The sequence below is a fragment of the Zalophus californianus genome, chromosome 16 (assembly GCF_009762305.2).
Source record: "Zalophus californianus isolate mZalCal1 chromosome 16, mZalCal1.pri.v2, whole genome shotgun sequence".
Taxonomy (NCBI): domain Eukaryota; kingdom Metazoa; phylum Chordata; class Mammalia; order Carnivora; family Otariidae; genus Zalophus; species Zalophus californianus.
Window position 1 is genome coordinate 38,696,006 of NC_045610.1, and position 288,358 is coordinate 38,984,363.

General features: G+C 43.7%; 6 protein-coding genes, 1 long non-coding RNA gene and 1 other non-coding gene across 24 annotated transcripts; 3 read left to right on the top strand and 5 right to left on the bottom strand.

The window, feature by feature from the left end:
• The first annotated feature begins 2,076 nt into the window (after positions 1-2,076).
• RPL19 (ribosomal protein L19) lies at positions 2,077-7,036 on the top strand. Its single transcript, XM_027625706.2, has 6 exons — positions 2,077-2,177; positions 3,088-3,194; positions 4,908-5,030; positions 5,629-5,749; positions 6,377-6,487; positions 6,830-7,036. The coding sequence occupies exons 1-6, from the start codon at positions 2,173-2,175 to the stop codon at positions 6,951-6,953; spliced, it is 591 nt and encodes a 196-aa protein (XP_027481507.1). The 5' UTR covers positions 2,077-2,172; the 3' UTR covers positions 6,954-7,036.
• A 5,166-nt stretch (positions 7,037-12,202) lies between these two features.
• On the bottom strand, positions 12,203-24,608 carry STAC2 (SH3 and cysteine rich domain 2). Of its 12 annotated transcripts, none has more exons than XM_027624525.2 (12): positions 24,156-24,608; positions 17,632-17,938; positions 17,178-17,275; positions 16,901-16,988; positions 16,192-16,304; positions 16,032-16,104; positions 15,878-15,939; positions 15,786-15,800; positions 15,314-15,411; positions 14,878-14,929; positions 14,377-14,514; positions 12,203-13,780 (listed from the first exon to the last, which is right to left on the bottom strand). In XM_027624525.2, exons 1-12 carry the CDS (start codon positions 24,243-24,245, stop codon positions 13,676-13,678), a joined length of 1,239 nt encoding a protein of 412 aa, XP_027480326.2. In that variant the 5' UTR covers positions 24,246-24,608; the 3' UTR covers positions 12,203-13,675. The 12 variants fall into 12 exon arrangements, 9 of the variants coding, with proteins under 9 accessions (XP_027480326.2, XP_027480329.1, XP_027480328.2 ...); XM_027624528.1 differs by having other exon boundaries at positions 14,454-14,514; positions 15,724-15,800; XM_027624533.2 differs by having other exon boundaries at positions 13,602-13,780; positions 14,454-14,514.
• An 11,474-nt stretch (positions 24,609-36,082) lies between these two features.
• On the top strand, positions 36,083-44,726 carry LOC113939642 (transcription factor CP2-like protein 1). Its single transcript, XM_035724415.1, has 14 exons — positions 36,083-36,272; positions 36,385-36,458; positions 37,206-37,311; positions 37,424-37,530; positions 40,179-40,331; positions 40,526-40,636; positions 41,161-41,258; positions 41,495-41,685; positions 41,789-41,929; positions 42,307-42,397; positions 42,835-42,917; positions 43,426-43,571; positions 43,708-43,759; positions 44,329-44,726. The coding sequence occupies exons 1-14, from the start codon at positions 36,083-36,085 to the stop codon at positions 44,469-44,471; spliced, it is 1,686 nt and encodes a 561-aa protein (XP_035580308.1). The 3' UTR covers positions 44,472-44,726.
• A 1,753-nt stretch (positions 44,727-46,479) lies between these two features.
• Positions 46,480-152,398, bottom strand: FBXL20 (F-box and leucine rich repeat protein 20). 5 transcript variants are annotated; one of them, XR_003525286.2, is made up of 16 exons: positions 152,158-152,397; positions 96,710-96,771; positions 83,351-83,405; positions 80,738-80,812; positions 79,104-79,198; positions 78,354-78,422; positions 68,399-68,494; positions 66,177-66,303; positions 64,447-64,521; positions 62,303-62,433; positions 60,253-60,313; positions 58,817-58,861; positions 56,931-56,987; positions 55,381-55,593; positions 53,639-53,853; positions 47,533-49,430 (listed from the first exon to the last, which is right to left on the bottom strand). XR_003525286.2 is itself a non-coding variant. In XM_027625829.2 (15 exons), the coding sequence occupies exons 1-15, from the start codon at positions 151,362-151,364 to the stop codon at positions 47,463-47,465; spliced, it is 1,416 nt and encodes a 471-aa protein (XP_027481630.1). In that variant the 5' UTR covers positions 151,365-151,608; the 3' UTR covers positions 46,480-47,462. The 5 variants fall into 5 exon arrangements, 3 of the variants coding, with proteins under 3 accessions (XP_027481630.1, XP_027481632.1, XP_027481631.1); XR_003525287.2 differs by having other exon boundaries at positions 47,574-47,675; XM_027625829.2 differs by lacking the exons at positions 53,639-53,853; positions 152,158-152,397 and adding an exon at positions 151,323-151,608 and having other exon boundaries at positions 46,480-47,675.
• A 4,709-nt stretch (positions 152,399-157,107) lies between these two features.
• On the bottom strand, positions 157,108-182,223 carry MED1 (mediator complex subunit 1). Its single transcript, XM_035724578.1, is given in 22 exon segments — positions 157,108-157,608; positions 157,610-159,614; positions 159,617-160,617; positions 161,968-162,073; positions 162,186-162,281; positions 164,839-165,040; positions 166,034-166,152; positions 166,403-166,527; positions 167,812-167,922; positions 167,999-168,005; positions 169,012-169,101; positions 169,539-169,540; positions 170,075-170,146; positions 170,628-170,702; positions 171,120-171,133; positions 171,135-171,192; positions 173,524-173,550; positions 174,238-174,372; positions 174,476-174,530; positions 176,797-176,875; positions 179,820-179,926; positions 182,012-182,223. Coding segments are annotated over 22 exon segments (4,749 nt in total). The 5' UTR covers positions 182,037-182,223; the 3' UTR covers positions 157,108-157,370.
• A 6,923-nt stretch (positions 182,224-189,146) lies between these two features.
• Positions 189,147-237,513, top strand: CDK12 (cyclin dependent kinase 12). The gene is given in 15 exon segments (XM_027624612.2): positions 189,147-190,823; positions 195,172-195,455; positions 195,458-196,055; positions 204,336-204,512; positions 205,936-206,075; positions 206,639-206,809; positions 209,900-210,089; positions 217,461-217,517; positions 217,870-217,971; positions 224,808-224,885; positions 225,780-225,896; positions 226,636-226,767; positions 228,239-228,450; positions 229,345-229,797; positions 233,684-237,513. Coding segments are annotated over 15 exon segments (4,446 nt in total). The 5' UTR covers positions 189,147-189,774; the 3' UTR covers positions 234,370-237,513.
• Positions 199,031-199,137, bottom strand: LOC113908423. Its single transcript, XR_003515488.1, has one exon. It is a non-coding gene; the product is annotated as a U6 spliceosomal RNA (small nuclear RNA).
• Positions 237,514-255,217: 17,704 nt separating the features above from the next.
• On the bottom strand, positions 255,218-270,503 carry LOC113939026. 2 transcript variants are annotated; one of them, XR_003525103.1, is made up of 3 exons: positions 269,836-270,503; positions 266,818-267,069; positions 255,218-255,948 (listed from the first exon to the last, which is right to left on the bottom strand). It is a non-coding gene; the product is annotated as an uncharacterized LOC113939026 (long non-coding RNA). The 2 variants fall into 2 exon arrangements; XR_003525104.1 differs by lacking the exon at positions 255,218-255,948 and adding an exon at positions 266,257-266,317.
• Positions 270,504-288,358: the final 17,855 nt, after the last annotated feature.

Sequence of the window (288,358 nt, forward strand, 5' to 3'; positions counted from 1 at the left end):
CTCCCCGGTGTGGGCTCAGGCTGCCTTGAACCAAACAGAAAGGCCCCTCTCCCTGCAACAGGACGATGCTTTCCGGAGGTGGAGGCTGAGTCTGAGACCGAGGCTGGGGTGATGAGAATGTCCAAAGGGAGCCCCAACACAGCAACAAGAAATCCCGGGGACCCGAGTCCTTATGCCTTTGTCCTTCGTATCCCCCCAGGCCCTTCCAGAAGGCAAAGTCCCCGTTTCTCGGCAGAGAGAGGAAAGAGGAGGAAGAAATGTGGAGCTGAGAGTGGCTAAAATCAGATCTACTGCCTTTTGACCTTGAATTGCTCCCCCTTCAGCCTTGATTTGGGGACAAATACCCAAGGCCTGGATCCCACCCACCACAACCCATGGAGGGAAAAGGAATTAGGGAGTCTGGCAAAAACTCTGGTATTGGGCACCTGCCTGTCTCAGTCCTTAGAGCATGTGACTCTTGATCTCAGGGAGGTGAGTTTGAGCCCCACCTTGGACATAGAGATAAGTTAAAAACAACAACAATTCTGGTGTCAGTTTGGCTCAGGCTCTTTCGGCTCTGGACAAGTCACTACACTTGTGTAAAATGGGGTTGCCAGTACTGTAGTGTCTTTGTCACCTGGGATTATTAGGAGGATGAGGGAGAATGAAATCAAATGATGGACTGCTCAGTTGTTTGGAGATGCTATAAGGCGCTGAACAAAGATCTCTCATGGCAGGAGGAATTGTTACTTCTCTACCGCTTCCCCTGCTCCTCAAAGAGGGGAGATGAGAAGTAGAATGGACAAGATTTGCCCAGGTTCAGTTACCCTAACATAAAGCCCAGCCTGCTGTCTCCTGCTAGAGGAGAGACTGTGGAATACACTGACTCCTTCTCCTCACCCTGGGTTCTACAAGTGGATGGCCAGCCTCTGTTGTTTCTTTGATCACGTTACTTGGAGGGAGAGTAAGAATGAAGTACATCAGCACTGTGCTATGAACAGATCCAACCCTGAACAGGGTTTCAATCTGTCCCTTGGGCACAAGAGAGCCTGGTATGACAGAAAAGGCATGGATATTGAAGTCAGAAAGACCTGGATTTTCAATTTCTGCTACCTCACTCAGCTGTAAAATGAAGATGACACTATCCATGTTGTTGTGAAGAAGTGGCATGATTTTTGCTTTGCTTCCCCCTCCTCTCTTTCCTGAGCTCCATTTAGCAACCAGGAAAGTTCAGATGATAGAGATCGGTACTCAGCCGGAGCCAAGCAAGGAGATAGAGCCAGGACTCAGATCTAGATTTCTTGAACCCCAGAATATTCTCTTTGGGTTTTTGCATTGGGTGTTTCAGAGCAGGAGAAAAGAACTATGGATGAACCTGTCATTCCATTTTTTCCCCTAACTTTCACAACTATTCCTTCAGTCAGCCAATGCACTATTTCTCAAATGCTTACCATATGCAAAGCTCCATGCCTCCTGTGGTGCCTACAGCGAGAACCAAACAAGACTGGTTCCTGTCACCAAGGAGCTTGTCTTAATATCCTCCTTTGCAAATTAATTCATGTGGTTTTCACAACGGATGACAGGAATATTAGGATTAGGTACACTTTACAAAGGAGCAAACTGAAGCGCTACGAGATTAAGGACCACAGTGGCACAAAAACTGCTATGTTTGGTGGTCTCTCCTGTGCCGCAGGGGTTCCCAACGTACGGAGAGAGTGAATAAAAGGTTGCTCTTGACTGATATCTCCCCACGTTGTCTTCTCTCACTCCATTCACTAATATTTTTTCGCTAAGAAAACATCATCCACAGAACCCAGAACGCCTGCAAAAAGTAGGCCACTCTAGCAAAACTACGCGCCGCCTGCGCCGTCAGCCGTGACTTCCGGCTTCCACTACCCACGTGATCAGGTACCCTTGCTGCGCATGCCTAGTAGAAAGTCGGACTATACCACTTTGCCTCACTGAAAGGATCTATTTTTTTATGTTTTTAAGTTTAAAACCGATTCCCGAGATTAGGCCTCTATTCTCTAGGTCTTCACAGAGGGTAAGAGTAAGTTCAGTGTGGCAGAGGATGCAAGGACGGGCGGGGAATACGGGCGAAAGCGGAGCAGGGGATGGGCTCTCCCCTTCACAGATAATGGGAGGAGCCCGGCCGGGGGGGAGTTCTTTCCTTTCGGCGCTGCGGCCGCAGCCATGAGGTGAGGGCGTGCGGGCCTCTGATTTTGCTTGATTCGACGTGCCGGCGGGCGGCAGGGCTTGCTTCCGTGGCCCCGGGTGGGAGAGATGAGGTGGAGGCAGTCCTGAAGCAGCCGGTCCCGGAGCTTGGGGTGGGCCGGAGCGCACCAGGCCCCGGCCTCGCGGGGATGGGGGGTGGCGGCCCGAAAAGGCGAGGCCGCGGGAAGGGTGGGCCCGGCGCGCCATATGGGTCGCGAGCGACTCTTAACGCGGACAGTGGAAGGGCCGCGGCGGGGTCTAGGCTGTGGCCCCCTTACTCGCTGGGCACCCCGGATCGGAGCCGAGCTGTGCTTCCATGTGACGTAGGACAGGTCTCGCGTAGGCCTCGGGCCTCAGACTGCTTAGAGTGGGGCGATCACTAGCACTTTAACGCTTCCCGCCCCGTGGACGGTTCCTAAGAAAACTCTGAGGCTAGCGGAACGTGCAGTCTTATTACTGTGATTAAGACAAGGGAGGCGGGCCCAAGAAGCAAAGGACTAGACGAGCGAATCAGACCCTCTGGCCTCGGATTCTTAGACGGCTGTGTTTAGAGCTTGGTACCAGAAAGGACATAAGCCCCCTCTTCATACCAGTTTTATCCATTAACCTCGTTTTCCAGAGGAGAAAACTGAGGCAGAGAAGTTAAGGCATAGCTTGGACTTGGCTCTCATTCCAAGGTGGCCAGTTGCTCTTGCAGGAATGCACAGCACAAAAATCTTGCTAGAGAAATGATTCTTAATATGGGGGGTGAGGGGGCGGGATGTTGCCCTAAATACTGAGTGCTTACACACATCCAATTCCCGTGTTTTATGCTTCACAACATTAAAAGATTGGAAGGCAAGTCTTGCTGGGGAATGGCTTCCAGGGCTTGATAATGTTTTCTGTTTGTCACAGCATGCTCAGGCTTCAGAAGAGGCTTGCCTCCAGTGTCCTCCGCTGCGGCAAAAAGAAGGTCTGGTTGGACCCCAACGAGACCAATGAAATCGCCAATGCCAACTCCCGTGAGTTCTTGGGATCTTTTTCACCCTACCCCTTTCTCATCCTTCATGAGATGGAAGATGTCACGATTTTGACTCTCAACAAACCTAGGAAAGCTCATAGTCTGGGGTCTTCTAAAATGGAGGGTCCCAGAAATAATGGAGATACCAGAGGTTCTCTGTCATTTGCCAAAATGACAGAATGGGAGTTAATGGAACAACCCAGTGTTGTATTAATGATTATTGCTAATGCGGGTATTGTTTTATAACTATGTGAAGGATTTATGAGGACAGTACAGGGACTGGGAGTAGAGATGGCCAAGGAAATGATGAAGGATGGATTGGGAAGCCCTGGGACCTCAGGCTTTAGGAAAGGCCTCTTGGCATATAATTCAGGGCAGTTAAACAGTTGTCAGTCGTGCAGATAGCAACATATCCACATTACTTCCATGTGATATTGTTACAGAAAAAGGTGTTCAGTCATCCTCGTTAAAGATAGTAAGGTGGGCTTTATTCGGGACTATTGCTGCAAGTGTAGGGACAACTGCAGTGGGATTTTACAGTGGGGGGTGGGGATTGCACTCAAGTCTGAACGTAGCATGGGCAAGTAGGAATTTATGGCCAAGGTGGGTGGTATGAGGGTCAGTGGTTGGAAGATAGGAAACCCTAATGGTAAGGGGCTGTGGGCGGGGGGGGGGGGGGGGGGGGGGGGGGGGCGTGGATTCTGGCTAGACTGACCAAACAGGATTGTTGCTAAAGACAGGCCCGGGTGATCAGACATCACCTGGGGAATGTTGGGGGTTGGGGAACCTGATCTTATATCAAGGGTGGAGGCTTGTGCTTAAACTGACTTAAGCGGGGTTCTTAGACTAGAATTTACAAGGACGTGCACAGGTGGGCCTAGGAGGTGATTCAGGAGGCTGAGGAAAGTTTGGTCAAGCAAAGAATGTTGGTCAATATCAGGGAATTTCTTTCTTTTTTTTTTAAAAAGATTTTATTTATTCATTTGACAGAGCACAAGTAGGCAGAGCGACAGGCAGAGGAAGGAGGAGAAGCAGGCACCTCACTGAGCAGGGAGCCCAATGTGGGGCTCAATCCCAGGACCCCTGGGATCATGACCTGAGCCAAAGGCAGACGCTTAACTGACGGAGCCACCTAGGTGCCCTACTGTCAGGGAATTTCTTAACCAGTTTGAATTTGTGGCATTGTGATGTGTGCTGAGAATATCATAATCTTGTTTTAGACCAGTAGCTAATAGGTGAGGCAGGATCTGGAGGACTAGGCCATGTCTGTACACTCTTGATCTCACATCCTCAAATACATATAATTTGAGTGTGCTGTAGAACATTTAGAAAAATAGAAAGAAAGTTTTTTTTTTTTAAGATTTTATTTATTTATTTGACAGGGAGACAGCCAGAGGGAACACAAGCAGGGGGAGTGGGAGAGGGAGAAGCAGGCCTCCTGCGGAGCAGGGAGCCAGGTGCGGGGCTCGATCCCATCATAACCTGAGCCAAAGGCAGACGCCTAACCGTCTGAGCCACCCAGGCACCCCTTTTTGTTGTTGTTTTTTAACAAAAGAGAAATAAGCAGAAGTTCCAATATTTGTACCATTTTTGAGACCACTGGGCCAGGGATGTGAGCAATGTCTCTGGCCTGGCCTGTTTGGACTCTGGGTTATGACTGGTGTTTTCGGGGCTAGGCCCCACCTCACTGACTAGATGCATCATCTTTTCCCAGGTCAGCAGATCCGAAAACTGATCAAAGATGGGCTGATCATCCGGAAGCCTGTGACTGTCCATTCCCGGGCTCGGTGCCGTAAAAACACTTTGGCCCGCCGGAAGGGCAGACATATGGGCATTGGTAAGTGTGTTCTTCCCTTTTCTCTGAGACTTAAATTAGAGTTGCCTAAGTCTAGACTGGGATATATCCAGGATCTTTTTCTTTCCATTTTGTCTCCTTGTAAGCCCTTTTCTTACTCCATGATGTTAGATGTGTTTTCTCTGTGTGCAACTCAAAGCTGACGCTAGTGTTGGAGTTGAAGGTATTGGTAGAAAGAGGTCACATTTATTGAGCACCTACACTGAGCCAAGGATTCTACTGGGTACCTGAAAATATGGTCCAGTAAATCCTAAAACCACTTTCTAGGGTTAGGATGATTTAGGGAGATGAAGGTCATAGCTCCTTTAAAGCCCCTTCCAGCTTACCATACTGCCTTGGTGCACACCCTGTCCTCTACACATTCTGCAGAAAGTGGGGAATAATTGCCTTATTGGTGCTTCCTTAAAATGAATAAATGAAAGAAATGCTTAGGGTCATCATCATAAAATGAAAGCAATGCTATGAAAATGAGGTCAAGCCCTTGGCCCATGACTGAGTGAATTGTCAAGTGTTGAAGAAACTGGCAGCTGTCGCTGAGACCCAGAGGCACAACAGTGGGCTTGACCCCCCTTCCCTGCAGGTAAGAGAAAAGGTACTGCCAATGCTCGGATGCCTGAGAAGGTCACCTGGATGAGGAGGATGAGAATTCTGCGCCGGCTGCTCAGAAGATACCGTGAATCTAAGAAGATCGACCGCCACATGTAAGCACACCCTCTTCTTGTGGCCACTAAGACCCATTTGGTGCTTTGACAGCTTGTTCTCTGCACAGACTCACATTTGTCTCATTGGCCTTGGGGAGGGAGCCATGTGTCTTAGGCCTTTCTTTTTTTTTTTTTTTTTTTTTTTTAAGATTTTATTTATTTGAGAGAGAGAATGAGAGAGAGCACATCAGAGGGGATAGGGTCAGAGGGAGAAGCAGACTCCCCGCCGAGCAGGGAGCCCGATGCGGGACTCGATCCCGGGACTCCAGGATCATGACCTGAGCCGAAGGCAGTGGCCTAACCAACTGAGCCACCCAGGCGCCCTGTCTTAGGCCTTTCAAAGAAAGTTCTTCCATTGTCATCTGTCCCATGTCCCGTCCCCCCTCCCACCCCACCCCCACCCCCACCCCCGGCCATGTGCAACATTAGGATAGCCCAAGAATTGAACTTCACCTGCCAGGCAAGCTGTCCTGTCTGGAAATTGCACAAAAAGTCTTGGTTTGGGGGAAGCCGTCCCTGCAGAGGAGAGGAACCCTGCGCACTTAGGGACCTTACGTAGAGGGGCAGATGCCGGGCCAGCCTCTGCCCCCAGTACTGACCGAAGCCTCTGCGCCTTCTACCCTTCAGGTACCACAGCCTGTACCTGAAAGTGAAGGGGAACGTGTTCAAGAACAAGCGGATTCTCATGGAACACATCCACAAGCTGAAGGCTGACAAGGCTCGCAAGAAGCTTCTGGCGTAAGTTTTTTCAGGAATTGGCTTCTGTCACAGGGGGCAGGTTCTTTGATCTTTATCATAAGGGTTCTTCTGAGACCTTTAAAAATACGCTAATGCCTGATTTTGATTTGCACACAGTCTGTCCAGAAAACAGCTGTTGCATTAGAAATACATGCTCCCCTGTTCCGAGCACCACCTACCATCATTGCAGGGTGGGGACTGGGGCTTAGTTGAAGCAGAACTTGTAGTGGCCCTGGTGACTCATTTCCTAAGCTGACTAGGCTCAGAGGGAGAGGTCTGGGCACGTTCTGTCTCCCCAGCAGCTCATTTATTCTCAAACTGACCCATCTTTCCATCATCCAGTGACCAGGCTGAGGCCCGCAGATCTAAGACCAAGGAGGCTCGCAAGCGCCGTGAAGAGCGGCTCCAGGCCAAGAAGGAGGAAATCATCAAGACTCTGTCCAAGGAGGAAGAGACAAAGAAATAAAACTCCCTCTCTTTTGTCTGTACATAAAGGCCTCAGCAGGAACACAGATCAGTTACTCAATAAAGCCAACCTTCATCTGCTTCTCTCTGCTTCCGAAGTTTCTGGCTGCTTGGTGGGTCTTCACTATTGAGAGGATCAGAACTAAGTGCACACTGAGGATTGGGGTGCAGGCCCTTTGCAGGGTGCCTGTTCATTTCTTCCTTGGCTCCTGGCCTCTGGTTGTGCTGTGTCCATCCATGGGAGAGATGGGGTTTCTTACCTGGTTTTAGTTGGGTGTAGGGCCTGATCTGAAGGGAGGGAAAGAATGGCTTCTACTCAAGTCTCCAAGAGCCTGTGCTTCAAAACTGCCTTTCACGGGTGCCTGGATGGCTCATTCGGTTAAGGCAGTTGCCTTTGGCCCAGGTCATGATTCCAGGGCTCCCTGCTCAGTGGGGAGTCTGCTTCTCCCTCTGCCCCTTGCCCCTCTCGTGCACTCAACGTGTGCTCTCTCCTCTCCCAAAATCTTTAAAAAAATAACTGCCCTGGACGCCTGGGTGGCTCAGTGGGTTAAGTGTCTGCCTTCGCTCCGGTCATGATCCCGCATCAGGCTCCTTGCTCTGCGGGGAGCCTGCTTCTTTCTCCCTCTCCTCCCCACTTGTGGTCTCTCACTATCTCTGTCTCGCTCTCTCTCAAATCTAAAAAAAAATTTAAAAAACTGCCCTTCACAGAAGAAAGTGGAAAACAGGTCAAAAGTCCCAAATGTTGGCTGGGAAACAAGTTCGGTTGTCACATTGTTTTAAAAAGCATCAAGATACTAATGCATGTATTTCTCAGCTCTCCACTGGGGTCCGGGGTTGAAGTCTACTCCTAGAACTCAGGACTGGGGATTTCAACTACCACCAGCCCAGAAGCTATGCCACCTGGACTTAATAGCCAACCCTTCCTTAAGGTGCCCAAATGGCCTTGAGGTCTTTCGAGCATCCCAATTTCTAGACCTCTTTTCTTTCCTACCCAGAGAGATTTTTAGGAGTTCCTGGTTGCCTTAGAAGAACATGCACTCAGGGTGCCTGGGTGGCTCGGTTAAGCATCTGCCTTTGGCTCAGGTCATGATCCCAAGGGCCACCTCAGGCTCCCTGCTCAGTAGGGAGCCTGCTTCTCCCTCCTTGCTCCTCTCCCAGGCTTGTGTTCTCTCTCTCTTGCTTTGCACTCTCAAAAAAATCTTAAAAAAAAAACAAAAACAAGCACCCAGTCTTGGGGTTCTGAGTTTTAGCCCCAGGTTGGGTGTAGAGATTACTAAAAAACTTTTTAATGTTTTTTTGGTTTATATCCGTCACATAGGGCACAAATTGGAATAAACACTTGTCAAAGCCATTGTGAGTTGCTTACAAACAGGAGTAAGTTTTATTTTGCCACTTGGCCGGTAGAAGTGACGGCCAATACATGCCTCAGTGAGGGATCTGCTCTTCGAGCCCCGAGCCCCGTACTGTGAGGCACTTTACACTGACATCAGTTCTCTAATCCTCATTATAAAGTAGGGTTGTTCTCCATTTGGTAGATGCGGGAAGCAGTGAAATGAGCTGGGTTTGCACAGCACACATGCTGGGGACGGGAAAATGGATTCAAGATGTTTAGGAAGTAAAATAGGACTTGGTAGACATTGTGGGGGCTGAGGAAAAAGTGGCTTGTCCCCAGGCCCCAAGCTTTAGGGGGGACTGGGCGGGTGATGCCTTTGGTGATGAGGAAGCAACTGGGTTAGGGAGAGTGGCTGAAAGAGCTTTGGCTCTAGTGAGTGGGTGGCAGTTTGAAGGACAGATGCCCAGATGGGAGGTGTCAGTCAGCCAGTTAAATACAGCAGTGTCAGAGGTCTGGGTTGGGGAGAAAAGTGGCAGAGAAGGGGCCCCCTCCTTTAATCCTCCGCATAGCTAGGACGCATGCCTGCCCTGGTTTCCTCCCTGCCCTCCGCCCCTCTCCTGAGAAGCAATGTGAAGGCCAGTTGGGGCCTTCAGGGGATGTGCCGGGCAGATGTTCCCATGTGCACTTGGCATGGGAAAGACAGGACTGATGTGTTCTTGGGGACAGTGGTCCTCACTCCTACTCTGCCCTTAGTGTCCTCGTCCAGTCCAGACAGGGTGGGGCAGGTGGGTAGCCCAAGGCAGGGTAGCCCAGACTCAGAAATATCTAGAGGATCTTCACCACCGCCCATGTGCATCCGAACCTGATTTTTGGGTTCCCTGTGGCCACTGTAGCAGCGTGTGAACTTGATCCTTGAGCTCCTGCTGTAATCCTTCGTCCCACCCCGGGGGCGGGAGGCTGTGGCCTAGGAGAGGAAGGACCTTGGCCAAGCTTCCAGCTTGGATCATGGGACACCTCCTTCCCAAGCGTGGCTGGACCACAAGAGGAAGAGCACTGAAGGTCACCCCCCTTCCACTCCCCTCATGCCCCCCACCCCCCGGCCCGGGGCAGTGGAGGGATGACAGGAAGGAGAAAAAGTTAGCGTGGGAACGCTCGGCCCGGGCTTCCTGAGCTTGCAACTCGAAGCCGGTTGCCCTCTGGACCAGGAGATGGCGCTGTTCTCTTGCAGGTTGCTGCAGGGGTAGGACGCGGCCTCACTTTCAGGGTCGTTTTGGAAGGAGTTGGGGTGGGAAAGAAGGGTTCTGGGTTGTGGAAGCCTATCTCTTGGGTTTAGTCACTTCTTTCTGGAGCTCACCCCAAGCCTGGAGGTTACTTCTTTTTACCATGCGCTTCCAACGCCTTCCCAGGGCAGGGCCGGGAGCGCCCCCTTAGCAGGCAGATCCCCTAAAGTAACCGCTGGATCTCTTCTAGGTCCAGGAGCCTAGGGAAATTCCGATGGGAAGATAGATCCATCCTCTCAAGATCATACAACTGATCCCACCACATAGTTCTGCATATTGTTTAAAGGTGCTCGTGGCCCTCAGGTAAAGCCTCCCTGAGCAAGTCCCATTCCATTTCTGGGGGAGGAAACTGAGGCCTGGAGAAGCCAACGAATCCCCAGAATTTCAGCATGGCGTGAACACTAGCACCTACCTTTGACCCTCCCGACGGGGGAGGGTGTGATTTAGAGTAGACAGCCGCAGAGGTAGCACGCACAGCTGCTGTAGGGCCATGAGCAGGAGGGGGCCAGGGTCCTTGGTCCCCTTCCCAGGGCTCTCTCCGAGGCTCAGAGAGAGAGACGACCCCCCCCACCCCCCCCCACCCCCGGCTAGCTCCCTGCCAGCACAGGGAGGGCAGAGGTTGCCTCCCTTGCACTCCTCAGTAGAGGTCCCCACCCTGTCCCAAGCGTCGGGGTGGAGGGTGACAAGGGTGGGGGGTGAAGAAGGTTGACAAGGCCAAATGGAGTGGGACTAGCGAGATGGGTGAGGTTGCACAGAGGGGCTCACTCCGTCTGTGTCTCCCCCCCCAACCTCTGGTATCCATCTCTCCACTCTTTTAGGCCTCTTGTCTCTGGCTTCCAGACTCCCTCTTTTCACATCTCCCTGAAGTCTATCCACGGACAGACCATCTATGCCAGGTTAAGCTCAGGCTGAGGTGGAGGGAGGGAGGGAGGGAGGGCATGTGTGGGTCAGACAATAGAGCCAAATGGGGAGCTGGCACCGGCAGGTGCCTGGGCATCTTCTGCCCAAGGCCAGTGGTACTGCTGGCCCAGCCACCCCCAGAATGGGCCCAGAGGAGGGCAGAGGCTCTGGCGGGGGCACCAGCTGTTCTCAGCCCCCAGGCTGTGGGCGTGCTGTTAGTGGTTCTGCTGCCCTCAGCAGTGTGGCAAATGGGCCAGAGAGGAGGCGGGGGTCCAGGCCGGCTGCCGACTGGTGGCAGGCACAAGTGGAGTGTGCAGAAAGCTTGGCTGAAAGGCTCTCACTCTCTCCAGTGGGTGGGCTTGCGATCCCTGGAGCCCCTGCCCCAGCGTCTTGGGGTGTCTCTGTTTCCATCTTGTTGGTTTGAGGCACTGAGGGACCCAGGTCGGGAAAGAGCCAAATTGGGAGGCAAGAGAATGATTTCTGAAATTGTCTTGGTCACCAATTTGCTGGGTGACCTTGGACAAGTTACTGGTCCACTCTGGGCCTCAGTGTCCCTATGTATAAAAGAGGCAAGGTGGGGCTGGATAAGCTGTAATAACCTTGAGTATGCCACCTAATATCTCTGTGCCTCAGTTTCTTCATCTGTGAAAAGGGGAGAGCACCACTTTCCTCAGTGGGTCATCGAGGGGATTACATAAGTTCCTGGCCTGGCTCTCCAGGCACAGCTGGTGCCTACTCAAGTGAGTTCCCCTCTCTTGAAGCCACTGGACTGGGTTTGTGACCCCTTTTTTCATTCCCACCGTCAGGGGTCCTAGAAAGGAGAGGTCATCTTCCTCCTCCCGCTCACCCACCGAGCTCCAGGGCCTTCCCTGGGTGAGGGGGCGCAACAAAAGCTCAGCGTCTGGCCCTACCTGGCCGACCTTGCTTTGGGGGGTGGGGGGCTGCAAGGCAGGAGCGCTGGGTGCCGATCAGGAGGGGCAGCACCCCCCCCCATTCTGGCGGCACCGGCGTGGCCCTGGCACCCCCGCAGCCCGCCTCGCTCTCCCTCTGCGCTCCCCTCTTCCTATAAATAGCACAGGACGTGCCTGCCTCGGCGATGACGCGGCCAGGCGGGCGGAGGGGGAAAGAGGCGGCTCTGCGGCGGAGCAGGTGGGCGGCGGGCACTGATGCGGGAGGGGCGCCGCCGCCGGCCCCCTGCGTGCCAGGCTCTCCATGACGGGCGGCACTGAGTCATCGCCCCCAGTCATCTCGGGGGAGGGGGGCCCCTGTCGGCGACTGTCCGCGCCGCCTGCCTTCCTGCCTCGGGTCTTGGGGGCTGCGGGGGCGAGGCTGATCTCGGGTGTTTTCGGAGGCCACCGCCAGGTGCGCAGAGATGGTGCCGAGGCGCCAGCTGGGTGGCCGTCCCCCGCGGACGCACGTGTGCTTCGAGCCAGACCGCAGCCGCAACGCACCCTCTCCCCTTGCAACGTCCCTCAACATCCCACCCCACCCCTGCTCTGCTTTCCTCTCGAAATCCTCCCCAGATCCCCCATCTCAGGCTGCTGTGGGGGAAGGGAGCGGGGAGGCAGGGGGACCCCTGCAACGTCTGGGCCAAGCCCAGCGCCCCTCCTCTCAGAGATCCGCAAATTCTCCCACCTCCAGGCTTGTCTCCTTTTGGCACCTCCAGCCCCCGCCCCGCTCCTTGCACCTTTCCTTCCTCTCTCCCAAGCAGATACACAGAGCAGACAGATTGGGACAAGAAACATTTATTTAAGGGTCTGGGGGCTCAGCGATGCCCCAGCAGACCCGTCATGCAGCCTCATGTACAGTGGGCATTGGGCCCGCCCCTGGGATATCGCTGGGGGTGGGGGGGCCCGTGGCAGCAAACAGGGCAGTGTGGCTTGAGCCCCCCTCCGAGGGGGACAAGTGGAGCCGGGGCCAGTGGGTAGGAGGATGTGTCCCTCCCCCTGTACGGGAGGGTGTGACTGTGCCCAGGATGGGGGCTGGCATTGGCTGGCACGATCAAGGGCACGAGAGGAGGCTCTGAGCTTGGGGGGAGAGGGAGCTTGGCACCAGAGAAAAGCAACCTGCAACGGAGGGGTCCTCCTCGTATGTGCCCACCCCACCCCCAGGGTGCCTACCCCGTTCCTTTCCTGGTGGCCAAACAGAATGACGGGGCTGCCTTGAGCATCTCCCACTCCCTCAGACACAGCCAGAAGAGGGACCCCTGCACTGAAGGGGGGGTCCCCGTGTTTCCTGCAAGGCCTAGAGGAAGGGGGTGAGGAAGGGCCATACGGAGGGGGGCCCTGAGGGTGGGGCTCCCAGGGTGTGCCTCGTGAGACCTGGGCTCACGAGGTAAGCACAGCTCCCCGGGCTGGCCAGCCCTGCCACCAGGGACCTCGAGAGAGTCCTGACAGTGACATGGGGGTTCTGACCAAGCACGGGCTCCGTCAGGCTTCTGTGTGCAGGCCGCTCCGGGGTGTCCTTCTCCAGGGGACAAGGGCACGATGAGGCTGCTCTGTGGTGACTGTTCTTGAGGAGACAGTCTCTGATTTACCCACGCTTTCCCTAGAACACGGCCCTCCCCTCCTCTGTCTGCCTGGGTTTCAAGTAAGGGGAGAGATTCCCGCAGAACTTTCCTGAGAATTGATGGAGTGAGAGAGGTGGTGAAACCAGGAGGTGGACTCAGGATCCTCCTGCAGCCCTGAATCGCCTCCCAACCCCTGGCGGCAGGCGGCTGAGGGACTCGGGAAGGCACCTTCCCAAGGCCCCACTTCCTTCCAAAGGGGCAGCTGCAGGGTCACACACATAGACCCAGGCAGGGGCTCTGTGGGGAGAGGGGGATGGTGTCGGGCATGCAAAGGTGGTGTGGACATGGGAAGGCTCTCTGGACAAAGCAGCAGGAAAGTTCCCCGGGAACGCCCCCCTCCCCACTCAGCGTGGCAACTGGGGGTATCCGGGCATTGGCTGGACCTACCTGGAGCTTCCCCATTCCCTCCCACTTTCTCCTCCTTCCTCATGCCCAAGTCCCAGAGGAGCAACTCCCTCAGGGCACCTTGGGACCCAAGAAATAAAACCTTCCTCAGTGCAGAAGGCTCCCAAGGCCCGGGGAGTGGCCCCTAGGAGAGAGGCAGAGGGCAGAAGAGTGTGGGCAGATGCCTGTTCCCCTCCGGGGTCAGAAGCAAGGGCCAGGCATGGGCAGGGGTGGCATCTGGCTTCTCTTGGCTCCTCTCAGATCTCGGTCAGGGCGTCGGCTGGCACCAAGCCCCGCTTCTTGCCACTGCTGACGCGGATGAAGCCGTCAGCATCCTTGCTCCTGCCCGCGCCCACACAGATCTGAGTGGGAGAGACACGGAGCTGAGTCCTGGCTCTGCCTATAGCCGTGGCCCCGAGTCCTGCTGATGGCTCCCAGGGGGCCACCCCAGGGGATGATGGGCCCAGGATCAGATGTGGTTGGAGACCTCAGCTGGGGTGATGGGTGCAGGTCCCCTGAGGGTAACTGGGCTCGGCAGTGAGATCAGGACATCAGCAGACGCTGAGCAGCTCTCCGGGGCTGACCTGTGAGATCAGCCGGCCGAACGCCTCGACTGAACTCCCATTTCACAGAGGAAGTAAGGGGAGGAAAGGGGCTTGTGGGAGCTTACACAACAAGCCAGAGGCACAGCCAACATTCAAACCCAAGCCTCCAGATTCCTCATCCAGTGCTCTTCCCCTCCCCCAAGCTGTCTCTAACCAAATTCAGCCCCCTGCCTTTGTTGGCCACCAGCCCCAATTCCCAGCAGATGACAGGAGGGCCCTGCAGCCCCACCTTCGAACCCGCCTTCCCTCCCACTGCCAGGCTGCAAGTGTCCTCCTCCAGGGCATTCGCCGCTGCCCCTGCCGCCTTGCTCCCATGCCCACCTCTCCGGCTGCTGCAGGGTCCAGGCACTCACCTGGTTCTCCTTGAGGCTCATGTACCCCTGTTCCTTGTGCCCAGAGAAGGGTTGGCAGCAGCGCCAAACGTTCTCACCTGGCCTGACTCGCTGCACAAAATTGGCTGGGAAGAAGCCAACCCGGTCGCCAATCTTGCCCTGGGGATGAGGCTGGCAATGAGCACCGGTGCCACCCCCTCCCACATTGCTTCCTCTAGACTTGATGCCCGTTCAGAGCCAATGCCATCAAACTCCAGATCCTGGGCTTCCTGTATCCGAACCCCCAGTAGGGTGGCTTCTGCACTGGGAAGGGCGTGAAGTGAGCAGAGGGACAAGGCTGAGGCAGGGAGGGTCAAAGTGAGAGCAAGTCCCAAGTGTTGGTCCTAGGCTTGGCGAGGGCCAGTGGCTGGAGGAGTGGGGGAGGTCTTTGGGCCTGGAGAGAAGGTGGGGCAATGCCCACTGAAGGTGGGGAATGGTGAGGTGCCTACCAGGGTCCCTCTCCTCCCCACCCTGCCAAGTCACCTTCCACCAGTCCTCGTTAGAGTCATCCACCAGCATGATCCGGTCCCCAGGCCTGGGAGGGCAGAGCTGGGATCGCAAATGGGCAGGAGGGACCTGCCCTTTCCACATCTTAACCACCTGGGGCCCCCAGATCCCCAGCGCGCCCCGCCCCCCGCAGCTGGGGGAGGATTCTTGATGCCGTCAGAGGACACTGTGACCACAGGTACAGCAAACACTTTAGGGCAGAGCCCGGACCGAGGGCAGGAGACAGGACAGTAGCACCAGTCCCTTTTGGACTCTGGGCAGTCCAGCTCCTCTCCGGGCTTAGCTGTCTCATGCATGCAGGAGAAGGTTCCTGAAGGTCCCCCTCACACTCATGTTCCAAGGTCTGGGAGCAGGGCCCTGAGCTTGGAGCCCGGTGGCTGCCCAGTGGGGCTGGACCACAAAGACGACTTACTGCAGAGCCAGGTCATTGTTCTCTTGGGGCAGAAACTTGTAGAGCGCGACGTAGGAGTACATGGGCCCCACGTCCTTTCGCAGAGGGGGCTTGGGGGGCTGTGGAAGAGCTCTGGGTCAGTGATGAGAGGGGGACACTCTCCTCACTCCACCCACTGTTCACTGGCCCTGACCTGGCCTACCCTGGGGGAGCTAGGAGGTGGGACACAGTGCACCTGGGTCCGTGACAGGGAGAGGTCAGGTTCTCCTATCTTACCGTGTTCATCCTTGGGGATCTGGGCCAAGGTTGGAGAAAGAGAACTCTCCTCTGGTGGCTGCACCCCAGAACGGCCCACTCTTGGGGAGTGGGCACAGCAGACATTGGCTCAGTGGTGGGAGGGGTGGTACCCCCTGCCTTCCTTGTGTACTCACCCTGGCATTGCCCATCCCCGTAGACTGAGGATAAGTGACGGAGCAGTGATACTCCCACTCACCATGCTCTCACCCACCTATGGATCAATGACAGGAAGAAGTGACATCCCCTTCCCATCTGGCCTCCCAGGGCTCAGTGCCAGCATAACCTCACCTGCTGTCTGGGGCTCTTCTCCTCCGGTCCTGACCCTTCACTCTCGGCCGGGGCTGTGAATACTAGAGATGCCAGGGCAGGGCCGGGCCGTGAGGCAGCGGGGAATGGCCTGCCCTGTGCTCTGTTCCTGCCCCTGGTCCCCACCGCCACTCACCACTGTCTCCAGGGCCCTCCTCTGAGCTGCGGATGCTGCCTTCCCCATCCTCAGTCAGCTCATCCCGCTCACTCTGGGGACAAAGGGGGAGGGCTCAGCTCCTGGACCCTCATCCTCAGGGACCCCTGCCCCCCAGGCTCCCCTTTGGTGCCTGACATACCAGGCTCCGCGTGGGGGACTCAGAGGTACTGCTGAAGCTGGAGCGGTTCATCAGTGCCAAGGAGGTGCCATAGCGCAGGGTCTCGTAGACGGGGTCTACCTTCCCGCTGGCTCCTGCCAAGGAGCCACCCTCAAGGTCAGGCACCCAGCTGCCAACCTTGCTCTGCCCCGAAGCCCTGCATCACTTTCACTCCCTCGGCCCCAGCCAAGACGTCCTTTCTTTAACTCCCTGCCCCATCCCACCCCAGGCCCCTCTCTGCCCACACCAGCCTTCACCAGATCCTGCTGGAATTACTCCTCATCCTTCGTATCTCTGGACGGCTTCCCTCTCCCTGCGGAGGAGGACCGTGCCGACTTGACTCTCTAGTCCCTATCCTCCTCGGTTCAGGCATTCATGAGAATGGTGATTAACTGACGATTTGTGTGATTAGTTCTTTCACGTCTAACTCCCTTACTAGACCATGAACTTCACCTTCTTCAGTGCCGTGTCCTCATGTCGACAGCACAATGCCTGGCACTAGTAAGTGTTCCATAAGATGTCTGTTCCATAAGATATGAATGAATGCATGCCCCTACATTCAGGCCAAGGGCATTCAGAGCAGGGAAGTGCCAAGGACTGGTGGTGCCACATGACTCAGGTGCCTATCTGACGAATGTGTGGGTTTCTCATCACACCCCAGCAGGATCAGGGGCCATGGGGGGACACTCACCAGTGGGTGGGGACTCTCTGCTTGTGACACAGGCTGGGGGTGGCTCATGCACCAGGAGCGGGGAGCTGAAGTTGCGGCGGAAGGAGGACTATGGCGAGAGGGAGCAGAGAGAGAGAGAGGGCATGAGGGTGTCACAGCCCGCCAAGAGCTTGTCCTTCCCCAAGGCCCAGGACCACCCCACAGGAGGAACCAGCCTGGAGAGGGGCAGTCATCCCCCCCTCAGGCCAGTTGTGGGGGGGCACCCACAGCCAGCCAGCCCTGCATGGTCCCCACTCACCGCCTTGCCAGGGCACGGCTGGCGGGAGACCTCCTCAGAGCACCAGAGGTGGACACTCACTTTGCATGCCTTACACCGCAAACCCTGCTTGGAGTTTCCTGGGAAGGATTTGGGTTCAACAAGAAGGATTAGGCAAAAGAGGATACATCCAGGGGCAAGGAGCAAAGGGGGCAGGTTAGGGCATCGGTGGGAGAAAGGGGTTGGGCATCCTCACTTCGGCCTGGGGGCCTAGTGCCTCCCCCTCATACACTTGCCGTGTCAGCCGAAGCCTGAGCTGTTAGTAAATGCAGCGACACTGGGCACCCGCCCACCCCAAGGCTGCTCATTTGTCCACCCAGGGTGAGGGGCACAGTTAGGATGGAGGGCCCTGAATAGCAAGAGTCCAACATCGGGCATACTCCCCACCCCCACCCTGACCTCTCTCCTTGACACCCCCCCCCCCCCAGGCACCTACCCACGATGAGCTGGTGGCAGAGCTCACAGGGGCTGGCTCTCTTGAAGACATGTTCCTGGAAGCTGTGCAGTCTTACTGGTTTGAGTGATGCCAGGGGCCGTGGGATGGGGCAGGGGGAGGGGGCCGGGGTTGGGAGGCCCCCGTCTGTAGATGCCGGTGGTGGGGAGGGAGGGGGCAGCGGGGTTGGGGGGGTCAGCAGCACCTCAGTGGGGCACTTGAGCTCAGAGCCCGAGCGAAGGAAGAAGTTCTCCACACTCTTACTTCGGAGGATGGTCTTGAGGGAAAGCGAGCGCTTGAACCGCTGCAGCTGAGAGAGGAAGTGGGGCTGTAAGTGAAAGCCAGAGGGGACTGGCTCCGGGCCAGGATATCTCCTTGGTCAGCTGCAGCCTCGAAGTACTAAGACAGAAGCTGCCCTGTTCCAGAAGGCGGTCCCAATCCCAGATGCCGACAGGAGCCAGGTGGGTAACGTCCATGAGCAGAGGAGTTCTGGCTGGGCAGGCACAGTTGGGAGTGGTGAGCACTGTGACAGGCTGGATGGCCAGAAAGCAGCTGCTGGGGTCCCCTGGACAACCGGGGCTAGTCCACACGGCCAGCCCAGTGGCACCAGGCTTTCCAATTTTTTCCAAAAAAAAATCTAGACTTTTCTGTGAATTTGGATAGAAATAAATTCAAGAGGTTGTATTTCCTTTTTTTTTCCATTGCAGAAATGGTAGTGTACTATGTTTCCTACGCCTTGCTTTTTTCACTTAACAGTAAATCTTGGAAATCATTCCATACCAACACATAAAGAGTTTCATCATTCTTGTTTATGGCTACACAGGATTTCATCGTATGGGTGTACTATTTACTCGAGTTAAACAAAATAATACTTTGGGGGCCGAACAAACACATGAGGTTTTCCACCTGTGTTCTCAAACAGGCTGGGAGTGGGGGAGGGGTCATCCCGGACCCTCATCCTCAGGGCTGATTCTTCCTCCAAAATCGCTCTCCGGCCCATCCCCTATAATCACCTCATCACCTCCACAGCCCTGCCCCGGTTCAGGGCCACAACCCCTTGCCTCCACCCTGCCCATCTCCCCCTGCTTTCCCTACAGCTGCCAGGGAGGTGATCCCTGACCTGGCTAAATGCTTGGCTCCTCAGGACACAGCCAAGACCCTTGCCCCAGTCGTGAGACTCTGCAGCTTGGCCAAGGCTTCCCTTCCAATCCATGCCTTCCGCCTGCCGCCCAGACATAGGGATTCTCCAACTCGTCCATGTTTATTCCTCTGGGCTTTCCCCGCCCCCACCCTGGCCTTTTTTGTTGTGCTTCTCCTTTTCTCTGCCTTATCCAATGAATACCCCCTTTATCCTTCAGGGTTTCCAGTGACTGTTCCTCCTCCGGGAAGCGGGAAGCGGTCTCTTCTGCAGGAATTCCGTTTAGTATAACCACTCCCTCCTCTGGGCCCCACTGCACCCAGTACTGACTTCCATTATAGATCCAATCTGGTTTACGTTGTCATTTACTTCTTACTCCCCCAGGAGCCCGGAGCCCCTCGAGGGCAGGGACAGTTGAATCAAATCCCCACACAGAGCCCCAAGACATAGTAGGTGCTCAGTCAATATTTGTTGATTAAATGATGGGCAAGGGGCGCCTGGGTGGCTCAGTTGGTTAAGCAACTGCCTTTGGCTCAGGTCATGATCCTGGAGTCCCGGGATCGAGTCCCACATCGGGCTCCCTGCTCAGCGAGGAACCTGCTTCTCCCTCTGGCCCTCACCCCTCTCGTATACTCTCTCTCTCATTCTCGCTCTCTCAGTAAATCTTTAAAAAAAAAAAATGATGGGCAAGCGCCTGGAATCCGAAATGGAGCCCATGTTCTGGAATGCTGGGTCAGTTCTACACTGAGGCCAGAGTTCCTTCCATTGCTCACCCCAACACATCCTTCTCAGAGTCTGCCCAGAGTGACATCTGGAAACATCTCTACTCAGATCCTTGAATCTCTTCCCCGCTAGTGAGAGCCCCTTTACCCCCTGCCCACTCCTTCCCAGCAGTGATCGGTAAAGAGGGCCAGAGGCCTGGCTTCAGGCAGGGAGAAGTGGTCGGGGTTCCCAGCTGGCACATCAAGCAGCCTGCGTCACCGCAGGGAGGCCAGCAGGCAGCAAAATATGGGAAGAAGCGGAGAGGGAGAGGGAGACGTTTGGGCACGAGGCAGGCCCTGGTGTGCCGGCTGGGAGGCCAGAGCCTTGGGGTTTCTGGCACGCTGAGTTGCCCAGCTCCTTCCAAATTCAGCTTCCTGTGTGGCACTGTGGGCTTCTTTGTATGTGAGAAGCAGGGCCCCATGCCCCAGATCCCTGGGTGTTAGGGCAGAGGCGGAGGGCCACAGGGACAATTCATTAGAACACAAAGGCATTCTATGAGCCAGTGTGGCTCTGGGGGCTCTCACAGGCCCAGAGAGGCAGGGAGAATCCCCCCCCCACCACCATTCTGCCCAGGGGACAGAGCACAGAGCACAAGAGGGCTCCGGGAGGATGTGCTGGGGGTGGGTGTAAAACTACACCTGCTGCCTGAAGGCAAGTCACTTCACTTCCCGTCTCTGAGCCTCAGTTTCCCCAAATGCAAGAGGAAGGAGGCAGGACTAGATGCTCTCTAAGCAACGCAAGGCTCTGGGTCCAAAAAGTAAAAACCTAAAGCTATAATGAGGGGCGGTCATTGTCAGAATACGGGGATCGGGCTAGCGCTTCATCTGCTTCACCTCATTAATCCTGGCACTTCCCTCTGAGACAGTGATAATTATTGTCCCACTTTGCAGATGAACTCACAGGTGCCTAGGAGTTAAATCACCTACATGTGATGAGTCTTCAGCTGGTAAGTGGCAGAGCTAGAACTTGAACCAGCGGCTTTCGTTGTTGAGCCCAAATGACCCGAAGGGTCCCGCTGCTCTGGGCTCTGCCTTGGCCCTCACCCCTGCCCCTCGGCTATGCCATGGGCTTGTCCGCCAGGTCAATCGAAATTTAGGGTTGGAAGGAACCCGCAAGACTCGTCACCTAGAGTAGTCCCCAGCCCATGCTATCATCCCACAACACCTTGGCCACGTCACCTCCGAACAGTTGTCTGACTCTGTGGGTCACCTCCCGTGGCAGGAAGCACACCCTCTCCTGGGACAGTCATCCCATCTTTGGGCAGCTGCAATCGCTGCAAAATGCTTCCCTATATAGAGCGGAAACCTGCCTCCCTGAGATCTTGTTGCCTAGCGGCTCTGTTCTTCCCTTGGCTCCAGAAAGGGCTACTCCCTCTTAGATATCAGTCCTTCAAGTATCTGAAGACATCAGTCGTGTTCCCCTTCCCCTCCCAAGGCTGTTATTTCCATGGTAATCCCCACAGGATGAGATTTGAAACCTCCTTACTCTCCAGCCTCTGCCCTTTCCTGGTCTTCCCCTGGCCTCAGTGCCAAGAGCCACCTCTGTAGGGTACAGAGGTCTCTGGAACAGAATGTTCCCCAGCACTGAGGCAGCCCCACTTCTGCTCCTGACTCCCTGGCTCTGCTGTGGGCCCCAGATCCCAGGAGGGCAGAGGAGTGGGAAGGAATGGTTGGCCGATGTCAAGGGTTGTGGCTGGACAGCAGGATGGGGGCACCTCTGCCAAATGGCTTGATGCCTGTCCACTCAAGAGACATCTGGCTTGGTTACTAAAACCTCATTTTGGCTCAACCTGGCCAGGTAGTCCCACTCCTGGGACGCCTAGTTCCCAGAGAGGACTTTTCCCTGACTCCCATCAGCTATCTTTTTGGGGCCCCCGGGTCCCAGGACCTGTTCCCTGGCATGGGGAGAAGCTGCCATGTACCCTGGCAAGCTGACCCACCTGGATCCTATTCTCTCTGGGTGTTCCAGGAGCTTGTCTGGCTTGGAACCTGGACCACCAGGCCCCTTCTTCTAAATCCCCTCCCAGAGGCTGGGCCTGGCCTGCCTGCCTCCTCCTCACCTCCCCACATACTGGATGGTCCTTTCATTTCCTCAACTCCCCACAGCATCTCCTCACTTCCCTCCAGCTCCTGAAAGGGCACCAGGCAGCTGGCGGTGGGTGGTGGTGGTTGGGGCACAAGCTGACTCAGATGGCAGAGTTGGCATGGCAGGGTCTTCCCAAGGATGGCACCAAAGGGGGTGATGGTACCACCCCGTGGTAAGATGGCATGGGGACCCAGAGATGGCAATGATGGCACCAGGAGGGTCACTGAGGAGCTTGGGTACAGGGATATGATCCAACCTTAGCGTGGGCAGGAGGCTGGACTTAGGTTGGCAAGAAATGCCCAGGGGGCCCCCCGCACTGATGAATAAGCCTGGAATGTTGGCTTCACTGCCTAATGGACACCAGCCCCCTCTTTGGATCTGCCTCAAACTCTCCCTTCCCCCTTCCCCAAGCCCTAGAGTCTGGAGACCAAAGCTTCTTTGGGACAGGTTGAGGTGTGGGGAGCTAAAGGGGCTGGTAGGGCCCTGAATTCTCTCCCTGCCCACCTCTGCCTTCCTGAATACCTCCACCCAGACCCCCAGCCCAGCCTGTGTTGTGATCACAGTCCTTCACAAGGGTGAGATTTAGGGAAGGGGGGTAGAGGGGCAGGGCGAGGTATGTAATCCCCCTCCTCTCGCTCTTGGGATCTCTGTGGCTCAGAGGTGATAGCACTGGACGGTTCTTGTGCTGGGAGGAGGGAGGCAGAGACCGGCCAGGTCTTGACCTCCCCCTGCCCACACAGCTGAGCTTGCAGGCTGTGGGGTTGCTGAGGCAAGCACTGCTCCAGCTTTCGGAGAGCTCTTAAGAAGCGGGGCAGGCAGCCAGACCTCCTGTGGGAAGCAAGGAAGGGCCTTGGGAAGCAAGGGGAATGTATCTGTCTGTCATGGGTGACTACAAGGCACCTGGGAAGGCCAGGGATATTGGCACTCAGGATGGGGCTCAGCTCCTGGGACTCTCTGCTTTAACAAAAAGCTGTCACAAATATTCCAAGCAATATCCTCCCTTACTCCTTTCTTAGTAGAGACTTGGATCTCTGGGGGGGAGTTAACTCTGTGGTCTGAGAGACCAGAGTCTCGTTCTCAGAAGGGGGCAGAAGAAGGTCAAGTTCAGATCTGAAGACTGACATGGAGACCCAGTGGGTCTCACTGGTTTAGAGACGAGGAGCTCCTTGGGGTGTCTCAGCCAGGCCCTACCCTGCCCCTACTCATCTACTCCTGGTCACTCTCTAGATGACCTTGACCTTGAATTAACCTCATATCCTGAGGGGTGGACTGGACAGAATTAGGAGGAAGATGGGCATTGGAAAGAGCTATAGACGAGCTCTTGACACCTGGAAGGAGCCAAAGACCCCACCCATTTTTTTTGGTCTTCAGTGTCCCCTCCTCGACTGGATAAACAGGAGCAGTTGGGAACAGAACACCAGGTGCAAGGGAGAGGGAAGGAGGCCTTGGCCTGAAGTCTGGGGAGGAGGCAGAGAGCGCCCTTGACACAGCCTTCTTTTCTCTCCCCATCCCCAGCCGGCTCAGCTCATGTTGCTCCCCGCAGAACTTCTTGCGGGTCACTAGTGAGCACCTAGAACTTGGGGAAGAAGTGGACAGATTAGAGGTGGGGGGGCATTAAATGTAAGTGGTGGCCTCCACCAACCCCTATAGCGCCAGGAGTCTGGGCTCCGCCTGCCTTCACTGGGGAATAATTTATTCATTGTGACTCCCGCAGAAGTAACGATCATACATAATTAAGGTTAATTATGACATTCATTAATTATGATGACTTCTCTTTTTGCTTCCACCCACCCACCCTCCCCCGCCCCCTGTCCCGCTCCCGGGGTGGGGGGTGGGGCTGCCTGTCCTTCTGCTCTGGAGACGCGGCAACAGTCCCCCGGTCCCCTCCCGCGATGGCCAGAGCTGTCGCAGCCCCCAGCGCGCACTCGGGAGCTACGCACCCCCGGGCCGCGGCCTCACGTCCCCGAGCCTAACCTGGCTGGGAGGGGGGAATGCAGGACTGCGGCGGGTCCGAGAGCGACATCCAGAGAGCCCAGAGATAAACATATATAGACGCCGAAAGAAAGCGGGAGAGACACCAAGACAAACAGGTTGTAGAGACATTTTCGGAGAGACACAGGCAGAGAGGGACAGACCGAGCTACAGACAGAGACCTGGCAGACGCGGGAGGGGAGCGCCTCGCACGCACACACCGGCGCGTACACCGGCCCACACCCGCTACACACCGCTACACACTCCCTCCGCCTTCGCTGCGCCGATTCCCTCCAACAAAGCCGAGTTACAACCTCCCCGGAGGGTCGCGGCAGCGCGTCCGCTCATCACGCGCGCAAGGGCGTGTCGTGCCTGTGTGATGGGGGCTCCCTGTGGCCCCTCGTCGCGAACCCACTCGCCCCGGTCGCCGCGCAGAGCCTCCGGGATCACCCGGGTCCCGCTGCCGTGACCCCGCGGCACCCGAGCCCACAGTGGTGACCGCGTCGGGGAGAGGGCACCCGGGCTGGGGACGCACCGGGCAGGGGTCCAGGCCTCTCGCCTCCTGAGTTACCTTGGTTTCCTGGAGGGCAGAGACGGTCCCCGGGGGGGTGTGGGTGGCCGCGTCATCCGGTTCATTCTCCTTCTCGCTCATTTCGGTCATGGTTGGGGGAGAGCGGGAGGGTGCCAAGACCCGACGGCAGGCCCGCTGGGGGCAGGTTGCAGGTGGCAGACGTCTCTCTGGAACCCTGAGGCCCTTCTCCAGAGACTGCCCCCCAGTGAACCCCAGGAAAAATCCGCCCAGGCAAAGCGACCCCCCACGGCCGGGAGCGGGCGGAGAAAGTTCCCGGGTTGGCCAGTGAAGAGGGGTAATTACACGGAGCCGCGGGAGCCGGACGATCCCGGGAATGAGGACCGAGGGTCTGCAGAGGATGCTGCTCGGAGCGAGGGGAGGAGGGAAGTGGGGACGCGGGGATGAGCTGAGGGAGGGAGCGACGGAGCAGTCCGTGTCCGGCCGGCTCCGCCGTCCTCGGCGCCCGCCCCCCCATCCCTTTCCCCCTCCCCCCGCCGGCCCCAGCCCGGCACCCGGGTCCCCTCCGCCCAGTCCTCGCCTTCCAACTTTGATTTAGGAGGTCGCCTGGTCCCTCCCCCTTCCCTCCGCCGCTCCCCCGCGCCGCTATGCAAATCAGCTCCTCAGCTATTGGCTGCCGCGGTGGCCAGGAGCGTGAGCTGGGCGGAGCCTGGGGGGGGGCTCGATAAGATGGGGAGGAGCCTGAAGGGTAAAGATGTGGGTAGGGGGTAGTTTTACTCCTAAAGACCCGGAATGGGGGTCGTGACAAAGTCGTGGAAGACTTGGGAGACCATATTAGAGTCTGGATGGGCTTGAGGGGAACAGAAAAAGGTTGGATCTGCAGAAGGATAGCTGAGAGTGACATCAAAGTTAGGACTTTCTAATAGCGAAGTAGTGGAAGAATGTGGACCGTTCGGCACCATTAACCGGATGTCTCTGCCCTGGAGACTCCAAATATACACATCCCTGGACCATGAGAAGATGTCCTCATAGTGCTCAAGCAGAGGACTCTGCTCCTCAATCAGAGAAGGGACAACTTAACATCATGTGTCAAAGGCTAGGCCTGACAATCCCTCCTTTGTGGATGCAGAGCGGGATTCCTTCCCAGGCTTGGCCTTTGGAATTCAGCAGAGAAGGGGCCTCAGTCCCCACAGCTAAGGTCCCCAAACCTCTCCAAGACACGTTCCCCTCCTAGACATCCTACCACAAATGGAGTTAGATCAGGGGGTAGGGAGATGTAGGGGGAAGATGGTTCTTACTCTCCAAGTTGTCCTCTGTCCACTTGGCCTGAAGGTACTTCTTCATGCATGTTGCTTACCTGCCATTTCCCCAAGTCCTCCTCCCTCACCTCCAGCCCTCTCTCTTCCTGCTCCTTTTGGCCCTGACCAAAAGGTCTAGCTTTATCTCCTGGCCTGTCCAAAGAAAGGGAGGTAGGTTGGGGGTTGAAGGAATCCTTCCTTGGGTGTGGGTGGAGAAACTTCTGGATCAAAGTCTCCCTCCTCCAGGGGCTCCTCTGCTGTGGGTGATGAGATTGGGGGCGGGGAGGGTGTCACTGGGGGGGGGGAGGTGGCACTCAAGAGGGTTCTGCCTTTATGACAGCCCTGAGGAACAGAGGCCGAACCCTGTGTCCTCCCTCCTGCCCGCCCCTGCATATAGCCATACATGCAATCTCTGTCCTCCCAAGAGTGAGCCCACCATTGGAGCACTGCTCAGGTTACTATGTGCAGGAATAGAGATTTATTTGTCAGTGGCAGAAATAGGATGAGGGGAGAACTGAGGGTTTGTGGTTGTGGGGGCTTAGTCCCTTCCCCCTCCAGATCCACCCACATCAGCTGCAGACTGACTCCGAGTGCTCGCTTTCCTGAAAGGAGCTTCAAAGGATCCTGGCCTCAGCCCACAGACCAGTCTCCCCAAAGGCGCATTCATTAGCCAGCCTTCTGCCAATGCCCTCTGAGGTGAGGGCTGCAGTCTTCCCTCTGCCTCAGCCCAGATTAGCCCAACATCCCTCCCTGGGCGCTCAGACTTAGGAGTGCTTGAAGCACCCTGAGATAGGGTCATCAGGCCCTCCATCTAGCCTGGGCTGGAGCAAACAGGGGGCTTTTCTGTGTTGGAGACCTCCTGACAGGCGGTACCCCTGTTTCCCCCCAAAGAGCAGAGATTCTGAGTTTCTTAGACTCTAATACCTATATAGTCACGAATTAATTGTGTGGCCTTGGGTAGGTACCTAAACCTTTTAGAGCCTTGATTTCTTCATCAGCAACACAGAGGCAGTGCCTACCTCACTGTGAGGAGAATGGCTGAGGTAGCTCCCCTTAGCCCAGGGAAGCCTGCAGGGAAAGTTGTTTTCTTCTTTCCCTCCTTCTGAGAGACTGGTCCTTTCCCAGTGCTTTCGCTGGGGCAGAGAGAAGAAACAGCTTCCTCCTCTCACTTTCCTGTTAATTCATAAGGGAACCAGCTCCAAAGGAGATTCTAGGAGGGAAGAATTCCCCGGGGGAAGCAGTGCTCTGGGTGACCCAGGAAAGCCAGGGAAGTTGGTGGGCTCTCGGGCCCAACTGGTCTAGGCATCAGAAGCCCAAGATGGGGCCAATGCGGAGGAGGCAGGGGGCTGGATCCCATGACCTCTGGATGTCCTTTCTGGCCTGCAGCCTTCATGCTTCAGAGCAGTCTTTCATGAACTAAACCTGAGTCATTGCCTCCATGCTGACAACCCCCCCTGCAGTGACTGGGGACAGGGCAGGAGTAGCTAGCTCCTGAAGAAGGAACATTATGCCATCTCAGAGTCAGAGGGCAGATAGGAGGGGTGGGCTGAGCCAGGGGCCAAGTGCTATAGGAGGGTAAGTAGCAGTCACACCCAGAAGGGCTCCCTAGACCTCAAGTCATAACGGAACTACCCGGTGCCTCTTAATAGGACAGCCAAATGAGTGAAAGTGGGTGCTAGGCTCTTGGGGGCCTGGGGACAGAGGGATGGACCAGATGACTCCAAATCTGTGCACAGCACAATGTCCAGCACATGAAGAAAGACTGGTTCTCATCCCAGTCTGCCCTTTTCTTCCTTTTCTTGGGCAGAGACCTATCCATCTCTGGAGGGACTTTGGTTTCCTTCTTTTTAGACTGGCAGAATTGGAGTAGATTAGGTTGACATAGGGAGTCAGATTAGAATGGGGGCAATAATTGTATATCTCTTAGTGTTCTTTTGAGGATAAATGAGTTAACATATGTAAAGAGCTGGAAAGAGTAAGGGCACAATAAATAGTTTTTACCTATCTATCTACCTATTTATTTATTTAGGGATACTTAACTTTGAGCTTGCAGGCGAGCTTCAAGGAGTTCATGAATCCCTTGAAGCTGGTAGAAAATGTTGGAGGGTAAGCATTTTCTGGGGGCGAGTCTAGAGCTTTCACCTTCTCCTCAGAGAATCTAAGATCCCCAAAAGATTAAGAACTACTGGCCTGAATGATCCCCAGGACCCCTCTACTCTGAGCGGTTGATTCTCTGATGGGAGGGATTGCTTCTCCTTCCATAAGGACTGACCTCTTTTCTCCCTTGAACAACACCTTCAGCTCAAGCCCCTCCCTGCGGTGGCCTCTGAGCCCCTGAGTTGCCAAGGACAGCCCAAGATGAAAAAGTGAGTGGCTGGTTTTTTCTCCAGCTTTAGAATTGGTTCTCCTAGGGTGGGGAGTCTGTCATGGTTGAGGTCAAGTCTGGTTCTCATCTCCCAGCTGGGGAAAGGAAGAGGGCCCAGGCTCCGTGGGGCAGGGGACACAGGGAAGACAGTGAGAGGCCTGGCCTCCCCTCCCTCCCCCTGCCGGCCCACCAGGGCCCCAGAGGCAGATACCACTCTAATGAGCTAAGGCCCATGCAGGCAACGGTAATTATGATTTTATGAAAATATAGAAGGCTCTTACGCAAGTGCCTGGCTGTGGCATCTGGGACAGCCAGGTCCCCAGGGGCTGGAGGAGAGCCCTTCCACCACCCCTGCTGCCACCAACCCCTGGAGCTCAGGACACTGGCAGAGAGCCGCCCTCCCACTGCTTGTGGCACTGTCCCCAACACACTCTGGGTGAGCCATTCCCTCTCTCTGTGGCCCAGGCTCCCTGGAGGGGAACAACATGGGCTCCAGGATATGCAATCCCTCCTCCCCTCCGCAGCCAAGCTGAGGCTGTCCCGGAGACTTGTCCTCATGGGAGGGGGATGGTGGCCTTGGGATTACCTCCCTCTCCTCTATGAAGAAAACCTCTCCTTCCTGAAAGATGTCCCCTTCTATTCTGTTTCTTTTCTCCTGAGGGCTGGGGCCATAGGGCTGACAGCAGCCAGGGGGCCAGGAGTCACAGCCCCTGGCTGCACCCTCCCCAGGCCCTGTGCTGGTTTGCCGCCCACCACCTCCCAGGCCTCTGATGGTGTCCTCCCCACCCACAAAGCCTCTGTTACCAAGGTAACAGCAATGTCATCAGTTTGGGGTGAGCAAGGAGGTGGAGCCAGTGGACTGGTGGAGGGGGTGCTGTTAGGGGTTAGAATTTTGGAGAGATGAACATTGAAGGGCCCCCCAACTCTTAAGGAGGATCTTTTGCTGGAGAGCTGCCTGGGCACAGACTGGAGCAGAAGGTTGCCGAGAGCCCATGGGAAAGAGGGCGGATGAAGTCTGGAAGCAGCTGGATCCAGGTGTTAGAGGTGAGGGTGACCTGGCCTTACTATGCTGGAGGAGCGTCAGGGTGGCGATGCCAAGGAGAAGTTGAGGCAGGGACAATGGAGCCTGCCTTTAACTCCTCCCTCAGGGTCCAGCTTGTTAACTTGTCCTGGGGAGAGGCATTCAGGCTGGGAGAGTCTGGACCCAGCTGAGGCCGCATGGGGGGGGCCTCGGGCCAGCCTGGGCCCACACCGCCCCCTGCAGACTGCACAGAAATCTGCACTGGATGTCCTTCCCGGAGCTGCGTCTAGGTGGCGTCTTTGAAGGTCTACATTTGACACATCTAAACCATGAGGTCCTACTAAGTGCCTCGAGCGGCTCTGGGCACCAGGGGCGCCTGAGCCTTGCACTCAAGGCCTTCTTGTAAATCCTGACCCAGAGAGCACAATAATGCAAAGGGTTTTTCTGAGCCGACTTGGGGTACAGAGCAGGGGAGGCAGATGCTACAAGCTGGGTTGATAGAGGCCATCGAGTAGACCGGAAGGCAGAGGCCGGAGTATTCCAAGCAGAGGAAACAGCCTAGGCAAAGGCAGAGAGGTGAGGGACAGAACCGCGGGCTGTGGATGCTGCAGGTGAGCAAAGGGGAGGAGGAGTGGGGAGAAGGAAAGGCAGGTGGGGGCGGGGCTGGCTGGCTCAGTGGCTCAGTCGGTGGAGCGCGGGACTCTGGATCTCAGGGTCGTGAGTTCAAGCCCCATGTTGGGTGCAGAGATTACTTAAAAACAAAAATCTTAAAAATAAGTAGGCAAAGTGGACAGACGGCCCTGAGTGCTGAGCCTGGAAGTTGCGTTTTCCTGTGAAAAGTAGCTTCTCAAACGGGCTCCCTGGAGCCCAGTTGAGCAATCCAGCAGTGCCTTGGAGCCATGGGGGGTGGGGGGGAGGGGAGAGCAGACAAAGTGTTCAGTCAGAACTCGAAAGGAATTTAGACACATGGCTCTATATTAAATGTTCTGCAAGCCTTGCATTTGACTCCAAGAATATCCATGCTGGTTCTCCTGCCAGAAAAACGGATTTTAAGCACTAACCATCCTGTGCCAATGATGCCCTGGAAGATGGACCATGGTTACCCAGGGGTTTCCACAGCCCAGCCTGACAATGGCACTGAGAGCAACGGAGGCTGTGGGGGTTCTACCCCCGGGGAGCGGTGCCGTCATTCCTGTGTCTTAGGGAGATCGCCCTGGATCCCGATCCCAAAGGCAACAAAATGGAAACAGAGAGCCGGAGTAGTGAGCTTTTGGGGCCCTCTGGCCAATGGCCTCACTATGGGGATGGGCAGAAAGCAGTCCTGTGTCTTGGCCTGGGTGTAAGGCATGTGTGCAGGACAGTGAGGTGACTCAGGTTCCAGCCCATTCCTTACTAGCTCAGAAACTTCAGCAGCCTGCATCCCTCTGGTTTCCTAGTCCCTAAATGGGGATTGTCTTACCTCACGGGGAGGTTGTAGTGGGTAGCAGGACTGCCTTTCGCTCCCGGCTGCAGCCTCCACGGCTGCATCCCAAGGGAATTCCCAAGTCAGGCGGGACCCCTACAGAGCCACACCTGCTGAGACCACAAATCCTGCTTCCTGCCCCTCCCGCTGCATCATTAGCACAACCCTCCACCCCCCCGCCCCGCCCCCGTCTATTAAAACCACTGCAGCCCAGCTACTGTCATTCGTATTACTCATCCTCAGGGCTCACAGCCCAGGCGAGGAATGGAAAGTATCTTGTCCCCATTTTGCAGCTGGAGAGCCAGAGTTCGGAAAAGCCCCAGGTCACTGCCATCCCTGGAATCCAGGTTCCTGGGTGGGGTACTTCTTTGGGACTTATTGAATGAATGAATGAATTAATTAATGCATAAATGAGGGACACTTACCCCATCAGCTCTCTTTCTTTGGGGGACGGGGGGGGGCTTCATTCTCTAGCTCTCTGGGTTGGAATGTTGCCTGGAGATTAATTTTAAAATTCCATACATATTTATCACGCAGAGTGGAGCATAGTACAGTGATTGAAAGCAGGGACTGTGACCCAGAGGGCCTGGGTTCAAATCCTGGCTCTATCTCCTCTTAGATGTGTGACCTTGAGTTAGCTACTTCACCTCTCTGAGCCTCAGTAGCTCTGTATAATGAGGGGAAGGTGATAATAGAATAAAAGAAAAAAACCAGCATCTACCTTAGAAGGTAGATTGGTTGAAAAGCACTCTGTAGGGGCACCTGGGTGGCTCAGTCGTTAAGCGTCTGCCTTCGGCTCAGGTCATGATCCCAAGGTCTTGGGATCGAGCCCTGCGTCGGGCTTCCTGCTCAGCAGAAGCCTGCTTCTCCCTCTCCCACTCCCCCTGCTTCTCTTCCCCCTCTCGCTGTCTCTCTCTCTCTGTGTCAAATAAATAAATAAAATCTTTAAAATAAATAAACAAATAAACAGACCTTCTTCACTTATAAATTTTAAATAAATAAACCCATATGAGCACTAGGCACTGGGAATACGTACGTTTAGTAAGGGCTCAGTTATTACCTCAACCAGTTTTCCCTCTAGCCCTACGGGGTAGAGGCATTAATCAGCCCCTTTTTATATTGGCCACATGAAGCTCAGAAGGGTTGTTACTTGCCCAGAGCCACACAGCTGTGCTTGAACTCAGAGTCTATCTCAAGGCACATACTCTTAACCCCAAGGCTGGTGCGCCTCTCTTAGTCCCTACCCTCAAGGGGCTTCCATTCTGATGGAGAAACAGACATTGGATAAACTACACAAAGATAAACAGCACGTCAGCTGACTGCTGTGAAGGATTTGGTGAAGGGCAGAGACAGGACATGGAGAACATAAGCACCGGCTGGCTGGGCTGCACGAAAGCTAAGAAGCAGGCAGTACGTTCGAATTGCGAACAGAGCGGACTTTTTCCAAGGTGAGACTTTCTGGTGGTCGCAAAAGACTGGGGGCTTAGAGCCATGCCCGTGCGCTAACCCTAGGGGGCGCTGTTCGGCGCGGAGCTGGGCACCCAGACGTGGCCGAGACCTTGCTGGGAGGCGGGGCCGCCTCCTGGGGTGGGGCATGCGTGTACACAGGCACGCGGACCTCACAGGTTACGCCATGTTCCTGTTTAAAATCATTTTGCTGGCGGCTCAGGACCCAGAACGTTTGACCACCACTGTGGAGGCAGCAGTCGGTGCCTTAGCCCTGGATGGGGCCTTGCCGAGCGTCCCACACACTAGTGTGAGGGAGAGAGAGAGAGAGGCTCCAACCTTGTAGGCACTCCGGAACATTTTGGTGAATGACTGGATGGATGGATAAATGAGGAACACTTCTCCCAGCCCCTCTTTCTTCGAGGGAGGGGTAGACCTCACTCTCCAACTCTGCAGGTTGGAATGTTGCCTGGGGATAGAAAACAAAACAGAACAAAACATTTTGGTCAGAGGAGAAGGACGATGAATTGTTAATGCTCAGCCATTTTTACAGCTAAAAAGTTGCTTCCTCGCTTTAGGGAACCCAAAGGATATTATTAGGATTGGGTTGGGGCACCTGGGTGGCTCAGTCGTTAAGCTTCGGCCTTCGGCTCAGGTCATGATCCGGGAGTCTCGCGGATCGAGCCCCGCATCGGGCTCCTTGCTCAGCGGGGAGTCTGCTTCTCCCTCTCCCACTCCCCCTGCTTGTGTTCTCTCTCTCTGTCAAATAAATAAATAAAATCTTGGGGCGCCTGGGTGGCTCAGTCGTTAAGCGTCTGCCTTCAGCTCAGGTCATGATCCCAGGTTCCTGAGATCGAGCCCTGCGGGCTCCCTGCTCAGCAGAAGCCTGCTTCTCCCTCTCCCACTCCCCCTGCTTGTGTTCCTTCTCTCGCTGTGTCTCTGTCAAATAAAATCTTTAAAAATAAATAAATAAATAAATAAAATCTTTAAAAAAAAAAAGGATTGGGTTAGCCATGGCATAGAAAAGTCAGAGCGGGGCGCCTGGGTGGCTCGGTTGGTTGAGCGACTGCCTTCGGCTCAGGTCATGATCCTGGAGTCCCGGGATCGAGTCCCTCGTCGGGCTACCTGCTCAGCAGGGAGTCTGCCTTCTCCCTCTGACCCTCCCCCCTCTCATGTGCTCTCTCTCTCTCTCTCTCTCAAATAAATAAATAAAATCTAAGAAAAAAAAAAAGAAAGACAATGTCAGAGCGATTGGGGTGGGGGAAAAAAATCCATTAAAAAAAAAAAAAATCTCACCGGGGCGCCTGGGTGGCTCAGTCGTTAAGCGTCTGCCTTCGGCTCAGGTCATGATCTCAGGGTCCCGAGATCGAGCCCCGCGGGCTCCGTGCTCAGTGGACGCCTGCTTCTCCCTCTCCCACTCCCCCTGCTTGTGTTCCCTCTCTCGCTGTGTCTTTCTCTGTCAAATAAATAAAACCTTAAAAAAAAAAATCTCCCATGGGGCACTTGGGTGTCTCAGTTGGTTAAGTGTTTGCCTTCCGCTCAACTCATGATACCTGACTCCAGGGATCAAACCCACATCTGGGCTCCCTGCTCTGCGGGGAGCCTGCTTCTCCCTCTTCCTCTGCTCTTCCCCCCACAGCCAATCATGCTCTCTCTCTCTCTCTCTCTCAAATAAATCAAATCTTAAAAAAAAAATCTCCCTTCAAAAGTCTGAAATTACCTGTGTGGGGGGAAGTTTCTGGGATAGTCCCAACTGTACTTCCCAGAATGAGGCTCTGGTGGGGACACTGGGGTCCTTGGTGGTGTCCACCACCAACCCAATGGGGGCCTCTGAGGATCAAACCCTGGGATCAGATGAAACTGCGTAGAATTTCACTCCCACACTGAATAGGAGGGAGACCTTGTCCGATTTTACAGAGGAGGAAAGGGCGTTCAGGAAGGTAACGTGCCTAAAGTGCCCCTGCTTGGAGGGGCCTCACCCCTCACACCTCCCAAGGCCCGAGACTCCTCTGAGAGTGGGGGACCCGGATCAGAAGTTTCTTAGGGCCTCTCTGGCATTCAGACCCTGTGCTGTGCTGGCTCAGAGGGCACAGAGTGAGGTGGGGGCTGGGACTGGCCAGGATCTGTCTGCCTCAAACCCAGCTTTTTTTCCTTAGCGGGAGAGCCAAAGAAAACCAGGAACAGGCCCAACACCATCTGGATGGGGACAGAGCACAGAGACTCTGAGATGGGTGGAAAGAAGAAGTAGCTAAGAGAGCTGGGGAGAGGCAGCCTCAGGGGGGAAGAAGGGGGAGGATACAGAGGCCTTTGGAGGTAGAGGCCAAGTGGTGGGGGATTGGGTTCCGGAACTGGAGTCCCACCCACTCCCCTGACTGGCTCCTCACCGTGTCTTCCTGGAAGGAGGAAGGGGGCCCATACCAGCCTCTACCTTTTCTACCTCCACCCCTAAAACAAGCCTCCACTCAGCTGCTCATCTCCTCTGCCCCCCCCCACCACCCCTACCCCCTGCTCCCCTCAGGCCAGGGCCCAGCCCTGGTGGGTCCCCTCTGACTCCCCTTCCCCTGGCCTTCCTGCAATGCCGCTCTATCCAACCTTGGAGGGTTTTGTGGGGGCCTCTGGCCTTGAATCCAACTTTGGGCAATGGATGGGTTCTCAAAGTCTTAGGGAGCTCATCATGGGGATCCTGGGGACTCAGGCTTCTTTGGTCCTTACTGGCAGGCATGTTCCCATCCCCTTTTTCTCCCCCTTCCATTTCGTCTGGCTTCATGGGAGGGGAAAGCAAGGGCCAGGTGCCTGGAGATGGAGATGCCCTGCCTGGTGTCAGGGGGGGTACTCTTTGGTTTTCTCTCTCGCTCAGGTAGGCCCCCCAGAATCACAAACCCTGGGAAGCTGGGGTCACATGAGGCCAGGCCACATCTTTAAAAGCTGTTTCTGCTCTTTGCAAGGCCCTTGTCTGTTTATACCAAACACAGTAGTGGGGGGTGGGCATAACAACCCCCCCTCCCCGTCTGTGTACAATGACAACAGGGACTGAGTGTGGGGAAGAAGCCATCCCCCAGGCAGACCTTATTTGTCCATAAACACAGTGGGCCCATGCCCCCAGGCAGAGGAGGAGCAAAAACACCACTGGCCTGGGACTCCTCTCCTACTGCCCTGGGAGGAGGCACTCCCTGGCACACCCCCTCCTCCCCACGCTCAGGCTCTCCCTCCCAGCGCCAGCCAGAGTTGTTTCCACAGCAAGCTGGACTATGTTCTGTAAACTGCAGGCCCCTAGCCAGACAGTCCCTAGCAGAAGGACAGGTATCCTGCCATCACTGCACCTGGGGGTGGGGGTGGGGGAGAAATGGGAGGCCATTGGGAGTGAAGGCCCTTTGTAGGTCCATGCAATGCTGTGTGTCTCCTCGTCCTGTCCCCTGGGCAGTCAGGCCCCATTCCCAGGGTCATGTGAGGGGTCCAGGCCCATGAATCTCCAGGACTTTTCACGGCTTACGGATCTGGGGCCAATCTTGAAGCCTAAGGGTGCCCCTCATTGTTCCTGAGCCCCTTGGGAAATGGTGGGGAGTGGATGTCCACCCCTGACACTTTGTTTTGCAGCACCACCATCTCCCCTTTGAATTAATGATTGGTGGGGAGCCCTGGGTACACCATTTCTTGACACGCCCCCACCTTGGGGTGCCTGATAGGTCCCATGTTTTCTAGAGCCCTGGATGCGCAGCCAATAGAAGGTTCCTGGCCTTGCCCCACCCTTTTGTGGGTTTGCTTCTGTGTATAAAGGCTGGGGCCCCAGGTGGCCAGGTCAGTGGGGCCAGCCCAACCCAGTGCTGAGCTCTCCGTCAGACAGCTGGCCCTGTTCCCTTTCCAAGATGCTGTTTTGGCACAACCAGCCAGAGCACCTATGGCCCAGTCCCGGGGAACTGTACCCAGGGCCTTCAAGTGGCTCACTCAGGTAAGAGCCAGAACCCCTTCCCCTAGCCTCCAAGGATGGTCCTGGTCTGAGCTGCGGTGGACCGAAAGGGCCATCCGTTTCAAGTGGAAGGGGGTGGGCTTCCTGTGCTTGGATGCCTTTGCCGGTAGAGGAATGGTCGAACATTTAGTGGATCCTGGACCATCTCGAAACACCTTGACCACCCACCCTCTCAGGGCACTTTTGTTGGGCATTTACTCAGTATCAGATAAGCCCTGAGATGGCAAACAAGTAATTGATGACAGGTTTTTGGAGATGTTTGGCAGTATCTGGAATTTGCCCCTGAAGGGTGGTCTCCCAGAGGCCAGAGGTTGAATGGGGAACTCTCAGGCCCTGGTTGCTGCTGGAGTGCCTGCTACAGAAGGCTTTGGCTCCCTGAGGATCTGGCAGAGAGAGTCAAAGCCCTACAGGGGATGGGGTGGAAGCCACCAGTGTTTCCCTCCCCCAACAGGGAGTCCCTGCCCTTGCCCTACCTGAAGCAGGAAGAGCTACACAACATCCCCAGCTCGGAGCCTCCCTGCCCCGCATTCCAGTACGTTCTCTGTGCAGCTACCTCCCCGGCTGTGAAGCAGCAGGAAGACACCCTCACCTACCTGAACCAGGGTATGCTGCTGGGCCTGGGGAAGGAAAAGGCATATTGGGGCAGTGCGAGATGGGGGTCGCAGGCTCCATTTCGGCCCCAGTGGGGCTCACACATCCCCTTGACCTCTCCCAGGCCAGTCCTATGAGGTGCGGATGCTGTGCAACCCCAAGCTGAGCAATGCTACCCAGTGGGCCCAGCTGTTGAAGGTAGATACATCCCTTCCCGAACTGGGAAGGGCTGAGCATGACTGTCCCTCTGGGCAGGAAGCCAATGTCATCACTGTGATGTGACTGTTGAGTAGAACCCTCTCGAGCCCACCTTTTAACTTGACCTTCACAGCCACACAGTGGTAGGCAGCCGTTGTTGAGGAAAGAGGCACAGAGGTTAAATATTTTCTCAAGGACACAAAGTAGTGGATCTGGGATTTAGAAGTACATTTACATAGCATTATTCACATGCATGATTCCTTCTCTCCAAAAAATGATATATTTAGCTCCCATGCTTTGCCAGAAACTATTCTATGAGCTAGGGATTCAACAGTAGAGACAGATGTGGTTCCCTTCCTCAGGGAGCTTGCATTCTACTGAGACAAACATGTAATTAAACAAGTTATATGCAATAACGAATCGATTTACCAATTGCAAATTGAAAAGTGCTTCAAGAAAAGAAACAAGTAGAGTGGCTAAGAGTGGGAAAGGATTAACTCCCCCATTTCACAGATAAGGAAACTGAGGCTCAGGGTGTCTAGGTCACTTCCCCAGTTTCATAGCTAGTGAGTGGCAGGTGGGTGTCTGGACACAGACCTAGCGATCTAAGTGCTTATGACCCCTGAGGGTGGGAAGCAAGGTGGAGGCGAGGAGGGTGGCATGGTTCGCCTACCCCAGCGGTGGGAACTGGTTCCCAAATGCCCAGGCACCCTCTGACCTGTGAGCCGTGCCTTCCTGTGCCCCCAGAGTGTGGTGCGTGTGGTTTTCCACGACCGGCGCCTGCAGTACACAGAGCAAGAGCAGCTGGATGGGTGGAGATGGAGCCGGCCAGGGGACCGCATCCTGGACATCGGTGAATGGGGAGGGACCAGGGACTCTTCAGGGCTGCTTTCTGGCTTGGAAGGCCATGTGGATGGGGGGGGGGAGCTGAGGCTTGCTCCCTGCTTGCCACCCTGTGCCTGCAGATGTGCCACTGTCCGTGGGGGTGATAGAACCCCAGGTGCTGCCCTCACAACTCAACACAGTGGAGTTTCACTGGGACCCAACCAAGAAGACCTCTCTCTTCCTGCAGGTGAGTCTGAAGCTGGGACTGGGAGGAGGTTTGAGGTTAGATGGGAGTGGCAGGAGCCTAGGTGGGAAAGGAAGGTGAGTTTGGGTGGGGGTGAGGGAACAGTAAGAACAAACCGCTTCCAGAAAGCACCTTGAAGATAAAATATGGCTAAATATTTATTGAATTTCACCACAAGGAAGGACTTGTTAAACCTTAAAGCGTTGGAAGAAGCTAGAAAACTCAGGACAGAACTTAGCTTCCTAAAAAGTAATGGTCTGCAATACATAGGCAAATTAAAAGGAGACATCAAATGGGAAAAATAGTTGTCATATGACATAAAATGCTTTATATCCTCAATATATAAAAAGTTCTCATATATCAATAAGAAAAAGTAGATGAAACTCAGTAGAAAAATACGCAAAGGATATAAGCAGACAAGAAGGATACAAATTACCAATAAATGTAGACAGTTCAACCTCAACCTCAGAAAATGTTAATTAAATGCGCATATATATATATATGGCAAAGACTTAAAAAAAGACTTATTGGTGAAGAAGTAGTTTGGGGAGGCAGACGGCCTTTCCATTGTCTGCCTGCTGCCCCCTTGCGATGTATTCAATAAACTTCTAGCTCCCTAAAAAAAAAAATTAAAAGAAGAAATAGTTTGTGCATTCATTCTGTGGGTAGAATAGCACTTGGGCAAAATTCATTGAATTTTATGTTCCTAGCATTCTACCCTGTCGTTCCTTTTTTTTTTTTTTTAAGATTTATTTATTTATTTGGGGGGGCAGCAGAGGAAAAGAGAGTCCCAAGCAGGCTCCACGTCCAGCACAGAGCCCAAAGCAGGACTTGATCTCAAGACCCCAAGATCATGACCTGAGCTGAAACCAAGAGTCAGGCACCTAACTGACTGAGCCACCCAGGCGCCAGCCCCCCAGTGGTTCCATCTCAGACTTTATTTATTTGACAGAGAAAGAGAGAGCACAAGTAGACAGAGTGGCAGGCAGAGGGAGAGGGAGAAGCAGACTCCCCTCTGAGCAGGGAGTCCGATGTGGGACTCCATCCCAGGACCCTGGGATCATGACCTGAGGCCAAGGCAGATGCTTAACAACTGAGCCACCCAGGCGCTCCCTACGTGAAGATATAGTAACCAGCCCTTCATAGAAGCGCTCTTTCTCATACTCAAAGATTTTAAACATTCAAAATGTACGTTGGAAGACAATTGACTTTTACATAAGTTTGAGTGCAGACGTACACTAGAAATTATGTAGCCATTAAAGTGAGGTCTAGGGGCGCCTGGGTGGCTCAATCGGTTAAACATCTGCCTTCGGCTGGTCGTGATCTCAGGGTCCTGGGATTGAGCCCCACAATGGGCTCCTTGCTCAGCGGGGAGCCTGCTTCTCCCTCTCCCTCTGTCTCTCCTCCCCACTAGTGTTCTCGCTCGCTCTGGCTCTGCTCTCTTTCTCTCTCTCAAATACGTAAATAAATCTTCAAAGTGATGGCTAATGACAAGAGAAACTGCTCTCCTATAAGTAAAAAGAAAGCAGAAGACAAACTTGTATTTAAAGTTTGATTTCCATTTGATTTAAAAAAACAAAGGCAGATGCTTAACCAACTGAGCCACCCAGGCATCCCTAAATTTCTATTTTAGATAAAGAACTTGTTATTATAAGAATGTCCCATGGTGGGGCGCCTGGGTGACTCAGTTGGTTAAGCGACTGCCTTCAGCTCAGGTCATGATCCTGGAGTCCAGGGATCGAGTCCCGCATCAGGCTCCCTGCTCAGCGGGGGGTCTGCTTCTCCCTTTGACCCTCCCACCTCTCATGTACTCTCTCTCATTCTCTCTCTCTCAAATAAATAAATAAGTCTAAAAAAAAAAAAAGAATGTCCCATGGGGGGCACCTGGGTGGCTCAGTCGTTAAGCATCTGTCTTCAGCTCAGGTCATGATCCCAGGGTCCTGGGATCGAGCCCCGCATCGGGCTCCCTGCTCCGTGGGAGGCCTGCTTCCCCCTCTCCCACTCCCCCTGCTCGTGTTCCCTCTCTCGCTGTGTCTCTCTCTGTCAAATAAATAAATACAAATCTTTAAAAAATAATTTAAGAAAAGAATGTCCCATGGGGTGAGGGAAAGAATGTCCCATGAAATATTTGGGATATATTTATACTAAAAAATTATTTGTTGTTTACCTGAAATTCAAATTTAACAGGGCATGCCTGCATTTTAACTGGCAACTCTACCCTGGAATGGGGCATTTTGGCTTACTTAGATAGGAGCAGGCATTGCTTTCCAGGTAGAAGATTCTAGGGAGAACTATGCAAGTGTAGTGGGGGCCACGATTAGGCTGGCTCGGTGGGTCAGTGTGTTCTCTAATGGGGGAGAGAGAGCAGCCATGCAGAAGGGCTTGACGTGACTCTTCAAGGGGCTCGAACACGAGGGTCAGGAACTTTGCTTCTCATCCCATAACCATGGGGAGCTACTGAAGGATTTTGGACAAGGGAAAGAACCTAACAAAGGTACATATTAAGAAATAAACTCCAGTTGGGGATGGAAAGTTGCGGTGGTAAAAGACTGACAGGTGACAGGCAGGTAACAAGTTTGATGGTGGACTTTCTTGAATGTGGGTGGGACCTGGAGTCACCCAGCTTTCTCTTTGTTTCCTCTTCACCTCAGGTTCACTGCATCAGCACCGAGTTCACTCCTCGGAAGAAAGGTGGGGAGAAAGGTGTCCCCTTCCGCCTCCAGATTGACACTTTCAAGCCCAGCGACAAGGACCTTCCACCTGAGCACCTGCACTCAGCGGGGTGCCTCATCAAGGTGTTCAAGGTACAGGCAGGCCCCTCCTCCCCCTCAGGACTGTCACCCTGCTTGGCCGGCTGGGTGGGTTCCCTCGGCCTGCAGCCCCTTGTCTATGCACAGAGGGATGGGGCTTGATCTCTTGCTTGGAGCCCCTTCTGTAGTGAGAAGGGGGCAGGTAAGGGGACGGGGGGCTCTGAGCTGCCTTTGTCCCTCGCCTGTAGCCCAAAGGAGCTGACCGCAAGCTGAAAACAGACCGAGAGAAGCTGGAGAAACAGTCCCTGCGGGAGAGAGACCAGTACCAGGCTGCCTGTGAGAGCACGGTGTTCGCTGAGGTGTGTGGCGGGGCGCCGCGCGCCGCAGAGCGGGTTTGGAGGAAGGATCCTCATTGCGCGTGCGGGGAAACTGAGGCTTGAGGGCCGTGGCTGCTGCAGGACCATCACAATCCCCAGCGATTCCGCCTGTTCCCTGCAAGGACAGAGCTGCACCGTGTGTTCCAGGCTCAGGCGCGAACGCCTTCCAGCCTCCCGGGCTGCCTCTCCCGCACCCGCCTTCGCCCGCCTTGCCGCGGCGCCCTCTGCCTGGAGCGCTGCCCTTCCTGCGGCCGCTTCCGGCTAGCGGCTCCTGGAAGCCTCCCCAGCTCCCCCAGCCAGCCCGGCGGGCTGGTTTACTCTCTTCCTTTGAGTGGCGTTTGGTCGACTGGTCCGGGCCTCCCAGGGCGGGGGCCAAGGGTAGCCCCGGGCGCCGCCCCCCCCCCCGCCCCCGCCCGGGTCAGCTCCCGCCGGACAGAGGTGAGGGGAAGAGCCGCCCCTGGCCTCGGAACGTGTAGGCGGAACCTTGCGGCTTGTTTGCCCCACAGTGTTCGCCGTGGCCGGACCCCAGTGCAGGGCCCTCCTCGCCGCTCGGCCCTCTTGCTCTGACCTCTCCCCACTGCTGCAAGCCCCTGTCCCCGGAGAGGTGAGGCGCGGTGGGCCCCTCTCAGGCCTCCGGGCTGAGCGCGAAGAGAAGAGCCCCTCAGCCCAGGCATCCGGGGAGGGGCAGGGTCCAGGGTGCGGCTGAGGGCCAGAGGCTCAGTCAGCTCTGTGGCCTTTGGGTAATCCGTGGGGCGGGGGACCCCAGCAAGCTCTGCCTCCCAGGGAAGGGGGGGTGGCGCTGGAGGCTGGCTGCACTGCCGACTCTCTGCTCCCCCACAGGCTCTGCTCCTCCCCGCCGTTCGCCTTGGACACCTTGGGGGGCAGCCCCGCTGAGGTGCGTCTTCCCTTTCCAATGCCCCCCACCTGTGTCTCAAAGCCTCCTCGGGGCTTCGGCGGCCTCTCCGGAATGGGGTGGCGCTGCCCCCTGCTGGACAGAGCTTGTATGGCCGCAGATGGCCAAACTGTTTCCTGAGAGGACGCGGCGGGGGGCGGGGCGGGGCGGGGAGGAGCCTGCGGGCTCTCAGACGTGGGCCCGCCTAGGGCAGGGGGCTGTGTTTCTCCTCCTGTTTTCAGTCCGTGGGCCCATGGTGACAACCTGGACTGCCCTCTTCGTGCCTCAGGATCTGAACCCTGGAGCCTCCATCCTAGAGACGCAGCAGTGGTTGCATCGGCACCGGTTCTCCAGCTACTGCCGGGTGCTGGCCAACTTCACTGGTGAGGCTGGGGTCCGGCAGGGACCTTACCTGTAGGGGACTGAGGGCAGGACGCCTGCCTGTGGCCTGGCTGGCTGTGTGTTCTTCAGCTAACTTCTCTTTAGGACTGAGAGTTGCCAGGCACTACACCTGCTTGGCTCTCTTCTCCGGTATCACCCCATATAATTTATATACTACCCATGCAGATAGGGCCCAGAGAGGTTAAAATAACTTGCCCAAAGACACACAGCTAACAAGGGGCAGAACTGGGATTTGAATCCAAGTTTGATCCCCATGTCTGGACATACTAGGGCGATTTGTAGACTAAGGTTGGATTGGTCCCTTGCCACGCTTGATCCCAGGCCTCTTCCCCTAATCTGGCCCTGTCTGACTCTGCAGGCACTGATCTACTGAAGCTTACCCGCCAGGACCTTATCCAGATCTGCGGGGCTGCCGATGGGATCCGCCTTTTCAATGCTCTTAGAGCCAGGTGCTGGGCACTGCCAACCAGGATCCCTTTCCCTCTGTAGTGGCGTTTACCAACTCAGCTAATGGTTGTGTCTCATGGCATGTTCAAGCTGGAAAGTACCTTAAAGACCACTTAGTCCCACACCCTCTTTTTACAGAGGAAGAAACTGAGGCCCACAGTGACCTCCCTGAGGTCACAGAGCAAAGATGGCAGGGATGGGCTAGAAAGCGAGGCTCTTGTGATCTTTTTCTGTAGCCACCCCACCCGCATCACTCCATTTGAGGACAGAGATGGATTTTTCTCCTCTCTCCCCGCAGGGTCCAGCATTCATTAAATGTCTAAGACATGAGTGGTGACCGCCCTCCCTGGAGACCTGGGAGGAGGTGGGATCCCTCCCAGGGAGGGGGCTGTTAATTTAGATATGAAGTGTTGATAGGTAAACTGTTTTCCTGGCCCAGGCGCACTCGTCACCGGCTGACTTTGTATGTGGCTCAGGAGGCCTCTAGGCAAGAGAAGGAGGTTCCTAAGAACCCTGACTCAGGTGAGGTTCTGGCCTCTTTCTCCAGGCGAGATTCAGGTGTGGCTGTGCGAAACCTCTTCGGGCCTGGGGAGAGGGTGATCCTCCACCATTCCTGGGACCCAGGATGCCTTCCTTGGCATTCCCCTGTCTTCCATGACCAGATCAGGCCTCGCCTTCCAAGATGTCTCCTGGGCTTATTCCTCCATGTTCTACTCCCCAAACCCATCTGACTTTGTCATTGTTGATATGTGGGATTAGAACATTATAATCATTGTATTTGGGTTTCAGTCATTCATATGTAGGTGTCCCCCCTTTTTAAGTTGGGGGCTCCCCTCAGTCTGAGGCCTCCCCAAAGCTGGGGAATAGGTGAGGAGTAAGTGGATTTATAAACCTTTTTGCTTCTTTACTCCTTCCTGCCCCCACCCCTCAAGAGGTTGTCACCTTGCCCTCTCCTTCCCAGTCTCTGGGGCTTCCTCAGCTCCCCCGCACACATACGCTGATCCCTGCCCTGTGCTGCCCACACCCCCAGGCTTTTATCAAGAGATCTCTCTAGATGAACTCAGTGCTGTGGAGCTGATGGGGAAACTGGCTGAGCTCTTGGCCCTCCCAGCCAATCAGATCCACCAGCTCTTTCACCAAGGCCCCGGGGGCGTCCTCATTCTCCTCAGCGACCAGGTAAGTGAGCCCTGGCTCTTGCCAGGCCCCACAAGGGCCTTGATCACTCTCCCACCTCAGGCCCCTCTCCCTGCCCTGGCTTCTTCTGTTTGGCTCTAAGAACAGCACTGTCTCAGTGACCCCTTCTCCCCTGCAGGTGGTTCAGAATCTTAAGGATGAATCATACTTTGTGGCTGTGGTGAAAAAAGGTAGGGGTTTCAGAGGGGAGAGAAACGTATCTGACAGGCCCTAGAAAGGGCAAGATCGTGTTTATATTGTCTCCTAAAATGAGATTAAGAGGTTCCTTGAAGGTATGTGTTTGCTGGGGGTGGGGCGGGGCGAGTACTGCGTTCCAGTCAACTGGAAACATCTGAATGCCAGCTTTGTTGGTGTCAAAGGGACAGATTCACGTGGCTGCAAGGCAGCTATTTACCGCTCAGGAATAAAACGTCCCAGTTTCTGGGTCAGGGAATTTAATAGAGGGGAAGGTAAGGCCCGCCCCCCTTATGTCCCACTCCCACCACCCTACAATGCAGAAGATGCTTGCTGGACATCCCCTGGCACAGAGCACCTCTGGCCACTTGGCTTGTGGTGCTGGTTGTTCAGATGCGTGCCCTCTATCCCTCCTACAGGACAAAGGGAGGCTTCCTTGAGTTGGGGTAGGAGGAACACTGGGGGGTGGCAGACGCACTCCCAGCTGCTTGGTTTGGGAGCAGCACAGAAGTGGTGCTTGGCTTGTCTCATCTCAGTGGTGCCCTTTTCACTGCTTCCAGTGCAGAATCCAGATGGCTACTACCTGGTTCTCACCTAGGCCCAGGGACATCCCGCTGCAAGAGTAGGAGACCAGCCTGGTTCTCGGGGGCCCCACGTTCACCAGAAGCCTTGCTTAAATCCTCAGCTGCTTCATCCGGCTCCGGGTGAAGCGGGATGTCCTACGCCTAGAGGAGGGGAGCAGCCCCCGGGTTCCCATCTCTCTGCTCAGCACCAGTTGGTAGAACCTGGGCACAGTCTCCCAAGCTCAGTTCAGCTGGCCAAGCCTGTGAGGCATGGAATCTGCCAATATGGATAAGGCGCCTTTGCCCCAAGCAGTGCTGCCTGAACACTGGGTGCATTGATTCACATTTATTTAAAATTGTATTCACCCTTTCCTTTCCTTAATATTAAAAATTAATTCTAAAAGGCATATATATTTAATGTGTTGTTCAATGCTTGTTCAGTTTCCTTGGTGTTTTGGTCCTCTTGGGGAAATGTTCTCTCCTTACTTAAACTATAGACTAGGGCAAGGGATGGAGTCTGAGACAGAGGAATAAATAAATCTGGCTGGATTTTTTTCCCCCCCGTTTGGGCAAAAACTAATCACTAAAGCCTCTAAAAGACCATTCAACTATCAAATCACTGTGCATAAAACTTCTAGAGGGAGCCTGGGTGGCTCAGTTGGTTAAGCGACTGCCTTCGGCTCAGGTCATGATCCTGGAGTCCCGGGATCGAGTCCCACATCGGTCTCCCTGCTCAGCAGGGAGTCTGCTTCTCCCTCTGACCTTCCCCCCTCTCATGTGCTCTCTCTCTCTCATTCTCTCAAATAAATAAAATCTTTAAAAAAAAAAAGCAAACTTCTCTAGAGATATAGGGTACCTGGGTGGTTCAGTCAGTTAAGGGTATGCCTTCTGCTCGGGTCATGATCCTGGGGTCCCCAGATGGAGCCCATGCCGGGCTTCCTGCATAGCAGGCAGTCTGCTTCTTTTTCCCTCTGCTCCTCCCCCAGCTCTCTCTCTCTTACTAACTCTCTCAAATAAATAAATAAAATCTTTAAAAATCCTGGGGCATCTGGGTGGCTCAGTCGTTAAGCGTCTGCCTTCGGCTCAGATCATGATCCCAGGGTCCTGGGATCCAGCCCCACATTGGGCTCCCTGCTCTGCGGGGAGCCTGCTTCTCCCTCTCCCACTCCCCCTACTTGTGTTCCCTCTCTCGCTGTGTCTCTGTCAAATAAATAAAATCTTAAAAAAATCTTTTTTTTTAAAGGAATGAAAGGAATAGAAAACTCTTTAGGGTAGGGAATTTTATTTATGAGCAGGGAGTCTGACGTGGGGCTTGATCACAGGACCCTGGGACCATGACCTGAGCCAAAAGCAGACACTTAACTGACTGAGCCACCCAGGTGCCCCTAAAAAATAAAATGTTAACAAAAAAATAATGAGCTGTATCTTATTCTGCTCATTTTTAAAAAAAAAATTTGAGAGAGTGTGTGTGTGCACATGCGTGAGAGTGGGGGCAGGGGGCAGGGAGAGAGTCCTAAGCAGACTCCTCGCTGACCCCAGCTCAGGGCTGCATCTCATGTCCCTGAAATCACGACCTGAGCCGAAACCAAGAGTCTGATGCTCAAACAACGCTCAACTAACTGAATGAGCCTCCAACTCTTGATTTTGACTCGGGTCATGATTTCAGGATTGTGAGATTGAGCCCCATGTTGGTGCTCTGCACTCAGCGCTCAGTCAGGAGTCAGCTGGAGATTCTCTCTCCCTGCTCTCTCTAAAAAAAAAAAAAATAATAATAATAATAAAATAAATCTTCAGGAAATTTCAAACACTGAAAAGAGAAAACCCATATGCATGGAGTGGAAGACAGGCCAACGTGCCCTCTTAAAAATATCTGCTTAATTCCTTATTGATCAATTTACCTCAGTTACCACTGAGGGGGCCTAGAATTCCATAGGGCTCCCCAGGGGTGTTTCACAGCAGGGTAGATAACTAGAGATTGAAATTCAGCTTGCTGACTTGGCTCCACTGCTCATTTCCACCAAAAGGACAGGGACCCCATTGCATTAACCTTTATGTATCTCTCAACCTAGGAGCCTCTAGCACAGACTAGATCCTAAAATATTTGTTGACACGAAGGGAATGAAAGCAGGAAACAAGTATCTACCATGTGTCATTATCATCTTTTTAATCTTCACACTCTAAAGTAGGTACTGTTATCCCCGCTCTACCAATGAAGAACGGAGATGGAAGGTCAGCTGGCTGAGGTCATTCGGGTGGAAGTCAGGCATTCCAGCTTGGAGCTTGTTTTAACTATTATACTACTCCATCATCATTCCTTCCTAGTCAAGGTGAGGGCAATGCGCTGCACAGATAGGGGACTCAGGTTGAATTGCTGCTGTCAAATGAATTAAAACAAAGGTTTTTTAGAAACTCTGATTTATATTACGTCTTCTGTTTTTCTCAGAGACAGGTGGAGTTCAGGGTATTAAATAAAGGCTCTTAAAAAGGTATTAAGCCTATTAATAAATAAAGGGTATTAATAAAAGAATATTAAACAAATACAGGATGCCAAAAAGAAGGCCCTTCATTCAGCCTCGAGAGCCTTTGCACTTCTAGGGCTCAAGGAAGTTAAGAATCACAGCTCCGAGTCAGGCTATTTCCCCGGCAAAATGAGAAGTCTCCACAGCTTATTTCCTTTAATTACATCATAAAACAAAATTAGAACATACAGGAAACAGTAATAGTTACATAACAATTTACTTTATATATTTATATATAAAAAAATTTTTCTTTTAGTCCAAAGATTTTAAAGCAAAAGGAATCCTCTACTGCCACCTTGGATTTTATTTTAAATAACCCTCCCCCACCCCATCCTCAGGCGCCAAAGTATTGGGTGGAAGCAGTCACTTGGACAGCTAATGGAGCCTGGTGTGCAGTCCCCGAGTCGGGGACCATGTCAGCCCAGGGAACGGCTGAGCGCGGGGCGGGCCAGGCCTGGTGGAGAGACCGGCAAGCAGCAGCTCCCGCACGCTGAAGCACGCCGGGGCAGGCCGGACGGCTGCAGGAGGCTGGGGCCGCAGCAGGGTTTGGGATCAGACCCTGCCGGTCAGCCATTCTCTGCCTTCTGTCCCCTCGGGGGGAGAGGGGTCCGAGGGGGTTAGTGCAGGGATGGAACAGCCCGGTTTGAAGGTAAAAATTTCTCCCGCAGCACCATTCGCCCACCATCTCCATCCTCCGGCAGTCTGACAGGCAGGGGTGGTCCTCCCAGCGGAGCTCCACACAGATCTGTGCTCTCAGGGTCACGGGAAGGTGGGCAAGGCTGAGGAGAGCAGCCGGGAACCGCCTGCGGCAGGTTACCTGGAAGCAATTCCTGGTAGGAAAAAGGAGGCAGCCAGGGTGGGAGGCAGCTGAAGGCTGAGTCATTAAACAAGAATGGAGGAAGGCAAAATGCAGAAGAGGACTTCCTCCCCCGGACCGACCACCCAGCCGTAACCCTTCCAAGCCTTCGGACTGGGCAGTCACAGATCCTCAGGGGCCGGCTGCAGAGCCGCGGCAGGGGTTTTAGAAAAGGCCCCCCCCCCCCCCCCCCCCACGCAGCTCCTGTGGAGCCCCGCCCCATGGAGCTTGTGTGTGTTAGAGGTTAGCATGGAGTTTGGGGGTAGGGTGAGGAGGGGAGTAAGAGAAGAAATCTCAGGCTCACCTCCTTCCTGCACTTATTAGAAAGTAACAGTCATCAGAGAAGCACAGGTAAGATTCTTAAGGGCAGGAAAAAACATGTAAACCCAGAAAAGCAGCAGCAAAGGTTTCACTTTTTACAGGTCTATTATATAGCACTAGGAAAGAAAATCATTCAAGTCTTTGGGGGTGTGTGGGGGGGTAAAGTAATTAATCAAACCATGCCAGTTAGAGACTCCCTTTTCAAGTTAGGATTTTCTAAGACTTTCGGTTGTCGTTCACTAGTGCCATAAGAAAAAAAAAAGGAAGAAAGAAAGAAAGAAAAACAACACAGAAATAATGACTTCAGGGGCTGAGAAGGGTTAGGCTAAGGTAAGAAACACGTGTGTGAGCAGCAGTGAGACACAGATCTGAATTAGTGAAAATAAGCAGTAAGCAACGGTGACAAGCGGAACTTCGTGGGGCAAAGATTTCTTCTTCCACTTCAATAAATAAGACATCACTTCAAAGATTTCCCTGGGTTCTTGGGGTGTGGCCGAAGAGAAAAGGTATGTGTCTGGACACCTCTCTTCTCCCATCTCTTCTTGGGGTAGAGATTCTCATTCACTGCCTACCTGCTCCTGCCCTGGGTGGGGGGAGCCACACCCAGAAGCACTGGGCGTTCTTTGGGGGGTGCCAATCCCCATCTGGGCGACTGGTCGGGTGCGTGGCAGGCAGAAGCCCTCCGTGCCGGTGAGAAGGGCATGGGAGTTCACAGGATGCAGAGGAAAGCAAATCTACTCACATGCGTGAGGCAGGTGTTTCTACATATTCGGGACAGATGCTTGTACCTGAAGCAAAGTGCCCCAGTTCCAGAGCCGATTCTCTCCTTTACTTTCAATCTCATTACCATTTCCCCACCCCAATTCTTCAAAACAAGACACTGAAAAACACAGAAAATAAGAGTCCATTGACACAGTTCTGGTTGCTCTTTTTCCTAAAACGGCAGTGAGACACCTTGGCTGAAGAAGCACAGACACTCAACACCTGCGAACCAGACTCTACCGGGGGCTTACTCAAAAAACGCATGAGGCAGAGATGGAAGAAGCACATTATGGAATTTCTCTTAATATCCCACGTGAGCTTGCCCAAGACATTTTTTTTTTTTTTCCTGCTGAAAATTAAGTGTAATTCTGTTGGGCTCCAAAGATCCACTCAGACTCAGCTGAGAGGTTCTTATGGACTTTCCTAAGGGTCAAAGCCTTCAGAGATGCAGATTTGATGTTCCTAAGAATAAAAATGGACAAAGAGAGAGACTTGCCTTGTGAGGGGGAGTTGCAGAAGCCCTTCATGCAGAAAAAGCACTTGCCTCAAATGGTAGTTTCTGGCAAATAGAGTTTGTCTCAAGTGAGAGGGCAAGCTTAGAGCAGCATGTTCTTTGCTGGAGAACCAAGCTGTTCAGTTAGGGCACCTGGATATAGCAAATACAGCCAAATGTTATTCCCAAATTACCTGGGTTAATTATAGCCAACTGACATGGTCTTATATAGTTTTCTGTATCTTCCAATATTACAGTTAAAGTTTATGATAGAAATAAAGGTGACGGGAAGCTTAGACTCCATATTTCCCCTCACCCTCCTACTGCTTTAGGGTTCTTCGGTCCAAGATCATTGTAAAGGGGAGGGTTTGCTTCAAGACCTCCAACCAAACATCCTCCCCCTCATCTCAAACAAGTCTCAGCTCATTCACACTGCCTGGGTTTGAGGTGGTTAAAGATCCTAGAACTGGTGGACAATCTTAAAAAAAAAAAAAAGTTCCAGAAGCTCAAAGAATACCACTGAAAGAGTCCCTCAGCCAGGATGTACAATGGGGATGGAAACCTAATCTTAGACCATGCACACAAGGAGGGAAAGGCAGAATAGACCCATTTCCTTTAAGCCCCTCCTCTCACACTGGCAGCACCTGCCATAAGCAGCCTGTGACTTTCAGCACAATAAACATAAAACGGCCAAGGGTCAACCATGATCCACAAGTGTTCCTCTTCTTCAAACCCACAGTTCCCTAAAGATATGCTGCCCACACAGGCAGGCAGGCAGCCCCGTCTTCCTTCCGGTGCCACTCACACTTCCCTGCAACTTCAGACCAGGACAAGTTCCCGCATAACTTGTTTACCCCCCCCCCCCCCCCCCCCCCCCCCCGCCCCCGACGGCATGAGTGGGCCATCAAACCGGTAACAAAGCATTTTACAAGGCAATTTGGAGAAATAAAGAACCCGACTGCTGTAGCATTAGAGCTGTATTGAACAGTTCAAATGGTTTGGAAAGCCCAAAATAAAGCATCATAAAAATATTTGCCAGGTGTCCCTCTAAAATATGTGCTGTAAAAAAAATGTAAAATTTCTGACTTATAGGTCTGCTACATCAACTTAATGGATGTGGAAATTTACAAAAACCATTTAAGAAATATTCTTACATATCCAACAGCGTGATTTCAAATTTGGTAAGCAAACGTCCAAGACCACCCGGTGAAAAATGGCTTGAACCACACAACAGTTACTGTATTCAAGGCTGCCCAGAGATTTTGCTTAGATCAGGACAAGGACCCAAAGAGGAAGCTAGACTGGAGACATTGAGAATAAATCAGCAGCATCACTGGGAGTGAGATGGAGGCTTTAAATAGAACACAAGAATGAGTACAGGAAGAAAATGGGAGCAGTTCAAAAAAAAAAAAAAAAAAGCTGGGATCACCTTGATGGAGCCAGTATAGAGGCCAGAAAAGATACTGATGTAGCAAATGATGCTGGAAAATGTAGGGGTGCTGCTCGGAAAAGAGGTGATCTGGATGTTTAATAACGTTCTCCACAGACAAAGCAATAACCCCTCCTGGCTACCTGCAGATCTAGGCAATAGCTCTGAGGGTACCTTCTGACTTATCCCGAATCTCTCCATTCACTTTGTATTTCTTCATCATAGAAGGTGTAGAGGGCCGGGGCTCTGGAGTCAGACAAATGGGCCAAGAAGCCTTTCCTAAACTCTAAAGCCTTACTGAATTTTCAAAAGTATTCCTGATAATTAAGACAGGATGGCGGGGCCCTTTCCACCTGACTAAAACTTACCATGTTGTGGGTTCTTAAATTCCCGGTACATTTCATCAGCTGGCGTAGGTTGCAGATTGGCATAAAAAATCTATTTCCTTCTAAGCTTGATGGGCCTGAAGTTTTCTTGCGAAAGGAACAAGGCCTGACCACATACAAGCACAGTGCTCACACTCCTTTTTTCTCTCACTGGACTGTGCTCTTGGCCCAGACAGGTAGGGATCGCCTGAGCAAGTCCACAGGGACCTGCACGTGGGTCCACTCTTTGAGTTGAGAAACGGCATTTCCAAGATGTTCATGTCCTGGTGAATAAGGTCTTTTACATTTATGTACTTTTTAAGTAAAGAAGTACCTTAAGGGCCTCAATTGGTGGGCAATTTAAACCCATACTCACTAATCAATAACGGCTTTATGGTCAATTTGTTCAGGCAATACTAAAAAAACCTTAATGTGTTAGAGCAGATGGCCCCTAAATATTCTTTTTACTTTTGTTTGAATGAGTGACCTGGGGATCTGAATATTAACCACATCTGGAAGTGTGTGTGCAAGTGTGTATATTTGTATGTGTGGGGTATAACCAGGAGAGTGAGTCTCACTTTAAAAGGTATATCCTTATGCCAACTGTACTCAAATAAAAAAAATTTTTAAGTATATTCTTCATATGATAGTTTGAAAAGAGGATAAGGGGAAGGGGGAATGAAAAATAAAAGTAATTTGAGCGTTTAAAAGGGCATAATAAAAAAAGGATTTAAAATAAATTTAACATGCAAAATAATGGTGGACGGTACAGATTTCTAGCATCCTTTCATCGAATTGCTTGTGGAGAAATAAGTCATACTTTATTTTTACATACGCTGGCAGAGCTAGCACCTGCAGCATTACAAGCCTTTTAACAGCCTGGATCATGCAGAAGATGATCTAAGATCATGGCAGACTGCACAATAATGTCCTAAAAGACCAAAAGGAAAAAGAAGGTGTCCTATTAAAAACCACATAAGGTTTCTAACTTTGGGGTTTAGAAATCTACTTCTTATACTTTAGAAACTCATTTTAGTTCCCTCATCCTTTATGACTTTTGGGGGAAGGAAGGAAGCCTCTTCTTTGCCTCTGAGTCATGGGCACTGAATACGTGCCTTCAGTTCTGCTGACCATGCTGGGCAGAGACACTGAACCCCCTGCTTCCTCTCAAAGCCTTCACCTGGTTACCCCTGTATTTCATTCATGGGAAGTCCGGAGCACAAGAAAGATAGGGTTGACAGGTTTTGAAATGGTTCTGGTCCTTCAAGGTACCAACATTTGAGATACACCATCAACACTGACACAGTTGACCACCTGTTCTAGGGTCATTCTTGTATCCCTGATAGGCTGGAACGGGGCGGGGGACTTGCGGGGAGAAACTGACCAGCTAGACGGCACAGCAACTCTAGCAGCGCTCCTACTGAAACAAAACAACCTCACAGACACAAATCAGGGATGCTACTGCTCACACCTAGATTTCAGTGAACATCCGACATGTCTGGGCTTGGGTGTGGGGTGCTTTTGGGCTCAGTTTTGGGATTCGCCATTCCACTCTTTACTAATAATGCATTTTTCTCTCCTTATTAAGTTAGTGGAGTCTGATGGGAAGAAAAATGTGCAGGGAGAACATTGGGCATATCATGCGTATTATTATATATCACAAGGTATAACAGAAACCAAAAGGCAAAGTTTGTTTTCATCAAAATAGTTTTAACTCAATTTCTTCTCATACCATTTCTTGGTTTTGTGATAGTTTCCCTTCAGACTGGCAAAGATTCAGGCAGGGTCCCCTAATGGTAAAATTTAGAATTAAAAAAATATTTATTGATAATGTCTCTTTTAAAAATGTTTGGTAACCCCAACTAATCATCCAAAATGCACACTGTAAACACAACGGCAAAAGAATAACAACTGAGTGTGAGTAAGCAGACAATGAACAGGTGACAGACCGAGCAAGAGTGCAGGAGGGAGCAACAGAGAACGAAAGACAGGTGCACAAGTGTGCTAGAAAGAGTGACAATTTGAGTGAGTAAGTAATCATATTTGGACCGCAGCGATTTCAGTGCAACTATTTAGGAAACCTCTGGGCCAAATACTTAAAACACAGGAGGAGGAATGGATGAGCCTTCTTTGGGAGCATGCTCAGCATGTTGGCATGGGAACAAGGAAGCACAGAAGCGCTGTAGTCATCCCATGAGAGATGGCTACCATTTATAGGATGCAAAGAATTTTTCTTTCTGGTCCCTGGATACAACACATATTGTTTTTCTATGCTTTCCTTGACCCTGGAGGACTGCAGTTGCTGTTCCAAAATCACCAAAGAAACCCCTTCAAAAAATGAAGAAACTGCAAGCGCAGTAACACTGCGTTGGCTGGAATGCCCCCTTCCCTCCACCTTGCCTATGATTTTCTTCTTGGCATGTCCAACAGGAATGGTTAAGTTTTACCAATCCACTTGATAAAGCCAGCATGGGCTTCAGTCCCCTGGTCACAGAACTAGAGTGGGTGGGGGTGAGGGTGGGTTTGCATGTTATGTGTGGCTCTGGGGATCTGGACGCTGCCCTCACTTTGTAACCCTTGCCCAGAACACTGGGGTTGCTTCCATTGGAGACTCCATTGTAACTCTAGAAGTGTCATTAAATACTCAGTTCACCAAGGTTGACCACCTCCATTGTCATAGGATGATGCAGCATCTGCAGAATCGCTGTCTGCTGCCCCCTACTGATGGGGGTGGAGTGACAGGTGCGAAGTAGGCGTGGACTTTAATATTGGGCAAATGGGTCTGAAACAAGACAGAAACATTACTAAGAGAGAGGGCTAAAACAGAAAAAGCAACATTGCTTTTCAGAAAAAACACAGGGGCTGAGTGAACATGAAAGCAAGGCAGAGGCTGAGTACCGGTCAGGATGTTGAGAGACCTGGGTTCTGCTTTGTAGTATTCCAGATTATTCTAAATGACTAAATAGCTCACATAACTTTGGTATCTGCTTTTTAATAATAAAACTGGGGAAAAACGTCATACTAATCTCTTAACCTGTCCCAAAGGGATTGCTAGTTGGATTCCCAAAGTTGAAAGAAACTATACAAGCTTAAAATAATTTTTTCCAAGTCACTGTGGACAATGTTTCTTCTGATATTTTCTTAAAAACCTAATTATCCACTTTTAAAAACATACTGCTAATTTTTAGTACATAAATAGTTTCTGAATTCCTACCACACTCAAGGCACTGTGCTAGTTACATAGGGGGTACAAAGATGGTCAACACGGAAACCCTGCTCTTAGGGAATTTAACAGTCTAGACATAAATAGCTAAATTAAAACGAAAAAATGTTAAGTGATGATTTGAGAACAGAAAAAAGTCTTGAGGACTCAGAGATGGAAGACATTCTGGACAACCAAGGAGGTCTAGGACCCCTACTGCAAGGGGGCCACAGAAGAGGCTCTGGTTGGCCTGTAGCTCTCTTTTGGTGTAGAAGGAATATGGCTGCAAGGCTTCCCCACTGCAGTTATGCTCTCAGTCCTCTAGGTCAGAAGGGAGAGGAGGAACTAAGGCCAACTGGAACTCAAGATGAGGTTTGGTGCTCCTTTATGCACTCAGATGCCATATGGCCAACATGGATGTTTTTAGACACTGGTTGTAAGGGCCTAACTAAGCACAGTGCCTTTCCCACAGCAGGTGTGAAGCAGATGTTCCAATAAATGTCTGTTGAGCTGAATAACCTAACATACAGATTCATCCATCCTTTTATAACCCCCTTGCTGGCAACCTGTCTTCCAGTCATTTGACTACGCATGGGTCTCTTTAGTATGGAAGATGGGGCTAAAAGGTAAAAACAAAACAAAACAAAAAAACCCTACTTAATCCATTTGTTGTCTTAAAAAAGAACCCCAGCAAAAGGGTTTGATGTGAAAGGAAATACAAATTAAATTCTTAAATCCCATTTAACTAAGTATTTTATGTTCTTTCTTTCTTTCCTGAATCTGGCATGTGTTTTTGACTCTGGGCATGTTATTAAGCTCTGGACATTACAGGAGAGACTCTGCTGGGAGAAGACCTACTTTCTTCCCCTCAGTGGGTATTTTCCCACTAAATTTCCATCTGGAACAACAGGTAAAAACTACCCTTAGGTTTGCTCTCCATTTTTTTTCCTCTTTGCTGAATGTCCAAGTAAATATAAAAATCACAGGAATCTAAATCTAAAACAAAAACAAACACAAACAAACAAAAAGGAAATGGAGGAGGGAAAAAAAAGAAAGAAGGAAAGGTGCTAAGAGCACCAGAGCTGGAGAGTGTGCAGCCGTCTTTACCCTGAGTCTCTTGATCCCAGCTCGTGTGATCTGCTGGCAGTCATACAGTTCTATCCGCTCGAGGCTGTGACAACTCTTCAAGTGCTCCAGGGAAGCATCTGTGATTAATGGGCAGTTGTCCAGTTCAATCACCTCCAGCTGGTCATGGGCGCAGGCCCCATTCCCCAGGTGACGAATTCCATCGTCTGTGATCAGCTCACAGTGAGACAGACTCTGCAGCCAAGTAGAGCAAGGAGGACACTGAGACATCTCATGGCATTCTTCTAGCCCCTAGCCTGTGCACAGCCAGAAAGGACATCTTCTGGATTAGATTGTGATGTATATGGAGCCATCACCAGATCCACGTGGTGAAATGAAGAAGAGCAAACTAGAGTTGCTGGGGTTCTGCTTTTGACTATCAATGACTGACGTTTCTGTGTGTGATTCTTTTTTGGGGAGGGGAGGAGGGGCAGAGGGAGAGAGAGTATCTTAAGCAGGCTCCATGCCCAGCACGGGGCTCAATCTCACAACTCTGAGATCATGACCTGAGCCAAAATTAAGAGTTGGACGCTTAACCGACTGAGCCACCCAGGTGTCCTTCTGTGTGTGATTCTAAATACACCTTGTGAATTCATGCAATGACTTTTAGTTCATGAACAAAACATGATACCCACCCCCCATATAAATTAGCACTTTTCTACTGGGACAAGAGGGGCTCAAGTTTTTCTTGAACAAAACTTTCTGGAATTTGGACTAAATACTGAATACCTGGTACAGGAGAATATCCAAACAGTTAACTAACTGAAGATGATTCATACACTTGTCAGGTGTGGTCATCTTCACACAAATCCCTTTATCAATTTTCCATAAATCCCTGGTTCCTCCACGTGAAACTCAGAACCCCTTGTCCCAATTCTGGATAGTAACATACCACCAAATACACACAAAAAATGAGCCTGGACACAAAATAGTTAAGCAGAATGCTTTCCCACAATGTTACTGGAAATAGTACCAGACAACACCCCTAGTAAAGCCTTGATTAGTTCTATTTTACAGGATCATTTAGTCTCAAGGTGAAGCAAATTTTATTTTGGGCCATCTTGTCTCCTGGATCTCTGAAATGTAATTAATTAATTATTTTTAAAGATTTTATTTATTTATTTGAGAGAGAGAATGAGAGAGAAAGAGAGCATGAGAGGGGGGAGGGTCAGAGGGAGAAGCAGACTCCCCGCTGAGCAGGGAGCCCGATGTGGGACTCGATCCCGGGACTCCAGGATCATGACCTGAGCTGAAGGCAGTCGCTTAACCAACTGAGCCACCCAGGTGCCCTGGATCTCTGAAATTTAAACATCATTCAGGCCAAAGTGTAATTCATGTGGGAGGGAGAACTCATACTTTCCATGTCACTTTTCAACCTCCCAAGTATTGATACACAATCCCTTGGTCCTCTATAAATTGGCAATTTATAGAAATATGCTTTCCCCAAATGGTAGCCAGACACCAAGAAGAAAGTAAGAGCTGGGTTTTGATTAAATCCAATGAACACATAAAACTTAAAAAGTCAAACTTACCAACACTTGAAGTCGAGGACAGTGTATAGAAAGTTGGATTAACGTGCTATCTGTTATCTGAAAGAAACACGTGAATTTATTATGGGTATAATTCCAAAAAAGCTTCATGGCTGTACCTCATTCTTGAGTACACTTGTATTCTAAACTGATATCCTGATATTAATCATAAAATAACAGAATCTTAAGACTGAAATCCTATTGGCTACTTGAACCTGTTCTTTGAACAATCTAGTCATCTGTAGTCTTCATCTTTGAACAGGTCTGTTGAAAGTTCTCTTTTGTTTTTGAAATGAATGAAAATCTGTCCCTTTGTGACTTCTACCCACTGGACTTTAGCTCCTTAGAACCACCACAGAAAAGAATCAGAAGATGCTGCTCCATGTGAAAAACGCTGCTCAAATGTGAAAAAAAAATTAATGTGAAAATATCCTCAAATTTTAAGTATATTTGGCCTGTATTTTATAAGCCATGCCACAACTCTGATTTGATGACTTGGGTGTCAGGTATTTTCCCGAAGGTGGCAGAAAAGGGGCTGCTGGAATCTGGGTTAACTATGAACATTAAAGAAGAAGGAACTCTTGAAGGAAGAACAGTCTTTATAGTTATCTTAGGATGGAAAGTAAATCAGTGCTTCTTTTCAAATGTTCCTCCAACTCTGAAATGATGATGATGTCTATTAACATACATAGCTTCACAGGGGCTAAGAAATGGTGAGGGATGAAAGGTTGGGGAGGGAAGGTGTGTGCACATCACTGAGAGGGAGTAACATTGGAAAGGACACACAGGACACTCAGGCATATGCAAAAGGTAGATGGATGTGAACAGTTTTAGTTTATTATTATTTTTAAAGATTTTATCTATTTATTCATGAGAGAGAGAGAGAGAGAGAGAGGTGCAGAGGCAGAGGGAGAAGCAGGCTCCCCAAGGAGCAGGGAGCCCGATGCGGGACTTGATCCTAGGATCCCGGGATCAAGATCTGAGCCAAAGGCAGATGCTCAATCATCGGAACCAACCAGGTGTCCCAAGTTTTAGTTTAGTAAGAATAGTTGCTAAAGAGTGTCTGGATAACAAGTAATTTAGAAAAAATTCACCCCTATAGTTACTAGAAGTATCTTTATTTTTACCATTAAAACGATTTATTTATCTTCTTTTTACGAGTCCCCCTTCAAAATTTCTCTCTGATCAACTAGTAATCTTAAAGCTCTTATAACTGGTAATAAAAGAAATTGCTGTTAAGGCAGTATTTGGTCAGTCTGTCTGCCCAAAAGGCAGAGTTGGATCTCCACGGCTAATGATGTAAGGGGTCCATGGTCTCATTAAACTAAAAAAAAAAAAAAAAAAAAAAAAAAAGGGCAGTGCTATATTGTCCATGTGATGGGGCTTTAATTATTTACTAGTATTATAACCCTGTAGGTTTAAGAAAACATTTTAACATCTTTATGGCCTGAATGCTTGGGCCTTCTTTCTTTCCACTGGTAACCTTATTGATGGCATGTATTTTCCTAGTTCCTTAGCACGTACACCACGCACTTCTGCCTGGGATGCCTGGAGGACACCTCAATAAAGTAAGAATCAGCAGTGCCGCCAGGCACTACACGACATTAGAGTAGGGAACTGAATGTTTTGATATGCATGTATTATGTAAGTTTCTTTTTCTTTTTTGTAAGTTTCTATCATACTGTATTCCTTTTATTTTTTTTAAGATTTATTTATTTTAGGGGGAGGGGCAAAGGGGGGAGGGCAAAGGAGAGAATCTCAAGCAGACTCCCCGCTGAGCTTGATCCCACGACTCTGCAGCTGAAACCAAGAGTCAGATGCCCAACCAACTGAGCCACCCCAGGCACCCCTATGATACTGTATTTCTGTGTAAAAATCCACACTCTTACCTGAACACACTCTTCCAAGTCCATTTTTTCAAGCTCATGGCAATTCTACAGAATACAAAACCAAACATTATAACACGAACATTTAAAACATGGGAAAATTTAAAGCCAGAAAACTAAGAAGTAGTATTAAATACACTGACAAAATCTTTTGTCATTCTAATGTCACTTTCTGCCTTCATTAATCACACATTTTATTTTATTTTATTATTATTATTTTTAAAGATTTTATTTATTTGACACAGAGAGAGAGACAGTGAGAGAGGGAACACAAGCAGGGGGAGCAGCAGGCAGAGGGAGAGGGAGAGGGAGAAGCAGGCTCTCCGCTGAGCAGGGAGCCTGATGAGGGACTCGATCCCCAGGACCCTGGGATCATGACCTGAGCCGAAGGCAGCCACTTAACCGACTGAGCCACCCAGGAGCCCAATCACGCATTTTATTTTACTTTATTTTTTTTATTTTTATTTTTTTTTAAAGATTTTATTTATTTGAGAGAGAGAGAATGAGAGATAGACAGCACGAGAGGGAAGAGGGTCAGAGGGAGAAGCAGACTCCCCGCTGAGCAGGGAGCCCGATGCGGGACTCGATCCCGGGACTCCAGGATCATGACCTGAGCCGAAGGCAGTTGCTTAACCAACTGAGCCACCCAGGCGCCCCCAATCACGCATTTTGAAAGGCCTTGATCACAGTGGAAATTTCTCAATTATTCTACGTTTGAGGTATCTAACATCTTCTAAGTCCAAGGGAATAAATTTTCTGAACATTAATACCAAGATAATACAGATCGTTCCAACCATAAATAATTTAATGAAAATGATTTCTTTGGAAGAATGGAAGGTAAGCTTTGTGTCCTCACTGAGTTATGCCATGCACTGCCCCCCCCCACCCATTAGTCTTCCATCAATCTGCCTGAAAGCAAATGTTCCTCCCCATATTCCATTACATACTAGTTAAAGACAGTATAATTTTAAATACTACTATTATACAGTGATTTATAAACCATTCCAAGTATTTATTCTGGAGAACACAAAAAAATCTCTTAAACCGTCTCCATTTAAAATCAGGCCCATATGTTTCTTTCAATGTTACTCTCACCCACCAGTCACATACCGAACAACCAAGAAAGTTTTTTTCACGAAGCACTAGGAAGGCCCTCCCTAGTTTACCATCAGTGAAAACGTGGCAAATCAAGTCTAAAGAAGGAGCATCATATTTACTCCAATGCACATCTGTATTTCCAGAGCAGTCTGTGTTCTATGGGCCTACAGCTGCAGCACGAGAATGTTCAGGCCCACCAGCCACAGAGAAGTGCCCTCACACCCCACACCCTCCATTCTGCCGCCATTCTACTTTACCCTCAATGCTCACTCTTCTGAAATTAAAAAAGAAATAAAAAAAAATTCCAAACCAAACCTACAGAACCTGGAGAAAATACTTACCCTGGCCAGAGTGGTAAAGCCTACATCTGTTAATTGGGAACATCTTGCCACTTCTAATATTCTGTTCAAAAAAAAGCAAAGTGAAAGTCAAGCCCCTTATTCCCGGAAAACTGGGTTTATTAGAACAGCAAGAATTTAAGAAAACAACCTCCTATTCCCTAAGCACTGAATCATAGAGTGACATAAACAGCTAAGCAAGTCTGTATACAGATCTTGCCATTCATTTTCATGGAGTCATTATAAAGTGGTCCTGTAAATACCACCACATTTCAGGGTGATGCAATCAGAAAAATGTAATAGAAGCTTATAGTTAATGCGAAAATGCATGAAAAATGCATTTAAAAGCCTTCTTGATGGCATACTGCTTACCCCCAGAGGGCAGCCTGCTCCTAGAAAACAAAGGAAATGGAGCTAAATACTGTTTCAATTAATCTGTTGCTCAAGGAAATTATTCTCTTTCCCTATTTTACATGAAGGTTCACTCAGATTTAAATAGCTTTTAAAAATGCTATGAAGGGATTGGTTAATTACAGGCCTGTCCCAAGTATGAAATTCCATACTTATGAAAAAATGCCCTTAAGCTTCCTGCCTCCTCCCACAGGCTCCCAGGGAGGCCCAGTGCAGAGGGCTGAGCTGGCAGCCACTCTCCTACTCAGGAACTGCTAAACATCAACCGAAATACTAAACCACAGGACAGGGGAATCAAAAGTAGCTCTTTTCTGTGCAAAGTTTGGTGGCATCTGCACGACAGTACCAAATAACATCTTTATGTTTGCTTACAAATCACTTACTACATGAGTTGAAAGAAATAAAGGTACAGTAAAATAAATCATTATCAACTACCAATCAATTAGAAATGAATATCTAATGGAAAAGCATGATCTGACTAAAGCTAACTTTTGATTATCATATTTGAGAGCGTTTCTGTTCGAACAATAAAATAAACCATGAAGGAGTAAGGAGCTGAACACTCGCTTTAAAAGAGAAAAAGGTAACGTGTAATATTTTTAGGGAGGAGTCCGGCTACCTCCTTAGCCCCAGGCCTCTGATATTAATTTTGACGAAGTTTATAATCTATCAAGGAATTCTGATAATCCAGGCAACTTTTAATAACTATGGTTAGGCCCCTGCCCAGGTGATAACAAAAAGCTTTAATAAAGTCATATGGGTTCACAGTGATTATTATATGTGGTTTCCTGGGCTCTAGAGCCAGACTGCCTGAGTTTGAATCCTTGCTCCTGAACTCACTAGCTGTGAGACCTTGAACAGGTTACCTGACCTCTCTGTGCTTCAGTTTTCTCATCTGTAATATGGAGATAGTAACAGTGCTTATATGCTATTATGAGGACTGAATGAATTAATATTTGCAAATCACTTAAAACAATGGTTAACATATCTAACATGTAAGTACAATAAAAGCTCTATTTTAAAAACAAAAAAGGTATATGCAGATCATCCCTATTTATTACAAAATAGCACCGTTGTGTGCTTTTACAGAACCAACATGGGTTTGGAAAACATGTACCTGCTAACATGGCATTCTAAGTAAATATTCAGCCAATCCTATATTTAGGCAAAGAGGAGGAACCATAGAGAAATCAGGCTTGCTCTAAAAGACCACGAGCACAAAGGAGTTTTCCTGCAGGGCTGGTTTTTCTTTTTAAATACTTATTGCTAAGTACCTGGCATCCTTACTGCAAGGTAAATAACCACAGGGTAGGCCTTTAAAAACTTTCTTCAGAAAGGAATTACATGGAAGTATTAATAAGAGAAAATGCCTTTATTTCATTTCTCAAGTAATGAAATAAAATGTTTAAATTTTTTTTTTCTAGTATGGAGAGCAAGAAGTAGGAAATGGGGGCTATCGCCCCTTGGTTTAAACCAATTACATGTAATCAAATGAGGTACAAAGCAAATAGGTTAGCATCTAAAAGGGTAGTAGCCTTGTAGTGTCTCCCTTAAAAATCTCAAAGTTCCAAGGAATAAATTAGGGTGAAGAAGGCCTTTGTTCCTTTCCCCTGGTTTTTTGAGCTAAACAAGAAATGTTTACCTAAGCCGTGGGCAGTTCTGACCTAGAGCATTCAGGATGGCATCTGTGATGTTGGCGCAGCCGGAGGCACAGAGGGACTGTAACTTATGGCACCCTCTGCATATAGTAATGAGACCTTCATCTGTGATTTGCTAAAAAATAAGAGCAAAAACCCCCACAGATATTAGTAACGCAGCAGAAGAAAAAGAAGGAAAAAATGTTACCTGGGAAAATAAGCACCAAAAAGAAATAAAACCGATTTAATATCAATCAGGTAGCAGACCTAAAAGAAAATGAACACACTGTTTCTCCTTTTCAGTTCCTTTTGATTTACTTGTGAGAGAATCTGCGCTCATTTCTTTTCTTAAGTAGGCTCCACGCCCAACATGGGGCTTGAACTCACAACCCTGAGATCAGAGTCACATGACTGAGCCAGGCAAGCATCCCTGTGCTCATTTCTGGTGTAAAGGGAAGAAGCCATAATGGGATTCTTTTAACGTAATGGGGCAGATTCAATTAAATTGCTTTATCAGGCCAATGAGAATTTGTGTCACATATTAGGAAAGTATTGTAGAGCTGTGCCGCCTGTTCCTTCTTAGTGTTTTCAAGTCCGTAAGGGATCACGGAAGAAAGAGGATGGACTGAGAATGTACTTTGGTCACGTCAACAGTTTTGGGGCAGAAACGTGAAGTCTTAGGAATGAGAATCATTGCATCACATTCTACAGAAGGAATGCCTTATATCCTAAGATCTGGGTGAAGGGAAAGAGTAAAATAAATAGATGATAGAACTGGTTCTTTGTGCTTACCGACTGTGATTTCTGTCTGCTGGAAGAGTCAAGGAAATGAAACTAAAACAGCAAACGGTAGGTGCGGCATACATGTGTATGTAACATACATCCACACAAATACATAGAGAGTGTATCTGTGTGTCGATACATAGACGTAAGATCCAAACATCCCTGAGAACGGTTTTTTCCTATCACTGCAAGATGATGATTTCATGTTTATAGCAGTTGTATAAGCTCTTCCTGTCAGGCCAAATATTCCAAATATTTCGGTTTCATAAATGAAAGTAGGCAAATTCTGAGAGTTAGCAACTATGGTAATCAGAATTAAAAGAAAGCAGTGATCAGACTTAAAAGGAATGTCATTCCTTTAACTCAGTCTTCAGGAGCCTCCCAAGTAGATCATTATCAGCACCATCCCTTAAGGGCTGAAGGGGAGGTTGCTTCAATTGCACAAAATATGGCCCTTTATGTGTCACTCTTTTTTTAATGTTTCTTTTTTTTATTATGTTATGTTAATCACCATATATTACATCATTAGTTTTTGATGTAGTGTTCCATGATTCATTCATTGTTTGCGTAGAACACCCAGTGCTCCATTCAGTACGTGCCCTCTTTAATACCCATCACCAGGCCAACCCATCCCCCCACCCCCTATGTGTCACCTTTAAACAACCGCTATGGTCTCAAGTTTCAGGAGATCATACAAGAAAAGGAGGGGATAATGAGAAGTTTTAGCAAAAACAAGGCAAACCTTCAACTCTTTTTCACTGCCATGAGAGGCTCTCGCTGCAAGGCAACACATAATTGTAATTTTCAAGGCAAGAGAGAAAAGCTAAAAGTGTATTGTCAATGTTCTAGGACCCTGAATAGTTTCAGCAAATTCTCTGAGCAAAATGCAGGGGTTTGGGGATAGACACAAAAAAGCTGACAGTCTAAACAAGCCCAATGTGAACTACAACTACTACTTGGAAATAATTTAGAGAGTACATTTTGCTTGTCATCTGTTTAGATCAGTGGTTCCCAATAGTTATGACTCACTGATAGATCTTCACTGGCATGACTGCAATTAATTAATCAAAAATATTCTAAGTATTAAAGTCTGTGAATAATTCACTTCTAAAAAGCAGAAAAGAAAAGGGGTGGAGTTATAGCTTATTTGGAATTCTGCATGAGCTATCTTCTAGATGACTTATGTCAAAAACCTTGGGCGTGAGTATCGTTAAGCATGCAAACGATCATCTGTGTGTCCCCTGTGTCCCCTGTGTCACCCCACAGGGCTGAAGTGGAAAAAACCACCGGTCTTGATGACTGAAGCTTGTACAATATCACTGCACTGAATTACAAATACAAAAGAGTTGTGGGAAGGACTGCTTACTAAGCAAGTCTGCAAGTTCAAAGTCACCAGTTCAGGACAGTGTGCACCTATGTACTTGAGAGCTTCATCTTCTAGCTAGAAAAATTAAAAAGACAGAAAAAAATGATTACTAACATTGTTTCAAGGGATAAAGATTTAGGAGTATACACATTCATCAATATATTCTAAATATAGCCAACCAGGTTTCAAAGAAGAGTGTACCAGAAACAATGACCCTTGGTCACATAAAGGGGTAATTCATGTCATTAGTATGGTTATCAGTATTTTTCATCAGTTTCAACCACATCAAATTCACATGATCATCAAATCAAGGAAAAGATAAAATAAACACTGCCTAATGTTTATGGATGTTTCTTCTGATAAAAATTAAGTATGCCTCACAGCATTTTGCTCAGGGATTATGAAGCTAAAATAATTTTCACACTTCTATACTTCCTATATAAAAAGTTTTTTTAAAAACAAACTTTGGGAAGCAGAAGCTGAGAAAGGAATCCGGTTTATCTGCTGCTGGAAGATCAGTGCCATGCGTACAGTGCTGAGAACAGATGGCAAGTAATTGATTATAATGGTGCATTCCAATCAATATTTTTCAGGATTCCATAAATAACCAGAAGCTCAAGCTGTTGTTTTAAGGCAGTCTTACTTTCAAAGCTCTGTTTCAAACAATGGAACTCCTCCCATCATGGTGAAGGAATAAGGGCACTTTTTTTTTTAAACTTTATTTTAAAATTTTGGTTACAGTTTCATTTTTGTTTTCTTAACAAGTCTACTGTTTAATCTCTCGGGATTAAAAAAAAACAATTATTAAGACCCTAAAGAATTAAACAACAGAGGAATGTCAAGGGAAGGCACAACTGTCCCATTCTCTGGGGTATAAGAGTTATTCCAGTTTAACACCTAGCTTCAGAACAAAATGAATTTTTATATTTTCTAAATGAAATAATGTACAACCACCATCTTCTAACATTCAAAAACAAAGCTTCATCTTAAGTTTGGTTAAAAAAAAACTTTTTTTTAACAGGAATGATGGCCGACCTTAGTATGTAGCGTGTACCTTACAGGAATTTTTTTTTTTTAAACAATCATAACACAGTAATAATGGAATAAGGGCACTTTTAACAAATTCCAAGGCATGGTTCCAGTAACCATTAATAAAATAATGTCACAAGAGCTTAGCCCTACTTCGTCAGTCACTTCTAAACTCACTTTTATTTCCTTCGAGATGCTGCCATGTCAATTCCTTTTTTAAATAACAGTAAAATATGAAGATAGTAAAATCTTTAATGACAAAACGTGTTGGGATTTGTAATGTGACTGGCAGGAAGTAAACACCAACACTATAAAATGTACATTCTGTATACCTGGCACATTTAACCTGGTAGTTAAACAACTAGTGAAAATTGCTAAGAATGCTTTCCTTGTGTCTCCAGTTCAAGGTCTCAGGCAGTGACAACATGGCGAGTTTTCTTCTCAGATTAAATTGCATAAGATGCTTCCTGCCTATGGTGCATGTTCAGTGTGATTTTGTCTCCCCATCTTGCCTCCCCTCAAAAATTTTATCTTTGGTCAGATGTCATAATTTTTTTACTCTAAGGAAGACACTTTAATTTTTGGTAAGCATGTATCTTTGGTCATTAATATACAACTACATATTCCTCCAGCCAACATCTTTGGGCTCCCTTCAAAGTTCACAGTTCTTCTAAAATTCACAAGACTACATGGAGTATTACCTGTGTGCAGCCTTTTAAGAATAAGGCCTTGAGACCCCCACAGCCTCTCACTAGTGCTTGGATGCCATCCTTGGTTACTTGGTCACACCAGGAAATGTTTAATTGCTCCAACAGTGGACATCCCTCACTTAGGACAAAAGAAAATGAAACAAATATATGACTAAATCCATTTCTAAAGGCACCAAAGTCTCACTTTACTGGCTATTTATTCAGGGAATGGCTACAGCCCCATGCTTTCCCACAAGGATATGCTCATTTACTTAACACAGATTTAGAATACAGGCAATCTCACAACAACAAAGCATATTTATTAATGTTGGTTGACTTCAGGTGGGACTATATCACAGGAGGGCTATCTCAAATCCAGCTAAACTAACAAGCACAAAGCACAAAATTTTTTGTTATGTTAATCACCATACATCATTAGTTTTTGATGTAGTGTTCCATGATTCATTGTTCGTGCATAACACCCAGTGCTCCACGCAGAACGTGCCCTCTTTAATACCCATCACCAGGCCAACCCATCCCCCTCCCCCCTCCCCTCTAGAACCTCAGTTTGTTTCTCAGAGTCCATAGTCTCTCATGGTTCGACACAAAGCACAATATTGTTTTTCAGATATATTAGACTGCTATGGAGGTTTATCCTTTTCAAATATATTCTTTATGCACTTATCACATGTTTAAATGGTCTCGGGAAAGGAAATGGGAACTAAGTGACTGTTCAAGTTAACAGAGTAATTAGTGAAGAGTTTAGATTCAGATTCTTTATCAAGTAATTCTATTACTTATCAAAGTAATAATGAAGACGTTTAAATTCTTATTTAAAAAGTTACAAAGGATCTATAAATTTTCCTTATCTCTGAAGTCTCTAGAGTACGGTCTCCATAGGCTAAATTTAGGCTATACTGTGTTTGATCCCTGCCTTCTATCAAACATCAGTATCATCTTTGATTTCACATTTGAACTATGCAGGAATCCCAAGCTCTATGACATTCTTTGGAAAATACTGCTTTAATTGTTTTATAAAATGAAGGCAGGGGATCCTGGTTCAAGTCCATTCTTCAACATTAATAGTGTGACTTCAGACAAGTCACTTTAGGAAACCTGCCTGAACTTCTCTTAATCTAAGATCAGCCATAGCCTGTGTTCTCCCCAAATGGAAGCACTCACTTCTTATAACACTGTAGTATGACAACATGTTTATTATTATTTTTTTCTCCCATTACACTCTGAGCAGCTAAAGGGCAGCAACAATACCTTATTCAGTGAGGTTAAATCACAGTACCTGGCATTCAAAAATGTTTTAGATTTTCTTCTCTATAAGTGTCTGCCTATCTGCCTCACATGGTTTTCAAATAAATGAAATCATTTATGTGAAAATATTTTATAAACCATAAATGCTGTTGTATTATCCTATTTATTATCCCACATGGCAAATGGGCTTAGAAACATATGTACTCAGTATTCATAAGGAAGGACTAGAAGCCCTTTTTAGAATACTTATACTCAACTAAATCTATATTTCTTCTCTTAATAGCTTAATTTTTACTATTTACGAGCATAACCAATACATGGGACCATAATTACCTGTAAAAGACTGATAAAAAAGTGAAGCTACAAAGAGAATGGGCATTTCACCCTCCATTTAAGGTACACCTTCTGTAATGTACTTTAAAAAAAATACATTAATATTAAAACAAAACTTACTCTCCTAAGCACTTTATATATATTAGGTTGAACCACACGAAGCCAAAAGTTGTCAAATACTGGCAACTTTGTATGGTTTGGCCTAATATTATCAAACAATTATAATTCTGTTTAACCCCTAACAACAGGACTATGAGATGATAAGGAAAAGCTCACAGGGTTATATTTGTTCAAGGTACCTGGTTAATCACCTGATTCCAGAGTGCTGTTTTGATCACTAAGCTATAATGATATGTGGCATTCTGGGGGGTGGGGGCAAACAAGCCTTCATAGAAATCTAATCATTCGTGTATACGCTATACCAGTCTGCTCAGAAATCCTAGTTACCTCTAGTCATTTCATCTGAATGTGTTCTGTAATTTGGGCAAGTGATAAAACAAAAGATCTATTCTGAACTTTAGTACATATCCATAAAACACAGTTTCCTTCAATTCCAACTTTATTTCAGTCATTTGAAATAAAAAAAAATCAGTATTTGTTCTGATTATTGGATACTCTTGTTATAAGACATTTACCTCAGAGCTTTAAGAGACATGTTTGTTATTGATGTACAGGAAGCCAAGTCAAGGTGCCTGAGTTTGGAACAGAACTTGCTAAGGCTAGTACATGTACTGAAAAATGGAAAAAGGAGAAAATAATGAATAAACACACAGGAACACATCTTTAGTACGTCATACACAATTCTTATTAAACACGTGTATATACATAAGAACTGTAAAACTTCCATACTCCAAATAAAAGCAGTTATAAATCCTGGGACTTTTCACATTGAGGAAGAGGCAGGTGCCATTCACAAAGAAGAAAGGCTGTGCTGTGTATGAGAATTAGCATGAGGGGATGATGATGCTTCATTCTCATTTGGAAATAAGTTTAACAGCAAACTACCTATGTGCTCATAGGAGACCTATACGCTTTTTGCAAATACAGAAATACCAGAAAGCTAGCTTATTAGAACTTGCGAGCAAGTGATGAAACATGAAGACTGAAAGCTCTGTCTCTGTGCTTTCATTTATTGTTTTTTTTTTTAAAGATTTTATTTATTTATTTGACAGAGAAACAGCGAGAGTAGGAACACAAGCAGGGGGAGTGGGAGAGGGAGAAGTGGGCTTCCTGCTGAGCAGGGAGCCTGATGTGGGGCTCAATCCCAGGACACTGGGATCATGACCTGAACCAAAGGCAGACGCTTAACGACTGAGCCACCCAGGTGCCCCTCTGCTCTTTCATTTACTTTTATTTTTTATTTTTTAAAAGATTTTATTTATTTGAGACAGAGAGAATGAGAGAGAGAGAGAGAGAGAGAGCGAGCACATGAGAGGGGGGAGGGTCAGAGGGAGAAGCAGACTCTCTGCTGAGCAGGGAGCCCGAAGCAGGACTCGATCCAGGGACTCCAGGATCATGACCTGAGCCGAAGGCAGTCGCTTAACGAACTGAGCCACCCAGGCGCCCTCTGCTCTTTCATTTAAATCTCTGCTCAAGATAACCTTTTGCATGGCAGTAATGAAATGGTTGGATTTTTGCAAGGTGTACTGAGGACAGACCAGTATCGGGCTTGAACAAGCTAAGTTATGGATTACTACCTACTTGTCCTTATGACTTTTTTAAAAAAGATTTATTGGGGCACCTGGTGGCTCAGTCATTGGGCATCTGCCTTTGGCTCAGGTCACGGTCCCAGGGTCCTGGGATCGAGCCCCACATCGGGCTCCCTGCTCAGCGGGAAGCCTGCTTCTCCCTCTCCCACTCCCCCTGCTTGTGTTCCCTTCTCTCACTGTGTCTCTCTCTGTCAAATAAATAAACAAAATCTTAAAAATAAATATTTATTTAATTTCTGAGAGAGCGAGCGAGCAAGCATGTGTAGGGAAAGGGGCAGAAGGAGAGGGAGAGAGAGAATCCTCAAGCAGACTCCATTAAGTGTGAGCCCAACATGGGGCTCTATCCCAGGACCCTGAGATCATGACTTGAGCTGAAATCAAGAGTAGGCCACTTAACCAACTAAGCCTCTCATGAGCCCTTGTTTTCTTTCCTTTTTTAAAAAAGTAATCTCTACCCCCAACATGGGGTTTAAACTCATGATTCCCAGATCAAGAGTCGCATGCTCCACCAACTGACCAGCCAGGTACTCCTTTATGAATTTCTTAAAGGCTTTTTTTTTTTAAGATTTATTTCAGAGAGAGAGAGCACAAGTTGGGGGGACAGGCAGAGGAAGAGGGAGAAGCAGACTGTCTGCTGAGCAGGGAGCCCAATGAGGGGCTCAATCCCAGAACCCTGAGATCATGACCCGAGCCAAAGGCAGATGCTTAACCGACTGAGCCATCCAGGTGCCCCTAAAGGCTCTTTTTCCACCGTGATCATGTTCTTGGTTTAATTTTTTTAACTTATGATGGAAAATTTCAAATACATACGAGTGAATAATAGAGAATGCATATGTACCATCATTAAGCTCTGACATTTATTAATTTCTATTATTTCTATTTCATCTATTTCCCTCTGCTTTTTTGTTCCAGTATTTTAAAGCAAATCCCAGACATATTATTTCACCTATAAATATTTTAGGACATATTTCTAATAGATAAGGACTTTAATTCCTTAATATCTGATAACCCGTCTGTGTTCAAGTTTCCTCAATTGTCTTATAAATGCCTTTGTCAAGTTGATTTGTTCAAATAGGATCCAAATAGGAGCCATACATTCTATTTGGCTGATATGTGTCTTAGGTCTTTGTGTGGACCTATGTTTCCATTTCTTCTGGATAGATGCCTAGGGTTAGCATTGTTAGGTCCTACACTATGTTTATGTTTGACTTTTTAAGAAACTACCGAACTGCTTTCCAAAGTGGCTGTACTATTTTACATTCCCACCAGCAATGCATGAAGGTCTCAGTTTCTCTACATCCTTGCCAATACTTGGTGCTCTTTTTGATTATAGCCATGTTAGTGGGTATGGACTGTAATCCTACTGTGATTTTATTCTGCAGTTCTGTAATGAATACCCTTTCTTGTACTTATTAGCCATTCATCTCTTCCCTTGGTGAAATGTCTATCTAAGTGTTTGGCCCAATTTTTAATTGGACTGTCTTATTATTGATTCTAAGAGTTCTCTATATACTCTTAATACATGTCTTTAATTTCTTTCAGTAATGTTTTGTCATTTTCAGATACTTCTTTTAGAACTATGTCATCGGAGAATATAGACAGTTTTACTTCTTTCCTGTCGGTATGCAGTATGTCCCCCCTTTTCTTCTGCTTATTGAATTTGGCTAGAATCTCTAACAGAATGTTGATAGAAATGGTGACATTTAACATCCTCACCTTGCTCATCTCAGGGTAAAGGATTCAGCCTTTCATCAATAAGTATGAGGTTAGCAGTAGGTTTTTCATAGATGCTTTTGATCAGATTGCGAGAACTCTTTTCTATTTCTAGTTTGTTGAGAATTTCTTTTTATTATGAATGGGTGTTGGATTTTGTCATGTGTTTTTTCTGTATCGGATGATGTATTGATGATCTACTGTTACTTAACGAACTACTCCAAAACTAAGCAGCTTAAAACAACAAATATTTACTATCACACAGTTTTTGTGGGACAGCAATACAGGCCCAGGTGGCTTTAGCTGGGTGCCTCTGACTCAGTATCCGTCACAAGGCTGTAATCAAGGTATTGGTCACAGTTGCATTCACCTCAAAGGTTAACTGGGGGCAAATTCCCTTCCAAGCTTATTTAGGTGGCTGTTGGCAGACCTCAGAAGATCCAATTCCAAGCTCACTCATTTAGTTTTTGGTAGGTTTCAGGTCCTTGCGGGCTGTTGGCCAGACCTCAGTTCCTTGCGACATGGACCTCTCCACAGAGCTACTCACAATAGGACAGCTTGCTCCCCACAGAGCTGGAGCCCTGAGGGAAAGCAGAGAAAGACAGAATCACAGTCTTTTGGTAACCTAATCTCCAAAGTGACATCAAATCTCTTTTGCAGTATTCTATTGTTAGAAATGAGTCACTAGGTCCAGTCCACGTTCAAGGGAAAAGATTACATAAGGGTGTGAGTACTAGGAGGCAGGGGTTACTTGGGGGCCATTTTAGAGGCCACCAATCCCACTGAGATGATCATGTGGTTTTTGTCCTTTATTCCAGGAGGCAATAAATCTCACCAGCTGCCTATTTTTATATGGCTCACAAGTCAAGAATGGTTTTGATGTTTTTAAATGGTTGAAAAAAATTTTTTTAAAGATGTATCATGCAACATGTGAAAATCATATGAAATTCAAATCTCACTGCCCAGAAATAAAGTTTTATTGGAGCACAGTTATGCCTATTTGTTTATGTATAGGCTATGGCTGCCTTTGGAAAACACTGGCAGGGTTGAGGAGTTGACAGATAACTGTATGGCCAATGAAGTCCTAAAAATATTTAATCTGGCCCCATACAGAAAGTCTGCTGACTTCTACTTTATTCTACTAATTATTATGAGAGATAATTGATTTTCATATATTAAGCCATACTTGTATTTCTGGGATAAATCCCAGTTGGTTATGATCCCAAATCCTCTCATACATTGCTGGATTCAGTTTGCTGACACTTTGTCAAAGTATTTTTGTGGCTCTGTTTCTGAGGGATCACAATCAATAGATTACCTTTTATTGTGATGTCTCTGGTAGCAGAAAAACTGGCCTCATAGAATGAGTTATAACATACTACTACATTTTATGAATCAGTTTGAAGACTGGTATTATCTCTTTAAATATTTGATGGGATTCACCAGTGAACTCATCTGGGCCTGGAGTTTTCTTTACAGGATGCTTTTGAATTATTCACTGAACTTACTTGTTACAGATCTATTCAGATTTTTTTTTAAGTCTAATTTGGTAATATGAGCCTTCCCAGGAATTTGTCCATTTCATCTAGACTGTCTAATTTGTTGGCATAAAGTCATTTATGGGGGCACCTGGGTGGCTCGGTCAGTTAAGCATCTACCTTCGGCTCAGGTTATGATCCCAGGGTCCTGGGATTGAGCCCCACATCGGGCTCCCTGCTTGGTGGGAAGCCTGCTTCTCCCTCTCCCCCTGCTTGTGTTCTGTCTCTCACTATCTCTCTGTCAAATAAATAAAATCTTTAAATAAATAAAAATAAAATAAAGTCATTTATGATATTCCCTGATAATCCCTTTAATCTCTGTCTTTTGGGTATTTAGTCTTCTCCTTCATTCCTGCTTTTGATAATTTATGTCTTTTATTTTCTTAGTCTGGGCTTGTCTATTTTGATTTTTCCCCCAAAAAACCAGCTTTTGGTTTCACTACTGTTTTTCTCTTTCCTATTTTATTGATATTCAACCTAATCTTTTTTTCTTTTTTAAGTAAACTCCACGCCCAAAGTGGGACTCAAACTCACCACCAGGAGGTCAAGAGTCACATGCTCTACAGACGGAGCTAGTCAGGTGCCCCTAGATCCTTGATTTTAAACCTTTCTTTTCTAACGTAAGCATTTGAAACTACATTTTTCTCTCAAGTATTGCCTTTGGTACAGTCCACAAGTTTCAAATGTTGTGTTTTCATTATCACACAGCAAAACATATTTTTTAGTTTTCTTTGTAATCTATTCTTTCACCCATGTTATTCTGAAGGATGATATTAGGACAAGTTCATTGACAGTGCTGCTCAAGTCTTCTAGAGCTTTACCGGTGTTTGGTCTACTTGATTTATCTTTACTATTTATTATCTTCCACCTACACTTTTTCCTGAAGTTTACATCATCTCATATTAATAACCACGCCAAGTTTCCTATGATTAGTGATTATGATAGTATAGCCTTTCTCATCCTTTTACTTCCACATCCATATTATCTTTAAGTTTTCTTGTAAATTCTTGAGCATCTTTTTACTTGTTTTTTTTAAACTTTTTTTTTTAAAAGATTTTATTTATTTGAGAGAGAGAATGAGAGAGAGAAAAAGCACATGAGGTGGGGAGGGTCAGAGGGAGAAGCAGACTCCCTGCTGAGCAGGGAGCCCGATGCAGGACTCGATCCAGGGACTCCAGAATCATGACACGAGCCGAGGGCAATCGCTTAACCAACTGAGCCACCCAGGCGCCCAACTTTTTATTGGTCAATTTTTTTTTTAAGATTTTATTTATTTGAGAGAGAGAGAATGAGAGATAGCACGAGAGGGAGGAGGGTCAGAGGGAGAAGCAGACTCCCCGCTGAGCAGGGAGCCCGATGCAGGACTTGATCCCAGGACTCCAGGATCATGACCTGAGCCGAAGGCAGTCGCCCAACCAACTGAGCCACCCAGGCGCCCCGGTCAATTTTCTAATCTCTATCATTTCTGGGTCTGTTTCCATTCTGGTATCATTTCATGTTTCGCATGTCTTGTAATTTTCACCGAATGCTGGAAATTCTGTATGCTGAGTGTCTAGGTTTTGTCACCTTCTTTAAAAAGAATGTTGAGGTGGCACCTGGGTGGTTCAGTTATTAAGCATTTGCCTTCAGCTCAGGTCGTGATCCCAGGGTCCTGGGATCAAGCCCCTGCTCCGTGGGAAGCCTACTTCTCCCTCTCCCACTCCCCCTGCTTGTGTTCCCTCTCTCGCTGTGTCTCTGTCAAACAAACAAAATCTTAAAAAAAATAAAAAATAAATAAAAAGAATGTTGAATTTCAACTTAGCAGATAGCTAAATTAGTTATGGATCAATTTGATTCTTAATTTTCTTCTTTTAACCTTTACTGGGACAGGCCTAGTCTAGCTTTACTACCAAGATGTGACCTTTCTGAAGTCTGTTATTAAATGCCCCGAGGTATTCCCCATTTGAGGTAGTCAGAACTTTTCCCAGCCTTATTTAAGCTCTGGCAATTTTTCAGTTTACAGTTTTCCAGTAATTGTTCTTTCCTTATTAGATGCTCTTTGTCTGGCTTTGTGGGGTCTCAATATGTGTATTTATACTTTACTATTCGGCCAAATCGATGTAGATTTCTATAGCCCTTTTTGAGTAGATCCTCCATTTTGAGACAAAAATTCCACTTTCGTCTCCCTGAGCTCTGATCTCTTACTCTTCAAATCAGCCAGAACTTTGTTCTCTGCTCGAGTTCCTTCTCCTTATACCATCATCTGGAAAATACCACCACGCAGAAAGCCAGGGTAGTCATAGGGTTCACCTGATTTGTTTCTCCGTCCTGTGCTGCATATTGTCCAACATCTCAAACTGGTTCTTTGCTATGTTTTGTATAGTTTTATAGTTGTTGATGGCAGGAGGGCAGTTACTGTCACAGCAGAAGCAGAAGTCTCCATCTTTGCTTTTTAATTTTTTTTAATTTATTTTTTTAAAGATTTTATTTATTTATTTATTTGAGAGAGAGAAAGAGCATGAGAGAGGGAGGGTCAGAGGGAGAAGCAGGCTCCCCGCCGAGCAGGGAGCCTGATGCAGGGCCTGATCCCAGGACTCCAGGATCACGACCTGGGCTGAAGGCAGTCGCCCAACCAACTGAGCCACCGAGGTGCCCCTCCCTCTTTGCTTTTTTAAAGTTTGTGTCTTTTTTCTTTGATATTGCACTTAAAATACTATGTTTTTTTTTTAAGTTTATTTATTTATTTGTCCGAGAAAAGAGAGAGAGAGAGAGAATGCACAAGCAGAGGTAGAAGCAGGCTCCCTGCCAAGCAGAGAGCCCAATGCGAGACTCGATCCCAGGACCCTGGGATCATGACCTGAGCCGAAGGTAGATGCTTAACCAACTGAGCCACCCAGATGCCCCTAAAATATTATGTTTCTAAAGTCACTAGAACAGGCAAAAATCTGAACTAACCAGTGGTTATTTGATGATTTGATGATTTTTTTTTATAGGAGTGATAAAGTTAACATGCTTATGTTAAAAGGGCCCTACAAAAGTATCTTTTTTTTTTAAAGATTTTATTTACAGGGGCACCTGGGTGGTTCAGTTGTTAAGCATCTGCCTTCGGCTCAGGTCATGATCCCAGGGTCCTGGGATCGAGCCCCACATCGGGCTCCCTGCTCGGCGGGAAGCCTGCTTGTCCCTCTCCCACTCCCCCTGCTTGTGTTCTCTCGCTATCTCTCTGTCAAATAAATAAAATCTTTAAAAAAATTAAAAAGATTTTATTTACTTATCTGAGAGAGAGAGAGAGAGTGTGCAAGTGGGGGGGGGCAGAGGGAAAAGGAGAAGCAGACTCTCCGCCGAGCAGGGAACCCGATGCGGGGCTCGATCCCGGGACCCTGGGATCATGACCTGAGCCAAAGGCAGACGCTTAACGACTGAGCCACCCTGGAATCCCTACAAAAAAGTATCTTATACAAACTCTTTTGCAGTTTGCTTTTTTAACTATGTCCTGGAGATCACTCCAGAACACTATATATTTCCTCACTCCTTTTATTTAACAGTCCTCTATGGAATGACATTTGGATTGTTTCCCGTCTTTTGCTATTAAAAATATGGCAGTATTTGTTATTACGAACAGTAAAAATGAATAGCCTTGTGCATAAATTTTACTATATTTTTGTCAGTTTATCTTTGGTATGTAGGATAGATTCCTAGAAAAAAGTATAAATTGTATGTCACTTTTCTAGATACCAAACTGGTAAAATTCTTGATCTCTGTAACATTAAGTATTCAAAAGAAAAAAATAAACAGGTAACTTATCTAAAGTAAATGTAGGCTACTGGTATAAAGTCATGGTTAGGGGAGGGGTTATACTTATTTCTTATGTTAAAGGGTCAAATCAATCCACAGAAGTAATACTTGTTTATTATTACAAATATTCTTGTAATTCTACCATAGCAGAATTAACAACCGTAGTTCTTGTTTTTCAGACACTGTCTTATATTAAAAGTTAACAATACTGTGATCTTAAAGAAAGGAATGAAATAAACTGTATCCTGTGTCTGGAGTGTATTTCACTTTCCTTCATTAAAACAATTCTAGGGGCGCCTGGGTGGCCCAGTCGTTAAGCATCTGCCTTCAGTTCAGGTCATGATCTTAGGGTCCTGGGATCGAGCCCCGCATCGGGCTCCCTGCTCGGCGAGAGGCCTGCTTCTCCCTCTCCCACTCCCACTCCCCCTGCTGTAGTCCCTCTCTCGCTGTGTCTCTGTCAAATAAATAAAATTAAAAAAAAAAAAAACAATTCTAAATATCCCACCTCCTTCATGAGGCCTTTTTGAACAGGAACATTCACTGAATAATCCTGGCCCCACGCTGTATAAACACACTTCCTCATCGGCTTCACTTCACCTCACAATAGGCAACAATTTCCCTATGTGATTGTAAATGTTATTTGATACATATTATTAATTATTACCAATAGATACCCTGGAACTAATTTTTTGGGGGTGTGCTGAATGTTTTTTATGTCTACCTTCCACGTCTATTAGGTCTGTGATAATAAGCTCTCAAGGATGAAGGATTGCTTTATTTCATTTATACTGTAACTGACAGACACAGTACATTTAAAGGGTCATTTAATAATGCTCTCAATATTATTACAAGTTGCTCAGTTATGTCTTTAAGATTTTATAGAATTATCTGTTTACTGTGGATTTTTTAAAATATTTTATTTATTTATTTGAGACAGAGAGAGAGAGAGAGAGAGAGAGAGCGCATGGTCGGGGAGGAGGGGCAGAGGGACAAGCAGACTCCCCACTGAGCACAGAGCCCAACGACTTGGGGGCGGGGCGGGGGGGCGCCTGGATCCCAGGACCCTGAGATCAGACCAGAGGCAAAGTTGATGCCCAAATGACTGAGCCACCCAGGAGCCCCTATTTACCATGTCTTTTGAAGGAAAGCTATTAGTATCTTCTTGAAATATAAGTAGTCCTAGTAATTTATATTATTAATATCCCTACTGCATATCCATGGTCTATAATTTGTAAGGTTCACTTTATTCTTTTTTAAAGATTTTATTTATTTATTTGACAGAGAGAGAGAGAGCACAAGCAGGGGGGATGGCAGACAAGGAGAAGCAGGCTCCCTGCTGAGCAGGAAGCCCGATGAGGGACTCAATCCCAGGACCCTGAGATCATGATCTGAGCGGAAGGGCAGCAGTTAACTTAACTGACTGAGCCACCCAGGTGTCCCTTAAGTTTCACTTTAAATATCAAGATAGAATTTGGGCCAGATTCCAAAATAAGTTTCTTATGCCATTTCTATTTTAATGTTGTTTTCGCCTTTTAAAATATCTTTCCTGGGGTGCCTGGGTGACTCAGTCGTTGAGCGTCTGCCTTCGGCTCAGCTCATGATCCCAGGGTCCTGGGATCGAGCCCTGCATCGGGCTCCCTGCTCAGCGGGAAGCCTGCTTCTCCCTCTCCCACTCCCCCTGCTTGCTGTGACTCTCTCTGTCAAATATATAAATAAAATCTTAAAAAAAAATAAAATATCTTTTCTCTGTAACACTACAATGAAATTTGCTAAATATATTTAATAACCCACATTTAAAGCTAGTATAGGCAGGACACAAGGGGCTATGACTTACCCTTCTAAAACAAAATACTTACGCATCTGTTGTCTTTGTACATCCGTTTAGATTCAGTACTTCAATGTTCCTACAATTTTGTGCAAAGGTCCTTTACAGGAAAGAAACAAAGTTAAAGGTCTGAAAACAAATGGGCATAATTCTAGGCATTACAAAAAAATAATAAAAGATATTATTATTGGTAATATTGGATGTTTGTACAAAACAAGCTCACATTTACAAATAAATTCATTTTCAACCACGAATTTTTTTTTTAAAGATTTTATTTATTTATTTGACAGAGAGTGAGCGAGAACAAGGAGGGGGAGCAGAAGGTAGAGGGAGAGGGAGAAGCAGGCTCCCCACTGAGCAGGGAGCCCGATGCAGGACTCGATCCCAGGACCCTGGGATCATGACCTGAGCTGAAGGCAGACGCTCAACCTACTGAGCCACCCAGGCGCCCCAACCATGAACTCTTAAACATTGATCTTTGTGTCAACCAAGGTTACAATTACCCTAACTTTGAGTCAACAAATTAAAAAATTTACTCAAGGCTCCAAAAGAGTCATTTATGATATGAGGAATCTGGCTTTTGGTGTGGAGTACTTATTCTTGTTTTATTCTCAAGACCATACACCCCCAAACCATATATCCCAGTGTTATAAGCAATGTATGTGTGTTTGGGTTCTGAAGAACTTAAGAATATAAAAATTATTTTAGCTTTTTCTGGGTGAGATGGTGCTGTTCTTTACTTCAGCCAAGAAGATCAATTAATCAATAGTTACGTTCTTACCTTAATGCATTGTCTCCTACTCCAAGACACCCACGAAGACTTAACTTTCGTAAAAAGCCCCCACATCTTTTTGAAATATTCTCCACTACTCGGCCCTGTAAAAAAAGATTGAAACAAAACAAAACAGAACAATAAGGTACCACATTGTTTTTGAAGAGAACAGATCCTTGTTTTAAAATAATTTATAAACAAAGAAGAGGCTTCTACTTGTTTTCAAAACTTAATTCAATAAAGAAATTTCAACTTACTTTGAGAAATCTTTCCTGATCAACTCATCTACCTGAAACAGGTTTACACCCTGTATTGTTCATTTTGTTCAGTTTGTGAGACACTCTGCAGTTGAGGAAATGGTGCTCTGTACTTCTTATTGCACTATATTAACGCAGACTGACCTCTGGGTTAAACTGCAGCTATTGAAGGACATTAGCTACCTTTATTATTTCTGAATCCTTTCCAAAGTGTTTACTATAGCACTCTAAATACAGTGGAGACTCAACAAACACTTAACAGAAGCTTGCTGAATGATTTTGTGGGTCATGTTGCTTTAAACATTTATTTCCATGAAGATTAGACAACTGTGAAAAACCTAAGAGTCCAGCATAATGTCAGTGGGTATTATTTTAAAAGTACTTTCTGTAGAAATGATAAGTTCCATTTCTACTGGAAAGTTCATGTGAGGCTTTTGAAAAACTTCTTATATGGATCCTCAAGACAAGTTCCCCTAGAACTTAAAAATTTTTTATTTTTTTATTTTATTTTTTTAAAAGATTTTATTTATTTATTTGAGAGAGAGAATGAGATAGAGAGAGAGCATGAGAGGGGAAAGGGTCAGAGGGAGAAGCAGACTTCCTGCTGAGCAGGGAGCCCGATGTGGGACTCGATCCCGGGACTCCAGGATCATGACCTGAGCCGAAGGCAGTCGCTTAACCAACTGAGCCACCCAGGGGCCCCTTAAAAATTTTTTAAATCTAAATCTCATTTTATCCTTATAATATGATGAGGAAGCTATTACTTCCACTCTACTGACAAGAAAACCAAGGACCACAGAATTCAGGTTCATGTTAAAATAATCTAAGCTTAAGCCATTATCCTTCTCTATTTTAGAGATAACAGGCTATATACTAAGAGATGAACTATGAGGAAGAAGTTTGAAGGGAAAAAAAAATTTCTCCCCAGCAAAAATAATTCATTAAATGACTTTGGCTTCATTCTTTTTTCATTCTCCACAAAAACTGTCTCTAAGCTCCCTAAAGACCAAATGCTCATCTCAATTAGAATTTATACAAATATCATCCTCCAAGTTGTTAACTCTATTCATTCTTCAATAAGCAAATATAAAAAGACTTCCTTAAAAAAGCAAACACACGTTCATTTCCACCACAAAAATAAAAACAAAAATTTTTAGTCCTATTAATACTAAATAATTCAGTATTCCTCAGTAAAATAGCTCTGCTTATTCTCAAAATCTGAACAAGCTTGTTGGGAACATTGCAGGTTCCCATGAAGTTCAGATGCACTGAAATTAATAGTTTCTCTCTCCAGGGAAAGGAGATATATATGGTTGGGGCTAATCTGTTCCATGCTGTAATTACATTCTAACATGAGAAACGGGGCCACACACCACATAATTATACCTCAATATCCCTCTGGAAATCAAACAGGTCAATTCGCTGCCAGTTACTGCCATCCAGAGCCAGAACATTCCAGGCCTGTTTTGAAGAAAAAGAGACAAAATGAGCAGAAGCTCAAGGGGGAAAACCAGCAATATTCAAGTTCACAATTCAAACCAATGATTGAAATTGACCAAAAAATTTCTCAGCCCACCACCACTAACTCCCAAAAGGTCTGCCTTGTTTCTGATTGATATTTTATCCAATTAGATTATCTCATAAATGAGTGGATATAGAAACTAGCAGCTAGGGGGGTTGGGAGAGGACAGATTGTGATAAGTATATTAGCCAGAATCTCTTTTCTAACCAGAAGATTTAGTTTCTAATCTCCAAATGAGATACTTCTGCTGATGAAAAACAAGTCTCTTACTCCATCCCTCCACTAGGAGCAAGATGAGGTGAAACCAAAGAAAGAGTAAAGTACTCTGAATATAGCTATGTTCAATATACATACTTGCTATCCATAATTAATCACTTGGTCAGACTTGAAACTGATATAGTAACGTGGGACTTAGAAAGGACACTCATTTCTCCATATACATGACAGAATCTTATTGTTTTCCTCATTAGCAATTTACTCACTGAGGCATGTTTTTCAACTGGTCATCTTTCCCTCTAACTTGAGTCAGTGGAAATTTTAAAACAGTGAACGTTTAACACTTCTCATACATTTCTTCAGTTAAGCTAAAGAGAGGCAAGAATTTCGACTTTTTAGGATTAGAAAAAATGACTCCAATAAGACTTACTTGTTGTGTATCGTATTTTAATAAGAAACCTTTAAAAGTTTCCCCTATTAAAGTATAAACAAAAGTTTTAAAATTGTTGAGTTATAAACTTAGAATATTATCTCTTACTATAACACATCAAAATGGAGTCAATACTGAGATTCTAAAAAGGAGATTACAAGCCCCAGGGTAAGTGTCACACAATCAGCAAGAAATATGTCAGGGGTATGAGGGTAAATAAAGTTATTACTTTGGAAATCTTTAAGGTTTACTCAGGAGTTCAACGTTGCTTTTCTTTTTGTGGTCTCATGTCATCTTAAATGGCTAGCCATGGGAGACAAAAGGTAAAACTTTTAAAATATCATATGTGTACTAGATTCTTAGGTAAATATACTTCTGGTTTGATTTGATATTTCTCATTTCCTTCCTTTCACTAATAAGAAGAAAACATAACAAACTGAGACTAAAATTTGGAATCACAGGTTCCTTTCTAGAGTCTTTTTTTTAAGAAAAAAAAAACTAATGCATTAAGTAGTTCAAGTACAGAGAACAATCATCGCATAAGTACCGATGTACCAATTCTCCAGATTTAACAAAAACTGGTGGTGTGCTTTCCTTTCTTTTAAGTTAAAACATTAATAGGGAAGAGGAACCTGCAAATGAAAACAATTAAAATTCACTAAAATCAACACCCATGAGATGAGACTGCAACTTAACAAAAAGGTTTAGGCATGAGTCTGGGTATTTTGTTTCTCAATGATGACCTCAGCTCCATATGAAGATATTAAGGAAACCCTATTCATTTGTACCAGCCATTTCCATAGCACAAATACAAGGGATAAAAAAGTCATCAAGAAAAATCATTAAAATATTACTGACTGTTTCCAAAGTAGCTGATACACCAATTTAGTATGGCTTTTGGGATGCAGAAATTATATTTAAAGTTAGCAAGACACGGTGAATTTTCTATGGCAAGTTTTATGGGTTTTTTTGAGGGGAGTAGTGTTGGTTATTTGAAAACCTGTGCACACCTACAAAGATAAACACAATATGGTATAACCCTGTTCCATATCCAGCACTTAGTACAGTATCTCATACATAGTAGTTTCTCAATAAATGTTTATTAAATGAACAAGCAAAAAGCCATTGTCCAGTTATTAAAAAAAGTGATGATTGCATGTGCCCATTTAACGTGTTAATCATTATAGATCTGTATTACAAAAAAGAAAGCAATTTTCCCACAACACAGAATCTATTCTTTGTATTAGTGGCAGCCAATAAGATTATGATATTTCAGTTTTGTCACAACAATATCAATTGACAAAAATAGATAAGTGAAATTAAAAACTGATTTTAAGAATGGAATCTGGTTTGCCCTATAATTTTTAAATAAATTATATTCTAGGTACTAAATTTTGAGGAAAGCAATATGGGGAAAAAACATGAGAATTAGAGCCTTGAGCCTTCCATGGGTGTGTGTGTGTGCATATAAAATGAACTAGAAAAACATAGTAAAACTGTTTTATTACAATTCTGAGTAGAGCCTGACTTTTTGATTTGCGTGTTTAATACTTTTTCCTTGAAAATGTTTCCTGTTAAAAAAAGAGGAAAATGTTTCCTGTTTGCATTATATAAATAGTTAAGATTTCCAAAAAATTAAAGTTAGAGACAGTATATAGTGTAGAATCCTACTGCAGAATTACATGGGTTTGGGAATGCCATGCATTAAATACCAACCTCTGACACATAACATACAACTAACATCTGAGGGAAACGGTTTGTCTACTATATACAGAGGCTGATATCATCAGCATTAGGAAGGGGTACCCCTATAATCATCAACAATTCTTACCCTGGAGACCTGAGCACAGCGACACAAAGTAACAACATCCAGAAAAGAAAATATCCTAAAAGAGAAGGAGACAAACTTTATTATATAAGTAGTTTCTCTTGATTTTTACCTATAAATGCCTATGTTAATACATGCATGAAAAGGGAGAGGTTCTTTTATTTTTTTTAAGATTTTATTTATTTACTTGACAGAGAGAGACACAGCGAAAGAGGGAACACAAGCAAGGGGAGTGGGAAAGGGAGAAGCAGACTTCCCGCAGAGCGGGGAACCCAATGCGGGGCTCGATCCCAGGATCCTGGGATCATGACCTGAGCCGAAGGCAGATGCTTAACAACTGAGCCACCCAGGCGCCCCAGGGAGAAGTTCTTTTGAACAAACACAAAAAGCGGGAGCAACTTACAACATAACACTGCCCATATAAAACACTGGGGGAGAAAGAAATCTTTTACTTGAGAATGTATGTATAAGTACCACACAAGTTCAATTACTTGTATCAAGGGATAATAAAATATTTCTAACTGATACAATTTGTTAAAAGTAAAAAAAACAATGTTCACACTTCTGGTTATCAAAAGACTAGGGGAGTGTTAACTTTATAAAGAATATGACAGTTATGAAGGAAAAAAGATTAAATAATATAGTAATACCTAAAAAATGAGTAACTACTAAATCTCTATATCTGTAATTCTAATTTAGGAAGTTATAAAACTCATCACTGTCGGGAAACGCTGCCTAGAATTCTTCTCAGTCCTACAGAAGTTAAATATTTATTTTGAAGCATTATTATTTGAAATAACTGATTTGCTTAAAGTGTGATAACTCTCTACACTATAAGCCACCTGTAAAAACAGGTCAGAGCATCCTCATAATAAGTGAATGGGTCACATCTGTTTAAAGCCCTCTACTCATCAGCACCCTTTAAAGGTCATTTTGACCTGAATAATAAGCTCAACTCTTCTGCAAGTGGCAACAACTGTAATATAGCACATGCTTCAACGGTTTAAGTAAATTAAAGTTAATTTTGCCTTAAGGATTTTATAAATTCCTTGAGATAACTGGAGATACCTAGGATGTTACAAAACGGAGGTCAGGAAGCATTAATTTGGAGAAGAATGAAGGCCAGATTTTTTTCTTCCATAATTACTTTAAGTGTATAAAAACCTTCTGAATTAGCTTAAAAGAACAAAATTTTGTTGCTTAGTGATTAGAGCCTATCAGTCACATTTTTGGAACTTGGAATAAACTCAGCTAATAATTACATCAGACAAGGGCGCCTAGGTGACTCAGGTCATGATCTCAGGGTCATGAGATTGAGCCCCACGTTGGGCTCCCCACTGAGTGTGGAGCCTACTTAAGATTCTCTCCACTCCCCACCCACTCACATGTTCTCTCTCTCTAAAAAAATAAAAATAAAAATAAAAAACTTTAAAAAAATAATTACATCAGACAAAAAGTAATGTGCATTTTGTAAATATCTGTGTTTGTTTTTTTTTAAACTTTTTTGTTGGAGCACCTGAGTGGCTCAGTAAGTATCTGTCTTCGGCTCAGGTCATGATCCCAGGGTCCTGGGATCAAGCCCCCCATCAGGCTCCCTGCTCAGCAGGAAGGCTGCTTCTCCCTCTCCCACTCCCCCTGCTTGTGTTCCCTCTCTCGCTGTGTCTCTCTCTGTCAAATAAATAAATAAAATCTTAAAAAAAATAAAAAATAAACTTTTTTGTTATTTGGGTAAAATATACATAAAATTTGCCGTTTTAATCATTCTTAAGTGTACAATTCAGTAGCATTAAGTACATTCACACTGTTGTGCAACCATTACCACCATCCATCTCCAGAAGTTTTTCATCTTTCCAAACTGAAACTCCACACTTATTAAACAGTACTCCTCCTTCCCCTTTCCGCTAGCTTCGGCCAACTACCACTCTACTTTTTTGTCTATAAATTTGGCTACTCTAGGTACTTCACATGAGAGGAATCATATGGTATTCGTCCTTTTGTGCTTTTTTAAAGATTTCTTTATTTTAGAGAGAGAGCAGAGGGAAGAGCAGAAGGAGAGGGAGACAGAGACTCTTATGCTGACTCCACATTGAGGATCCTGCAGGGCTCAATCTCACGACCCCAAGATCATGAACTGAGCCGAAATCAAGAGTCAGACACTCAACAGACTGAGTCATCCAGGCGCCCCAGTATTTGTCCTTTTATAACTGGCTTATTTCACTTAGCATAATGTCTTTAAGGTTCATCGATGTAACACGTCTCAGAATTTCCTTCCTAATGCTACATAATACTCTGCTGTAGGGGCGCCTGGGGGGCTCAGTCAGTTAAGCAGCCAACTCTTGGTTTTGGCTCAGGTCTTGATCTTGGGTCATAGGATTGAGTCCTCCATCTGGCTCCATGCTCAGAGCAAGTCAGCTTGGGATTCTCTCCCTCTGCCTCTGCCCCTCCTTAAATGAATAAAAAAGAAGAAAGGAAAGGAAAGGAGAGGAGAGGGGAGGGGAGGGGGGGAGGGGGGGGAGGGGAGGGGAAGGGAGGGAAGGGAAGGAAAAAAAAAAAGAAAAGAAAAGAAAAGAAAAATCTTGGGGCATCTCTAAATAAATAAAAATCTTGGGCCGCCTGGGTGGCTCAGTTGTTAAGTGTCTGCCTTCGGCTCAGGTCATGATCCCAGGGTCCTGGGATTGAGTCCCATATTGGGCTCCCTGCTCAGTGGGAAGCCTGCTTCTCCCTCTCCCACTCCCCCTGCTTGTGTTCCCTCTCTCACTGTCTCTGTCAAATAAATAAATAAAATATTTAAATAAATAAATAAATAAATAAATTAATTAAAAAAAATCTCGGGGCACCTGGGTGGCACAGTCAGTTAAGCAGCCAACTCTGGTTTCAGCTCAGGTGGTGATCTCGGGTTGTGGAATCAAGCCCCACCTCAGGTTCCATGTTCAGTGGGGAGTCTGCTTGAGATTCTCTCTCTCCCTCTCCCTCTGCCCCCCTCATGCTCTAAAATAAATATACAAATCTTTAAAATAAAATCCTTAAAAAAATATTCCACTGTATGTGCATATCACATTTTGTACATCTGTCCATAGAGGGAAAGGTTGGATGCCTTTCTTGTTACCTTGAGGTGGTCCAGCTCGACTATTTTTTTATAGAATAAATCTCCCATCCTCTTTAATACAGATTACTAACCACTCCCAAATAAATATAGATATCCCCAACTTAGGTACCTCAATTCCTAAAACAGTACAGTAAATTTTTCTTATGCAACAATCATCCTTGAATTGCTGAAATGCCCCTGCCTTTTCCTGTCTTTTGCTATATCATACCTGTATGTGGAATTTCATAATCTAAAGATCCTGTTTTTGCAAACTCATCACTAACCCCTGAGCAATTTGTATAAATATATTATTACACCTGGGGGGACACAGGCGAGCAGCTTTACAGGTAATGATCCTAGTTAGACTACAGTAACCTTTTCTCCACAAAAGGAAGCACTATAGACAGACAGACATGAAACATCAGGCTGGAGGCCAAATGCAGACCTAGGAGACTCTCTGAAGCACACATCTCAACAATCCTAATTCCATTCTTAGAATGCACTGACTGGGGTTCTGAATATCAAGATCCCAAATGAGTTAGGTTTTCACCTGAATTTTGACACTGCAGTACATTAAAAAGAGAGAAGACAAATATAGCCACTATGCTCCTGTATTCATGTAAAAAGAGTTTGGTCTTTCCAGCCTTGATTTGGCTCCCTAGTAAGATGAATGATAAGCCTCAGTGCTTAAGTCCCTTCTACCACTCCATACTAGTCTGCCTAAATGTCTATTATTTTGTAAACTTTGATTTCTACTTATTCTACATACTTGACAGTGGAGATAATTATCTTTAGAGACCTGAATATAAGAATTGTTGGGATAGGCTGCCAGGGTTTTAGCCAGAGCGATGTTTTTGTTTTTTTGGGGGGGAGGTGGGGGGCTCACAATGAGCATTTATTCTTCAAAATATCATAATGTTAAGGTAAATTAAAAAAAAATCAGTACAGGGGTGCCTGGGTGGCTCAGTCATTGAGGGTCTGCCTTTGGCTTGGGTCATGATCCCAGAGTCCTGAGATGCAGCCCTGCATTGGGCTCCCTGCTCGGCAGGAAGCCTGCTTCTCCCTCTCCCACTCCCCCTGCTTGTGTTCCCTCTCTTGCTGTGTCTCTCTCTGTCAAATAAATAAAATGTTAAAAAAAAATCAGTACATGTATAAATATATATCTATAGCATCTATATAATAAGCCAGCATAATAAACTACATTATACTGAGCATCTTCCTGCTTTTCATCATCTTCAGGCTAAGTACCTTAGAGCGTGTTGACAGTGGTCCTTTTCTCCACACTTTAACCCTTTACATAATTCCTCCTGAGATACCTATGTCCATAACCAAAATGGTTAAGTGATGCATGATAACAACACTTACGGTGGTAGGCATTTCATAATGTATGCAATTGTCAAATCACTATGTTGTACTTTTTTCTTTTTTAAAAAGTAGGGTCCAGGTCCAATGTGGGGCTCCAACTCATGACTCTGAGATTAAGATTTGTTTGCCCCACTAAGCCAGCCACGGGCCCTGCCCTGATAACCAGAATGGTTAAGATCAAAGAGATAAGAAAACTGAGATGGAATGAAGGGTCTGCTATTGTCTAAGGATCCTCTTGATTGCTTCAATAAAAGTCTTTTCTGATCTCTTATCAACAGACTATTGAAAGACTGGACTGGCTTTAGGCTGCCCAGGTTTAAGCAAAGTAGACCTCGCCTTCCCCACCCTTGATAAAGAATACCAGGAAGCAAAAAGACACTAAAACATCATGTGGAAGAAAACAGGGTCTAATTCTACATAAAACTCATTGCCATACAAAAAAAGAAAAAAATAGGGGCGCCTGGGTGGTCAGTCATTAAGCATCTGCCTTCGGCTCAGGTCATGATCCCAGGGTCCTGGGATTGAGCCCCGTGTCGGGCTCCCTGCTCTGCAGGAAGCCTGCTTCTCCCTCTCCCACTCCCCCTGCTTGTGATCCCTCTCTTGCTGTGTCTCTCTTTGTCAAGTAAATAAATAAAATCTTAAAAAAAAGAAAAAAGAAAAAGAAAAAAACAAACCCAAACCCTTAATACTAAATCCCTGGAGAACACAGGAGCTGGCTGTTAAAATCAATATTCAAAGTAGATTTTGAGATATGGCTACCTACAGTATGGTTCTCTAAAAAAGGATTTATTCCCAACTTCCTTTGGCTTCACAGTCTTATGACAAATATCCCAAACCCTCTTGAGCAACACCTCCTAATATAATTCTTATTTAAAAAGTTAAAAAGCGGCTCAGTTAAGCGTCTGCCTTCAACTCAGGTCATAATCCTGGGGTTCTGGGATCACAGGACTCCCTGATCAGCGGGGAACCTGCTTCTCCCTCTCTGCCATTCCCCGAGCTTGTGCTCTCTGGCTCTCTCTCTGTCAAAAAAAAAAAAAAAAAAAGTTAAAAAGCATAGGGGCACCTGGGTGACTCAGTCAGTTAAGTATCCAACTCTTGAATTCGGCTTAGGTCTTGATCTCAGGGTTGAGAGATTGAGCCCCGTGTCGAGCTCTGCACTACGCATGGAGCCTGCTTAAGATTTCTCTCTCCCTCTCCCGCTGCCCCCTCGTCCCTCTCTTAAAAAAAAAAAGTTAAAAAGCGTACAGTGTGGGGGCACCTGTGTGGCTCAGTCGTTAGGCTTCTGCCTTCAGCCTGGGTCGTGATCCCGGGGTCCTGGGATCAAGTCCCACATCAGGCTCCCTACTCCAATGGAAACCTGCTTCTCCCTCTCCCACTCCTCCTCCTTGTGTTCCTGCTCTCGCTAACTCTCTCTGTCAACTAAATAAATGAAATCTTTAAAAGAAAAAAAAAGCGTAGAGTGGTCCTGGAGAGGTTATAACTGGATAATTCCATTTACATAATGGGGATATCTATAGGTACAACTTTTTTAAGAGTAATTTGACAGTGTCTATTAAAATAAAAGATATACTTTTTTTTTTTTTTAAAGATTTTATTTATTTGACAGAGAGAGACACAGTGAGAGAGGGAACACGAGCAGGGGGAGTGGGAGAGGGAGAAGCAGGCTTCCCGCTGAGGAGACAGCCCGATGTGGGGCTCGATCCCAGGACCCTGGGACCATGACCTGAGCCGAAGGCAGACGCTTAACAACTGAGCCACCCAGATGCCCTAAAAGATAGACATATTACAACCTGCAGAAGCAAAAGTAGGAGTAAAAATGGTTTACAGAATGTTCATGGCAACATTATTTGAAATAATGAAAAGTTAAAATAAATAAATAAATAAATAAATAAATAAAATAAAAGAATGAGGTAATGCTACACGAACTGACCTAAAAAGAGGTCAATGATTATTAAATGACAAAAACAAGTTGTGGAAGAGTATTTATATCATGTTTTCATTTTTTTAAAGATTTTATTTATTTATTGAGAGAGAGAATGAGAGATAGAGAGCATGAGAGGGAAGAGGGTCAGAGGGAGAAGCAGACTCCCCGCTGAGCAGGGAGCCTGATGTGGGACTCGATCCCGGGACTCCTGGATCATGACCTGAGCCGAAGGCAGTTGCTTAACCAACTGAGCCACCCAGGCACCCTTCATTTTTGAAAAATATAAAAATATGATACATGAAGACATATAAGTATTGTACATGTAATATATCTAGATACAAGTGGATATATCTGCTACCTTTGGAGGGGAGAATAGGCTTTTTTTGGGGGGTGGGTGGATAGTGAAAGCAGGGATTAAAGAAGTCAGTTGTTTACTTCTTTGTATTTTTCAAAGTGTTGGGCTAATGAGTAATTTACATATTATTTGTTAAAAAAAATTTAAAGGAACGAGATGAAGATCTTTGGCCATATGAAGTGTTAAGGCTTGCTCTGAATTTAGGGTTTTTTTTTTTTAAAGATTTTATTTATTTATTTGAGGGAGGGAGCACATGAGAGATCACAAGCAGGGGGAGCAGCAAAAGCAGATTCTCTGCTGAGCAGGGAGCCGGATGTGGGGCTCAATCCCAGGACCGTGGGATCATAACCCGAGCCAAAGGCAGATACTTAGACTGAGCCACCCAGGAGCCCCTGAATTTAGGGTTCTGATACTTGCCTACTGTCTGACAGAAACTACACCACATTTTCAAAATTGGAAACTTCTCATTCCTCACAAGAGACCATCAGTTTGCACGAACTGTTCATTAAAACTGTATGCTAGTGTCTTTATTATCTAACTACCAGATGCAGGTTTACTAGGCCCCTGCTTTAAGTGAGAGGACTTCAGGTATAATTATAACATTATGGTTATCATCCATCATCTTGTGGGGAATTCTGCTAAAAGCAATATATGTTATCTGTAGCTATTGTGGACAAGAGCATTGACTCTTTAGACAAGAATCTGTTACAGATTAAGTTATAAGAGCTCTCTATACATACTTGGTTATTAATGTGGACATACTTCCATATTAGAAGTGAATCAGAGTTGGCAGACATAACCACCAAGAGCTCAGATCATCTCAACTTCTTAAATTAGGGCTGTGCTTGTTGGCTCCTTTTTAACTTGAATCTCAATGCAAAACTGCTCCTAAATAAACCAGATGCATGCCTCTGGCCAAAAAGAATAGAAAAATAAGGATCCTAGGTGTTTTTTAAATTATCTTATTGTTACAAATCTGGAGAGGACACATCAGACAACTGGTCTTCTATCCAGCTACTTACAGTTAACTATTCAACCAAGATTATACGGATCAGAAATTATGCAAACCTAATCTACTCATATCTGGTAATCCCATGTAGCACACTAAATCATTTAGTTCTTCAGGTGTACAAGTAACAACTACTTAAATTATTAACTAGACCTGAGTTGACAGGGAAGTTTTGTCTTTCTAAATGAGAAGCTCTACAGGAATGTTAATGAGGGTTTTGTGTGTGTTTATGTGACTACTTGAGCAACTGGCAGTATCACCTTCTATGAACACTTTCTAGACAAAAATCATCTTGCTATGCTATGTGGTACAGAATTTTGAGCACTTCATTAACCATTTATTGACATGCTGGAAATAGTTGTATAATTTTTTTTCTTTTAAAGATTTTATTTATTTGACATAGAGAGAGAGAGAGAGAGAGAGAGAGAGAGAGAGCACAAGCAGGGGGAGTGGCAGGCAGAGGCAGAGGGAGATGCAGGCTCCCCGCAGAGCAGGGGGAGCCCGACACGAGACTCAATCCCAGGACCCTGGGATCATGACCTGAGCCGAAGGCAGTCGCTTAACCAACTGAGCCACCCAGGCGCCCAGTTTATAATTTTTTCTTGAGGAAATAAAACTCAATGCGAAAGTAGGGTAGTGCTTTATTGTCATGGTTAGGCCTTTTATTTTCCATCAAAGGATGACAAATCTACTTGTTCACCTGGTTTGAAGTACAGGAATCAATCATCAATCCACAACAAAGGATATTTTGACTCCAGGACCTCATAAGAAATATAATCCTTGTGCTACCCTAATCTTATGAAAATTCCAGCTAAGATAAGTGAGATTTATAGAAGATTGTTTGAAGAACATTCATGATTCCTTTAAGTATGTTATATTCTATCTGTGGTAGGCACTGTAACTGACTCTCCAACAACCACTTCAGCCCAGTTAATTAGTCTAAACCTGTCACAGTGATTGGTTCAGGCCTAAGCCAATTTGGGCTAATGAGATCTGAGAAGAGGCTTTATAGGAGTATAAATGGTTGCCTATCTCTCCCCTCAGAGTGAACAAAGATACATGTTGATCCAGTATTTGCTGGGATCCATCCTGTGCCCATAAAGAACAGTTTTTAGGACCAAGCTGATGCAGCTTCTAGCAGAACAGACAGAAAATTGCTGATGACACTGGGGATCCCATAAATCAAATGAACCTTGGGATGTAGGCAGCCTGATCTTTGTGTTTTCTTTTATATGAAATAACTTCCCTTACTGTGTAAGCCCATTTCAGAGTTTCTATTACTTGCAGCCAAAAGCAACCTTGGATCAACTGGACTGTCAGAAGCATCCATTTATTTTTACATGTTATTATTTTGTTTTTTAACTACTACAAAGGTGCTACAAGATGTGACCATATGAAATCTGTGACTGAATTTGCTATGGAACTTTATCCACAAAATGTTAAGTAGACTCTCATTTGAGAAATTTCTCTTAGAAAGCAGTGCTTTCTAGAAAGAGCTCTGATTTTATGGTATAATATATATATTTCTTCTTTTCTGTTAAGAATATTATTTTAGGGGCGCCTGGGTGGCTCAGTCATTGGGCATCTGACTTTGGCTCAGGTCATGGATCCCAGGGTCCTGGGATCGAGCCCCGTGTCGGTCTTCCTGCTCTGTGGGAAGCCTGCTTCTCCTTCTCCTACTCCCCATTCTTGTGTTCCCTCTCTCGCTGTGTCTCTCTGTCAAATAAATAAATAAAATCTTAAAAAAAAAGAATATTATTTTCTCTGGGGCACCTGGGTGGCTCAGTCATTAAGCATCTGCCTTCGGCTCAGGTCCAAGCCCCACATCGGGCTCCCTGCTCGGTGGGAAGCCTGCTTCTCCCTCTCCCACTCCCCCTGCTTGTGTTCCCTCTCTTGCTGTCTCTGTCAAATATATAAATAAAATCTTAAAAAAAAAAAAGAATATTATTTCATTTATGCTATCAAGAAAATTTAAAGCTAAATGTGATACCCATCTATAGCAACTGTGTAAACTCTTACAAGAGTACATGTGCTTCCTTTCTGGTTTTGGTTTTCTACTTTAAAAAAAAAATATTTGTCATGGTCCTCATAGTTTGTATTTATTATACTTGCTCCTGATCCAAGTCATCTCAAGTACTCTGGAGACAAATAAATGAGTATCAATAAAATGGGTTCCAGAGTTTACAGCTGACATACTGATTTACATATATATTAGATTAAGATATGCATGAAATATTGCTAACTCATAGGACTTCAACTACCTTAATATAGAACATTTAAGCCAAGAGTGAATGTATAAGAGTACAATTAATCTGGACATACAGCCAAACCTCAACATCTGCCATACATAGCTCTTTTCTAGAGTTCTTACTAAATCAATCACCAGGTGATGACACCACATGTCTCATTGAGCCTGGTTGGAAACCTGACCCAAATGTTGCCACTCTATATGATGTTTTGGCCCTGAAGCTCTTCATTTCTGTGTCTGAGAGGCCTTGTATTTCTTCCTGTTTTATTTCCCATGGGTACTAGTAAATCCAAAAAGAGCTAAATATACACAATTTCTTACTCTTTCATGTCTTTATATACATATGAATTTTAAATCATGCTGCTAAGCTTGAGAATTGTATATACATCTGCCTTTTGGCATTGCCACCTGGATATCCACAGGTACCAGAACTGAACTCATTTTCATTATTTTCTTTCAGTTAACCCTGTTCTTCCACCTATTTTATCTTAGTGAGTGTTCCCACCATTCACTTGGCAGAAAGCAAAAAACTGGGGCACCATCCTTGCCTTCTTCCCAATACCCTCATTAGCATCACATCAAATCAATCAGCAATATACTGCCAGTCCCAGCTCTTAAAAATCTGATAGGGCCCATCCCTCCAATGGGGTTCAGGCCATCATTTCCCCCAGTAAAGATTACTGTAATAACTTTCTATTTGCTATTCTTGTCTTCAGCAAAAAACGTTTTTGTTAAATAAACAAGTATAGAGTGAATTACCTGCTTCTTCAATACCATTTTATCAGAGGTAATCACTAGTAACCTAATGGCTATGAAGAAATGCCTCAAGTAGGGTCACTCTTAACAGATAGAAGACTACAAATCATCCACTTAAGAAGTCACCTATTAGTCTACCCTTCATGCTGTCTTTGGGACTGCATTTAAAGGAAGAAACACTAGCATCAAAGAAAATATCTACAAAACCTTTGTTACAATAAATCACCAAGAATAGGATATGGTTGAAGAATTAGTGAACATATACAACATAAAATAGAGCAATAGACTGCATTTGTTTATCATATGGGCTGAATTTTTTCAAAGATTTTATTTATTTGAGAGAGAGAGAGCATGAGTTGGGGGAGAGGCAGAGGGACAAGCAGACTCCCCACTGAGCACAAAGCCCGACCCGGGGCTCAATCCCAGGACCCTGAGATCATGACCTGATGCTTAACCCACTGAGCCACCCAGGTGCCCCTGCATTTTTTACTTTAAATTATATCCTGAACACTTATTATACAATTGCATATTTTATTACAACTGTATTATTAAAAATGTATTATAAATTATAAATTGAAAATTTATACAAATTATACATATATTAGAATGAATTAACATTCCATGAAATTTACCCTTAAAAGGGTAAAAAAGTACTTTAAAAAGTACACAATTCAGTGGTTTTTAGTATAACCACAATGTTGTGCAGCCATAATCACTATCTAATTTCAGAACATTTCATCACTCCCAAAAGAAACCCTATACCCATTAGTAGTCACTCCCTATCACCCCTCACCACAGCCCCTGGCAACCCTATCTCCATGGATCTGTCTATATCCTGCATATTTCATATAAATGGAATTATACAGTATGTGGCCTTTATGTCTGTCTTCCATGGAGAAAAACTCTAATAAAATATAAAAATGTAAACCATAACAGGGGGCAGCTAATTACCAAAGAATCAAATAATTTCCCTGAATCTTATTGAGTCTTTAGGTAAACTACTATAGTACAAATTAATGTCATTATAAAAAAAAATTGAAGTATGTCTTAGTGTACTTGGTTTATAATAACACTAAAAAACATGACCCATTTAAAAACATTTCTCCTTAAGATAGCTAAAATTTTGCTGACATTTGAGGGATACTCAATATATCCAGGAAACATTCTCCAATAGCCTTGGGTAGCCTAAGGTATATTGCTATTATTTCAACTATAGTCAACCAGCATGTACAAAAGCATTGGTTCCATGAAAAAAATCCATTCCAAGTTTAATTCCATTATTTTTTCTTAGTATCTCTAATGTATAAGATATTACATTAAGATTTATAAGAAAACAGTCTCTGCTTGCAAGGTACTTCCAATATAGTGAAGGACTCAGATGTGCAAATCCTCTGAAATGCCAGGAATATTCTTCTTCACCAGTACTAGTGTGAGATTATTTTGCACCTTGAACGGGGATTGGGCTGGTTCTGGGCTGGGGCAGGAGCAGCTAAGAGCAAGAGGCAGATGTACCTCAGTACAATTTGTTAACTTCTAACATTTGCAAAAGAGAATGTACCTTTCTTTCTCAATCATGGTATTCTACATCAGTGAACAAACAATAGCATGATTAAGTACCCAAATAGGGGCGCCTGGGTAGCTCAGTTAAGCATCTGACTTTGACCCAAGTCATGTTCTCGGGGCCCTGGGACTGAGCCCCACATTGGGCTCTGTGCTCAGTGGGGAGTGTGCTTGTCTCTCTGCCTCTCCCCTCACTCGTGCCCTCTCTCTGTCTCTCTCGTTCACTCACTCTCTCTCAAATAAATAAAATCTTTAAAAAAAAGTGCCCAAATAAATGGGCTGTGAAATAACTCCCCTAGTTTTTTTTTCCTAGGCAATACCTAGGTCAGATGTATATAAATTGGGGGCTGTGAGTTTTATGTTGTGGGTGATCCAAATGTAATTTTTACCTATTAAAAATAAGGAGGATAAAATTGTAACTGTAATACAAGAAAGAACTTCAAATAACTTTTACCTTGTTATCTTTTTTTTTTTTTAAGATTTTATTTTTAAATACACCCAACATGGGGTTTGGACTTACAACCCTGACATCAAGAGTCTCATGCTCCACCACCTGAGCCAGTCATGTCCCTGCTACCTTTTTACCCTTAAAGTAAAGGGCTGTAACTCTTCTCTACAGTGCCTCAGTATATGTGATATTTTGTCACAAATACAAGTCACTTCATGGACATATCTGATATTGGGAATGGGAAGTGGGGCAAAGGGCTGGATTAGAATCACTTCAAGAAAATCAGCATTATAATAAAATAAAATATATTATCTCTTTCACATTATATAGAAGCATAGAGCAAGGGAAAACTAGTAAACAAAATCAAATGTAGGTACAAATCAGGTAGGAGAAAATTGTTTTTAAATTAAACATTTAAAATTTTGATTCATATCTAGAAAGTGCAGTCAAGACTGTATGACAAAAGAATCAATAAATTTACAAATTCAGATAATCCAGTTCCTATACATAGACAAAAATTAGCAATAAGTCTAAAAATTTTAAATAGGCAAATATGATACACACACACACACACACACACACCACCAAGCTAAAATTAGCATTCAGACTTACCGTAATAGGAGTTCTTTGGGAAGTTTTTTATTGATTACAGCTTCATCACTATTTGAGAACATCTGCAAAAACAAAATCATTTAATGTTACTTAACATTTTATTATGTTCAACTCAAAGTTTAGAGGCAATCCTCTAAAGAGAGAGGTGAATAAGTATAGTGGACATTATAAGCTGAAGTCATATATTTAGGGACTCTTTAGGCTGAAAAACATCTTTGAGACATTTAATTTGTTCCCTGTCTTTAGAAAAAATTAACAGCAATCAGAAGGATGACATTATGTGGCAGGTATTGCTCTAAGTGTTTTTCATGTACGAATGTACTGAATCTTCATACTATCCTTAATCTTCATTTTCTTGTAAGGAAACGGAATTGCAAAAGATTTACTTGCTTAAAATCACATCACTGCACAGTGGCCATTTAAAAATGCCATTAGGATAAGGTGATTCTCCAAATCTAAGTCACATTTACTTGTTCAAGGAGGTGCTCAGAAACCATCCTAGGACAGGGAACATTCTGAGTTTTACATAACATGCAAAAAACTGGTAATGCTTAATAACCACCACTACATGCATTCTTGAGGCACACAAGTGATCATTTAACAAATTAATCAAGAAACCCACAATAGGTACTTTTAAACAGAGTCACCATTTCTTCCATAAAGGACATCAAGACTGTAAGTTTGTGTAGTAATCTACATAAAAAACCAAATACCTATACTCAATAAAAAGCAGAGTAATAACAGCAAACACACGTCACTGAAGCTGAGGGAAAGATGCTCAGTCCCTGCTATTACGTATTACAGAGATGCTTCTTGACTTCATGCAATGAACACTGAACACCCTCAAATCAGGCTCTCTCACAGGCAATGAGATACAGAGAAAAGGAGATGTTATCTCTGTGTTTCAGGAGCTCTTGCTCTACAATAAACACAAATAAGTAAATACTTTATTAATTATTAGAGATAAAGGACAAGAGGTATATGAGAGCAAGGGAAGAAATAACTAATTCTGCTCATGCCTTGACATCTAAACTGAGTCTTTTTTTTTAAGATTTTATTTATTTATTTGAGAGAGAGAGAGAATGAGAGAGAGCACATGAGATGGTGGAGGGTCAGAGGGAGAAGCAGACTCCCTGCAGAGCAGGGAGCCCGATGCGGGACTCGATCCAGGGACTCCAGGATGATGACCTGAGCCAAAGGCAGTTGCTTAACCAACTGAGCCACCCAGGCGCCCTCTAAACTAAGTCTTAAAGGAAGGCCAGAAGTTAATTAACTAGGAAAAAAGGGGGGAGATAAGATGTTTAAAAGCATGGAGTCATACATGAAGGCCTTAGCATTTCATGATTCAAAGAAGAAAAAGTAATGCAAGAGAAGGGATAGGAAAGTAACAGACAGAATGTACTTCCACCTCAATCTCAGACATTCAAAGGGTAATTACAAAACATACTTTTTAATAACTATAACAACCTACCCTCCAGCTAAACGGAAAGCTCTGTGAGGGCAGGGACCAGGGCTTTCATATTTGCCAACATATTTCCAGGACTGAGCACAGAGCCCAATAATAAATTGAACTGGGGCGCCTGGGTGGCTCAGTCGTTAAGCATCTGCCTTCGGCTCAGGTCATGATCCAGGGGTCCTGGGATCGAGTCCTGCATTGGGCTCCCTGCTCAGCAGGAAGCCTGCTTCTCCCTCTCCCACTCCCCCCCTGTTTGTGTTCCCTCTCTCGCTGTCTCTCTAATAAATAAATAAAATCTTAAAAAAAATAAATTGAACTGTTATGTGGAGAGTGGGGCTTGGTCATGAAAGAAACTTGTGTATCAGGCTAGAAATTTGAAATAATCCCGTAGAGAAGAGAAACCTAAAGAAATTAAACTCTGGATTGGTAGTAAGGACATAAGCTAAGACTACATTGAAATTATAGTTCAAGTAAAAGATGACGCAGGTCTCTGTAAGATTACAGGGCTGGTGAAAATTAAAAAAGAAAATAAACAGGAGAAAGAAGGATTTTTGAAGAAGCAAAAGGACTTAGTGATGGAAAGTTGGACTATCAAGTTTCACTGCAACAGAAAATCTTATAATAAAAGCTGTTGACTGACAATGACATGTTTCAGGAAATTATATGACATCAAAGAATAATCTGCTTCCCTATAATTTCTACCCATTAGTGGAAGCTATTAAAAAAACATATCCTCCTTCTTCTTTTTTTTTTTTTTAAAGATTTTATTTATTTATTTGACAGAGAGAGTGAGAGAGTACAAGCAGGGGGAGCAGTAGAGGGAGAGGGAGAAGCAGACTCCCCACCAAGCAGGGAGCCCGATGCTGGGCTCGATCCCAGGACCCTGGGATCATGACCTGAGCCGAAGGCAGACGCTTAACCATCTGAGCCACCCAGGTGCCCCAACATATCCTTCTTCTACAAGGCAGTCTTTCAAAATGAAGCCATCGTATTTCCTCCTAAACAAGTTTAAGTTCTTCTCAAATGATACAGTTTCTAAGATGCTACACCATGATCACTCCTCTCCGGGTACACTTACAGAAAAGAACACTTGGGGGAATTATAACCCATTTAAAAAGCTGAATAATCAAGGGTTGCTGACATAAATAACAATGTCTAGAAAGAAAACTAAAGTATCAAAAATAGAGATCTGGGAGACTTTTCAGCGTTATATAGCACACAATATATATCTTAAGCTTAAGATCTTTGGAAAAAAATTTTTTTATGTACAAGATAGACTCACTCAACACCCAATCTACTAGACTCTGCCCAACTCAAATTCACAAAAGGACAATCATTTATATATTAGAAATGCTAATCTCTTTATCTTGTATATTCAACGTATATTTATTAAATGCTACACATCTCACCTCATACGGCACTTTGCTCACTTGAATATACACAGTAATTAAACTGTTAAAAAATATAAACCTGTTGGGGCGCCTGGGTGGCTCAGTTGGTTAAGCTGCCTTCGGCTCAGGTCATGATCCTGGAGTCCCGGGATCGAGTCTCGCATCGGGCTCCCTCCTCAGCGAGGAGCCTGTTCCTCCCCCTGGCCCTCCCCCCTCTCATGTACACTCTCTCTTTCTCATTCTCACTCTCTCAAATAAATAATCTTTAAAAAAAAATATATAAACCTGCCATACATCATTCACATGACTTTACAACTCTAGAGATAAAAAGGAACAAAAATCACACCCAACAACTAATTTCTTTCCTTACATCAGTCTATATAGACTGAATGGTTTTACTTCAGCTCAGGTCATGGATCCCCAGGTCCTGAGATCAAACCCAGGACGGGCTCCCTGCGGGGTCTGCTTGTTTGCCCCTCCTTCACTGTGCATGTGAGCACATGCTCTCTCTCAAATGCATAAATCTTAAAAAAAAAAAAAAAAAAAGACTGAATGGTATTGTCTCTATGGGAGCATGAAATGAAGGGAAAAAGGAATAGACAGTGTCCCAGGAGGATTTGGAAAACACCAGGCTTATAGGACATCTGTCCAGATTTACCTATCTCTCCTCTCCCTTCTGCACATATATATTCTACTCCAAGTTCCAAGAAAGGGTAAGATCAGTGGTTCAAAACCTGTGGTCATCTGACCAGTAGCATCAGCATCAAGTGGGACCTTCATCAGAACTGCAAATTCTTAGGCTGTACCCCAGACCTACAGTATCAAAAATGGGGTGAGGAGGTGGAGAGAAAGGGCAATCTGTAGTATAAGAAGCCCTTCACGTGACGCCCATGATTTCTAAAGTGTGAGAACCAATGGACCAGATGAAGCGGACTGCAAATCTCAGGATTTAAGAAATTACAGTTCTGGGCGTGCCTGGGTAGCTCAGTTGCTTAAACATCCAATTCGGGATTTCAGCTCTGGTCTTGATCTCAGTGTTGTGAGATTGAGCCCTACGTTGGGCTCCATGCTGGGTGTGGAGCCTAGTTAAAGAAAAAAACAAGGGGTGCCTGGGTGGCTCAGTTGTTAAGAGTCTGCCTTCGGCTCAGGTCATGATCCCAGGGTCCTGGGATTGAGCCCTGCATCGGGCTCCTTGCTCAGCGGAGAGACTGCTTCTCCCTCTCCCACTCCCCCTGCTTGTGTTCCCTCTCTCGCTGTGTCTCTCTCTGTCGAATAAATAAATAAAATCTTAAAAAAAAAAGACAGAAAGACAATGAATTACAGTTGTATAAATAATCAGAATATTGCATTATTTGAAGTGACATAACACTGGAGGTTAGAAAATAATCCTAGAGGTAGACACGATATTTTTAAATGTTTTCTAGGAAACCCATACGGCTTCCTCTCCAGTTCATGGCATTGCTGGTAAAATAAACGTTTCATAGAAGCAACAGAATATATGTTTTAGGTATTTTACTATTTCAGTTGAATCCAAACTTTGGTTTTTCATGCAAAATATAAAGGTTGTCAAAACCAATTAGGTCCAGGATATAATGAACTACAACAAACTTGTGAAAGATTTTAGATATAATTGTTGTAGAGGAAGTGACTGTTCAAACATGTGACATTCTTAGGTAATCTGGTTTCATATTAACACAGGAATATATTTATTACGTATTTTTTATAATCTATCCACAAACAAGTACAAGGACGTGGTCATGGGAAGAACATGAGAGCAACTAGGTTGTTCTCTATTAATTGTTTCAAGGGAGGAAACCATCCCCTGAGCAAGCAAACACTGCAACAGCATTTACCTAGGGATAAGGACATTCTTAAATATTCAGGTTTTAAAAAATCTAAGTGATGTGTTTTGTTGCTTTGTATTAAACTGTAATTGTTTTTCTATAAATTATATAGCGGAGAATTGTAATGGCAGGTAGGTTTAACAAAGGAAATAACAAAGAAAGCACTCGCTCAACAGTGACCCCTCCTGGTTCAATTGGAGTATCGTTTCCGACCTCAAAAATTAAAAGATCTGATTCAGCTTTATAGAAGAAACAGAAAATTTAATGAGTACTTTGGCAGAGAGTATTAGTTATCCATTCTCCTAGAGTAACAGAATTCCCAACTGTTAGCTAACACATGGCTGTATGGAAAGATGACTTCGTCTTGCAGCTAGATAAAGCAAGGTCACTAAGTTCTGGCCAATGGGATGGAAGAAAAAGTGATATGTCCAATTTCAGGAGTGTCCTAAGTGTTACTCCTTCCTTACTTCTGCTGCTTGAAATGTGATTAGGATGACCGAACTCCATCTTCTATCATGAAGTTGAAGGCCACAGTTTTAAAGATAAGCAGAAAACTAGAAAAAGCCTGTAGATGACTGCAGAGACAAAAGGCCTTTGGACTTCATATGACAGAAAAAGAAACTTCCTATCATATTTAAGCCACTTTTAAGTTGGGTCTCTGAAACATGCAGCTAAATTTACTTACATTATTTTAGATTTTAAGAGGCATCTTTTGTTTTGCAAGATGAAGAGTCCTGGAGATTACACAAACATTGTGAGTGTACTGTGCACTTAAAAATGATTAAGATGGCAAATTTTATGTTATATGTATTTTTCCACCATTAAAAAAATTTAAGTTTGTTTTTGTTTTTACATTTTAATACTTCTGGATTTAGGGCAGTTAAAATTAATTTTAATTTTTAATTTACAATTAAAATCAAAAGCATCTTTTATAGTTTATAATGATAAATTTTATTATCTAAAGCAAGTTTAACTATATATAGTAAAGTACAACCAAAGGAGGAAAACAAATAAAATAGAACTTAAAAACCATTTGCTTCTCTTCAAGCAAATGTGCTTTTGGTTTAGACTATTTTCTCTAAAGCACCCACGCAACCAAACTTGCCTATTCTAGCAGTAGAAATAGACTGATGTCCACTGGACATGCTATCTATGCCATGAAGGCTTTCCCAATCTCCCTAACAGGATGGGATTGCTTCTTCCCCAATGAAACCACAAAGCACCAGTTTTGAGTTGGTATAGAACTCCTTATATCAGACTATAAGATCTGAGGAGAAAGCACCTTGTATCAGACTATAAGATCTGAGAGGAAAGGACCTTGCCTGTTTAGTTCACCACTGTGTAGTCAGCAACCAACACAGTGCCTAGAAATTGGTGAACCAATGAATGTTATTTATACTGTAGAGATCTGGTAATACTGTGATTATAAATTCCCAGCAGGTTTCCATGATTTTAACACTTTGTATCTCTTTAGTAGACTGCTCTGCCAAAAATTTTTTTAAATAGGGCCCGCCTGGGTGGCTCAGCTGGTTCAGTGTCTGCCTTTGGCTGAGGTCATGATCCCAGTGTCCTGGGATCGAGCCCCACGTCAGGCTCCCTGCTCAGTGGGGAGCCTATTTCTTCCTCTCCCTCTGCCATTCCCCTGCTTGTGCTCTCTGGCTTTCTCTCTCTGTCAAATAAATAAATAAAATCTTTAAAAAATTTTTTTTAAATAAAAATATTTAATAAATTGAATGTGACCCTAAATTTAGTAATTAAGATACAAATGACATCAACACAGTAACAGACTATCATTACAACAAATGACTTAACAATTAAAATATCTGAAGAAACGAAAGTTTGGAGACTCAGCATATAACCCATTTATTCTAAGGGATATGAGCTATATTAAATTTCTTGTTAAAGAAAAGTTGTAATTACTAAGTTTTCACCATAATGCAATTTTATCTGTATCTAGTATTTTTCAACAGCTTTAAATGGTATAATTCACATACCATAAAATTCACTGGTTTTAAGTGTACATTCAGTAATTTCCAGTAAATCTGTAAGGCTGTGCAACCATCACTACACTATTGATGAATTCCCATCACCCCAAAAGTACCTCTAGTGCCTGTTTGCAATCCATCCATTTGCTTATACCCAACCTCAAGCAATCACTAACTGGCTTTCTGTTTCTACAGATTTTCCTTTTCTGGACATTTAAAAAGATGGAAACCTAAAACATGTCAACTTTTGCATCTGGCTTTCTTTATTCTGCATATTTTTGAAGCTCATCCATGTTGTAGCATGTACCAATAGTTCATTCTTTTATAATGTTGAATAGTATTCCAGTTTATGAAATGTCATATTTTGTTTACTCATTCCCAGTTGACAAGCATCTCAATTGCTACAATTATTTTTACTGTTATTAACAATGCTGCTATAATTATTCTAAAATAAGTCTTGGTTGAAATAGGTTTTCATTTCTTATGTACAGAATCTAAGATGGAGAATTGCTGACTTGTATGTTAAATTTATTTTTACTTTTTTAAATTTTTATTTTTTAAAAAATATTTTATTTATTTACTTGAGAGAGAGCACATGCGAGCAGGGGGGAAGAGGAGAGGGGAAGGGAGAGGGAGAGAGAATCTCCAGCAGACTCTGCACTGAGTGTGGAGATGCTGAGCTCAATCTCACAACCCTGAGATCATGATCTGAGCCAAAACTAAGAGTCAGACACTTAACCAACTGAGCCACCCAGGCTCCCCAAGATTTTTTAAGTAAATTCTACACCCAAGGTAGCACTCGAACTCACAACCCGGAGGTCAAGAGTTGCATGATCTACCAACTGAGCCAGCCAGGTGCCACAGTTTATTTTAAACTTTTTTTAAAATAATTTTTTATTGTTATGTTAATCACCATACATTACCTCAATAGTTTTTGATGTAGTGTTCCATGATTCATTGTTTGTGCATGACACCCAGTGCTCCATGCAGAATGTGCCCTCTTTAATACCCATCACCAGGCTAACCCATCCCCCCACCCCCCTCCCCTCTAGAACCCTCAGTTTGTTTTCCAGTCCATCGTCTCTCATGGTTCGTCTCCCCCTCCGACTTACTCCCCTTCATTCTTCCCCTATCTTTTTTTTAACATATGTTGCATTATTTGTTTCAAAAGTACAGATCTGTGATTCAACAGTCTTGCACAATTCACAGCGCTCACCACAGCACATACCCTACCCAATGTCTATCACCCAGCCACCACATCCCTCCCACCCCCCACAACTCCAACAACATTCAGTTTGTTTCCTGAGATTAAGAATTCCTCATATCAGTGAGGTCATACGATACATCTCTCTCTCTGATTGACTTATTTCACTCAGCATAACACCCTCCAGTTCCATCCACGTCGTTGCAAATGGCAAGATCTCATTCCTTTTGATGGCTGCATAATATTCCATTGTGTATATATACCACCTCTTCTTTATCCATTCATCTGTCGATGGACATCTTGGCTCTTTCCACAGTTTGGCTATTGTGGACATTGCTGCTATAAACATTGGGGTGCACGTACCCCTTCGGATCCCTACATTTGTATCTTTGTGGTAAATACCCAGCAGTGCAATTGCTGGATCGTATGGTAGCTCTATTTTCAACTGTTTGAGGAACCTCCATACTGTTTTCCAGAGTGGTTGCACCAGCTTGCATTCCCACCAACAGTGTAGGAGGGTTCCCCTTTCTCCACATCCCGGCCAACATCTGTCGTTTCCTGACTTGTTAATTTTAGCCATTCTGACGGGTGTGAGGTGGTATCTCATTGAGGTTTTGATTTGGATTTCCCTGATGCCGAGCGATGTTGAGCACTTTTTCATGTGTCTGTTGGCCATTTGGATGTCTTCTTTGGAAAAATGTCTGTTTATGTCTTCTGCCCATTTCTTGATTGGATTATTTGTTCGTTGGGTGTTGAGTTTGATAAGTTCTTTATAGATTTTGGATACTAGCCCTTTATCTGATATGTCATTTGCAAATATTTTCTCCCACTCTGTCGGTTGTCTTTTGGTTTTGTGGACTGTTTCTTTTGCTGTGCAAAAGCTTTTTATCTTGATGAAATCCCAATAGTTCATTTTTGCCTTGGCTTCCCTTGCCTTTGGCGATGTTTCTAGGAAGAAGTTGCTGCAGCTGAGGTCGAAGAGGTTGCTGCCTCTGTTCTCCTTTAGGATTTTGATGGACTCCTGTCTCACGTTTAGGTCTTTCAACCATCTGGAGTCTATTTTTGTGTGTGGTGTAAGGAAATGGTCCAGTTATTTTAAACTTTTAAAGAAACCACTCAATTGTTTTCCAAAGCGGCTATACCATTTTACATTCCCACCAGCAATGTATGAGGGTTCCAGTGTGTCCATATTTTACTATCGTTTGCTGTTGTCTATCTTTTTAACTTTAGCCAGTTGGTATATCACGGTTTCAATTTGCTTTTCCATAATTACTAATAAGGAGCGTCTTTTCATGCTAGCCAAATGACTTGTCCATTTATTTGGGTTGTCTTTTTATCACTGAGATTTAAAGGTTCTTTATAATATTTAAGGACTTTGTATATATATTGGCCCTCTACGGACTATATGATCTGCAAATATTTTCTCAAATTCTGGGGGTTGTGTCTTCTACTTCTTGATGGTATCTTCTGAAGGACAAATGTTTTTAATTTTGATTACGTTCAATTTACCTTTTTAAAAAAAATGGATCATGCTTTTGTTGTCACATACAAGTATTCCCTACATTTTGAAAGACTGTGTTATACCATTTTGCTTTTATGAAAGGTCTATATTTGTAGCTGTTTTTAACTAATGCATCGGTACTGCTTTTTAACTGATAACCAAAGATAGCTGAAGAGGATTTTCACTTTTATGAAAAAAGGTGAAAAGCACAAATAGTGTTCAGGCTTTTACAGTGAGCCGTTCAAGAGGCAGAGTCAACCTAGAGCAGTGAAGAGTAGCACTGCCGAGCTCCTTCTCCAAGAACTATGCTCAGCATCTCAGTTATCAAGCTACTGCAGCCTTAAACTGTGTCTGTGAGCATCTGTGCTTTATCTTGATTTACTGTGAGCATCTATTAGCAAGATGTATCCTCAGGTATAAGAAAAGCTGGAGACATTATTTTTTGGGTCTAGGAATGTTCAAAAATTTTTCCACATAGAGTAATGGTAACACCTCTTCGCTTTGTACCATTGCAGCTTACAAAAGGTTTCACAGGAAGGCTATACTTTCAGATGGCAGGGGAAACCTGTATATGAACTCTGCCTAACCAAAGGTCATAAAGATTATCTGCTGTTTTATTCTAGAAGTTTTAGAGTTTTAGTTCTTACACATAAGTGTATGATCCATTTTGAGTTATTTTTCGTATATAGTTGGAGGTGAAGACCCAGCTTCATCTTTTACCATGCAGGTACTCAACTGATTCAACACCATTTGTTTAAAAAAACCTTTATTGAAAACCAAGTGACTAAAAATGTAAACATTTATTCTTAGATTCTCAATACCGTTCCATTTCTTTATAGGTCTATCTTTACACCAATAACTATCTTGATTACCATAGCTTTATATTATTTTGAAATCAGTAAGTTTAACTCCTCTTACTGTGTTCGTCATTTTGGAGCATTTCCACACAAATTTTAGAACCAGCTTGCCAATTTCTGCAAAAATGCTTGCTGGGATTTTGACAGAGATTGCATTGATTCCATAGATCAATTTAGAGAAAACTGCCATCTTAACACTATTGAGTCTTCCAAACCATGAACTTGCAATGTCTGTTTATTTTTAGGTCTTCTTTGATTTTTCTTGGCAATGTTTCATAATTTCCAGGGTATAAGTCTTTTGTTATATTTATTCCCAAGTATTTTATTCTTTTTTTTTAAGATTTTATTTATTTGAGAGAGAGAGAGAGAGAGAGAGAGAATGAACAGTGGGGGGGTGGGGGAAGGGAGGGAGGGGGAGGGGGAGGGAGGGAGGGAGGGGGAGGGAGGGAGGGAGGGAGGGGGAGAGGGAGAGGGAGAGGGAGAGGGAGAGGGAGGGAGGGAGGGAGGGAGGGAGGGAGAGGGAGAGGGAGAGAGAGAGAGAGAGAGAGAGAGAGAGAGAGAGAAGCAGACCTATTTAGCAGGAAGCCCGACTCAGGGCTCGATTCCAGGACCTGGATGGAGATCATGACCTGAGCCAAAGGCAGACGCTTAACCGACTTGAGCCACCCAGGTGCCCCTATTTTATTTTTTCTGATGCTATTGTGAATCAAAATGTTTTTTTTTTTAAGTTTTTTTTAAAAAAGATTTATTTACTTGACAGAGAGAGACACAGTGAGAGAGGGAACACAAGCAGGGGGTGTGGGAGAGGGAAAAGCAGGCTTCCCCTGAAGCAGGGAGCCCAATGTGGGGCTCAATCCCAGGACCCTGGGATCATGACCCGAGCCGAAGGCAGACACTTAACGACTGAGCCACCCAGGTGACCCTTATTTATTTATTTTAGAGAGAGTGCAAGACAACATAAGCAGGGGGAGGGGCAGAGGGAGAGGGAAAGAATCTCAAGCCAACTCTGCGACACTACAGTGGGCTTGATTCCAGGCCCCTGAGATCATGATCTGAGCCGAGACCAAGAGTTTGACACTTAACCAACTAAGCCACTCAGGTGCCCCAAACTGCATTCTTAATTTCATTCTAGGGTTGTTCAAGGCTAGTACATATGTAGTATTTCTATTCATTTATGTCCAACCTATCTGTGGCTTTGAATCTAAAGTGTGCCTCTTTTACACAACATAAAGTTGAATCTTGTTTTTCTTTTTAATCCAGTCTGACAATCTATGCCTTTTAAGTATACGAGTCATTCACATTTAATCTCATTTAGCTATTTGTTTTCTGTATGTCTCATGTCTTTTGTTCTTATTCTTTTACTATCTTCTTTAAAGTTGGTATTTTCTAGCATATCATTGTAATTTTTTTTTTAAGATTTTATTTATTTATTTGACAGAGAGAGACACAGTGAGAGAGGGAATACAAGCAGGGGGAGTGGGGTGGGGGGAAGCAGGTTCCCTGTGGAGCAGGGAGCCCGATGTGGGGCTGGATTCCAGGACTCCCGGATCATGACCTGAGCCAAAGGCAGATGCTTAACGAATGAGCCACCCAGGCGCCCCTGTAATTTTTCTGTTGTTTAAAAAAAGTATCTCATCACAATCTATTTTAGATTATTTCTAATTTAATTCTGGTAAAATATAAAAACTTTGCTCCAAAAGAAATCTATTCCCCCCTCCTCCTTTTTGCTATTATCATGTTTTTTTTTTATCTTTTTTTTTTTAAGATTTATTTATTTCAGAGACAGAGCACACAGGGAGACACAGAGGAAAAGGAAGAGAGAAACTTTAGCAGATTCCTTGCTGAACTCAGAGCCTGACGCAGGGCTTGATCTCATGACCCTGAGAGATCATGACCTGAGCTAAAACCAAGAGTTGGACGCTTAACCAAGTGCGCCACCCAGGGGCCTCTGCATATTTATCCTAAAAGCCCAATAATACAGTTTTATAACTACTGTGTTACACAAGTGTCTTTTAATTTAGTTGAACTAATATAAGAGAAGAATTTATTTATAGCCTTCTATATTTACTCCTGTAATTAGCTTTTATGGTGCTTTTCCTTCAAGTTACCATCTGGAACCATATCCTTTCAGCTTGAGGGGCTTCCTTTAGTATTTCATGTAAAGCAGTATATTTCATGTCTGTTAACAACAAATTCTCCATGTTTGCTATTCTGGGAATGTCTCTATTTTGCCTATATTTTTCAGTAATAGCTTTGCTGGATATAGAATTCACTTAAATAATTTTTGAAGGGAAATTCACATAAAATACACCATTTCAAAGTACAGTTCAATGGCATTTAGTATTTACAATGTTATGTAACTGCCACATCTCTCTAGTTTCAAAGTTTTCATTCCCTCAGGATACCCAATCATCATTAAGTAATTACTCCCGAGACCTAACATCCCATATCCTCCAACTCCCAGACCTAGCCAACCACTGTTCTCCTTTCCATCACTACAGATTTCCCTATTTTGGATATTTCACATAAATAGACTCATTCAATGTGATCTTTTATGTCTGGCTTATTTCATTTTTTATAACATTTTTGAGGTTTACCCATATAGTACCATATCTTAGTAATCCATTCCATTTTATGGCTGAATAATCTTCCATTGTATGGATATACCAAATGTTTATCCATTCATCTGTCAACGGACACTTGGATTCCTTCTACCTTTTGGCTATTGAATACTGCTGCTATGAACTTTTGTGTACAAGTACTTTTATGAATATTTGTTTTCAATTCTTTCAGTATCTATCTAGGAGTGGAATTTCTGGGTTGTATGGTACTTCTAAATTTTTAAGGAACTACCAAAGTATTTTCCACAGTAATCGTACCAATTTACACTGCCATCAACAATATAAAAGTTTTAAATTTCTCTACATTGGGGGTGCCTAGCTGGCTCAGTCAGTGAAAGCATGTGACTCTTGACCTAGGGCTCATGAATTTAAGCCTCACGCTGGGTGGAATTTACTTAAAAAGAAACACAAATTTCTCCATATCATAGCCAACACTTATTATTTTCCCATTTTTTCTATTCTTAATTATATTCATCCTAGTGGGTATAAAGTACTATTTCATTATAGTTTTGATTTGCCTTTCCCTAATGACTAATGATGTTGAGCTTATTTTCATATTTGTTGGCCTTTCATATATCTTCTTCGAGGAAATGTCTATTCAAGTCCTTTGACCTTTATAAAACTGGGTTGTTTTGTTGTAACTGTTTTGAAAGGGTTCTTTAAATATTCTGGATATAAGACCCTTATCAGATATATGATTTACAAATAATTTCTCCCATTATTTAGGTTGTCTTTTTAGGTTCTTGAGTGTCCTTTGATATGTGAATATAGAATTTTTTTTTTAAAGATTTGAGAAAGAGAGAGAGAATATGAGTGGTGGGGGAGGGGCAGAGGGAGAGGGAAAAGCAGACTCCCCACTGAGCAGGAAGCCCAATGCGGGGCTCAATCCCAGGACCCCGGGATCATGACCTGAGCCAAAGGCAGCTGCTTAACGTACTGAGCCACCCAGGCGCCCCAAAGAATTTTTTTTTAAGATTTTATTTATTTATTTGACAGAGAGAGACACAGCAAGAGAGGGAATACAAGCAGCGGGAATGGGAAAGGGAGAAGCAGGCTTCCCACTGAGCAGGGAGCCCTATGTGGGGCTCAATCCCAGGACTCTGGGATCATGACCTGAGCTGAAGGCAGACGCCTAGCGACTGAGCCACCTAGGTGCCCCTGAATATAGAATTCTTAATTTGACAATTTTTACTTTCTACACTTTGACTTGTTATCCAACTGCTTTTTGGCTTCCATTGTTTCTGGTAAAAAGTCAGCTGTCAATCATATTGCTGTTCCCTTGTATTATCATGAATTCTTTCTGTCTTGCTTTCCAGACTTTATTTTTTAAGATTTTATTTATTTATTCATGAGAGACAGAGAGAGAGAGGCAGAGGCAGAGGGAGAAGCGGGCTCCCTGCGGGACTCGATCCCAGGACCCCAGGATCACGACCCGAGCCAAAGGCAGATGCTTAACCGACTGAGCCACCCAGGCATCCCCAGACTTTTTCTTTGTATCTGGATTTTAACAGTTCAATAAAAATGTGCCCCGGTGTAGACCTCTTTGTGTTAGTCCTATTCATTCAGATTTTTGGATGTGCAGATACATGTTTTTCATCAAATTTGGGAAATTTTCAGCTATTATTTCTTCAAATATTTTTTTCTCTCTCTCCCATCTCCAATTATATGTATTGTTGGTACAGTTGATGTCCCATGGATTCCCAAAGTTCTGTTAATTTTGTTTCATTCTTTTCTTCAAATTGGATTATTTTACTCTTGTCTTCAAGTCCATGGATTCTCTTTCTGTGTGATCTCCAATTTGAATCTGAGTTCCTCTGCTAGTAATTTTTACAATTATTCTACTTTTCAACTTCAGAATTTCCATTTGATTCTTTTTTATATTTTCTATTTCTTTATTGACATTCACTATTTGAGTCACTGCCTCTCCTTTAATTATTTAAACCTGATTTCCTCTAGTTTTTTTTTTTTTTTTTTTTAAGTAGGCTCCATGCCTAGCATGGAGCCCAATGCAGGGCTTGAACTCATGAACCTGAGAGTAAGATCTAAGCTGACACCAAGAGTCATACCCTTAACTGACAGATCCACCCAGGCGCTGCTCCTTTAGTCTTTAAACATGTTTATATTAGCTGCTTTGGAAGTGGTAATTAGTCTTTTAGCTGTATATAATAAAGTATGGTAAGAAATACCCTAAAGAGAGAACTGCAGTTTGCAATAAAAAAAATTTAGAAGACATATAGAGGGCCTAGATCTTGCTATACTGGAAAATGAAACTATTCTTCATCTTCCGTCTCTCAAGCCATAAGGTTCTCAAAATGAGAACAACCCAAAAGGGTAAATATCAGATAAAAGATGTGGCTGTAAGTTCCTTTTAAAAACCTCAGAAAATTTAAAGGCCATGCCTAGTTGACTCTCTCAACTAGACAAGAAGCCCTCTAAGAAGCTTAAGGGAATTGTGCCACAACAGCCTGACACAACCAAACAAGAGAGAGGCCTATCTTAAAATGAGTTATAATGTTGTAGGTTTTGGGACACAGAATAACACAAATCAGATTCATAAAAAAATCCTAGGGCATCTGGGTGGCTCAGTTGTTAAGCGTCTGCCTTCGGCTCAGGTCATGATCCCAGGGTCCTGGGATCTAGCCCTGCATCAGGCTCCCCACTCAGCAGGAGGCCTGCTTCTCCCTCTCCCCCTCCCCCTGCTTGTGTTCCCTCTCTTGCTCTCTGTCAAAAAATAAATAAAATCTTTTAAAAAATCCTAGAAAAATTTTTATTATTTTTTAAGATTTTATTTATTTGAGAGAGAGCAAAGCGAGCATGAGTCGGGGGAGGAGCAGAGGGAGTGGGACAAGTAGACTCTGTGCTGTGTGTGGAGCCCGACACAGGGCTCGATTTCTCAATCCTGAGACCAGGACCCAAGCGGAAACCAAGAGTTGGACGCCCAACTGAGCCCCCAAGGGCCCTAAAAATCCTAGAAATTTTAAAGGAATATGTACCAGCTGGATTAAAAGGGACAGAGACTATTCAAAATGAAAAGGGGCCTCTGGGAGCCCAACTTTCTACAGGAAGGAAATCACTGAGAAAGATATTCAACTTCCTAAGACATTTCTTATGTAGAAGGAGAGACCTCTCAGAAAGCAGCATTAAGCGCCCAGAATGTGGTACCAAGAATCACAGAGAACAACAAACTAGGGAACCATTCCCAGGAAGAACTGGCTCCAGTCAAGGCACATTTCCTGCTCCTGGAGTAGATGACCCTGACAACATGTGCCCAGCTAGATTTCAGAACTGCTAAGAACCAACAATTACTATGTACCTCCTGTTATCTCCCCTTTTTTAGAGGGAATGTCTATTGCCATTATTCCACCCCTGTGACAACAGTGTATGTATTGTGTGTATGGGGCAGATAACTTTTTAGTTCACAGGTCTCTGGATCAAGAGGAACTGCATATGAGGACCACTCAGAGGGGTATTTTGCATGTGATAAGAACGTGAATCACTGCTGTCAGAGAGGAGACCATGGAAGAAACTTGTAATGATGGCTCTCAATAAATCTTAACTCCTTACGGCAATGCCCTTTTGCAATGGGATTTTGCTGTACCTCCCTTCAAAAAGTAGAGTCTATTTTCCCACCCTCTGTATCTGAGTTCACACGGTGCCTTCATCTGACTGAAACAACGTGGTGGAAGTAATACTGTGTGATTTCCAAGGTTAAGCCTTAAGAGACATTGAAGCTTTACCCTCTTGAAACACTCATACCGGGGCGCCTGGGTGGCTCAGATGGTTAAGCGTCTGCCTTCGGCTCAGGTCATGATCCCAGGGTCCTGGGATCGAGCCCCGCATCGGGCTCCCTGCTCAGCAGGAAGCCTGCTTCTCCCTCTCCCACTCCCCCCGCTTGTGTTCCCTCTCTGTGTCTCTCTCTGTCAAATAAATAAATAAAATCTTTAAAAAAAAGAAAAGAAACACTCATACCACCACGTTAAGAAAAACTCCAGGCTAACTCTCTGAATGATGAGAGACCATGTGGAAAAAAAGAGTACTAGCTGACAGTGATACCCAGGCGTCACACTGTAAGTGAGGCTATCTTAGACACTCAAGCCCCACTCAAGCCACCAGACAAATGGAGCCTCATGAGTGACTTTTCCAGCGACCAGCAGAAGTCCTGCCAGGCTGAATAATTAACTGTTTTAAGCCACTAAGTTTTAGAGTGGTTGTTAACAGCAAAAGCTACAAAAACAGGCTCTTCATGTAAGGTTTATGACTCACGATCATAGATTTGAGTAAAACTTGAGACATACAAAGGGAGCCCAACACAGATCAAATATTTTGATGAGAGGAAAATTTTAGTGAAAGATTGAGGATGGAATTTTAAGGGGTGCCTGGGTGGCCCTGTCGGTTAAGCATCCAACTCCTGGTTTTGGCTCAGGTCATGATCTCATGGTCATGGGATTAAGCCCCATGTCCAGCTCTGTGCTCAGCATGAAGTCTGCTTCAGCTTCTCTCTCCCCCTCCTTCCCATGCACTCTCATTCTCTGAAATAAATAAATTAATTTTAAAAAAAAGAAATTTTAGGGTGCCTGGCTGGCTCAGTCAGTAGAGCATGCGACTCCTGATCTTGGGGTCATGAGTTCGAGCTCCATGTTAGGCATAGAGATTACTTAAAAAATTTTTAAAATTAGTAATAAAGAACTCCTCTCCTTAAAAAAATTTTTTTTCATAAAGAAATCCAGAGTTAAAGCTACATAAGATTTTCTTTTCACTATTTTTTCTATAAGTAATTTTTACTGATTATGCCATTCCTTCATTCAACTAACACCAGATGTTTTTGCAATTGGCTGATATTCTTGCCAGAATCTAAGAGGAAAAACATTTTTGTATGGCTAAATAAACCTAAAACAAAATAAGTTTGTAATTCCTCCACCCTACATCTTGTCCCTAGTAGAAATATAATTGCATTTTAAATGAAAACTACAGCCAGTGCATTACCATCTCATGAGTAAATTTATCATAAGAAAGAAATTCCTATATTAAAAATACCAAGGTAGGGATACACTTAGAAAACAGACACATTACTTAATAGGTCAAACTTTCTGCTTTGGACACCTTCTAACATCTGACTCAACATTCTGAGCTTTCTTTTATCCTGACTTCTGTTTACTAACCAAAATCTATATCCACTACCAGTTCACCGCTCTCAGGATAAAATAAGTATATACCTTTATTCTGTTTTCTGTTGATTATTTCTTTCACTTACTCAGTTTCAACTATCCCCAACAACATTTTAGGGCCCTGAGGACTCCATGAACTTTGATGATCCATTGGGTATGACGAACTCATTTTGGATGCTGCTCAATCCAGGAAATCTTCCATGCCCTACTGAAAATTTCTTTTGAGGTTATGAAGTGAAAGAAAAGAACTGAAAACTCAAAGTAACAATATAATTACTTGTCCTTCTCTCTCCTCCTCCTTCACTTCCCCTAGCCCCACCCCATCTATATAAACACTAAAGAACTAAAAGTAGATACAGCCAGGCAATAATGGGTTTGACTCAGGATTAGCAAGCATTTAACCTCTAATCCCATATTCCAAAATGCCAGAGGGGTTGATAGAGCAAGGGAAGGTAGGGTTTGATTTCCTCATGTACAAATTCTAGTCAATGTGCCAGAAACTGAAAACTGGCAGAAGCTGTGGAATTTTCCAAGACATATGTCAGACAGTAATTTTACAATTCACTCACAAACACACATTCTAAATCATCTTACTGTTATGGAAATATTTCCAAAGCAATAGTATTTTAACATGGCCATGGTATTTATTTGTAGAAAAAGCATTCTCTTGTTTTAGATAACATAACAAATAAAGTACACAGCACCCTAGATATCCTAACGCATATCAGAAATTATATTTAAATTAAAAAGGAACCAAGAAAAACAATGTTAAATTAGAACAAAGACTCCTTAAAGCAGAAGTGAAGAAATAACTCTGTAAGAAAGTCATCAAGGGAAAATGATACCTAGTTAATAGACCAAGGAAGTCTATTAGGCTTCTTAGGTCATGATGAGTCAGACAATGGTGCTATTATGAACAAGACAACTAAACAAAGGATGCATGATATAGCTGGATATTTGGCTGGTATTAATTAACTGATAAATATCTGGAAAGAGGTCTCTATAATATGCCATATAATTTCAAGGAATTTTTATATAAAAAAATCAACCAAGACAAAAGGACTGGAAAAAACAGTCGAGACATCCTTATCCCTACATCCTATAGAATTTTCTAGGAGGTTCTTGTTGCTTTTTTTTTTTTTTTGCCTTTCTTTTTCTAAATATGCTTGACTTGTCAAATTTAGATTTATTTACAGACATCCTGCCGTGGAATATAAGTATTTAGTTTCAATTTCTACCCCCATCCTCCACATCCCATGTAATTTTATCAGTCTTTGTTTAAATCAAGAGTCAGTGTGAAAGGACTGGAAAGATACTAGCCAGCACACAGTAAGACCATGCACTTCTCTATCCAAATAAATGACTACCTCATTTTTTTCCTGTTTTCTATATATTTTTAGCTTTTCCTCAAAAGCTCCAACATCTGTCATGTGTCTATCAATATTTTCCATATGCTCAAATACATCACATACTGTCTTTGTCCTGCAGCTGTACCTTCCCCAAACCCTTTATTCTTTCTTCGGGCTTTACTCTGTTGGGGGATGATCTGGACTGGCTACACAGCTATCATCTTGGGCTCTTCCTTAGCTCTTCTCTTTGAATTCTGCTTCTTGAACCTGATTTCTTCTCCCTCGCTATTTAGGGGCAACTTATGAACAAAAAAAGCTCATGAGAACTGGAATTTTGGAGTCATTTGCATGTCTAAAATTATCTTTATTCTAGACCCACATTGATTGATAATTTGGCTAGGAATAAAATTACAGGTAGGATGGGGCACCTGGGTGGCTCAGTCCTTAAGCGTCTGCTTTTGGCTCGGGTCATGATCCCAGGGTCCTGGGCTCAAGCCCTTCATTGGGCTCCCTGCTCTGCAGGAGGCCTGCTTCTCCCTCTCCCACTTCCCCTGCTTATGTTCCCTCTCTCGCTGTGTCTCTCTCTGTCAAATAAATAAATAAATACCATTTAAAAAAAATTATAGGTAGGAAATCTTTCCCACTGAAGATACACAAAGACATAACTTGATCCATTTCTATCTCCCTATGCTACTACTGTGATATGTAAGGCCATTCTGATTGGTCCCTTCAATGTAACCTCTAGTTACTCTTTCTGGAAGCTTTTATTAAAGTCTCTGTATCTCCAGTTTGCTAAATTTCATAATTACGCCTCTTGGGTCTTTGTCTTTTTTACTATTCTTTCAGCTTTTTCAATTTACCAATCTATGGGTGCCTGGGTGGCTCAGTTGGTTAAGCAACTGCCTTCAGCTCAGGTCATGATCCTGGAGTCCCAGGATCAAGTCCCGCATCAGGCTCCCTGCTCAGCAGAGAGTCTGCTTCTCCCTCTGACCTTCTTCCCTCTCATGCTCTCTCTCTACCATCCTCTCTCTCTCAATAAATAAATAAAAATCTTTAAAAAACAAAACAATTTACCAATCTATGACTTGGAAAACACTTCGTAGATTTTTTGGGCATTATTTCTATTTTCTCTCTCCGCTCATATCTGAATTTCAATTAGTCAATTATTGGACCTCCTGGTCTATCTTTAATTTTAAAAATTATTTCTCTCTTGGGGCGCCTGGGTGGCTTGGTTGGTTAAGCATCTGCCTTTGGCTCAGGTCATGATCCCAGGATTCTGGGACTGAGCTTCGGTTGGGCTCCCTACTCAGCAGGGAGCCTGCTTCTCCCTCTGCCCTTCCCCCTGCTCGTGTTCTCTCTCTCATGCTCTCTTTTTCTGCCTCAAATAAATAAAATCTTTTAAAAAAATCATTTTCTCCTATTTCCCTCCTTTAATCTTTTTGTTCTAATTCCTAGGAAATTGCTTCATCTATAATCTTTCCACTATTTGGAGGGGGGGTATAGTTATATTTTTTTATTTGTAAAGATTATTTATTTGTTGCAAGATTTTCAAAATAACATCCTGTTCCTTTAAAGATGCAACATTTCATTTTAGAGATTAAAACTCTCTTCCCCCTCCACCCCCAGTTTTCTCCCCTTTGCTCTCTACCTTGTCTCATTTGTTTGGCCTCTCATTTTATTTTAAAATATTTATTTATTTTGAAAGAGAGCACAAGTACATGCGAGGGTAGGGGCAGAGGGAGAGAAAGTCTTAAGCAGACTCTGTGCCGATCTCACGATCCTGAGCCAAAAACCAAGAGTCAGCCGCTCAACCAACTGTGCCAGCCAGGCACCCCTGGCCTCTTATTTTAGAGGCTTTCCTCACAACTAACTGGTTATTCCTTGGTTGTCCATTCCTATTCATGACATTAAGAAGCTAAATGGAAGCTCATTTTTATTTCCAAGACCCACCAGTCTGTATGCAGATTTTCATTTAACTCCTTGGCTCCAAACCCCTATCCTCTTCATGCATCTGATGTTCCCAGATCCAGAACCCTCAGCTTCCATTTTCTTGGAGAAAAAAATCCCCAGTTTCCTAGAGGAGGAAGAAGTAGTTTGCATGACTCAACCACTTCATGTAAGACTTTGAAATATTACCTACGTTTTTGTTTTTCTTTTGTTTTGTTTTAACATTACCTACTTTTAATCTCAATCCTCATCCTTGTCTTTTCAGAGACATTTTGCCACCAAATGTTGAGTCTCTGGGGAGGTTGTGTTGGATAAACTCATTTGCTTGTCTCTGCAGACAACCCAGGGTGTATCTTCCTCCAATCACTTAACATTCTTCTATCCATTTTTTATCTTCTAAAAAATAGTTGAAATTTTGCATCTATGGTGGTTTCTTCTTCTACTCATTCTTGTCCCTGGGGTCTTATGCCTCTTTTTATTCCTTTACTGTAATTTTAGTACTATTTGAAGAGGAAAGGAAATACATGTACTCTCAAACGCCCAAGTTTGATCAAAATTCTCATGCACTAGTTTTAGATGTCTTGGATAAATTCATTAAGCATATTTACTAAACTTGTGGAGACCAGAAAACCCATGAGGATAAATAATACCTTTGGTAACAGAATCAGGATTCAATATGATTTATGATTTCTAAAGGACAGTATCAAGAGGAAACTAAATAGGGATAAGTCAAAAAATCTGTCATTTACATCAGGCAATTACCAGTTACATAAATACAAAGCAGGAAGCCTGGTTTCACACACACAAAAAATTTAGACAGTTTTAATTTACTATGAGTCATTTATGTGACTTCCTAGAACAAATTTTAAAAGAAAAAAACTATAATCCTAGGATACATTAATGGGAAGCATAAGGACTAGATCAAGCAAGAAAACTACCCTACTGTATATTCTGAATGGTTGTCAAGAACTCTAATGTCACCTGTGAGAAAGGAAACTGACTAAATATCATTTAGAAGACGGACCTTGGGGCGCCTGGGTGGCTCAGTTGGTTAGGCGACTGCCTTCGGCTCAGGTCATGATCCTGGAGTCCCGGGATCGAGTCCCGCATCGGGCTCCCTGCTCGGTGGGGAGTCTGCTTCTCCCTCTGACCCCCTTCCCCCTCGTGCTTTCTGTCTCTCATTCTCTCTCTCTCTGAAATAAATAAATAAAATCTTTAAAAAAAAAAAAAAAAAGACGGACCTTGGATATTGAGAGGTTCCAAACTAAGTCTCAGGGAAAATGGTAATAATAAAAGGAATATTCAAAGTCTTGAATGGAAGAACATTACAGCTGCTATCAAATATCTGAAGAATTGTCCTTTAGAATCAAGTAGTTCTATATTATTCCAGATAGCCAACCTAGAAGAATGAAGGCAATTTGTATTAAGACAAATATGGCTTAGGGCACTGGGTGGCTCAGTTGGTTGAGCATCTGCCTTTGGCTCAGGTCCTGATTCCAGGACCCTGGGTTCGAGTCCCAAACTGGGTTCCTTGCTCAGTGGGGAGCCCGCTTCTCCCTCTGCCTGCTATTGCCCCTGCTTGTGTGCTCGCTCGCTCTGACAAATAAATAAAATCTTTAAAATAATAATAATAAAATCTTTAAAAAAAGAAACAGATGAAGGTATTATATATCATTATTATATAGTATTATACATTATGTAATATCATTATTACGTAATGATAAAGGGGTCAATTCAACAGGATAAAACAATTGTAAATATTTATGCACCTAAATATATAAAACAAATAGTAACAGAACTAAAGGGAGAAATAAACAGCAATTTTATTTCTACTCTCAACAACAGAACTGCCAGACAGGGAATCAATAAGGAAACAGAAGATTTGAACAACACTGTAGACCAAATGGACCTAAGAGACATATACAGAACATTCCATCCAACAGCAGCAGAATACACGTTCTTCTCAAGTGCACATAAAAAATTCCCCAGGACGGAGCACCTGGGTGGCTCAGTCACTTAAGTGTCATCAGACTCCTTGATTTCAGCTCAGACCATGATCTCAGAGTTTTGAGATTCAGCATCCCTCCTTTTGGGCTCCACCCTCAGCACCAGAGTCTGCTTAAGATTCTTTTTTTTTTTTTTTAAAGATTTTATTTATTTATTTGAGAGAGAGAGAATGAGAGATAGAGAGCACGAGAGGGAAGAGGGTCAGGGGGAGAAGCAGACTCCCCACTGAGCAGGAAGCCCGATGCGGGACTCGATCCCGGGACTCCAGGATCATGACCTGAGCCGAAGGCAGTCGCTTAACCAACTGAGCCACCCAGGCGCCCCGAGTCTGCTTAAGATTCTTTCCCTCTCCCCCTCCCCTTCCCCACGCATACTGCATGCTCATGCATATACTCTCAAAAAAAAAATTAATTAAAGAAAAAAAATTCTCCAGGACCTAACATGCTAGGGCACAAACAAATCTCAAAAAATTCAGTAAGACAGACATTATATCAAGTGTAATTTTTTGTGATCACAATGGTATTCCGATGTGTGTTTTCCAACACCATCAAGTAATTCTCCAATCCGTAGCAGACACTAACTGGGTATCCTACAAATTTAACTCAATTCTGACACTATCTACAGGAGACAGTATCATATCCCATAGGTTGAGGGCTTAGTCCCACAAGATTCCCCACTTGAGATGCCAATTGTAAACCTAGGTTGTTACCTGTGTGTCTAACTGGCTATAAATTGGTAGTTCCCATCCCTCCTCAGGTTCAACTTATTTGCTTGAGAGGCTCACAGAACCCAGAGAAACATTAACTTGCATTTGCCAATTTATTGTACAGATACAGAAGAACAGCCAGATGAAGAGGAAAATAGGATGCGGTCCAAAACAGTTCTGAGCACAGGAGCTACTACTGTCCCCATAAGAACTGGGGTGTGCCACCCTCCTGGTATGTGATGCCACCACATGGAAGATCTCTGCATCTCATCATTCTGAATTTTTATGGAGGCTTCATATATAGGCATGATTGTTTAAATCACTGGCCATCTGCAAGTGAGTGAACTCGCAGCCCCTCTGTCTTCTTGGGGCCGGGGGAGTAGAGGAATGGGACTGAAAGTTCCAACCCTCTAGTCATGGCTGTTTCCTTGGCAACCAGCCTCCATCCTTAGAGGCTTATTAGAGGCTTTCCAAAAGTCATTTTATTAAAATAAAAGCAGGTGTGGTTGAAGAGGCTTGTTATTGAGTAACAAGATGACATTTCACCTTTATGGCTCTAAACTGAGGACAAAAGATGGAATATTATAACAAAATAAGTTTCCATTGCTCTTATCATTTAGGAAATTCCAAGGGTTTGGGGAGTTGTGAGCCAAGAATTGTGGACAAAGAGCAACATTTATTTATTATAAATCATAATATAACAAGTATGAAACTAAAAACCAGTCACAAGAGGAAAATCAGAAATTTCACAAAATGCATGCAAATTAACACACTATTGAACAACTGGATCAAAGAAGAGATCAAAAGGGAAATCAAAAACTATTTTGAGACAAACAAATAGAAACAACATACCGCAACGTATGGAATGCAGCAAAAGCAATTCTAAGAGGAAAGCTTATAGCTATAAATACCTATCTTAAGAATAAAGATCTCAAATAAACAAGCAAACATTACACCCAAAGAAACTAGAAAAAGAAGTAAAAAATTAAGCAGAAACTTAAAAGGAAATAATAAAGATTAGAGCAGAAGTAAAGGAAACCAATAAAAAAGACAAATGAAACTAAGAGCCGGTTCTTTGAAAGGATAAATGAAACTGAGAAACCCATAGCCAGACTAACCAAGGGAAAAAAGAGGACTCAAATAAAATTATAAATGAAAGAGGAAACATTACAAATGATAGCAAAAAAATACAAAGGATCATGAGACTACTACGAACAATTATACCCTGACAACCTGGACTACCTAAAAGAAATGGATACATTCCTAGAAACATGACAGTGTTAAAGTAATTCAACAAGAAGGCCATTAGACAGAGGTGGCTCCAATGCCTTGATATGGAAACCAAAACCTCGGTGGCCTCTGTACGCAAACCAAGACCTAAACCACAGTCAATGCAATGGAATCTGAAGGAAAAAAAAATCAAACAGAAGAAAAATCTCAAATAAGGCAACCATTTAAAAGACAGACAATCAAATAATTTCTCTACTTTTCTTCTGCATCTTATCTATAAAACTTGCCTCTAGTCCTGTGGAGCACTTCTAAAACATCATCTGGGTTGGTACTCTGTGATTTGGATCAATGTTTCCTCAAATAAACTATACAAAACTTTAATGTGTATCAGCTTATTTTTTAACAGTTCCATGACTGAATCACAAAAAGGTAGAAAATCTGAACATACCAATAACTAATAAGGAGATTGGATCAGTAACTAAAAACCTCCTCTGAAATAAAAGCCCAAGGCCAGATGGTTTCACTGGTAAATTCCAGGAAGCATTTAAAGAAGAATTAATGTCAATCCTTCTCAAATTCTTCCCAACAAACTGAAGAGGAGAAAATACTCCCAAAACCACTTCAGGAAGCCAGTATTATCCAGTTACCAAAGCCAGATAAGGAAACTGTAAGAAAACTATAGGCTAATATCCCTGATGAATGTAGATACAAAAATTCTCAACAAAATAGCAAACCAAATTCAACAGCACATTAAAAGAATCATACACGATGATCAAGGAAGATTTATTCCTGGATGCAATGATAGTTCAACATACCATCAGTCAATGTGATATACCACATTAATATGCCATATTAATAGAATGAAAGATAAAAATATGATCAACCTCAACAAATACAGAAACAACACTGGACAAAATTCGATATCCTTTCATGATAAAAACTGTCAACAAATCAGATATGGATAGAATATACTTCAACATAATAAACACCATATACAACAAGCCCATACAGTGAACAGGTGAAAGCTTATTCTCTAAAATAAAACACAAGACAAGGGTGCCCCCACTCTCACCACTCCTACTCAGCATAATACTGGAAGTCCTAATCAGAGTAATTTAGCAAGAAAAAGAAATAAAAAAGCATACAAATCAGAAGGAAGAAGTAAAACTCTCTGCAGAGGACATGATCTTATATATACAAAATCTTAATAAAGAAAACAATCCTATTTACAACCACATCAAAAATAATACTTAACAATAAATGTAACCAAGGAGGTGAAAGATCTGTACACTAAAAACTGTAAGATATTGATGAAAAAAATTGAAGACACAAATAGAAAACCCATGTTCATGGATTGTAAGAATTAACAGTGTTAAGAATGTCCATACTACCCAAAGTAATCTATAGATTCAATACAATCCCTATCAAAATTCCAACAGCATTCTTTCACAGAAATAGAAAAAAATCCTAAAATTCATATGCCACTACAAAAGACCCCAAACAGCCAAAGCAATTTTTTTTTAAAGATTTTATTTAGGGGCGCCTGGGTGGCTCAGTCATTAAGCATCTGCCTTCGGCTCAGGTCATGATCCCAGGGTCCTGGGATCGAGCGAGCCCCGCATTGGGCTCCCTGCTCAGTGGGGAGCCTGCTTCTCCCTCTCCCACTCCCCCCTGCTTGTGTTCCCTCTCGGGAGAGTGGGAGAGGGAGAAGCAGGCTTCCCGTGCAGCAGGGAGCCTGATGTGGGGCTCGATCCCAGGACCCTGGGATCATGACCTGAGCTGAAGGTAGACACTTAACGACTGAGCCACCCAGGCGCCCCAGCCAAAGCAATCTTAAGAACAAAGCTGGAGTCATCACCCTTCCTGATTTGAAACCACATTATAAAGTTATAGTAATCAAAATAGTATGGCACTGGCATAAAAACAGACACATACACCAAAAGAACAGAATCAAGAGCCCTAAAATAAACCCATGCATATATGGTCAACTAATATTTGAAAAGGGACCCAAGAATACTCAATCGGAAAAAGATAGTCTCTTTAATAAATGGTGCTGGGAAAACTGGATATTCACATGCAAAAGAATGAAGCTGGACCTCTATCTTACACCACTGAGAAAAATGAACTCAAAATGGATTAAAGACTGAAATAAACGTAATACCTCAAACTGTTAAACTCCTACAAGAAAACATCATGAAGGGCGCCTGGGTGGCTCAGTTGGTTAAGCGACTGCCTTCGGCTCAGGTCATGATCCTGGAGTCCCGGGATCGAGTCCCACATTGGGCTCCCCGCTCGGCAGAGAGTCTGCTTCTCCCTCTGACCTTCCCCCGTCTCATGTACTCTCTCTCTCTCATTCTCTCTCAAATAAATAAAATCTTTAAAAAAAAAAAAAAAGAAAACATCATGAAAATGTTGACAATGGTCTTGGCAATGATTTTTCTGGATAGAACACCAAAAGTACAAGCAAGGAAAGTAAAAATTAACAAGTGGGACTATAACAGGGCGCTTGGGTGGCTTAGTCGGTTAAGTCTGATTCTTTTTTTTTATTTTTTATTTTTTTAAACATTTATTTTTATTTTTTTAAAGATTTTATTTATTTATTTGAGAGAGAGAGAATGAGAGATAGAGAGCACGAGAGGGAGAAGGGTCAGAGGGAGAAGCAGACTCCCTGCTGAGCAGGGAGCCCGATGTGGGACTCGATCCCGGGACTCCAGGATCATGACCTGAGCCGAAGGCAGTCGCTTGACCAACTGAGCCACCCAGGTACCCTAAGTCTGATTCTTGATTTCCCCTCAGGTCATGATCTCAGAGTCGTGAGATCGAGCCTTGCATTGTGCTCCATGCTGGGCGTGGAGCCTGCTGAAGATTCTCTCTCTCTCTCTCCCTCTGCCCAATCCCCTCAAGTGCACATGCTCTCTCAAAAACAAAACAAAAACAAAAAACAGGTGGGACTACATCAAACTAAAAGCTTCTAGGGGCATCTAGCTGGCTCAGTCAGTACAGCATGAAACTCTTGACCTCATGGTCATGAGTTCAAGCCCCACACTGGGGCTTTTCTTAATAAAAAACAAAAAGCTTCTATACTGCAAAGGAAATGATCAACAAAATGGAAAGGTAACCTACAGAACAGGAAAATTTTTTGCAAATCACTTATCTGATAAGGGGTTAATATATAAAATATATAAGGAACTCACACAACAACAGTAAAAAAGCAAATAACCCAATTTAAAAATGGGCACAGGACCCTAACAGACACTGTTCCAAAGAAGATATATAAATGACCAGCAAGTGTATGAAAAGGTGTTCAACATCACTAATCATCAAGGAAATGCAAATCAAAACTACAATGATATAGCCCTCACACCTTTTAGAATGGCTATTATTAAAAAGACATAAGCTAATAAGTGCTGGTGAGAATGTGAAAAAAAAAAGGAAATCCTTGTGTATTCTTGGTGGAAATGTAAATTGGTGCAGCAACTAACAGTATGAAAAAACTGTACGGAGGTTCCTCAAAAACTTAAAATGGAACCACCATATAATCTAGCAATCCTCTTCTGGGTACACACACACACACACACACACAGGAATATTATTCAATTATAAAAAAGAAGGAAATCCTGCTTTTTATAACAAAATGGGTAAGGGCATTATGCTAAGTAAAATGAGTCAAAGAAAGATAAATACTGTATAATCTCACTTAAATGTAGTGGTTGCTGGGGTTTTGAGGGGTGGAGGAAATTGGTGAAGGTGATCAAAGTGTACAAACTTCCAGTTACAAAATGAGTAAGTTCTGCAAATCTAATGCACAGCATGGTGACTACAGTTAACATTACTGTATTGCATACTTGAAAGTCGTTGAGAGAGTAAATCTTGAACATTTTCACCACACACAAAAGTTAACTCTGTGCGGTGACGGATGTGTTAACTAACCTTACTGTGGTAATCATTTTGCAAAATATATATATACCAAATCTTCACACTGTATGCCTGAAACTTACATGTTTATATGTCAAGTACATCTCAATAAAGCTGGAAATTAAAAAAAAAGGAATAAAGAAACCAAAAGCAGAACCAACAGAAATAAAGAAATGTACTTTACCTAAGGATTACAGAATGTACTAAAACAAAATTAAAATTAATACAGACTAAAGGGAAAAAACAGGCCAGTGTCATTACTGTATGTATGATCCAAGGAGGACTTAACCCAGATCATAAGCTTGATAACTCCATTCTTTGGCAGTATGCTTGATCCTATCTCCCCAAACCAGTGGTGACTCCAAGGCAAAATGAAAAAAGTTAAGACAATGAGATTTTTCACAAATTTACATGCCTTGTTGAATGTTGGGATTATATCCTTCATATTTGGTGTAAGTTAATCTGTACTTTGCTTTAAAATATCAATAGCATATGATATGTTTTCTAAAATAATATTGGCAACCTTTTACTAGTTAGACCCCTCCCTCTCAAAAAAAATTTTTTTTTCCATTTTAGGGGCGCCTGGCCAGCTTAGTCAGTGGAATGTGTGACTCTTGATCTCAGGGTTGTGAGTTCAAGCCCCATATTGGGCATGGAGCCTACTTAAAAAAAATTTTTTTTTCCACTTTATTAATCTAAGGCTTTCATAGATTTCCGAGAACTTTTGTTCTATGGGGCAGTTCTATAAATAGTTTGGTCATGAATGACTTCATGCAGTTGTCTGCCATCAACGTGAAGAATGAACAAAAACATGCTTATGGGTTTTTTTTTGGTTTTTTTGTTCTTAAATCAACACTGATGGGGCGCCTGGGTGGCTAGGTTGATGAAGTGTCTGCCTTCGGCTCAGGTCATGATCCCAGGGTCCTGGGATGGAGCCCCACATCAGGCTCCCTGCTCAGCGGAGAGCCTGTGTCTCCATCTTCCTCTGCCTGCCGTTCTGCCTACTTGTGCTGTCAAAAAAAAAAAAAAAAACAAAAAAAAAAACCCGACACTGATAGGCATGAACCTATTGATACATAAGCAAAATTATTAAATTCAGCTATCTTTTCTTTTGGGGTCATTCTCTTAATAGGAGGAAGATTTTCCAATCTTTTACCTAGGTGACAGAATTCTGGAACTAGGTGAGGGAAGCAGACTGGGAACTTCGCACATTCAGTGTAGCTGATCAGTCCCATTCTCCTCTGGGCTTGGGTTCCTAGGTCCGGAAGTTCTCAAATTCAATTCCTCCAAAGAATAATCTCCTGATTTCTGTAAGGCTGATGACAGCTGTCCAACTCCTCAGAGTGAAGGGGATAAATACTGAGAGGAGGGAAGGGGGCACAGAGGGATCCATCTCCCAGTACAGACTTTCAGACAACCCCCCTGTTCTCAACCTCCATCTGGTATACAATACTTCCATGCTCTGAGTTTCTCAGGCAGCTGTCCTGCAAACGAATCATCATCTGCCTCTTGCCAGTATTCTCCTGTATAGGCATTTGGGTTTGACCTTCCTCTCCTCACTATGTCTTTCTGCTTTTCCTCTTCCTATACAAGCAGGATTACAGATGTGTATAATATTCCTGTTTTTATGTGATTTTTCAAATGAGCCTGGAAATAATTTTACTTTGCTGTCTTAAAACCAGAAAGAGGTGATGTTTGTAATCTTTCAAGTCAAATAACCTTGAAAATGAATCAACTACTGTTCAAGGGCTAAATGTTTATGTTTGATAATTAACTCCCAAAGGATAACACAATTGAAATCAAGAACTCAAATGCACAGTTAAATTAGACTACCTCTTGTTTTCAAAGAGAGCCTCTATTTTCTCATCTCTCTGGCTTTTTATCTTCTACCTAGAAATCTATCCATTTTTAATGCTCTGCTCCAGGGGTGACTGGGTGGTACAGTTGGTTAAACATCTGACACTTGGTTTTGACTGAGATCGTGATCTCAAGGTCATGAGATCTATCCCCTCGATGGGCTCTGTGCTCAGTGTGGAGTCTGCTTAAGATTCTCTCTCTCCCTCTCCCTCTGCCCCTCCCCTGCTCATGCTCTCTCTCTAAAAGAAAAAAAATCTTTAAAAAAAAATGCTCTGCTCCAATTTCATATCCTTCATGAAAGCTTCGTTGATCCTCTCTGTTACAGAGGAATGTCTCCCACTTCAGGTTTCCATGAGGAAGAACGTTTTTCTAAACCCACCCCTGGCTTCTCTGTACTTCTTTACTGATAGAGATGGAAAAACTTATCTGAACCTACCTGACTGGTTAATCTTAGAAGCATGAAGAGCAAACTTGGCTCATCTGTGTTTCTACCTTTTCAAGGTCTGGAGCGAACATTCTCAACTTCTTTAGGGACAGACTCTCCCCTGTGTGGGAAGGCTTAATCCAGCAGAGCACTGCCTGGAACCAGGAGGGTCTACCGAAAGAACTTAAGTTAATAGGCAAAATTTGATTCATACACTGAAAACTGTATCCTCCAACCTAGTCTCTCGTAGTAATATAAGTGATATTTTGGCCCCTATCTGCCACTCCTGTTTTCTGCATTTGTCTAGGACTTTGGCAAGGATAAGGCAGATGCTTTATTTGAGACTACTTCAGAAATCCCAATATTCTGTAAGTAGAGAAGTTCTCTTGCTTCCCTATAATCCACAGCACATTGTTTATAGTTCTATTATAGAGCTTAAATTTTATATACTGTGTTGACTGTCTTTTAACTCACTAAGCTAGTGTTGCAATTATTTGTCTTCACCTGTTTGTAGCTCCCTGGAAGACTGGCTCAAAAGGTTTGGCTTTATTTTGCTGGACTTGAAAGGAACCTAGTACTAAAGAAACTATCCCACTTTGTCCAAAACATTTATAGGCAAATGTTTTAATCACAGGAACAGATAACAGAGCCAACAGCCGACTAAGCAAAGAGCTAGGGAGGAAAGGACCAGAAAAAGAGATGGCCATAAGGGTGTTAAAAAGCCCCAGCATATTCCTGGGAATCTACTGATCGGCACGGGAGTTTTGACCTGCTCTGTTTCCAACCTGGGCCAGTTCACCCCTCCTTAGGCAACCTGGTGGTCCCCTGCTCCCAGGAGGTCACCATATTGATGCCGAACTTAGTGCGGACACCCGATCGGCATAGGGCACTACAGCCCAGAACTCCTGGGCTCAAGCGATCCTCCTGCCTCAGCCTCCTAAGTAGCTGGGACTAGAGGCGTGCGCCACCGTGCCCGGCTATTCCTGGAAATCTAAAGGCCCCATGCATGCCCCGGGTCGCATACACGCTCAGGAAAGACCTGAGAAGTCGCATACATGCTCAGGAAAGACCTGAGAAGTCCCTAAGCTGTCACGTCTGGCTGTTCTTAAGGGTGTGCAAAAGCAGGGAAGGCTAAGGCATAACTGTGAACTGTCTGGCCGAGTGTTGCAGGCATGTCCCAACATATACAAAGAGCCTCTCAGCAAAGACTGAAAATGTTTGGTTCCAGGTGTTTAAGGAAATCTCTGTATAATTGTTAGCTGACTACTCCATTAATGGAATAGACATTTCAGTGGCTACACATGGCAAAGAATGCAGAATTGACAGAATTCGTTCAGAAAAGACACTCAACAAACAATACTACAATAAGCAGGATCAACAAACCCTGGAGGGGAGAGAATATGATTTATAGAGTTGCCACATTTTCTTTTAAAGATTTTATTTATTTATTTGACAGAGAGAGACACAGCGAGAGAGGGAACACAAGCAGGGGGAGTGGGAGAGGGAGAAGCAGGCTTCCCGCCAAGCAGGGAGCCCGATGTGGGACTCGGTCCCAGGACCCTGGGATCATGACCTGAGCTGAAGGCAGACGCTTAATGACTGAGCCACCCAGGCACCCTAGAGCTGCCACATTTTAATATTCAAGATGTTCTGTTTTCAATCAAACACTACAAAGCATGGGTGCTCCTGGGTGGCTCAGTTGTTAGGCGTCTGCCTTCGGCTCAGGTCATGATCCCAGGGTCCTGGGATCAAGTCCCGCATCGGGCTCCCTGCTCGGCGGGGAGCCTGCTTCTCCCTCTGCCTCTGCCTCTCTCTCTCTCTCTGACTCTCATGAATAAATAAATAAAACATTTAAAAAATAAAAAATAAATAAAAATGTTAAATAATTTGAATAGATACACAGTCAAAGGCACATGAAAAGATGCTCAGCATCATTAGTCATAATGGAAATACAAAACAAAACCACAATGAGATACTACTTCACACTCACTAGGATGTTATAAACAAAAAAGCAGGGGGAGAAAAAGAAAAGAACAACTGTTAGTAAAGATATGGAGAAGACTAAACCATTGCACATGGTTGATGGGAATGCAAAATGGTGCAGCTGCTGTGGAAAAGTTTGGCAGTTCCTCAATATTTTAAACATAAAATTACCACACAATCTAGCAATTCCACTCCTAAAGTACATACACAGAAGAACTGAATACAGATTTCAAACACATATTTGTTCATAAGATTATTCATAGCAGCTGGGGTGCCTGGGTGGCTCAGTTGGTTAAATGACCAAGTCCTGATTTTGGCTCAGGTCATGATCTCAGGGTCATGAGATGGAGCCCCACGCGAGGCTCCACACTCAGCGGGAAGTCTGCTTGAGATTCTCTCTCTCCCTCAGCTCCTCCCCCTGCTTGCTCGCACGCACACTCTCTCTCTCAAAAAAAGAATGTTCAATAGCAGCACTATTTACAATAGCCAAAAGGTGGAAACAACCCAGATATCAGTTAATGCATGAATGGATAAACAAAATGTGGTATATCAATACAATTAATTATTCCGTCATAAAATGGAGTGAAGTACCAATACATGCTACAACATGGATTAACCTAGAAAGCATCATGCTAAGATTACCAGTCACAGAAGACTACAAACTATATGATTCGATTCATATAAAAGTTCAGAAAGGAAAAACCTACAGAGACAGAAAATAGATTAGTGGTTGCTTGGAACAAAGGAGTTGTGGGGGGTAGGGAGGACAAAGGGTACACGTTTCTAAAGCATAGAAAACAGGGTGCCTGGGTGGCTCAGTCAGTTAAGTGACTGACTCTTGATCTCAGCTCAGGTCTTGACCTCAGGGTTGTGAGTTCAAGCCCCGCATTGGGCTCCATGCCCAATTTACTTAAAATAAAAATAAAATACAGAAAATGTTCCAGAATTAAGTGTAGTTATGGTTTCCACATATGAGGTCTTGACCTCAGGGTTGTGAGTTCAAGCCCCGCATTGGGCTCCATGCCCAATTTACTTAAAATAAAAATAAATACAGAAAATGTTCCAGAATTAAGTGTAGTTATGGTTTCCACATATCTGGCTATCTAAAAGCCACTACATTGTACACTAGAAAAGGGTAAACTTTTTCGTAATGTGAATATCTCAATTAAAAAATTAAAAAATGTGTACTAAAAGAGCTCTTTGAAGAAGAAAGAAAAATAAATTCGCAGTAGACTTCTGAGTTACAGTAGGGTTCAAAAGAAAAAAATAGAGTTCAAAAAATAACAGAGGAGGGGTGACTGGGTGGCTTAGTCAGTTAAGCATCTGCCTTTCACTCAGGTCATGATCTCAGGGTCCTGGGATCAAGCCCCTTGTGGGGCTCCCTGCTCAGTGGGGAATCTGTTTCTCCCGCTCCTCCTCCACCCTGTTCATGCTTTCTCTCTCACTCTCAAATAAATAAATAAAATCTTAAAAAAAAAAAAAGATAACAGGGGCACCTGGGTGGCTCAGTCGTTAAGTGTCTGCCTCCTGCTCAGCGGGAAGCCTGCTTCTCCCTCTCCCACTCCCCCTGCTTGTGTTCCCTCTCTCACTGTGTCTCTCTCTGTAAAATAAATAAAATCTTAAACATATTTTTTTAAGATTTTATTTATTTTTTCAACAGAGAGAGAGAAAGACAGTGAGAGAGGGAACACAAGCTGGGAGAGTGGGTGAGGGAGAAGCAGGCTTCCCGCTGAGCAGGGAGTCTGATGTGGGACTTGATCCCAGGACCCTGGGATCATGACCTGAACCGCAGGCAGACGCTTAATGACTGAGCCACCCAGGCACCCAATAAATAAAATCTTAAAAAAAAAAAAGATAACAGAGGAATATCTTTAGGGTGCTAAGGGAAAATAAACACAACTGAGAGCTCTGTACCCAGCTAACCTAAGGGGACCCCGGCAATGAGGAGAAAAGAAAGATGTCCCCACATATATAACTGAGTTCGCCACCCGTAAGTCCACAGTAATAGAACTTTTAAAAAGAATCTACTTTCGAAGAAGAAAAGTGTACCAGGTACTTCTGCCTCTGCTTACAATAGTGATGGACTAGATTATTCTCATGAACCCCCCTACCAAGGACCACTAAGAAGTTGGGTGAAGTATTAAAAATGACAATAATAATAGTAGACTTTTTTAAAGCAGGGATTAGGAAAAAATAGTATAAAGAACTATCAATCCAAAATCTAGAATGTGAGAGCCCAAAGAAGTAAGCCCTTACTCAAGAATAAAACTTTATGTCAATATTATTAGATAAAATTTAATTTGGGGCGGCTGGGTGGTCAGTCGTTAAGCGTCTGCCTTCGGCTCAGGTTATGATCCCAGGGTCCTGGGATGGAGCCCTGCATCGGGCTCCCTGCTCGGCGGGAAGCCTGCTTCTCTCTCTCCCACTCTCCCTGCCTGTGTTCCCCCTCTCTCGCTGTCTCTCTCTTACAAATAAATAAAATCTTAAAAAAAAACTTTTTTAATTCAAGGACAGAATCATTAAGAGTCAGAAAGAGGTTTTCCTTATAGAAACAATTCACAAAGAAAATTTAACATTCTTTGAAGTTTATATATCTGACAACAGAGCTTCCAAATGTATGAAGCAAGAACTGCACTATAAGAAGAAATAAACAGAGGTGTCTGAGTGGTGCAGTTGATTAAGCGGCCAAGGCTTGGTTTCAGCTCAGGTCATGATCTCAGGGTCCTGGGACCAAGCCCCGAGTTGTGCTCAGGGCTCAGCACTCCCCAGAGTTTGCTTGTCTCTCTCTCTCCCTCTTCCTCTGCCCCTCCCCCCACTCGCTTGCATGTTCTCTCTCAAATAAATACATCTTTAAAAAAAGAAGAAATAAATTTCAACATAGCTGGAGAATTTTAATATTCTTCAAGAAACCAACAGACAAAACAGGCAGGAAGTTAATAGAGACCTATAGGATCTGAATAACACATCTAACAAGCTTGATGGAAGAGATGTTTAATGAACTAGGTCAAATAACAACTTAAACTCACTGATGTACATTATGCTCCCGGTACCCTTGTAAGCACTTTTTATGTATTACATCATTTAACTCTTACAACAACTCTGGAAAGAAGGATTCTATGGCCAGCTCCATTTCATAAATAAGAAAACTGAGGTGCAGAAATTAGATGTATTCCAAGTCACACATTTTAAATAGTGATCTCAGCCAAAATACGAACTTATGAAAAAATCAGCTTTGCTGTAATTAGACAGTGTGCTGCATGTCAGCAATTAGAAAATAATATCTTTTTTTTTAAGATTTTATTTATTTATTTGACAGAGAGAGACACAGTGAGAGAGGAAACACAGCAGGGGGAGAGAGGGAGAGGGAGAAGCAGGCTTCCTGCTGAGCAGGGACCGGATGTGGGGCTCGATCCCAGGACCCTGGGATGATGACCTGAGCTGAAGGCAGACGCTTAACTACTGAGCTACCAAGGCGCCCCTAGAAAATAAGATTTTTTAAAAAATTTTTTTATTCTTGTGTTAATCACCATACATTACATCATTAGTTTTTGATGTAGTGTTCCGTGATTCATTGCTTGTGCATAAAACCCAGTGCTCCACGCAGAACATGCCCTCTTTAATACCCATCACCAAGCTAACCCATCCCCCCCACTCCCCTCCCCTCTAGAACCCTCAGTTTGTTTTTCAGAGTCCATCGTCTCTCATGGTTCGTCTCCCCCTCCAATTTACTCCCCTTCATTCTTCCCCTCCTGCTATCTTCTTCTTTTTTTTCCCTTAACATATATTGCATTATTTGTTTCAGAGGTACAGATCTGTGATTCAACAGTCTTGCACACTTCACAGCGCTCACCATAGCACATACCCTCCCCAATGTCTGTCACCCAGCCACCCCCATCCCTCCCACACCCCCACCACTCCAACAACCCTCAGTTTGTTTCCTGAGATTAAGAATTCCTCATATCAGTGAGGTCATATGATACATGTCTTTAGAAAATAAGATCTTAAGAAAATAATAATAAAATAAAGTGTTTTATTGGACAAACGCTATGATCCCTTTCAAAAGTGTCATCAGCCTTTTGAAGTTTTCCAAGTTTAAACAGACTTTAAATTTTTTCTAAGTTAGAAATACAAGGTCCACTTTCCCCTCCCCTAGGAGACAATCAGTACACTTTTCTTCCACCACCTAAAAGTCTTTTGCTTCCTCTACTTAAGGGTCCTCAGACCTTCCTCTTCTGTTGATCCATCATGACTTCATATTCAGATTTAAATAGACACAATTTTGAGAAATGTTAAGAAGATGGGGTATTCTGGTCTCTAGCCTCTGGCTGGTAAGCACTTCTTCCTTTCTGCAATTCAGTTCTTTAAAAAGACAGTCTCATTTTTTTTTTAAGATTTTATTTTATTTTTTTGACAGAGAGAGACACAGCGAGAGAGGGAACCCAAGCAGGGGGAGTGGGAGAGGGAGAGAGAGAAGCAGGCTTCCCACCGAGCAGGGAGCCCGATGCGGGGGCTCGATCCCCAGACCCTGGGATCATGACCGGAGCCGAAGGTAGACGCTAAACGACTGAGCCACCCAGGCGCCCCCGACAGTCTCATTTAAAATTTTGTGTCTGTGATCTTTTTTCCACATCAAACCCAAGCATTCAATAAACAGAAAATTCTACTTTCTTCCAACACAGAATATTTACAAAAATCGATGATGCTCTTGACCACAAAGAAATTTCAAACACCTATTATCATAAGTAACTAATATACATATATTATACATAATAAATTAAAATTAGAAATGACCATGAAAACAGCCACTTAAGATCAATATACCTGAACTTTTTAATGAAGTTTTTTTTTATTTTTAAAGATTTTATTTTACTTATTTGACAGAGAGATAGAGAGAGAGCACAAGTAAGCAGAGAGGCAGGCAGAGAGGGAGAAGCAGGCTCTCCGCTAAGCAGGGAGCCCGACGCGGGGCTCGATCCCAGGACCCCAGGATCACGACCTGAGCTGAAGGCAGCCGCTTAACCGACTGAGCCACCCAGGCGCCCCAATATACTGGAACTTTTAAAATACAGACAGCAAACAGTGAATCTGAGATATGAACCCAGGTAGTGTGGTTCCACAGTTCTGCTCAAACACTCAACACTAAACTATGGTTCTAATTATTGTGTTCCAAGTCAGTATTATTCAAAGTGTGGTACTCACTTAAGCATCACCTTTATATTTCCTAGAAATGCAATTTTGTGGGCCAGGTGATTTGCCAGTTTTCCAGGTGATTGTTAAGCAAAGTGAACTTGGAAAATCCCGCTCTAAACCATGACTCAAAAGCTCTGCTTTGGATTCCTTATAATGTGAGATAACAATCACCTTATTGTTTAAGCTACTAAACAAGTTTTCTATTACTTGTAGCTGAGAGCATCCTAACTGGATACAAAAACGAGCACACAAAAAATCCGAACAAACTTTATAGCTTTCTAATGATAGTGAATCCTATGAGCTCTGCTTTCAGAATATATCCAGAATCCAATTACTTCTTAAACCTCCACCACAATCAACTTCATACAACTATTACTTTTCTGAATTACTGCAAGAACCTTAAACACCAGTTATATACTACTTCTCCACAAAGCAAGAATGATCCTTGCAAAACTTGAAATATAGCACGTTCCTCTTCTGACCAAAAATCCCTCTGGCTCCCCTTGTCAGAATAAAATTCATGGCTTAAAATGGCCAATGAGGCCATTCATGATCTGCCCTGCTCTCCATCAACCCCCTCTCCATTCTCAGTCGTAACTCTCTGACCTCCCATCCCTCCCACAGCAACCCAACTTCACCATCATCTGGCCACAGTGACCTACCTGGTGGCCATTCCATGAACACATCAAGCACACTCCCACCTTCATTTTTGCATTCCTTTACCGGTAATGGTCTTTCCTTGCTCCATCATTTTTTTTTTTAAGATTTTTTTTTTAAGTAATCTCTACACCCAACATGGGGCTCGAATTCACAAACCCTAGGTCAAGAGTTGCATGCTCCACCAACGGAGCATCAGGTGCTGCTGCTCCATGATTTTTTTAAAGTCTGCTCACATGTTAACTTTAGCAGCAAGGTCTTCCTTAACCATTCTATGTAGTTATGAACCATGCCCAACTCCCTTCCTCTTTTTTTTTGTCCTTCATTTTTGTCCACAGTACTTATCAGCATCAGACATATTATGTAATTACTTTTTTATCAGTTTTATGTCAAATTCCCTTCACTAGATTTTTTTTTAAGATTTTATTTATTCATTTGACAGAACAAGCAGAGGGAGCAGCAGAGGGAGAGAGAAGCAGGCTCTCTGCTGAGCAGGGAGCCCGACGTGGGGCTCAATCCCAGGACCCCGGGATCATGACCTGAGCTGAAGGCAGATGCTTAACCAACTGAGCCACCCAGGAGCCCCTCCTTCATTAGATTTTAAACTCCCATAGGGCAATTCTTGTATTTTGTCCACTTTTATACCCTCAGCATCAGTAGCAATCTCATGCACGTAGAAAGTACTCAACAAACATTTGCTGACTGAATTAGTGATAAGAAAATATAAAAAAGTCCATTTATAATAATATTAAAAACCATAAAGTATGTAGAAATCAAACTAAGAAAAACTGTAAAATCTTAAAGGAAGAACTCTATACAAATGTGCTGAAAAAAGCTAAATATGTATAATGTTCATGAATGGGAAAGAAAATATTATGAAGTTATGAATTTCCCCAAATTAATGTATAAGGCCAATTAATCAGAATTGTGTTACTGGCAATAAAAAAAAACAGATGTAAGGGTGCCTGGGTGGCTCAGATGGTTAAGCGTCTGCCTTCGGCTCAGGTCATGATCCCAGGGTCCTGGGATCGAGTCCCGCATCGGGCTCCCTGCTCCTTGGGAGCCTGCTTCTCCCTCTGCTTCTCTCTCTCTCTCTCTCATGAATAAATAAATAAAATCTTTAAAAAAAAAACAACAGATGGAAGAAACAGAACACAGTTCAAAAACAGACCTCTGAATTCACTTAATTAGTTTTATGTTACAAATGGCATTTCAAAACCAGTGGGGAGAAGATGAACTAAACCATATTAGGACAACTGGGTATCCATATGGGGGAAAAGTTCATTTAGAACCCTATTTTACAGGGGCACCTGGGTGGCTCAGTTGTTAAGCATCTGCCTTCGGCTCAGGTCATGGTCCAAGGGTCCTGGGATCGAGCCCCACATCGGGCTCTCTGCTCGGCGGGAAGCCTGCTTCTCCCTCTCCCACTCCCCCTGCTTGTGTTCCCTCTCTCGCTGTGTCTCTGTCAAATAAATAAAATTAAAAAAAAAAAAAGAACCCTATCTTACAAAATAAACTTCAGGTAGATTAAAAATTTAAGATTAAAAAAATTTTTGATGTGACAAAATATGGAAGAATATAATCTTGGGATAAGGGACACCTTTTTTATATAAACACAAAAAGCAAATATAAGAGACATCCCACTCAATGAAAATCTTTGCAAATATATAAGTAGACAAAGGGCTAGTATTCAATATCAGGAATGCCTAGGGGGATTAAAAGAAAAAGACACAACACAATTTTTAACACTTGACAAAGGATAAAATAGGCAATCTATGAAAGAAATTAAAAGTATTCAATATAAAACAAACATCAAAGACAAACATAAAACAGGAAGACACTCAACTTCAGTAGTAATGAGAATACAAAATAAAGCAATAAAATACAATTTTTCCTATGTCAACAAAAAATTTTAAAGTTGGGAAACATCATGTGTTAGTGAAGATATGAAGAAACAAGTTCACTCATATACTATGGGTCAAAACATAAATTTGGAAGGCAATCTGACAATATCTAATAAACCTAAAAAACAGATTCCCTATGACCCCAAAATCCCTCTCCTTGGTATTTGCCATAAAGGAACACTTGCACATACACACCAGAAGGCATGTATGGGTACCAGAACATTTGTTGGGTTTTTGTTTACAATGCCAAGGAGAAAACCTAAAGGTCATTAACAGCTAGCTTTATAAACTAGAATATTCATAGAATACTATGTAGCTGTTAAAAGAAATACATCTACAGATCTAATAGGACATAATGTAGTTAAAATTACAGAATGACAGACACAGTATGAGACTAATTATGTAAACACAGAGAAAACTAATGCTAATATAAAAGCATAATAAAAGGCGTGCCTGGGTGGCTCAGTCCATTAAGCATCTGCCTTAGGCTCAGTCATGATCTCAGGGTTCTGGGATCCAGCCCCACATCAGGCTCCCTGCTCAGTGGGGAGTCCACTTCTCCCTCTCCCTCTGCCCTCCCCATGTTGAGCTCTCTCTCAAGGAAATAAATAAATAAATAAATTTTTTAAAAAAGGCAGAAAATAATGTAAACACCTTAGAAAATGATATTTCTTTGTACTTTATGATACTAAAAACATTTTGATTATACTAAACCTACCTGATCTTTTATCTAGAAATGTTTGTTCATAAAATACTATATCCAAAATTATTATTTTAACTCAACAGTAGCATATTGCTACTTTTCATCTTTAACAATAACACTACGTGAAATTGAGTAAAATGCTGCCCGGACTTTGTAAGTCAAACCAAAGAACAAAACTTGCAAAAAGGCTTAATATGAAGCTTCATAAACTTATATTCAAAGGTTCTACAAATACTTATTAAACTTTTAATATCTCACTCCTAGTCTTCATGAAGAAGAATTATAGTAAAGAAGGTAATCAGATTAGTTTACTAGACCGTATGGATTACATACTAACAGCTTTTGGTCCAACTGTAATTTACACAGGCACCTTGGTATTCTTTACACAGAGTATTTGTTCATAGCTATTTAAGAGAGTTATTTAAGTTGGCTAGTAAGTACGGCTAATAAGCCAAAGTACAGGTTCTATTCCCATACTCCGCAATCCCCCCACACAATTAACTGCTCAATTTTTTTTTATAGATTTTATTTATTTATGGGCACCTGGGTGGCTCAGTCGGTTAAGCGACTGCCTTCGGCTCAGGTCATGATCCTGGAGTCCCGGGATTGAGTCCCGCATCGGGCTCCCTGCTCGGCGGGGAGTCTGCTTCTCCCTCTGACCCTCTTCCCTCTCGTGCTATCTCTCATTCTCTCTCTCTCTCTCAAATAAATAAATAAAATCTTTAAAAAAAAAAATTTTATTTATTTATTTGACAGAGAAGGAACACAAGCAAGGGGAGTGAGAGAGGGAGAAGCAGGCTTCCCGCTGAACAGGGAGCAGGACCCCTGGGATCATGACCCAAGCCCACCCAGGCGCCCCTAACTTTGCTCAATTCTATGGCCACAAACTCAAGTGTTAAATCAGTTCTAACCAACATCTTATAAATGCCTGTTATGGATCAAAAGAGGAATGAGGAATAAATTATTCAAAACAACTCATTCTTAGCATACACTAGAGACAAGTATAACAGACTTCAAGTCAACTGGATTAAAGTTCCGGCTTTTATACTTAGCTATTTAATGTTGGGAAAATAACCGCCTTTCAGAGCATCTGCTTTCTTATCTATAAAATAGCAGAGAAATATCCTCCATCTTACACAACAAGATTTTTTTTAAGTTCAAATGAAATCATAAATGGGAACATGTTCTTTAATATGTAAAACGCTATATTAGTTACTTGAGAAGTTCAAATATCTCTCCTACTGAAGCGGGGGGGTGGTGAGCAGGATGACCTATATATATATGAGGGTCAGCATTATGCAGTCATTCATAAATTCCTTAACTAGACTTATTATTTATTGCCTGAAAAACAAATGGAGCACCAGTCTATAACTACAAACTATATAATGAATTCCTGGAACTACTGGTCAAAGAGTTTACTTTCCCTGTTACTCTTTTCTAACCTTGTTTAATTTCCTGTTTAAATCTCAGAGGAATGTCCGGCTTTAGCGAGGAGCAGTTATTCTGATTAGCTCTACCATTAGTGGTGCTACTGTTTTGTTTCCCTAAAGATGGGTCAGCAAACCCAAAGAAATTACTAAGAAAAACCTATCTTTTCCCTTGGTCCTCTTCTGTAAAAATGCAGAGAATGTCACAGAAAAGGATAAGTAATTCATACTTGCATTTTTAAAAGTTTACACGGGACAGTAAAGTGCTAATATTTTTAAAAGCAGGGTCAATGGATTTTGTTTTCTTTTAAAAGCACTGTGAATGCTTTTCATGAAATTGGTTCTTATCACTCTCCCATACCTCTAACACTGCATTTACCAGAACCCACTAATTATCTTTCTTACTAACTAGACTACAAACTCCCTGAAGCAGAGAAAATGTTTTAGAGCGGCTTTGTGCCTTTAACACCTATCAATATCTGACACACAGTTGGTAGTTAAATAATTTTGAATAGTACTGAACTCCTACCAGCAGTGTACCTTGGTTTTCTATACTGAGATTTTTCTGAGCCTAGACAAGGTCAGATAAGCTTTCCTGAGCTCTCAGATGTTTTTTGTAGCTTGAGAGGCTGTATAGTGTGTTCTGGTGTTTTCACTGGTGAAACTGAATGTATCTGATCATGTAAAACATACAACTTATAAAAGAACTGTATTTTAGGTGCTGGATATTAGATACTACATCTTTGTTTCTAGGACTAAAACATCTATGATAGGATAAAAACCCAATAGATGGCGTACTGATTGTAAGATGTCAAATTCATGGTATTTTAATCTATTTCTCCATGGAGTTCAGGTTGCAAATACAAGCTACCTTTGTATCCCTTATCCCAGTATTTCTTTAACAGTAATTTACATCATCGTCTCTAAGGGAACTTCTGAAACTTGCATGCCAGATCCAAAGGTTTTAAGAGGTCAGTATTGGGCAAAAACTTCACTGGTGATCTAATAGATTTTCAGGTTCTTCCTTATTCATTTCTACTATGTCATTCAGTTTCTATAAATGAAATTTAGTTTCACTTATTCCTCCTTTAATAATGTCCCACTAACTCAGGGATTACTATTAGAAAGAGTTTAGGTTTATCTTTTTTTTAAAACTGAGCTATAACTGACATATATTATATAAGGTTTCATCTTTAATATTAATCTAATTTATATTAAATTAGGGAAATACACATTGGAAATCTTATTTTAGAGCTCTAAAGACAAAGAGAGGTAAGTGGTTTTTCCCAGGGCTCAATCTAAATTCACAATAATGCCAACAGTAGGTCCCTTGAGATCTTGACTCCTATTATTTGGGCAAACTTTTCTGTCTGGCCCAGAGACTGATGAGCTCAGATTAAATTTATGTCACTTAGGACCTATAATCCACGTTTTGAGGCATATAATCTAAATACAATTATTCTTTCTTAAGGAATTTTTTAACCTCAGTGGAAACTGCATTTGTTGTTGTTGTAGAGATCTAGGTTTGGGAAACTTCTGTTGCGTACCCATCAGCTGTGACTAAGAATACTGACTATTAAGTCCCTTATCTTCCTGAAGTTACCATTCATGAGAATATGTTAGGAAAGTTATAGTATTAAATAAATGTTTTAACTTATCCAAGGAGAATTCCAAAACAGGTGAGGTTTCTTTTTCACAAATGGGTTGCAGAAATAAGTTAGCATGTGATTTTTTTCAACATGGGCTTCTTTACATGAAGGACATGTGAAAATTTTCAAAAAGCTGGCAAGGGGGCGCCTGGGTGGCTCAGATGGTTAAGCGTCTGCCTTCGGCTCAGGTCATGATCCCAGGGTCCTGGGATCGAGTCCCGCATCGGGCTCCCTACTCCTTGGGAGCCTGCTTCTCCCTCTGCTTCTCTCTCTCTCTCTCCCTCTGTCTCTCATGAATAAATAAATAAAATCTTAAAAAAAAAAAAAGCTGGTAAGGATGAGTGTGGGGAAAGGGTATTAGTAATGCAGAGTTCTTTTTCAAAAATGAATACATCTCTACTTGTCTGTGTTCAGTCATGCCATAGTTTTATTTTCTACAAATCAGGGAAAGAAGAATGACCGATTTCTGGGTAAAAGCTGACTGATCTAGTGTTTTAAATGTCAAATTTAGTGCCAGATTCTTATCTTAGGAGGCATTTACCCACATTTGCCTAACAATGAATAGAATAATGATTGCAGTATAAAACCCCAGATTGAAACACTGCTAAATTACTACTCTTCAACTACACGGATTAAAATTCATAGGTGTTCCTGTTTAATAAATCCAATATATAAAACTGAATCAGATAAATAAAGAGATAATTAGTTACATTCTTTCCTTTGTAATAGAATTTTTCCTTTAAATAGTAAATTCCTTTAAGATATTTAAAATAATGATTTACAAAAAGTCTAATTAAAAACACTTCTACTCCACAAAGTAATACGAGAGTCATCATTTACTGAGTGCTTATTGTGTGGTGGATTCCACAGAGTAATATAATAATAGGCATTATTTATTGAGCCCTTACTGTTCAGTAGACAACTTGCTAAGTGCTATACAAACATTATAGAATTAAATCCCCATAATCCAGTGAAGAGAGCATTATACCCATTTTAGATATTGAAAATCTGAGACTCAGAGAGATTAAATAACTTGTCCAAGCTCACATAGATGGTAGGTGGCAAAGCCAGGGTTCAAACTCAGACTTCAGAGTTTGACTGAGAGCTCAGACAAAGCTAATGTCTTAAATAGATTCTCTCTATATAAATATATAAATTCCATACACCCTAAGAAACCGAATCACAGCACACTAAACTCCAGAATATCATACAATCATTATACCCGTTCTTTACTCCTTTGGCAAAGGTGTTCATTTGGACAGATATACACTAGTTTGTTTTTTTCTGCAAGTGTCTACCTCCACTTCTATCATAATTCAAAGCAAAAACAAGCAGGAATCCAAAGGAGAATATGGGTTAAGATCACATAGACTGTTTTGTCTTTATTAGCAGTTGTACGCAAAGAAATATAAGAACACTGGCAATAAACTGAATAATCTCTAATCTGTAGCAAGTTGGGGGATTTATTTATAGAGAATCACAGAATTTCTATGCTAGAAAGGAACCTGCAGTAATGGAGGTCCAGAAAAGACATACAGATACCAATACACACATACACATATCATTATATATACATATAATGCATTTATAAAATATACATATGTAATACTTATTTCATAGTTCAGAATGGTATTATTTCCATTTGTAAAATCCTTAAGACATAGCCTTAACACTTTCATCCTCTTTTTACTCCAATTAATTTCAAAATTAGAACATTAAAATATAGGGTGCCTGGGTGGCTCAGATGGTTAAGTGTCTGCCTTTGGCTCAGGTCATGATCCCAGGGTTTTGGCATAGAGTTCCACATCGGGCTCCCTGCTCCTTGGGAGCCTGCTTCTCCTCTGCCTCTCTCTCTCTCTTTCTCTGTGTCTCTCATGAATAAATAAATAAAATATTAAAAAAAACATTAAAATATATAAATGATCTGATTCAAAAAATAAGATGACAAAGAATGATTTAAAAACAAAACAAAAAAAATAACATGACAAAAAAAGGATTATATTCTAACAGAGAATCTCGAAAACTTTGCAGCTAACATTTACAGTTAACATTAAATTGTTAATTTGCAGGCAACTGAAAATCCTTTCTTTTCTTTTTCTTCTCCCCACCCACCTTGAAAGAGGAAAAAAGAAAACAAAAAACATAACAAAACTGGCTCTTTGTTGGTAAACTGCAATTCAGTATACACAGAGTTGGGAATGACCTTCCCTGGGCCTAAACTGCCAATCAAGTGTGGCATATGCAAAAGAATAGGTACCCTAGGGGCGCCTGGGTGGCTCGGTCGTTGGGCGTCTGCCTTCGGCTCGGGTTGTAGTCCCAGGGTCCTAGGATCGAGCCCCGCATCGGGCTCCCTGCTCGACGGGGAGCCTCCTTCTCCCTCTCCCACTCCCCCTGCTTGTGTTCCCTCTCTCGCTGTCTGTCAAATAAATGAATAAATAAAATCTTAAAAAAAAAAAAGAATAGGTACTCTATATTTAAAAACCTGCCCTAATCTAGATATTTTACTGCATTCTTTTTGCCGGTCTTCCCTGCCACATAAATCACCTCATTCTGCAGATAGTAAAGCAAACTCGAAGCACGCAGAATAGCTATACCTAGGGCTTCTTCTTCTATTTTTTTTTTAAGATTTTATTTATTTATTTGAGAGAAGGAGACACAGCGAGAGAGGGAACACAGGCGGGGGGCGATGGGAGAGGGAGAGGCAGGCTTCCCGCGGATCGAGGAGCCCGATGCAGGGCTCGATCCCAGGACCCTGGGACCATGACCTGAGCCGAAAGCAGATGCCCCTAGGGCCTCTTCTTATTATTGCAAATTATAAGTAAAACTGAAAATGCTTTTCCATTTTTTACTTTTAAACAATTATGAAATTATATCTGCCTCCATCCTCTAGTTGATCAGGAAGTCACACTAACCCACAAATACCATAATAGTTGGCATATCTGATTATATAAAATCAGGCAGGCATTTGATTTATTGCTAACCTTCAGCCCCATGTTGTTAGGTATGATTTCTGTCTTAGCACCAAAGTAATGCATAAGTTCAATTTGCAACTTGCTTTCACGGTATTCTATTTCCTTTTTAGTTTTTACTAGAAATTCCTGGGACAGGGGCGCCTGGGTGGCTCAGTCGTTAAGTGTCTGCCTTCGGCTCTGGTCATAATCCCAGGGTCCTGGGATCGAGCCCCACATCGGGCTCCAAGCTCTGAGGGAAGCCTGCTTCTCCCTCACCCTCCACCCCTGCTTGTGTTCCCTCTCTCATTGTGTGTGTGCGTCTCTCTCTCTCTAATAAATAAATAAAATCTTTAAAAAAAAAAATTCCTGGGACAAAATTCAAGGACAAAAATGGAAGAAGACATTGCCAATATATATTTCATAACTGACTAAATTCTTGTCCACCATGATTTAATTGGTTTAACCTCATAGCAACTTAAGAGACTGAGCAAAAAATTACATTTGCACCTGATTACAACTGTCAGATATGAGGCTTATTATATCCAAGAGAATATCACAAAATCAAATTAGAGGAAAAATGATTAGGGAATATAGGTTACTTAACCTACTGCTATAACTCATATGCTTGCTAAATAGTTACTAGATATGTGCTGAAAATAAATACCCAGCAAAGCCATTCTTTTAACAGAAAGTCTTCAAAAGCTAATGCAAATATGTTTTGGATTTACTTACATTTGAATACATATCTTCATTTTTAAAAGTTATATAATTAAGCAAGATGAATCAAGCACAAATACCACTGCACAGTTCAATACCACCACCTATTCTTAGTTGTTATTAAGTTAAAATCTTTTATCAAATGGATCCAAATGCACTAAGACATAAAACTGTAAGACCAAGTTGTATGCCTTCATTTTTCTGAGTCAATTTTTGGGTAGGGATCTCATCTAAGAATCCATCAAGTCTGGAAGACCAAGTAGGAAAACAGTATAAAGACAACTACACACAAGCAGCTAAATTTGGTCAGTTTAAGGGCATTCTTTCTTCTTCCTCCCTCCCTTGGATTTTCCTGGTGCAACGGAATATTTTATTTTGAACATCTAAAAATACCCTTCCAAAACCACAGTACTAGTTAGATTACTGAAAATTTTAATTCAGTTCCCAATCTGCCACCAGTTGGGAACCTGTAATCTAAGGGCTGGAATGGAATCCCTGGCCTGTAACAAAAGTACTTAATAATTTGCAAGAAAAACGAGACCAAGATTTGAAAAGAGACACTTGGGAGATAAATATAGAAGGATTTTATTTTATTTTTTTAAAGATTTTTATTTATTTATTTGTCAGGGTGAGGGGGGAAGAGAGCACAAGCAGAGAGAATGGCAGGCAGAGGGAGAAGCAGACTCCCTGCTGAGCAAGGAGCCCATGTGGGACTCGATCCCAGGACCCTGGGATCATGACCCGAGCCAAAGGCAGACACTTAACCAACTGAGCCACCCAGGTGTCCCAAAAAAGAAGGATTTTAGAAATTAAGATTAAAAAGTGATATCAACACTAACAGCTAAAACTGACAAATGACCTAAACCATAAGAATATAAAAATTTTAACGTGTAAATACTTCTAAACACTTCTAATACTGATTCAATGAATGAAAATCCTCGATGCAGAAACAGATTATACCTAAGAAATAAGAACGTATGACTTAAATATCAAGAACACACTTTGTAAAGTTTTTGCCAAATTAAAAAATTTTCACAATGGAAAAGTTTTCAATATGTAATGATTTATCCTATGTAGACTGCAGAAGGAAACATGCTGATTTTTAAATAATGAGTTACTACAGTAAGTACATGATAAAACATACCATGCTTCAAAAGGTAAAAGGGAGGGACACCTGGGTGGCTCAGTCAGTTAAGGGACTGTGTTAGGCTCAGGTCATGATCCCAGGGGCTTGGGATCAAGCCCCACATCCAGTCCAGCCCCACATCGGGTTCCCTGCTCAGCAGGGAGCCTGCTTCTCCTGCTTCCTCTGCTGCTCCCCCTGCTTCTGCTCTCTCTCTCAAATAAATCTTTTTTAAAAAAAAGGGTAAAAAGGACCCATATTTATACAATAAACATCAATAACACTATTTAAAAAAAACAGAGATTGTCTGAATGGGCCCCAAAAGCCTAAACCTCTAATCTGTACCTTGTATAATATTAGATAACTGCTTTCAAACTAATCTCTAAAGTGTTAAATACAAAATCCCTTACTTTTACTAGTTCTCTTTCCCATTGCAAGGCTTTTCAAATAGAATGAAACAAATGGCTGTCACCCACTGGAAAAATGTGTAACATTTTCCACAAGTATCAATTAGGAAAAGATGGTCATTTACTATGCAGAATGTTCTTTAGATTATAAGATAAAACCTTACAGGAGAAAAAAGGTAATTACTGCAGCCTTAGCAGTACTGTGCAACTCTGCCTACAAACTTTAACAGTATTGGAGTTGCTGTTTTAGAAGAAACAGCCAAGGAAATGTGGTCCTCTGCTTTTATTTTAAAAATCAGATTAAAAAAAAAATGACAGATTCATAGGATTTTGGAACGAAAGGAACGAAACAGTTGATTCTAACTTCTTTGTTTTACAAAGGAGGGAAACGATCAAACTGGAGAAATAAAAAGAAATGACCAAAGTTATATTTAATTGGTGGCAAAAATCAAGATTAACTAACATCCAGTTCTTCCAACTCCCAATGCAGTATATTTTTTCTGCCATACTACATTTTATGATTTTTCTTATTTTGGACAAACTGACTTGATAAAATGAAGCAGGCAAGCAAGTATTACAATTTAATCTTACTGCTGTAATATTATACATTTACCAAAGCAGCAGTGAGATGTAATGAGAAAACAATTAATGAACAGGGATTCAAAGTATCCAAATTGGAACTTATCATTTCCTACGTGAATCTTAACATTCCCAGGCCCTGATGAAACTGTAAATAGTATCTGTGATGTCAGTTAATGTTTTCACAATAGATAATGCTAGACTTTTTAATGAACCCAAATAAGAAAGAAATTTTCCCCCAATATCATCTTATGATGGAGTTACTAAGAAAACAATGAAATGGAGAGGCTTTACTAAAAAAAAATCTAAACTTAAGATTCAAGGGCTACCTTATTTATACATGTCTGTCACTAATCTTACCAAGTGTTAAGATAACACACATAGGGGCACCTGGGTGGCTCAGTTGGTTAAGCATCCAACTCTTAATTCTAGCTCAGATCATGATCTCAGGGTTGTGAGATTGGGCCCCGAGTGAAGCTCCACATGCTCCTGCTTAAGATTCTCTCTCTCTCTCTGCCCTACATCCCCTAAAATTTTTTTAAAAAGGTAACACACTATTATAGTACTTCAAATGAAGAACAACTTCATTCTTGATAGCAAAGACAAAATAAAATATACTGGATGAAGAATTTTAGGGAAGTTCTTGCCCACACATTTTATGGGCTTTTATGCTATGTTATGCTAAAAACAGAGCAGAATGACAGTGAAGTTAAAAAAAAAAAAAAGCAGGTTGGAATCTTGGCTCCCCCACTTACTAGCTGTGCACTTGAGCACTTCTTAAGCCCTAGCTTTCCTCAACTGTAAAACAGAATTGTGAGAATTAGAAGTAACTAAGGTAAAACATCTAGCTCAGTGCCTGGCATGCAGGATTTAATAACAATTATTAAGTTTGAAAGGAAATTATCAAAATTTGCCACAAAACAATGTATACTGTAAGAAATGTAATAAAAAGTATTTAGATGAAGAATTTCAACTGAGAGACACATTAATCAGCACTCATTATATTAGCTTATAAGGGTTATTTTTGTGGAAAGTTAATGCCAAAGTGATACAGCAAGGAACAATAATTTTCACCATCTCTGTATCTCTTTAACTCTTAACTCTTTAACTCTTCTACCCAACTATTATCTACTTTGGCTATTCTACAGGATGCTACATATCTGGCTAACAAGTACTCTACTCCCTTTATTTTAACTTTAAATTTTTTTCTACAGCTCCAGACCTGAGCATGAGATTTAAAGTATATGGCCTGCAGTTACAACATCCAAAAGCATAATGCACATAATATTCCTTATAATGAATCAACTATAAAAAGATAAAGTTTAGTTACCTTCCACCCAGAAAAAAAATGTGACCAAGAAAAAGAAAACAATTATTTCACTTTCTGTATTAACCATAATTTGACATGACTTATTATTTGCTACAAAAATTTCTTCCCCTCCCAAAAATTCTCAGGGATCGGCTGTCTACTTACAATCATAAAATTATAAGTCCTTTAAAAACCATTCTGTAATTTTGAGAATTAAAAAAATAACTTGATGTAAATATTTTTGACATGAAAAGACTACTTTATTTTGTCTACATGTTTTATCCATTGAAACTAAATATTTAAAATGTTTTCAATGAATTAGCAGTAAGTTTACTACTTCATAAGAGCCCTAACAGTTTATTGTTTTACTACTTGTAAACTAGGTCAGTAAAGAGGTAAATGGAAAAAAAAAGAAGAGGTAAATGACTTTAAGAAATACTCAGATAAGGGCGCCTGGGTGGCTCAGTTGGTTAGGCGACTGCCTTCGGCTCAGGTCATGATCCTGGAGTCCTGGGATCGAATCCCACATCGGGCTTCCTGCTCGGTGGGGAGTCTGCTTCTCCCTCTGACCCTCTTCCCTCTCATGCTTTCTATCTCTCATTCTCTCTCTCTAATAAATAAATAAAAATCTTAAAAAAAAAAGAAATACTCAGATAATTAAACTCATTAACATGTATCATTTCCAAACTTTCTCATTTGCGTTCTGCCATGGAACCCCCTTCTTATCATAAAAGACTAAAATATTTATAAACCAAAAGCTAATCATGAATACTGTAGAAGGAGAAATTTTTTAATCCCCTTATTCTTTATCTTATCAGACACCTTTAGAAAGCTTCAACTGGTTTAGTTCAAGGTAAATAAATATACTTAACAATGCAATAAACTTTATTATGATAGTACCACTACTACAGGTAAACTACAAATTAAAATATAAGATAATTACAAAAACAGGATGCAGCAATGCAATTTTACAACACATACTACAAAAGAACTCCTTCCAAAGTATCTCAATCTACAAGAAAATAGCAAAATGATAAAGAGCAGACTTCAACGGCAGAAGGCTATCCCCCACTCAGATCTTAAGTATTTGGGTTTCTCTTTCAAGATTCCTGTTAACTGCTAAAAGTCCACTCAGTAATTTTGATGACAGTCTGGACTTTACAGCACAGTAGTACTAAATATGAAACCATCCTAAATTAAGCTTATTGGATCTCTCTACTTTAAGGCAACCTAAAGTTCTGTTAAACACCAAATCATACCTACTATATTTTCTTCCTATGATTAAGTTAAATATGAAAACTCTGAAGAGACCAATTTCTCAATTTTCTCCATTCCTCACCTCCAACAGTAATTACCGTAGAGCTCTGAATTTAAACTTCTTCCCAACACTTGCTACCTAGATCTTTGTGGATAAATTAAAGTATTTTTCCCATAAGCATAAAAAGAAACCAAGAGGGCGCCTGCGTGGCTCAGTTGGTTAAGCGACTGCCTTGGGCTCAGGTCATGATCCTGGAGTCCAGGGATGGAGTCCCGCATCGGGCTCCCTGCTCGGCAAGGAGTCGGCTTCTCCCTCTGACCCTCTTCCCTCTCGTGCTCTCTATCTCTCATTCTCTCTCTCTCAAATAAATAAATAAAATCTTAAAAAAAAATAGACTAAACTGAAGAAAGACCCTTAGGTAACAATTTCACCCTGGGCACCTAGTGGGCAAGTTTCCTGAAACTTTTGTCTCACCGTCTTAGCCCCTCAGTAAACCTTGGGGTATATTACCACACTACTGCAATTCATCCGTAGTTAGAACACTTCACTTCCCAAAGGAATCACTTCCTTAACACGGTGACTACTCACTGAAGACGCTTGCAGGTGTTTTCCTGTTTTCTCATCCATTCCTCAATTCCATTAGCTATAAACCTTTCTCCCCAGAGGAGAAAAAGTTCTTAAAGAGTGGATTTTCTGAAGTCTCGACCGTACACATCTAAGAGTTCCCAGAAACAATGAACTACAAAAGTACAGACCAAACGGGAAAGAAGAGGAAGTATCAGAACAATACCCAAACCAAAGAGCACCGAAAACTCGTGGTCGTCTCTATCATCCTAGTCTACCACCTCCACTTCCCTAGTTTAACCAAGGTCTCTCAAACACTGAGAAATGGCCCCCTGGCCCATAACGTCCCAGGTGGCAGAAAGAAAAGAAGCCAGCTCCGGTTGATCGGAGCTGTGATGCTTTTTCTGCCGGGTGGAGGGAGAGAAGCCAAGGATTGTGTAAAGGATGGAAAGCTGAGTGATACTGGGGGGGGGGGGAATTAGGGCGCCAGAGCTAATCCCTTGCCCGGGCCCGCTGGTGGAACAGGCTGGAGGCGACCAGCCCGGAGGACTAGGGAAGCTGGGCTGCACCGGGCTTTTCGGGTCGCGAGAAAGGGGAAAGAAGTCTGGCAGCCCCAGCGATCGGCGGGTGACGGCGCCAGGCAAGGGAGGAGGCTCCGTGCCGAGCGAAATTTTCGGGGCATAAGAGCGGGAATCGCCTTGCTCACGCCGCCCCAGCCCCCCCAGGCTCACACCTCAAACCTGCTCTTGGTCACTCCGTTCACGTCCCTCCTCATGGGGCCGGCGGGTGCGGCCGGGGCCCGGCGCTGCGGCGTGCAGAGTTCAAAGACTGGGGGCCCGGGGCAGGCCCCGGAGTTCCGGGACCGGGAGGAGGTAGAGGAGCGACGGGCAGGGGCCGTCAGCGGGGGGGGAAACCTCTCGGCTCCGGCGGGGCCTCCTCCACCTCCCGCAGAGCCGGCGGCAGCGACGACTGCTAGTCGCTAGCTCCTCTCTCCCCTCAGCCTCAACTTCAACCCAAAACAAAAACACTCCCCACCTGCCAGCAACGCCGCTCCTCATTGGGCAGAGCCGCCCGGGCCTCGGAACGGCGTGGGGAGGGGAGGAGGAGGAGCGCGCGGCGGCCGCGGCGGCGGCTGCTGCGGCGGCAGCGGCGCGGGACCACCCCTCCCCCACTCCCGGGCGCAGCCCGCGACGGTCCGCCCGGGAGCAGCCGGAGCGCGGCGGCGGCGGCGCGAGCCCGCTCTTGCCTCCGAGGCACGCAAGCCCACCGCGAGGAGAGGCAGGGAAGTGCCTATCTGTCTGTGTGTATTTGTGTATGGGAGGGGCTGTGGGGAGGGTGTGAGTGCGCGCGTGCTCGCGGACTCGCGAGTGAGGAAAGCAGGACAACTGCACACAGTACCGGAGCCCATCTAATCCCCTTCGCCGGCAAACAGCACGCACTCACCCAGCAAACACTTGAGGTTTCTGTCAAGCCCTCCCAGCCCCCTAGTCTTGTCGCTTCTTCCCCGGTAGCCTGTGCAGCCACACATGTCCTTCCCGGCCACCCAACTCCTTTCCCCTATCACTCACTGTCGCCTTGAACCCAAAGTGCAGCAGGCGGTCCCTGCTCGGAGCCATTTTCCTCCTCTTTCTGGTTGTCTCTAGATTGAGGCAGTGCTGCCGCCGCCGCCGCCGTCGTTGCTGTCGCTGCCGCCGCCTCCCCCGCCCCCGTGGATTGCATTACCGGGTGTTGCAGGGAGGCCTGGGGGGCCGCGGCAGGGCGTGGGTCTCCCTGTGCATAGATCAGGAGGACGGGGGGGCGGTAATTGCGCTACCCTCTGCTCCAGGAATATGCAGCAAGGCCGCACCTCGCGCCTTGGGGTCAGGGGGTGCAGCGCAGGAGCTGGGCGACCATTCCTTTTAGCTGGGGGAGGGGCGCGCTTTGGTGGTTGGGGGGGGCCGTACGAGGCTGAAGTGCCTTTGGCTTCCCCCGCCCCTCCGCCACCAGACTGCCGCTGGCGCCCAATGGGCTCTAGTGCCTGCCCGTCCTCCAATCAGGGCTCTGCTTGGTGAGAACCTGATCCTGACGCCACTTTGGCGGGAGAAACAAGCGTGTCTTCACGAGTAGGCGGGGGCGCTGGCTCAGTGGAAATTACATTCATCTGACTCCTTGGCTCCTTACATACAAGCTAGTTTGTGTCATTATAATGTTATACTTTAGCAACACCAGCCCTCAAGGTCTTGAAATTTATTATCGAATTTCCATGGACTAAGGAATAAGTTTACCCTCTTTGGAACGACAAACTACAGAATCGTGTACCCAAGATGAAATATTAGAAACTGTATCATAAATTCCAGCAGTCCTGGCAGGATCACTGTCCCTAATCGTATTCCAAAGTAAGTATGTTTGTCTTCATACCTCTTTTAATTCGTTTTAGTGACTGGCTTGTTACGAATCTGATTTAAGAGAGATTACTGGGGTACCTGGCTGGCTGAGTTGGTGGAGCCTACCACTCTTGATATCGGGGTTGTGGGTTCAAGCCCCGTTGGGTGTAGAGATTACTTAAAAATAAAATAGAGAGGAGCTTACTTAAGAGCAACTTGTGCTGGAGATTTTTTTTTTTTTATTAAATAGGCATATTCTGGGGTGCCTGGGTGTCGCAGTCAATTAAGCATCCAACTCTTTCCCCTCAGGTCATGATCTCAAGGTGGTGAGATCCAGCCCCTGCTTGAGCTCCCAGCTGGGCGTGGAGCCTGCTTGAGAGTCTCTCCCTCTGGCCCTCCCCTCCCGCCAGCCCAACCCCTGCTCCTGCTCTTAAAAAAGAAAGTAAAAATAAAAACTAACGATGTAATGTATGGTGATTAACATAACAATAAAAAATTATTAAAAAAAAGAATACGTTAGAAATGTAATAAAATGATCAAGATTTTAAAAAAATAAAAGAAAGTAAAAATTATAAAAACAAAACAGGCATATTTAAGCTGGAAGCTTTATTACCCAACTCTTCAAGCACTTTTTATTATTAAACTTTCTCGTGTTTGTCCTAGAAAGGGCTTCTTAAGCAAGGAACCTAGCTTCAGAAACTCATTCTCAGGCCCACAAACCCAGGTCTAGATGTTATATTGTCTGCTACCTCTGTTATTTCACTTCAGCCATATAAACACAGCTTTTTAGTCCTATCTAATCTAAGAGCAGTTTTCTCCCAATTATTGATGAATTTGGTGACTAAGACCTGCAAAAGATAGTAAAACTGGCTCAAGCAGATAAATCAAATGAAGCAAACTTTCACAGGTCTTTTACCAGGTTTCAGTTATCCTTTACAGTTAACCTACTTTGAGTAATACTCAGGGAAGACTTTTATTTCCTGATTGAATTTTTTCTGATTGGTGGACTTTTAAAAAGCTGAATAGGGGTTCTCCAGGTGGCCCAGTCGGTTGCACTGCTGACTCTTAATTTTGCTGATTCTTGATTGGCTCAGGTCATGATCTCAGGGTTGAGCCACCCCTCCAGGTCCCGCTCAGCAGGGAGTCGGCTTGTCCCTCTCTGCCCCTCCCCCACTCCCCCCCTAAAATCCTTTCTTAAAAAAGCTGAATAAGTGAAAATTGCTCAAAGGTTAAAAATTTACTACACAAAGGCATAATACTTTTTATCAAAGAAATTTATTTGCATGTAAATAAACAGGTTCTTTTGTAATGTTTCGGGGGAAAAATCCCAGATTTTGTCTACTTTCAAAAAAATGAAAAAACCCCAAAGTATTTACAGAACGGCCATACGCACAGAAAATCAAATTTGAAAGATTTTTTTAGAAAAGACCCTCCCCAACTGCTCCTGATGTACATTTCTAAAACACAAAATTTATAAAGCTCAGCTTTTACAGCTAAGCATGTTTCCCAACCTAGCTTCCGAGATGTTAGGTACTTCCTACCCCTCAAAAAACTAACTCAAGGGTAGAAATAGAGGGGTAGAGGGATTGAAAAGGGAAAAAAGGGAGGGGGGAGAAAATGAGATTGCCCAGGGATTGTGAAAGTTTCCTATACTGTCATCTGCTTTAAGTGACTTGACTGGATACTGTATGACTCACTGGCTCCCTTGAAAGGGTTGCTTCTGAGAATTCATGCTATTGTTGCACTAAATTTTCAGACCTAGGCCTTAAGGAAAATCTTTCCAAGAGTCACTAACCTCAAGGCCAGTTTTTGGCAATTATATCCTGCTTCATTTCTCCCCCATTTATAAAATACCTGTTTTAAAACACATGGATTTTGAACCTGAAATCTTCATGTACATCAGAGCAGGTTTTGACCAAGAACCCCTAACATGAAGCCAAAAGACAGAAGAGGAATCAGGTCAAACTAAGAATACATAAGACACCAGCAGCAGAAGACAGGTAGAAGTTGACTTCATGTCCTTGCAGTCTTTTGAAACAGGAGAATGAGGACACCTAGACAGGAGGGAGGTGTCCCAGGCTTGGTTTATTCTGCCTCTTCTCCTCCACCCTGTGGAGAAATGCAGTGCTCCCTGGTTCTCAGGCAGGGTGAAGCAGGTTAGCCCCGGCTCCCTGTTAAGCAAGTTCAGATGCTGGGTCAGTGTGTGGGGTGTGCCCATCGACAATTCAGGGGCTTATCCTTCATCCAGATCCTAACTCGGGATTCTTTGATCTGGGATGAAGACAGAAAGAGAGAAAAAGCTTCCCAGTTTACTCATTTTGGAATCTGTTGGCTCTGCTTGGGGAAGCTGAGCCCCTGATATGTAGTACATTCCCCATAAGATTTTCCCCACCCAGAACAAACTTAAAAACCACGTAACATTTTTTTTTTCTCTGCAGAAACCAATGGGATAGGATTCAAAACTAGGTGAGAAACTTGTGAGAAATCCAACCTGGTTATATGTCTGAGAGGCTGCTACTGTATCAGCATCACAAGATAAAGCACTCTGGTATCACCTTGCCCATGTCCTCCTTAGTGTCACCCAAGACATTTGACTCTGATACGGTAACCGATAACTTTTCTTGCTCCACTTTGCAATGTTTCGTTTCCTACTTCTTATTACCTTGGGACACAAAAGTGGCAGAGTTGTTGAGAGCTGATGACCAGAAAAGGGAGAACACTAGAGGAAATCAGAGACAGTCAGGAAAGAACGCCAAAGCTGATTTTCCAACTCTATGCTAACTCCAACCTGCAGAAAGAGCTGAATATAGAAATCTTCTTCAATATCTGATGAAGTCACTTCCATTTATCACACACACACACAAATGAATCACCTGGCTTTTTTTTTTTTTTTTAATCCAGAAGAGTTGTGCTGGGGACTGTGCCCCGTCCTGCTGATACAGATCCTGAATGGAATCATCAGGAATGGCACAGTGCAGGTGTCAAAATCAAAGTAAGGCCGCAGAATTTTGAGAGGACCCTCCAAATACTGAGAACTTGTGTTGCACTCAAATGGTCTCCTGGATTTCTATATTTATGAGAAGGGCTTCTTATTGATGTCCCCCAGAATCCAGACTCAGACCTATTCCTCCAAAAAAGGTCCAATTGGGTTGCTACATAGTAGCAAGGGTTTATCTTCATGCCCACCTAGCATTCCAGGCCCCCATTACTTCAAGTGAGCTTGAAATTGTTTTAAGTGAACTATGGCTGCAAATTTTTTACTGTTTTATCTAAGGGAGCATACAGTGGAGCGATTGAAGTCTGGACTCCTCCTCCATGTGATGCAGAGAAACAAGGAGCCCAGCTCTCAGGAATGGCATCAGTTCTCCTACAAACAAAATGCTGGGATGTGGACTTTTGGCACATTGTGGAAATAGGAGAACTATTAATTCTGTAATGGTTTTCATGCCACTGGGTCAGGGAGGCTGTACATTAAAATTTACTGCATCTGAAAACACGTTTACATCCCAAAAAGCCAGCCCAGCCTTTATTAAAGGACAAAGAGACTATAAATCAGTACCTCCACAGGGAGGTAACTCCTAATATTCCTATGATGTCTGAACCCTATGATAAACCTCCTAAAACAAAAATACCATTTTGGTTTTTCTACTTAACTCCAAAGGTGGACTCTGACTAATCTGCTTGGGCTTAATGCTACAGTACCAGCACAAGCTACAGGCTCCCTACCACCAAATAAGCCTTGCTCTTCCACCTCCCATCACTTTGAACCCTGAACCTTATAGAATTAGAAACACTGTGTAAAGACAAACAGATAAAGGGTTAAAATATTACAAATAAATAGCTAAAATTATCTTCCCTCCCCCAATCACTCCTAAGAAACAGACACCAAACATTACTTGTGTCCAAAATGACCAAAGTCCTTCATTTGTCCATGCCTCAAATGGACAACTATCCAAACAAAGTGAACAACCTTCATGCAAATGCATCAAGGAATGTATTGCTTTTTCATTTGCTGCCCAGCCCTTCAAATACATGCACTAAAATGAGTTAAAACATGGCCTAAAAATGGAAAAAGGGAGAAAAAATATATATGAATATTTCCCACAAAACTGTTTCCCACCCTTCCCTCTCCCTATGCCCCACCCACCCCCTCCCTTTCATAAGCAAGTATTTTAACTTTTTTTTTTCTCTTTTTTTCTCTGGCAAAGGAAAAAGTGATTCTTGGTAACCAGAATCAAACCCTATGGTCTCTTTAGTAGGGTCTGGCTATGCCTTTCTAAATTCACCCAGCTCGGTGTCAAAGCCATGCCATTTAAGATTCTTGAACACAAAATCAGACCTGACTCACCCCTTATGGTGGTTTGCCTATAAACTTATTAGTTTTTCTCTGGCCATTTTTGTCTTAAAAAGTAAGGTTCCTAATTGCCAATCAGGGCCACATCCATAAGATCGTCATCTTCCTCCCCAATCATAAAGTCAGGGCTGAGCCTTGAGGGCCTGTCTGTAGATAAAATTGTGTTGCTTGTCAAAGACAAGGACTGGTCTGAAGAGATGGGTGATTTAGACCAACTCTCTGGCTTGATGCTATGAGATTTTTTCTTGTCCCGGTCTTTGTCCCGGTCCCGGTCTCGATCTTTGTCTTTTACTTTTTTCTTTTTTTTTGTGCTTCTTATGCTTTTCTGTGCTATATTCTGGAAGAGGTCGGATACCATCATCTGAGCTGGGACTGTTCTGATAAGATTTTTCTGCTATGGAGGAGCCTGATTCACTTTCACTGTCCAGATTCTGGGGGGTATATGCTGGTGACTTACTATGGCTAGGAGAGCCACGCTCATGTTTTGGAGTGGAACCACTGATGAGTGGAGAGCCATAGTTTTTGGAAGAGGCCAACTGAGGCCTGAGCCCTTCTCCACTACTTTCCCCAGGTTTCTGCAAAGTCACTTTGGCTTTAATGCTGGGAGAACCCCCATCATGCTTGCTGATGATAATTTTTGCCACACCTGTGCTCCCCACATTTTTTGACTCTGAGGTCTTCTTAGACGAATCCACTGAACCTCCCGAGGTGGAAACCTTGGATTTTTCTTTATCACTTTTCTCACGCTTACCCTGGAACTCTCCTCCTGACATGTTATGTTTGGAGGACATAGGATGGCTAGAAGAATTTGTGCTCACCCCCATCTGGCCATCCATTGGGTCTTCACCTCCAGGGCCACTGGTGACAACCCCATGCTTCAGTTTATCTATGACAGCTGTTAAGGATGGCTTCTTATTTCTGCTGGGAGATTTCCCTTTGGAACTCCCATGCTGGTTCTGAGAGGAAGACATGGAAGAGCCACTTGAGGAAAAGGAAGAGGAAGATGCTGTACAAGAATTAGATGATGGGGGAGTTTTCTGAGACAATGAGCCTGAAGATCCTAACCCTGAAGATGACTTCATACCAGTGCTTGAACTAGTTCCAGACATATGAGAACCACCAGAACCTGAACTGATGGGGGACTTGGCTTTAGAGGATGGGGGAGTCCCAGGAACAGCCTTCATTGGAGAGGCAAGCTTATCAGAGCCCGCAGGTGGCCTTGAATGAGAAGGGGATATGTTTGGTTTACTTAAAGAAGGATTCATAAGTGATGATGGCTTCCCTTGAGGTTTCATCTTAGTGCTGCTGGAGCCACTGCTCAGTCCATGCTTGGTAATGGGAGAGGAGCCTGGTTTCCCCCCGGACTGGGATGAATTTTTGGACTGGCTAGATCCAGAAGACCCTTGGCTAGAATATACACTGCTACTTAACTTGGAACTTGAGGAACTTTCTGATTTACTGCTTTTCATCTTGCCTGAGTTGGAAGCCGAAGAGGAGGAAGAGGAGGAGGAAGAATGGCTATGGTGGCTTTTACTGCCTGAGGAAGACACAGAGCCACTGCTGGTATACTGACTGTGGGAGGGCTTGCCCACCATCACGGTGCCTTTAGGAATCTGAATAGTGATTTTGGGAATAGGTGGTGTGGCAACACCTGGGGGAGTCTGCGATCTTCCTGAACTGCCTGGAGATTTGGATCCGCCCGTACTGGTAGGTGGGGTGAAAGGTCGGTTAGAAGAACTGTGAGACGGAGACTTTCCTTCAGTGTCCGCCTTCTTCCGCTTTGGAGGTTTATCTTTGCTTTTGCCATCATTAGAAGGGGTCCGACTGCGCTTCCCTGGTTTGCTATCTAATCCTGGCCCTGACAGACTACTATTACTGGTGCCATTGCCCTCCTTTACTCGCTTTTGAGTCTTTTCTTTCCCTAAGTCCCCAGTAGTCAGTAAAGGACTCTGGCTACCACTATGATGCTCCATAAGATCTGCAGGACCCAAAGCCTTACCAGCCACTGATATAATACTGAAATCAACTGTGTCAGCTTGGCTATTGCCTTTAAACTTAGTCTCCCCATTATCACCTCCAAGCATTGGCACCCCCAGAGTATTTAGCGCCTGAGATGCAAATCCTTTGAAGTCATCATTATCTCCACTTTGGCTGCTTTCATCAAAATATTCTTCTCCAAAACCACCTTGGCTCTGGCTGTTCAACAAATCAGGATTAAAATCTACTCCATCAGGAAAAAAATGATTGGTAGGAGAGTCACTACTAGGGCTTCCAGCAGCATCTGCAATTAGGTCAGCTGGATCTGTTATGGATTTTCATTATTATTGGTTTGAAAGACATCAGGGTCAAAGAGGGCACTCTGAGAATGTCCAGAGCTTGAAGAATCTCGAACAGGGGTACCAATGGGTGGGCAATCATCACTAGTGCTGGGAAGCTTAGAGGCTTCTTCTGCAATGTCTGAAAGGATATCAGTTACATCTGGGCCAATGCTGTCTGAACTGGATAGTCGGACCATCCTTTGAATACTGGGTTGGGGGTGAGGTACTGGTTGTGGGTAAGTTGTTGGGGGAGTACTACACTGGCTTGGAGCTGGAGTGATATGTGGTGTATCCAGCGTGTCTGCTGTCATGTTGACATCAAAGATAGGGTTCTGTGAGTCAACATCCATTGAAAATAGCTCCCTCTGAAAGTCATCTTCAGTCTGGTGTTTGGGTTTGTCAGGTGGTAATCTTGATGACTTCTTCTTCTTTGTCTTGTTGCTTCCCGGGCATATTTCCATCCGGGGTGAGCCGGAAGAAGAGTTCTGCCTTTCTAAAGGGCTGCTTCCATAAAGGGTTGAGAAATCCTGGGCAGGGTTATCTTTAAGAAGGTTCATGAGCATCGGGTGGTTCTTGGTGTTGCCGGCCATCGAAGAGACAGGTGGCGGCGTGTGATGAGGAGGGGTCGGACTCGAGCCAATGGTAGACCCCCCGTTCCCTGTGATTTGCAACAAACTGGTAAGAATTGGGTTCTGAGACACCTTGCTGAAGTCCTCCCCATGGCCCACCGACTCATGCCGATCTTTGATGCTCATGCTCATATTAAACAAGGTGGTAATGGGACCCCCCGGAAAGGTGTTGGTTGGTGTAGTGGTACCACTCATTGGGTTGTTGCCTGTGGTCATGCCATACCCTGGGCTGCTAGCCGGGGGCAGGTTCTTTTTCACCATGTCTTCAACTGTCTCTGCAATGAGGGACAGTGCTGGGGTGTCGGCCTGAATGGTTTCAGCTTTCCTCCGAATAGCCCTCATCGTCACAGGGATGGACATACATCTGTAAAATAAGATAGAAAAAACAAAGTTAGCAGTGTATTAGCTGCTGAATGAAAACAATTTTTACTTGGGAAAACAGCCTTTAATTCTGCCTGAGATTCAGATATGCCTTCAGAGGTTTGCAGTAGGCAATTTTCAGGTAAGGCAAATAACCCGAAAGGCAGAAATAGTTCTGTAAAATGCCAGAGCTTTGGGCAAATTCATTCTAAAAAGAATCTGTACCAGTAGGCACTCTCAACCTCTTTTGAAGCACTACCAAAAACCAACTAACCACAAACAAGAGCCCAATTTAGATGTCATACTGAACTAAAAGAAAACTGATAGTAATGAACTCAGTAAGAAAATACCTCCTTTTGGAGCTTCACATGTGATTAATGGGATATGCTATTTATCTTAATGAACCACGAGAATAATCTCTTGAACCATCAAATTCTAAACCTTGATAACTTAGATCATCCCAAAGCTATACCATGAAAGATGCTATTATTGGTATAAAATCTTGATTACTTTAAAGCAAAGCACTTTTTATCTTACAGATAAATTTAACAATATATTTTAGAAAATGCTTTGCTGTAGAACATCTTAGCAACCTTTCTTAAAAGACCAAACAGTAACATTTTAGGCTTTTGAAGATCCCATGGTTTCTGTCCAAACTATTCTGCCATCTTAGCTCAAAAGGCACCACAGACAATATATAAGGACACCTGGGTGGCTCAGTTGGTTGACCTGATTTCACCTCAGGTCATGATCTCAGAATCCTGAGATCAAGCCCCGCATCAGGCTCCCTGTGCAGCAGGGAGTCTGTTTGAGATTCTCCCTCTCCCTCTCACTCTGCTCCTCCCCACTCTATACACTCTCTCACTCTAAAAAAATAACTTTAAAAAAAAAAAGGCAAGACAATATATAAATGAACAGACATGACTGTGTTCCAATAAAATTTATTTATAAAAGGCCACAAGCACCTACTCTAGAAAAATCTCAAAATTACATATTAATATTTCTGGGAAGCTGACTGGCTTAAGTTATCTTCCCACCTGCCACCACGTGACATATTACGTATGTTAAAAAGTGATGCAAAGTAAAAAAACAAACAAAAAACCCCCTATATCTTATTTCAGCTGTCTGAAAGAACCCTAATACTGGACCTAAAGTTACCTATCTTATTTCCTATTACTCTCATAATATTTAAAAAACCAAAGCTCACATTACTTTTGAATCCCAAAACAGAGAAAGGTGAATTCAAAGCAGTGACTGAATGCTTTCTTCCTGAATTCCCATTCACTCTAATACTGAAAACAGAGTTCCTTATACATCTCTTAATGGGACTCTGATGGAAAAGGGCCAGTGCTACCTTTGAACAACTTTGGCAATGAAGTCATCTGTGCAGATGAGTGCATCTGACAGCCCCTTGTACAGTTTACAGCTCACATGTGTTGAGTCCTGTACATCCATTACCACTGAAAGACAAAATACATAGGAGTTGAGAGAAATTCAGCTTCTGGCTTCAAAAAGAAGATAAAGGGACCAAACTGCTGCCCTAAGAAAAGTGCTAGCCCCCTCACAACTCACCACACACCAGGGAGTCATTCACAGGGTGCTGAAAAGATACGCTGAAACGGGACTCTGAGAGAGGACACACTTCAAATTGGAGGAGGCCAGGAGAATCTAAAAGGCAAAGAAAAGAATCATAAAATAATCAACCAAATATAAGACTAGACACTAGTAAATAATAATCCTTAAGTATACAGGATGAAATTCTGTCTCCTTAGAAACTAAATTCCACAATTTTTTTTTTTTAGGTAAGTTAACTTTTATTTGTTTTTAAGATTTTTTATTTATTTGACAGAGAGAGCTAGCGAGAGAGCACAAGCAGGGGGAGGGGCAGAGGGAGAGGGAGAAGCAGGCTCCCTCCTGTGCAGGAAGCCCGATGTGGGGCTTGATTCCAGGACCCTGGGATCATGACCTGAGCTGAAGGCAGACGACTAAGCCACACAGGCACCCCAATCCTACACATCTTTTACACGTAAAGCCTACTATATCATTCACAGGTGACAGAAGGAATCAGATTCCAAAAAATATGTCAGCTTATGTTATAAATACTCCAAAATAAAGAAGTAACTAAACTTCCACTTTCTAAAATGAAGACCATTTAATCCCTAAATTGTTAAAGACCTTGACAGATATAAATACCTTTTCTTGAAAGTGAATTATGAAAATAAACATGGCCGATAGTTTTTCATTCTATTTGATAAGACATCCAGAACCACTGCCATAAACCCTGCTTTCTATCAGTGTTTGCAGATGTTAGTTATGTGGCCCATAGTTTGGTAAGCATGGATGTAGGAGCTATAATCTAAAATGATATCCTTGGGGCACCTGGGTGGCTCAGTCGTTAAGCGTCTGCCTTCGGCTCAGGTCATGATCCCAGGGTCCTGGGATCGAGCCCTGCATCGGGCCCCCTGCTCTGCGGGAAGCCTGCTTCTCCCTCTCCCACTCCCCCTGCTTGCGTTCCTGCTCTCGCTGTGTCTCTCTCTGTCAAATAAATAAATAAAATCTTTAAAATAAATAAATAAAATGATATCCTTAGGGTGGCACCTGGGTGGCTCCGTCGGTTAAACGTCTGCCTCCACAGGAAGCCGGCTTCTCCCTCTCCCTCTACCTGTTGTTCCCCCTGTTTGTGCTCTCTCTTTCTCTCTCTCTGTCAAATAAATAAATAAAATCTTTAAATAAAATAAAATCATATCCTTGGGGTGCCTGGGTGGCTCAGTTGGTTAAGCAGCCGACTCCTGATTTTGGCTCAGGTCATGATCTCAGGGTCCTGCAGGGAGCCTGCTTAAGGATTCTCTCTCCCTCTCCCTCTGCCCTTCCCCCTGCTAGGGCTCTAAAATAAAAAAGAAAAAAATCTGTAAAATAAATAAATGAGTAAATAAATAAAATGATATCCTCATGCCAAACATACATGTAATATCTAACTATCATCATAGGTTCCTAAGCCAAACATGCTGGAAGCCCAGAGACAAGGATCACATACTTTCTTGGGGAAAGGCATGCATCTTGCAGGACTAACTTCATAAATGGCTTGCAAAAACTAATTTCTAGATGCCGGGAAACTACTTGGAGAATTCTCCCAGTGATACATGAAATAGAAGGGCCATAAGCACACTTGCACACTCTCAGTGTCATTACCCTCTCTAAAATTTCTCATTTCTAAAGTAGTTTTGTTTTTTTTTTCAAGATTTTATTATTTGAGAGAGTGAGCAAGAGAGAGAGAGAACACAGCGGGGGGGAGGGCAGAGGGAGAGGGAGAAGCAGATTCCCCGCTGAGTGGGGAGCCCGACATGGGGCTTGATCCCAGGACTCCAGGATCATGACCTGAGGTGAAGGCAGATGCTTAACTAACTGAGCCAGCCAGGCACCCTTCTAAAGCAATTCTTATTCCCAAAAAAGAGATCTCCTGATTTGCCTTCCTTGTTTCTTTTTGCCTGCCATTCGCATTAATACATCTCTATTACTGAAGTGCTTTACAACTAAGGTAAAAAATTAATTACAGTTAATTAGAGCAGCCAAAAGTCTCATCAGGGATTCTAACAGCAAACTATGTTTGAAAAGTATCAGCATTCCAGAATCTAGGGAGAAAAAAGGGCATGGGTCTTACCCCTTTTTAAGCTATATGCTTAAGTTCCCCAAAGAATGGGGACAGGAAACATACTCAGGCAGGACTAAAAGCTGGGAAGCACTATCCTAACAACCTAAAATTTAAATCTCAAGAAATTGTCTCTGGGGCACCTGGCAGAGCATGCAACTCTTGATCTCAGGGTTATGAATAAAAGCTCCACACTGGGTGTAGAGATGCCTTTAAAAAAAAAAAAAGAAGAAACAAAGAAATCATCTCTCTCCACAGCATCCCAAGTTCTATCTTCTATACCTACTGTAAGGTTCAGGCCTGTAGGTACCTAATTATATCACTGTATGCAAAAAAAGAGTAAGTCCATTGCAAAAAAACAGTGGTTTCCAAATGCCAATTTACGGATTAGTTCCATCATAATTATATGTGGAGCTTAAACCAGATTCCCAACTCTCCCACTGAGGTTCTAATTCAGTTCACTTGCGAATGGAAACCAGTTATAAAAGCTCCACAGGAGATATAAGCCACCAAATTAGAGAACCACAAGAACAAAGAGTCTCCATTTGCCAGTAAGTATATTAAAAAGAAAGGCAATACCTTCTTTCAGAATAGTTCTTTTGACACAACTTCCTATTAGGGTGTTATAGGCCACTTGATGTCTGATCAGACTTAGGATAAGAGGAACTCGGCCAGGGTGCTGAAAGGTGATTTTGCTAACTAGAGCTCCCTGTAGACTTCTGCCATCTGGAAGAGGAGCATCCTTGTTGAGGAAATAGCAGTGCTGCTGACCTGGAAGAGCCTGGGCAAAAAGGACAAAGGAAATGAACACTATTTACTCTCCCATAGTGCTCCAACCACAAAATACCAAAAACCCCTATTCCTCAAAAATCAGCAGTAGTTTCTCAGTGAATAATAAAACTCCACAGTGAATTCTTTGGTCAGCTGATGTTATAAATGCCAAGTACTAACTTGGCTGAAAAGACCCCTTTTCTATAAATATTCTATTAGTGGTTTCCTAACCTAACTAACAAAAATTACGTCAGAAATGTGTATAAAAGAGGCCCCTAAACCATAAGTGCAAAATCTGCATTGTTAATAAAACACCTTGTATAACTGTAACACAGTCAGAGTTTGGAAACTACTACTTTAGACTATCCTCAAACATTCAAATAAATTCAAGTCCAGATGAGGTTTTGGAACCTTTCTTAATTTATTCATTCTAGCACTTTCTTCTCTATATGTACTTGAAGGACCTTTTCAGATTATAAGCTCATGACACTTGAAAGAATTAAACATTAGGAATTCTTTTTTTTTTAAAGATTTTATTTATTTATTTGACAGAGAGAGACACAGCGAGAGAGGGAACACAAGCACGGGGAGTGGGAGAGGGAGAAGCAGGCTTCCCGCCAAACAGAGAGCCCGATGCGTGGCTCCATCCCAGCACCCTGGGACCATGACCTGAGCCAAAGGCAGACGCTTAACGACTGAGCCACCCAGGCGCCCCAAACATTAGGAATTCTTAACATCTACTTACAAACTTACAAAAGTTCAGGATACCATTAAGAGAATTTCATCTGAAATTCTGGCCATGAAATGTACATTGTAACTTCCTGACTTGGAAGCTCATGCTTTTTCTTCAGTATGTTTCAGAAATTTCTGTAATTTCCTGCCTGAATGAGGAACTAGGAAATGATCCAGTAGTCCAAAAGAATGTTTCTGACCCAGTAATCCTATAAAGGAAGATTCTGATCTTGGGTTCAAATATAACAACAATCTATGGAGCCTTACTTACAGCATAAAATCGCATGTTGTGATTCAAAGGTATGGGGTCAGGGTCCTTTGACAGCTCAAATTGAGTGATCAGTTCATAGAGGGGTACATAAGTTGGTTGAGTTTCAAACAATGGAATTCCTGGAAAAACAAGAACATAATGATCGTAATAACATCAAAATGTTGACAGCTCCGTTTTCCCTTCACGACTTCTATTTCATTCATCCATTTATTGAAAAAGTACTTACTAAGCATTTACTAGTATAAAGGACCATGACATTTATACCCATCAGTACTTTTTTGAAGACTGAAGGAGGTCTAAGATCATCTGAATTTGATGTTTGTTTTTCACATTTTTAACAAGAATTAGCTCTTGATACTTAAAACTCACCTGTGCAGTTCTGAAGTTTCTGAACAAATGCTCTAGATACTGGGATTGGCTGGGGAAATTTCAAGAAGAAACAGGCAGGAAGATCAACACTGTTGGCACTGGTGATGGAGGAGAAGGAGGGGGTCCTTAAAAAAAAGAAGGGTGTGGGTTGGATTTTGCCTTGATATAAAAATGAAAAATCTAAACACCATTCTTAGACATGTCCATATCATTTAACAAAAGTCTACCAAAAGTTCACTCTTTTATGAAGGGAAGTAAGTCAGAGGGGGAGACGAACCATGAGAGACGAGGGACTCTGAAAAACAAACAGGTTCTAGAGGGGAGGAGGGGGGGATGGGTTAGTCTGGTGATGGGTATTAAAGAGGGCACATTCTGCGTGGAGCACTGGGTGTTATGCACAAACAATGAATCATGGAACACTACATCAAAAACTAATGATATAATGTATGGTGATTAACATAACAATAAAAATTTAAAAAGTTCACTCTTTTGGGGCACCTGGCTGGCTCAGTTGTAGAGCATGCAACTCTTGATCTTGCAGTCATGAGTTTGAGCCCCACATTGGGTGTACAGATTACTTAAAACAAATAATTAAAATGTTTATAAAAAAGTTCACTTTTGGGGCGCTTGAGTGGCTCAATTGGTTAAGCATCCAACTCTTGATTTCGGCTCAGGTCATGATCTCAGGGCTGTGGAATCAAGCTCCACACTGAGCCCAGCATCAGGTTCCACGCTCAGTGTGGAGTCTACTTGTCCCTCTCCCCTGCTCGCATGCACACACATGCTCTCTCAAATAAATAAATGATAAATAAAATTTTTTTTAAGATTTTATTTGAGAGAGAGAGAGAGAGAGCACAAGAGGGGGAAGGGTCAGAGGGAGAAGCAGACTCCCCGCTGAGCAGGGAGTCCAATGTGGGACTCAATCCTGGGACTCCGGGATCGTGACCTGAGCCGAAGGCAGTCACTTAACTAACTGAGCCACCCAGGTGCCCCTAAATAAATAAATCTAAAAAAAAAAAAAAAATTTCACTCTTTCAACTTTCTTTCCCTAGTTCCAAAACATCCTATTTATTAACCCTAAAGTAGTTAATCAAGCATCTATCTCTAGTTATTACTCCAGTCAAGAGAAGTCCCATGATCAACATAAAAAAAAAACAAAAAACCAGCATCATTAAACCAGTGGAATTAGTACAGTTCTTTCTCTTTCTCTCTCAGGATAGACAATGTTTCTATAAGCAGACTTCAGAGAGGAACATTCAAATAGATATTGAAAAGAGAAATTAAATGCATAAAATAAAAAGCCAATCTCTAGAAAGTCAAGTGAGGAAAGAGGCAAGTCAAAGTAATACTTGTTTTCATACTGGGCTTGAAGTTGAAAAAATGAACTTTGCTAGAATTATACTTCTTACCATTTGTTGTCAACTGGATGTGACCCCATAATTAATGGGTGCAATTGGAGTTTATACATAGCAGACGTTCCTTCAATTGTCACTGATGCGTTCATGCCCAATGAACGAGGACTGAGAATAGGAAATAAAAAGGGTTTTCTCCAAAGTAACACAAATTACAAGGATCTTAACATTTAAAAACAAAAACAGGCTAACTTCTGCATAATGTCAGATACTGTAATACCTATATGACTTAGAAATTCGAAGAAACTACCTTCTACAACAATATTTCTGTCAGTAAATAAAATACAGAAAACAATGCAGTCCAAAGAAAAAAAATGTTTTAAAGGTTCATTACCAACACTTATTTTCTCCAATTCCAGAATGCATTTAAATAGAATTATGAATTATAGGATAGTCAATGACTAAAATTACAAGAGGACCAAATGAGGTATTAGGCCATTTCTCATTGTTTTAGTGTATTAAAATGCAAATAGAGGGGCGCCTGGGTGGCTCAGTTGGTAAAGCATCCGACTTTTTTTTTTTTAAAGATTTTATTTATTTTTTTGACAGAGAGAGACTGCGAGAGAGGAACACAAACAGGGGGAGTGGGAGAGTGAGAAGCAGGCTTCCCAAGGAGCAGGGAGCCCACTGTAGGGCTGGATCCCAGGACCCTGGGATCATGACCTGAGCTAAAGGCAGACGCTTAACGACTGAGCCACCCAGGCGCCCCAAGCATCCAACTCTTGATCTCATTTAAGGTCTTGATCTCAGGGCTGTGAGTTCAAGCCCCCACACTGGGTTTTCTCATTCTTCTAATGAGAAATAAAATTTTAAAAATGCAAATAGGAAACAACATCCATTATTGTATTCTTTAGTAAATTGCTAATCTCTTCACCTTGAAGTAATGATTAAAGGAGATTATTTCAAGTCAAATGGTTTATACCTTTTCATTCATTCATTCGACTTGTTCAAAAGCACCCGTTAAGCTTTTATTATTATGTATGGTTATACACATACATGTGTATATATTAAGACTATGTGTGTGTGTAAGAATCACATGCAAAATCTGATAGGAACAGCAAACTTTGGTATGATGGCAAACTTATAAGAAAGTAGCAAATCAGGAAATACACAACCAGGCTCAGGCATTCAAATTATTTTAAATATTTTTAAAACACCGAACAAAAACCGTCAGTTGCTTTTCAGTTCAAGTCTTACCATTATTCTCATGCAAAATGATGGGAGATGTAGTCTTATCATCCAGTAGGTCAGAGGGAGAGGCATAGTACTTCAAGTTCATTAAATGACCTATGCAAAATAAAACATCACTATTTTTATCAGGTAAATTGCAAATAAAACGTTCCCATTTGTACAGAACTGTGTATGAGAAAATAATTCCATAGATAAGAGGACTCATGCTCCAAAACAACTTATGAAATATGATGGAAGCGTAAGTATTAATTCTAGTGGCAATAATTTACTTCACAATTTAAAAATGTAACTGGGGGAAGGCAGGTGCTAACACCTTAGAAACCATTTAAAAATATACAAGTGACTGGTAATTTTCTCCCTCTGCTTATAAACCCAAGGTATAAATGTAATCACCCCTTAACTAAATAAAACATTTTTACATTTTTCAGGGTGCCTAGATGGCTCAGTGGGTTAAGTGACAGACTCTTGATTTCGGCTCAGGTCATGATCTCCACTCTGTGCTCGGTGGGGAGTCTGCTGGAGATTCTCTCTACCTCTCCCTCTGCCCTTCCCCCGCATGCACACTCCTCCATTTTTTCTGTGTCTCTCTCAATAAATAAATAAATTTTTTTTTTTAAAAAAAAAGATAAATAGGGATGCCTGGGTGGCTCAGTAAAGCGTCTGCCTTCAGCTCAGGTCATGATCTCCGGGTCCTGGATCGAGTTCTGCATCAGGCTCTTTGCTCAGCAGGGAGCCTGCTTCTTTCCACCCCGCCCCCCCCCCCCGCTTGTGCACATGCTCTCTCTTGCTCTCACTTTCTCTCTCAGACAAATAAAGTCTTTAAAAAATAAAATAAAATAAAATGAATAAACAGGGAAGCCTGGATGGCTCAGTCGTTAAGCCGTCTGCCTTCAGCTCTGGTCATGATCCCAGGACCCTGGGATCAAGTCCCACATCGGGCTCCTTGCTCAGCAGGGAGCCTGCTTCTCCCTCTGCCTGCCGCTCCCCCTACTTTTACTCTCTCACTCTGTGACAAATAAGTAAAATCTTAAATAAATAATTTTCGAAGCAAGCAAAGTAGATCACATACCCCACTTCTTGAGTAAGATAGCCAACACTTCCATGAAGAATCTTATCCAAGGGACCAGCATTGGTTGCTTTCCTGTGAGACAAATGATCTATGTTTGCTTGTATTAAAGCCCCCGAAGGTATTAGTGCACAATATACTAATGAGAAGCTGTTAAAAGTCTTAGAATTCAATCTTAATAACTTGTCCTATAACTGGACATATAGCAATTGTATTTCACTTTCAAGGTAAAGAGCTTATTTACAAGTATAAAGCAGTTTGTAATATGGTGAACAAAATTACAACTAGACTGTTATTTATCAGATGTGAGGCCAGGTTTGACAAGACTTCAAGTAAAACTGATGGAATATCAACCAACAACTTAGACATACTGAGAAAATGGAATGCAATCACTTGGGAAGTAAAAAGAGATGGGCAAGATATACGATATAGATAAAATACATAATAATATGGATCTATAATATAATATGGGACCCTAAATAACCCCCTAGATGAAAAACTTTAAGAACAAAGTATCCAGAGAGTCATATAGAATTGACACCTTAGCCAGTCTTACCAATACATAACTGCCATCTTAGATAGATCCTGCTCTAAGGATTGGAGCGCCAAGTACATTTTAGTCTTCAGTTTGCTAGAAAGTAGATGAAGAGAACAAGAGTTAAATAGTTGAAAACTACACATATATACACACATACAAACATAGCCTAGAGGGCAATTCTGTTTGAAAGAGCCAAGCTAGTTAACAGAATCCCAGGTAGGTTAAAAATGATGAGCCAGTTCCACAACACCTAATTCTTTTCAGCTTAAAAATCAATTATGTTAAAGACATCTCAAGGATTATAGTCTCTGTTAGCATTATATCCATTAATACAGAAATTATTTATTTCAAATACCTTCAAAAGATACGAAGTTGGAAGGTACAGGTTGTCAGTATGATAAGAAATCACAAATAAGATAGGGCAGAAGACTTGGCAAATTTCTAAGCACAAAATGATTACATCTATACTGATTTTTCCAACAAAAACAAAAAAATTAAAAAAATACTTACTTGTCCCCTGGAAGGGTTATAAAGATTAACAAGACCCTTAAGGTGCTTAGAAAATTCATCAAAATTTTTTTCCCTATAAGGAATTCAGGGGAGAGGGAGGAGATTAAAACATACAATTACTACTCAATGCAAAGTGCCAAAAACCATGGCTACATAAAACTAATTTTAATAATTTGCTTTACTCTTTTTCCCCAAAGTTTTCTAGAATTAATCAAAAATAGCAAAGAAAATGAAATGTTTTCCTTTCTCTATCCCATTATCTAGAGAAGGTGCTCATAAGCACTATAAAAAATGTCAAAAAGACCTAATAATTCATATATTACAATAATTTGATCCTAAGTAATGAGACTTGGTTTAAATAAATCACTTTCTTTTCCTCTTAATATGTAACTGAGATGACTGATGTCATGAGAAAAACAAACTTTTGATTGGAGAGGAAATGGAAATAAGTAAATTGGGAAGATAGAAAACTTGCATGTATGTACATGGCAACCTAAAAGCAAAGAGGAAAATGAACACTTGGGAGAGAGAGGGGAGACCAAGAGAAAAGGAGATGAGCACTGTGGAGGCAAACCACAAATTCTACAATGTTTCGTATGACTAGACCTGCCCCAGGAAAAAGAACTACTACCTAGACCCCTCGCATCCTAGAACCCAATATTCAGGCTTGGATTCTTAGTCAATTGGGTTCTGTGGGCAGGCTCAGGAATCCAACACAACTCAACATTTCTAATTCTCTGTATCTTTTTCAAACTTAAAAAAAAAGAAAAAAAGTCTCTTGAAAGCTAAATTGCCCTAACAATGTCAGATATTTGGTCAGGCATTACTGAGCATATATTCAACGCTTACATATATACAACACATTTGGGCCACTTCATGGCCCAAAATGCCATGAAGACAGTAAAACAAAACAAGAGCAGCAGTGAAAAGGCTCCCACCTTAAAATCACCATCTATACAAAGTGACTAAAAATAGTATGTAAAGGCTAAAATTATTTCTGAGCTTCCCACTTCAAAACATGCTTACAAATTAACTTTAAAACACCACCAATTCATAAACTGGTGCAGTTTCCTACTCCAGATTAGAACCAGAAATACTGGCTTTCTGGACTATTCTGGCAACACACCCTTGCTAGACTTAACTGATTCAATAAACTCATAAAAAGGCTGCTTTTATGTTGCAATGCAATTTTTAAAAGGTGGTTCAAATTTGGCACATTTGGCTATGAACACATTAAAATGGTCACTGCAAAGGCCAAGTATAAAACTTATTTCCTCAATATTACATATTAAGACATCTCCATGTACTATCTGAGAACCTTGCTATATTTAAGACATAAAATTGATGTAATGACTTTCTCAAAATCCAGAAAGTAAATTTCCACTCAATTTAAAAGGAAAGGATAATCCAGGGGGAAATGCCATCAACTGCCAAGAAACTCTTCATGTCTAGTGCTTCTACTATGATGGGAGTTTATCACACATATACCTTAAATGTAAAACAACTTTTCTCAAAGTGAAAAAAGTTCTTTCCATGGTATAGACTCAATTTTCTCAAGCCTTCTCTGATTCAATAATTAGGTTCTATTTATTTTTGTTGCACACAGAATTTTTGAGGCTAGATCAGTAGTTTTTTTTTTTTTTAAAGATTTTTTTAAGTTTATTTATTCATGAAAGACAGAGCGAGAGAGAGAGGCAGAGGGAGAAGCAGGCTCCCAAGGAGCAGGGAGCCCGATGCGGGACTCGATCCCCAGGACCCTGGGATCATGACCTGAGCCGAAGGCAGATGCTTAACCATCTGAGCCACCCAGGTGCCCCTAGATCAGTAGTTTTGAACCAGAAGTGATTTCACCCTCCAGGGAACATGTGACAATATCAAGAGATATTTTGATTGTCACGGGTCAGGAGATACTAATGGGGAGAGACCAACGATGTAGTTAAACATCCTACAATGCACAGGGCAGCCCCCTGGAGCAAAGACTTTTCCAATCCTGTCAATGCTACCAAGGTTGAGGAACCCTGGGATAGACGGGGTAGGCTGAGAACCAAGTCAATTCTGAAAGTGAACAAATACAGACTCTGAAAAATCCTGATCCAAGAAAACAAATATGTTCCTTAGGAGAGTAACTTTTGACCAACCTCAAGACTAACTATAGGGCGCCTGGGTGGCTCAGTTGGTTAAGTGACTGCCTTCGGCTCAGGTCATGATCCTGGGGTCCCAGGATCAAGTCCTGCATCGGGCTCCCTGCTCGGCGGGGAGTCTGCTTCTCCCTCTGACCCTCTTCCCTCTCGTGCTATCTCTCATTCTCTCTCTCTCAAATAAATAAATAAAATCTTTAAAAAAAAAGACTATAAAGAACAGCATTGTCTGCCAATATCAGGGAATATAAATGTCATTTGCTTACCTTAGCTGCTGTACAAGTTCTGGACAGCTCTGAAATTAAAGAAATCAACGTTAAAACCTTAAACTACTTTAAGGTCTCTGAAGACATCAAAAGTTTTTCTCTTTTGTTAAGAGCGCATGCTTTATAACAAAAACATTAAAACTACAGAAAATCCTTCTATTAAGATAATCAAAAAGCATCTTCCTACTTAGTAAACCATGGGGTTGGGGTGGGAAATTAAAGATCAAAACATCCGAACTAGTTTATAAAGGAATCAACTTTCAGTAGCTTAAAACATTAGGACCTCCCTTTAATGCCATCCTTGGAGTCCATATTCAACTGTCTGGTTACACACATTAAACATTCATCTCTATTACAGGCTTTTTCAGAGACATTAGCTATGTATAATATTATCTGTCCTTGATTATTAGCTCTTTCAGGATAGGAACTTTAAGGAATTCTGTATCCCCAGCACCTATTGTTCAATTGCGGCTCATGTTTGTTGATATGAAATGGAAAAGCGTTCCTCTAGTGTCTCCACTTGTCGAAGCCTTTGGATGATGTCAGAGATGGACCCATGTTATTCTAAATTCTAGAGCTATTGATATTATAGCCCATCACATCATCTCTACAGTGGCTCACGAAAAACCTAAACCCAAGCTATTTCAAACCCCAACAATTCATTTTAAGGTCCCTAAGTAAACCCCACAGATTCCAGTGAAATATCAACAACACATACCACAGGATTCTCCCATGGTGAGCCACTTTACATCACAAAGCTGTCCTGCAGGATCTAACTGCACTTCCACATAGAACATATCTGACGTGATGTAACATTCAGTGCCACTGGCACTGAGATGAGAGCCCAGTCTAGCAGGAACAAATCAAAACAAAAATTAATAGAAGACACATAAATAAAGCCACCCAAAGTCAACACTAAGTTAAATACTTCTGCCTGAGATAGACTACTTACCCATTCTGTCTTGCTATAGACTCCAAGCGGTCAGTCATTGCTGGTAAAGATGTAACTAGGAAAGTAAAAAAGGGAAATCACAAAATGATCCAAATACTTAAATTTTATTCTTCAGAGACCGCAACATCCTAAGGAGTATACCCATCCTTCCAAGCCATTACATTCAATAGTTCAAATGCTTATGATTTGTACAAGTTCATTAGTAAGACTTAGCTGTGACCTAGGCAGTAGTAAGGATCAAAAAAAATCTATCTGAGGGGCGCCTGGCTGGCTCAGCTGGTAGAGCATGCGACTCTTAATATTGGGGTCGTGAGTTCGAGCCCCATGTTGGCGGGGCTTACTTAAAAAAGAGCTATTTGAAAAAATTATTGAGGGGTGCCCGGGTGGCTCAGTCGTTAAGCGTCTGCCTTCGGCTCAAGTCATGATCCCAGGGTCCTGGGATCAAGCCCCGCATCGGGCTCCTTGCTCGTCCGGGAGGCCTGCTTCTCCCTCTCCCACTCCCCCTGCTTGTGTTCCCTCTCTTGCTGTGTCTCATTCTGTCAAATAAATAAATAAAAATCTTTAAAAAAAAAAAGAAAGAAAAAATTACTGGACGATTCTCCTCTCCCTTTTGCATTGCTCATCTGGGATAAGTTATCTTTAACTTCAAAAAGACAAATGTATCTGCTAATGCTAGAATAAGGAAGATCAATATCAAAAACCAAACCAACATAAAAACAAATATTCAAGGGACGCCTGCGTGGCTCAGTCGGTTAAGCATATTCCTTGGGCTTAGGTCATGATCCTGGGGTCCTAGGATCAAGTCCCACATCAGGCTCAGTGGGGAGCCTGCTTCTCCCTCTGCCTGCCACTCCCCCTGGTTGCGCTCCCCCACCTCTGATAAATAAAATCTTTTAAGAAAAATTAAATTTTCATAGCAGCATTATTCACTACAGCCAAAAGATGGAAACCAAATGTCCATTCATGTTTGAATATAGAAATATGTGGTATATACATACAAAGTATTATTTAGCTTTTAAAAAAAAAAAGGAAATTCTGATACATGCCACAAGATGGATGAACACTGAAGACAGTATGCTAGTGAAAAACCAGTCACAAAAGGACAGATACTGTTTGATTCCACTTATATGAGGTATCTAGAGTAGACAAATTTTTTTTTTTAAGATTTTATTTATTTATTTGACAGAGAGAGACACAGCGAGAGAGGGAACACAAGCAGGGGGAGTAGGAGAGGAGAAGCAGGCTTCCCGCTGAGCAGGGAGCCCGATGCGGGGCTTGATCCCAGGACTCTGGGATCATGACGCAAGTTGAAGGCAGATGCTTAACGACTGAGCCACCCAGGCGCCCCTAGAGTGGACAAATTCTTACAGACAGAAAGTAGAATGATGGTTACCAACAGTTGAGGAGAGGGGAGAAAGGAGAAGTTATTGTTTAATGAGTGTAGAGTTTCAGCTTAGGAAGATGAAGAAGTTTTAAAGATGGATAGTGGTGATGATGGCTACACACAATGTGAATGTACTTAATGCCACTTAATTATAATTTAAAATGGTTAAAATGGTGAAATTTATGTTATGTATATTTTACAATTTAAAAAAAAAGTACCAGCCTCTGCCTCTACATACTATGGTTATTTCCACAGATTGGGAAGGGCTACCAGAGTTTTTCAAGACTGAGACTCTGTGTTGAGTTGGAAGAAGCAAAAGTGGGATCCTCTACATTTTGATGAACTAAACAACGATTCTTAACCATCAGAGAAGGAAATGTTAGAAGGGGTGATGAGAGTTGTAGAAACCCACTCTCAGACTTGAGATTTCAAAGGAAACCCAAGTGGGGGGGAGGAAAAATAATATTCAGCTGAATCAGGTTCATTTGTGGTGGATCAGAGTAAAATCTGTTTTTACTTCAATTTTTTCCCCAAAATACACAGAACTAGCAATTATAAACATGAATATTCAAGCTCATGATTTAAATTTTATTTGCTTTCCTGAAAACACCGTCCATAAACAATGTAAAAATCTTTTATTAGAGTTAAAATGTTCATCTTCTTATTTGAGTTAATTAGAAGAGAATATGTGAAGAAAAAAGACAACTTTCCCCTGCTACCTTATAGTTACTCTCCATCAATTATCTTTTGAATCTCTACCAACCTCCAAAATAGATTAAAAATAAATGTTTCAAAAGTTCAGGTAAGAGCTCATCTCAACTCCATGGTGAAGCAAGAGCAACACCTAGCATAAAAAGTTGATCTATCTCAATTTACATTTCTTGTGTAAGTATAAAATTGGGTGTTTTAAGAAGCTATTTCAAACATGTTTACAAACCTTTGAGAGCTTTCTGCAAAGTCTCCAAACAGCTGACCAAATGTTGGTGCCCTCCAGAACTCATCACAACCCTCTTCTCCTGTATTAAGTAGGAAAACATTTGAGGTAGAAATTAACCAAGCCAACAGTGTTTCACGTAAATGTACTTCTCCTAGTAGTAATATTTCAGGATAATCTACAGACCAAATGCTGTAGTCTATATATTCTATACTCTTGTATACTCAAGATAATCTATAGACTCCTATTACTCTGTCCATTCATCCACAGGAGGACAAGTTCATAAACATGGATACTTCCATATCCATATACATGAAGGTAGAAAAACGTATGCCCAGATCTTATTTTAGATTAGGAAGAATCAAATATAATAAATGAGATCAGCCTCCTGCAAAAGTAACTACATCCTAAGTTTAGTCAGTTAAATGAGGTGGCTCAGGAGATTTGACAATTCCCAAATCTAACAAGGTGATTCGCATGTAATCTAAGAAATAAAACCAAACCTTAGTAAAATTAGATTGACTCTAAGAAACAGAATGTGTAGTCCAGAAAAAGGGACTCCCAAGAGCAAAAGATTTGACAGTTTTTCTAACCCTATCCAAGGAAGTTTCTCCCTGCATGACATTCCAGTCCCTAGAAATGTGAAAAGTTTTATGATACAAGGATAGTTTTTCAGGCTTTTCCATGCCCTAAATCCATCTCTTTGTTCTAATTCCACCTTCATAAAACAAACATCTGATTAATAATTGGGCTTCCCTTGTACCTTGGATAGATAAGGGGTTGCTCTGGACAGTGGATACAAATATTTTGCTAAGTGGAAAGATAAACGCTCTGTGGGTAAATTAATAAATTGGCAGTCTGATTTACATTTTAGTCTACTGAGATTTTGTTACTATGTCAGTTGTTGAAAAACTTTCAAAGTCTTAATACACCAATAAAATCAGGTTTCTGAATATGCAAATGAGAAGTAGACAGTGGAAGCTATGGTAACCAAACCAAGACACTGGTTCCCCGTGAGAGGGTCTTAGTAGCCACCTGGAATTCCTCTATCTCATGATGTCTCTCTAATGACAATATCATTTACAGAACATATTTCAAACTAGAATATGGCTACCTGGTAGTATAAAAATGACAATCTCTGAATCCCCAGACTGGAAAAACTGCCATTATTTTATTTAAGGCATTAAATAAAATAACACAAAACAAAAACCCACATTCTATGTACATAATCCTCAGCAGAAGATATACATACATTTGTCAAATTTACAGTTACAGAAATACACAGAAATGCACAAGCAGGGGGGAGCAGCAGGCAGAGGGAGAGGGAGAAGCAAGCTCCCTGCTGAGCAGGGAGCCCGACACGGGGCTCGATCCCAGGACCCTGGGATCATGACCTGAGCTGAAGGCAGACGCTCATCCCACTGAGCCACCCAGGCTCCCCTACAGAAATCTTTCAGCAACACAACACTGTAATATCCATTATCTCACATGATTCGTACAACAAAACTATATGGAAAGCAAACTGGTATTGTGTGCCTCTATTTTCCAGATGAGGGAACTCAGAGAGTCAATAATTTGTCCAAAGTCACATAGGTACTAAGTACCTCAAATATAGGTCTTTTGACAGCAACTTTAGTTCTTTTGCTAGGGCTATACTGATATGATCATTTTAAACACTAATAAATCTACTAAACTGAACTTACTCTGGACCCAAAGTAAGATTTGCTGGGGAGGATGGGGCACTTTCATTGAAGTTATAACATATATACAAAAAGTATATGAATCTTAAGTGAAGAGATCCATGAATTATCACAAAGTGAACACATCCATATAACCATTGCAGAGGTCAAATCATAGAAGTAAAGTTTTCCTACATCATTTGACTACTACTGGAATCATATGGATGAAATTTTAACAGCCAGGCCCCTACCCCTGTCTTCCACTTAACTTTCACTTAAGGTCTCCCCATACTGGTAAATGACTCAAGAAGTAGTACTATAGAAGAAAAGGTAGAGTGAACAGGTGAAGCTAATTAAGAATCAATTGCAAACTCTAGGGGTGCCTGGGTGGTACAGTCAGTTAAGCATCCAACTCTTGGTTTTGGCTCAGGTCATGATCTCAATGAGATCGAGCCCAGCACAGAGCCTGCTTGAGACTCTCTCCCCCTTTCCCTTTGCCCCTCCCCCATGCTCACATGCTCTCTAAAATAAATAAATCTTTTGAAAAATCCATTGCAGGGCGCCTGGGTGGCTCAGTTGGTTAAGTGTCTCCTTCAGCTTAGGTCATGATCCCAGGGTCCTGGATCCAGGCCCGCATTGGGCTCCCTACTCAGCAGAGAGCCTGCTTCTCCCTCTCCCTCTGCTGCTCCCCCCTGCTTGTGCGCACCCTCTCTCTGTCAAATAAATAAAATCTTAAAAAAAAAAAATCAGTTGCAAACTCTATTAGTAGTATAGATACAATGAAAATACTATCTCATTAGAATCAAGTGGCTGAGGGCACCTGGATGGCTCAGTCGGTTAAGCGTCTGACTCTTGATTTGGCTCAGGTCATGCATGATCTCAGGGTCATAAGATTGAGCCCCACATCAGGCTCCGTGCTGGGCATGGAGCCTGCTTAAGAGTCTCTCTTTCGGGCGCCTGGGTGGCTCAGTTGGTTGGGCAACTGCCTTCGGCTCAGGTCATGATCCTGGAGTCCTGGAATTGAGTCCCACATCGGGCTCCCTGCTCAGCAGGAGTCTGCTTCTTCCTCTGACCCTCTTCCCTCTTGTGCTCTCTATCTCTCATTCTCTCTCTCAAATAAATAAATAAAAATCTTTAATAAAAAAAAAAGAGTCTCTCTTTCCCTCTCCCTCTGAACCTCCCCCCTCGCACCTCCCTGGCCGCTCACACTCTCACACTCGCTTAAAGAAACAAACAAAAAACTCAGGACACACTATAATAACTAGTTTGAAAAAAATCTACTGAGGGAGCTTAGCTTATTAAATAATTATCTAAGCACAACACTTTATCCACCAGCATAATCCTCACCATGACTTGACGCACAAGCTTAATGGTTTCACTCCAAGGTCTATTTTGGTTAAATTTTGCATGGAGCCGTTCCAAGAGAGAGCTCATCTTACTCAGCTTCTCTGACTCTACGATATAAATTAGAAAACAGCATTAGAAACTCTTCTTTCAAGACCCTCCACAATTTTTCTTCCAAAAGAAACCCCCATACTTCATCCTGGTAACAACTCAGTTAAAATATTTTTCAACACCATTTGCTTCAAAATATACAAATACTTTACTTTTAATAACAAGAAGACAGAAATTGGGGTCTAATCAAATGAACACCATAGAACATAAATGATTTCTATTCAGTCTTTTAATGAAAACCAAAAAAAGAACCACCTCTATTTATGTTTCAGGATCAAGACTATATTTAGTGACAAAACTGTTCCATGATATGCATGAAATCCCTCGCATGATATATGTAGGACATATATTTGAACATGGCCTTACTATAGTTAGTTGGTTTTCAACGTGAAATACAGACTTTCTTAATTTTTTGACATAATTCTAAGAGATCAATGTAGAAGTATTATCAAGAAAACAGGCTGTATTTGCCATTTTAATTTTTCCTGTTTGAATTCAAACTAAAACCATATGGATAGGGAATATGTCAATGACTAAAGGATGAGATTCCAGCAGAGGTAAGAGAAAGAAAAGTCCTCAGTTTCCCGGACTGAACAACTCTTATGCTCTCCAGCCCCTCCTAATTTTTATTACTGAAATTTAGTTGATTTTTATTTATTTTTGAATTTTTATTACTTTTATTATTGAATTATAGTTTTTATTTTTATTAAAATTTTTACTTCTGAAATATAGTTGATCCTTCCTCTAATTCTTATACTTCTTAGTATGAGCGAGGACCTGTTCTAGAGACCCCTAGCAGAGCAAAAACACACAATACGCCTGCGATGATATCTGTGAGGGGCTGTACATAAGTTAAAGTGGAAATAACCATCACAGAAAGCAAAATGAGATATGCTGTTAAAAACAGAGACACATTACAATTGAAATGCAAAAAAGGAAGAATTCAGTATCAGTCCTGGGGATGTTACAGAAAAGGTGACAGTTGATGTTGGTGTTGAAATATGAATAGAATGTCACCAATCAGAGTTAAGGCAGTGACATTTTCTAAATCAAGATTCAAATTCCTTTCTCCAATGTCCTCATCTTCTGGAAAACCGGTTTTGGGGCTGTTTCAGCCAGCTTACAGTTCTGGACACATGTTGGCAATTCCACTTTCAAGACTCACTCACTCAAGCATTGCTTTATGTGCTGGGGATACAGTAATGAGCAAACTAGACAAAATTCCTGCCTCATCGAGTTTCCATTTTACACTCACTAATCCTCTGCACCCACTTTCTTCTTCCTCTCCTTTAAAATACACTCCCCACCCCCCTTTTCCTCGAGAAGCCTGATGATAAGTACTTTACACAAATGCTCAAACACTTTTTGTGCCAGGGTCTACACAATGATGAGAAAGGCAAGGTCCCTGATCTAACAAAGCTCAAAGTGGAGAAGATGGATGGGTAAACATCAATACAGTGATCTTTATTAACAGAACTATATCCAAGATGCTAAGGAAGCATTTAAGAGTGTAGAACTTCAGAGAATCTAAGTAAGGTTCCACAGAAAAGTTGTTTTTTCAGCAGTTTGAGTTAGTCCAAGCACTGAAAGGATGAAATTCAACGCATTTTACAAATACACAATAGTACAAGATCTGAACATTGTGACATTCTGTTAAACTACTGGTTTTTAAAACCATAAGGTCCTAATCATTTCACTAACGCCAAACATCCTTCAATACTTGACACACAGCTCTATTATTTTTTTAATGTCATTATTCAGACATCTCTTCTGAAACGAGATTAAGCAGGTTTTAGATTCACTCGCCTGGTCTTCCATCAACTTTAGGCTGAAAATGTCCTGAGGCCCAACTGATTGTCCCTAGCTAAGCAGGAAACCTTCACAGAAGTTGAGAGCCCCCATCACCCCAGAGTCAGAGCCCTCCATTACCAAGGAAGGAACAGTCAGAAGCTATACCGCCTCCCGGACTCCACGACCTCGGAGCGTTGCCCCCGCGGAAGCAACGACCCCCCCCCAGGTCCTCTCACAGATTGGCTCCCCCAAGCTGTGTCCCGCCCCCTGCTTTCCCCCCTCAAGTCACTCACCCTCGGTTTCCCCCTGAGCCTTCATCCCGACGGTGGGGAGGTCCTGAATCCTACACAAGAGGATAAGCCCTTCCCCACCACTAACGAAGGAACCAAGTTGGTCCGGGCTCCCGGGACGCAGGGCACCAGCCGTCCCCACTCTTCCAGGGAAGGCTCAGTCTGAAGTCCCCGGCGGCAAGAAGAGAAGGGTGCTCCCGGCCGCCGCCATCTTCCCAACGGAACTTCCCAAATATCGCGAGATTAACCGTGATCCTGCGAGAGATGGAAAAAAGGCTGGGCACCAAAATATCGCGAAAAATAGTGAATAAGGTGCTTCTCGCGAGATTTTTCCAATAACGCCTACTCTTAGCGCTCGGTTGTCTTCACACTTAACTGCTTTTAGCTATGGTGTTTGTTGTCCGCGCTTGTTTCAGCTTCGGAATGGCAAAGGCTTTCGTAAATTAAAATCCCGGGATCTCTTTACTGAAGGACTTAGTATTTCAAAGAATACTGGTATCAGAAATGTTTTATTAAAGATAATACTATTTCTTGAGATACTAGATGGAAAAATTAAAATTATATTGGCTCTTTGTAACACGACGTTCCAAGCCAGCCCAATTCATTCCCACTTCCTAATTTTTTCTCAAATTTCAGAAATACTTCTCACGCAATTCCAGTTTTCTTTTTTTTTTTAAAGATCTGGGAGATTTGGTATTAGAATTTGGTATTAGGATTACCTTTGGATTAAACTAAACTTGTAGCAGTTCAGAGCATCGGATGCTTTTAATTATATACCAAGGTGTATCACAATTGCTAGTGTCCCTATTTTGTAATCATAGTAAAAACAAGCAGTTTAGCTTGTACTCTATACTACAAAGAATGTCTAGTCCTGTCTTTTCTATCAGTAAATCCACACAAGAAATTTTGAGTAATGCTGAGAAGTTTGTGGCCACTGGAATTGGGGAACCAGGCTAAAATACAAAGCTAGTATTCCTTCAAAGTTCTTTTTTTTTTTTTAAGATTTATATATTTATTTTGAGAGAGTGAGAATGAGAGAGAGAGAGTACATGAGACGGGGGGAGGGTTGGAGGGAGAAGCAGTCTCCTCGCCGAGGAGGGAGCCCGATGCGGGACTCGATCCCAGGACTCCATCCTGGGACTCCAGGATCATGACCTGAGCCGAAGGCAGTTGCTTAACCAACTGAGCCACCCAGGCACCCCTCCTTCAAAGTTCTAAATATAGTCAAGGCTTGTTTTTTGTTTGTTTTTGTTTTAATGTTCTTTTTCCAAACACATCTTTGAAAATAACTGCTCTAAAGTTAGATTTTACCTAATTTCGCTGCAAGGATATTTAGTGGATTTCTACTGGCTTTTCAGTCTCAGACTTGCCACATTTCAAAAATGCTATTCAAACATCCTCCAAAACCATTCCAGCAGATAACTACAGTTCAGGTGAAGGGGCACAGCAGTGTAAATTCAATAACAAATCTTTGGAAGTGTCTGGGAACACGTTCACTACCACAAAGATATCTATGACCATGCTTTTTGAAAGTAGGATTCAAATTTTATTTCTTACCTTTTCCTCTTTATCCTCATTTCTTTGAGTCACTATGTAGTGAGTTTCTTAGGGCAGGATTTGGCCTTCATTTCTGAATCCCCACTGCCTACCTACCACTGTACTTGGGCCCAGTAGGCAAATGTTTTTACTGGGCCTACGAAACCATGCTAGACCCATCTCCTCTCCCCTTGCCAATTCCTTCTTTCTCATGCAGAAAATTCCAGCACTCAGGGCACCTGGGTGGCTCAGTTTGGTTAAGCATCTGCCTTCGGCTCAGGTCATGATCTCAGGGTCCTGGGATCAAGCCCCACATTGGGCTCCCTGCTCAGTGGGGAGCCTGCTTCTCCCTCTCCCTCTACTGCTTCCCCTGCTTGTGCTCTCTTGCTCTTTCTCTCTGTCAAATAAATAAAATCTTTAAAAAAAGAAAAAGAAAAGAAAATTCCTGCACTCTTTCCAAATGTCCTTGAACAGACCTTTTTAACTGCTGGGAGAGGCCTTCCTCCACCTGACCTCTTCACATCACTAAGGCCTTCTTATTCAGACGTCAATTGTCTTCCTCTAGACTAGAGAAGTCTTCTCTAGCCCCTGACTGGATCAGGTCCTCTGTTACATTATTTCAAACTTTTCTCTCTCTCTCTTTTTTAATTTATTTGATGGGGGGAGAGAGACAGAGAGAGCACGAGCAGGAGGAGGGGCAGAGGGAGAGGGAGAAGCAGGTTCTCTGCTGAGTAGGGAGCCCAACATGGGATTCGATCCCAGGACACAAGGATCATGACCTGAACCGAAGGCAGATGCTTAACTGACGGAGCCACTCAGGCACCCTCTCTTTTTTTTTTAAGATTGTATTTATTTATATGAGAGAGTGTATGCGTGTGGGTGTGCAAGGTGGGGGAAGAGGCAGAGGAAGAGGGAGAGAAGAATCTCCAGCAGACCCCAAGTTGAGTGCAGAGCCTACTGCAGGGCTGGATTTCACAACCCCGAGATCGTGACCTGAGTCAAAACCTAGAGTCCAACACTTAACTGACTGAGCCACCCAGGTGTCCCTCAAACTTCTCTTTAATAGCACTTTCACCACTGAAATGTATTAAGTACATGATGGTTTAATTCCTGTCTTCCCTGTTAGATTGCTACCTCCAGGAAGGTTTTACCGGGTCTAGTTCTTTCACTACTGTCTAGTAACATTGCCTAGACTAGCCCCTGACACATGTCAGAGACTCAATGCATATTGTTGGGATAAATTGATAGAGTTGCCAGATAGAATAGAGAACACTCAGTTAAATTTGAATTTCAGATAATCAATGAATATTTTTAATATAAAAATGTGTTCCAGGGGTGCTTGGGTGGCTCAGTCAGTTGAGCGTCTGCCTTCAGCTCAGGTCATGATCCTGGGATCCTGGGTTGGAGTGGAGCCTCACCTGCTTCTCCCTCTGCCTCTGCCCCTCCCCCCACTTGTGCTTTCTCACTTGCTCTCTCTGATAAATGAACAAAATCTTAAAGAAAAAGTGTGTTCCAAATATTATGTAGTGTAAATCTAGCAACTTTCAAACTGATGAGGTACAGAGAACATTTTATCCAAGTGAGAATATTCAGATAATTCATTATTTTTTTTAAGATTTATTGATTTATTTGAGAGAGAGTGAGCGCACACAAATGAGGGAGGGGCAGAGGGAGAGGGAGAGAAAGAACCCTCAAGCAGACTCTCCACTGAGTGCAGAGCCCACCTCAGGGCTTGATCCCACGACCCTGGGTTCAAGACCTGAGCTGAAATCAAGAGCCAGATGCTCAACCGACTGAGCCACCCAGGCGCCCCTCAAAGATAATTCATATTTAAAATGCTGACAAGCCTCTATGGAACCCTAATACTTGTGTATTAGGTAGGATCTGGTAACATAAACAGGAAAAACACAGCCCCAAACTTTGATGAACTCACCTGATTTCGAGTTCTGAAAATATGATTGGTCATAATAATCAATTACTCAAAAATTTTTTGTTAATTTATTATTGTGCCCAAAATATCAATACTAGATATACAGCTACATTTCCTCATGGAAACTGTATACAATAATGTCTATACCAAGTGTAGCTAGGTAATTTTAAACCTTATAAGCTTGAAAATAAACTTTACCAAATTTTGGTTACAGAATAGAATAAGAAGTTATTTCTCATCTGAAAAATGTGGATAAAATGACATTATTGAAAAATTTGTACTCCAAAAGCAAAGATAGGAGAGACATGTCATTAAACAAGAAAATCATACAAGGTGCACATAGGAGCAATCTTTGTATATGGCATAAAGGGGACAATGGTCAAATTTTAAATGACTAAGCTTTGACGGAGATTTCAGAGGACTCTTTAAACCTAAAATCTAAACTAATAAATTGATCCAGGGTGGGGTTGGGGGAGTTATTGACTTTAGTTAAATATTTCCTCTTGACTACAGCCTAAAGAGAAGCTCTCTGACTTTCTCTGAGGATTTACACAGAAGTATAGTCTTCATCTGACTGATTACCTTGGGGTTCATAGAGTTGCCCTAACTCCCTGCCCTGGGAGGTCATGCAAATAAAGCAAATTGTGCAGTCCTGGAATTTCTGAGTTCAAAGTTTTTCTGTAGAGTGAAGCAAACCTTATTTTATAAAAGCACTATTTTCGCCAATTGTTGGAGAAATTTCTGCAGTTTACACTTGATTTTGTATTTAAACACTTGGACAAAATATATTTCCTAGAGTAGAAATTTTTTCCCAGCTTTATTGAGAGATTATTGACATTAGGGTACAACTGTATCCAACAAAAAGAGAAAGCGTACTGCAATAGAAAGAGTACTGATCTAAGATTAAAGAAAGAGCTGTCCTTGCTCCTGGCATTTCCTACACTTAATGGAAACATTCTCTAACTCCTGAGTCTCGGTTTCAACTTTTAGTAGATGCATGTAGTAATACCCATCTTGGCCACCTCACCTGATTATTTGTTCAACTGATATCCATTGACAGACTTAACAGAGTTCTATGGAAAATTGAACAGTGCTATAGAAATATGTTATAAAAATTCAGTAAAATCTTCATTCATTCATCAGGAGTCTCTAGTCTTCAGTAGGCAACCATTAGATAATTAAGAAAGTTTCAACTACTCTTTATTTTTTTTAAAGATTTTTTTTTAATTTTTTAAGGTTTTATTTATTTTTTTGCCAGAGACAGCACAAGCAGGGGGAGCGGCAGGCAGAGCAGGTAGAGGAAGAAGCAGGCTCTCCGCCAAGCAAGGAGCCTGATGTGGGACTCGATCCAGGGCCCTGGGATCATGACCTGAGCCAAACGAAGTCAGACGCTTAACTGACTGAGCCACCCAGGTGTCCCTATTTTTTTTAAAGATTTTATTAACTTATTTGAGAGAGAGAGAGAGAGAAAAACAGCATGAGAGGGGAGAGGGTCAGAGGGAGAAGCAGGCTCCCCGCTGAGCCGGGAGCCCGATGTGGGACTCGATCCCAGGACTCTGGGATCATGACCTGAGCCAAAGGCAGTCGCTTAACCAACTGAGCCACCCAGGTGCCCTACTGTTTATTTTTTTTAAAGATTTTATTTATTTATTTGACAGAGAGAGACACAGTGAGAGAGGGAACACGAGCAGGGGGAGTGGGAGAGGGAGAAGCAGTCTCTCTGCTGAGCAGGAAGCCCGATGCCGGGCTAGATCCCAGGACTCCGGGATCATGACCCGAGCTGAAGGCAGACGCCCGACGACTGAGCCACCCAGGAGCCCCATCAACTACTGTTTAATTTAGATGATGAATTTTATTCAAGATTTATTTGACACATTACCATAATTCCTTCTGCTGTCCCCACTTTTCTATTTTACTGTGGGTGTGGGTGCATCCTGGGTCAAAAACTTAATCTCATTTAAAAGATATAAAAAATCAGAGTAATTTTGCTGAACTCATGCCAATGTTTGATAAGGTAGCTCAGTCATTTCATCCAGTCTGCCACGAAGTCATGCCATTGGCTACCATGTCAGACACTGGTGGGGACTTTTATATTTTTATATCCAGGCTCTCTTGCAGCAGTGCATGAGGAGTTACCATATCTGAGTTCCAGTACTGAAGTCTATCCTTTTTTTTCTTGATGGCATTACATTTTCTTCCATGGTTAATTAAAAAGTTTACCTTTTTCATTTTTAGCCAATGTTTATGGACTCAAACATTTAGGTAAAAATTTTCTTTTTGGTACCCATGTGATCAAAAGCAACAAGAACATTTTCAGGGAGTGATTTTGAGAGTGGATTCTTCTGCCTACATTCAGGGTGTTTTCTGGCCCCTATTTTACTGGCTGATCTTCCCATCTTTTTTTTTTTTAAAGATTTTATTTATTTATTTAACAGAGAGAGAGAGAGAGCACAAGCTGGGGGAGGGCAGGCAGAGGGAGAAGCAGGCTCCCTGCTGAGCAGGGAGCCCCATGCAAGACTCAATCCCAGGAGCCTGGGATCATGACTTGAGCCTAAGGCAGACACTTAACTGACTGAGCCACCCAGGTGTCCCTAATCTTCCCATCTTTGCATATACATATCCTAGTCTTTGTGATCCAACTCAAATGCCCTATATTTATAAAGCTTTTCCTTAACACTCCCAACCTCCTTTAGAACCTTTGCAGTGCTCTGTATCATTCTTATGACATTTATCATCTTATATCTTGTGGTATATTTTCTCTAGATCTTGCTTGATGGCCTTATGGGAAAGGATACTATTTCACAGAGGAGGGCCTTAAATTCTCATATAGATAAATTTGATGAAGAAAAGAATGAACAATTTTGGATAAGTCATTTAACTTCTTGGTGCCTTAGTTTCCTCAAATATACAATCCTATTTCAGATGATTGCTGTGGAGATGTAATAAGCTAATGTGTGCAAAGTTCTGAAAAGTAAAAAATGAAGGGCAGATATTATTTTCTTGCTCATGAATACTATGTTCTACTTGTTCATAATTATAATCTTCTGTGTGAAGATAAAAGGCTAAATGATTCCAGAAAAGCCACAGATGATCCCAAGAGGTGATGAGTTTTCAGGTTAAGATTTTAAACAGAGTGAGAGAGGAAGTGCTACACTATACAAGAGCTGTGCTTTGGTGTTAAGACAATTTAAATCTCGTTTTTGGCACTTGCTGGACTAGCTTTAACTTCTGTGACTCTGAGTTTCCTTATCTGTAAAATAGGGAAGAGGATACCGTGTTTTGCATAGTATGAGAATTAGAGATAATGCGCATAGTATACTCTATGGAAGTGGGAAGCATTGTTAATACTTAAGGACTTGGGTTGAAATGTCCCCACATTCGCCCTTTGTCCTGTTGACAATATTTTCACCCTCGTAGTTGAAAGAGTTGTTATAAAATATGCAAAATTAGTTTTGTGCCGGAGCCTGGGAGTGTTTGTTCAATGAGTTATCAATAAAGTTTTGAATAAAAAAAACTCCACCGCCGTTTCAATAAAGCTTTGCTCAAATGGAGAGCGGGGATCTTATCGCGAGAATCTGGCGGAACGCGTTTCTTGTTCAGGACCTAGTCTCGCGTTTTTTGAGCAAGCCGTGGTGAGAGGTGAAAGGGAAGCACGAAATACCGCGAGAGTCCACAGGATTCTCGCGGTATTTCCTGGGATCGCCCCCTCCCCCCGCCAAGTGCCGTTTCGGTTTAACCTAGTGTGTGACTGAGTCTGTGTGAGGGAGCGAGTGAGTGTGTGAGGTATTGAGGTGAGGCGGAGGCAAGAAGAGGGGCTCCCTCAGGAGCGAGGGACAAAGGGGGCGTGAGGCACCTAGGCTGCGGGACCCCAGCGACAGGAAGCCGCCCCGAGCCGGGCTACCGGGTAGGGGAAGGGCCCGCGCAGTCTTCACAGGGCCCCAGAGCCGGAGTCGGCCCCACAGCCCGGGGCCGTCGGCTTCCTACTTCCTCGACCTCCCCGGCGCCCGGGCCTGAGGATTGGCTCGGCGGGGGGAGGAGGGGAAACAGACTTGAGCAGCTACCGTTGTCTCGCAACTCTACTGCTGAGGAACTCTAATTTCTTTTCTGGCTCCTTCACCCCCCACCTCATGTAGGAGGGTGCTGAGGAGTCGGGAGGGAGGAGGAGCCTGGGCTACCGTCCCTTCCCTCCCCACCCCCTTCGAGGGGCGCTTTGGTAGGCGTGGGGTTGGGGGGGTGGGTGGGGGTTACTTTTTGGAGTGCTGGGGAACTTTTTCCCCTTTTTGAGGCCCGGCGAAAGGGAATGCCCAATCCAGAGAGACATGGGGGCAAGAAGGACGGGAGTGGAGGAGCTTCTGGAACTTTGCAGCCGTCATCGGGAGGTGGCAGCTCCAACAGCAGAGAGCGTCACCGCTTGGTGTCGAAGCACAAGCGGCATAAATCCAAGCACTCCAAAGACATGGGGTTGGTGACCCCCGAAGCAGCACCTTTGGGTACAATTATCAAACCTTTGGTGGAGTATGATGACATCAGCTCTGATTCAGATACCTTCTCTGACGACATGGCCTTCAAACTAGACAGGAGGGAGAATGATGAACGTCGTGGAACTGATCGGAGTGACCGCCTGCACAAACATCGTCACCACCAGCACAGACGTTCCCGGGACTTACTAAAAACTAAACAAACAGAAAAAGAAAAAAACCAGGAAGTCTCCAGCAAATCGGGATCGATGAAGGACCGAGTATCAGGAAGTTCAAAGCGTTCAAATGAGGAGAATGAGGACTATGGGAAGGCACAGATATCCAAAAGCAGCAGCAACAAGGAATCCAGGTCATCCAAACTCCATAAGGAGAAGACCCGGAAAGAACGTGAGTTGAAGTCTGGGCACAAAGACCGGAGTAAAAGTCATCGGAAAAGGGAAACACCCAAAAGCTACAAAACAATGGACAGTCCCAAACGGAGATCCAGGAGTCCCCATAGGAAATGGTCTGACAGCCCCAAGCAAGATGATAGCCCCTCAGGAGCTTCTTATGGCCAAGATTATGACCTTAGTCCCCCAAGATCTCACACCTCTAGCAATTATGACTCCTACAAGAAGAGTCCTGGAAGTACCTCAAGAAGGCAGTCAATTAGCCCGCCTTACAAGGAGCCTTCGGCCTACCAGTCCAGCACCCGGTCACCCAGTCCCTACAGTAGACGACAAAGATCTGTGAGTCCCTATAGTCGGAGACGTTCTTCCAGCTATGAAAGGAGTGGCTCTTACAGTGGGAGATCACCCAGTCCCTATGGTCGAAGACGGTCCAGCAGCCCTTTCATGAGCAAACGGTCTCTGAGTCGGAGTCCACTCCCCAGGTGAGCTATTTGTCTAACAGCCCTTTTTTCTTAGGCTGCGTCATGAGGAACTGGCAGTTAGTCATGTTAACATTTTGTTGAAGCCCCCAGTCTTCCTTATTGACTAGAACACTTAGTTATTGGCTAGTTACCCAAGTAGGTGAATCTGGTCTTCTCTTAACTCAGAATTTGAGAAGTGGAGAGTTCACATGCCTAAAACTGCTAAAGGTAGGTGCTTCCAGGGGTGAAATCTTCAGTTGTAAGCCCCTGTAAGAAAAATCGTAAGTTCCTGCTTATTGAGTCCACATAGTTGATAACTGAGCTTATCCCAGAGTTTATCTAGCAATTTTAGTTGCATTGTCTTAAATCACCTTGGTATTCGTGCTTTAGACCTCACTGGACCTGACTGGGGATGTAAGAAATTATAAATTTTCATTCGTATTATCTTGAAGCTATTTGCCTAGGTCATCTATCATTTGTGCGTGTGCTGTCCACTGAGTCTCCAAAGCTGTAAGTTTATTTCTTAATTCCTGTCTTTAAACTGATGTTTTAGTGGAAATTCAGCTGCTTAGTCCTTTTTCCTTTTGTTGATACATAGCTTAGCAGAAGTTGGTTTCAAGGATAATTTGATTTTCTTTACAGCATCACCATTGACCTACCTTGTGACCACTGGCAATTTTCAAAATTTTTCTCTAAAAAAAATGGTAATAGTGCCTTTACCATATTTTAGCAAGAAAGGCATGTTAGTTTGAAATTTAATCATTAAAATGAATTACTACTGAAAACTGTTATTTCTAGATGATGAGATGTACCTCCCTCTTTGTGGACTCACTTTGTCCACAAAAGAACATGGGCTTTGGGGTTATACCTGAATGGAATCCTAATCTTTGTGAACTTTGGCAAATAATTTAATTTTTCCCTGCCCGTGTTTCTTCGTATGTAAAATGGGAATAATAACTACCTACTTCTAGAGTAGTTTTGAGGATTAAATTAGCTAGTAAATATGAAGTGTAAAGCACAGTTTCTGGTTATCTGGAGCAGGTCAGTAAATTCTGTCTTATGAGCAAAGAAATATTGTTGGATGCTAGGGGAGAAATGCTAATTTGTAAAAATCCATGCATGTCTTTTATATGTCAATATGAGTAATTTTTGCTGACTTAAAGTTATAATTATTCATAAATTAGTTTGAATTAATCAAAATGCAGAGTTCTTAACCTGTCAGGGCCTAAAAGTTCCTTAGTCCTCCCCCTCCCCCAACCACCCCCCCCCCCATTTTATCATAATTTTTCAAACACAGAAAAGTTGAAAGAATTATAGTGAGGATCCATATATGTAATACCTAGATTCTACAATTAATATATGTTATATATTTTATCATACCCATCCATCTCTCCATCAGTCCATCTTTTGTTTTGATTCATCTCAAAGTTGCAGACATCAGTATACTTCACTGTAAGCATTTTAGCATATTGTGTATAGCATTAGCTAGAGTTGACTTTTTTTGAAGGGGTGAGAGTAAAATTTATATAAGTGAAATGGATGTCTTAAGTGTACTATTTATAAAGTAGCTTAGTTGTTAAGGAAACATAAATACTCTGAGAATACTTGTTTTCTTGAGTAGTTTCATTAAGGCTGTTTTGAGAATTTTTATTGTCATGAGTTTTGGGAATATGGAAGTGCACTTGAGACTAAAACACTAAAACAACTTTCAGAAAGAACTTGCTTTGCAGGGATTCCTTTTGGATTCATATCTCAAGTTCTCTCTTCCTCTACTCAGTTAATTGGAACTAGTGCAGTAATGGTAAAAAATAAATCAGGAACGAATTGGGAGACACAATATAATAGCATAGGACACAATATATAAACATAATATAATTTTAGAGTCACATGCGTATTTTTAGTTGGGTTTTACAGAGCATGATATGTTTGTATATGTGCACTACAGATTTTTTTCCTCATTCATTGGAATTCCAGACAATAAGTACAAAAATTTCTTAGAGTAGAGCATACAGATCCCTTCTGTGATATTTCTGTTTTTTTCCTTGGGAGATGATCAAAATTAAATAAGCAACATCATTTTAAAAGACTGAAAATACCTCGCCAGAAATGCAATGTCTTTCCATCCTCCAAATTAGTAGTGGTTAGTAGTAGCAATTTCATTTCAGATGAATAGAACCTAACTCAAATCAGGGGGAAAATACATTTGTTTTTGAGAGGTTTTTACTGTTGCCTGCATTTACCTATTGGTTGTCTCCTCTTGCCACCCCCCTTCCTTGTCGCTTTTTTTCTTGAAGAGTGGATCTTGACCTCAAATATAGCATTTGTATCACTAAAATGCCATAAGTATATGGCCATCAGAATGTTCTATTAACAGTAGGCTTCTGTTCAGAAATTGAAGGGTTTGTAGCAGAGTTCCTTAGGAAGATTTAGTAATGCTGAATGATTAAAGAAATTAGTTTTTAGAGCGTGTGGTTCTGACGTTACTTAGTGATTGGGACTTTAGAAGTTTATCATGGGATAATAGAGATAGTAGTTTTATCCCAGTTCCAATTCAGTGAGAGAAAACCTCTGGTTTCATCCAGTTACTTACAAAAGAAGTATTAGTTTTCTGAAGAATAAGTGGATGTTTCGTAAATCCACTTAACCACTTTCAGTATTCTGTATCCTCGTGTTCATATATATGTCGTTATTGCTGTTTTGAGTACTTCTATTCCAATAATGACTTGCATTTTAACTAAAACTTCCAAAAAGCAGTGTAGTTATAAGAAAACCATGGCTAATATCATGTGAGTTATTTCGCCTACACATATGTACTATTTGTTTTGAAACATTTTGAATTATGTCAGTATTACTAATGACCAAAGATAAAGGGAGATATTAAAGATCTGGAATGGGAACAATTTATTTTAGACTACTGGGCAAATTATGTTTTGTTCAGTCACATTTTTAGTGCTATTTTTTCTCCCCTCACATTGAGGCCTGAGCACATTAGGCTTTATGAAAAGGCAAAAAGAGGGGCACCTAGGTGGCTCAGATGGTTAAGCATGTGCCTTCAGCTCAGGTCGTGAACCCAAGGTCCTGGGATCCAGCCCCACAGCGGGCTCCCAGCTCAGCAGGAAGTCTGCTTCTCCCTCTGCCTCTGCCACTCTCTCCTGCTCATGCTCTCTCATTCTCTGTCTCTCTCTCAAATGAATAAATAAAATCTTTAAAAAAAAAAAGACAAAAAGAATTAATGAGGGTTGGGTTTCAATTAAGAATAATCTGGGGGCGCCTGGGTGGTTCAGATGGTTAAGCATCTACCTTCCGCTCAGGTCATGATCCCAGGGTCCTGGGATCCAGCCCCACATCAGGCTCATGGCTCAGCGGGGAGCCTGCTTCTCCCTCTCCCTCTGCCTCTCCCCCTGCTCATGCTCTCTCTCTCTATCTCTGTGTCTCAAATGAATAATTAAAAAATCTTAAAAAAAAAGAATAATCTGCCTCATGGATTTCCAAATTCTTAATAATGAAGAAAATAAATTGAACATGCAACAGTACCTTGCTTTATGAGTTCCTAAAAAGTTGATTGGAAATCATTTTATATGTGAAAATACCAGAAGTCATTATAGTTTGGAGAACTTCTGATAAATTATTTGGTAAGACAACTTTTTCAGCTTATTTATTTTGCAAATCCTAATAACTCTTGTATCTTAGGGGTTGTTTAGTATAGGCACAACTTAATTATCGACTGAGGATTCAAGGAACAAAATCTTCCTGGGATCTGTCAGTTAAATAGTTCTCTAGTTTAAACAATTAGGTTTTGGTGAAGCATGCTAGTTACTTTTAACTTCCTGATTGGTATAACCCACCTTTAGTATAAAGTGTGACTTTTTTTTTTTATCATGTTTTCACTTCATCAGAGATTTAAACCAAAATTCCAAAAAAGTAATTGTGAATATGGGTGCTTTCCAACATGGGAAAAAAATACCCATCTTCTTGAGTTGGATAAGTAATGGATAATTTTAGTGTTATATGAGTGAAATATGTTGTCCTACAGGATTTAGTTCCTTGTAATCTATTTTTTAAGTAAACTTTATTTTTTAGACTAGTTTTAGATTCACACACAAAATTGTGACAATAGTACAAAGAATTATTTGTCCTTGCATCCAGTTACCCCTGTTATTAACATTTTACATTGGTCTGGTACATTTGTTACAGGTAATTAACCAATATTGTTATGTTATTATTGTTTGATGGTACCTAATTAATTTTTAAGATTGCTAAATTACTCAGAGTAGCTTCTTTAAGTTACAGTGCTCCATAGTTTAACTGATGTATTTTCCTACATATTGCTGTCAGCTATCCATTTTAAACTGGCTTTTTCTTTTTCCAGTAGGAAATCCATGAAGTCTAGAAGTAGAAGTCCTGCATATTCAAGACACTCATCTTCTCATAGTAAAAAGAAGAGATCCGGGTCACGCAGTCGACATTCCAGCATCTCACCTGTCAGGCTTCCATTGAACTCCAGCTTGGGAGCTGAACTCAGTAGGAAAAAGAAGGAAAGAGCAGCTGCTGCTGCTGCAGCAAAAATGGATGGAAAGGAATCCAAGGGTTCACCTATATTTTTGCCTAGAAAAGAGAACAGTTTAGTAGAAGCTAAGGATTCAGGCTTGGAGTCTAAAAGTTAACCAGAGGTGTAAAATTGGAAAAATCTGCCCCAGATACTGAACTGGTGAATGTACCACATCTAAATACAGAAGTCAAAAATTCTTTAGATACAGGGAAAGTAAAGTTGGATGAGAACTCTGAGAAGCATCCTATTAAAGATTTGAAAGCACAGGGATCAAGAGACTCTAAACCCATAGCATTGAAAGAGGAGATTGTTACTCCAAAAGAGGCAGAGACATCAGAAAAGGAGACCCCTCCAACTGTCCCCACAGTTACTTCTCCTCCACCTCCTTTACCAACTACTACCCCTCCACCTCAGACACCCCCTTTGCCACCTTTGCCTCCACTACCAGCTATTCCACAGCAGCCTCCTCTGCCTCCTCCCCAACCAGCATTTAGTCAGGTTCTTGCTTCTAGTACTTCAACTTTGCCCTCTTCTACTCACCCAAGGACATCTACTTTGTCCTCTCAGGCAAATTCTCAGCCCCTTGTACAGGTTTCTGTGAAGACTCAAGTATCTGTAACAGCTGCTGTTCCACACCTAAAAACTTCAACGTTGCCTCCTCTGCCCCTCCCACCCTTACTACCAGGAGACGATGACATGGATAGGTAAGTCCTGTCGTTAACTGGGAAAACTTTACCCTCTTGATGTACATGTAATCATTTTCTCTTAAACTGTCAAAACTGCTCTAATGCATGGCTGTTTAAAATGCTTTTATGAGTAGGAAATGCTTTTGGTATTTGGTTTTCAGTGGACAAGTTCTGATTTATAACATTATTACTTAGGAGGAGAAAATTACAAATTGGGGCCTAGTAACCCTTTTTGTTCATAAGTTTATTTGATAAGGCTAACTTTTGGTTCAAGTTTTTAAAAATCAATGGTGTTTTTCTCCCTAAAGTTTTATGTTGAAAAATTCTTTTTTTTTTCTTTTTCTTTTTAGACCTTTTCTTTTTTTAAGATTTTATTTATTTGAGAGAGAGAAAGCACAAATAGCGGAGGGGCAGAGGGAGAGGGAAAAGCAGACTCTCTGCTGAGCAGGGAGTTCACTGTGGGCCTCAATCCCAGGACCCTAGGATCATGGTCTGAGCCAAAGGCAGCTGCTTAACTGAGCCAGCCAGGTGCCCCAAGATTTTTTTTTATTTTTAAGTAATCTCTACACCCAGTGTGCGGCTCAAACCCATGACCCTGAGATCAAGAGTTATATGCTCCACTAACTGAGCCAGCCAGGCACCCCTGTGTTGAAAATTTTAATAGCTCGGGCGCCTGGGTGGCTCAGTTGGTTAAGCGACTGCCTTCGGCTCAGGTCATGATCCTGGAGTCCCTGGATCGAGTCCCGCATCGGGCTCTCTGCTCAGCAGGGAGTCTGCTTCTCCCTCTGACCCTTCCCCCCCTCATGTGCTTTCTCTCTCTCTCATTCTCTCTCTCTCAAATAAATAAATAAAATCTTTTAAAAAAAAAAAAAATTTTAATAGCTCTGGAAAAAGTGAAAGAGTAATATAATTAACTCCTTTATACTCTTCACCAAGATTCACCAGTTAACTTTTTGCCACATTTGCTTTTACTATATCATGACACTTCTGAATACTTTTTTTTTTTAAGGATTTTATTTATTTGACAGACAGCGAGAGCAGAAACACAAGCAGCGGGAGAGGGAGAGGGAGAAGCAGGCTTCCTGGCTAGCAGGGAGCCTGATGTGGGGCTCAATCCCAGGACCCTGGGATCATGACCTGAGCTGAAGGCAGACACTTAACGATTGAGCCACCCAGGCACCCCACTTCTGAATACTTTAGCATGTCTCTTCTAACACTAAGAACATTTTCCTAAAGAATCACAATACCTTAATCACCCAAAAAACTTTTTACTGATTTAATAATATAATATCAATAATAACAATATCAAATATCCTTAGTGGTCCCCCAAAATGTCTTTTATAGCTGGGTTTTTTTTCTCCTAAGCCAGAAAAAGAATAAACTAGTTTTATCTTGAAAGACACTGCTTTAAAAAAAAAAAAAAAGTTACCCTATAAGAAGCAGAAGAACAGCATGTAGAATCTTTACTAATTAGAATATAAATTCACAATGGGATGATGGGAAGAGCTCTAATTTTGATGAGTCCTCTTAATATTGAGAAGTGAAATGATTATGAAACACGAATCTGATTTTATGGAAGGCATTAGGAAATATATTCTATATCTTGTCAGGACTAGCTAGGCAAATACCATCAAACAAATTGATTTAGTGGTGACATAGGCCATGGTAGTAGTCTGTGTTACTGGTTTTTTCTAAGGAGATCCTACCCTCTTGTTCTCTAGGATATGAGTTTAATTTATTGCAATAAACTTTCATCGTAAGCATAAAAGTAAGTACTACTGATCACATCCCAGACCAATTCCCAAGCCTCCATTATTTTCCAAGTGACATCAGTAATTTGAATGATGATACATTTCAGCTCCTTACATTTATATTTTTCCAGACTATGCTCTATGCCTTTTAAGAAGGTACAAATGCAATTAAAAAATTTTTTTAAAGAATGAGTCCATTACTTCATAGTAGTAAATCTTATTTTAAAGAAAAATTCCACTTCTCTTTCTAATATCAATAATTATTTGTCAATTCTGCCATATCCTGAGAATTGCAAAGGAGAAGGATAAAACCTGAAATTTATGTAAAAAAATCTGTTTAGGTACACAGTATACTTCTCATAGATACAAGCTACGTGATTCTATGGTTTTTGTTGGAAAAGGAAATAAGGAAATATCAATTGAGCATTATCCAGTGGGACTCTCGGCCATGATCTATGTACAGGAACCTTGTTTAAATATTAGTTTACATAGTGGCTAGAATGATGTCAGTGTGGCTGAGAATCTTCATTTTGAAATGTTTACTTGGCTAACCAAGTAATTATTGAACTGACCTACCATGTGTCAGTGTAGAGTGCAGATTTCCAGAGGTGGAATAATTTTGATAGGCACATAGGAATTTGTGTCTTTTAGATTGGGATGAAAGGTAAAGTAAGACCATTCAGTGCTTATTTGAGTATGTGTGGCTCTCTTTAAGAATGTGTATGAGAAAATGAAGTGAACAGAAGTATTTTTTTGTTATTTATCAGTTCTGATTGTGAAAGTATAACTGTTTCATAGTCCAATGGAATTTATTTTAATAGTGTGATAATTATGTAAAAACCCATACACAAAACAAAACATCTGTTTTCTATGGATACATATATGTATATACATCCATATGAATTCACACCAAAAAATCCAAAAAATATATTTTTTTATAGTTTTTTTTTAAGATTTTATTTATTTGAGAGAGCGAGAATGAGAGAGAGAGAGAGCACATGAGAGGGGGGAGGGTCAGAGGGAGAAGCAGACTCCCTGCTAGGCAGGGAGCCCAATGCGGGACTCGTCGATCCCAGGACTCCAGGATCATGACCTGAGCCGAAGGCAGTCACTTAACCAACTGAGCCACCCAGGTGCCCCGAAAAAGATATATATTAGGCTGATAATAATGGTTATCTCTGTGGATGGGACTTAGGATGAGGATCAAAGGTAAAGGACCTTATCTGCAAAATTTTAATATTTAAAAATGTGGAATGCTTCACAAATCTGCTTGTCATCCTTGCACAGGAGCCATGCTAATCTTCTCTCTCTTGTTCCGATTTTAGTATATGTGCTGCTGAAGCGAGCACCAATGTAATTATTTTTAAATTTATGATTATTATTAGTTTTCCACATAAATATAAACAAATTATTAAAGTCAGAAAAATGGAAATGAAGGTATCTTTCCACAATTTTATTTTTTCACTTTTTTTTAAGATTTTATTTATTTATTTGACAGAGACAGTGAGGGGGGAACACAAGCAGGGGGAGTGGGAGAGGGAGAAGCAGGCTTCCTTCAGAGCAGGGAGCCCGACGTGGGGCTCGATCCCTGGACCCTGGGATCATGACCTGAGCCAAAGGCAGATGCTTAATGACTGAGCCACCCAGGCACCCCATTTCACTATTTTAAATTCAAGATGGTTTTTGTTTTCGTCTTTAATTTTTTTTTTTTTTTGGTGCCACGCTATCCATGTATCATACCAGCTGCACCTGTTTTTCACATGAAAAATAATTTTTATGTAAGAAAACTTTTCAGGAAGAAATCTGAAAGTTTGCATACAGAATTCATTTATATTCTTGATCTTCTCATGTGAGATTGCAGCAGCTTAATTGTTGAGAATGTGATTTATACATCTTTCTGTTGCCTACAGTGCTTTAACCACTGAACACAGAATGTGATCAGTAAATATTGCTTATTTGAATGACTAAGACTACTGAAGGAGACAGGATCAGGACTTGTGTGAAATGACACTGGGAATGTAGTTAATTCCATAGGCACATGGATGACGTAGAACTTGTATCAGAGGATTTGTCTTCTTTTAAAGTCCCTTTGGGAATAGAATGAAACTTCTTTCAAAGATATATATAGGGCCAGAAATGTATTAATCCAGGTATCAAATGCAGGAGTGAATTTAACTACTGGTATTGCAAAAGCCTAATTCATGGTCTGCAATTCTTTGTTTCAAGAAATGAAGGCTGCTAAACCATCCATTCTTCATGATATAGTACATTCTTCATGAATATAGCTATTTGTGGATATCACCTGCTTTTTTTTTTTTTTAAGATTTTATTTATTTGAGAGAGCAAGAGCGGGAGGAGAGGCAGAGGTAGAGGGACAACTGGACTCCCCGCTGAGCAAGGCTCCACCCCAGGATCCCTGAGATTATGACCTGAGCCAAAGTCAGACGCTTAACCCACTGAGCCACCCAGATGCCCTGGGGATCACCTGCTCTTTTTTTTTTTTTTTTTTTAAGATTTTATCTATTTGACAGAGAGAGAATGAGAGAGAGAGAAAGCACATGAGGGGGGGAAGGGTCAGAGGGAGAAGCAGACTCCCTGCTGAGCAGGGAGCCCGATGCGGGACTCGATCCAGGGACTCCAGGATCATGACCTGAGCCGAAGGCAGTCGCTTAACCAACTGAGCCACCCAGGCGCCCTGCCCTGGGGATCACCTGCTCTTTTTTTTTTTTTTTTTTTTTTTTTTTTTAAGATTTTATTTATTTATTTGACAGAGAGAGACACAGCGAGAGAGGGAACACAAGCAGGGGGAGTGGGAGAGGGAGAAGCAGGCTTCCCGCTAAGCAGGGAGCCCGATGCGGGGCTCGATCCCAGGACCCTGGGATCATGACCTGAGCCGAAGGCAGACGCTTAACGACTGAGCCACCCAGGCGCCCCGGATCACCTGCTCTTAAGAGATCATCTGTATGGGGCTCCTGGGTGGCTCAGTCATTAGGCATCTGCCTTCAGCTCAGGTCGTGGTCCCGGGGTCCTGGGATCGAGCCCCACATCAGGCCCCCTGCTCCACAGGAAGCCTGCGTCTCCCTCCCCCACCCCCTTTTGTGTTCCCTCTCTCTCTGTGTCTCTCTCTGTCAAATAAATAAAATTTAAAAAAAAAGATCATCTGTATACTCTTTTATAAAATTTCAGTTAACTGGGGTGCCTGGCTGGCTCAGTCAGTAAAGATGCAACTCTCAATCTCTCAATTTCAGGGTCGTGAGTTCAAGCCCCACGTTGGACATGGAGCCTACTTCAGATAAATAAAATTTCAGTTAACCACATAGGGTTTTTAAAATCTTTGTTTCCAGGGCACCTGGCTGGCTCAGTTGGTAGAACATGCAACTCTTGATCTCAGGGTTGTGAGTTCAAGCCCCACTATGGGTGCAGAGCTTACGTAGTAATAATAATAATAAAATAGGGGCACCTGGGTGGCACAGTCGTTAAGCATCTGCCTTCGACTCAGGTCATGATCTCGGGGTCCTGGGATCGAGCCCCACATTGGACTCCCTGCTCCGCCGGAGGCCTGCTTCTCTCTCTCCCACTGCCTCTGCTTGTGCTCTCTCTCTCGCTGTCTCTCTCTGTCAAATAGATAAAATCTTTCAAAAAATAAAAATAAAAATCTTCATTTCCGATCAGTTTTTTTGGGACCTGGTTCATTTTGATTTTGTCAGACTTCAGTAGTCTCAGTAGAGTTTGTATTATTCTTAAAGGTTTTATCTTTAAAGTACTGAGCTCTTAACAGAAAAGAAAGGATCTTTGTGAACATTCAAATTTGATTTAGAATTTTGCTAATGGAATGCTTAGTTCTCATTTCTAATGTATTCAGCTCAAATTTTTATTAGAAGTTTATAAAAGTGAATCACTTTTTAAACAACCTGCTTTAAAAAGGGGAAAGGGATAAATGATCATATTTAAAGTCGTTTATGCTATTAAATTGTGAAAAATATTAGGAAATCAATCTGTAAATAATTGATATATAAATTCATATTCTTTATTAACAATAAAGATTTCTTATTAGTGGTATTGATACTGTATAGATTAAATCCCATCATCATAAATTCCAAGAGACTATACAGATTTTAAAATTTGAGCAGTCATGGAGCTTGGCAACTTTTTTTGAAAAAGAAAATTATTATACATGAGCATTTATGCAACTACTCACCATATGTGAACCCAACTACAGGCATAAATGGGGAACCAGGAAATACAGATATTGGCAAGATCAGCACTTCCTGGTACGGAATCTTCATAGTAATGACTTAGATGTTCAATATCTGCTCTCCAGTGTTAGACCCTCTGTACCATATGTCCTCTGCACTGTATAGAGGAATAGATTAGTTACTGAGTGCTGTATACTGAAGGCTAAAGACCATAATGTTAAGCGTTGCAATTTTATGAGTCATCATTATTCCACGATTTTTGGTACATTGGAATTTGTTGAAATAGGATTTGACCTGTATTCAACTTGTATGCCCTGAACTGGTAGTACATACCAAACATTCATGCTTTATGAAATAAACATGCTAAACATGTAATTTTTCAGAAGCAATGTATATTTTCATAGTAGCAAACTGAACATGAACCTATAAAGCCAACTGTGGAGTAAATAAGACCTAAATATAAAACATAGACTGAACTTATATGAAGTGATGGTGAGAAAATTCAGATACTTCTAGTGAAGCATAACCAAGAAGTAATCTATTTCTGAATCATGAAGAATTAAAATTTATAGAGTATTCTGACATTAGTCATTGAAAAATTAGGAATTTTCATTCCCTGAATGTCTTTTTTTTTTTAAATATTTTATTTATTTATTTGATAGAGACACAGCGAGAGAAGGAACACAAGCAGGGGGAGTGGGAGAGGGAGAAGCAGGCCTCCCGCCGCCGAGCAGGGAGCCCAGTGTGGGGCTCGATCCCAGGACCCCGGGGCCATGATCTGAGCCAAAGGCAGACGCTTAATGACTGAGCCACCCAGGCGCCCTCATTCCCTGAATGTCTTAAAAATTGGGGAAATTTATTTATTTTTTTAAAAGATTTTATTTATTTATTAGAGAGAGAGTGAGAGAGGGAACACAGTGGGGGGGGATGGGAGAGGGAGAAGCAGGCTTCCCGCTGAGCAGGGAGCCCAGTGCGGGGCTCGATCCCAGGAGTCTGGGATCATGACCTGAGCCGAAGGCAGATGCTTATTAACAACTGAGCTACCCAGGCACCCAAAAATTGGGGAAATTTAAAATCTATATTGTGTCCTGCCTGAAGAGTTTTCTGGTAATAGGCTTTGTTCCCAGTTTAGAAAAATCTTAGTTCTAATTACAGTAATGTGTATTCATCTCTATCAGTTATTGAACAGAAACTTTCAGAAGATCATTTTGCCTTTTGTTGACCACCCTCGTTCTGGTTGATATGCACAAACTAATCTAGATTCTTTTCTGCCTGATTTACAGGAGATTAAAATGATGAAAATCGGTAGAAAGTTATACTTATGCGATTGTTTTTACATGCGATCTTTAAAAAGATACATTGCAAGGGATAGATCTTTATGGTTCTCTGGAAGTATTCGTGAAAGAATACATGTTTTTATAACCACTTATAAAAAAAAGTGGAGGAAGCTCCTTCTGTGGTTAGGATTCTCAGCTTGTTTTCAAGCTTCTGATACTGTGATAGAATAGAAAAGACTTATTATCTAGCATGGTTTTATTTGTAGGCATGAATTAGTATATTATCTTTCCTGAGGACATGCATAGCACAAAATCCTTTCTTATAAATAAGTTGAGATGGTTCAAAAATTGGAACTGAACACTGACTTCCCTAGTCTACTCCAGAAAAGACATCCTTTTTCCCTGCCCCTTCTTCTCCCCACCATTTTGTTGATTATCATGAGAGGCCTGCCACCAATTGCTTTAATGATTCTGAAATACTTTACTGGATTCTCTCCTTAGATTTTTAGTTTGAGAATTATTTATCCATTTGGCCTTTTGCTTCCAAACCAATATAATAGGTCAGTATATCCACTAATTTTGATGTCCAATTTAACTTTTTTTTTTTTTTTACAAAACTCAAATACTTTTCCTTTTCCAAGTTCTGTCTACATCTTCTATAACATAGTAGCATTACGTTGTTGAACTTTCATTCCTTATGCTGGTCAAAATATATAGAATAGATTTGGTGACTCCATGAGTTGCAGTGGTACTTTGGGAATTTAAGGTGATTACTTCCTGTATTTTATTTCATTTCAGTAAAATTACAGTAGAATCTTAGGGAAAACGTTAAAAAGTTTGTTATAGGATCTACAAGTAATATCACAAATTTTTTGTTTGATATACTTGGATTTCTTTTTGTGAAATCCAAGTATCTTTGTGATAAACTTCAGTTCCTTATATTATAGGGTTTTATCCCTTAGAAGTAAAATCTTTATAATCTTTTGATAGCCAGACATTATAAGCTTTGAAAAGTTTTATTTGCATATTTTTTAAGTAATTATGATCTTTTTCTTCTCTTCCTCTATTATTTAGTCCAAAAGAAACTCCACCTTCAAAACCTGTAAAGAAAGAGAAGGAACAAAGGCCACGTCACTTACTCACGGACCTCCCTCTCCCTCCAGAACTTCCTGGTGGGGATCCATCTCCCCCAGACTCTCCAGAACCAAAGGCAGTTACACCACCTCAGCAACCATATAAAAAGAGACCAAAGTGAGTTTTTAGAGGGACATTTTATTTTATTTTATTTTATTTTTATTTTATTTTATTTTTATTTTATTTTATTTAAGAGAGAATGAGCAGGGGTAGGGGGGCAGAGGGGGAAGGAGAGGGAGAAGAGAACCTCCGACAGACTCTGCACTGAGTATGGGGCCCAACCCGGGACTCCATCCTACAACCCCTGAGATCATGACGTGAGCTGAAACCAAGTCTGACCCTTAACCGACTGAGTCACCCAGGTACCCCTGGAGGGACAGCTTCCTTCCTTACTTTTGGGCCTAAATCTCACACTTTCTTCCACAACCTACACTGGTAGGATTATATAAAATTGGGCCTAATGTGTATCTTTTATATTAATGGATAAAGGCCTTTCTTTCTTTTTTTTTTTTTTCATAAAGGCCTTTCTGAGAGACCTGTTCATCTGCACCCTCAGATACCTACTGTTTTTAGAAAAGCAATGATTTCCCAAATTCAGATATACCATGAACATTGATCCCATTGTATCTTTTGAGTTTGATACTTAGAATATTAAAAAAGAAAAAAAGCTCTTTTATTCCGGGTGTATCAACCATGTACACATAAATGAAAAATTAATAGATGTGGGATGTTTTTTCTTAAACCACATAAATTGCCATGCCATAAATGTAGTAGAATCTGGGTTTGATCTACTGTTACCAGTAGATTGTTAGCATTTCTCTCTCTCTCTCTTTTTTTTTGTTAGTATTTCTCTCTCTTTTATTTTAAACTAGGCTCCACGCCCACCATGGGGCTTAAACTCACGACCCTGAGGTTAAGAGTTGCGTCCTCTACCAAATGGGCCAGCCAGGCACCCCAACATTCCTCTCTTAATAATAAAAATAGTTACCATTGACTGAGTACATAGTATTGCCAATGTTTTATGTTTTATTTTAATAGTAGACCTATGATGTAGGGATTCTTTCCCGATTCAGTAGGTGAGGAAGCCAGTACTAAAGAGAGATTAGAAAGTAAGCAGCAGGGTGCCTGGGTGGCTCAGTCTGTCTGCCTTTGGCTTGGGTCATGATCCCAGGGTCCTGGGATCGAGCCCCACATCGGGCTCCCTGCTCTGCGGGAAGCCTGCTTCTCCCTCTCCCACTCTCCCTGCTTGTGTTCTCTCTATCTCTGTCAAATAAATAAATAAAATCTTTAAAAAAAAAGTAAGCAGCAAATCTATTATTTGATCTTATGCCTTCCTGAAGCAAAAAGTCTATCTTAGCCACTGTGAGAGACCATTTATTTCATATCATTTGATTCCTGCCTTTTTAATAAATTCATAGAAGATTCATGGGCCAGGAATCATCATAAAAGAATTCTGTTTTCTTCTTTGAATAGGCTTAAGTTTTTAAAATAACTTTTTTTGGTTTGTTTTGCGGGGGCTCTTTTGTTTTGCCTTTTTTAGAATTTGTTGTCCTCGTTATGGAGAAAGAAGACAAACAGAAAGTGACTGGGGAAAACGCTGTGTAGACAAGTTTGACATTATTGGGATTATTGGAGAGGGAACCTATGGCCAAGTATATAAAGCCAAGGACAAAGACACAGGTAAATATTGCCACAAAATTCTAGGTGTCAGAAGTTTAAAACTTTAGCAGTACTAATGCTAAAGTAGACTTAGCAAAAGTGAATTTCGAGTTTTAATTTGGTTTCCAAAAGTTACTGAAATACTAAAATTTTCCAAAAGAATAATATAATTATTACTGTTTAAAAATCTTCTTCTTTATCTGTTGTCCATTGTAAATATTTTATAATAAGTTTGCTGGGAATTTAAGAGAAAGTAAAAATAAAATTTATAAGTTGCTCTTTGGTAAGGTGTAGTCCTTAAAGATAAAATGAAGTAGTTGGATTATTGGCATATTTTAATAATTCAAAATTTTTAGGCCTAACTGAATACTGAATTAAGAAATGCAAGTCTTAAAAAAAAATCAAAGGCAAGAAAGGGAACATAGGTTTGGTTTTGTTTTTTAAGGTATAGAAGTATCTGGCATATAGCATTAAAGTAAGCTAAATCTGTCTTTCAGAGCAGCTCTGGGCATATATTGGCTGGTTCTTGATAGTGGCCAAAAAACGCTAATTGATAATGTAACAGTTTGAATTTATTGTAACAGGAGAGCTAGTGGCCCTGAAAAAGGTGAGACTGGACAATGAGAAGGAGGGCTTCCCAATCACAGCCATTCGTGAGATCAAAATCCTTCGTCAGCTAATCCACCGAAGTGTTGTTAACATGAAGGAAATCGTTACAGATAAACAAGATGCACTGGATTTCAAGAAGGACAAAGGTAATAGCAAGGAATCATGTTTCTACAGGGTAGATTGGTACATCTTATTTTCCTCTCTTAGCTTGTCTCTTTGACCAACTTCTTGAATCCATAACAGAGTTAAGATGTTAGTTTTGGGGACGCCTGGGTGGCTCAGTCGTTAAGCGTCTGCCTTCAGCTCAGGTCATGATTCCGGCGTCCTGGAATCGAGCCCCACATCGGGCTCCCTGCTTAGTGGGAAGCCTGCCTCTCCCTCTCCCATTCCCCCTGCTTGTGTTCCCTCTCTCGCTTTGTCTCTGTCTGTCGAATAAAATCTTTTAAAAAAATAAATAAAGCAAATAAAAAGAAATTCTGCTTCTGTAACAGTAGTTAGATACATTTATGGAAATCAAACCTGAATAGAATTAAGAATACTAGATATACTTCTGGGTGTGTCTTAACTTCTTCTGATTATAAGAATAGTATAATGATGTGTAGGTAGTTTAAGGATAAACAAGAAAATGTTTATTGATTTCTTCTAGAGTGGAACTTAATTTTCCTCTGCCATTCTTCTGTACTAATTTTTTTTTAACTTTTTTTCTACCCTTTTTTTAAAGATTTTATTTATTTATTTAAATTTGACACAGAGAGAGAGAGAGAGCGAGAGCAGGAACACAAGCAGGGGGAGTGGGAGAGGGAGAAGCAGGCTTCCCGTCAAACAGGGAGCCCAATGCAGGGCTCAATCCCAGGACCCTGGGATCATGACCTGAGCCGAAGGCAGGTGCTTAACGACTGAGCCACCCCGGCACCCCCATTCTGTACTATTTAAATAGTTTACCATATACTGTTTAAATTCTTTTTTAAAAAAATAATAAAATAATAAATGAATGAATAAATGGATGTGATGCATACCCATTGTGGCGAAATTGAAAATATGGAAGGGTCAGACAAAGAAAATGGCAACCATTTCTCTCCCACTCCATCCCAGTCTACCACCATCCATAGAAAACCACTATAGTATTATCATTTTAATGTATTTCTTTCTAAGTACTCTAATTCGTTATATTTATTTTAGCATAACTGAGATCAAAGTATATTTAGTGTTTTATAATCTGTCATAAGCAATTTGCCATGTCATTAACATGTTTTAATGACTGGGTAAGGCTAGATGAATCTAAGTTTACTTCACCAGTCTCTTTTGAGCAATTAGTTACCAGTTTATTTTATTATTTTTTATATATAGATAAATCTTTAAATTAAAGATTTATTTATTTTTAGTGAGAGAGTGCATTTGCATGAGCAGTGGGAGAGACAGAGTGAGAGGCAGAGGGAAAGAATTTCAAGCAGACTCCTTGCTAAGCGTGGATCCCAACTCAGGGCTCAATCTCAGGACCCTGAGATCATGACCTGAGCCAAAATCAAGAGTCAGACACTTAACTGAGCCACCCTGGCACCCCTATTATTATTATTTTTTAAAGCAAGCTCTACACCCAATGTGGGGCAGGAACTCATGACACCAAGGTCAGGAGTCATGTTCTATCGACTGAGCCAGCCAAGTGCCCCAATTAGTTACTAGTTTAAAAAATATAATCTGCTTTGAACATTTTTGTTCATAAATCTTTGCATTTTGATTTATTAATATAGTTTCTTAGAAGTAGAATTATTTGGTTAAAGGAATTTTTATATTTAATGTTAGATTGCTTTTAATATAGTAATTATTCATGTCCACCTGTGAGTGCCCATTCCACTTTATCCTCCCTAAGATGGAGTACATCTTTTTAAAAAATTGTCATTTTGATAGGTGAAGTATGTTATCATTATTTTGGATTGCATTCCTTCCGTTACTTCTGAGTTCTTTTCCATGTTTATCAGTTTCACTTATTTTCTCTTTGAGTTGTCCTTTTGTGTCCTGTGTCTACTTACCTTTTGCAGTTTTGGTGTTTTTTTTATTAATTTGTATGAGTTCTTGGCTAAATCTAAGATACTCCTTTAATGCTGTGGTTCTTAATTTTGGGGGGGGTTATGGACCTCTTTAAACATTCTTACGGATCCATACTTTAAAAAAATAAGTTCAGAATGTTGCATATTATGTGTTTAAAATATTGCATACTATTTCAGGGAGTTCAAAGAATCCTTGAAGCCTACACTCTAGATTAAGAATCTTGCCCTTATGCTGGTAGGAGACAGAATTTTAAGACTGGATAGATAATTGTCTAATCTAGGTCTAGTACTGCTTATGTTAGAATATTTGCCTTTGTCATCATACACCCTGCTGAAGTGGAAAGATAGCATGGATTTCAGATCTTTTACAGTTCTCTTAGCATACTTAACCTTTTATCTACTTCTAAATTTAAGGAGTTTATTTTTTTTATTTTTATTTTTTTTAAGATTTTATTTACTGATTTGATGGAGAGAGACACAGTGAGAGCGGGAACACAAGCAGGGGGAGTGGGGGAGGGAGAAACAGGCTTCCCGCGGAGCAGGGAGCCCGATGCCGGGCTTGATCCCAGGACCCTGGGACCATGACCTGAGCCGAAGGCAGTCGCTTAACGACTGAGCCACCCAGGCACCCCTAAATTTAAGGAGTTTAATTGGATGGTTCACCTTTCTTTCAGTTCTTAAATACTATGAATTTGACCAATAATTTATACTATATATACTGTGCTATCCCTGGCATATTATGTGAGTACTATTAAACTGAGGTAAAGACTTACACAGAAGTAGCCGTAGACAATAATGGCATAGTAACAAATGGGCATGGTTATAACAAATAAAACTTCGTTTTACAGTGACAAACAGCAGCCTGGATTTGGCCCAAGGCCTGTAATTTGCCAGCTAACTCAGATTGTAGAAGACTAATAATACATCTTGATCAGGGCAGTTGTTCTCCTCAAGAAGTAAATAGTCCAAAGAGCACTGGGTTAAGAGTCAAAAGATTAATTAAAATAGTAGATCTGTTATTTATTATTAGAAAGGGCAAGTTCAAGTTCTCTGAGTTTCAATTTCTTCATCTATAAAATTAAGTGGTTGTTTCAGAGAGTCCACTCCAAAATTACATTAAAATTTGAGGCATTGTCATTTCAACGTCCTTTTCCTCTTGTTTTTAATTTTTTTTCTTTCATTTTTGTATAGGTGCCTTTTACCTTGTATTTGAGTATATGGACCATGACTTAATGGGACTGCTAGAATCTGGTTTGGTGCACTTTTCTGAGGACCATATCAAGTCATTCATGAAACAGCTAATGGAAGGATTGGATTACTGTCACAAAAAGAATTTCCTGCATCGGGATATTAAGTGTTCTAACATTTTGCTGAACAACAGGTAACATAGTAACCAAATGAGGTTAAGCATTTTCTCCCTCTCTTCTGACCAATTAGTTTCAGCTAGTTAGTTGGGGTTATAGGTAGACCCAGTGATGCAGTTTCTTGCATTTACATACATATGATAAGCGTACTGCAGGAACATCTTATGATGGGGTACTCTGATGAGCAGAGTCTTCAGACTCAGTGTTGGTAAGGAATTAACAGAGGTAGGATTGTAAAGGTTTTTTAATTGCAGACATTTAGGGAATCACTCACATCCTACAGGAATATTTAGAGAGTTTTTTGCCATAGTTAGTAAATGTTATTGTGGCCCTTGGCAAATTAAAACACACATTGAGTTCTCAGTGAAATTTCTCCCTTGTTTAAGTGGGGAGAAACATGCCTGCTCTTATAGCTGCTCTTGAGACTTTCTCTGTTACCAAATTTCAGAGTAAACACAGGTGTAGGTGGTGGTTGACCTTTCTGCCAAGCACTTACTCCCAGGTTTTAATAGTGTAAACGGACAGGAATTTGGTGATGAACAGTGTTAAATCTTCAGAAGTTTTTATCTGCTTTCTTCCTCTCTGGCTATTTGTCTAAACTACATTGGTGATATCAGGTGTATTATGCATACTAGTCTTTGGTAAATAGCCCTACCTATCGAATAAAAAGCAGGTCTGATACTATTGAAGTTATACCAGTGTTTTGGTTCTTTAGGTAACTGGGCTGTTTATAGCCATCTTTGTCTGATTCACCCATCGTTTTATACATTACTGTTCAATTATATTTATCAAATACTGTTATCTGGAGAGAGCTATAGAATGATTATGACTTATTTCTCATCTCCGTGGAGTGAGGTAACCAACTATCCCGAGTTGCCCAGGGACTGTTCTGGTTTTATTTAAGTTTGGTTTTGTTTTTGTTTTTTTAAAGAGCAAGCAAGCAGGGAGGGGGAGGGGCAGGGAGAGAATCTTAAGCAGGCTCCATGCCCAGCGCTGAGCCTGATACTGGGCTCAGTCTCATACACTGAAATCATGACCAGAGGTGAAATCAAGAGTCGGGCACTTAACCAACTAAGCTATCCAGGTGCCCCTAAAGATTTTTTATTTTTAAGTAATCTTTACACCCAGCATGAGGCTTGAACCCAGGACCCCAAGATCAAGAGTTATATGCGCCACCAACTTAGCCAGCCGGCCCCTATCCTGCACTGGAAGTCTCCCATGGGATAGTTGGTCATTAGAAAGCTCAGAGTTTAATAGGGGAGCTAAACAAATAAATTGCTCAATTCAGTAAATATTTATTAAGCACTCCTCCCCCCGACACACACATGCTTTTTAAGTAATCTCTACACTCATCATGGGGCCTGAACTCACAACCCCAAAATCAAGAGTTCATGCTCTACCCACTGAGCCAGCCAAGTGCCCCTAAGCCTCACCCACCACCGCCTTTTTTTTTTTTTTTTTTTCTGGAATCTGAGAGCATCTGGGAAGATGCAATTTTGATGAATGGATAGGAATTTCTTAGAAAGACTGACAACAGAGGGTTAAATTTCTAAGCAAAAGAAATTACATGGGCAAAATCACATAAATATGAAAATTAACATGTAATATCTGGGAAAATGTATACAGGAGTCAGTATTTCTAGGGCAAGAAGAGAGAAGCACATAATGATATGAAGCTGGACAGTTACCAGGAGCCAGTTTAAGGATCTTGTATATCTTGCTAAGGAGCTTGTACTGTCTGTAGATGAAAGCCATTGAGCGGTGCTGGTTTGGTTAATTTTTTTCAAATTATACAGTTAGGGGCACCTGGGTGATTCAGTCATTTGGACATCAGATTCTTGATTTCAGCTCAGGTCATGATCTCAGGGTCATGAGATCAAGTCCTGCATCCAGCTCTGTGCTCAGTGTGGATTTGGCTTGGGATTCTCTGCCTCTGCCCCTCTCCCTGCTTGCTTGCTCACTCTCAAAAATAAATAAATAAATTATACAGTTAATTTGTTTAATTTTTATTTTTAAATTATACAGTTAATGCATTATTTTAAGTTATTTTATATGACGTATATAATTATTATATTTCATACTTAAATACTTTTGTGAGACAAAACGTGATGTTAAAAGATTATTCCTGTCACTATCTCTGTTACTCACAATTTTCATTAAAGCTAGGCTTGGTTAATCTACATCCATAGTAATAATGCTTCAAGAACTTAATGATGGCTATCACCTTGCAGCTTTCTGGTCTATAGCATATACTTTTTTGGGTTCCTTTTGCTTCTCCAGGGGACATGTCTCGGGTCAGGGAATAAACTGCAGTCCTGCTTGGTGACCTTTCTAGTGGGTCAGGCCCCTCCCTGTCCCTCACTTCCCATATTCAGGAAGCTGATGAGGTTCTAGGCTAAACTGAACTTCCTCTTCAGGTTACTAAGCAGGATGCAGGAGTCTTATGATCTAACCTGATCCATCCAGCCTCTGCTTTTGCCCATTTGGCTATGTTTACACAGAGGATTCTGGGTGAGATGGCCTGGAGAAAATAGTAAGGAGCGCTCAGCTGGACAAGGAAGTGAAAGCAGTTGATGAGAGAGGGAGGAGAGCAGAGCTGGGCTCCCTGATGTTCATTATATCTTCATTACACAAGTATAAATGAAACTAAGTCATTTTAGATGGTGGGGAGGCACAATTAGTTTTCTCTTTTAGAAAAATCAATAAATGGTCATTCTAATAGGGTATAAACTAGAGGCGGGGAGACCTATTAATACCATAAGAGGGGTGCCTGGGTGGCTCCGTTGTTAAGTGTCTGCCTTCGGCTCAGGTCATGATCCTAGGGTCCTGGGATCAAGCCCCGCATCGGGCTCCCTGCTCCGTGGGAAGCCCGCTTCTCCCTCTCCCACTCCCCCTGCCTGTGTTCCCTCTCTTGCTGTGTCTCTCTGTCAAATAAATAAATAAATAAAATCTTTAACTAAAAAAAAAAAATACCATAAGAAATTGTCAGTGTTTTTTTTTTTTTAAAGATTTTATTTATTGATTTGAGAGAGAGAATGAGATAGAGAGAGCATGAGAGGGGGGAGGGTCCGAGGGAGAAGCAGACTCACTGCTGAGCAGGGAGCCCGATGCGGGACTCGATCCCGGGACTCCAGGATCATGACCTGAGCCGAAGGCAGTCGCTTAACCAACTGAGCCACCCAGGCGCCCAAGAAACTGTCAGTGTTTAAACTAACCAAGGCATTGCTAGTAGAGATGGACAGGATCAACTTTGTGGATCAATAGACTTTGGTGAGTAAATGAATGGTAGAGAATCAATGAAAGGACTTTTAAGATAACTCACAGATTTCTGACTTAGAAACTACCTAGATGGGTGGCATAATGGTCAATATAGGTAATATAGAAGGAAAAGCAGGATAGGTGAGTGGAGAGTAAATCCCTTTTGGATATGGATGTTGCATATCCAGGGTAGTGATATCTAATAGTCATATGGTCACATTGAAGTTCCAAACTAGCAGTATAGTTTAGGAGTTATCAAGCAGAGAAAAGGTGTCAGAAGATGGAACCCAGGGGAATGGTCAGAAAGATACAGGGAAAATAAGGAAATAATCATGAATGTAAAATAGACAGGTTTAGGGGCACCTGGGTGGCTCAGTTGGTTGAGCATCTGACTCTTGGTTTTGGCTCAGGTCATGATCTCAGGGTCCTGAGATTGAGCCTGGTGTCTGGCTCCACACTCAGTGCAGAGTCTGGGTGAGATTCTCTCCCTTTCGGCCCCTCCGCCTGCTCACACTCTCTCTCTCTAAAATAAATAAAGAAATCTTAAAAAAAAAAAAGCAGGTTTAAGAAGGGGGTGGTCATATATGTCAGGTGATGCAGACAGATTATAAGATGAGAAGGAATCTGAAAATTAGAAGGTCAGCATTGACAATGTGTGGCAAGTTGGTGGGTAGCACAGTTAATGGGAAGGTGATGGTAGATGTGTCTTTAATTTTTATTTTTAAGGATGCAGAGGTTTGAGCATATTTAAATAGTAAGGGAAAAGAAAATAGGGAGAAGTTGTGAAGATTCAGGAAAGAACCAAAATAATTTAAAGGAGCAAAGTTCTAGAGGAGATGGAATCAAGGCCACAGGTGGTAATGTCCACAATTACAGGTATTGATTATTCTTGAACAAGAGAGATTGACACACTTTTTCTGTAATTGAAAGAAGAAAGGAAGGCTATATATATATATTTTTTAAAGATTTTATTTATTTGAGAGAGAGCACAGAGGGAGAGTGAGAGGGAGAAGCTGACTCCCCGCTGAGCAGAGAGCCCGACGCGGGGCTCAATCCCAGGACCCCGAAATCACCACCTAAGCCGAAGGCATACACTTAACCAACTGAGCCACCCAGGTGCTCCGAAAGGAAGGTTATAGATGCAATTAAGATTATATAAGTAAAAGATAGGATGTTAAGTAGCTCCCACCTGATGATTTCTGTTTGTTTTTTTTCCCTTTTTTTAAAAATTTTTGAAGATTTTATTTATTTGAGAGCGAGACAAAGATAGCAAGAGATAGTATGAATGGGGAGGAGAGGGAGAAGCAGGCTCCCTGCTTAGCAGGGAGCCAGATGCGGAGCCGGATCCTAGGACCCTGGGATCATGACGTGAGCCGAAGGCAGATGCTTTACTGACTGAGCCATCCAGGTGCCCTATGATTTCTCTTTTCAATGAAGAAGGTCATTTACTGAGAGATGAGAGGGTAGATTAGGAAATATGCTAGGTGCTTCGTGATGTTTAGGTCTAGCCTAATTTTCCATAACTATGTATCTCTTGCCATTTTAACTTTCAGTCCTCTGTACCTTCAGTCTTGGATCATCTCAGGTTCTAAGAGTGAAGATGCTGAGAAATTTGAAGAACACTTTATGTCTCATTATAGGACTCAAGTCTGCTAGTCCTTTTCTTTTTGCTTTTCTTAGAATTTGCTTGTAAATTGAAATAAAAATGACATGATGTTGGGGCAAGTGGATAAGGTGCCCAATAATCTTTACTAGGAATGGTAAGGGTTGATTTAATGTAAAACTGTATTGCCAGTAGTTGCTTTGTTTTATTTATTTATTTATTAAAGATTTTATTTATTTGAGAGAGAGAACATGAGCGGAGGGGAGAGGCAGAGGGAGAGAGGGAGAAGCAGACTCCTTGCTGAGCGGGAGCCTGATGTGGGGCTCAATCCCCGGACCCTGGGATCAAGACCTGAGCCGAAGGCAGAAACTTAACCAACTGAGCCACCAGCTGCCCCAAGTTACTTTGTTTTAATATTTTGACACATTGCTCATACTTTGAGGAGCACTTCCTAGCCTAGCCTCTTTTTTTCTCACTTTTCTGTCTGATTTCAGCCAGCCAGGTACCTGAGATAGATATCCCAGTACTTTAAAAAAAGAGTGAGCTGGCTTTTCATTACCTAATAAGTAACAAAAACAATAAATGTGAAGAATTTAGATAAATATGATTAATCCAAAACAGTTAATAGTTTAAAAAGTTTTCTGACATTTTATGTTATAGTTTATTAAAGTATTACTTGACATCACTGTCAAGGACAGAATGCTTAGCAGTGAAACATGCATGTGATCCCTTTAAGGGCATGGTGCTCAAAAGTGTGGTTCTCAGGGGTGCCTGGGTGGCTCAGTCGGTTAAGTGTCTGCATTCAGCTTGGGTCATGATCCCAGAGTCCTGAGATCAGGCCCTGCATCTGGCTCCCTGTTCGGCAGGGAGTCTGCTTCTCCCTGTCCTGCTGCCTGCCGCTCCCCCCTGCTTGTGCGTATGCTCTCTCTCTCTCTCTGTCAAATGAACAGAATCTTAAAAAAAAAAAGTGATTCTCAGACCAACAGAATTGGCATCATCTATGGGCTTGTTAGAAATGCAAGTTCAGGGGTTCCTGGGTGGCTCATTCGTTAAGCATCTGCCTTCGGCTCAGGTCATGATCCCAGGGTGTGGGGATCAAGCCCCGCATTGGGCTCCCTGCTCCGCGGGAAGCCTGCTTCTCCCTCTCCCTCTGCTGCTCCCCCTGCTTGTGTTTCCTCTCTCGCTGTGTCGCTTTCTGTCAAATAAATAAATAAAATCTTAAAAAAAAAAAAAAAAAGAAATGCAAGTTCAGGGGCGCCTGAATGGCTCTCTTTTTTTTAATAGATTTCCCCTTTTTTTTTTTTAAGATTTTTATTTATTTATTTGAGAGAGAATGAGAGAGCACAAGTGGGGGGAGCAGCAGAGGGAGAAGGAAAAGCAGGCTTCCCGCTGAGCAGGGAGCCTGATGCAGGACTTAATCCCGGGACCCTGAGATCATGACCTGAGCCGAAGGTAGATGCTTAACCCACTGAGGAACTCAGCCACCCCAAGGGTCTGACTCTTGATATTAGCTCAGATCTTGATTTCACAGTCATGAGTTCAAGCCCCATGTTGGGCTCCGCGCCAGGCGTGGAGCCTACTTTAAAAAAAAAAGGAAAAGAAAAATGCAAGTTCATGAGCCATGACCTTCTGACTTGCATCTCTGGGAATGAGGCCCAGGAAACCTTTAATAAGCTTTCCAAGTGATTCTTATTTCATATTAAAGTTTGAGAACCCATCTAAGATCATAGTTGTATATCTTTATGGTATAGGAAGTGATGGCAATATGTTGGTAAAAGGGGCCTCATTCATCATAAAAATCATGTGCTCAGTTCAAAGCCATGTTCCCTGTTTGAAAAAATCTGCTATAGCCATGGTATTACTGTGGTTTACTCATCATTATAAAAAGATAAGTTAAATTATAAAAAAATTGAGACACTAATATAATAATACATATACAGGTAACATTTTATTATATTTGCTTCCTTTTAATTTTTTTGCTTGAGTTATTTTAAAGTAAATTACAGACACCATTATGTTTGACCCTAAATGCTCCAGAAGATTACCTATTATCTTATAATGCTTAGTTCATATTTTACATTTTTTCACTTATGTTAAAATGTCTTTTGTATAGCTAGTCTGTTCAAACCAGAATTAAAGTTTATAAACTGCATTTGGTTGTTAGGCCTCTTAAATCTCTCAATCTAGAACAGTTCATTACTTTTTTCCCTAATAATAAGCATTTAATCTAGCAGGTTTTAGTGACTGTTGTTTGCCAAGAAATAAGATGAATACTTATTTTATTTAAGGAGTCAAATCCAAAAACACAGTAGTAGTCAAAAAAGAAAACCGTAAGATTTTGTAAACCAAAGTAGTCAAAAGAGGTTTAATCTGGGAGAGTGACCATTAAGAACAGAACTAAGAGCATAGGTTAAAATTCATTTTTTGTAATTCCTTTTAACTCCTAAATTCATGCATTACTGTTTAGGTATAATTAGGAGGCAGCTGCTGTTACTTTTATAAAAATAATTTTTTTTTTTGTTTTACAGTGGGCAAATCAAACTAGCAGATTTTGGACTTGCACGGCTCTATAACTCTGAAGAGAGGTGAGGCATTCATCAAAATTACATGTGTGAAAAAAGGGAAAAATCCTTTTTATTCTTGGATATCCTAGTATTCTGCAAGTTGCAATAATTTGTTTCTTAATTTTCTAAATGTGTTCATTCTGTCTAAATTATTGAATCAGCCTTAGACTGAAATAAATCAACCCAAATTGGAATGCACGTTTTTCATCTCCTACTTCTGTCCAGTTTACTTTTGAACTATTAGATTGCTATGGAGCTGTTTTGACAATCCCATTTTCAGTTGGCAGCTATTTCTATTTGCATTTACTTGTACAAGTGTTTTTTCATCAGAAGTTATTGTAAATTTATGTCATAGTTGTTTTTTACATTTCAGTCGCCCTTATACAAACAAAGTCATCACTCTGTGGTACCGACCTCCAGAACTTCTGCTAGGAGAGGAGCGTTATACACCAGCCATTGATGTTTGGAGCTGTGGGTAAGTCTCTCTGTGCTTTCTCTTTTATTTGTAATTTACATGTTGTTGAACTTGTATATGTTTTCTCTCTATATTGGCTTTTTGTGGCTTTTCCTTAAGTTCAAAGGGATGAGGATAAACTTTTAGCCAGAATTCAGAGAAATCTGTTGAATATTTCCTAATATCAGAGACATACTTTTTTTTAAGAAAAAACATTTCCTCAAATGTCTTTTTTTTTAACTTAGTTTGAATTGAGATCCAAATACATTCAAATAAGGTCCACAGATTACAATTGATTATCTCAAGTGTTTTAATTATAGCTTCTCCCTCCATCTCTTGGAGGAGCCTCCACATCTTATAATTTCCTTAGAAGAAACTGGATTTTGCTGATTGCATCTTCACTGTGTTTTTGTTATTTTAGCATGGTTCTCTATCCCTATTGTTTCCTGTAAATTGTAGGTGAATTCAAGTTTGATTTCCAATCACCCACTGATCCTGAAACTATTTTACAGGTGGTTTTGAGTACTTCTGATAGATTATAGTCAATGATACATCAAAGTTGGGGGTAGGAGGCATTGGGATCCTCTGCCCAGAGTACAGACAATAACTAGATATATTACCTCTAGGGAATTTAAAAGCAGTAAAACAATCCAGTACAAATTAGTGTGCTCTTTATTATCACATTATACAGGCAGTTCTAAACAATGTTTGTTAAAATATTCCTCCCTAACAGGGCAGATTTACACACATACATACACACCCCACTTTACATAATATACAATTATCTCTTTTTGAAATATTATCAGCTATTAATGATCCATCTTCATTAATTCATTTGTGGTTGTTTTGTGATGGTAATATTCTAATTATATTATTCCTTCCTGGGATAAAGTAAACATCTATTTTACAACCCTAGATACAAGTCATATAGAAAAAAGTAGAGATAAACATGTAATTCTTTCATTTTATTCACCAGTTTTGTTTTTTTTTTTAAGATTTTATTTATTTGAGAGAGAGAGAGAGAGCATGAGAGGGGGGAGGGTCAGAGGGAGAAGCAGACTCCCCGCCAAGCAGGGAGCCCGATGCAGGACTTGATCCCGGGACTCCAGGATCATGACCTGAGCCAAAGGCAGTCGCTTAACCAACTGAGCCACCCAGGCGCCCCTTTATTCACCAGTTTTAAAGATAATGAGGTGGTTTCCTAGTTTCCTAGGAAAGGTTTCCTAGAAGCCTGCTTCTCTCTCTCCCACTCACCCTGCTTATGTTCCCTCTCTTGCTGTGTCTCTCTCTGTCAAATAAATAAATAAAATCTTTAAAAAAAAAATAATGAGGTGGTTTCCTAGTATCCTTCAAAGATGACCAAAGAGAGGGTTTAGGGCCTTTTTTTGTTGTTGTTGTTGTTGTTGTTAAAGATTTTATTTATTTGACAGGGAGACACAGCGAGAGAGGGAATACAAGCAGGGGGAGTGGGAGAGGGAGAAGCAGGCTTCCCATGGAGCAGGGAGCTTGATGCAGGGCTTGATCCCAGGACCCCAAGATCATGACCTGAGCCAAAGGCAGACACCTAGTGACTGAGCCACCCAGGCGCCCTGGGCTTTTGTGTTTTTTTTGTTTTAATTTTGTTTTGTGTTTTAGTTTCATCATTAACTCTTGGATTTAAATTTTTTTTTTTAAGATCCCTCTATTAAGACAGAGAGAGAGTGTGGGGGAGGGGGAGCAGAGGGAGAGGTAGAGAGAATCCCAAGCAGACTCTCCACTGAGTACAGAGCCTTATGTAGGGCTCAATCCCATGACCCCAAGACCATGACCTGAGCCAAAATCAAGAGTCAAATGGTCAACTGACTGAGCCACCCATGTGCCCCAACGTTTTTAATGTGTTTTAATCTTACGGTTATCATCTTATTCCTATTCACATTTTCCAGTGTTTGGTCCATGGAAGTTTAGTGGGTCCTTCCGACACCCATGGTGTTTGATAAATATAGCCTTCCTTGTTTTCTGGTTCCAAGCTCATCCTGTTCATTTTGTGCCCCATGCCTGGAATCAGCCATTCTCTAAAGAGTCTTAGTTGCTTTTAGGAAAATGATATTTAGAGAATCTGTGTTAGGAACATAGACATTTTTGGGGTGCCTGGGTGACTTAGTGAGTTAAGCATCAGACTTTTTTTTTTTTTTTTTTAAGATTTTATTTATTCATCTGAGAGAGAGCACACGAAAGCGGGGGTAGTGGCAGAGGGAGAGGGAGAAGCAGGTTCCCTGCCGAGCAGGGAGCTCAACACAGGGCTCAATCCCAGGACCCTGGAATCATGATCTGAGCCGAAGGCAGATGCTTAACCGACTAGGCCACCCAGGCACCCAGACTTGGTCCATTCTATACACAGATAGGGAACCTGGACTTTAGGCTTAAGAGAGTTTGCCCTGGGTCACCTGGTGGTGGAATTGTAGAGCTCACATTTGAACCCAGGCCTTTTGGGTGATTTCATTATATGTCACTGTAGTGTATTAGCCCCCCAACACACACACACAAATTTCCCCCTTACCTGAATGGCCTCACCAGCTCTTCCATCTCAGCCACCACTGACCAAGCATCTACCATGCTTCTTCCTGACACTTATATAAATGCCATCCCTAGGAGGTAGCAATTATTGTTGCTTTTTTAACTGTGGGAAAATATACAGATGCCTAACCGACTGAGCCACCCAGACACCCCAGCAGCTGACTCCTGATTTCTGCTCAGGTCGTGTTCTCAGGGTTGTGAGATATTTTATTTTATTAAGATTTTATTTATTTATTAGAGAGAGTGAGCAAGAGAGAGAGAAAGCGCATGAGCAAGGGGAGAGGGAGAAGACGAGTCCCCCGCTGAGCAGGGAGCCTGACCCGGGGCTCGATCCCAGGACCCTGTGATCATGACCTGAGCCAAAGGCAGACGCTTAACCAACTGACCCACCTAGGCGCCCCAGAAGTTAGTTAATTGTTTTTGATACTGTATGACTTATGCATATACACTCTGTCCTTGACCTCCATACCTTAGGGTTCTGACATATATACTTGCAAGTGGAGCATATCCTTTTTTCCCATTAATTCCCTCCTGTATTAATGTCAGTCTTTAAAAGGAGCACTGCAGGGGTTTTATTTCAAAATTCAATAGGGTGATAGACAAGGAGAGCATAATTTCTGTGGTAGCCTACCCAACTCAACTGAAGCTTTAGTTAAATTTTACTGACTCAAGCTGGGTGTGTTTGTATTCTGGACTATTTGCTTTAACAGTATTAGCATTTAAATTGTTACAGCTAGGCTCTAGAGTTAACGCCCCATTAAGATACACAGGGAAAATTCATAGCTCTGTTGGTACTATTACTTCAGTGTGTGCAGCCTGCCACCTCAGTGTAATAGCAAAGTGTTGATTACATAATAATGTCTTCCCCATCAAAGAACTGGAAACTAAAATAAAACACCAAAACACGACTTGGAAATTAAAATTATAGAAGATTAGACTTTAATTAAAGCCCAGTAACTTCACTGAATTAAGATTTTGCTAGACATTTGATGTGACCTTACTACTTTGGTGATCCGTGGAAGTCTCTCTGAAGGAGAAACTAGAAAGACTAGTACAAATTATGCCTACATTCTGAAAACCCACCTGGGTTTGTTTTTCTTCTTCCTTATGTTACCAGTTGTGACAACACTATTTGGAATTTGATTCAGTGGTTAATGTTGGAAATAGAGTTAAATTTTACTTTTACTTTTTTTAATTTTTAAAGATTTATTTATTTTAGAGAGAGAGGGGAAGGGGAGGGGCGTAAGGAGAGAAACTCAAGCAGACTCTCTGCTGAGTGCGGAGCCTGACATAGGGCTCAATCCCACAGCCCTGAGATCATGACCCAAGCTGAAATCCAGAGTCGGATGCTTAACCGACTGAGCTACCCAGGTGTCCCTACTTTTACTTTTCTAATTTCTGGATAAGGTTTGAGTGAATATGAAGTAATACTTTGTCTTTTGAGGTTAACAAATGCTAATAGAAAGGTGCTGATAACTTTGAAAACTAGATTTGTTTTGCTTCTCAGATTTAGTCATGGTAAAGAATTCAGGGTAAAACTATAAATACTGCTTTTGTATTTGTAAATCTGATTTCAAAGCACAGGCCAGAGAAGAGATTTTTTTGTCTATTTTCTTTCTTTTCCCACTTTTCAAAAAATGAAGTATTTTAGGAATACAAAAAAGTACAGAGTATTCATGGAGTTTGTTTTCATTTGTTTTGAATTTATGTTGATATGAGGGATAGGTTAAATAGGTGATGGAAATTAAGGAGTACACTTGTGATGAGCACTGGGTGATGTATGGAACTGTTAAATTACTGTATTATACACCTGAAATTAATATAACACTATATGAAAACTTAACTATGTAGGTTAATTTTCATATAATTTCAAATGTACAGAAAAGTTCCTAGAAGAGTACAAAGAACTTTAGTATAGCCTTCATCCATATTTACTAAAATTTTTTAACCTTTTGAGGTGTATAATAAACTGCATATGTTTAAAATGTACAATTTAAGTGTTGACATTTTATATACACAAGTGAAACCATCACCACAACCAAGATAATGATGACTTCTGAAAGTTTCCATTGGTTCCTTGTAATCTCTCTCACCTGTCCACATTGTACCATTCCTAGGCAACCACTATTCTGCTTTCTATCACTGTAGATTGATTTCCATTTCTAGATTTTTATGTAAATGGAATCATGCTGTATATGTTTTTTCCCTCTTGCATCTTTTACTCCGCATAATTATTTTGAGATTTATTCATGTTAGATTCACTAATTGTTAACATCTTGCCACATTTGCTTTTATATTCATGTGTGTATATGCACACCACATCTTTTTTCCAGAACTGTTTGAAAGTAGTTGTATATATCGTGCTCTTTCCCTTCTTAATATTTAATGTACATTTTTTAAAAGATTTTATTTATTTATTAGAGAGAGAACACAAGCAGGCGGAGCAGCAGGCAGAGGGAGAGGGAGAATCAGACTCCCTGCTGAGCAGGGAGCTTGATGTGGGGCTCGATCCGGGGCTCAATCCCAAGACCCTGGGATCATGACCTGAGCCGAAGGCAGATGCTCAACCGACTGATCCACCTAGTTGCCCTTAATATACATTTCTTAAGAACAAAGATTTATCTCATATATAATCACAGTACCATTATCAAATTCAGGAAATTTAACATTGATACACTATCTTTTAAGTTGTTGAGCTTACATACCATGTTCTTATTTTTTCAATACCCTAATAATATCCTAGAAACAATACCTCACCTGATAGAGGATTTAATCCAGTATCATGTATTACATTTAGTTCTCATTCTTTTTTTTTTAACATTTTTAAGATTTATTTATCTTAGTGTGCATGAGTGGGAGAAGGAGAGCGAATCTCAGGCAGACCCCATGCTAAGCTCACGGAGCCCGATGCGGGGCTCTATCCTAGGACCCCGAGATCATGACCTGAGCTGAAACCAAGAGTCGGTTTAACTAACTGCACCACCAAGGTGCCCCTAGTTCTCATTCTTTACTCTGGAACAGTCCTCAGCCTTTGTCTTTCATGACATTTACATTTTTTGTTGTTTTTTGTTTGTTTGTTTTTAAGATTTTAATTATTTATTTGACACAGAGAAAGAGAGATCACAAGTAGGCAGAGCAGCAGGCAGAGGGAGAGGGAGAAGCAGGTTCCCTGCTGAGCAGAGAGCCCGATGCGGGGCTTGATCCCAGGGCCCTGGGATCATGACCTGAGCCAAAGGCAGACACCCAACTGGCTGAGCCACCCAGGCACCTCTAGTTCTCATTCTTTACTCTGAAACAGTCCTTAGCCTTTGTCTTTCGTGACACTTGCATTTTTGAAGGACAGACCAGCTACTATATAGATTCAGGTTATAAAGTTTTGGCTAGAATAGTCCATAAGTGTTCCTTTCAGGTTATCACATTTGTGTTTACATGAACCGTTTCCCTCTTATTGGTAATATTAATTTTGGACACTTAATTAAGGTGTTGTCTTTTTCCCTACTAAATAGTTACTAGTTTTCCTTTTGTAATTAAGTAATTTGTGGAGACATATTTGGGGACTTTGTAAATATTTCAGTATAATTTGGAAAACATTTTCAAAATGGAAAGGGCATTTAAGCATATTGTGTTTGAAAGTCCTGTTGAAACTGATACCTGATGACAATAAATGTTTCTTTATAAATACAGTGCTAAGAGGGCTGTAGTATATTGCACATTTTACAGAGCAAATGAGTGGAAAAGCTAATTTGTTTATAGGAACTGCTGAGCATCCTTGTAAAATGGAAGTATGGGTTTTTTAGTCTTGTTTTTTTAAAGGTGAAATTGATTTTATTTTTTTTTAAAGATTTTATTTATTCATTTGACAGAGAGAGACAGAGAGGAAACACAAGCAGGGGGAGTGGGAGAGGGAGAAGCAGGCTTCCTGCTGAGCAGGGAGCCCGATGCGGGGCTCGATCCCAGGACCCCGGGACCATGACCTGAGCCGAAGGCAGATGCTCAGTGACTGAGCCACCCAGGCACCTCTAGTCTTCTTAATTTACAATGGAATTGATAGAAAAGGATTCTGATTCATTTTCTCTGCTTATAGACTTAATAGGTGGCAAAAGTTTGATCTGGTAAATATAAATTCTTTATATCATCTATTCTCACTTCGAGAAATATTTTCTTTTACAGAACTCAGACACTGCAGTTTGGGGCTTATTTACAACATGGTATATCAGATGCAGCCAGATAGACTATAAACGTTTATTGAGACAGGTTAGGCTCTAGGGATATCTCTCTTGACCTCTCAATTTTACTCTTTCTAGATGCATCCTTGGGGAACTGTTCACAAAGAAGCCTATTTTTCAAGCCAATCTGGAACTGGCTCAGCTAGAACTGATCAGGTACAGCTGTGCATGTGCTCTAGGTGCCCAGGTGTGATCAGTGATCGCATCTTCTAATTTCTAATACATTTTGTCCATTCTACTAAATGAGTTTATGTTTCTTATGTCCAAATAAGTTTCTCAGATTATTTTGTCATGGGCTGTAGGTATAAAGAAGTTGCATTCCCCTTTTTTAGGTCTTACTAAAGGTCTTACGTTTGAGGTTCCCCCTTTTTAGACTTTTTATGTCTTTGCAATTTTTTTTTATTCTTCATATAAAAGCATGCCATTTTCATTGTGGCTGTTTCATTCCTAGGTTAGATTAAGATCAGGTTTATTCAGCAAACAGGCCTTAGTCCTGTTTATAACAAATTCCTTTCTCTGTTAAACTTTAGGATTTAGAAATATGTAAGATAGGTCCTTGCCTTCAAAGAGCTCAGAATTTAGTAAGTGGTACAGCATGTAAACAGATAATTAAAGGTGGTGTATAACTCATTATTTGTTATGCATTAAATTCAGTTTTCTATCAAAATTTCTTAGGCTCTCTTCTGCCAGTTTCCCTTATAGGGACATTATAGGACCAGCTCATCACTTTAATACTACTGAACAGAACAAAATTGATAATGAAAACCTTTATGGAGATTTTAAAAACATGTTTTACAAAACCAAGTATATGGATCATTTTGCACTCTTTTGCCAGGATTTTCTCTTCACTACCTTGTAACCAGTTGTTTCTGTCCTATTCCTTCTGTCCTTAAAGCAGTGAGGTCAGGTTTTACCTTTCTGCATGCCCTCTAATTTAATAAGCCAAGATTCCCCAGACCTCAGGAGGTAATAATTTCTGCTTCTGTAATCTCCAGAATTCACAATGCTGACTCACTTACTTGTTGTTCTGGCTTTTTGCTTTGTTTTCAGTCGACTCTGTGGTAGCCCTTGTCCAGCTGTGTGGCCTGATGTTATCAAGCTGCCCTACTTCAATACCATGAAACCGAAGAAGCAATATAGAAGGCGTCTGCGAGAAGAATTCTCTTTGTGAGTTTGGCAAAAATGTACATTTTGTTTCTGTGTTTAGCTGGTGTTTAGACTTGACTTTTTCTTGGCCTGGGGAGTTAGTGTTGTCCCAACTTATTATGGCAGCACACCACAGGAAAATATTTTATCTTTGAATAGTATATGAATTTTAGCATACTGCTGTTGTAATTTTCTCTTACGAAGGCTATATTTTTTTTATTTTTTTATGTTTTATTTATTCATTTGAGAGAGAGAGAGCACAAGCAGGGGGAGAGGCAGAGGGAGAAGCAAACTCCCCGCTGAGCTGGGAGCCCGACATGGGGCTCGATCCCAGGACCCAAGCTAAAGGCAGACACTTAACCATCTGAGCCACCATTTGTTTTTATTTAAGTAATCTCTACACCCAGTGTGGGGCTGGTAGTCACGACCCCGAGATCAAGAGTTGATGCTCTTCCGACTAAGCCAGCCAGGCACCCCTAAAGGCTTTAGATGATGGGAAATCATTTTATTGTGAACAGTATATAAATTTTCTCATAGTCCTTTTGGTCTTCCCACGATAAAAAAGAGAATGGAACTGCTGGCTTCATGTTTTCTACCTGTATTATAGCATTGCATAAATCCTGTGTGGGAGCAAATCTGCTTGCTTGTTTAGCTAGCTCCCTTTCCACAGTTTTACACGGAGCTGGAAATTCAGAGACCTTTGACACAAGGTTACAGGTTTAAGAACTCTGGGGTCATTGTGAACTTGTTCTTTCCACAGCATTCCTTCAGCCGCACTTGATTTACTGGACCACATGCTGACACTAGATCCTAGCAAACGTTGCACAGCTGAACAGACTTTACAGAGTGACTTCCTTAAAGATGTTGAGCTCAGCAAAATGGATCCTCCAGAGTAAGTGCTGCTGGCCAAATAGTGACCCTAAACCTCTCACTAAGCCTGAGGAGATGAGAAACTCAAAATAATAGGTTTTTAGAAAGAACTGCAAATGGCTAAGTCCAAAATGGAGAGGTACCCTTGAGTATTATGGTTGATAAGAGGTTTGTTTTATTGCTTTATGTTTTCTTTTTAAATAAGGAATAGATTTAGATATGATATTTGTTCTGACTCAAGCTGTCTTTTTGTCCCTGAATCCCCAGCATATATTGCCCTGTACTACAACTGCTTTTGAAAGTATTCCTTCTAGATTTTGCTCTTACCCATTTCATTTGCTTGAATCTCCTATGTCTGTGGTGACCATGTATAGCCCACATTTGGAAGGACAGTCCTAATTTTAAATAGTTTGCATCACTGTCAGGTCATATATCCCGAATTTTGATGTTGAAAATAGGGTCTTTGAATGTCTCTCTCTCATCAGAATCTTCTGTATTTTCTGTATTCTGTAGGATCGTCTGAGGTTCTACATTCATGTTTCACATTTGGCAGATAAAAAGTCTGGTATCTTCGAATTTATCATTGACAGTGTTATAGCTTTCATGTCAGAGTCTTTGCGTATTTTTTTTCTTACATAAAGAAACTATCTTAAGAAAATACAGTATTTAAAGACTGAGTCGATAGTAACCATAAATCTAATTGTTCCAAAGAAATGTCCAGATTCGTTTATTGCAGTAGAATTTTGATACATTGAATGTGGCTTGAAATACATAAGCTTTTTACTGAAATTTGGAAGCTCTTATTATAGAGAGAGTTTGACTCTGGTAATCTTTATTGTAATAAGATTTGACTTGCCAGGACTGTTTGTATTATTGAATATGAAGAAATCTGGAAATATATTAAATATATTAAAATATACTAATACCCCACAAAATATTGAGTCATGGAAATTCAGTGGGTAGAAAGAAGAAAAGAACCCGTTTTTTGGTCCTCACAGACCAGATAACACATAAATTGTTTTTACACAAAGGTGATTTAATAATACTATACTTCAGTGGTTCACCATCTTGCCTGGACTTTTTGTAGATACTAACAAGCCAGTCATCTCTGTCCTGTTTATTCCCAATTGAAACTTGACCAATAAAGTTCTCCTATATTCTTGTTATACAAAGCCAGAACTGTTATAAGACTTAATTAACTATTTGACTGGAATGTGGGCATTTATATAGTAGGCGTGTCTCTGATATTAGCAAGATCCTTATTTCTCACTGCAGAACTCACTTGGGCTTTTGGACTTTTATTTCCTCAGACTACCATATGCCATGATCCCTTTTACACTGCTACTATCTATTTACTAATATTTCTAGTAATTTTTATGTTATTCTTTCTATTTCTGTCTGCTCTTTGCCTTCACATTTTAATCTCTTGTTCATCCATTCACTCAGTGTTGCAGTCCCACACACATTTCCCCTTTGCTTTGTCTTTTTTGCAGCCTCCCCCACTGGCAGGATTGCCATGAATTATGGAGTAAGAAACGGCGACGACAGCGACAGAGTGGTGTTGTGATAGAAGAGCCACCTCCATCCAAAGCCTCTCGGAAAGAAACTACCTCAGGGACAAGTGCTGAGCCTGTGAAGAACAGCAGCCCAGCACCACCTCAGCCTGCTCCTGGCAAGGTGGAGCCTGGGACTGGGGATGCCATAGGTCAGTTCTGGGATGGAGTTTTTCTACTTTAAGGACATCAGGGCAGGTTTTGATGGTCAAGTGCAAGGCATTAATAAAGAAGTGACCTCATTATGAGGAGAAGGAGCTAAACCAAGTTTTGTACGTGTGGTCTAGAAAGTCTACAATAGATTATTTTCCTTTCGATAAAGTGGGAATACTATATCTCAACTAGATGTATAGCATAAATCAGTAAATTGGGCCATATTTAAGGTTCATTTACCCATGGTTCTCTAACATGTAATTTGGAGCTCTGTTTAAGTTAGATTTGTTAAGACCTTCTTAGAATCTAATCATTTAAATTAATAATTGCTATTAAATGTAGCTAGTTCTGTAGAAGGTTATTTGATCTAAATATATCCAAAACTGTGTAATAGGGAACTATTATAGTAAAATAGTTCTCCTCTGGTACCATCAGTTTTTCTGAACTATAGGTATTCTTTCCATGGCTCACTTTCCCTTCCCTGTCCACCTACTAGAGTGGTTTTTAACACTGGCTGCACATTCTAATCATCTGGGAAGCTTGAAAAGTAAACACTCCTGAACAATTGCCAGATCTCTGGGGATGGAAACTGAGGCATCTGAATTTTACAATCTCTCCTAGTAATTCTGATGTACAATAAGGGTTATAAGTCACTGACCTTGAAGGTAAAATGAAATCACTTTTACTCACAGTACAGAGATGTTTAAGCTTGTTCCTATATTTTTAAGTGAAAATATAAAGAATAACAAATTATCTTGATAATTTATGAAAAATGAGATATTCAAAATGAAACTTCATACATTGAATATTGTAAGTTGTTATTGCCAGTTGAAGAAGGCAAAGGTCCTTAACCTGCCTCATCCTCTTATATTGGCTCCACTGTCTGTCCACAGGCCTCGGTGACATCACACAGCAGTTGAATCAAAGTGAATTGGCAGTGTTACTGAATCTGCTGCAGAGCCAAACCGACCTGAGCATCCCTCAAATGGCTCAGCTGCTTAATATCCACTCTAACCCAGAGATGCAGCAGCAGCTGGAGGCCCTGAACCAGTCCATCAGTGCCCTAACTGAAGCCACTTCCCAGCAGCAGGACTCAGAGCCCATGGCCCCAGAGGAGTCTTTGAAGGAGGCACCTCCTGCCCTAGTGGTCCAGCCTTCAGCAGAACAGACAACCTCTGAAGCTTCAAGCACACCAGCTGACATGCAGAATATGTTGGCAGTTCTTTTGAGTCAGCTGATGAAAACCCAGGAGCCAGCAGGCAGCCTGGAGGAAAACAACAGTGACAAGAACAGTGGGCCACAGGGGCCCCGAAGAACTCCCACAATGCCACAGGAGGAGGCAGCAGGTAAACAGACCGGTCATGAATCTCATTGAGCTCAGGTGCTGTTGATCCTCTTAAAAAATCTCTTTAACATTTTCTTTTTCACATCAGTGGCCTCAGTTTCAGTTTTCTGTAACCTAGTCTACAGGAGAACATAGCACCCAATGATGTATTTCTTGCCCGGCTTCTATTTAAGTCTCAGAGCTTCTCAAAGCACCTTTCATATACTGATTGTTTTTCCATTTCCTAGGAGGTAGGTAAGTAAAGCCTCTGTATTCTAACCCAAGGAAACCACAACCGTAGCTAGTGATACATCTTGAACCACTGTGTGATTGGTAACCAACTAGTACTAGCACTTGAAAATCTGCCTTCCAAATATAAACCATCATCAGATTGTACAGTCAGTTTTACTCTAGTGTAGTGAATACTGGATACCAGTCTTACCTGAAAGATATACTCAAGAAAACTCTAATAAAATGCCATTGTTAATCTCCTGAGAAGTAATTTGGAAATATTTCTAAGTAGATAACTAACACCATACATTTCCTTTCCCCCAAAATTATAGTGTATAAAAATGCTTTTTAAAAATCTGTTTTCCTAAAAGAGACAATTGAACGGATCCGAAATTAGGAAGTGAGCATTACATAAAGAAAAATCTGAAAAAGGAAATATGTTATACCTTGATCTGGCATGACCGCAGCACACAATTTTATTAGAGGAAAGAAAATTTTAAATTTTCTAATTCTGATTTACAGTCTATTTGCAAAATGCTTACTTGTCTGAAAGTGTTTTCATCTCGTTGGAAATTTTCGCTGTCCATGAAGACCCCATGAATTGGGGAATGAGAAGAGACACAAGGGCTGAGGAAGTACACTAACCTTCAACTTTAGGTTGTCCTACATTCACATTTCATATTGGATGGTGCGGAAAGTACATACTTTTTTTCTACTGGTATACAAATAATATAAGCTATTTTTCACATGTAAAGCTTTTTAAAACTGAAAGATAACATAAAAAAAAATTAACCCCTTTACTTTACAGATAGGGAAACTGAAATCCAGGGAGTTTAAATAAGCCTGCCTATGGTCCCACTTCTGGAACCATATTATTGGCAGAGGCAGAATTAGGACTGGTGTACTTTTTTTAATATGTTTCTTTTTAATGTGTTTTTTAATTCACTTTGTTACCCTGTCATACTGATTCCAGTTGCTTTTAAGAGACTTTAGAACATGAAATAACAGAGAAAGCTAACCTAGAATTAAAGCAGGGCTTTTTGCCTCCTCTCCCATACCTTCCTTCTCCTCCCCAACCCCAGCAGAAAAATTCAGCTGTAATCAAAATACCTGGAAGAAGTCGTTCAAATTAAATAATACAGTGATTGAAAGAAATTCACCCAATAATTGAGCTAACAAGCTATCAGCCAAATGGTGAGATTGAACTAAAATTAAGGCCTGGCCTATGGCCAGAAATTGTTGGATTTACTTTTCAGAGGAGAGTAAAAATACCACTCCTCATTATTAGCCACCCCTGGATTATCCAGTTCTCCCTTGCTGCCTCTCTTTTGGCCATTTTACCATTCAGTAGCACTTCCACCAGAGGGCAGACTGAATAAGCCAGAGAAGGTGAAAATCTATCACTTTGACTATGTTTAGCTATTCTTTACTTGTGTGGGGAAAGGATTATGATTGAAATCTAATGAGTCAATTGAAATAAATAAGTTATTTGTACATTTCATTAATACCTCCCTCCGTATCAGACTATTAAGAATTGGTAATATTGTTAACACTAAATCTTATAATAGTATGACTTTTAAAATGTAATCTTTATTTTTTAACTCCTTTAAGAAATTTTATTAGTTCTTTACAATTTATTTGCTTTTCTACATTGAGGTGGTTTTCATCCTCATACATGTGAATTTGAACTCAAGAATTAGTTCTATTGATACACAGAGTATTTACACAAAAGGCAAAGTTTAAGTATAAAACCTAGTATAGCTGGAAGAATAAGTTTAACTTTGCTCACTTTTGTAGTTAGGCATTTTTAAAGTTGTTTGCCATTGGTATTAAAAAAAAATTGGTGTTTTATTTTATGTATAGTCCAAAACTACTTTTAAATATAACTGGTACTGAGATATTCTTAGGTAGTGAGATACATAGTATTGGCAGCAAAAAGCTCTGAAATCTATAGATGTTTGTAGGCCAGTTAGCTCTCCTTTTTCAGTATGTCTTCTTTTCAGTTGTGAGTTTTCTATAGCTAATTTTTTGTCCTTAAATTCATTTTTACCTACCACCTAGTCAAACAGCCAGTCTGTCAACAAGCAACTTGGGTGGGAACTTTATACAGGGTGGCCAACTCATCTCTGTATTGTCCTGGTTTTAAAACTGAAAGTCAGCAACCTGAGAACCTGCTCAGTCCCAGGCAACTTGGGACTGTTGGCCCTCCTACTTGTATGGTACATAAAGCACCTGAACTTATCCTTCCAGGGCACGACGTTACAATATTATGTTTTCAGAGTACTTTCACCTGCATGCTAAGTGAATACATACTTAACTTTATTGATTGTCTTTGCAAAATATTATTGTGGTAAATATGCTACCAAAATACTTTATAACTAAAAACTATTATTGGTTTGTCTGAGTAATGACTTTTATATCACTAGCTCAGATAATAAAGAATTGACTATATGGACATTTAAAAATATGGTTCCATAGGAAACAGAAAAATCAATCATTTGGAAGATATCCCAAAACATTAAACCTTTTCTTCAGCAGGGTGACTCCCAACTCTTTCAAAGCACTGTTCTGATTGTATTTGGTTTTGTATGTCCTCAAACTCACAACATTTTACAACTCTACTCTCTGACCTTGGCAGGAGTTATCAGACAATGATTGCCAAGCTTAGGCAAATTTAGCCAGCAGTGGGGTTGGGGCATGGGGTTGTGGGAATGTGGGGAGTGGTTCAAGAAAGACAAAGATCTTTGGAAAGACAGAGTATAGTATATAAGTTCAATACATTTCTAAATACTCAGTTCTTGTCACCATCTCCAAGATAAACAGATGTTTATCAACAGCCCATTCATTCTGCATGACATTACGATAAGTGATTTTTTTCATAGCATGGAAAAAAATGCAGGAGGTTGGGAAACAAAATAGAAAATTATGATAGATTAGTCTTTATAATTACTGTAACATAGAAAGCTGAATGACAGAATGGTGGTTATTAATATCCCTTTCTTCAGAATGTGATTATGGGGAGAGGGGACTAAAGTTTGGAGAAGCAAGTGTATATTTATACATGACGGTAATGAAAGGTTTTTTCTTTATTTCATCTCTCCTGTATATTCTTTAAGTTCTATTTCAGGTGTTAACCTTATATCATCAAATGTTCTGTAAAATGTGTTAGCTAAGTCCATGCAAGGTCTCCTATTGTACAGCAAGATTATGTGCTAGAAATGTGACCACAACATGTGTATTATTTCCTCTCATCTTCCTTCTTTCTACTTTATTTTCATTAATGTTTTGATCCAACAGCAAAAAGGGGCGGGAGGCTGCCAACAGCCTACATATTAGAACAGTTCCTTAAGGAAGGAAATGGAGGAAATCTCAGCCAAAAATCAGGACAATCATTTGAAACATATGATCTTTTTTACACCAGCTGTTAGATTCAGAATGCAACTGTTTTATTTTAATCACTTGATTTTATTTATAAATTGCAATTTTCTGATCCCAAGATTTTATTCTTTATATATATTTGGTTACTTGTATTGATATTTGTTTATGTTGGGCAGTGTATGTGTGTGTGTATGTGTGTGTGTGTGTGTGTGTGTGTTTATAATCACATGTGATTTTTAAGATGGTGTTTAAAAGAAGTAACCCTTCCACAGCATGTCCTCCTCACATTCTTCCACCAGAGAAGAGGCCCCCTGAGCCCCCCGGACCTCCACCGCCGCCACCTCCACCCCCTCTGGTTGAAGGCGATCTTTCCAGCGCCCCCCAGGAGTTGAACCCAGCCGTGACAGCCGCCTTGCTGCAACTTTTATCCCAGCCTGAAGCAGAGCCTCCTGGCCACCTGCCACATGAGCACCAGGCCTTGAGACCAATGGAATACTCCACCCGACCCCATCCCAACAGGACTTATGGAAACACTGATGGGCCTGAAACAGGGTTCAGTGCCACTGACACTGATGAACGCAACTCTGGTCCAGCTTTGACAGAATCCTTGACCCAGACCCTGGTGAAGAACAGGACCTTCTCAGGCTCTGTGAGCCACCTTGGGGAGTCCAGCAGTTACCAGGGCACAGGGTCAGTGCAGTTCCCAGGGGACCAGGACCTCCGTTTTGCCAGGGTCCCCTTACCATTACACTCAGTGGTCGGGCAACCATTCCTGAAGGCTGAGGGAAGCAGCAACTCTGTGGTACATGCAGAGACCAAATTGCAGAACTATGGGGAGCTGGGGCCAGGAACCACTGGGGCCAGCAGTTCAGGAGCAGGCCTTAACTGGGGGGGCCCAGCTCAGTCTTCTGCTTATGGAAAACTCTATCGGGGGCCTACAAGAGTCCCGCCAAGAGGGGGAAGAGGGAGAGGAGTTCCTTACTAACCCAGAGACTTCAGTGTCCTGAAAGATTCCTTCCCTATTCATCCTTCCATCCAGTCCACTGAAACATTAATGAAATCATTTGCCAGAGCGAGGTAATCATCTGCATTTGGCTACCGCAAAGCTGTCTGTTGTATTCCTTGCTCACTTGCTACTAGCAGGCGACTTATAATGATGTTGGCACCAGTTCCCCCTGGATGGGCTACAGCCAGAACAATTACTTCAACTCTACCTAGTAGATACAAGTAGAGAATGTGGAGAGGGTCATTAAACTGAAAAGTAAATGTTGTATTAGTTCATTTGCCTGCACTTCTTGAGCAGAAGAAAAGGAGAACAGTTTCAATTTTGAGATGGCTCAGGAGAGGCTCTCTAGGTTTTTAAAATTTGGGGACTTTTTTTATGATTTTTTTCTTTTGAATTTCATTTTTGTTTTTTTGTTTTGTTTTGTTTTCCTTTAAAGATAATAGTGTTCACAAAATTTGAGGCTTTTGCTATAAGGGAAACAGAGTGACTGGCTGATTTAAATAAATGTTTCCTTCCTCTCCACCATCTCACAATTTTGCTTTCAAGTGAACTCTTTTTTTCCCCATTGAGCATCTTGAACATACCTTTTTTCCAAATAAATTACTCATCCTTAAAGTGTGCTCTGCTTTGACAAAAGACATGCCCCTCTCCCTGCACATGAAGCAGGTTGTAGAAAGAGGCAATCTTGGGCATGTAGGTAGATTTACCCCATCTCTTCCCTTTTTTACTCCTTCTTTATAGTTTCTCATTCTCTTTCTCTCTCTGTGTCTCTTTTTGAGGCATTTGTTTGGAAAAAATTTAATCGTTGAGATGCCCAAGAACCTGGGATAATTCTTTACTTTTTTTTTTGAAATAAAGGAAAGGAAATTTAAACTCCTATATTGTTCTCTGTAACTTTTCAATTCTAAAATGTTTTTGTTTTTTTAAAACCATGTTCTGATGGTGAAGTTGATTTATTAATGCAGACAGCCTAGGACATTGCTGTTGAACTGGGGTTAGAGATGATGCCTCCATAACTAGAGGGCTAGTAAGAGCAGTTAGCATACTGTTTACACATATATTTTTATGTCAAAAAAACCTTTGAAACAGAGCACTGTAGTATTGTCAAAGAGAAAAGAAATACATCCTGAAAATACATGGAAATGTAACTTAGTTTAGGGTGCATATTTTTCTGAAGATCTATCAATATCTGAGACCTTTTTTAAAAAATAATTTTAAAAGAACAGACCATGAGAAAGAACAGTATTGACATATACACATCTCAGCATGTATATCCTGCCAATTCTTTTAGGGAGTTTGCTCTAGGAGATTTGATTTTGGTTTTGTTTTTGGTAAAAGGGGTTAAATTACAACTTCATGGCAAGAATTTTGCCTTATTATAAACAGGAAATGGAAAAGGGAAGGGCTTCAGGGTGGGATAACTTGGGAGGCTTCTCATTCTGGCTTCCACTTCTGTGAGAATACCAGCATATAATGTGTTTTAAAAACATACACATTCATGTAAGTTATCTGCACAGACTTAGACCTTTGTGAAACGTAGTTAAGGCCCTTTTACAAAGAAAAGGCAAACATGCTTCAGCATCTTGGAGAATAGTTTTCAGAACTCAAGTGAAGTTTTGTGTTTCAATGCCAAGTTCTTATATTAAAAAATAAAAACTACTTGTAAGAGAAAGGTGCACTAATAAAAAAAAAAAAAACTTAAGAACCCTCTTCAGATACTTACATGAAGACTATTTTCCCCTGTTACTGAAATAGGTAGATATCCGGTGTGTGTATTTCTTTATCATTCTCTGGGTTTTGGCCTTGCCCTCATGGGCAAACATTGATTAGAGGAAGAACCTTCTAGCCATTTTGGCATTGATGGCTTTTTATACCAGTGTGTCCAATAAGATTTGCTAGGCTCACTGACATGCTATTGGAAAATTCCATTAAAGTTCATCTGAACCTTTTGTCTGTTGACTTCTTAGTCCTCAGACATGGGCCTTTGTATTTTAGAATATTTGAATTTGAGGCATTGGGCCCCACTCCCATTTTTGATTAAAGAACTTAAGCCTGGGATACTTTCAAAAGTATTCAGTGAAAATAATTGGTCTCCCATCAAATATGAATAAAATTCTCTCTATATTTTAATTACATTTTGGTTATCAGCAGTCATCAATAATGTTTTTCCTTCCCCCTTCCCACCCCTTATTTTTAATTATGCCAAATATTCTAAATAATATCTTAAGTCTCCATTCCCCCATCCCTACTACTAGGGAAGGGGGTGAGTGTATGTATGGTGTGCGTATGTGTGTGTGTGATCCTATCTCACCCCCTACCCCCATTTGGGGAGTGTAGCCTTTACAATGAAAAAAGTTTGGTAATTTTGACTTTCTAAAAGCAGAGGAAAAATGAAACTCAAATATCCTGGAATCTGTGTGGAGGAAGAAAAGGTATTTGTTAATTTTTCAGCTATGTTATCTATAAATGTGATAGAAGTAAAGTTTTGGCAGAATTTCAACTTGACTGTTAGAAAATTACAAACCCAATTATATTCAAAAGTGGTTTTTGTTTTGTTTTAATTGTACCATGGGAGATGTCCATTAAATACATTATTTTGAACAGATGAGAAATCTGATTCTGTTCGTGAATGTGAGGCAAAACTGGTTTGACCATGATCATTTTTTGTGGTTTTGAAAAAAATTTTGTTTGACCCAGTTTCCTTAGTTTTTTCTTCAACTGTCCATAGGAATGATAAAATGACATCAGATCTATACTTTTCAAAGCAGGGCAGTAGCACAAATTTGTAAGTAGGATTTTTTTGTTAGTTTATACCATAGACATCACCCAGCCACTGTGTGTGTGTGTGTGTGTGTGTGTGTGAGTGTGATATGCATATATAGTTACAGTACTAAAATGGTTACCAGCAGGTTTTGAGAGAGAATGCTGCACCAGAAAAGTGTCAGTTGCCACCTCATTCTCCTTGATTTAGGTTCCTGACACTGTATTCCTTCTCTCTCTTGTTTTTGCCCCACATCGGGTGTACCTTGTCTATGTACAGATATTTTGTAATATATTAAATTTTTTTCTTTCAGTTTATAAAAATGGAAAGTGGAGATTGGAAAATTAAATATTTCCTGTTACTATACCACTTTTGCTCCATTGCATTTACTTCTTAACCTGTAGCCTCTGAGCAGATCTAATTGCGTGTAAAGGGTTTTTTCCTCCACTTTATCTTAGGAGTTCTTTGTCTCAGAATCTCTGTAGTCTCATAAAATATCAAAAAAAAAAAGTTCTCAGGGTTTGAAGAGGTGCTTCAAGACACTAGACTAGGAAATAGAGAAGAAAAAAAGTTGGGGAAACTGTAAGGTGATTTTTTTTTTTTTTAAGTAGAAATAGTTACACAAATGATGGTGCCAGGCCATCACAAGAGTTGAGCCTCATGTACCCCGACTCCTCCTGAAAGGAGAGGTAAGTGGGTTTGAGCTCAACTTGTCAATGGAAGTTGGTAAGAGGCTGTTTAGACCAAAGAATAGTCTCTTAACTATAACCACGCCCCCACCAATTCTTACGTTACCATGAGTAGAGTAGGCATGGAGATTAGTGTTCCTAGGTCTGTTGAGATTTCCTGATGTGTTGCCAATCCAGGAAATGAGTAAAGTTGTTTATAACTGTAAAATTCCTGTTATCTTCAAGATTTTTCCTATCTCGACCTGAGGAGAGAATTGTTTTCCCTTCTCTTTCATGGTTTAGGACACTAAGACCTAAAACTTCCCTTGTGTTGCTGCAGTCCTGCTAGTTACGACCTAAGTAGGCAGACAGACAGCAGACAAAACCCATTAAAGACAGAAAGGAAGAGGGGAGATAGGTTATCCGGAAGTTGGTGGTGGGGTGAGCAATCATATAAGGTTTAAAAGGGTACACCAGAACAAGGAAATTAGGAAGATGAATTCAAATACTGGTGATGAGGGTTGCCAGCCTGTTTTTGAATCTCCAAAGTTTATGATGCCTGTGAGCTGTCATGTCTTTACCCAGAAGGAGAATGGAGAGCCCAAGATTGTTTCAATTCCTGGAATCCTGTGTTCCTGGTTAGCCTCCAGAGAAAAGGAATTTGGTTTTGGTCTCTATATATTGCAGATTCATTACTAGGAGTGTGAACTTCAACCGACTAGAGAATATTGTTACCACTTCATAGCAGTGGCAGTCTTTTTAATTCTGGGCCTAAAGGCTGAGGACCTAACTAACATGGACTTTTTTCTCTGTCACAACCAAGGCTATTTCTAATTAGAAACCATGCTATTTCAGTATCTACATTTCTTCAGAACTGTCTTTTCCCAGACAGGTATCCTTAACCATATGGTAAAGTTAATGCCTCAAGGAAGTTAACAGTTAATGTTCTTCGTGCTGGGATTTCCTTTGTTATTAAAGATTGCCCCATAGTTTGTGTTTCAGGTATGAAGTTACTTCTCTGTTCACAACTTAGGCTAGGTGGAATGGAAGTGGGGAGTTCCTCAAGTGAGTAAATGTTCAACCATTCCAAGGGAGAGGTGGGACTGCTAAGTCTTTTGGTTGTCCTGAGAGGCAAGGTGAGCATTTCTGGACATGTTGGTTAATTTTACTGTCCAGGTGTGGCATTTCTTATCTATAGGAATACTTTTAATGTTCCTGTAACCTTAAGAATACTCTCAAGTGAACATTTACTCCAAACTAGGGTTGAAAGACTTTGGGGGAAGTATGACACCTGGAGGAATTGCTGGTGGTATTCTACCACTCCTCTCCCATATGCAGCCATCTCTCCATCTCCTGTCCACCCACTTTTCATTTCCTATTTTTCACTCACTGCCCACCTTGCATGCATTAGGCCAACGAGAGGTATTGATTGCTTAATCCTGCAGGATATTTAGAGTTACTGCCGCTTCATAGTTTTGAAGGGTAATGAGAGGCAACTCAGAAGACAGATGTCTATTCCAGATCCTCAACTTTACTGGGTAAGAGGTGAGGGAGGAAGCAAAATAACCATGCTTTCTTACTGCTAAGGAGATTTTAATATACATTGTGTGGGGTAAAGAGACTCCTTTACTGGTCTAGGGAGGGCAGGGAGTCTCAACACTTCACTTCATCCTCTTCCCTCATATCCTGAGACATACTTTTGGTGATGACATTTCTGAGCTCAGTTGCAGATGGTGTCTGTGGGAAGTAAAGCTTGGTGAGTGAGAAGAGGGCCCTGCTATCCATGAGAAAGCAGATGAGGATTGCTTCGATGCCCTGGTGATTAATCACTAAAGTGCCAAAATGCTTTGGCCACTGGATTGCTCTCATACCTATCTCAAAAATTAGTAGTCCAAGGCTGAGAGAAAGGGGCTGATGTGAAGTGTGTCTTTAATACTCTCTAGATGGGTGGTTGTGAGTGAAACTTACTCAATATGTAGCCCATAGCCACAGCATACTTCTCTGGAATAAGAGAATATAGACATAAAGCAAGTTCACTTAGACGTAGGTTTCCTAGGACCTGAAAATAGACGGATTTTTAGATGTTTTGCTCTGGCATGGTTGTAAACAACAGATAATGTTGATCATCCCAAAGGAATGAAGGGCATTTTATCCAAGCCAAACCATCTCTTGAGGGAGGCAGCATGGAGAAACCCTATAAAGGCTACAATGGAGCGGTCAGAACTAAGTGAAAAACAAAGCCTGGGTCCTGGAGGGTGTTTTTTTCTTTACAGTAAGGAGCCTATTCCAATGGCTGTCTCAGGGAGAGGATCGTTTTACCTCCTGTGTCTCAGAACTACAATACTTACCTTGTAAATGAAGTGAGGATCAGCTTGTAGACAGACAACCCTCCCCACAAGGCTAATACAATTTTGAATGCTTTTGGCCCTGGAGAAAAAGAGGCTGAATTCAAAGACTTAGAGAAAGCTTAGGGGTCTGATCCCTTTTATAAATTCAGGAACTTCTGAGTATGGCCTTTTTACCAGTATTTGCATTTTATATTAGGGAGCCGAAGGTCTCATACAATATGAAGCAATAGGAGAAGGAGATGTAAATAAGGGAAAGAAGGAGAACTCTAGAGCAGTCTGTTAGCTGGGCTGCAGAAAGACACTTAGGGTATAATTGCTTTTAAAGAAGACAGAGATATGGGGTGGAAGGAAAAATTATGGTTGGGCTAGTAAAAAGGGATAATTGCCTTAAAGGTTTACAGTTCATTTTAGGGAGGCCCCATTAAAGCACCACCTTGAGTAAAGAGTTCCCCTTGAATACAGTAGTGTTACCTTTATGGTTGGAGGATGGGCCTAGAACCCTTAGGTTGGGAGATGCTTTGAAGATGTTTTCACTTAGGGAAGCTTGATTATATTAGACAAATAACATATGAGGAAATTTTGCTTCCCACTGCTATCTACATAGTTCAAGAGAATAATTCAGAAATAAGGAAGACATGATATGGATGCATCACTTTAAAAAGTTATTTGTATTTATGGAGTTTTAAAACTCCTGAAAGTGGTTTTGTGTATTTTAGGCCAACCTGGAAACTAGTGTTATTCCTCTCTCCTTTGTTTTTAGATCCAAGTGAAGGCAGTGCATAGAAGAGTAAACAAACCAGAACATGTGAATTAGAGTCACAGACTGTTAGAATTACAAAAGGACATTAGTTTGTCTAGTTCAATGCTGTCTTCAGCCAGTGAACAAATAGGCCCAGAAAGGTTGAGAACCTGTGGTTTGGGGAAGAAGGAAGGAGAGAATAAGAACCACTGTTGTCAGGAACCTACTATGTGTCAGGCACTGTGCTGAATGCTTTGCTTTTATTATCTTGATTGTCAAGTACCTTGAGGCTAAAAGATGGAAGGAATAAAAGGCAAATCCCTCTTACTATCCTGAGCAGTAAGTAGGTGATAAAGGAGAGTGGCAGATCACTTTTTCCTGTCTAACCACATAGGGCTAAACTATAGGAAGAGTCAGCGTTTGAGAGTGAGGTTAATCTAAGGAAGTACTCGCTAAATAGTTGAGACTCATCAATAACTTCTCTATTCCTGGGAACCTTCCAGAAATGTGTGGTCAGAGGTAGGCTAGGGGCAGAGCTGGTAGAGAACAAGATTACTCTTGGGTCTGAGATTGATTTGCATTCTAGAAAATCAGCTCATGACCTGAGAATATAGATTAATCTCAGAAATAGGGAACAACATAGGGCATCTCCTCCGAAGGGGTCTTCAAAGAAAACAGTGTTTATATCCTAAGAATCAAGGAGATAAACATATGCCTTTGGTGACCATGCTTGTTTGGGGGTTTTTGTTTTGTAACACACTTTGAAGTCATGAAACAGTTTATGATTTTGGAAAGACTCAGTGCCAAGTTCAATGTTGGAAGGAGCAGGTGGCAGCCTGAACATTTCTAGTGAGAATAAGATTTTATTCCTCATAGTTGTTTGATATGATATCCCAAGTGTTAAACCATGAGGCTGCTTCAGTGGGGAGCGGTAGTATCATTAGCTGAGTCATGTCCTGAGTACAGGACAAGTTCTGGGGAAGATTAAGGGAGGATCTCACTTTTTAAAGAAGCTTTTGGATCTAGTGAGATGAGTCTTATACTTGGTTGGGAAGTAAGGAATCAGTATTTATAAGTCAGCACATTAATGCAGGCTATAAAATAAGACAGTAACCTAGTACAGAAGTAGCCATAGCCAAGAAATAATTCGAAAAGTTGAGTTAAACCAGAAAATTCCTTGAAGTAATGAAGATAGGGGAACAGAAGAGGTGTTCAGATGAAGAAAACTTACAGAAGAAGGTTTATGTGTGTTTTGTGCAGAAAGCTTTGAATGGGCTAGTCAGCGTGGTAAAGGAGAGAAATATTAAGAAATAAAGTCGGAGGAGCAGTCTTCTGGGCCTGCATGAGGAGTTCGGATTTGATTTGGTAAGCATTAACAGGAAGCAGAGCATGGTGGGATGAATATGATGTTGAGGACTTTCGCAGCCATACTGGGTCAAGGAAGCAGGAAAGCTTGCTAGGATATTTTTGTTCTTGTCCAGGTGTGAGGCCCTGAGGGCCTGCACTAAAGTGAGACAAGGAGAATGAGAAGAAAGGAAGGGGGCCCATAGGAATTAGCAAGGTTTGATGATAGTTTGGATGTAAGAGGAGAGATGACCCCAGGACATTAATCCTGTTGATGGTGATGAGAGCTTGGAAAGAGGTAGCTGCTTTGTTTTTTTTTTTACTTCATTAACCAATTGATGGGATGTGTCTTTGTTCAGTATTGCAGGGTCTAGGTGGGGGCAGCACTCCTAGGAAATAGTGAAGCTTGTGCTCTGTGCCCAGACTATCCATCTGCACTCTGCCCTTTGCAAGGTGGGAGATCCAGGTGAAAGAGAGTTTATTGCTGGGGTGTTCCCACAGACTTAAAGAATGCTATCCCTCTCCAGATCTAGGAAAGAAAATAGTTTTTTGCCAGTTTCTTCCCCTTTAATGCTTTGAAAATGGGATATGACTAGCCTGTGGCAGCATGTGGCTGTGGATGCACAATTCTCTGGCTTGTTTCTTGGAAGGCCTTTTTCTGTCCCTCCCTGGGGGTCATTTGTATCTCTGGTTCCTGCTCCCAGAGCCATAAAGTGGGAGCCCCCATTTATTAATTGGGTTGGGATTGGGGAGGGGGTCCACGGGGGACTCTTTAGTGCAGCGGGCGGGGGTCTTCCCGAATGAGCCCATTAGCCAGCCCCAATGGCAGCTGAAACGGGGCTGCAGCCAAGTCCTCTCCGTTTCAAAAACCCTCTATCGCCTGCAGCAGATCAGAACAAGGCCTGCGGGAGCCCTTAGCTTCTGATTGCAGCTGTGAGGAAGGACAAAACAATTTATAGGAAGCCAAGTAGCTCCTGTCTCACTATCTCTTCCTTTCTGACTTTGGGGAGGGGCAAGACTGGGATGTGGTGCCACCCACACACCATAGCTTCTTACAAGGCAGGTATAGGCCTAAAGTAGGAAAGAACAGTAGTGAGTGTATTTGCGCTGATTGGACATTTATGTCAATGCTCTGGATGTGTTTACACATGACCTTGCTTTCTTCCTCCATCCACATATAGTTGTCTTTGATACATGGTCCTCCCTAGGGCAAAGCCAAATGTGTGCTCAGATGGTCTCAGTTGTATGTTGGGCGGCATGCTTATCACACTCTTCCCTGCCCCATACATCTGCCTTGTGTCTTCTCTGCCTTGTCAAGATTCAGGGTTAGAGTTAGATCACCTTCTTAATATATCTTCATAATAGAAGGAGTTTGGCACTGAAAGGAAGGCCTCCTACTGGGACTCCCTCGTTTGTCCCTTTAAGCCAGCATGAGAAAAGCAGGCATCTCTAGGGGAGCTTCTTTCTGCAGTGGCCCAGAGAGAAGGTGTGAAGGGCAAGAATGCCTCACTACCTGATAAAAGGAAGTATCTCCTTCCTTATAGAATCACCAGTCGGCCAGAGCTAGAAAGGGACCCTAGAGATCACCTAATTCACTCTTTCCGTGTACAGAGTGGGAAACAGCTTTGGGGAAGGGAAGTGCCTTGCCCACTGTCTCATAGTGAGTGAGGTGGTGGCAGCCAGCCAAAACTGGAGTCCAAGAGGCCAGAATCTTAACCTACTTGAGTACAGAGCCCTCAACCTTAAGATTGCCAACTCCTGTGACCGCTGAACTTCCTCAGGAAAGGAAGGTAGGGCTGTGAGGTTTTGAGGGGGAAAGGTAGATTTGGAAAACATTAGTAGAAAAATTGAGAGGTTTTATGTGTTTTTACCTCGAAGACTCATCTCTCCATGACCTGCAGATTGTACAAGTGTAATTTTTATGTAGTCAGGAGCTCTGGTTCATTGGGGAAGCAAGTGGCAGCCACCGCCAAAGATCTTGATGCCCCCAAAGTTACCCCCAAGTTCCAGGAGCACTTTGTCACCAGCTCTGGGATTTGGGAAGCAGGCCTCTGAGACCCAGTGAGGAATTCACCCTAAATCTCAACTCAGGCTCTTTTGCATTACCATACAGCAATAGAAAAGCAAAATCGGAAGGAAGGGAGAGAGAAAACTCGCCTCACCTTCTGGGAAACTAAGGGGAGTCTCTGAATGAGAGAAGGGATTATAGAACTCTGTAAAATGAGATATTCTCTGAGATCACTGGGAAACGGGGTTGGAGGGGGGACCCCCTACTCCTCTCCCTTATTAAGTTTGAACTGTCCGTTTTCTCCTTTGATGAGGCAGAAAGAAGGTGGTGTGGTGCTCCACAGTGACCTAAGGCTTAAGTAGTGTGCTCAGTGAACTGACATGCACAGCAGGTTCTGAAGTTATCTCACTCTGGTGCTGAGACTACCCCCTCTTTGGACCTCTCCGAGATGTATCTGCAGTCCCTTCCAATGCTTATTTTCTGAGCATACGAGTTTGGGAGCCAGTGATGTGCATAGAGGTAAATGCTAAAGAGTCTCTAAGCTGGGATCAGAATCTTGGAGGGAGAAACAGTTTAGAGTTATGAGTCTAGGTCAGAGGGGCAGTGGGTCTGCAAAATGAATATTGTGTGTGGATGACAAACAGATCCTAGTACATAACCTTTACATTTTCTCCATCACACCCCAATTGATAATACTGGGGGAACGTGAACTGGTCCCCATGCAGATTCCTCCCTACATAGGGAGTGTGTATGATAGACCTACTTGTCCAAATTGTATCAAGTCTGCTGTCCCCTCACAAACCTCCTTTCTGTCTCATAGGATTTTCTTGTTTGTTTGTTTGCCTCCTAGTCTTTCTTGAAAAACCTGTTATGGAGAAGGCGATGATCTGATCTAAAACTAGATGGCCTTTGAGTCACCTTCTTACATTAACTTTGCATTAACCTTGAACCTTCATCACCCTTTATAATTCTGAGTTTCACAGCTTCCAGTTCTGTTGGATTCCTACTTTACCTCTTAAGTATAGAATCATTGTTTTTACTTTATCAGACTGGGAGCTGGTTCCCAGGAGGTAGGACTCTTAGAGCAGTTATATCTCTCTCTGGGAGCATACTTAAGATTCATCTTAATCCTTCTGGGCTTTGTGAATTCAGGTTTGAGGGAATTGGAAGAGTGGTGACCATCACCATCACTATTACCGACTAAGGCCATATTCCCTGGGTGAAAGACCAAATTTCTCTTTGGTGTCTAGTCCCTTGTCTCATGTCTAAAGTAACCTGTCATTTTCCTTCACAGGTGGCAGCAGCGGCAGGAAGGATGGCCCTTGAGGAATTTGGTGAAGTCCATCAGTCACCTGGCATCTGGAGCCCTGAAAAGTTCAGTCTTTCATACACTCTAAAGCCAGGTAGGGACCTAAAGCCAATCAGAGGTTTCAGGCCTGCTTTTGTAAGGGATTCCCCAGCCCCACCCCCCACATAGCTAGTCTCGGAAATTTCTTATTCCCAGGGAAGTTTCTTATTCCCAAAGATCTTCAGAAGAGTTTCCCTGGCTTTTTATTTGACCCTATTACAGTGTCCTACCTTCTCATTAACAGTTTCTCCCCTTGGTTAGAGTAGGTGACCCTCTTTATTAACATTGACAGTCATTTCATTCCTCTTCTTTCCACTTGGCCCACTTCGCTAATGGATATTCCTCTTTGGTGGGATACTGATGTTGGTTACTCTCAGCCTCTCCTCTACAACACTTGTCCCACTCACCCATCACTACCACCACCACCACCACCACCACCACCACCACCACCACCACCACCACCACCACCACCACCACCACACACACACACACACACACACACACACACACACACACACACACACAGCCCTGCCTTCTTCCCCACGAAGCTATTTTTTCTTCCTTTTTGAGTGGGATTGGGCATGCCCTCCCTTCTTACTACCTCTCTTCAACTTCTCTACCTCCTTTCCAGATTTGATGGGAGCTCCCACCTGTCCAGACACTATACAAGATACCAGAAGTAGAGACCTACAAGTCTGCTTCTCTCCATCCTCATTGCCCAGAACCAGGAAGGTCATGAGCTTCCAGTGCTCACCCCCACCCTTCTTGCTGCCAGGTAGGTGGCTCCTCTCTCTACCCACCAACCCCAAACAGGGTCATATTTCTCTCTGGAAATATTTCTCTCTGTTGTTAAATATTTCCAATAGGCGGAAGGCCTTAGTGACTCAGCTCTCCACCTTGCGACTTCCAGTTTTAATCTTTAGCAGGACCTTGCTGATGTTAAATATCCATTCCTTTCCTATAGTTCAGAACGATTTAGGGTAAGGGTCCAATGACAGGCAGCACTTCTCTTGGGGCTGGAAGTCTAAAGCTCCAGACATGCATTCTGCCCAGTGGCCTGACATCCTTGGAGAATACCTGGATCTTTTGTGGGAAAGCTGTGTTTATCTGGTGTCTATTCCCAAGGACAAGGATCTCAGGCTCTGAGAATCTGTCTCTATTCATTCCCAGACCTCTCCAGGAAGTAAGAAAGGATTGTTGTACAGCAGAAACCCACCACCAGGGTGGGTGCCTCAGTCTGGTAAGCATCTGCCTTTGGCTCAGGTCATGATCCCAGGGTCCTGGGACTGAGTCCAAATCGGGCTCCTGCTCAGCGGGGAGCCTGCCTCTCCCACTGTCTGCCGCTCCCCCTGCTTGTGCTTGTTCTCTCCCTTTCTCTCTCTCTAACAAATAAATAAATAAAATATTAAAAAAAATAAAAGAAGCCCACCACCAGGTGATAGTGTCTGGAGTTCAGGTGGCATAGTTCAGGTGGCAGGTCTTGTCTGGCACCTGTAAAAAGTTGGCAGGGGTGCCAGAGCCTCTCCTGCCATTGGATGTGACATCAGCTTACCTTTTGCCCTTAGGCCTCCTCTCTCAGCAGCTCTTCTCTTATCCCTGCAAGCCAGACAGCACAAGCAGCAGCCCTAATAAGTGCCAGCTCTAGATAAGGTGCTCCCTCTCTGGTTGACACATACCTTGAGTTGGATTTAGGATACAGTGGATGGAAGGATAGGAAGTCAGGAAATGTCCCTGGAAGTGGTCGAGCAGTAAGCATGCATGAGTACCTTGATGACTCAGAGATCATCAACATTTATATATAATTCTACCCATCCAGATAGCAGCCTGGATGTCTGATGCCTCAAAGCTGCTGGGCCACTTGGACAGCTGCAGTCTTGGTTTCTGCCACACGAGGGTGCTGCTGACCAATTAAAACTCCTGCCCCTTAGCAGACAAGAGTTTGGGTGACAAGAGCACCCTTTCCTCAAAACAGGGATCAGAAACAATCTGAGAGAGCCTGAGAACCAGGCCCCAAGAAGCCAGAAGAATAATTAGTACCACTTGCTCTTCCTTAAAAATGGCTTGAGACCCTGAACACTCAGCCCTAGTGGCCTGACATCTTAGTATGTTTCCATCTGAACTCAGGAAGCCCCCAGCTCTCGGCACCAAACATCTTGCATAGGTGCTTTTCTCCCTCAAGGTGTAGCAGGTTTCAGCTGTCCCCCTGCCCCAACTGTCTCCCTGCCTCTTAAACAGTCACTTTCTAGTCCAGAGGGTAGGGGTACCTGTGGTTTTCAGAGAAAAAGATCTCTCACAATTGTTACGAGGGAAGTATCTTTGTTAGTGAGAAAGCGTTGGGGAGAGGACTGAGAGTGGGAAAGTTCAGCCTTCTGTGCCCCCGTCCCACCTCCCCCAGCACAGACCTGCAGAGCTCAAGACGGTCCAGTGGATGTTTGCAGCTTGAGTGGCTGGAGGACACCCAAAAAAAGGTGTCAGGGAGCCGGATGGGGAATAGGGATGCTTTGGCCCTTGAGCTTTAAACTCACCCCATATGGTGTAATGGCTCTGCCAAGGATCCAAGTGGCCATGGGGCCCTTATGGGGGTGAGGTGTCCCACAATGGATCCTCCATCTCCGTGAAGCCCTTTCAGGCTGAACAGGCGAAGGGAGATGACAGAGGTTCTCCTCCTCCCTCCTACCCCCATGCCCGAGGGCCCCTCCCCAGGAGGACAGCTTGATTAAACAGTCGGTGCTGCTGGAATTACTGCACAGCTGGCGCTCCCCCCAGCACCCCGAGCAGAGCAGCAGCGCAGATTAAAATCTCCAATTAGCGTTAAAGTGAAGTGAGGAGGTACTGAGGCTGCCAAGGAGGCCAGGCGGGGGCCCTGGGTTGGCAGACACTCCCACTGGTGCCTGGATTCTGAGCACCACCCTCAGTTATCCCTTCTTTCCTAGCTCCTCTCCCAGCAGTTCTCAGTGCCCATTAGCTTTGCATTGCTTGGGGCCACGGGGCTTTCTAAGGGGCAGGGGGTGGAGCAGATGCATTACCTGACAAAATGCTGGGGACACCGTAAGTGTGAAGGAGAACGAGTGATCAGTGCTTGTCAGGGGAGACATCCTGCTCACAGCGTGCCAGGCAGCCAGGTTGAGGTGACTTCACCCTACTGCTGCTGCTTTTTGCCTAGAGAAAGGGCACACAGGACAGGTCCTCCAGACCCAGATCCTCTTATCTGTAAGGTGCTGAGTGTCGTGATGCCCACACAAACATCCATCCTTGTATATTTTATCCTATCTGACCCATCTGCTCCCACCCAAATTATGGCTCTGTTCTTCCTTGCTCCCTGTTATTTTTCTCAGCTTTCCTATGGGAAAGGGGGTAGGCACAGCCTAGCTTGGGAGCATCGCCATGCCCTGCCACCTGGGTCCTAGCCGGCTTCTCATTACCTTCTTTGCAGTTTGGGGAAAAGCAGGGATATGCCAAGAATGGAGGCCTCAGACTCTCCGAACCTCTGAACATCACACCCCGTCCTAAGGGCCCTCTACCATTTACACTTCTGCCCTTCACCTGCCAAACCCAGAAGGAGGGCAGCACGGCTAGTCACACCCTTTGACTTCCCTCTGCCCCTTTAAGGGAAATGGAGGTGGGTACCCAGCTGACTGAACCTGCTCACACCTCCAGAAATTAGACACCAGGGCACAGTGCCACCCTCCCAGGCTGGCACATGCTACCCTGGCAGAGGTTCAAATAACACCCCCCCTTCATCCTCCCACCCCTATGTCTTCCTCTTCTCTCTCCCTCTTTCTTCGTCTCTCTCTCTCTCTCTTTCTTTTCTTTTTTTTTTTTTCTCAGCTCAAAGCACAGCTGAGCCTTAAAGGCGGGGGGGGGGGGGGGGGGGGGGGGAGACCAAGCTGGGGCAGGGGGGTGGAGAGCTCCAATAGCACGTTTTCACCTGCCATTTAATTGGATGTATTTTTAATTAATGGGACCTCAGGGACCAACATGAGACAATCTGATCTCTGAATAGGGACAGGGGAGGGATTGGGTTAGGGAGGAGGATTGGGCCACTGGGTGCGGTTACTGGGAACCCAAGCCCATCAATCACTGGCCACTTTGTGCTCTGGCATGGGGAATGGTGAGATGGAGGAGGAGGGGAGGTGCTGGGGAGAGTTGCCAGGAAATTCCCCCCAACTGCCAGGACCTCCAAAAAGGATAGAATATACTAGTTGACTTGGGTCTGATGCCCAAAATTGCAGCCAGGATATTAGGTAAGGCTAATCCTTGCTCCTAGGATTTTGTCCAGTTGGGCTTGTCCCAGTGAGTGATATAAAACTGAAAGGAAAGTGGGGACAGAGTTTTGAGGTCATTGAAGACAGAGGGCAAGAACTAGAGACCATAGAACCAGAGATTGTGTGAGAGGAAAGAGGAGGGCAGGGTTTAAAGATATTTCTGAATGTTTAGACATAAGAGAAGTGCCCTGGAGTTTACATGCAAAGCATGTGAGGCCTGATGCCTTTGGGGTGTGAATCATAGAAGCTTACTGCTGCAAGGGAGAAAACTTGGAGTTCATCTTGCTGAACTCTTCACTTTACAGATGTGGAAATGGAGACCCAGAGAGGAAAATCAGTTGAATCCTGTCCTGGAGTTGCTTTATGTTCCTGGCTTTGGAGAGTTCCTGGGAACCCAAAGAAAGGTAGGTAGGTAGGTAGGTAGGGCATGGGGTGGAAAGTCAAGGGAAGAGGATTGGCAGGGTTACTACTGGAGCCTCGTATCTCTGGCCTCCAAGTCAGAAGCAAGTGAGAGGAGCCAGACAGGTGCATTGTTGGAGGAACATTTCCTTTGCACAGCTAGTTCCAGGGGTCATCTCATCTGTTCCCCTGCTTACAAGCAGACAGATCCCCGAGAGTCCCCCACTCTCATGGGATTTTACTATACTCTGTAAAGTCCACAGAGAAGGCAATGTACCAACTACCCTAGTTCCTTAACCAAGAAATAAATCTCCCAAAGGTACTAAATATTGACCTCTTTTGAGATCTTTTTACAAGTTTCCCTTTCACAGTATAAACTGCTAGAGAAAATTATGCCCAAAATGTAGGGAGGAGTGGTCTTATACCTCTTGTCCCAGGTCTAGGCCTAAAACAGAGACAGGGCTAAAATTCAAGGCTCAGAAGGCCGAGTCAGAAATGCCCCTGAATCGTGTGGTGCTATGGCCCCAGAGCACTTGGTCAAGCCCTGTCCGGCTTTGTGTGGTGTTGGTACACAATGGAGAGGAAGACATGTTTCCAGCTGTCCACATCCCCACTCCTCCTTCCTTTACTGTTCAGACACTAGGATTAAGGAGGGAAAGAATGAAGGAGAAAAGGGGCTTTCCCACCAGGTTGCCAAAGGTGGTATTTCTTGGCATCTTCTTCCTTCCTTAAAAAAATTCAAGATTCTTTGTTCTGTGCTTCATGAGACTAAGCTGGAGTCAGGGCAAGGATGGGCACAGAGCTTGGAAAACAGTGTGGATAGAAACTTCATCACACTCTCCAAGCCCCCACATCTTTCCCCCACTCCCAGGATTGTCTTCTCTCTTAGTATCCCATTTTATATCCCCAAAGTCCCTGAGGAAGAGCAGGATATGCCTCTTATTTTTTTTTTAAGATTTTATTTATTTATTTGATAGAGACACAGCAAGGGAGGGAACACAAGCAGGGGGAGTGGGAGAGGGAGAAGCAGGCTTCCCGCCAAGTGGGGAGCCTGATGCGGGGCTCGATCCCAGAACCCTGGGATCATGACCTGAGCCGAAGGCAGATGCTTAACGACTGAGCCACCCAGGCGCCCCAGGATATGCCTCTTTAAGTGGCCCACATTCACCCTGCCTTATGTTTAGACCTTCAGGATCATCTCCTTGCCTTCTCTACAAACAATAAGTGAGAAGGAGCCCTCACATCCCCCCGAGACAGTCTGGAAAGAATCCATCTGCCTCTTCCCCTGCTTCCAAAGGCTTGTAGTAGTGGGAACTGGGAGGAGAACTGTGCCAGGGATTTGAAAAGGAAGATTCTCTTGTCTGGGAAGGTCAGGGAGGAGCCTGAAAGGGGGGAGAAGACAGAGAGGGGAAATTTGGGAGCTGAGGCCTGTAGTCCCATCTGTGGGCCTGGCTGCCTAACCTAGGGTAGGCCGTTCATACTGACTATTACTCATAGGATTTATTAGAGGCTCCTGTTTACAGAGCTGCTGTTTTTCCTTTGAAATACAGAGCAGTGGAGAAGAACAGCAAAGAAGAAAGGGAAAGGATATCAGGCTTTTGGTAGGCCCTTTCTCACCCCTTATCCACCCCTGCTTGAACATTGGAGGCATATTGGAGGGTCCAAAAGGCCCTTAAAACATTCAATCTAGATTCTGGATTTTTCTCTAAGGAACAGGGCTTCCCTCCCCAAAGTCCTCACCAGCCCTGCCTCATACTCCCAAGGTCTAGGCAAGGTGCCAGATCTACAGCCCTGGAGTCAGACCCAGGAGAGATCCTAGAATCACTCCTCAATACCACATGCTCCTCCTCATTCTCAAACTTTCTCCTTGGCCTCCCTTTTCTTCTGCCTCCCTTCAGCTAGCTCCACTCCTGGCCACCTCATCCCTTCGAGTCTGAGAAGATAAGGTAAGTAGTTGTCTGTTCCCTACACTTTTTCTTCCTCTCTTCCTGGAGTCTGGAGTCCAGAAAGATTGCTGAGCCTTTGCTGGGAAAGAGGAACAGGCTTGAAGTAAGTGGGAGGCAGAGGTAGCAGCACCCAGAATGACCTGCACTTTGGAGAAAAAGGAGCTCTCTATTGGCCCAGGGATTAGCTTTTACTCTGATGGGACTCCTCCTTTTCTCCTTCTCCCTCAGTGTGTCCCAGGGGTTGGTGAGAGATCTGGATGTCTGAACCTCCCACTTGAGACCTCGAAGGTTGTTATACATATCCCCTCTCTAGCTCCCGAAGCCATGGAGGAGGGTAAGGAAAGTATCTCAGAGGTGGCAGCACCCAGGGAGGCCAAGGAGAAGAAATAGTGACCAGAGAGGGAGCCAGGAGGAGATGCCTGCTCTTGAAACAGCCTCTTTATCCCATCCTCTCCAGCACCCCCTCTCACATGCTGACAAGGCTGTGTGCCCAAGTGTGCCAGCTCTCCTGGCTGGCAATTCTGCTCTGCCATGCAGGCATCCGGTTCTCTGCTCCGGCACAGAGCACATGCTGGGGTCTCTCACACTCCTTTGCTCACTCATCTCAACGTGTCTGTGTTGCAGATTCCTAGGGATGAAAGAGGAAGCTGTGGCCCTGTGAGTAGGAAGATGGTGGGCTTGGGGCCCTTTGGGTGCATATCTGCCTCACTGGAGGGCAAGGAGGGAGAAGGCTGCTGGCAGCTCAGCTGAGCTCAGGGTTCTGGTGACTCATAGTGATGGGGGCAGCTCATGAAAACATCAGAGGGCAAGGGGGTCCAGGCTTGTTAGACCTCTCTTTTGCCCCGGTTCTCCCCAACTCTGAGCTATGTGGATGAAGTTCTCTCATCTGGATTGTACGGCAAGGAGAGGCTCCAGCTATGAAAGGGCTGGGGATGCTCAACCTCCCTTAATCATTCCCAGAAAGAGTCTTGCCATTGAGGAAAGGATAGGAGAGGCCAGTAGTATCCTCTGACCACAGTTCCAGGGGGGTTAAGTCCTTTGTTTCAGCAAAGGGAAGCGGGGATCGTTGGTACTAGTGTATCCAGATAGTACTACCCTCCCTCTAACCTCAGGGAAGGATGGGCTGAGTGACAGGAGAGTTCTCTCACAGAGCCCGTTTTCATTTGCCTGTTTCATTGCTGGCAGCTCTGCTCTCCAGCTTGGGGTGGTGGAGGGGGGTGCTCTCTGTCAGGTTGCTTCTAGAGATCCAGAGATGGTTTTGGTTGGAGAAAGTGATAGACCAGCCACTTTTCACTCTTCACTCTTCCTCTAGGGAGACGAGACCATCTTCTATTCCCCCAGCTCTCCCTGGCAGCATTGGGAGCCCAGGGTCCCCTGCTGGAATACCCATAATAAAGCTCAGTCCTGAACTGAACCAACACATCATCTGGCTTTGGTATAAAAATGGTGCTGTGAGGGGGAGCCTGGGTGCACCAGGTGGGTATAGACAGGTGTGGGGAGTTTAGACCCAGGAGAGATCCTAGAATCACTCCTCAATACCACATGCTCCTCCTCTTTCTCAAACTTTCTCCTTGGCCTCCCTTTTCTTCTACCTCCCTTCAGCTAGCTCCACTCCTGGCCACCTCATCCCTTCGAGTCTGAGAAGATATGGTAAGTAGTTGTCTGTTCCCTACACTTTTTCTTCCTCTCTTCCTCTACTCCCGAGTCCCAGCCAAGAGTTACCCCATTTGAACTCTTTGTGCCAGTGAATGCCATCAGGATCTGAATGCAGAATTCTCAGCCTGCCACCCCACCCCCCACCGACTCTGGGAATGCCACTCTGACTCTGAGACTCGCTCTTTAGTGCTCGTCCTCACACAAGGGTAGCCAGGCCAAGACTGGTATGTCCACTGACAGTAAGGGCCCTGCCCTGAGGCAGAGGGCTGCTGTAAGGGTGCAGTGGGGCCCGGCCCTAAATGCATGTATGCCTGTGCATTGGGCACACTGGTTTATTAGTGTTATTTCAGCATTGTGATGCAGAGAGAGTAAGTGTAACAGCTGCTCCTTGCTTGCAGTGTTTATTGTTACCTAGAGACAACCTCCTGGCTTTTTCCCAGCTCCCCCTCCCCCCCAGCCCAACCCCCTCCCTGCCAACAGTCCTACTCTCCCCACACTGATGGGAAATTTATAGCTTGCCCATACCATGCCTTTAACCCTCTCCTGTCCATAGGGTAGGTGGGGCGAGGGAAGCCAAAGAGAGCAGTGGGCATGCTTGGGCCCCAGAAGGGTATAATGGTGTGCAGGGGAAGGGAGGGAGGGAGGACACTACCCTTCACTGATCTGTGTGTCCAGACTCAGGCTCCAGTTGCCCTCCTGGCTCTCATGTTGAGAGAAAAGAACTTTGGACCCAGCATCTTCCTCACAAGATGATTCTCTTTCCTGGGCATCTCTAAGCTCCCCCAGTTGGGCAGCCTGGTCCTGAGCAAACACAGTGAAGTAGTATTGAAACAGGAATAAATATGGAGTGGCAGAACCCCCATCCCTCTCCTTTCTGTAGAGATGTCCTATCAAGACTATTAAGAGACTCTGGCATCAGGGATGCTGGCCAGACCTTCCCAACTAGGGAAATGTCAAACATGAAACTGGCTGCTGAGTAAGGTGGGAAAAACTGCCCACTCTAACTTTACCCCAAGCCTAGCACTCAGGTCCCAAGAGACTCCCAGACCATTCTCCAAGCTAGTCTCCTTGGTCTGGTTGGGCTACTCCTTTCTGCTCTTCTTCCTGGCCCATTTTCTCCTGCTTATCTTTTGGTTTGATAGCTTGGATCAAATCCAAGAGACCAAGGGAACTGAAACATCTTAGTCATGGCCTCAACAGAACTGGGGAACGAGAAGCTCCTCCAACCTCTCCTGACCTAGGACCTTTCATGGAAGGGTACCATGTCATATATTCAACTGTCCCTACTGGAAATAAGAGAGTTTGAAGAGGGATCAGATTTTAGCAAAAAAGTTAGAAGGTAGGTGTATGGAAAAACTTACTGATGGGATATAAAACTTCAGAATGGGCCTACTTCAGAGATTTTTTTTTTTTCCTGCCTGGGATAGGTTTAAGTCTGTGCCTACCAAGGGGAATTGAAAAAACAGGATTACTTTTCTGTGGCTTCTCCTGATGGGGGCCTCAGTGCAATTTCTTCACTAACTGTGGGAGTGCACCCCTTCTTGGTCTTTCTAAAGGTAGTAGCTGATGGTTAGATCACAAGTTTGGGAGGCAGGAAGCCTTAGGTTCTAGCACCAGCACTGCCATTAACCAACTGTGCGACCTTGGTAAAGTCACTTAACCTCTCTGAGCCGTAGTTTTCTTGTCTGTAAAATTCAGATAAACAACCTCTTAAGGTTGTGGAGAGCATTTAGTGAAATAATGTCTGTAAAGCACCTAGGACACTGCCTGATACTCCATAGGTGCTCAGTGGTTGATACAATAAATAGTCCATTATTCTTTTTTTTTTAAAGATTTTATTTATTCATTTGAGAGAGAGAGAATGGAGAGCACATGAGAGGGGAAGGGTCAGAGGGAGAAGCAGACTCCCTGCCGAGCAGGGAGCCTGATGCGGGACTCCATCCAGGGACTCCAGGATCATGACTTGAGCCGAAGGCAGTCGCTTAACCAACTGAGCCACCCAGGCGCCCAATAGTCCGTTACTCTTACGGAGTCACCAGGGCTGATGTTGCTTCAACGACTGACTCCATGAGTCCTCTGAAATTACAGGCCAAATAAGTGAATGTATACATGCTGGGAAGAATGTCCATGATTGTCTTCATGATGTGGAGCAGGGGAGTGGCAGTCTCCTAGAAAGGAAATAGCCCCAATCCCTTGACTCAGACTGTGCCATTCCCATGCCTCAAACCAGGAGCACATTAGGCAGTGTTCTGCCTGGAAGTACAGCTTCATCATCTAAGACGGGGCTATGAGAGACAGCCACTAGGATAGCAACATCTAGCATTTGCCAGGCATTTTACAGTTTGTCAAGTACATTTACCTACATTAGCTCTTTTAATACCCAGCATATCCCAGTAAAGTGAAGAGAACTACCATTTATTGAATGCCTACTATGTGCCAGGCATTGTGCTGGATGTATTTTTAGGTATGTTTAAAGTCTGTGGAGTATCATCACCTAAACATGTCATGATTTATAAGGCTCATCCCCTATTTTTAATCATTTAAGTATTTTACTCTTATAAATAATACCAGAATGAACATTCTAACACATAAACCTTCATGCATTTTTTTTAAAGATTTTATTTATTTATCTGTCAGAGAGAGCACAAGCAGAGGGAGAAGCAGGCTCCCTGCTGAGCGAGGAGCCCAATGCAGGACTTGATCCCAGGATCCTGGGACCATGACCTGACCTAAAGGCAGACACTTAACCGAGTGAGCCACCCAGGCGTTCCCTCTTCATGCATTTTTATAGTAAATTCTAAAAAGGAGAATTATTAGATCAACAGATACAAATATCCCCTGTTCCCTATGGTCATTGTATTGATATACCCATGAGAATAATGTTTTTTAAATCTTCCTCTTTGGAATTCTGCAATGGAAACACAAGGGCAGCCCCTTTTCTCTCCTAGGCCCAGCACAGAGACATTAGTAATCTATCATAGCTTTTTTTTTTTATTGAGATAATTGTAGATTCACATGCAGTTTTAAGAAATAATACAGAGATCCCTTATACGTTTTTCCTTTCATCCAATGCTAATATTTTGCAAAACTATAGTACCGCAACCAGAATATTGACATTGATATAGTCCACCAATTTTACTCAGATTTCCCCGTTTTATGTGTGTGTGTGTGTATACAATGTTATTACCTGTGCAAATTTGTGTATCTACCACTAGAGCCAAGGCACTGAACAGTTCCAACACCACAAGGATTCCTCATGCTGCCCTTTTATAATCACACCTACCTCACACCCTCCTTAACCCTTAGCAACCACTTACCTCCACTTCTGAAATGTTGTCATTTCAAAAATGGAGTCATACGCTGTGTAAGTTTTTAGGATTGGCTTTTTTCTTTCTTTTTTTTTTTTAATTTATTTATTTGACAGAGAGATAGCACAAGTAGGCAGAGCGGCAGGCAGAGGGAAAGGGAGAAGCAGGCTCTCCGCTGAGCAGGGAGCCCGATGGGGGGCTCGATCCCAGGACCCTGGGATCATGACCTGAGCCGAAGGCAGCCACTCAACAGACTGAGCCACCCAGGTGCCCCAGGATTGGCTTTTTTCACTCACCAAATCCATCCACGTTTTTGTATGTATCCTAGTTTGTTCCTTTTGTTTATTCTATGGCATACCATGACCACATGGACCACAGTTTGTTTAACCATTCACCTGTTAAAGGACACTTTGTACTCTCACTTTGTACTCACTACCAATTAATGAAGTAGCTTATATTACTTGGTGTGCTGACTGTTTTATACTCACAATTATTAAGCTTCTTTAATTCTTCAGGCATGGCACTATTACTATTTTCGTTTCATAGATGAGGAAAATTGAGGCTCACAGTAAAAAATTCTCCCAGGATCACATGTTAAATGGCAAAGAAGAGCCTGGAACCCAAGATAATAGGGCTCTTTCTACTGCATGAGGCTTTCTCAGACCTTGACTAACGTTTCTGGGAATAGGGTGTGGGCAGAACCAAAAGAGGGATGTTGGAGGCAGAAAGAGATTGGAGCAGCGTGGGTCAGTTCAGGTCTTCACAGCTGACGTTAGTTCATAGGTTAGAAGAGCAGCAATGTCATGGAGCAGGGAGCAGTATGGCATGTGCCTTTGAAATTGTTTCCCCTTTGCCAGGAAAGAAGGCTAAAGTGGATAGAGCCCATGAGCAGTCTTCCCACAGACCTGGGCCCTGGAATCAGAAAAGAAGCCTTTGGGTGTCTGTGAGAGGGTGCGTGGCTAGGGTCCTCCATGGAAGTGTGAAGCTGAAGGTGTCTCTGAAGAGGTCTGAGGAAACAGGCCATGATGAGTGAGCACTCTGTTCCAGAGGGGTAAGGGCAATAATCGTACATTTTTTGGTGGTGGGGGAGCTACAGGTTAATTGTGCACGTGCGCGTGCGCACACACACACCCCTTGGGCAGGCACAGTGTCTAGGACATGGTACAGGGGGCAAGCAGAGTGGAAGCAAAAATGCCAGTCCAGCACTTAGTCCTTGCTTTACAACTGTTCCTTACTCTAGCTGAAGCCATGGACAGTGAAATCAGGAGTTGGAGAAATCATTTGGTCTGTCCCCCAGCCTGTGGGCACTGGTTGAAGCTGACAGGTGGAAACCTAGAGTTGGCCCAGACATGATGGGTGGTAGAGATGCCAACTTGTGGGAGAGAAGGTTTGGCTCCTCTCCTGGGAGCTATGTCTGGCCAAAGGCGGCCTCTTCCCACCTCCTGCTGGAATTGGCTCTTTTATAGCTGATGTTATCGTTGCTCCATTGGCCTATTCCAGTGGTGTAGACTCATAACAATTTTCCCTATGTACTTACGGCTCTAGAACCAGGTTGAGAGCACATACCACTTTTCTCCATCTCCCCGGGCCCATCAGAAATGGCTACATCTCCCAGTCACACCCACCACCCATGCCCAGTAATTCCAGCCATGGTGGATAAACAGCGAGGCCTTCAGAATGTATAGGGACTACACTGTATCATTGAAACAACCAGAGATATCCATTCTGAACTTGTGTCTTTTGGCTGGAAGTTCTTAGACAAAGGGAGATCACTCTTTACTGAATCTTACTCCCACTGAGATTTCCTAACTGTCAGAGGTCCTCAATGTGGCTGGGAGACAGCGCCTTTTTCTCGAAGCCAAGATGGCTTCTAACCAGGAAGTCTCAGAACGCCTGCTTATTTCCTTCCCTTGGCTGCCCCTCTACTCCAGGTCCCCTTCTCTTCTGCCACCACTGCCTTCCCATTCCTTCTTTCTCTTCTCTCTCTCTCTTTCTCAGCAAGTTTTTTATGTGATTACAGGCACTGCATGGTAATTAGTGCTAAACTCATTTGCACAACTACAGTTAATTGGCTACAACAATTAATTAATGTGTTGGAAATTTGGCACTGGAAAAAAAAAGTTTGTCATCAAAAAAAGGGCAAAAAATTGTAGAGTGAGATACCCATAAAAATCGAGGGCAGGCTTCAAAAGCCCAGCTGGGCCTCAAACTTCAGGCCTGCCTCAGATGCCTTCCCACTCTCAACTCCAACACATTTTCCTCTTTCCTCTTTCATTTTTTTCCTCTTCCTTTCTTTCTCTATTTCTCTTCTCGCTCCATTTTTTTTTTTACAACTTAAGCAAACTCATTTCCCTGATAAAATATAGCATGACTAATGGCTAGAGCATGTAAAAATCATTGGGAAAATGTCCTTGGAAGACGAATGCATTTTCAGCAGAATAATTAACTTAATTAACAAATTCACATGCATATTCATCAGGCTATTAATGTCTTCTCGGCTCAGCTTGATGAACATTGCGGTAATAACCATCTCATTTACATACTGCATTCTACTGCGATCCAAAACAGAGACAACATACAGGCGTATACACACACACACACACACACACACACACACACACACACACACACTTGCACGAATACACACATGTCTGGGCCGCTTTGACTTCCAGGTTGGCTGGGAGTGTGTGTGTATGTGCGTGTGTGTGTGCACACGCGCGTTTGGTGTTTGTTGGAGGGTGGGTGGCTGGGAACTCCAGCTGGGGGTGTGATCTTTAAAGGGTCATGAGTTGAGGTGGGCTAGAGATGCCCACATGTGAATGTCTGAGAACTTTAATCCTCTCTCTCTCTCTCTCTCTCTCTCTCTCTCTCTGCCTGTCTGCCTCTTTTTCCTTGTTTCTTTTTCTCTGTGTCATTTTCTCTCTTCTTCTCTTGCCACCCCCCCACCATGTCTCTCTAGGGAAAAACTTGGTATCCGTGCCAACTTTTTCCCCCCTCCCCTCCTCCCTCTCTCTCCTCCTTCCCCTCTCCCAACTGCTGCCAGCCGGCATCAGCGCCGAATTGCCATCTCCTTGAGCTCTCTGTGGAGCAATCTCAGAGAGCAGTAAGGTGTGACGCGGGGCTCTGCCGGCTTCGCAGCACCGCCTGCGGAAAGAGCGCAGGATGGTGGAGGAAGATTAAGAGAAATCTCGAGCAGGGCTCGGCTGCCATTGGTGTGTGCAAACGCCGAGGAGGAAGGGAGAGGGAGAGGGAGGGGGGGGTGGAAGGGGGGGGCACCAGCAGCTGTCGGCCTAATTCTCCTAACACTCTGCTTGTGGTCATATTAGAAAAACAGATTATGCCCCTCGGTGCCACTCACTTATACTTGACATACGTTAATGTTCTATATCTCCATTCTCGGGTCTTGACGACAGTGGACTTTAGGTCGAGGAGGAATAGGAGTCTGCGTGGCCAAGGGTCATAAAAGACCCTGCCCTCTCATTCTCTCCTGACCTTCAGCCCCAGCCTGTACTCGCTCTTTAGAAAGCAAGCCTGGACATAGAATTTGCGTCTGATGCCACCATTTGCCCGTGCTTTTTGCAGCCCCTTAGGAGGTACAGAGGTCAGAGGACTCTTGAAAGCCCTTTTCCCTAAAAGTCACTCCCTCTTTAGAGTCTTAATAGGTCACTTCAGGGCCCAGTGAGACCAGCTCAGTGGCACTCCCACCCTTAATCTTTCTATGGGCCCTCCCCCTCAAATCGGAAGTTGGGGGTCAGAGAAGGGAGTCCATGATAGTTGGTGCCCCATGAGGGGTTATAGAAAAGCCATGAGCAAAACAAGGCCAGGATTGTTTCTGGGTTGCTATGGAAACCAGGTTTCCTCCTCCCGGCAGGAAGGGAGGAGTGCCTGAGGCCTTCCTCCTTCCACCAATCGGGAAGACTGTAGAGGCGGAGTTTACTGAGGCCTGGGGGAATAGGGCTGTTCCTGGAGGACGAACCAATCATTGCCGCAGCCCTGCCTGCCAGTCCATAGCCCTTGGACCACCACCTTCCCTACCCTCTCACCTCAATATTCAAAAGAGGCTTTTTCCTCTGTGCCTTGTCCTCTATGGAGACCTGTTGCTTAGCAACCACTAGTGCCATCTTCCCAATAACTTGCAGGGACTGAGAGATAAAATATCTGTCTATATTCAGTTCCCCTCCCCTGTCTATTTATATTTAATAACTCAAGCCCTGTCTTGGGTTCCCTTGGCACCTGTTTTAGAGGGCTTTTAGAGGGATTAAGCTGCAGCCTGAAGAAATAGTTACATCCGAGGAAGAACTTCCAAACAGGGAAGAGTGGGAGAAGACTGGAGTAGGTAGGGAAGCTGTGGAATCATACTCTTTTAAATATACACGGAGGGAAAAACAAAAAGTATTTAGAACTTGGAATGTGGGGAGGGGATGTCTGCAGGGATTCCCAAGGGTCCATGCAGGCCCTGGAGTGGATGCTAACAGAACAACTAACTGGGCTGGCATTTTTCTGTCCCCACCCTCTGCCTTGCCCCCTTTTCCTGCCCACTTCCAGTCTAGAGCCCTCTCATATTTTTGCATGTGAGACGCCCATCCCTCTGGGGATGTCTAGTTTACTAGTGTCTGGAAGTTGGTTTCCAAGAGTAGGGGCTGTATGGATGTATGTCCACCAGGCCTGGGTATCTCCCAAAGTTTGTCAGTCACAGGGAAGGAATTCTTCTGAGTTATCTACTAGAGAACCCCAACCTGACCCAGCAGTGGGGGCTGTACAGTATCACCAAAAATGAGGAGCAAGGAAGGCATGAGGATAGCCTAGTGGCTGCATGTCAGAATACATGGGTTAGGGCCCCCTCTCCCTACTCTCCTGTGATCCAGGTTATTCACTTAATCTCTTAAACCCCTTGTTGGGGCACCTGGGTAGCTCAGTTGGTTAAGCATCCAACTCCTAATTTCAGCTCAGGCCATGATCTCAGGGTCATGAGATTGCCCCACCTTGAGCTCCACACTGGGCATGGAACCTACTTAAGATTCTCCCTCTCCCTCTCCCCCCCAACCCCCCATCCCGCTCACACGCACGCATACTTGCTCTCTAAAAAAATAAAAATAAAATAAACCCCTTGTTGCTTTGTCTATAGATCAAGAATAATAATGTTTACCTCCCTAGACTTTAGCGGGATCAATTAAAGTGATATGTGAAAGGAAATACTCTGAAAACTGCCAATTTAAATAAATATTATTTTGAGGTCTGGAAAAGGTCTGACTGCTGGGAGGGGGGCGTATCATGAATCCAGCCCAGGCCTTGGCTTAGGAACACCAATAGTTTGTTGGCCAGAGGGGTGTGATTCTTTGCCCTGTGGTCAGTTAGGTGGGGAGCTATAAATCAAAATAAAAAACAGAGGGCTCTTTAAGGAAAGTAGCAAAGAGCATCCCCGTCATCTTCCCCACCTCCAGTCCCAGATTCTGACCTCTAGTGCTCCCAGCCTACACCCCACCCTGACCCTCCCAGTCAGCACCTTCACTGTCGTCATGCTAGATCACAGACTGTACAATTTCACCCTCCATACCCCCCTTTTCAGCACCTCCTCCAACCCGAGCCTTCTGTGGGAGACAGATGGGGTGTCTGCGATGGAAAAGGCTCTGGGCTCTATGCCGCCTTGGGTGGGCAGCCCCCCTTCCCATCTCCCCACTACTCCCGCTCCTACCTAAGACACTCAGATTCACCCCGGGCAGCTTTGGGAGCTGCTGAGGATTCCGATGCTCTTGCCTTCTCAGACTCAGCCCAGAAGCAGAGCCAGAATGACATCTTTCTCTGAGACCTAGACCCCAGCCCCTCTTCATGGAAAACCAATGCAAAGGAGGAAGTAGGTTAGGGAACAGTAGGGCTCCACGTGAAGGGACTAGTGTGGAGAGGCAGGGAGGGGGCGCCCAGAGTCCCTCAGTGAGGACTGGATGGCTGGGGTTTGGGGCCTAAATTGAGGGAGGAGGCTGAGACTAGGCAGCTTCTTTGTTCCAGAAATCTGGGGTCCCTGGAGGGAGGCTCAGCTTGGGGAGGGGGGGAAAGGGAGCTAACATTACAGAGCACCAACTGTGAGCCAGGCACAATGCCAGAGCCTTCCCATACCTGTACTCACAACTAGCAGGTGAGGAGTCAGGGTGAATAGGTGTCTCATGAGCTCTCAGCATCTCTCGGCACAGTTGACCAACTTCTCCTTTGATTCTATGATTTCACTGCCAATTCTCCTACCACTCTGGCTGCCCTTTCTCTGTCTCCTTTGCAAGCTCATCCTCAACTCCTTGGACTCAGCCAAGTCCCCCGATTGTACACTTTCACGGTACTATATATTCTTCTTTCAGAGCACTTAGCACAGTGATTTCACACTTATTTGTGCAGCCATTTGAATAATAATCCTATTTCCCCCACCAGATGGAAAGTTCCACGAGGACAGTGACCACATCTGTCTGTATTCACCAGTGCGCTCCCAGTGCCCAGCACCGTGCCTAGCATAAAGCAGCTCTTTGGTAAATATTTGTTGAATGAATGAATAAATGACAAAAGGACATCACTGTGGCCTAAACTCAGTTTCTTAGCCACTTCCTTACCCCCAGAGCGGACCTACCCCTGATATGTGGACCAGAGAACAGGGTGCCTGGGAGGTCAGGCCACCTCATTCTCCTTGGGGAAAAAAACAAAAATATCAGGACAGGAGTAAACCAAGTTCCAGGATATGGGCCCCCTGCCTTACCAGCGCCTGGACCTGTCTATCTGCTCTACAGCTTCTCCAGGGATGGAGAGAATTCAAAGTCCCAATAACTTCTCTCCATTTGGGGCCTGAAATCACTCGTGAGCTGGAGGAGAGGAGTTCCATCGGAAAAGGGTGTTCTGCAGAAAACCCCTCTTTTCTGCCTTAGCGGAGACTGCCGAGACCATCTGTTGCCACTCCTCTGTTTGCTTCTGTCCTGTTCCCCTGGACTTCAGGGGAGGAGATCGTTTGACCAAGTGGGAGGGATAGATGGCGAGAGCACAATCCGCTTGTTCCCTGAAGCGTCCGGGGCAATGTTGATGAGCCTCAGCCAGGTGACTGGAGCAGAGGAACGCTGGAGCCAGAGGCCTCAAGTGCTTTGGGGCTGTACTCTCTAGACCCTGGGGAGGAGGGAGTGGACAAAACCTCTGGGAGGTGCCCAGTGTTCAGCCCAGGGGCTTTATCTGACCTCCTTGCTGACCTCAAACAAAATACCCAAATCTGTAGGAAGTTAATGTTAGGCAAGGGGTAGGGGTGGCAGCCCCTTGCTCTCCCTGGCCATTTCCCATTCTAGCAAGCTGCCCATCCCAGAGCATCTCTCCTGCCCAGCTCGGCCTCACTCAGTACCTGGTCCTCACGGTGTCTTCTTACCCAGTCCCGTTGTCCTGACAGTGCCCCTCAGCAGCCAGGTACTTGGGGTCATGGATCTGGAAGCTACTCTAGGCAGTGTTGCTCTCTCTGACCCCACGTGTTCTTTGGGCCCCTAATGAAGTAGGACAACTCAGGCTCTGGGCCAAGTCCCTATGTCCTCATCAAAGGCAACATCTGTCTCCTCGAAGAAGATAAGCCTGGAGGGAGGGAGGTGAGACAGGCACGGGAGAAATCCCAATCCTGCCTGGGCCCTCACCCCAGATTCCACTGCAGGCACAGATTGAGGGTGAGGGGGGCAAGACAGCCACAGAGGCCTACCCTCACGCATGCCCCTGCACAAGTCTTCATGCCTCTGAGCCCCCAAATATGAGGGCCCCTCCTGGGCTCACCCGGCTACCTGGGCTGCTGCTGCCGCCAAGCCAGCCTTCTTTTATTCATACGTTGTTTTATTGCTGGCAAATGCTGCTGCTTGCCGCTGTTGGAGGCGTTCCTGCCAAATCCATCCCAACATCTTGGCCTGGCATCAGGGCGGCATGCTAATGTGGAAATTTAAAGAGCCGCTCAGCTTTAAATCGGAATTTTAAATGAGCAGCAGTGCTCCAGAGGGACCCAGGCAAAATCGAGCAGTGTCTGGTCCACCCTTCCTGCTCCCACTCCTGTAGCATCACCCTACCTCTGCTCACCTCTCCCCTTGACTTGGACACTAGATGAGGGAGAGGCACAGGACACACTAGGGGATGAGGGAGTTACCAGGGCAGAGGAATTGATGCAAGATGGCTATCTAAGCCAATAAGGAGCTGGGATCCCTCAACTCAGGACCAAGAAGGAATCCACCAGTTGCTGTCATGGGCAGATGAAGGCAGGGACCTTCAACACAAGGGGGCAGGGCTGGGGATACTGAAACTGGCATTCCTACCCCACTTCCCATTTTGCCAGGAAACAAGAAGAGAAGACCCAGAGCAGGGAAGAGGGAAGGTGGGATTCCAGAAAGACCCTCACACGCAGTATACACTTGCGCACGCCGGGATATGTGCACATAGCTGTGCATGCAGGTCAGAGTGCTTGCTGAGGTCCCCTGGAGCATGTGTACACAGGCCTCACTTATCACCCAGGCATGGAGAAGAATGATTCACATATGCAGGGCAGCCTTCCCACATCCAGACCTCCGTCCTAACCAGGTTGGTTTCTGCAAGTTGTTAGCCTGAGCTGTGCCCCAGCTTTTTCCATGAATTCTAATGCACCAATGTTCCCCAGCTCCTGGCAGCTACCTTGAGTCACCCACGGTGATGACAGAGCCCCACAGCCACTCTGCCAGGAGAGGGGTTGGGGATACCTGTGCTCATCCTATGCACCTGTCCTAGCTACAGAGTGGTGCCTTCTCTGGTGGCCATCAGATGACAGGCTCAGACATCTCACTTGGGAGGGGTGCTGGGCATAGACTTGATTTCAGAGGGAAGAGGAGGCTAATGGGAGGTGAGAGAAGCAGAAGCTGTGCCTCTCTGTGCCCCACTCTCCTCCTTACCTGTTTCCAGGAGACAGGCGACCCCTTATTATCAGAAAACATTTGTTGAGGGGCGCCTGGGTGGCTCAGTCAGTTGAGCGACTGCTTTCGGCTCGGGTCGTGATCCCGGGGTCCTGGGATCGAGTCCTGCATCGGGCTCCTTGCCCTGCGGGGAGCCTGCTTCTCCCTCTCCTCCCCACTTGTGCTGTCTCTCACTATCTCTGTCTCTCTCTCTCTCAAATAAATAAATAAAATCTAAAAAAAAAAAGAAAACATTTGTTGAGTGCCTACCCTCAAGGAGACACTGTTTAGTTTAATCACAATTTTCTGAGCTGGGTTGATGACAGCCACAAGAATCTGGATGTGCTATCCCCATTGGAGGATCCACAGTAACTCTCACGGTAACCTCAGCCTTACCCACGTTAGACTGCCAGACCAAGGGATGCTTCCTGACCTTCCCCAGGAATCCCCCTCCCTCAAAGAAGCCAGCTCCTTCACAGACTGGTGTGGCTGCCAGCCAAGAGGCTTGGGGGCAGGCCTGGGGCATGCAGCTGGCACCTGCCCACCAGATCCCCAAGGAGGACCCTCCTCCCCCACTCCATAGCCCCATTCAGATGGCCCTTGGGCTATAGGGAGACAGGACTCACCGTTCCCCACTCCCAGAGAAAACCTCAAGCTGGAACACCCACCACCTCCCTTTCCACTATAACCTGCTCCAAGATCCTCTACCCAGACTAGATATACCAGAGACCCACCAGGTTCTTTTTCCAGGCAGGATCAAACACTTAATAGTAGGAGTTGTGTCGGGGCTGGGTAAGAGGCCTTGAGGGGTGAGGCTTGGGCTGGAATTATGGAAGAAATTGCTGTGGTCAAGAGATGGATGAGGAAGGCCTGGGGCATCTGGGTGGCTCAGTCAGTTGAGCATCTGATTCTTGATCTCAGCTCAGGTCTTGATCTCAGGGTCGGGAGTTCAAGCTTCCCACTGGGCTCTGTGCTAGGCATGAAACCTACTTAAAAAAGAGAGAGAGAGATGGATGAGGAAGAAGAACTCAAATGAGAGTGACAGGACAGGGGGACATGAGGGGAGGAGACTAAGTGAATCTGCCTTTCTCATCTAATTAGCAACATGCAAATTATATGCAAACCACCCACTCTTTGTTTAGAGACCACTGGGTTTTTGGATGTGGGCTACAGAGGGACCACCAGGCAGCATCTCTGAGACCCTCAGACATGGGACACCCAGGCTCAAGAGAGAGGCCAGAGCGCAGCCATCTTGTACCCTATTCCCTGGATGGACTCATTCTCTATGGGCCTCAATTTCCCCATGTGTGAAATGGGAGGACTGGACTGGATGGTCCTGCGGGCCCCTTCACCGGCCCTCGCCTCCAGCCGCTCCTCTGACCAGTACTGACAGTCTTGGGTTCTCTGAGTTGGGGCCCATTAACTCATGAGTTGAAGGGGTTGATTCCATTCTGGGGTGGAAGCTACTTGGCTCTCTTGCCCTTGCCACCTACCTCAGCAGTTCTGCCATGCCATGCCCCACATGCCCATGCACCTGCCATCCCAAATGTGGACAGTCTCCTGAAGGCAGTGTTATCTCCCACTCCTTTTCCCACACTGTTTCCTCTGCTTGGAATGGCCTTCCTGCTTTAGCCCCTCACCTGGCTAACTCCTTCTCCAGCTCTAACAGCCTTACCTACCTTCCTCTGACACCTTCTGGGCATCCCTATGCACTGTTCACTTCTCTCATTTCCCATTAAACTGTGAACTCCTAGAGGGAAGGTATTGAGTTTTGTTCAAGACAGACTCTCCAGTGTAAATGTATTAGTTTTCCAAGGCTGCTGTAACAAATCACCACAACCTTGGCTGCTTTAAAAAAAAAAAAAAAATTACTCTTTTCAGTTCTGGAAGCCAGTAGTTCAACATCAGTTTCACTGGGTCAAAATCAAGGTGTCAGCAGGACTGCGCTCTCTCTGGAGGCCCTAAGGGAGAATCTGTTCTTTCAGCTTCTAGTGACTGTTGGCGTTTTTGCATTTTTTTTTTTTTTTGCTTGTGACTGCATCACTCCAATTTCTGCCTCTGTCTTCACATCACCTTCTACTCTTCTCTGTGTATAATCTCCCTTGCCCTCACTCTTATAAGGACACTTATGGTGGCATTTAGAGCCCACCCAGATGATCCAGGATAATCTCTGCATCTCAAGATTCTTAATCACACCTGCAAAGATCTTTTTTTTTTTTTTTAAGATAAGGTAACACTCACAGGTTCCAGGAATTAGGAGGTGGACATATCTTTGGGAGCCATTATCGGACTATCGGGATAAACAAAGACATCTTTAAAATTACCATTTGTTAAACATCTACCACGTGCTAGACACCATACATACATTTTTCTCAATCTTGCAATAGCCCTGAAAAGTTGACTTTTTAAAAAAACTTATTCATTTATTTATTTTAGAGAGAGCGAGCCAGTGGGGAAGGGGCAGAGGAAGAGAATATCCAAGCAGACTCCTGCTGAGTGCAGAGCCTGAAGCAGGGCTCAATCTCACGACCCATGAGATCAGGACCTGAGCCAAAACCAGGAGTCAGATGCTTAACTGACTGAGCCACACCCTGAAATGTAGGTATTAATGCCTCTACTCTACAGATGAGAAAACTGAATGAGGCTCAGGGAGACTGAATCACTTGCCCAAGCTCACATAGCTGATAAGTGACAGAGCCAGGATTTGAAACCAGATGAGTCTAGCTATAAAGCCAGCATGATTTTTGCCTTCCCAATGGTGTCTGAGCCTACCCCAGGCCCTGGTACAAATTTCTCACCTGAATCGATGTGCAAGGTGGACAAGAGAAGGGAAGATGAAGCCCAGTCTTCCTAATGATATTGACTTAAGCTTTCTTTTGCCAAAGCCCCTTCCCACCCCTTTAATCCTCCCTGTCACTCCTGACCCCTTGTTTCAAAAGCCTGGAATCTCCCCCAGTGTGCAGCCCCCTGCCAACCACAGCTGCCCAGAAGGGTGGTCTGAAGTGCCTGCACTTCAGACAGGAGACATTGAATTGCAGAACCAGAGGGGCCTCTGAGGTCACCTCTTCTAGCTGTCTCTGCTCACATATAGGTCTGCCTGTGAGGACAGGGCAGACAGGGTCAGGCCAGTGGGCAGCAGGAGGGAGAAGGAGCCATCTCTTCCTTCAGCTACCCTTTCTCCTCACTTCCTACATGACTGGTATTGGGAAGTCCTCACTCAGGTCTAACCTTCCAAATATCATGCTGTAATGAAAGCTGGCCAGAGTTAGAAGTTCTAGATTGTCCAAAACATAAAATTGGATTTTGGATAAGTCCCTTTACCTCTCTGAGCCTCTGATTCTTCATCTTTAGAACAGGATTGAGGGGACCCCTCGGTGGCTCAGTCAGTTAAGCGTCTGCCTTCAGCTCAGGTCATGATCCCAGGGTCCTGGGAGCGAGCCCCCATGTGGAGCTCCCTGCTCTCGGGGAGCCTGCTTCTCCCTCTCCACCCAGCTCAGTGCTCTTGCTATCTCTGTCTCTCTGTCTCTCTCCCTCCCTCCCGCTCTCAAATAAATAAATAAATAAAATCTTATAAAAAATAAAATGGGATTGAGAATGATGGTAATGGCAATAATACCCATCTCACAGGGCTGTTGGGATAATAGCACAGTCCAGGCCTAGACTAAAGCAGGTGCCGCAGGATTATTTTGTAACAGCCCCTCGGCACTCCAGCCGAAGCCCCTTCATCCTGGGTAATACAGGGTTTTGCTCACCTCAGCCAGTCTGGTCCGCCTTGCGCGCTAGACTGTGAACTCCTCTTGGCAGGACTTCGTTCATTTTTTTATCACAGCCCGTTCTCCTCCCCAGTGTCTAGCCCGTGCTTGGGCACGTGGGCTCAATCCACATTTGATAAATGAAGTGAGGATATGAGTTGGACCCCCAAGTCCCGAGAGGCACAGGGCCTGACTCCCACCACTGACCCTCTGGGCACGACCCTTCCCCCTCCCCCACCCCACCCCAGGTCCAGGAGGCGGCGGCGGCGGCGAGGAAAGGAGGTGCTGCAGCTTTAAGATTCCTCTCGGGCGTCCCGGTTGCCAAGGCGCGGTTGCCAAGGACCTGCGCCGAGCTGCGTCCGGCCTTCGCGCGCCGGCCCCGGGTTTCCTCCGTCGCAGCCGCCGCTGCCGCAAACGCCGCAGCCGCCGCCGCCGCCGCCGCCGCCGCCGGGCCGCGCCGGGCTCGGCTCCTCCGAACCGTCTGGCGGACTTGGCACCGGCCCCGGCTCCTCAGTGCCCCCGCGGTGCGTGGCAGGCTGCGGCTTCATTATCCTGATTGATTCCTCCTGCTCCCCGACACCGTGGGGGCCCCGGCCAGGGAAGGGGGGGCCGAGGCGGCATCTGCGGGCCCCTTCACCGGCCCTCGCCTCCAGCCGCTCCTCGGGCTGCCGGCCCCTCGGTGCCCTGCTGCGGCCAGGCCAAGGAGGAAGGGCCGGGCCAGCCTTTGCCCCCTCTGGGGGGCGGGGAGCCCCGAGGAGGAGCGGAGCTGTTTCCGGCTGGGTTCGGTGCAGCGGCCCAAGGCGCCCGCCCTGGGCCATGAACGCTGCGGGTCTCAGGGTCTGCCCTCAGCAAAGGTTTTGCGCCTTCCCCAAAAGGGTATGGAGGGTTTGGGGTGAGGCGGGAATACAGTGATGAGAACTTGAGGAGAATAAGCCTTGGCAAAATGGGAAAGGTGACATCTTCGGGGAGCACTGATCACGTGGGCCAAGCCCGGGTGACTCCTGTCTTATCCCATGCCTCCCTGGGCACCTTAAACGCAGTCCTCAGGGGAAGCAGGGACACAGTCTGCCCAAACAGCACAGGACACGGCAAGGATCTGAGCTCAAAGGAAGGACAGGCACCTCTGTGAGTTAGAGAACCTGTGCCCAAATCTAGCGGCAGGTGGTCTGGCCACAAATTTGTGGCCCCCTAAGAAACCATGTGTTGAGGTGAGGCCTAGGTGGAAAGAGTTTCTGGGGGCCAGGCCTGAGATTGGAGGATCTTCCTAGTTCGGCCACTTGGTTTGTGACTTGGGCAAGTAACTACCTTTTTTCACCTTGGTTTATTAATCTATAAAATGGGGTTAAGACCTCTCTAACAGTTACCGATGGCTAAATGGGATAATATGTTGATAGCAGGACCCTAAGTTCTCTGGCAAGGAGTAGAAAGGGAAATGGGGGACTGGCTTCCATCCCTGCTGCTGTATTGGATGAATCCCTCCTCTCTCCTTGAAGGAGGTAAGTCTCCTCCATATGCTTAAATCCCTTCTTAACTGGAAGATGACCGGAACCTTCCAATCAGATCTGCTTCCTTGTCAGGGTGGAAGGGCAAAACTGCTCTCCACTTCATTGGCATGGCATGGATTTTATTTCTAAATTCACATCAGGCTCTCCACCACCCCTATCCCTCTCTGGGTGGGGCCTCTCTTCCTGCAAGACCTGACAGTCTCCCTCTAGTGCCTCAGTGTTGTTCTGTCCAAGGGCCAGACCTGGGAAATTTCTTCTGCAGGCTTGGCCCTTTTGGCTAGCTCCAATTTTTATTTTATTTATTTATTTTTAAAGATTTTATTTATTTGACAGAGAGAGACACAGCGAGAGAGGGAACACAAGCAGGGGGAGTGGGAGAGGGAGAAGCAGGCTTCCCGCCGAGCAGGGAGCCCTATGCGGAGCTCGATCCCAGGACCCTGGGACCATGACCTGAGCCGAAGGCAGACGCTTAACGACTGAGCCACCCAGGCGCCCCATTGGCTAACTCCAATTTTTAGCTCCCCTTTAGCCCTGGTGAAGAGGGAGCTGGTGGAGAATTTGAAGCCAATTTTTTTCCAGAGCTGTGGCAATCATATTTGTGAACATGAACTGGACCATTCTGGCTACTCTGGATCTGTCTCTGGGTCTGTTTCCTTATCTGTAAGTTCATTAATTTATTCTTCCAGCCCATATTTCCTGGGTGACCACACTGGGGCAGCATGGTGCACCCAAAAGGTCCAAGTGTGGGAATAACACAGAGTGAGTGGGAAGAACTCCACTCTGAAGCTGCTGATCTTCTGAGGGGAAAACAGACATACATATCAGTCTCTCCAATACAAGGGTATTTGCTTCAGGAGGACCTCCACAATTCTAGAACTTTCCACAGTGTCATGATACCTTCCCACTCCTTCCTGAGCAGAGCAGACCCTTGCCTTGGACTCTTCAGCCGGAGGCTCATTGCTTTCTTATAGAGAAAGATCCTAAAATTTGAGTCTGGAGCTTTTGTTTATTCTGTTTTGTTGGAATTATTTATTTTTGTAACAATCATGCATTACTTTTATATTCAAGATAAAAACCACAAAAACATTGCCAGTTTGGGGAAAAAGATGTCAGGGAGGATTTTTTTTTTCCCTCTAGTGACTAGAGGCAGGTCAGCACACGTATCTAGGCATGCCAGGCTGCCCGGGGCCCTTGATCAATGTGGCTCTGGGAGAGGCTGCCTCAGTCTACCCACTGGCCTGGCTGCTCACCCACTCCTGGCTGGCCTGCTCCATCCTCAGCGTCGATAGGCCTGGGCTCCACTTCCTATTAATACAAACTACGTGGCACCCTTGCTGTGGCGTCTCTAGGCAGAAACGGGAGCCACAGCCGCCTAGTGGCTGCCAGGGGGGCTGGCAGGAAGGGGCACCTCCACCAGGCGTCTCCTGGGAAACAGCAAGCTCCCCAGAGAAGGGACATTTGGAAATAAAATTGCTGCCGCTGTGTGTTTGTATGTGTGCTGGGGCGGGAGAGGGAGTTAAGAAACCTCACCAGCCCCCTCTGCTTTTCTCTCTTCAGGGAAAGCCTCTGCCAGCAGCTCTTCGGACTCCCTCCCCCAACTCCACCCTCTCCCCAGAAATCCTGTAGGCTCTGCTGGGAGCGGACAAGAGGCCTAGAAATGCCCCTTCAGAGTCGTGATGTGGGTGGGGAAGAGCACTGGGCCGAGAGCCAGAGGCCCACACCCCCAGCTGCCCTGCCTCGCCCTGTGGTCCTGGTCTGTCAGACCCCTTCCTGAGTCCCACTTTCCTCTGTAAAATGAGGGGACTGCACGAGATTGCCCCATTAGTCTTAGTCTTTACATTGGGGCTTATCCACAAGGCCGAAGAATACAGTTGGGGCATTCTTCGCCATTCTTTCTGGCACTTGGAGAAGATTCTTGAGAGTAGTTAATGATTCCTTGTGTGACCTTGACTGGTCCCTTAAACCAGCCGGTCCCTGCACCTGCACATTCACTCATTCGGGTATTTCCGGGTGCTTATTGAGGATGCGGAGAAGATAGAGGCCGCCTGATTGATATGAAAGAGGCTCTCAGCCCCTCCGTGCTGTTCTGTGCCACAGGCCAGCTACATGGCCCATTCCTTCCATGAGGACCCCCTTCACATGGAGCTGGAGGGCCCTGGAAACTTCTCTTCCCGTCGTGCCCAAAGCCAACCAGAGGGGGAAGCCGTGGTGCCTCCAGGGGAGTAGAAATAGGGGTGATGTCCCTGCCCCCTCCCCTCTCTCACACCTCCCTGGTTCTCTTTGCCCTCCCTTGCTCTTGAGGGACAAGCCCCCACTCCCAACCCAATCCACCCCTCCCTGGTAAAATATGGGATGACCAAAGTGGAGACAGGCACCCTTTGGAAACCACATGCAGAGGTCAGAGATAGCTGAGTAAAAGCCAGTGGCTCTCTCCCAGCATTGCCCTTCCTCCTGGCCTCACCTCCTAGAGCTCCCCTTCCTCCAGAGACTCAGGAAGGGTGGGAGGTGCGGAGAGAGCTCTCCATGCCGGAGACAACCCCCCACAACTTTAGAAGGAGACAGAGGAGTTCCAGGAAGGAAGAGGGCTGGGAGCCCTGCAGGGACCCAGGGGGCCTAGGCCTCCTTTGGTGTCCTCTTAGGAGAAGACATTGGCCCTCACAGACCTGGCCTTGTGGCTTCTCAGCGCAGGTCTGCCTGGGGGCCAGACAGTTGGAGATAGGAGAGAAGAAGGGGGTGGGAAGGGAGGTCAGGAAGTAAAAGGAGTAGGGAGGAGGAGTGTTGATCTGGATTCTGACCAGCACCTTTATTGGGCACCTACTGTATGCCAGGCGACAGGCTCTGTCCCAGCTTTCCCTGGATTATCTCCTCCAGTCCTCGCTTGAGCTCTATGCCAGTGTTATCATCCTGCTGTGACAGAGAAGGAAACTGAGACTCAGAAGCATTATGTAACTTGCCCAAGGTCACGCAGCTTGTCAGGAGTGAAGCTAGGATCCCAGCCCAGGTCTGTCAGCCTCCAGTGGGTTCTCTCTGCTGCCAGAAAGTCCTCCTCCCGGAAAGCAGGTCTGGGTTTGGGGTTTTCAGTCAGAGCTCATCAGGATCCCCAGAGGTAAATCTATTGTCATCTGCCCTCCTCCTCCTCACCCATCTGCCAAGCAAGTCGCAGGTGAGCCCCCCGCCACGGCCCCTGCCCCAGCCCCAGGTGCTAGCTCAGCTTTGCCTGGCTCCTGGCCTCTCTCTGGTGCCCCCAAGGTGGCTCTGAGGTCACCCCACACCCCAATGCCTTTGATTCTGCATTTCCAGATCTCAGAATACATAGGAAAACGCAGGAAGAGAGAGGAGGTCACTTGAAGGTTGGAAGCAGGGGCTCTGGTCTTGGGCAAAGGATTGGGGGGCCTAGTTATCTCCTTTGATTCAAATGAACCCTTTCCCTAACTCCCACCCCTCACCCCCCAGAGACAGCCAGAGCTTTGCTTAGTTAATGAAATACAAAAGAAGGAATCAGAGGGTGGGGGTGGTCGAGAGTGCTGGAAAGCAAGGGAGAGAGGAAAAGTTGGGTCTCTTCCAAAGAGTTAATGTTCCACAGTATGATCGATTAGGTGTCAGATGTAATTTCAAACCAATACAAGATGAATGGCATAATTTTCCCTCTCTCATTTTAGACAGAATTAAGAATCCATTAGCTAACACAAATTTTTGGCAAGTTTAATAGGAGCTCAAATCTACATTCGGAGGAAATGCTCCCCAAAGCCTGTTTCAAGCTTTTACTCCTCAGGCCCCTGGTCTCCAGTGTCCTCCCGACCCTCACAAGCCCTCTGTCGTCTGTCCCCACATGCAGCCCCCTCTCCCTTCCCCTAGCCCTCCCACACGCCCCTCCCTGGCCCAGCCTGAGATTAACTGGCCTGACCCCTCTCACAAAGGCTGGGTCTACCCACCATTGTCTTCCAGGGGCGATGGGGGGGGGAGGGGCGGAGGGGCTGGCAGTAGGCCCAGGAAAGGAGGGAGGTTGCTGAATTGGCCCCAGGCTGCAGACAAACCCTAGGGAGAAGGGTGAACTGGGGCTTTGGGACCATTTGCGTCTCAGCTACTCCCCACTTTCACCCCCAGGAAAGTTCTTGTTTTTGTCCTAGACAAAGCATTATCTGGTTCATGAGGGGAGACACAAACCCCATTCTGCCTTTTACATTTACATGTATTAGTGTATAGGGTCAATCTGAGAGATTAGAAGAACAGGTACCAACCCATTCTACAGATGGGAAAACTGAGGCTGGGGGGGAGGTTAGAGTCAGCTGGGTCCAAGGGTAAAACTTGGCTCTGCTACTTGCTTGCTTACTAGGGCCTTCAGGCATTTCCTCTGGGCCTCGATTTCCTCATCTGTAAAATGGGAGGAATCTTGGTCCCCAGTGCAGAGTATTATCCTGAAGGACAAATGAGAAAGCCAAGTATCCACTCTGCACGAGCTTCATGAATTAGCTCCAGCCCCTCCCCTCCAATCTCACAGCCTGATCTGGAAGACCAACCTGTAGACTGACCTCTGTCCTGGAAAGCAAAAGAGGCTAGAATAATAATTATAATAATATAATAATAATTATGACAGCTTCCCCTTACTGGGCACTTATTTTGTGCTGAGAGTGGGAACCAAGTCTTTTTACATAGTAACTCATTAGACCTTTATCAGATAGATACTAGTATCATCATCTCACTTTCCAGGTCGGGAAACTGAGGCACAGATAAGTGAAGTAATGAGTGAAGTGTTAGGAAGTGGCAGAGCTAGAATTCCAACTCAGGCAGCCTGGTCCTAAGGCCTCTGGCTCTCTACCCAGCGCTAAGCGGAGGTAAAGGTCTGGGGTTGTGGAGGACCAGGATATGATCCCAGACCCTGGGACTGGAAAGGCTTCACAGAGGCTTGACTTAGGTCTTAACTGATGAATAGGAGTCTACCAGGTGGGCAAGGAGAGAAAGAATGTTCTAGGCAGTGAGAACAGCATGTGCCAAGGCACCGAAAGAAGTCTCAGCATGAGGATGGTGAGTGACACACTGTGCTAACCAAAACGTGGGGTTCATGTGGATGATGGCAGGAAACAGGTTGGACGGGCAGGCCAGGTGCCTCATTCTGACAATCCTGCTCTAAAAAATGGGGATTCTAACTTCTACAGCTAACCTTGCATGTCATGCTCAGGAGTTAATGAGTTTTTCATGTTGTTATAATAATAGAGCTAGCATCTTCCATGTCCAAATGCTTTATATCAATTGCTTTGTTTCTTCATTACAGTAACCACACAAAGCAAGCACTGTTATCCTGTTTTTCAGATGAGTAAACTGAGGCCCAGGGATATTAAGTAACTTGCCTCAGAGACATAGCTAGAAAGTGAGAGAAGTGACCATCCAACCCAGGTCTGACCCCAAAACCCAAACTCTTAATCACTCTGGTCTGGTTGCTGTGTCCTGGTAGGCAGTGGAGAACTGGGGAGGGATTTCAGCAGGGAGTGATGGGTTGGATTGAGTTTTAGGAAAAGAAAAGGTTCAATTGGAGCAGAGTGTGATTGGAGGCTCCATCTGGAACTTTCCTCTGGACCAGAGCAATGGAGAATGCTGGGGGGAAAAGTGCTCTATCATCCATGGGGATGGAAGAGAGGGCCTCCTGGAGCCTAAATAGTAATAATCATAACAGTACCAATTCTTCAGTGTCTACCGTGCGCCCCGAACTTCCCACAGCCACCTCCAACTCATACAATGCTGAAGGGCAGATACCGTTAGCCCCATTTTACAGATGAGAAAGCCAAGGATCAGAGAGGTTGACACACAGTTGTGGTCTGGCAGAGCTGGTACTGGCCCACAGCCCTGGCCTTCCCTCGCACCTCACTTCCAGAAGGTGGTTGGGCTACACATCAGACACCAGTTCTTCCCTCTTGACGTGGCTTAATATTCCCCTGAGGTACCTATGGAGCTGTCTCTCTGTTTGGACCCCAGCAAGTGGCTTTGAGCCAAGGGAGGTGGAAAGGGGATGAGGAAGAGCGGAGGAGAAGAGAAATTGGAGAGGGATGAGCTCTGGAGCTCTGAGGGGAGAGCCATTAGTCATTTTTACCTGTTACTGACCACTCAGGAAGATGTCCAGGGCATGGTTAGAGGAAGATGAATGCATTCAGTTATCTTAGCCCTTAAGTGGAGAAGAGGCTTCATACCTTTGCCTCATTTTCTAACTTTCGGGAAGTCCTTCCTGTTACCTAACTCCCATCCCTCCTAATGAACCCACAGACAAGCCCAGTAGTCGGTTCCAAGGAAGAGCCCCTGCCCATGCACCTCACTATGAGGATGTATCTTGTCACCTTCCTCATGGGCTAAGGAGTCAAGGGATGAGGGAATATTGTGCCTCCTTAGCTTTATGTCACTGCATACCCAGAGGTGGGGTGGGGGGATATGTTCCCAAGTTATCCCACTGAAGGAAGGAAATATCCCCCTCAGCAGAGAGGGGAAGGACTAGCAGTCTCTGGGGTGGGGGTGGGGGAGTACCTGCTGGGGCCACAGCCTGAAAAACAGAGCAAATCTCTGAGTTTGGGTAAAATTATTTCAATTGCTGGGTATCATAGCCAAGAGTATATAAAAGAATTCATATCCCTGCCTGGGCGAGAAATAGCGTGAGCCCAGGGCCACCCTTAAGGGAGAGAACTTGGGGAGGAGACTGGAGAGAATACTTAAGAAAAAATGACTTTGAGGGAAAGAATTCAGGCTTTAGAGGCAAAAGGGCTCAAGTTAGAATCTGAGCCCACCTGCTGCAAAAGCAAAGCTACCAGGACAGCCTTGTTCATTTATTCGCCACATGTTCATCGATGGCCTACCCTGTGCCAGACACTGTTTGAGGCTCTGCAATATTTCAAAGATCCTTACCTTCGAGGACCTTATATCCTAGCTGGGAGATGGACATAATACATCAGTAAATTATATTTATGTTAGAAGGTAGTAACTGGGGTGCCTGGGTGGCTCAGTTGGTTAAGCAACTGCCTTTGGCTCAGGTCATGATCCCGGAGTCCTGGGATCGAGTCCCACATCGGGCTCCTGGCTCAGTGGGGAGCCTGCTTCTCCCTCTGACCCTCTCCCCTCTCATGCTGTTTCTCTCTCTCTCGCTCTCTAATAAATAAATAAAATCTTTAAAAAAAAAAGAAGGTAGTAACTGTTATGGGGGAAAGTTCATGAAAAGGTGATCTAGATTGGAGGGGGTAGAGGTTGCCATTTTAAGTAGAGGGTCAGGTTAGACCTCATTTGGAAGAGGAGAATTTGAACTGAGACCTGCAGGGGTGAAGAAATTGACAGGGTAGGTATCAGGGAGCGGGCAGCAAACAGGCGAGCCAGAGTCTGAAGGGCCCAAGGGGGTCAGTGGCCTGGAGGGATCCAGGGAGAGCAGAAGCAGGTGAGGCCTGAGCGGGAATGGAGAAAGGCACAGACTGCATGGGGCCCCGTAGACCTTTGTATAGGCTTTGGTTTTCTCTGGAAATAAAATGGGGAACCTGGCCAAATTTCCAGTGAGGGAAAACATGATCAGACAAATGTTTCAAAGGATCGCTGTTGCTCCTATAGAGAGAATAGACTGGGACTGGAGGAGGGAAGTAGGGGAGAGGTGCGGGAAGAAACAGGGAGCAGGGAGATCTGGTAGTTGCTGAATCTCGCTGAGTCTCAATGTTCTCATTGGTCAAATGGGAATAAAAATGTGTCCCAGAATGTATGCAATAAAAGTTTTGTGGGTATATCTCCAGCCTTTAAGCAGATGCAATTCAACGAAGTCTCACTGAGTGAAAAAATGAATGATTATCTTTACATGCCCTCCTCACTTATATAATTCCCATCCCAAGCCCTGAAACAGCTCCTTGGAAGGTTCTAAAAACCAACAAACATGGATTCTTTTTTTTTTTTAATATTTTATTTATTTATTTGACAGCAAGTGACACAGCGAGAGAGGGAACACAAGCAGGGGGAGTGGAAGAGGGAGAAGCAGGCTTCCGGCTGAGCAGGGAGCCCGATGTGGGACTCGATCCCAGGACTCTGGGATCATAACCTGAGCCGAAGGCAGACGCCTAACGACTGAGCCACCCAGGCACCCCAACAAACGTGGATTCTCATCCTGATTAGCCACTCTTCTTCATCTGTAAAATGGGGATAATATTATCTACTCCCCAAGATAATTGTAAAGATTAAATAAAATAACGTGTGCCAATCTGCATTGCCCAACTGGAAGCTACTAGCCACATGTAGCTATTTAAATTTAAATTAATTAAAATTAAATAGAATTTAAAATTCATTTCCTCAGTCACAGTCATATTTCAAACGTTTAATAACCTCATATTGGCTAGTGACTACCATATTGAGCAGAACAGAAATAGGACATTTCTATCATTGCAGAAAGTTCTCTCTGACTGTGCTGGTCTAAAGCACTCAACTTAGGGCCGGACCCAGGTGGTAAGCACAGTAAGTGAATGCTATCATTCTTGAAGGACTCAGGCAGTGAGACTGATTATTCTTCCAATAGCCTGCCAGAGGCCATCCATTTGATGTTCTCCAGGGTTGAGTCTGAAAATGAAGAGCAGGGAAGAGTCGGACTTGTCAAGGCAGAAGGAGAGAAGGGGGAGGAAAAAGTCCCTTGGACGACACCGAGAGAGTTTGTGTTAAGGATTGCCCAGGGAGTGGAGGTGAGTGGAATATTGTGTCTGGGGCAGGAAAGAAAAGAAGACCAAAAGAGAAAAAAGGAAAAAGAGAGAAATTCAGGCACCCAGGAGCTGGTCCCCAGGAATGCAACTTTTGAGATCCTTAATCTCAATATCTTTATTATTGAGTTCATTTATACTGCATGTGTTTATTGAGTACCGATTATGTACCTGGTCCTGTCCTAGGTGCTGGGAGTGCTACTATTAAAAAAAAAAAAAAAAAAAAAAGGCCCTGCCCACAGGGAGCTTGTGTGTGAATATGGGGTGGGAAAACTAGAGAAGGAACATAATAAATGTATAACATACATAGCATGTTAGATGGTGATATGTATTAAAGAGAAAAATAAAGCAAAGAAGAGGGAAAGGAGGTGCAGTTTTTGATGGGGTAGTCAGGGAAAGCTTCTTAGAGAAGGTGGTGTTTTATTTTGATTGTCTAGGGCTGTGGGGGTTGAAAGGAATGGGGAGTGACTGCTAAAAGGGGGATGAAATGTTCAAAATTGTGGGATTGGTCACACAACCCCATGAATATACTAAGAAACCATTGAATTGTACACTTTTTTCTAAAAAAGAATTTATTTGGGGTGCCTGGGTGGCTCAGTCGTTAAGCATCTGCCTTCGGCTCAGGTCATGATCCCAGGGTCCTGGGATTGAGCCCTGCATCGGGCTCTCTGCTCCATGGGGAACCTTGTTCTCCCTCTCCCTCTGCCTGCCACTCCCCCTGCTTGTGTGCTTGCTCTTTACTCTCAAATAAATAAATAAAATCTTTTTTAAAAAAAGAACTTATTTGAGAGAGAGAGAGCGAGTGCGGGAGGGGCGCAGAGGGGCAGAGGGAGAGAGAATCTCAAGCAAACTCCCCACTGGGCACTGAGCCCAGTGCAGAGACCATGACCTGAGTCGAAATCAAAAGTAAGACGCTTAACGGACTGAACCACCCAGGTGCCCTGAATTGTACACTTTAAATGAATGAATTATAACTTAGCAAAGCTGTTATTAAAAGAAAAAAAAATCACTCAGCCTGCTGCACCACAAATAGACTGAAGGGACCAAGGGCAGAAACTGTGGTCATCCAGGAGAGAGGGGGATGGCAGCTTGGACCAGGGTGGGAGCAGTGAGGTGATGAGAAGTGCTCAGATTCTGGATTGATTTTGAAGGCACAACAGACAGATTTGCTTCTGAATCAGGTATGAGGTGTAAAAGAGCATTGTCAAAGATGACTCCAGAATTTTGTGCTTGGGAAACCGAAAGAGCTAAGGAACTAGAGGCCGGAAAAGGGAGAGGGGCTGGCCTGAGGGTACCAGTCACCAAGGTTAGCGGTGGGACTCTGAAAGGAGGCTGTATGATTGGTTAGATTTGCAGACCCTGAGCCCTACCACATTGCAGAACCTCTCCCAGCCTTGGTGCCGCAGCCTGCCTTCTGGGATCTACAAAGACTGACTGGGACAGATCCGACTCATTGAAGGCGCTGGGAGAGCATTCGTTCCTTCTCTTTCCCTTTCCTTCCTGACCTTCCATGGACCTGAGACAGCTCTGAGCCAGGAGCGCAGGAGAGAATGAAGAGGGGGAGTATTGCAGACCTTAGGCCCCAGAGGGAGTGCTGGTCCGAGTCTGGGCATTGCTCCCAGCTGTCTGGATCCTATAATGGAGAGAGAAGAAGGGGAACATGCTCACCCCCCTGAGCCTGAAGGGTGGGCAGTCTGTGCCTCCACCCTCTCTAGGGGCAGGGAGGCCGGTGCCTACACATTTGGGGTTGGCAAATGATGATCTCTGAGTCAGTTCTCCCCACGCCGGTGAGAGATTCTAGGAAGCTTTTAATTACCGCCTCAGAGTGGATGCTAGGTTAATGCGATGATTCGAAAGGTGTATTTTTCAATTATATTTAACCAAAAGATTTATAGTGAAGTAAAATATAATTAGGAGGCTGCCAGCAGACAGGCTTTCTGGGAGGAAGAGAGATGAGACAGACCCCTAATGGGGCAGGTTGGAGCCCAGGCTACAGGACCTGCTCACCCCACCCCCACCCTGCAAGATGTCAAAGCATTCATCAATTCTGCCATTTCAACACACTGACGCAGTACCTACTCCATGCTGGGCTCAGAGTTTACCAGGGGGACAGAACAAATACTATGGTCCCTGTCCTCAGAGAGCTTACAGACCAGCAGGATGGGCAGACCAAAAAAAAAAAAGGGAAGGCAACAGTTAAGTACTGCAAAGGAAATAGTAGAAAAGGCATCAGAAAAGGTTTCTCGGGTGGACGTGGGGGTGGACCAAGTGAGACTCAAAACATGAAAAGAAGCCAGCCATGAAGAGTGGGAGAGAGGGGAGAGGATTGGTTGGGCCAAGAAAGCTGTCCAGTTCCCTGGGGTGGGAAGGTGACCTTAGTGTGTTCAGAGTGGAAAGAACGGCCACCAAGGCTGGGGCATGGAGAGGGAGAGGCAGGGGCTGGGGCATGGAGAGGGAGAGGCAGGGGCTGGGGCATGGAGAGGGAGAGGCAGGGGCAGAGGACTGTGGGAGGGAGGGAGGGACCAGATCCAGCTGATAAGGAGTTTGGATTTCATTCTATGAGCTGAGGAAGCTGCTGGAAAATTTTAAGCCAGAGAGCAAAAGGCCTGGCTTATATTTTTATTTTATTTTATTTTATTTATTTATTTATTTTTTAAAAGATGTTATTTATTTATTTATTTGACAGAAAGAGAGAGCACAAGCAGGGGGAGCAGGAGAGGGAGAAGCAGACTCCCCGCCGAGCAGGGAGCCCGATGTGGGACTCGATCCCAGGACCCTGGGATCATGACCCGAGCTGAAGGCAGACGCTTAACGACTGAGCCACCCAGGCGCCCCCCGGCTTATATTTTTAAAAGATTACCCTAGCTGCTATGGGAGAACAGTTCAGAGTGGAGCAAGGTGGGAAGCCAGAGCAGACACCCAGAGGAGAGGTGATGTGACCTGGCTTAGAGGGAAGCAGTGAGGTAGGAGAGAAGAGCCTGGACTCATGTGCCTATTGGAGCAAGGATCAGTAGCTCTTGCTGAGAGTCTATATGGAGAATGAGAGGAAGGGGGAACTCAAGGATGAGTTCAGGTTTTTGGCTTGAGCAACCAACTGGATGCTGCCCTTTACTGAAATGAGGAAGCTCAGAGAAGAAATAGGTGGGAAGACATGTGGATAAAGAGTTCAGATTTGGGGGGCGCCTGGACGGCTCAGCCCGTTGTCTACCTTCTGTTCGGGCCATGATCCCAGGGTCCTGAGATGGAGCCCTGTATGAGGCTCCCTGTTCAATAGGGATACTGCTTCTCCCTTTCCCTCTGCTCCCCCTGCTTACCCTCGCTCTCTCTGTCAAATGAATGTTAGATTTTTATTTATTTATTTGACAGAGAGAGTGAGAGAGAGAGCACAAGCAGGCAGAGTGGTGGAGGGAGAGGGAGAAGCAGGCTCCCTGCTGAGCAGGGAGCCCAGTGGGGACTCAGTCCCGGGACCCCGGGATCATGACTTGAGCCAAAGGCAGACGCTTAACCGACTGAGCTAGCCAGACACCCTAAAATCTTTATTAAAAAAAAGAGAGAGAGATCAGATTTGGAATGGAGACCCTCTAGGGGCTTCCCTGGCCCTGAAGTTTGGATGTCTGGATGCTTCACCTCAAAGGGGTCCACTCTCACCACCTCATTCTTTTGCTCCCCACCTTGTCTAACTTTTATATGTTTAAATTCCATTCCTCCTGTTACACTTGGAAGTGCATGCTTCTCTCTTTGGAGAGCAAATTCTGTCATTCTCAGCTCCCTTTAACTGCCTAAATTCCTGAAATTCTACCACTAAGTTCGTACTGTACTGTACTCATTGAGAACCCACTGTGGGTCGGACACCGTGCTGTAAGCGTTGGCTACGTTATTTCCATCCAATCCCACTAACCACTCTTTCCATAGTATTAATATAACAGTAATAATAGTGACCACTTAATGATACCTCTCTCGAACTAAGCCCTTAAACTGAATTATATTTAACTTTTTAAAAGTTTTTTATTTATTTAAGTAATCTCTACACCCCATGTGGGGCTCAAACTCACGACCTCGAGACCAAGAGTTGCACACTCCTCTCCTCTGACCAAGCCAGCCAGGGGCCCCTACATGAATCATATTTAAATCTCACTGAGAGGGGGCGCCTGGGTGGCTCAGTCGTTGAGCGTCTGCCTTAGGCTCGGGTCATGGTCCCAGGGTCCTGGGATCGAGCCCCGCTTCGGGCTCTCTGCTCTACGAGGAGCCTGCTTCTCCCTCTCCCACTCCCCCTGCTTGTGTTCCCTCTCTCGCTGTGTCTCTCTCTGTCAAATAGATAAATAAAATCTTTAAAAAAAATAAATCTCAGGGCACCTGGGTGGCTCAGTTGGTTAAGCGACTGCCTTCAGCTCAGGTCATGATCCTGGAGTCCCGGGATCAAGTCCCACGTCAGGCTCCCTGCTCAGTGGGGAGTCTGCTTCTCCCTCTGACCCTCTTCCCTCTCGTGCTGTCTATCTCTCATTCTCTCTCTCTCAAATAAATAAATAAAAATCTTAAAAAAAAATAAATCTCACTGAGAAATAACCTGCCCAGGGTCATATGGCCAGTTAGTGTTGAGAATGGGATGAGAAATCTCGGATTGTCTCCAGTACACCAGACTCTCTGGGGGCATGAGAACTGCATGGATGATGAAAGGGAAGAGCTATTTGGATGCTTTTCCTCTCCCCCTCGCTCATTCTTTCCCAGGTGAAGCACAGAGGCAACATTATTCTCTCAGACTTCCTTCCCTGGGTGCAGCAGGCAGGCACCCCTGATGACAACCCGCAGCCATGCACTGTGCTAGGCAAATCTGCCATTTTTGGGGGAGGGAACAGTTGTTATAGGAGCTACAAGATCCTTAGAGGCGTTGCCTGGTATCATAAGAGGTGAGTGCCCAACCATGTAATGAGGGGTCCTGCTCTGACCCAGAGAGGTGATTCTTATATTCCCCCATCCTCTGAGAATAGCTTAGTGGTTTGTATATATGTATGTGCATTTGTGCAGGAACTGGTGTGCACATATGTATGTGTATTTGTTCAGGAACTGGTGTGCACACGTGTATAAGCCAGAACAGGCCTGCCGCTTGCGCATTTCGCTCTGGATATGTGTGTGTGTGACACGACGGTTATCTGGTCATCTGGGCCCTCGAAAAGGCAAATAACTTGTACATTTTTTCATGCATGGGCCTGTGGTTGGAGTTCACGCAGGATAGAAAGGGCCTGGCCCCAGAGTTGAGTTTGGAGCTCAGCTCCCCACTTCTTGCCTGTCCCTAGCTCCCTGCCTCTTCCCCACCTCCCCTCATGCTGGGCAGAATGCCCTCAGCCTGTGCCGGCTGGCACACATGCCACATGGTGCCTGGCTCACGTCCGGGCAAGGATGACGCCCCCAGGCCCGGCTGGGATACTAAGCCACCCGCTGCCTCCCCCACCTCCAGAACGGAGCGTCCCCATCCCGTCCCCCTTCTCAGCCAGGGACTTGGGGAGCAGGCGGGGACACGGCACAGACAGATACAAACACACAGATGCACCCAGAGATGCCCACAGGCGTGTGCCCCAGAGAGGCACAGGCGTTCACACAGCCTTGGGCACACTCACACACGCACATTCACACACACCCAAAGAAACTCGTGGGCACTCACCTCTTGCACAGATCTCGGCCTGAAGTTGGCGGTTCAGAGAAACGCACCCTGTGTCTCTGTCCGTGGTGCTGAAACCAGACATTTCTACTTACGGAAGGACAAGACAGGGAAGAGATGAGAGGAGACCTGGGATGGGTGGTAGAAGACAGAAGGAACGGAGGAGGGAGAAGAGACAAGAGGGAGAAACTCACAGATAAAGAGAGAGAGAGAGAGGGAGAGAAAGAGTTGAAAGGATACCAGGGGAACCAAGGAGTGTCCAAACACTGGGCCTGGGAGAGGCGGGTGAAGATGAAAGGTGACCTCAGACCCCATGCCTGCTTAAGTGCAGACTCAGGCTCAAGGATTTAGCCATCTTTGCCTTTCAGGGCCAATTATGGGAAGAGTTTGGTAAGGGTACCGTGACAGGTGAGGGACCCTGGATGTGTGGTTTCTGTGGCCTCCAGGTGTCCCTTTCCAGGTGCCTCCTTGCCTTGGAAGACCTTGAAACAGTAGGGGAAGGAGACAGATACCAAGAAAAGTCTATCATAACCCTACAAAAAGCTTCCCACCTGATTTCTTACCCCAATTTGTGTTGGGCAAGTGGACAGAAATGTTGATCGGGATTTGTTCTGAGGATTGTAGGGATTTAATGACTGCTTAGTGCTTATCCACAAGATTGGATTATGGGTTCTTATCTCCCTCTCTTGAGATAAAATCTTCTCTCTGGTGGGATTGCCCAGTAGGGATGCTCTCCCACCAGCAGCCCCTTCGTTGTGAATTTTATGGACTATAAGGAATGCCCACTTTCCTGGTGGGGGAGGAGGATTTTCAAAGACTAAAGGGCTTATTATATAATAAGTAGGCAAGAGGGGATGAAGGAAAAGATGAGGAAGGAAAAAAGAGGAAAGGGGAGAGAAAGGATGTGTGAATATGGATGAAAGAAGAAAGGGAAGAGGAAAGAGATTGGAGGAAAGGGAAAGGGGGAGGCTGGAGGTGCAGATGGCAGAAACAAGAGAGGACGTGAGTCACCCAGACAGACTCCAGTGTCCAGGGAAAGGACAGGGGAAATATGCCAGGTGGAGCAAATTGTTCCCCAGGGGCCCAGATTAGACTGGAAGTCCAGGCTGGTCCTGCAGCTGTTCACAATGCATTCTCCACCCTGAGCTTCAGGCAGAGAGGCCCCATGGGCCAGGACTACAGATGTGAGGAGCAACTGCCCTAACACAGAAGGTGGGATCAAATGCAGTCAAGTGTGTGTGTGGGTTTCCTCGTATGTGGGATGGGGACAGTGAGTGCCTTCTTGCGGGTGTTTCCACCTATTTACATGTGAGCAGTGGCAGGAAGAGAGACCACATGTATGGGTGTTCACAGGTGAGAGGGTATTGGGTTAATTGAAGGTAAGGAGCAGGCAGAGGGAGAAGAGAGGCAGAAGGAAAGAAGTGAGTGAAAAAGAAAGGATAATGTTTCTTAAAAATTTTGGACCTCCTAGTTATTCTTTTATTCCTACCAAGAGAGAAGCCAGGCCTAGGATACAAGTTGGACATATGTGCCCCAGTGTCCTTGTCTGTGGTATAGGTATGAGGAAGTCCTAACCTCATAGGGTGGTTGAGGTCATTATTAGCTTGTGTATAATGCTTAATTTAAGTTAGTTATGGATATATGATAAGCTCCACATATATGTTAGTTTCCATTGTTACTGTTGTTAGATCTTGGTCTTGCGCTGGAATCAGCAGGGAAATTTTCTTCATATTTAACTAGACCTTCCTGCTACAAACTCGGGTCAAACCTGTGGGTCTTCTTTTGGGCACCACAGAGAACTTTGATTTCCCAGCTCTTCAAATTTACTCCTGAAGACAAAGAGAGCCAGCAGATTTTCTGGGGTACAGAGGGTGACCCCCATGGTAAGGAAAGTGACAGGATCTAAGGAACAGGGTACCCACCAAGGACCATCAAGGATGTTTTCCTGGATTCCTGAAAAAGCTGGATCCTGGACCTACAATCAGTGCCTCCCTGCCCAGACTGGAGGCTCAGCACTCCACCCTATTTAGTGTTAGTGCCCCCGCCCCACTCAAGCCTGTACAGGTGTGAACATATGAGTCATTTCTTCCAGCTTGCTCTCCCAATCCCAATCCCTTTCCTCTTTTTTACCTACCTTTCTGCTCTTCTAAGGAATCTAGGTAGGAGGAAAGAAATTCCCTTACTACTTAGAGGGGTGGGATTTCCCCACCCTGCACAGGCAAAATAGATGGTCTCATTCTGGAGGTCAAAGAAGCATGTGGGGACTGGCACAAGGAGGGGTGAGGGGTGGCAGGGCAGCCCCCATGTCCTCCCATTCCCCCCAGCTCCTGTCTCATCACTGTCACCATTCAATCATAGCAGATGGGCTGCAGCTGTGAGCGCCAGCCCGGCACACAGGCTGGTCCGTGCCACTTGGGAGAGAAGGAAGAGAAAGGGAGGGAGGGATAGAGGAGGAATGGAGGGAGGAGGGAGAGAGGAAAGGGAAGAAGAGAAGGAGAAGGAAAAGGAAGAGAGTGGAGGAGGAGAGATAGCTTGAAGAGAAAGGAACTTGGTACCTTTTATGCCTCTCTCTTCCCAGCAGGAGAGCAGAGGCCAGGGCTGGGCTCACAAGCTGGGCAGTGCCAGGCGAGATGGGCATATGCCCTTGATTACTACCAGGACCGCAGGCCAAGCCT

Bases quoted from the DNA above. Each gene is read 5' to 3' on its own strand.
- STAC2 (XM_027624525.2), bottom strand. From the start codon at position 24,245: ATGACCGAAATGAGCGAGAAGGAGAATGAACCGGATGACGCGGCCACC. The intron at 16,105-16,191 runs GTATGTCAGGCA...CTTTGTCCCCAG, and splicing joins AGTCCCCCACGCGGAGCCTG to AGTGAGCGGGATGAGCTGAC. The intron at 15,940-16,031 runs GTGAGTGGCGGT...TGGCATCTCTAG, and splicing joins GGAGGGCCCTGGAGACAGTG to TATTCACAGCCCCGGCCGAG.
- FBXL20 (XM_027625829.2), bottom strand. From the start codon at position 151,364: ATGAGGAGGGACGTGAACGGAGTGACCAAGAGCAGGTTTGAG. The intron at 80,813-83,350 runs GTAAGAATTGTT...TCTTCAAAACAG, and splicing joins GCTGTGCTCAGGTCTCCAGG to GCCTGGAATGTTCTGGCTCT. The intron at 55,594-56,930 runs GTAAGTTTGACT...ACTTGGCTGCAG, and splicing joins GTCCTCGACTTCAAGTGTTG to AGTCTGTCTCACTGTGAGCT.
- LOC113939642 (XM_035724415.1), top strand. From the start codon at position 36,083: ATGGGGTGGAAGCCACCAGTGTTTCCCTCCCCCAACAGGGAGTCCCTG. The intron at 41,930-42,306 runs GTGAGGCTGGGG...CTGACTCTGCAG, and splicing joins GGTGCTGGCCAACTTCACTG to GCACTGATCTACTGAAGCTT. The intron at 42,918-43,425 runs GTGAGGTTCTGG...CCACACCCCCAG, and splicing joins TCCTAAGAACCCTGACTCAG to GCTTTTATCAAGAGATCTCT.
- RPL19 (XM_027625706.2), top strand. The intron at 3,195-4,907 runs GTGAGTTCTTGG...ATCTTTTCCCAG, and splicing joins AATCGCCAATGCCAACTCCC to GTCAGCAGATCCGAAAACTG. The intron at 5,750-6,376 runs GTAAGCACACCC...TCTACCCTTCAG, and splicing joins AAGAAGATCGACCGCCACAT to GTACCACAGCCTGTACCTGA.